This window comes from Indicator indicator, chromosome 11 (genome assembly GCF_027791375.1).
Source record: "Indicator indicator isolate 239-I01 chromosome 11, UM_Iind_1.1, whole genome shotgun sequence".
Taxonomy (NCBI): domain Eukaryota; kingdom Metazoa; phylum Chordata; class Aves; order Piciformes; family Indicatoridae; genus Indicator; species Indicator indicator.
This window is the reverse complement of record NC_072020.1, coordinates 5160805-5436469: the sequence shown is the minus strand read 5'-3', so window position 1 is coordinate 5436469 and position 275665 is coordinate 5160805. Positions and strand designations below refer to the sequence as shown.

The 275665-nt window shown below is 45.5% G+C and overlaps 9 protein-coding genes and 1 non-coding gene across 19 annotated transcripts; 6 read left to right on the top strand and 4 right to left on the bottom strand.

The window, feature by feature from the left end:
- Positions 1-22807: 22807 nt before the first annotated feature.
- Positions 22808-23827, top strand: XCR1 (X-C motif chemokine receptor 1). Its single transcript, XM_054385096.1, has one exon. The coding sequence runs from the start codon at positions 22808-22810 to the stop codon at positions 23825-23827; it is 1020 nt and encodes a 339-aa protein (XP_054241071.1).
- Positions 23828-40288: 16461 nt separating this feature from the next.
- Positions 40289-62806, top strand: FYCO1 (FYVE and coiled-coil domain autophagy adaptor 1). 2 transcript variants are annotated; one of them, XM_054385171.1, is made up of 17 exons: positions 40289-40457; positions 41880-41986; positions 43014-43139; positions 45519-45625; positions 46411-46554; positions 47304-47397; positions 47710-50340; positions 51337-51429; positions 52519-52637; positions 53607-53774; positions 54200-54349; positions 55471-55680; positions 56013-56150; positions 57303-57398; positions 57631-57841; positions 58708-58817; positions 59210-62806. In XM_054385171.1, the coding sequence occupies exons 1-17, from the start codon at positions 40403-40405 to the stop codon at positions 59283-59285; spliced, it is 4635 nt and encodes a 1544-aa protein (XP_054241146.1). In that variant the 5' UTR covers positions 40289-40402; the 3' UTR covers positions 59286-62806. The 2 variants fall into 2 exon arrangements, with proteins under 2 accessions (XP_054241146.1, XP_054241148.1); XM_054385173.1 differs by lacking the exon at positions 46411-46554.
- Positions 62807-66268: 3462 nt separating this feature from the next.
- LZTFL1 (leucine zipper transcription factor like 1) lies at positions 66269-75136 on the top strand. 2 transcript variants are annotated; one of them, XM_054384884.1, is made up of 10 exons: positions 66269-66360; positions 67287-67481; positions 67989-68049; positions 68820-68888; positions 70197-70262; positions 70384-70461; positions 72138-72158; positions 73201-73374; positions 74459-74562; positions 75118-75136. In XM_054384884.1, the coding sequence occupies exons 1-10, from the start codon at positions 66284-66286 to the stop codon at positions 75134-75136; spliced, it is 864 nt and encodes a 287-aa protein (XP_054240859.1). In that variant the 5' UTR covers positions 66269-66283. The 2 variants fall into 2 exon arrangements, with proteins under 2 accessions (XP_054240859.1, XP_054240860.1); XM_054384885.1 differs by lacking the exon at positions 70197-70262.
- Positions 75137-81684: 6548 nt separating this feature from the next.
- SLC6A20 (solute carrier family 6 member 20) lies at positions 81685-95468 on the top strand. Of its 4 annotated transcripts, none has more exons than XM_054384777.1 (11): positions 81685-81805; positions 86087-86227; positions 86859-86950; positions 87477-87704; positions 89233-89343; positions 89664-89905; positions 91883-92045; positions 92795-92999; positions 93605-93764; positions 94325-94490; positions 95293-95468. In XM_054384777.1, the coding sequence occupies exons 1-11, from the start codon at positions 81685-81687 to the stop codon at positions 95440-95442; spliced, it is 1779 nt and encodes a 592-aa protein (XP_054240752.1). In that variant the 3' UTR covers positions 95443-95468. The 4 variants fall into 4 exon arrangements, with proteins under 4 accessions (XP_054240752.1, XP_054240751.1, XP_054240754.1 ...); XM_054384776.1 differs by having other exon boundaries at positions 89634-89905; XM_054384779.1 differs by lacking the exon at positions 86087-86227.
- A 1177-nt stretch (positions 95469-96645) lies between these two features.
- SNRPD1 (small nuclear ribonucleoprotein D1 polypeptide) lies at positions 96646-102087 on the bottom strand. Of its 3 annotated transcripts, none has more exons than XM_054384897.1 (4): positions 102034-102087; positions 101369-101445; positions 98481-98672; positions 96646-96792 (listed from the first exon to the last, which is right to left on the bottom strand). In XM_054384897.1, exons 1-4 carry the CDS (start codon positions 102045-102047, stop codon positions 96716-96718), a joined length of 360 nt encoding a protein of 119 aa, XP_054240872.1. In that variant the 5' UTR covers positions 102048-102087; the 3' UTR covers positions 96646-96715. The 3 variants fall into 3 exon arrangements, with proteins under 3 accessions (XP_054240872.1, XP_054240874.1, XP_054240871.1); XM_054384899.1 differs by having other exon boundaries at positions 98481-98549; XM_054384896.1 differs by lacking the exon at positions 96646-96792 and having other exon boundaries at positions 98091-98672.
- Positions 102088-103809: 1722 nt separating this feature from the next.
- Positions 103810-121673, bottom strand: SACM1L (SAC1 like phosphatidylinositide phosphatase). 2 transcript variants are annotated; one of them, XM_054384704.1, is made up of 19 exons: positions 121599-121639; positions 120343-120417; positions 118887-119014; positions 117759-117908; positions 116673-116732; positions 115112-115145; positions 112338-112439; positions 111524-111609; positions 111271-111357; positions 110753-110821; positions 110572-110651; positions 108656-108754; positions 108144-108282; positions 107099-107168; positions 106938-107010; positions 106417-106510; positions 106242-106334; positions 105475-105532; positions 103810-105058 (listed from the first exon to the last, which is right to left on the bottom strand). In XM_054384704.1, the coding sequence occupies exons 3-19, from the start codon at positions 118908-118910 to the stop codon at positions 104922-104924; spliced, it is 1455 nt and encodes a 484-aa protein (XP_054240679.1). In that variant the 5' UTR covers positions 118911-119014; positions 120343-120417; positions 121599-121639; the 3' UTR covers positions 103810-104921. The 2 variants fall into 2 exon arrangements, with proteins under 2 accessions (XP_054240679.1, XP_054240680.1); XM_054384705.1 differs by lacking the exon at positions 118887-119014 and having other exon boundaries at positions 121599-121673.
- A 7175-nt stretch (positions 121674-128848) lies between these two features.
- Positions 128849-128921, top strand: TRNAR-ACG (transfer RNA arginine (anticodon ACG)). The gene has a single exon. It is a non-coding gene; the product is annotated as a tRNA-Arg (tRNA).
- A 6640-nt stretch (positions 128922-135561) lies between these two features.
- On the bottom strand, positions 135562-162219 carry LIMD1 (LIM domain containing 1). Of its 2 annotated transcripts, XM_054385063.1 has the most exons (9): positions 161797-162219; positions 161118-161754; positions 151005-151106; positions 141461-141528; positions 139844-139906; positions 138421-138551; positions 137336-137387; positions 136610-136678; positions 135562-135699 (listed from the first exon to the last, which is right to left on the bottom strand). In XM_054385063.1, exons 1-9 carry the CDS (start codon positions 162217-162219, stop codon positions 135562-135564), a joined length of 1683 nt encoding a protein of 560 aa, XP_054241038.1. The 2 variants fall into 2 exon arrangements, with proteins under 2 accessions (XP_054241038.1, XP_054241037.1); XM_054385062.1 differs by having other exon boundaries at positions 161118-162219.
- An 8293-nt stretch (positions 162220-170512) lies between these two features.
- Positions 170513-229230, bottom strand: LARS2 (leucyl-tRNA synthetase 2, mitochondrial). Its single transcript, XM_054384886.1, has 21 exons — positions 229204-229230; positions 228720-228970; positions 226205-226333; positions 217678-217769; positions 215425-215485; positions 209225-209314; positions 207840-207983; positions 202742-202849; positions 201108-201267; positions 200161-200265; positions 197795-197910; positions 196165-196448; positions 193085-193183; positions 190721-190858; positions 186476-186579; positions 185144-185326; positions 183917-184086; positions 182897-182974; positions 181312-181423; positions 174512-174639; positions 170513-170850 (listed from the first exon to the last, which is right to left on the bottom strand). The coding sequence occupies exons 2-21, from the start codon at positions 228951-228953 to the stop codon at positions 170671-170673; spliced, it is 2715 nt and encodes a 904-aa protein (XP_054240861.1). The 5' UTR covers positions 228954-228970; positions 229204-229230; the 3' UTR covers positions 170513-170670.
- A 42519-nt stretch (positions 229231-271749) lies between these two features.
- Positions 271750-272667, top strand: TMEM158 (transmembrane protein 158). The gene has a single exon (XM_054385120.1). The coding sequence runs from the start codon at positions 271750-271752 to the stop codon at positions 272665-272667; it is 918 nt and encodes a 305-aa protein (XP_054241095.1).
- Positions 272668-275665: the final 2998 nt, after the last annotated feature.

Genomic DNA, 275665 nt, shown 5'->3' with positions numbered 1-275665 from the left:
AATAGTCTGACCTGCTCTCCCAAAGTGAGTCAGGGCTTGAACCACCTGTTTGTGTGTTTGCTTTTCAGATGTCAGCTCCTGACCCCTCTAAAAGGAGATCTGGTTTCCAGAGGTAAGTAAGAAATTACACTCTTTCAAAGGAGTTTGTCTTAACTCTGCTAAGACATTTGAATGTTTCTTGTGCACTGCACCTATGTCATGCTTGCATATAGGTTGATTACATCTTGAAAGATCCTAAACCATTCTATGAATCTATGAATCCTCAAAGACACAGAGTTCCCAGGGGCGAAGAATGATTTGTAATAATTATGGCTGTTGAGATGCAGCAATAATATGAATGACAGCAATTAATTATCTGGAAGTAGAGGACATGCTCTCCTGAGTTAAAAATATCTATGAAAAGAGAAAACAGTGAAGTTGTATTGCTGAGGAAGGAGAATTTGCCCTTTCTTGCCCACTCGTAGCACCCCGTGCAGGATGCTGCAGGCAGTGGTCATGCTCTGCTCCAGGGGTGGATGCTACTCATGCCTTACTCTGCATGCAGCAACGTATGCAGGCAGAAAATATTTCCTGCTAACGCTTTTGATGTGTGACCCCAACACAACACGCTGGGACTGTAAGCACTGCAGCACTGCTTGCTTTTAGTAACTGCCCACCAGGGACCCCTTAAAAGCAGCCCATAGATTCAACAACTAGAAGTAAAACCAATCAATACCTAAGTGAATACTGTGCTGTAGATCTCTGCAGATATCTGAACAGATAGATAGAGAGACACAGAGATTATAGCTATGCTGCATCTGCTTTTGGCAATATTCAGAAGTGAATTTTGAACAGACTGGAGATGCTCCACTTCAGACCTTCAGACCTCCAGACCTCCTTTACACCGTGAATTAATACCTTTGGCAGCTTCTAGCCAGGGCACAAGATTTGTCTTTTTCTCTCCTCTCCACATCAGCTGGAAAAACAGTCAAACGGTAAAAGCAGATTTCTGGAGGAAACTGCTGCAGGTCCCTTTCCCCTGGCTGCCAATGTTAGCCCATTGCTCTTAAGAGTAGCTCATGAAATGCAAATAGTCTTTACCTTTCACAGCAAGAAGCCTCCACTCTGTCAGCTGGCTCTGGTCCCCTTCTCCTTCTGCCGTGTCCTTGTCCTCTCTCAGGTGTGGGAGCTTCCAAGAGTTTTAGTCCATCGAGGAGCTGGCTGGGGTCGAGCGATGTGCAGATATCAGATGGGCAGCTGCCAGTTATAGAAGAGTTTAGGGCAAATCGAAGAGTTTGTAGCTGTGGTAAACAGGAAAAGAGGTGAGAGGGCTTACAAACACGTTCTGTGAAACCAAAAATACGGCTCCTATGGTAGCTCCTGAACAGGTGTTCTCCTTTCAGTGTGCTTTCTGAGCCTCCCTTCTTCATAGCCACCCCTGGTTCAAATAAAAGTATTAATGCTCAGCTGTCTCCATCACAGAATGTGTTCTGATAAACACACACTTTGTTACAGAAGCTGAGATATCATTTCCAAGCTGAATTATTTTAGGATTTTGTTTCCTCCAGCTAACATCAACTGGTATGCTGCAGTGTGGGAACATCCTTCCCCATCAATAATGGATTCGCTTTCTGGGCAAAATAAGAACTCATAGCTCTTGGCAATCATTCTGTAAGCAACTTTTATTCAAGTGGAGATGTTTCAGAATTTCTTTGCTACCTTGAAGTTTTTTTAGGTATGTGTTAGTGCATGTAGGACACATGGTCAAGGATAAAAAAGTGAAACCAGGACAGGCTTGAATCTTCTAAATTTCATTCAATAACTTTAAAATATTTTTGTTTTGTGTAATACTGTAAACTGTGGTGCTTTACAAGTGAGCTAAGATATGAGCTTTTCTGTTAGACTCAAGAAGCACCATTTTCCTGACTTTCATCTCTCAAGAGTCTCCACTGCCAGCACAGCCCAGCAAATGCCCTTCCCTGGCCATAGCACCATCAATGAATCCCTTGCACCCCTCTCTCATGGGGCAGCGGGGAAAGGTGAGAGGGACACCAAACCCTGGTTGCCCAGGGCTCACAGTCACCTGGGAGGTACAGGAGGAAACCCCCCAACTGAGAGCTGTCTTTTGAGGAACCCTTGCCTGTTTCAGTTATCACTGCCATGTTTGGATCTATCAGCATCAGGTGTCAACACACCATCTCAGTAGGACCACATCATCTTCACACAGATTTTCTGGTCAGACCATTTCCAGTGCACAGCTGCAAACACATCGTGGGTCAGAATGGTTCATTTCCCTTTCTTCATGGGGGTAATCTATTTGCACACCTGTGTATGAATAGCTGGGTGAGGGTTTGTGACCAGGTGAGATTTTGAGTGACTGGGGTTTTTTGTCATCAAAAGAAGTGTATGTGGCTTGACTAAAATATCTCTACGGTGCTGAGTTGTTTGCTGGGGGAATTCCCCCTCTCCAAATTAGATTTCAGAAATGAAGAAGAATCACAATACTTTGTTCTGACAAGTTCCAGACAAAACATTGCCACTTTTTATTTTTAAATGTGTCATTTTCATATATAGCAAGGGTTTTCTTGTAAATAGCCCCTTCTTATGACCCTTCTTCCTCAAAACCAGACTTCAAAGACTTTCCAGTAAAACTAAAATGTATCTCTTTTGCTGATGGCAGACAGAAATTTTTCTTTTGTCTTTTCAGCTTGGTCAGCAAAAATATTGACACCCTTCAGTGGAGTTGTGTTACTGTCACAAAGTGCTGTGTGCACAGCTGTGTGCAGATGTGTTTGGCATGGCTCTGGCTCTCGCTCCTGCACCATAAACTCAGTGCAGAAAAAAAAGGGCTGTGAGCCATGGAGTCCTCCAAAATCTGCTGCAGAGTTTGTATAGCAGAAGCAGCTGGAGGTGTTTGGCGAGGCCTGGGTCAGCTCTCTCTGCTCTGTGCTCTGCTCTTCACTGCCAGCACCGAAGCTGCATGGATTATGGCTTTGACAGCTGCAGCCTTGCACAATCACTTGGGTTTGCCAGAGCAGAAATCAGTGCATTGCAAAACTCCCCACACAGTAACTCATTCATAACTGTCAGCAGTGAGTGGGACTTTCTTGCTTGTGTTTCATGGCAGGGTAACTGTGGGACAGAAGCAAGTAAACAAATATATTTCTTGCTTATGAAGTCTTTGAGAACAAGACTCTTCTCCATCTTCCCTTATCTGATACTTTTTTTCTCACCCTAGAACATTCAGGTTTAAAAGCCTTTGCTGTCCCACACCTTCTGTACACCAGTGCACAGGCTCCTTTCAGCATCTAACTCTGCTTTGCCTAAGGGTGGATAACAGAGAAGGATGCAAGCATCCTCAAGAAGGAGTTAGAACAGAGAACCACTGAGAAGAGGGGTGGATGGGGCACAGGGAGATCATATAGTCCATCCCCTGTCTCAAAGGCAGGGGCAGTGTCCCACTGTGCTTCTTGCCACACAGTTGGGTGTATAGCCCCCACTCACCTCACAGAGTTTGCTTACAAACTATCCCTCTGCTTCTGCAGACTCACTGCCCAGAGTGGGGAAATCCCAGGTTAGGCCAGAGCAGGCATGCTGTGCCAGTTGCTGGGAAGCACTAGAAGGAAGAAGCAGCCTGCAACATGAGTAGAAGCCAATATGTTTTTCAAGAAGCAGCTACGTCAAAGTAGCCTCAGTTACAGCCTCATGCTATCCAGGCAGAGCAGTGGCATCCCCTACCTCTCAGCAGAAAGCTTTCTGAGCATGTCCAACAACCTTCGTGTGGGTTGCTGGACAGGAGAGCTGTCCAGAAGGGCTCTGAAGCTGGGACTGCACATTGCAACATGGATGAAGGGCTCCTGCATGGTTTGACTATTTTTACACAGGCCACCGCCTTGGGAAGGGGTGCAAATGTAGTGGGGGACAGAAGAGCTGCTCAGATTGACTCTGACAGATGAAAAAACCTGGTATCAATGGGCTGCAGTTCATTAAGGACAAGCACCCACTTCTGCACATGGCTTCAGCCAAGACCACAAACCCCAGATGGGAAAGGCAGTGCTTCTGGAGAAAAGCTCTGGGGGCAGGAACCCAGTAGGATTGGGGCAGGAACCAGCAGTGCTACGTGACTGCACAAGAGCACAGCTACTCCACGCAGGTGGCTTCCCATGTGCAGTGCCAAGGTAAAGGCCACAGAGGGGACTCTACAGCTAGTTTTGGTCATTGCAATGCAAAAAAAGATTCAGAGAAAACAGGACAGCTGCCAGAGGAGAGCAATGGCTACAGTTAACAGCTTAGAAAGCATCAGCTAGAAGGAAAAAGCTGATGGAATATGAGCTGCTAAGATTGAAGGAAACTGCGATCTTAGATCTCATTTTTAAGCAGCTAGAAGAAAGTAGCAGTTATTGTTCCATGGATGTGACTGAGTCAGATCATACCAAGACAATTTTAGATTAAGACATTTACTATCTGTACTGGCTGGCTGCCCACTGCCTGCCACCAAAGCTTGGCACTGGCCATACTGGCTTGAAGCAAAGAGCCCCAGCAGCTCCCAGTCTGCAGGTGGGGCGACCTCCCTGCCTGGCCAGAGCACAGTTCTGCTCCCAGTGCCTGGCCAGGCACCACTACAAACCCTGACAGGTCCCTGCTGACATGCAGGGTGTTCTTCTTAGGGCTGGCTTACCCCTCTCAAGTGTGAGTCTGTGAGCTCAGAAACTAGGCAGGATTCCTCCAACTCAATGCTGCCTGACCTATGCAGCACTTTTTGTCTCTGTGAATGTAGATACATCAGCTGGGGATGGGCTGTGGGTGAGGGCACTTCATTAGTTACTCGATTAAGTGACCAGGCTGGTGCCTGGCAGGATTTGGGCCTGGGCCTGTTTGCCCTCTGCTCTCCAGGGGCCATGACACATGGTGGAGAACCTTCACCCTGCCCCTGGCAGCAGGTCCCCTTGGAGGGGTTTCATGCCTTTAGTGACACCTTTCTGGGGCAGGCTCCTCTCAGCACGAGAGTATCACACAGTGAAATCTGGGCAGTGGTCCCATCCTGCTCATGCTTCCCATCTAGTCACTGTGGCTATGATCTCAAAGCAGGTGTTCGCATGATGTTGGCCTGTCATGTCTTCCCTCTGGCCTCTGCCGTTACCAGAGGTGCAAAGAGAAGCTTCACCAGGGTGACACACATCTCCCACACTGCTGTGGTCCAAGTCAAGGTGTGAAGAGAGCTCAGCAGCGCTGCTGATAAATCTGTATCTGAGCCACTGGTAAACAGGAAGCTGCTGAACAGCTTGATTCTTTTTCTTGCTTCTTCATCTCCTTCTGATCTGGGTTTGATAGCTGTTCTTTTTCGCTTATTCATCTCAGGAAACACATTTTTCTGCCACCTCTTGCAGGAAATGTGCAAGATAGAAAAAGTGTTGAAAACCTCACAGTTAGCTCAATCTGCTGTATGAGAGGTCGTAAGTCAAAGGGCCTGGCAATGAGGGCATGGCAGCTGCACTGGCATAAGCTAGAAGCCCACAGGTCAAACTGTGATGGTTTGAAACTGTCTTTTTAATTTTTCTTCTCAAAGTTCAAGCAGAGAAAGTGAAAGAGTGTAAATAAGTCACTATTGGGTGCAAGAAAGCAAAATAATGATTGTTCTAAACATTTCTGTCTATCCAGTGGAAGGGGGCCTCTCTCCCAGGGGGAGAGTCTGCAGTCGGGGCAACTTGCTGGGCTGTCTAGCTGCTGTTTCTTCTTCTCTTCTGGCTGAAGATAACAGCAGCTAGACAGCCCAGCAAGTTGCCCTGACTGCACAAGCTCACAGTGGTGAAAGTAAAGCTAAAAGGGTTTGATTGTGCAGAATACAGACACACACTTCTGTGCTGTGATTAGGTGGTGCAGCCTGGGGCTTTTCACCAGGCTTAGAAAGAGCTTTCAAACCTTTGTGGTCCAGAGAGCCCGGGGCAGAACTCTCTTTCCAGAGCTGCAATACTAGACTCTTGGGAATTCCTTTTCAACATCATAGACCCCCCCCCAGGGAGCCTACTGCCCACCCAAGGTACCTCCAGCACCCACACCACTGCAAGCAAGTGCAGCCATACTGAGCCCACATGCCAGAGCTTGCTGGGAGGACAGGGGCCACACAAAGGCCACACATGCTGAGCACATCAGCACAGACCCAGCATGTCATCTGGACACATCAGGAGCAAGTAGCACAGACTTAGCAGATATCCTGGACATGCCTTAGGCTGTAGGCAAGATGTAGGGGAGGGACATGCACAGCTCAAAGAAGAGAAGATATACAGCCCAAAAGTGTTCTGAAAAATACTAGTTCCAGCAAGAATTTGGCTAAAGAGCAGGAGGGTCTTCCCAGTATGCAGGTGATGGAGCAGGTTTTCTGCTCATCACCAAACTGCACTTTTGTGTGTTTCTGGTGTTCTGGAAGCACAAGAGGGGCTCCTCTGGGTTTCAAATGAGTGGAACAAAACTGATGAACTTTTGCCACTGCACAGGTAAAACCTACATTTCCTTTTACATCCTATAGAATTTCTTCTGCTGGCTCTTCTGATATGCTCCAATATTTCTAAGAACCATCAAGATCATATTTCCCCTCTTACAAGCTTGTAGGCAGAAGACTAACAGAGTCAAAAGTTTCATAGACCTTTTGAAATCAATAGGTGTTAATGTGTCTTTCTGACCAGGACCAAGCATGTGATCAGCTGTCACAGTAATGTGTCTGCATTTCTCGGAGACAGCAAAGGACATCTGGGAAATCCAGAACTCAAAAATGGAGCCACGATGCTTTAGGCAACCTGTGCAGAAAAAGCAAGCTCCTGAATTAGTCTCAAATAGTGCTGAATAGCCAATAGCAGAGATAAATGGTCTGGCTGTTGGTGCTTCTTTTACACCAAATCCTTCATCTTTATTATGTCCAATATGTGCAAAGTCTGATTCTGAACTCTGGAAACCCTTTCCTACTGTAAGCTTTCCTTAAGGAAGAGCCCAGAGTGCAGGTGGGGGCAGTCAGGGCTGGAAAACCCTCACACCTGACTGGCCAAAGAGGATTGTCACCAGCTGGGACACAGAAGGCTTGTCTGTGTGATTGCACAGGGCTTGGAACAGTAACGTGGACTGAAGATGGAACACAACAGCCTCCATTTTTTCTTACTGGAGCTCATTTCAGGTTCTGAAAATTAAACCCAGACAGTTCTCCAGAGTAAAGCAGTGAAGCAGATCCACAGCCCAAGGCAGCAGAGCAAGATCCCATCAGAGAACAGCAAAGCATACACAAGGTTTTGGGGCTTTCTCTGGTTTTTGAAATACGAGTAGGTGCGGTGATAAAACATCAAACAGCAGCTGACCACATCTACCACAGGAGGTTATTGTTCCGTGTACTCCCCAGGGAGGCACTCAACAGCTGTGAGAGTGCTCCCAATGCAGCAGGAAGCTTGGTGGCCAGCCAGATCATGTACAAAGGCTTCAGGTGTTACAGAACCATGTCGAAAACAGCATTCACCACCCTCCATGGACATGCAGATCTCAGCAGTGCTCAGGGGTCCTCCAAGAAGCTTCTCAGGAAATAACTTCATGTAGACTTCTGGGTATGCAGGCAACCGGTGAGAAATGAAATGGGGAACCTGGAAAGGACCTGGGGAGGTGGGCCTGGTAAAACACAGCCATGACTACAGTTAGCAGAGCTCCTATAGCTGTGCTGTCCTTAGAGGGGACTGCAGGGGACTGTCACTGCAGGGGACTCAGAAGAGAGCTCTGCCTCCTCTGGCTGAGAATCAGCCTTGTGCAAAAACAAAAAAAAAAACCCCAAACGAACCCAAACAAACTAAAAACACACACACACACACAAAACCAAACCAAACCAAACAACAACAACAACAAAAACCCACCAAAAAAAAAAAAAAAACAAACCAAACCAAAACAACAAACCCAAAACAACCCCAACAGATCCAATGGGAAACAAAAAGTTTTCATCAGTGTCAGTGGAGTGGCTGGCACCCTGCTCCACGGCTTCAATGCATAGGAGGGGACACAAAAGAGAGAACTGCCACATGTGGAGAGATAGTCGTGCAGCCAGCTGCTGCCAGCCGGGGACACCAGGGGCTGTACAGAGATCTCAAGCGTTTGCAGACAGCTAGGCAGGTGAGAAAGGATCAGCCCCTGGGCTGTCCCCAACGTGTGAACAAGCAGCACCTGAACTGAAAGCATCCTCTGTGCTGTTCCGTCCTGACATGCCCGTGTTTCAGATCCTTCTGGCACTAGGGACGGGGTTAATAGAGGGAGAAACACCACAGAGCTGGCAGACACCAAGTCACTGTCACCCAGAGCCATAGGTTCAAAGCTGCAGGGAGCAGCCCAGGGGGAAGCAGTGACCAGCGTTCATCACAGGACACCTCCAAGACTCTGCGAATGCAGCTGTGGGAGGAGGAGACAGACAGCAGCACGCCGAGAAAGCAATAAGCAAGCACAAGCAGGAAAACAAAAGAACAGGCTGTCCTAAAGCTAAGACACTGCCACCGGTCAGTCCTGTGAGGTACAGAGCCAGGATCGGGGCGAGCTTTCCCGAAGGCTGGCTGGGTAACGCAGATTCCTGTGCCCTCGCACTGCCTACCTCCAGCTCGGCTCTGCTTCAGCCTCCTCCTCCTCGGCGGACGGTGTGAGCTTTGCCTGGAGCTGTGCAAGAGCCAGAAAGGGAGCAGCTTTCAGTGCGCGGGGCAGCAGCTGTTGGCTCTGGATGCTGCAGGGATGCACAGGTGGTGGGAACTGGAGGCTGGCATGGGGACAGCACTGGGTGCCTTTGCCTTTGGCTTCCTCTTCGGTGCATAGCCAGATACTGGCCAGTACTCTGGACAGAGTGCCTCTAAATGTTTCAATGAGCACTCTTTGTTTCCCTGACTGCTGCAGCTGTCAGCCATCTTCTCTGCCTCTAATCCTGAGATGTGCTCTTACAGTGCCCACAAATTTCACATGAAACCATTAAAATGGGTCAAATGTGCCTTATTGGAGCAGTATTGCAATAGGAAGCACAGTGCGGGTTCCACATTCCAGGCAACTATCTGTTTGGTATCTCTTCCCCTTGCACAGCCTCTTCCTTGTTGCATCTACCTCCCCTGCCCCCCATCCCTTTTCCATCTCCACTGGAGATGTGCCCCACAATGGCCAAAGTCACCCCTCCAAGCTGTGAGAGCTGCCAGTCTAAGTCTTGGGATGACACAGGTCTCAAACCTTGGTCCTCCTCTCCCTGGAAGCCAGCATGAGCTCTCAGCTTGCCAAAATGCCTGGACACAGGAGCCACCAGAGGACACCATGGACTGCCATGTGATGACAGGGACCTCCACAAGACAGCCAAGAATGGAGCATGGCAAGGGCTGTCCAGGTGCCCCAGGAAGAGCAGCAGGAGGAAAGATACAGACAGCGCATGCTGACGGCATCCATCCTGGGGTTCAGGATGCAGCCTGGAGTGCCTCTGCTGCTCTCCAGCAGAAGATGTCTGTCCATAGAGTGATGGTCCAGTGAACATGGTCATCCTCCTGCCATGCCATCACCAGTAGGAAGAGGAGGCTCTGCAGGCACACAGCTATTGGCTGCCTTTGTGCACACAAGTTCAGCAGCAGAGCCAAAGGAATCATAGTTCCTCTTTCCTGGGCAGCATGTCAGCCACACACTGCACACAACAGGCAGGCAGCTGAGATGGGCAGTGACCTGGGGAGAGAAAGTGAAGCAGCAGGAAGACAAGCTCAGGGAACAGTGAGAGGAGATCCAGGGAGGCCATGGGCAGCCAGGACAGGGCAGGATGGGCAGCATGGCATCAAGAGGGAAAGAGAAAACAGATCATGAGTATGAACATCTTGCACAGCCCTTAGCTTTGGTCACACTTCAGCTGATTTTTTTTTTTCCCTGAGGTGCTCCAGCACCTCTTCCTCATCTGCTGCACCACACTGACCCCAGGAACCAAGCTCTGCTGATAGTGTTCCCAGCTGGGTATGGAGCCTGTTTTCTGCACCTAGCTAATGCTGAACTTCACCTGCTGTAGACCCAGAGCAGGATCTGGCTCCAGGGCAGCCAGTTCCCCTTTGTGCAAAGCATATTTGACTGCATGCCTCAGCTTCCACTTTTGGCATTGCAGCTGGGGCATCTGTCCTCAGGTCCTGACTCCAAAAAACATCTGATTGAAGTGCTCTGAGCACTCACCACCACACATCAGACCCCAGGTGTTCCCAGGGGGCTGCCTGTGCTGCACAGCTCAACAAGCAGAGGTTACAAAAGAGCTTGTGGAAAGGACAGGGCCAGAGCTAAGCCTGGAAGGGAAGCGCTGGGAAGAGGAAGATGTGTTAACACTCACATTGTCCCCACCCATTGTCCCTGCCTGGCTTCAGTTTTGAAAAAATAAGAGTATAGATGTTTAATCACCATGGCTGCAGCCCCACAGCCAGCACCCAGCTGGCTCCTGGGTATTTCTCCTCTCTTTTCATTTTCTCTCTTGCAGCTCAGCAGGACACAGACTACAGGAGTCAAATCTGGCTGCATGGGAGCAGTTCCTCTGAGCAGAGTGGGATTGCTGCACAAAGCACTGAGTGAAATGATCTATTGAATGAACTTTCTGGCCTCATTTCATCTTCCCCTCCCTGCTGCAGCTCACTCTGATGTGAGCAGAGGGCTCTTTGGGTGACTGTATTGCTGAGACAAAGCTACCAAGTGGAAGCAGTGAATCTAGGAGCCTGCCTCTGGCTGTGCTTTTACCCCAAAGCAGAGGGGCTGACAGCCTCACTAATTTGATTCTTGTCCTTAAGCCACATGCAGAAGTGTTTGTAACCCCGAGAGGTTTTACAGGGCAGATGGTTCAGACCTGAGGTTTCAGCTTTGAGGTTCTCATTGGGAAACAGTGATTTGCTGAGGACAGCTTTTATTTTCCAGCTCTCAACTCCTGCTAGCAGAGATTGAGGTGCCGCTTGTGCTCCCCAGCCCCACAGTTTTGAACTGGACTGAGACTCTCTGTGGGATCCTATTGCTGTAGGGTCCATGAGCTTGGAAAGCACAAGAACACTGCTCCCAAATCTGATTACATCCTCACTTTATTTCACTGCCCAGGCACAAAAGGAGAGTAGAAAGGGAGAAGCAAAATACAGTTTGACAACAACCCATTGCTACAATTACAGTCGCACTGTCAGCTCCTTGTGGCGTCCCCTAAACAGGGCCCAAGCCCACTCTGCCATTGGGGGAAAATGGGGGAGGTGACACACAAATGGCAATATTTCAGCAGAGGCTGCTGCTTGGCTTCGTGATGACTTCTGCAAAAGTGCAGGAAGCAAACACAGATGTGCCAGTCCCCTCCAGGAACCACGATGACACTTTGACTCAGTTTCTGGGAAAGATGAGTAGGGTACTTTGTCTGCAGGCTATCTTAGAAGCAGCTTTTAGAGAAACCTGGATATAAATGGGGCTGCTGAACCTGTTCTGAGTGGGGCTTCTGTTCATTTGCCTGGCCTTGATGGGAGGCAGGCCTGAAGTTGACATATACATGGCTGAACAGATGTAACCAGGCTTAGGTCAAAACAAGATTTCATTTGCATGGGTTTGTGGTGCTTGAACTAGACCAGCTTGTAACCACCTATTTGTATATCGTCAGATGAAACTTCTGCAGCAGCTCCAGTCTCTAATCTCCAGTGCTGATGAAACCAAGGGAGATGCCCAGTGATGGCTGGTAAAGCGAGGCATTCAGTTTAAACCCACCTTCCTCACCAGTCTGAGCTGTGCACCTGACCTTTGCACAGCCACACTGGAGGCATGAGCACACATCTCATCCCACCAGGGGAGTAAAACCTGCTTGAGGGTCAGCCAGGACAAGTGTGACGTGAAATATCCTATCTATTCTCCTCTGATGGGATGTGATTGCCCCCAAGACCCCAGTGAGATGAAACCCTGCCAAGGGACTTTGAACAAGAGCTGCAGAGGCTTCTTCTGGTGGTGCAAAGGCTTCTTCTGGTGGTGCAGAGGCTTCTGCTGGTGGTGCTTTCTTCAAGGTGTGGCTTTCATTATGGCTGCCTCTCTACAGTAGAAGTAAACGTGCTGCCATTTTATTCATAGGAGTGTAGGAGGTTTTTGAGCTTCTTTGCTCTCTCCCTCAGTGCCATTAGGATTGGGAAGTCTGGTGTTACTAGGAGAGGTCCCTGCTTCTGCAGGCTCAGAACTTGCTCAGCCCAAGTGAAGACGTACTCAAAACTCGAGAAAACATGTTTTCTGAAGTGTTCCTTTGCCATTTGAGGCAGAAAGATATTAATACAATCAGCCCACTCACAGGAAAACCACTTCCCATCCTGGTATTTCGTTTGCCAGGTATCAGCAGATCTCTGTACCCAGCTGCAGAGCACTTCAGCAGAGCAGAAAAGTCACCCCTGCCATGTGCTGGTCCTCTTTGCCTGTATGTTCATCCCTAAATTCTCTTTACACATCATAAGGCTGTATAGAGAAGCCAGAATAAAAACCTTATCATTTTCCTCTGACATTGTTAAAGAGCAATAAACATTGCTCTGTCAGCATAACAGAGCAAAACCAGACCCTCTTGCTCAGATTCCTGTAGGGATATACTCATAAAGTGCTGGCTGACGAACTGGAACAAAAGCACCCAAGTTCCAAATAGTGGTTTTCCTGCATTGCAAATTGAGAGCCGAGGCTCAGGGTTGTAACCAGAGGCTGACAGAACAGAGTTCATCAGTTCATCTCCTCAAACTCCAGCTGACTGTAGGAGAATTATTTATTCATTGTCTTAGCTGCTGCTGCAGCCAAGGGACTATCCCTACGTGGTAGCTAAAGCCATAACAGCTACAGCTCAGGCAAAATCCATTCATCCCTTTTTGCTAGACTCACAGAAGGGTTTGGATTGGAAGGGACCTTAAAGATTATCTAGGTCCAACCCCCCCTGCCATGGGCAGGGGTACCTTCCACTAGATTTTTCCTGTTTTCTGCATGCTGCCATCACCTGCCTCACAGAGACATTTAAGAACAACTGTCATTAGTGTTACTGAACATCAGGGATGCACCCAGGTGGAAGCCAAGATAGGACAATGTAGCAGGAGACCTTCGAGAAAGAGAACATTGAACCCAGGATCCTGTTATCACATTAGGTGGGTTTTATCAGCTAAAGTGTGAAAGTGGCTCTTGGTGCGAGAGCTGTGGTGACAAAACATGCTATCTGCTGATCTAGAATTCAACCCAAAACACACCACTTGTCTATCAGCTTTGGCAGAATGTGCCTCTCTCTTCAGGCTCCTTCTCTTTGGAAACACTCTGAGTGAGTTGCTTTGGGAGGAGATGCAGGTGGACAACCCAGTGTTCCCCCCACCCAGGGGCAAGCTTGGGACCAGGGCATTCAGGCATGAAGGGGCAAAGCCTGAGATAGATCTCCCATGGGACCAGGGTGGTCTTTGCCTTCTCAAAGAAAAGAGCTCTACTCCAGAGGGGTGCTAGTGTCCAGCCAGAGATGAGAGAGGTGACAGGGCTGGAGTGAGAAGCATGTGCCACCACCCAGGTGCAGCCCTGCCCCTGGTCTGCCTCACACATGGCTGAGTCATTGCCAACAACTTTTGGGAAGCTTGGCAGGGGTACATTTAGCAAAGAGCTTTAGCTGGGGAAAAAAATATTAAAAAAGAGGAAATGTTACAAAAACTCTACATGTGAGGTTTCAGCTTCTGAAAACAAGGCTGGCCTTTCTTCATGTCTTGCCCTTGCAGCTTTGTTTTAAGATGATATTTCACTTCAAAAAACGAGAAAACCACCAGGCAATTAGAGTGCCCTTCTGCCTTCCTTCATCAAACAGTTTTGGCCTAAGCAGACAGCTGGGTTTGGTGCTTTTCAACTAAGAACAAACCCCAAATGTTTTCATTTCAAATCTACCTGAAAATACACCCTGTTGTTGCTGAAGTTTTAGTCTTGTTTCAGAACCTGAACCATAGATTAGCCACGCAGATGCAGCTAGTGCTACATTAGCCATGCAGATACAGCTCCTGCTGCAAATCAGGAGATACTCACCTGCCTGGGCAGACTATGGGACACAGCAACATCCCAGCCAAGTGGTCTGAAGGCAGGAGGGAGGAGAAGGTGATGCAGCAGGTCAGCAGTCTCAGGCTGGTGTGGTAGAACTTTGGACTGGATGGGAGGTCAAGGCCTACAGGACTGCATTGAGAGCAACTGAGGATGGTGGAGAGGGATACAAAAGAAAGATCTGGTCCTGGTAGCACTGGTGAACAGCACAAGGGGCTCAGACTCATCTAGAGCCCATGAAAGAGCCACACAAGTCTGATGTCCCAGCAGCTCTGCTTATCTGCACCTGATGTAGATGTGGTGGTACCTGCCTGCTCAGCTAAGCCTTCTTCTGGGAGAGAGCCAAGGGATGTCTGTCAGAGAACAGCAGGGGTTAGGCCTCTTCAGGCATGCTACCCATTGCTAACCAGCACCACTGCACCCTGCCCACAGCTTTCTGCAGTTGAGGGCTTGCTGAGAATCACCTACAGGCAGAAAAGCTCTCTGAGCATTTTATTTTTCATTCCATGTCTGCTTGTTTTTAAAACTACCTTCTGCAAACCTCATTGCTCACATCAACCACTGGTGCTGCTGTCAGGTTTATACTCCACGGGCAGCAGCAGCCTGCAGTAGGGCTTGGCAGGTCAGGCTGTTTGGTGCTATGGGACATTCCAAACTAAGGGAGAATTGTATTTGTTTTGGGAAAAGAACCAGTAGTTTGTGACAAAAAGGAAGGAAACGTAGAAATTGCTCCAAAATAATGCAGGTTGAGTTCTGACTGAGGTGGAGCCCACACCTAGGGCTGTGGTGTGTGCTTCCAACCAGCTCTGGTATCCTGAGATGAACAGGAGGCTTGGTGGGGCAGGGTCCTGAGTCCCATAAGGGCTGAGTTGCACAAGCACAAAAAAGAATGTCAAGAGCAGTTCCCAAATTGCTTGCCTCATTTCCCATGGCTGTGACAGCACGGTGCTTTGGCTGCACCTTCCAAGAAAGAGAGGCCACTGCAGAGTCCCAGGCCCAAGTCCTTCGCGTTAGGCACATCCTTCATGCTTGGCTGCCACCAGGTGAATTGAACAGCACGGGCAGCCTGACTGGAGCTGCCCTAGTGCAGTCTAGGAGCTGGGGAGAGTGTGCTAACCCCTCCTGTGTGCTGCCTGCCCTCACTCTCTGACTCAGAATCCTGTCAGAGAACAGATGGCCAGAGAGTTGTGAAACATCTCAGGAACTGGGATATTAAGATTTGGTCTCGGTTTGCCTGTGCTGCACACACAGAGGCCCTGCTGTTGTCCCCTGCTGTGGAATGTGGTCTGCAGCTGACTTTTTGCTGAAGAACAGCGTATCTGGGTGGACTTGCTGACCACCTGCTTGCTCACGCTTTGGCACTGAGATACGTGTGCACAAAGTGCGTGGCACAGCAGAAGAAATGTGCAGATGTCTTATGCAGAGTGCCACAGCTGCACTGAGCGAAGCGCTGGGAGCTGCCCCTTACAGCCACAGCAAATGTGCAGTATCAGGAAACGAGCACAATACTGGTGGAAAAGATCTGGGAACTCAAAAGCAAGCCAGGTCTAGCAGAATGTTGAGAACTGCTGGGCTCATGATGGATGTGTCAGCCAGCTGTACTCAGCCCACAACTTTGAAAGGAACAGCTGTGCTCAGAGGGGCATCCAAGGGAAAGGATTTCTCCTCTGAGAAGCCTACTGAGCGGAAAGCATGCCCTGAGTCTGTCTGCCAGGAGGTGGGTCTCACCTGGCACCTGGCACCCCACACGGCCCAGTGCCACCCAAGCTGCAGGTACCTCAGGGTCATCTCAAGAAGCAATGGCTGCCACAGTTGTTTTTAAGAACTAGTGGAAAATACTTGAGGAGAGAGGTTCTCCTCTTCAGATGCAGCTTCTGCTGGGCTGGGCTCTGGCCTGCGAGCAGATGTGCCACACCAGGAGGAAGTGCCAGGGTTTGGGGAAGTAGTAGCAAAACCAGCACAGGAATGGCTTTGGTTGCGGTCAGTTTTTCTGGTGCAAGTTATTAATTGCCTCATTGTTAACATAAACAGTGTTCGGGATGTAACTATGAGGGGGGTTTTGCATTAAATGTGATTTATTTTGCTTTGCTTCATCTGCAACAGACAGCTGGGAGCCAGCATCTGTACTCTGGAAATGGCTTTGCAGAAGGAAATTCCCTCAGACATTCTTCTCTTGAAAAGTTCATTTCAACCATGAACCTCGTTCCTTCTGTTTTCCCAAAGTCTGACTGAGCCTTGCTCTCTTCTCCACCACCATTTGAGATGCTTTCAGACTATCAATCCAAGCAGCCTCAGACTATTCATGTCTCCCATTCTCCCTTGCAATCTGGTTGTTAAAAGCTGGTCTGCACCTGAGCCCCCTGCATTTCCCTTTCCAGCTCGAGTTAACCTGAAGAACAGTCCTGGCCCTTGGTACTCTCCAGAAGCAGAGGGCCAGCAGCAGCAGCAGCAAGATTTTTTTGCTGTACACAATCTCCTGCAGGACTCAAGGCAAATGACTGGGCAGTGGTGGGCAGGGTGGTTTCTTTTCTCCTCTTTCATTGTTTCATCTGGTTCTCCAGCCCTTTTCTGTTCACTGGCTACAGTGTGCAGTGGAGATTTTGGGGGCCCAGTAGCTCAGTGAGGGGTGGCAGCAGAGAGGGCAGGGGATGTGTGTACATCTCCACAGAGGGAGACAAAGGGTGAAGAGGGTGTATGTGTGTGGCAACGTTCTGGCAGCAGCAGAAGCCCGCAGATATAATCTGCTTTAGTAATGAAAACAAGAAGTGGATCTGCTTGGGTTTAACTGTCAGCACACCCAGCTACTAAGAGCCAAAGTGGTCACCTTTTCACCACTAAATCACACAGCATTCATATTCTGTGGAGCAGGTGGGACAGTGATAGAACCTGTCACTGCCACCTGGCCTGTGAGAGAGGCACCAGTGTTTGGTTCTGTTAAGACAAATCAGAATTAGGCTGGACACAGAGATGGATGTGATCTTTTGCTTGCAAATATACACTGAAAGTCTTGCTTGTCTACAGTGTAAAACAAACCAACAGTTTCCCTGCTCAGAAAACCCCAGAATGCCACAGTCTGCTCTTTCCTCCCAGACAGTTACTCCCAGGACTATTTCTTCTCACCCCTGGGCTGCTCTCTTGCTCATCCTGTCATTGCATGACCTACTAGGAAAACCATGGCCAAACTCTGCCTGGCTGAAAGTAGGGAGTGATGCCTTCTTTTGCAACAGCCACCCCAATTAAGGGGCTGGACTGCTCCTTCCCCTTGTCCTTGGGGACCATGGGGAATACCCCAAGATGCAACCACACTGGCTTGAAGCCTGTTGTGGGCAACCACAGGCTGGATGCCAACCACCTCTGCTTCTACAAAAGCCTTTTGGGCCAAAGCTGCTCCTGAGCACTCCATTGTACATCTGCTGCCCAACCATGGGCACCACATCCTTTCAGAGCAGCCTTACTGATCAGGTAGGCATGAGGTCATGGTTGCATTGTCACCCACCATGGTCCTGGAGACCATAAGCCCTCGCTCCAGTGCCTCGGCAGGGTGACAGGAGGGCTGCACACATCACACTCCAACACATCCTGTTGACAGTGGGCAACCTGTTCCCTGCTGTCACTTCTGCCCAGAGCTGTAGCTTGAGATGGAAGGGAGCAGCCAGTTCAAAAGCAGAGTGTGAATGGCATATTGCCTTCCCCCAAACTCCTCTGAACAGCAAGAGCTATGCTGTGCTAAAGGGCCCAGGCTGTGTGTTTGCAGCTCTTGGGAAACGAGAAGCTGGAGAGGGAGAGAAGAGGACCTGATAACCTCTTCCTCATTGTAAAAACAGACTTTCTGCTCATTTTACCCCCATGGTGACTCTGAATGAGGTCAAAGTCTGCTGCTTCAGCAGTGCTGGAGCAGCACTTCCGAAAAACACAGATGGCCAGGACTGAGGGGTAGAGCTTGAGGGTGAGCAGGAGATTGTCAAGGAGCTGTATTGTGCCTGCTTGTGAAACCTGTGGGGCACTGCTGGAAGCACTGGTCTCAGAAAATGGCCCCAATTCAAGAACAGGTTTTGCTTTAAATACAGGGTAACAGTCTTCTGGAGGAGCTGGGCCTCTTGAAGCCGTGCCAAACTGAACTGGGTGAGGGAAGTCTGACTGACCTTTCATTTTACCCCTGTCCCAGAGATCTTGTCACCACATGCAGAACTCCATGGCAGACAAAATGTTGTTGCACCTACCAGCACAGAGTCCATTTGTTCTTTGGGCCAAGGCTGCATCCTGATCATTACATCCAGGACTTTGATGTCCATCACCTGTGTATGACTCCAAGGGCATGCTCCAAGGCTGGTGCCAGTCATAGCTGAGGTAGGAGAAACATTATTTAATGTTTTAACTTCCTTTAAATTAAAAGGGTTGCTCTGTAAACCTGTTTGAAAAAAACCTTCCTGCTAAAAAAAAAAAAAAAAAAGTCACATTTCAGATTTTTCTTCATGTCCCAGACTGGTACAAGAGATTGTTTAAGGAAGCAGCAGATAAACTGCAATTGAAGGGAACAGAAATGTATTTTCTCACTCAGCTTTTGCTGCCTTGGTAGCTGAAATGCAAACCAGCCTGCAAAGCAGGAAATTGAATAAAATGAGTTTGAAATACTCTCAGTCCAAGCCTTATGGCAGGGGGCTTCTCTCTACTATATTTGCTTGGTCCTTTGCAGTTAAGATAAGCTTAACCTCAGTTTGTCTGTGTTAATGCCAGGAATCTTCTTAAAGGGTCTCACTGCCTCTGCCTGGGGTGGATAACAGCAGTGAGGGGTGCTAAGGCTCCTGCCAGTGTCTCCATCTGTCCCTCTACTGACTGCAAAGGGAGCAGACACCTCCTGCCAGCCACTCTTTCAAATGCTCAGCTTAAAAAAGAAATAACCTGCTGAGCAATATATCTCCAGAGGACAGAGGAAGTCTAGCTGCATTTTCAAAGCAGACAGAACTGAAGTAAAGGCTGCTGATAATCACACTTCCCCAGTCCTGTCTGCAAAGCCTTTCTCCATGATGCTTCAAGCAAAGAACAGCACTGCCAGAAAATAAAGCAGTTGTGTCTGGCCAAGAGTGAAACAAATGCTGAACGCCTTGCTGAGTGCTCTCCAGAAAGGCAGGGATGACTTCAAAGTGCAGGATGTGTTTTTCCTTTATCCTTATTTGTCCTGCTAGCAGAAATTAAGGTAATTTCCATCTTTCAGCCAACTTCTGCTCTCACTTACACATTGTATGTAAACCGAGAACAGCTACATGGTTTGTGTTTCATGTGTGATGCTAACATGCCCTTAGCCTGTTGATTCAATCACACAGACTTTTTAGTCTCCTTTGCATGTATCTTGACTACAAGTCCAGGCACAGCATTTCTTAGCTATAGAGTAGAAAGAGTAAAACGCAAGAGAGCAAAATTACAGCTTTTGATGCCAGGAGTTTTTTACTGACTCTGAAGCAGGAGGGGAAAAATCCAAGTGCCTCAGGTTCCCAAAAGATCTCCTTATCATCACTGAGCTGGTACAAACATCATAGCAAAGCACATGCTTGGTCCTGGTAGCCACTCAGGAGATCTGATGCTTGGTAGACTGGAGTGTCCGTCCTCCAGCAGGGTGGTGTACCTGTGCAAAGCAGGGCCCAGAGTGCAGAAATCTCCATTCCTCAGCAAACCAGTGGTGAGAAGGAAAGCTGGGGACAACATCATGGGAAAGGTGTAGTAGCTGAGGGAGGAAGAGCAACAGCTGAGGCAAGCAGAGCTGTTACCATCTCTCAGAGAGCAAGCTTGGGAGATGATGTGACCTGACAAGGACAAAGCTACTGACAGTCAGTGGGTGCTTGGAGACTGAGGAGCTGCATGTGATGCTGGGTGCTGCAGTGCACATCAGCCTCCCCTGGGCTCCCTGGAGAGCAAGGTGATGAGGTTCTGGGACTGCACTCTGTAGCTTTGAAGAGGCACTTCAGTGCCTCTCAGGGTTGTTGGTCTGTGGACAGTGTCTCTTTCTGAGTGCTCAAATATCCACTGTCCATGTTTATGGCTTTGGCAGTGACATTGGGGGAAATCGAAGACAGACGAACTTGCTTTGTGAACTGGGGCAGAGTCAGGGACTGGGGCTGTGATCTTTTTGAGAAGGTTGCTGTGTCAGGAGCCAGCAGCAATGGTGGCAGAGGCAAGGAGCAGCCCAGTAGTCATCTCTTGCATGGAGTACCTTTCCTCTTTGCAGATGCTCCTCTTCACCCTTAGGATAGCTGCTAGGGAGGAGTCATACCTCCAACCTGAGCTGAAACAGGACACAATGGTCAAGACCTCAGTCTAATCCATGTATTGCTTCAGTGTCATCTGCACTGTCAGGTAAAACCAGAGGACAATCTCAGCAGGGCCTTGTCCTGCATGCCTGAAGATGGCAGCATGCTGCAGACTGAGGACCACAGACACCATTTCCAGTTGGGTCTGTGCCTCTGGGGATAAACTTGCAGGGCCCCCTGCTATCACAGTACTGAATCCCACACATCCCTTGCCTCCAAAAGTGGGTGGCTACATCCCAATGGATAGGTGGTCCCTGACCTGTGATGCCAGTGCCAGGCTCTGCCTGATTTGAGCCATTTATCCCTATAGATGGCATGACCCTTCTGGCCTTCAAAGGCAGTGTGTGCTTTTCTGGCAGCAGCAGGCAGGTTGCACCTTCACTAATCCAAAGAGGACAATGTCACCAGCACAATTCTGGTCAGAGCCATGGACTTTCTTTCTTGCTGCTGGACTTCCACAGGAATCCGCAGCAGGTCTTCAATGGCTTCCACTGATCTAGGATCCAGAGATGGTGCTGCAGGTAAGCCTTCATATTAATTGAGACTTTGAGCTGCTCTTTGGAGCCACTGCTGATTTTTCTGAATCTTTTATCTTAATTTCCTAAAGAAATGAGGCTCTGTGACCTTGTTCCCCTTGTATATTCACCTGATTGTGCCTAGTCGTTCAGGTCCCAGTAACTTGTGACACTGTTGGCCAGCTTCAGACAGCCATCGATCTGTGATTGAACTCCTGCCTGCAGACAGGCAGAAGGCAGCAGCCCTTCTGAATGGGTGTGATTGTGAGCTCTGTTCCCTTCCTCTCCTTGAGGGTCAGCAGACGACAGAGATGAATGCACAGTCCAATGTGTTGATGCTTCTACCACAGCCTGGAGATATTTAGGTATCAACCCAACATAAAAATCCACAGGAAATGGAGTTTTCCCCTTTTTTGGTGCCTGCACTTGTTGCTACTGCTACTGCTCAGCTTTGTAAGTGTCTGCAGTGCTGAACCTGATGCCAAAGAACCATGTATATGGTGAGTGGCTGTCAATGGCTCCATGTCCCAGTGGAGGCCAGTGACAAGCGGAGTCCCTCAGGGCTCAGTCCTGGGACCAGTTTTGTTCAACATCTTTGTTGGTGACATGGGCAATGGCATCGAGTGCACCCTCAGCAAGTTTGCTGATGACACCAAGCTGTGTGGTGCAGCAGAAAGGCTGGAGGGAAGGGATCCATCCAGAGGGACCTGGACAGGCTGCAGAGGTGGGCACAAGCCAACCTCAGGAGGTTCAACAAGAGCAAGTGCAGGGTCCTGCATCTAGGTCAAGGCAATCCCAAGCACAAATCCAGGCTGGGCAGTGACTGGCTGGAAAGCAGCCCTGAGGAGAGGGACTTGGGGGTGCTGGTGGAGGAGAAGCTCAACATGAGCTGTCTGTGTGTGCTTGCAGCCCAGAAAGCCAACCAGAGCCTGGGCTGCATCAAGAGAAGTGTGGCCAGCAGGTCAAGGGAGGTGATTCTCCCCCTCTGCTCAGCTCTGGTGAGACCCCACCTGGAGTACTGCATCCAGTTCTGGAGCCCCTATTAAAAGAGGGATATGGACATGCTGGAAGGTGTCCAGAGAAGGGCCATGAGGATGAGCAGAGGGCTGGAGCACCTCTCCTATGAGGACAGACTGAAAGAGTTGGGGCTGTTCAGTCTGGAGAAGAGAAGGCTCTGAGGTGACCTTCTTGTGGCCTTCCAGTATCTGAAGGGGGCTACAAGAAAGCTGGGGAGGAACTTTTTAGGATATCAGGTAGTGATAGGACTAAGGGGAGTGGAATAAAGCTGCAAGTGGGGAGATTCAGGCTGGAAGTGAGGAAGAAGTTCTTCACCATGAGAGTGGTGAGAGCCTGGAATGGGTTGTCCAGGGAGGTGGTTGGGGCCCCATCCCTGGAGGTGTTTAAGGCCAGGCTGGATGAGGCTCTGGCCAGCCTGATGTAGTGTGAGGTGTCCCTGCCCATGGCAGGGGGTTGGAACTGGATGATCCTTGTGGTGCCTTCCCACCCTGATTGATTCTATGATTCTATGATTCTATGAAGTATTGGAGAATTTGAAACCATGGCAGAAAACACTAAAGCATAGTAGCAGATTTGAAAGCCTTGCCACCTGGGCTGCTTACCTTAAAAACCAAGACAGCCTCAGCTTTCACATAGTAGAAACTTAGTCATTAGCAGCTGTCACCATCCATACTGGCTCAGAAATGGCTTCATTTCTGATTTCTTAAGAATTGAAGACCTGGACATTGGTTTGAGGGTAAGTTTTACTATCTACCTGTTTGAGGGTAAGTTTTAGTATCTAAGAGGAAATGATTAGTTTCTCCCCCCAAAAGAGGACAAATAAGATAGTTTCACTGCTTCTTTTTGTTTCTTAAAACAGAAATCTCCACAGCAGGAGTTTAGTTATTGGGTTGATTTTCACTAAAATTCAGGGCTGGTTGTTGCAGTTTTTCTGAGTAGCTGGTGGAGCCAAGCTGGCACAAACAAATGGACAGCGACCATTATCCCCTCAATTTGGATGAGAACTACTCCTATGAGTACTCTGCGAATGAGAGCAGCAACGCCTGCGAGATGGGAGACTACTTGGTGTTCTACACCCATCTCACCACCGTGCTCTACACACTGGCCTTTCTGCTCAGCCTGCTGGGGAACACTCTGGTGCTATGGATCCTGCTCAGATATGAGAACCTCACATCTTTAACCAACGTCTTCCTCCTGAATCTCTGTGTCTCTGATCTGGTCTTCTCCTGCATGCTGCCCTTCTTGGCAGTAGACCAGTCCTTTGGGTGGGTGTTTGGTGAGTTCCTGTGCAAGGCAGTGAATGCTGTTTTCTCCATCGGCTACTACAGCGGTGTTTTCTTTCTGACTCTCATGACTATCCTGCGGTACTTGTCAGTGGTGAACCCCCTCTCCAGTTTGAGATCCCAGACGCAGCACTGTGGTCTTCTGGTGAGCTTGGCTGTCTGGACTGGTAGCATCTTAATTGTGGTGCCCGAGGTGATTCAGACCACAGTGAAAGAGACCTTGGATAGGTATAACACCTGTGATTATGCCGACTGGAAATGGAAGAAGGTGGACATTTATCAGAGGAATGTTCTCTTCCTGTTTTCCTTTGGGGTCATCGTCTTCTGTTATGTCAAGATCCTGATAATCCTGCTCAAAGCCAGATCTCGCAGAAAGCACAGAACTGTGAAACTCATCCTCATTATTGTGGTGGCTTTTTTCCTGAGCTGGGCACCTTACAACATCCTCAGCTTTCTGATTACTTTCCCAGCACCTAACTGTCAGTATCAGAAAGACTCCAGCCTTGCCTTTTACATCAGCCGTAAGATTGCTTTCTCCCACTGCTGCCTCAACCCCGTGCTCTATGTGTTTGTGGGAGTCAAGTTCAAGAGGCATTTGCTGCGCTTATACAGTCACTGTTTGTCCTGTGGCTATGGCCAAGTCTCCAGCCCCAGGATCTACTCTGAAGGTAAATTCCACTATGAAGGTGCATCCATCTACTGAAGCCAGACCTCAGCACTAGCATAAATCGTGGATAAACTTTCAGATTTTAAAAGCCGTGGAGTATCTGTGACTTCTAGAGAAAGGCACCCAAAGTCACCCCTTGCAAACGTGCTGGGTATGAGAAAGTGGTTTAAAAAGTATTTGCAGTGGGATGAAGAGCTGAGAATGCTGAGAGTTGACTTCCTTGGCCTATCAGTCTGTATGAGTTCTGTCCAGTGAGATGGGTTCTCTCCCATTGGTAGTTTATTTTCAGAATTTTAAAAAAGAGAACGAGTTTTATTCTTTGGGAGCTGAGCCTGCAGGGTTTAATACAAATGCTGCTGTATGTAGCTTTCTTGGCTGATTTTAAATACTTAGCTGTATTAACTTTCTGTAGCTTTTAATGCTGTTTTAATGTTTAGCAGTGCTGAATTCATTGATTCTCTCTTCTTGGGGCTTTCAGGATTTACTGACCTGACAGTACCTACCTTCTGATTACAGCAATCCAGCTTGCTGCCTTTTTTCTCATGGAAATTGATCTTCTTCACCAGAGCCTGGTGTGTTTTTTCCTCAGGCAGTGCAACATACAGTATGCACTCCAGTGTAGCTGAATGACAAAGCCTCTGGGAACCAGAATATTTCATGTCCTAGCACTGTGTAGAAAGCCAAGATCACTCTGAAGTGGCATCAAACAATAGTTTGGCAATGGGTCCAAGCAACCGTTTGGCTTTTGGGGCAGCCATCTTGAAGTGTCTTTGTACTGTTTCTTCTCTACTTCTCTAAGGATCACCTCAAGCAGAAAACAGAATCTTCTCAGCTGCTGTATAGCTAATAAAAGACAGAAACTCAGACATGCCCACAGTACAACATCCTGTTTCTGATATCCAGAGGCAAGATTACCAAGGGAATAGCATGAGAGTGGGGCAAAAATCCATGGCTTCTGTCCAAATAGTCTTCCTAGTTCGTGCTTCAGTTTAGCTGCCAGAACAAAGTGACCTTATCTTGTCCCTTGTCATCAGATGCACCTTTGTGAACAAGTCAGTCCTAGTATCCCATTGCTACAGTTACTGCCTGAAATTTAACAAAGGTAAAAGGTTGCTTGTTAATCCCACAAGGAGCTCACTTCTGTTCAGACAAACCACAGAAAGGTAGAACCTTTGTCTAGTTGTGGTGGAGACCAGCTTTTGGCTCATTTGAAATGAATGTGGTTGTTTCCATGTGCTTCAAGAGACTTTGGACTGAGGACTCAATGCCATCAGTTATGAAGAGACAACCTCCTGGAGGACAGAGGAGTCCAAATTATCCTTGTGCTCTTCTGGTAATCCTGGACCACTCCATGGGCACCGGTGAGGCTTTACAAAAGGTAAATGCTGTGACATGAGTAAAAAGTCTCCTGCACCTACACCATTTTGACAGTCATCCAACTCACTACCCTGGGGCTACACTACCCTGAACTCTTTACTGTCATTGTATTTTAGATTTATCTAAAAATGTTGTATCAGTGTGAGCTGAAATCCTCCCACACCAGCAATAACCAGGCTAGCTCAGTCTGGAAAGCAAATGAGAGCTGTATTTACAAGTAAATCTACAATCTATGATGAAATGCAATGAATATGTACAAATATACAAAATTCATAACATTTACAAAGATATACAATCAACAGAAAAGCACAACCATGCTCCCTTTGCTTCTCCTGAGGGGACCTCCCAAGGGGCCTTCCCCCCAGACCCCCCTGGCAGAAAGCAGAGTTAGCCAAAAGCAAAGAGGCTGTTAACTTAGCTCGCCAAGGTCAGTGTGTTATCTTCAGCCAGAAGAGAAGAAGAAGCAGCAGCCAGACAGCCCAGCAAGGAAGCGAACTCCCCACTCTGACTGTCCCTACTTTGTTTTGAGTAGTGGTTCTTAAACATTTCTATCTATCCAATGGAAGTGTTTAGAACAATCATTATTTTGCTTTCTTGCACCCAGTAGTGACTTATTTACACTCTTTCGCTTTCTCTGCTTGAACTTTGAGAAGAAAAATTAAAGAGACAGTTTCAAACCATCACAAATGTCCAGAAGTATTACAGAAGCATGAAAGACTTCAATGATTCTGCTCTGTTCAGTTTTTAAGGAGTTACTTGTTTGCAGCTTGAGCATCTTTTGTTACAGCCTATCTGAGCATGTAAAGGGAATGCTTAAAATGACCAATCTGTACTGCTGCCTGCTGTAACCAAAGTAATATGTGGATATGTCCTCTCCTGATCCAATGCAGTGCACTAATAAACATTCAGAAATTCAATGGCATGCCACACTATGGCTGTTGTTCTCTGCCTTTCATAACCACCTCTTGAAGCTGAGGTATTTTCAAATAAGGAAGTAATTGAGAATTTCGTAGATGAATTTAGCTTGGAGATACCTGGTGGCCATCCACTCCTCCACCCTGCTCACAGCAGTTATGTCTTCCCAGTTAGACAAGGTTGCCCAGAGCCTTGTCTGGTCAAACTCTGAACACCTCCAAGAACAGGGACCACATAACTCTTCCAAGTCCGTATTCCAATGCTTAACAGCTCTAAAATGGTTCTTTTTTTCCCCCCCCTTCTGCATGAATATTTTTTTTTTCACTGCAGCCTGTTGATGTTAGCTCTTCCTTGCCCTCTCTCTGTCTTCTCATTACATAGCTTGACAAGAGCTATCAGGTCTCCTCATAGCCTTGTTTTTCCCTGGGGCCTGCTGCTAATCTAGTCTCCTCACAAGCCATGTGCTGCTCCAACTCCCTAACCACCTTGGTGGTTCTCCATTGGGCTCACTTCAGTCAGACAATTCCTGTCTTGTGCTGGGGTCCCAAAACTGTGCTACCACAGATGTGACCACATGAATGTCAGGAAGGAGGGAATAAAGTGTTCCCTCAACCTGCTGGCCATGCAGTTCCATACACATCGAAGCTATCTCCATTGCCACAAGGAAGTATGCTGGTGTAGCTTCCATCTTTGTACAAACGTGATTAAATATTGCTAATGCCACAGGATGTGCCCAGTTCAGGTCTAGGGATCAACTGTCTGTGCTTCTCTGTCCTTCTGGGAACTTCAGACACTTGGAAAATACAGACTGCTCCAGACAGATCATAATACTCAAGGGACCCTGAATCTTCACTTTCAATCAATTAATCAACTATTGTGTGACCTGAGCAAATGCAGAACTGAGAGACAGAAATTAGTGAAGTGAAAAAGGAGAAATTAATTGCTTCTGGAACACAGTCTGTTTGGAGAAGGGAGCAGTGTCACATTGAGTGGTTGCAGTACTACAACTGCTCTGCAGAGAAGGACCTGGAAGTCCTGGTGGACAAGTTAACCATGAGCCAGCAATGGGCCCTTGTGGACAAGGTTAGTGGTATCCCTAACCAGTTCTTACTTTCCAAAGCCTTGCTATGCTCTTTATCCATTTGCCACACATCTGTGTTTACACAGAAGACACTGGTTCATTTGACCTGCACAGGCCAGACAGAGTCTGTGTCCTGGCTTGTCCTTATCATTGCTGGATCAGTTGAACTCACACCAGACCAGCTCAAAGTCTTGATGTCTCCTTTGAAACGCAGCCAGCTCTGAGCAGGGATAGCTCCTAACCCTGACATGCTCAGGTGGAAGGCAGTCTCAGAAGCTGACCTTATATGAGCAGAATATTCTCCCAAGCCCCTCACAACCACATGTTTAAAATGCCAGAACTGCTTCTCAGGTTTTTCCAGAGCTTTGCTGGTTCTTTTTACATGACCATTTCCAGCTTTATATCTATGGACAATTATTTGTCCACCTATTCAAAACAGAATGCAAACAAATGCAGAAAGTGCTTCCAAAGCTTTCTTTCCACAGGCACAGCAGGTCTCTGGTGCTACCAGCAGGCTGTTCTTCAGCCTGTCTGCACTGACATGTTAATCCAGGCAGGGTGACAGGGAAACTGCCATTCACTGCTCTCAAGTGCCTAGCAAACCCTTCTCCACTTCCTAAATAACATCGATTAACTCTTTCAAAAAGAAATTATATAGTGCATGTAGCAACAGGAGCCAGATGGAACAAACACATCCCATGGATATGTACTCAGAGGTGGCTTTGAAACATTGATGGTGCCCAACAGCCACAGGAGACTTTTTTCCGGGGCAGGGGGAGGGGAGGAAGGGGCTTTTTTTGGTGTTTTGGGTTAGATGGTTGTTGTTGTTGTTATTTCTTTTGGTTGGTTGGCTGGTTTTGGTTTTATAGGTCTTAGTTATTTAAGAGGGTTTAGTCAAGACCTGCCCTAGTCAATGAGGGACCAAAATGCTGTCAGCGTAAGATGACTGCTGGCAGTGTGTAATTTTACTTTGTAACTGTGGCAGAAGTCAGAGGTCACGCAGATCTGAACTCGTCTTTATTGAGTTCTGATCAGTAACACCAGGTGTGTAATCTATTAAGCAGGTATAGGTGGACTGGTGGGCAATACTCTCTACTATTTACTGCACTTAGTATGTGCAAGTAAGTATGGAATCCAAAATTATTGCTCCAGCCTACTGCACGTATCTGCATGCAAAAAATGTCCCAACGAAGGCTTTTCTTGCTCTGGGATGACTGACATTGATTTTATAAAATCAGAGAGTCCCAGAATGTTAGGGGTTGGAACGGACCTCCAGAGATCATTGAAGTCCACCCCTCTTGCCAGAGCAGCACCACCTAGGGCAGGCCACACAGGATAGAGTGGCATAGATAATGCCTTTTTTTTTTTTTTCCACTTGGTTGTGGTTTTTTGCCTGTTTTGTTTTTTTCCCGAGGACAGCTTCCAAAAAGCAAAACTCTTGAACCTCTTTTGTTGCTAAGAAGAAAATACAAAAAATTCTGAGGAAGCATTGGTCACCCATGAACCTAGTTGGAGGCAGCATGTTTTTCTCTGGAGAAATGGATGTCTTTATAAGTTGGCAATAATTCTGTAAGTACTATCAATAATTAAATATGTCTGAAAGTAGCTTGTCACTATGTAATCAAAAGGAGGAACAATCCTCTCCACTTGATTAGTCTGGAATGAGAAGTAAAACCACACAAAGATTTGTTGAAAATATATCAAAATAAATCCATTGCAGTGAAATTACTGGGATTTGCTTTATCATTATTTACAGCTGATGAGCTTGAGGTTGCTTTTGGAAGACAGCCACGTGTCTTCAGATCAATGGAAGGCAAACATTTGTTTTCAGCAGATGCTCCTGGCTCCGTGCTGCGTGATGCAGCAAAGTGTGCCAAGCAAAGTCAGCCTGAAGGTTGCTTCTGAACTATGTAAAACGTCCCATTGTGCTTCATGAGTCATGTGCCCACAACATGCTTAGCCCCATAACCAGCACTTCTGAGAACATGACAGTGTTTCTGAGTTATTCAAACCCATACATTAGGTGAAGGTTAATCATCAAAACTCAAGGCTACTTAGTCATCCTTAAACTGAGGTTAAACTGAGGATGATGGAGCTGTGTCAGTGACTATGTACTACATACATTTCCTCAAGAGTCTTGAAAATAGGTTGCTTTGATCTTATGGGCGCCTGAGCTGAAGTTTATGACACTAATACAGTCACAAGCATTGCGGCAAGAATTGATGACAAACCATTTGGGCACAAGCTGTATTTAAAATAATTTCTTTACCAAAGCAATGTGGTATAAAAGCAAAGGAGCTTAGTTTTCAAGTATACTTCAAAGTGCAAACCCACTGTAACCTATTTCAGATGCCAAGAAATGTCCTTTTAGAGAATCATACATGTTGTGGAAGGCTTCAGCTTTGAAGAGTGGACACAGCTTGCTAATAGAAGCCTGTTGCTGGGAGATGGTGTAGAAGATCAGAAACCCTGAACCCCCTGTTCCCACTCTCACCCTGCTTTAGGAAACAGCTCCCAAAACTGGATGAAAGGGTTTATGTGCACTAAGGGGTTCCAGTTTGACATCTGCTTTCTCCCAGTCTCTTACCATGTGTCCTTCGTTAGTCCTTACTAGTGTCTTCTGTGGGATTTTCCTTTTGCCAACTGACACAGAAAGGGGCTGTGTATGTGTGCTGCACGTCCAGGCAAGTCGAGCATCCCTTTTAAGATTCACTTCAGCTGTCCGTGCAAAGACGTTGATGAACTGAAGTAAAACAAAAACAAAAATCAAAACAGACAAAACAAACAAAACGCCAACAAAACCCCAACATACACAACTGTCCTAAAACCAACTTTATTATGTTACACTTGCGACAGGCGACCCTGCTTAAGGGTACCAGATGCACACACCATTGAGAGGAAAGTGCCCAGCCCCGCAGCCCTAAGGCTTTTTTTCCCTCCCAGAGCGATTTTCCCTCACGGACATTTCAAACGCTCTGTAGGGATTTCTTTCCCCTCTGTTGGGATTCTTTTCCCCTCTGTTCACGCCGCTGAGGGGACCGCCAGGTCTGGCCAGGCCGGGCCGGCAGCTCAGGGTTGCTGAACCAGCCACCGCCCCGGGGGTGGGAGGGCGGCCAGCGGCCTCACGGGAGTTGTAGTCGGCCGGGGAGCGGCTGAGCGACGCCGGAGCCTCACCCCGGGGCCGTCTCTCCGCGACATGGCGGCGTCCGCAAAGGTAACGCGCGGCTGCCCCCTCACACCCCGCTGAGGGAACGCAGAAGGGCGGCGGGGAAAAGGCAGCGGCGGCGGCGGCGGCGGCTGCGGGAGGGAGGGAGGGAGGGAAGCCGAGGCGGGAGGAAGTAACTTCAGCGGCTTTCACTTGTTGCCTGTCGGAGCTTCGGAGGGGACGGAGGGTGGAGAGAGTTCCGCCGCGGCCCCGTAGCGCCGGGGCAGCTTCGAGGGGAGCCCGGCTCGGAGTTGTGACTGACTGGTTGAGCGCAGGGACAGCTGCGGTACCTCCACCCCGGCGCGGTGGCCGGCTCCCCGTCCCTCAACTCCCCGTCCTTCCGGGCTGGCGCTTCGGCGGACATGAACCACCACCCAGGCCCAGTCACCTTAGGTGTCATGACAGCTGCTCGAGGAGCAGTCACCCAGGCCTCTGCTAGAAACCAGATACCCGCCGAGTCCATGCCCTCACCCGTTAGAAAGTGCTGACAAGCAAATACTTGCCACGGCCCTAATCCTGCTAGCCCTTGTGTCGGCAAATCTGCGGCGACTGGACCGGGAGAGTTTTGCTGGCACACGGAGCGGCTGGGGCTGTCTCCAGAGCAGATGCTGGGCTTGCAGCCGGCTCTTCTCCGGTTTAGGCTGATCCTGGTAATCCAGAGCGAGCAAGGGGAAAAAAAAATAAAACCAAACAACCCACCCCCCCAAAAAAAAACCCAACAACCCCCCCCCCCCCCCCCCCCCCAGGGATTTAGTGTCGGCTGCCTTTGGGGTCGGGATTCTCCTCGGGCGGAGGTCCTGCGCTGGTGAGTCGGGCTGTGGAGGGGCTGTGCCGCGTTTTGGAGGCTGGTGAATTCGTTGCTGCTGTTCAGGAGCTCAGCACCCCACTGCTTTCTGTTCCCCCGGTCTCACACCCAGCCTCCTGCGGGTTTTTGCTTGTGCAGAAGTTTGCTTGGCATAGGGAGCTGGTCAGCTGCAGGTGTCACACTCCTGGCCCAAACTCGTGCTCGGAACTGAGTTACTTTGCAAAGGTGAAAAAAAGAGGGAGGAGTACCAGGCCTGTGCCTTTGCTCCGGGAGAGTGGGATTGTTGTTCTATCCAACTGAATTCACCTGCCCATGGAAGCAGGCAGGGATTAAACTTTCAGGGTAAAAGCTGGGCTCTCTTTTGTCAGCAGCACAAAAACGTGTTATTTGGTGGTGTTTTTCTTGTCTTGTGATAGGATGTTGCAGGTAATGCAGCAGATTAGGTAAACTGTCCTGTGGCAGTGCGTTCTGTTTTCCAGGCAATTTCCCGAAGTCTTCCAACCAGCCTCATTCAAGTGTTTGAATTTAAAAAATGCTCCAGATATTCTAAACAGTGTTTCCCAGTAGTCACACATAGGAACTGCAGTTAAAAAGTTGCACCTAAGACAGTGATGGAAACCAAATGCTAGTCAGTTTTACCTTTCTTGTAGTATATGTAACTGATAATGAACATGGTTTGACTGCTTCTGCTGAAGAGCCAGTTAGTTATGGAGCCCGTTTTTCTTCTCTAAAGGAGCCTTTTCTGTGAACCATTTGGTAACAGTGAAAGGGTGCATTGTGTGTGTGTAGTCCCTCTGCACTGCTGGTTATGTAAAAGTGCTGACATCCTGGAGCCCAAGCTCTGCTAGCATCGTCTGGGTGGGGGATTGAGACCTAATGGGATGATTAGGGAGAGGGAACTATTCAGAAAGTAAAGTGTTATAAACTTCCAGAAATTATCTAATGGGCTCAAGGAGAAACAGTGATTAAAATGGAGTTTAACTCAATTTATTTGTTTTTCTTAGTCACATTTGAAAATGAACAGTTGCCCACTTGTCAAAGGAACACTGAACACCTCTAATATATTTTAGATATTGTTGAGGTTACTAAACTGAACGGAACTGTAAGAGCCCCAAGTATTTTCATTGTTAACACATTGTTTTGTTTTGTTTTGTTTTAATTTATACTACTGTGGTTTATTTTCTGTAGAGTTTTGCCAATGCAAGGAAACTTCTTTTAACAGCTTGTATCTGGTTTGTTTCTTTTTTGTATTTTCCTGTAGTAATTACATTTTTGTCAAGGGAGTGGTGGTTGGTTGTGTCCAAAAATGACATCATAATAGTAATTCAAATATTTTGCCAAGTGTTTGGAGTTCTGACATTTCCCTTTGTCTCCAAACTGGAAAGCCCGTGAGAAAAGAGAGAAGAAATGCTCTGTGCTTCTTGTGGCAGAGGACAGAACATAGCAGTTTGTGCTTCTGTCTCTGCAGTGGCCTGTCAGTGTGGATTGCCTCGTGGTGGTGAAGGTGCTTGCCTTGCCTCCTGTTTGATCTCTGCCTGTGTGGCCAAGCCCTGTCATTGTTAGCGTGGCATGTTGCTAGCTCACTGCTGCATATAGGGCAGGACCTGCCCTCAGGAGTGGCTGCTGCTGGTGGCTGGCTGGAGGACAGATGTCGTGCTGCAGAGGGTCCAAGCTCAACACACACCCACCAAACTTCCCAAAACCATTGGCTGGAGGCAACCTTCTCAAGTGCTTCTGAAACCTTGGCTTGGAGGGACCGTGTGGAACGGTAGATACAGAGGTAAAACACCCTGCTCAGAAAAGCCCTTGTTCAGAATTAGGATATGATGGTTGTTGCTTTTAGCTGTCTCAGAGTTTCAGAGGTGGCTGAGCTGCCTTAAATCAGGCCAAGCTTGCTGAGGAAGTTAACAAGGCTCCAAGACCAACTTTGGAAACCTGAAAAACACAAGGTTCTTTGAAGACTCCAAGGCTGTACACTGAGTGGGTTGACTGTTGTGAATCACCAGCACTCCTCTGCAGCTGGAAGTCCTCTGGAGTTTTTGTGGAGATTAAGTATTAGGAAGAAATTCTTTGCTGTGAAGGTGGTGAGACACTGGAACAGGTTGTCCAGAGGAGCTGTGGATGCCCTCTCCCTGGAAGTGTTTAAGGCCAGGCTGACAGGGCTTTGAGCAAACTGGTCAAGAGAAGGTGTCCCTGCCCATGGCAGGGGCAGTAGAAGTAGGTGATCTTTAAGGTCCCTTCCAACCCAAGCTATCCTGTGATTCTGTTTCTGTAGGTGTGGTGCTGCTCAGAATTAGCTTCTGAGCATCAGGTGCCTGCCTTGAAGAATGTGTTAGAGATTTAAATAGTTGGGTGAATTATGGAGAGGAAGAGCAGGTTTTGTGGCAGGGAGGGTACACAGGGACATGAAGAGTGGCTTAGAAGAATGAAAGTGTGAAAGGGGAAAAAAACCTTTCCACTTCTGAACAAAACATGTCTATTCAACTCACCCTGCAGGCATTGAGGCAGGAGGGGTCCCTTGCCCTAGGGGATTGAAATGGACTGGGGACAGTTGAGGAGAAGTAAGGAATGGTTAGGTTGATTTGCAGATGTGAAGAAACACAGTGCAGCATTCCTGATGTGGGCATTCCATCTGGTGTGCCCTAAGGAGAAGGGGCAGATGAGCTTGTTGAAAGTGATACTGGTGTGATTCCTGTTAGCAGCAGAATGTTCTCCTTGGGAACTGACAGCTTCCTCAAACAGGCAGCTCCTCTTTCTGGAGACAGGGCTGTCCCTGTGACATGGACAAGCTCTTCCCTGGGGTGGTGGACTGAAGTGCTTGTTTGAGTTCATGGTCTTCAACAGCTGTTGATGTAAGGAATGTCAAAGCTCTATGTTCTCCAAATCAGGAAGTTGTGTCCCGGGTCTAGCCCATCTGTCATGTTCAGGAAAGCTCAGCATAAGGTTTTACAGGGGTTTAAGTCAGGCCTTAAACTGGAAGCCCATTTCAGTAGGGGAAGCATTAGAAAAAGCTGTTAGAGTTGCCAAATTTCCCCACTCAGGGTTAAAGATCAACTCTGTCTCCTGGGGTTCTTATCCTGCCACTTCTGTCTGTTGCTTACTTTTGCTCTAAGAGTTTACAAACACAAGGAGTAGGAGGGGATCGGAGGCTGGTTGCCCATAAAAAAGGAAAGTTCATACAAAGATTGCATGGAACTTTACTGATTCTTTTGCGTCAGCCTGTCCTGTCAGGTTAGGGGTGCAGGCAGTAATTGCTGAATGGCATTAGTTTATGTTCTGAAGCTGAAAAACGTGAATATCCCTGGAGTGTCCCCCCAAAGGGTTTGGTTGTGAGGAGTCCCTACTGTAAACATACTGCTTTTCTTGCAAAATTTCACCAGTGTTCTTCTGGACACACTTCCTGCAAGATTTGAATTTGGGTTTTATTACTGTTTATATGCCTGAACACTTCAAAAGACACTTGTGTGCATGAGCATGTGGGAAATCCAGCATGGTCTCCCATTTGAAGTATCAAAGGAAAGAAAACACATTCTCCAAAAATGTATTTTTGTAGTTGAAATGTGAAAGTTTACTGATATAGAAAATGAAAGGGAAAGATCAATTCAGCAAGAAAATTTCACTTCTTGGAGTGGAACCAAGCTTCACAACCCTAAAAGGAAGCCTTAGCTGACATTCAGGCTGTGCCAGCCTTTTGTTTTTAATGTTGTTCAGTGTGCTTTTATCAGTCACATATCTTTGTCTGCAGGGGTCAGGCACAAAGGGTTGAGTTGCCCTTGTGTGTGCATGGCAGAAGAGTTGGCTGTTTGGGCAGTCACCTCAACCCCCTCTTTCCAGCAAACTGTTCTTTAGCTCTATGGGTGTGCAGCTTTAGGCCCTGTACGGTACAGAACGCAAAAAGCTGGCAGCACAGCTGCCATAAACTCCACTGGGACTCCTGGGTCTCCTGCAGCACCCAAGTATGAAGGACTTTGCCAGACCGTTACTGGAATTAAATTATTTAACTCAATCAGTGGTGTGGTGGTTCTGAAAAGTAGCCACTTCCTTTCTCAGCTCTTCCTCCTCCTTTGCTGTGAGGTTTGTTCCCCGTAGCCCTCCGTTTGAGCAGGTCTGTGCCCCGTAGCCCTCCGTTTGAGCAGGTCTGTGCCCTGTAGCCATCCGTTTGAGCAGGTCTGTGCCCTGTAGCCCTCCGTTTGAGCAGGTCTGTGCCCTGTAGCCATCCGTTTGAGCAGGTCTGTGCCCTGTAGCCATCCGTTTGAGCAGGTCTGTGCCCTGTAGCCATCCGTTTGAGCAGGTCTGTGCCCTGTAGCCCTCCGTTTGAGCAGGTCTGTGCCCTGTAGCCTCCATTTGAGCAGGTCTGTGCCCGTAGCCCTCCGTTTGAGCAGGTCTGTGCCCTGTAGCCATCCGTTTGAGCAGGTCTGTGCCCCGTAGCCATCCGTTTGAGCAGGTCTGTGCCCCGTAGCCCTCCGTTTGAGCAGGTCTGTGCCCTGTAGCCCTCCGTTTGAGCAGGTCTGTGCCCCGTAGCCCTCTGTTTGAGCAGGTCTGTGCCCTGTAGCCATCCGTTTGAGCAGGTCTGTGCCCCGTAGCCCTCCGTTTGAGCAGGTCTGTGCCCTGTAGCCCTCCGTTTGAGCAGGTCTGTGCCCTGTAGCCATCCGTTTGAGCAGGTCTGTGCCCTGTAGCCCTCTGTTTGAGCAGGTCTGTGCCCCGTAGCCCTCTGTTTGAGCAGGTCTGTGCCCCGTAGCCATCCGTTTGAGCAGGTCTGTGCCCCGTAGCCCTCCGTTTGAGCAGGTCTGTGCCCCGTAGCCCTCTGTTTGAGCAGGTCTGTGCCCCGTAGCCCTCTGTTTGAGCAGGTCTGTGCCCTGTAGCCATCCGTTTGAGCAGGTCTGTGCCCCGTAGCCATCCGTTTGAGCAGGTCTGTGCCCCGTAGCCCTCCGTTTGAGCAGGTCTGTGCCCCGTAGCCCTCCGTTTGAGCAGGTCTGTGCCCTGTAGCCCTCCGTTTGAGCAGGTCTGTGCCCTGTAGCCCTCCGTTTGAGCAGGTCTGTGCCCTGTAGCCCTCCGTTTGAGCAGGTCTGTGCCCCGTAGCCCTCCGTTTGAGCAGGTCTGTGCCCTGTAGCCCTCTGTTTGAGCAGGTCTGTGCCCCGTAGCCATCCGTTTGAGCAGGTCTGTGCCCCGTAGCCCTCTGTTTGAGCAGGTCTGTGCCCCGTAGCCCTCTGTTTGAGCAGGTCTGTGCCCCGTAGCCCTCTGTTTGAGCAGGTCTGTGCCCCGTAGCCATCCGTTTGAGCAGGTCTGTGCCCCGTAGCCATCCGTTTGAGCAGGTCTGTGCCCCGTAGCCATCCGTTTGAGCAGGTCTGTGCCCTGTAGCCCTCCGTTTGAGCAGGTCTGTGCCCTGTAGCCCTCCGTTTGAGCAGGTCTGTGCCCTGTAGCCATCCGTTTGAGCAGGTCTGTGCCCTGTAGCCCTCCGTTTGAGCAGGTCTGTGCCCTGTAGCCCTCTGTTTGAGCAGGTCTGTGCCCTGTAGCCCTCTGTTTGAGCAGGTCTGTGCCCTGTAGCCATCCGTTTGAGCAGGTCTGTGCCCTGTAGCCCTCCGTTTGAGCAGGTCTGTGCCCTGTAGCCCTCCGTTTGAGCAGGTCTGTGCCCTGTAGCCCTCCGTTTGAGCAGGTCTGTGCCCTGTAGCCCTCTGTTTGAGCAGGTCTGTGCCCTGTAGCCCTCTGTTTGAGCAGGTCTGTGCCCTGTAGCCATCCGTTTGAGCAGGTCTGTGCCCTGTAGCCCTCCGTTTGAGCAGGTCTGTGCCCTGTAGCCCTCCGTTTGAGCAGGTCTGTGCCCTGTAGCCCTCTGTTTGAGCAGGTCTGTGCCCCGTAGCCATCCGTTTGAGCAGGCAGGTTGTTTTTCCCCAAAGCATGCCTTGCAGTTAGCAGGCAGTCTGTGCTTTTACGGGACAGAATGTGTTGGTGTTACACAAGGCAATGACGGCTAAGGCTGGTGTGACTCAGGAACGTAGTATCTGGCTCAATGTCCTCACTTGTCTGTTTTGTTTCACATGGAGTATTAGAACATGTACAGAACTGCAGGCACCAAGGCATGAAAGGGATACTGCTGGTAGCCATGTGATGAAGTGTCCTTGTTTGGAATGGTGAGACCAGAGTGGGCTATGGTAAGTAGCAGGGATTACTGGAGCTTGTCTTCCAGTGAATTTGTCTTACAAATCCAATTTAACTGAATTACCCCAAACCTTCCATGTAAGCTTAGTGTATGCTGAAAATGCACTTGGTGGGAAATGGGATCTGGCCCTTCTATCAGTGAACGGAAACTCTACTCATGGACTTTCTCCCAGCTTCCTGTTCTGACTGCACATGGAGGAGTGTAGCATTTTGATAAACTCAATGTCAAAAGTGGGCCAAAACTGATCAATGAATTAAAACAGAAAGCAGCTGCTGGAGATGACAACATGCCTGCAGGAGCACAAAGAGAAATGTTACGAAATCAGATTAAAAGCAGGTCACTGTAGCTATCCCAACAGCCAATTTAATTACAGTAATTACGTTTTGTTTACTGTTTTGTATATGTCTTACTCCTCCTCAGGTAAATCTTTTCTTTTCCTGGAAGTGGGCTGTTTCCTTTCTGCTGCTTTCTTTAATCTCCAGGATATCCTTCTCTGTAAAGAAGATTGTCACCCCCACACTGTACTGTATGCCAGCAGGAGAGGGAGCAGCCACCTTCCCACAGCAGCTGGCACTGCCCAAGCATGCAAGGAGGGACTGATGACGTGCCCTGCCTTGCCTCCTCTGCTGTGCTCTGGGCCAGGTCCTTAGTGTGGCTGCAGTGATGGCATTGCAGTTTTGTGCAAGGTAATGCCCCTAGCCTTAGCCACATGCTGTTACCTAAGAAGTAACATGCAGCAGCTAAAAAGGTTTTGGCCCCCAGCAGTTCACTTCTGCCTGACACACCTATCGTGCTGCTTTCAGATTGCAAATACTTACAGGTGTGCATAACAGGATAGGAAATGCAGGAAGAACGGGGCTGTGCTCTGAAGAATTCTGGCCAGAATGTTCTGTGATCAGATTAGGTGTTTACAGAAGCTTTTCCTGTTTGGGAACCTTGGGAAAGCAGTTACAGTACATTGTGAGCTTTCCTTGCCATGTAAGGTGAGGGCTCTGCACTTTTAGAGCACCTCTGGAAGGACAATGGGTGGGACTGGTACCTTTCTTCCGATTTTGCAGAGCAGAAGACAAGTAAATAAAGTTCCAGCACGTTCTCCTTGTGCAGTAGCTCAGGTCAGAAGTTCTCCTTCCCCTCTGGCGAAGGGTAAGTGCTTGTCTTGTGTGTGCAAGCTGATGTGAGCCAGGGAAAACTGTGAGACCTTGCTCCCCGTACTGAAGAAAGGGCTGACTGGGAGGAGATGGAGGAGTAAACTCTACATGCTTCCAGCTGAGCTCTGCTGGTCTCTGCTCAGGGTTCCTGTGTTCTGCCTAGGAGATCCCAACAGGAGTAAAGATGCATGTCTTGGGCACAGCAGGATCAGCCCACTGGGGACATGCTGCCTTCTTTTGCACTGTGCTACTGAACTGTTGTGCATGCAGCAGTCATTTGCCAGGCATTGTGGTACTTTGGTCACTCAGTAGAGTCCAGATAAGAACCTTGGGTTGTAATATTGTTGATTTAGGGTGAAAAATTGTGGTTGGCACTGCAAGAGATTGGTCTGTGCCGGGCTGGCCTTTTCCTGAAGCCACCCAGCTGTAGGAGAGATTTTGTAGGCCAAGGCCCTTCCCCAGTCACCCATGGTTCACGTGACAGCTGTGTCATAACCTAATGACTGCCATGGAACCCTGGAAATGGAAGCTGTCAGGTAAAAACCCACAGGTGTTAAGAGAAACCTACTAGTAACCACATTTCAGTTAGCCTTTTCTTCATAGAAAAAATACACAGTTCTTGACCATTTTTCTCTCTCTCTGGCTTTGTCAAGGTTTGCTTTGTTTCAGAAGGAAAAGAATACAAGATCCTACTAGGATCATTCCCAAATATTGATCCCTAGGGCAGAAGGATGCTGGGCCATTTCCTTCATTCAGACTCCTACTTCAGCCAAGCTGAGTTCTCTTGAGAGTGAAAAGAAAAAAAGAAAAAAGAAGAGGGAGATAACTTATTTGACCTAAGTACATTTGTATTTTCACAGTTAGTAAGGTTTTAATTACACCTTAATTTGATGGTAGCTCAGTTGAGCATGGAAATATAATGATGGATTTTCCAAAGATTCAGCACTTTGGGTGTCATGCTTGTTTAAAAATTTGGCTGTACCATTGCAGGCAGAATTCTGAAGACCTTCCAAATGCTTAGGAAATTCCCTCTGCAGTTCCTGCCTGGATTTTTGTGAATGCTTATGCCCAGGTTTCTGTTTGAAAGGTTGGTGGTTGTTTTAGCAAAGTCTTTGGGGCTTTCAATTAGTTTTAATTCATTACTTTGAATTAGAGAAAGATTTTCTGCAAGGGCTGTTCATAATTCACTGGTCATTGCTCTAAGCGAGGTCTGTTCAGTCTGTTCAGGGATGCTGTAACAGAGCTTAAAATAAAGCGGTGTCCTTTTACATGCCTTGAGAGCTGTGCATTGGGAGGAGGCCATGAGAGACACTTCTGCTAAGAATCAGCAAGAGTCAGAACATGCTTCATGCCAGGGGATCAAACCTGCATCATTTCTGTCTCCTTGACCCATGCCTAGTCTGTGTCTCTGGAATGGAGAAGCTGTTGTGTATTCTGACTCTGCAGCCTGCAGGGAAGGTCTGGCAGTGTTTGGGGAGGACAAGTCCTGTGTCATCAGAACCTCCCTCGGGTCACAAGATGAGTTGCATCAAATAGCAGCTCGAGCCAGGCTATGAGACTGACTGTGTGTGACTCCAGCAACAGAAAATAGCTCTCTGAGGTTTGCTCTGAAGTTTTGAAAGATAAAACTGAAGAAATAACTGAAATGGAAAGCAACATCTAGAAGGAAGTATAAAGGAATTCTTGGAAAAGAGTCAGCCTTATAGGAATTCCTTACAGGATCTAAAGTGCCAAAGCACCTCTCTGCTGCTCGTTGGTGATGCTAAAGACTTTGATTTTATTTTTGACTTCTCCAGAACTGCAGGTGTCACAGAGAAGAGTGATCTTCACCAGCCCAGTGGTCATCCAGGATGTGAACTCCGCTGTTTTTATCTAGATGGATGAAAAGGTTGACAATCCAGAAGGGCATCTCTTTTGGTTTTCAAGATGGCAGCAGTCAGTGGCGAAAACCAGCTGCAGCGGATTATCAGGGACTTGCAAGGTACAGTGGCATGCTGACAGGTTCATTCTGTGTGCTGGACTGGTCTATACTCTCTGCTCTGGAGAAGGGAGAGGAGGATTTGGTTTTATCAGTTGTGTAACATTTTTGTGCAGCGATTGTAGTGACAGTTCAAGATGTGCCGTGTGCTCAAGCAGTGATGTGACTGCTTTGTTCCTGCATTTTACATCATCCTCAATTCTTAACTCCTACAACTTTAAACATACAGTTTATAAATAAGTTGCCTATGTGGTGTAAGCTAGGACATTGTTGGCATGAGTAGAACTGTGCTGTTACAAGACTTCATGAGAGAGAAGGAGAAGGCCTGGTTTTTAGACCCTCCCTTGATGGGAATCTGACATGAAGTTGATACTAATGTGGGAATGAAAAAACACAGGAAGCCAAACCTGACTGGAAATGGAGACTCAGAGGAAAAGTACTGTGGAGCTGCAGCTGCTGTTATTGCTACACTTGAACGTGCCTTCTGTGCCCCTGACTTGTCCTTCATTAGCAGTAGCCAACCTCATTTTCCACAGCTCTGTTGCAGGCAAAACTGGCAGCAGGACCATGACTGTTTCCTGCTGTCTCTCGCCTAAGCAGATACCAAGACCCAGATAGTTCTTCTTTAAATTTTTGTTAAGTATAAGATATGGCATGCACCAGAGCTGGGAATCTAGATTTCACTGGCATGTAAGAAGATCTTTGTGCCTGCTAACAAGAAGGGATTTTAGTTAGCAAAGGGGATTGAGAGGGACTGGGAGCCAAGGCCTGCTCAAGCACCTGAATGAAGTGCAAAACTGAGTGGAATCAGGACCAGAATCTGCAGGAGCTGAGGAGCAGACCTTTTGAGGCCAGAGTATGCAGGGACAGCAGAGTTTACTTGGACCTGAGATTTCCTTACCCACCATGGGTGTAGGTTTTAGGGAAGAGGAGTTGCTGTAAGGTTATGTTTCTGTGAATTCTTTTTGCCGTTTGTTTTGTACCCAGCACAAGCTGAACCTTCCTGAACAGGGCATGGAGAAGACAAAAGTGCTGACTGCACAGCCACAGTGGCATTACTGATCCCCTGCAGCTGATGATGTGCTGTGTCCCTTCTAATCAGAATTCTGTCCTGTGGCAATCCCTTAGTGGGCACACGAGACAGCAAAAAGTGACTTTTCTCTGCTGCAGAATGCATTAGCAGTTGTCTGTCACCAATTTAGCCAAGGAGTCAGAAGGAGGGTTTGCTGGTTTGAAGTAGCATAGGTAACAGATTGACATAGCCTGAGCTCTAGTGTTTTGTAGGTGGCATTAAATTGCAAGCATGCCACTAAGGCTCCGAAAGGAGCTGTGTGCACATGCATGACATGCAGGCAGTAGCCCATTTCTTTATTTGCTTATGGATTCTCTTGCACTACTTAACTATTTTGGTGTCTTGTTCTGAAGATGCTGTGACTGAATTAAGTAAAGAATTCAAAGAAGGAGGAGAACCGATCACAGATGACAGTGTCAACTTGCAAAAATTTTCCTACAAGCTTGAGTACCTTCTGCAGGTAAAAAGTGGGGGGTGTCAGTTGTGATCCACCAGCAGAGCTAGGCCTTGTGTTCTCTGACTGCCTCTTTAGCTTGAATAATCAAAATCAAATTTAATTAAAATAATAAAAAATATCAAGTTGAGTCCATTTATTTTCAAAAATATATAAAAAGACTGCAATGTGTGCTGCTGATTGTAGTTATTTCAGCCAAAGTAAATGTAATAAGCAGTGCTGGCAACTTGGTTGAGAATATGAGACAGTTTCCTATTGATCTGAAAGATTTTATCTTGATTTTTAAAGTCAGATCCTGTTCAGCTGTCTTGAAAAAACTGCCATAATGAGTTCCTGACAATGTTTGAATGCAAAATAAGTACTGGCAAGCTGCTAATGCTGCAGCTACAGTGGTGTGAGCAACTGAGAGAAATGAGAGGATTTCCACTTTAATTTTTATTGTATGGATGGCTTTACACAAAGGGCTGATTTTTAATCTGGAGTGCCACCCTCATCATTCAAGTTAAAAAAGGACACTGCTGGGCAAACTGAATTTCAGTTTGCATGCTGTAATGCTGTCCCTGATAGTGGCACAGATGCCAGTCTAGGCAGGGGTGTTCTGGTTGGGCTGCAGAGGGTTCAGCAGAAGCTGAAGAATCCTTTGGGGTTTGAATGGTCCAAGCTGCAGTCCATCCCTCTTCATTGCTGCTCTGCAGGTTTTTCTGGTATGTGCATGTGTGCTACTGCCACACTTGGCTGCAGCTCTCTCAGCAACTGGTTGTTAGTTTGTGGCTCTTGAGCTGAATCTGCTGCAAATCTTTGTTTTAGCATTTTTGAACAGATGCCTGTATCCTAACTAGACCCAGAACATCATTATCTGTTACTGTTTGTGAAGTGGCTTTTTTAACTGCAGTGCAATGTCTCTTCTTTGTGAATACACTGGGCTGAAACTAAGAGGAGTCATGAAAACACCTGCTGCTGGGAGAGGAACAGGATTCCAGAGTGTATTTCCATGGGAGTTTTAGCTCATTACGTTTTGCTTTCCTTGTTTAAGTTTGACCAGAAGGAAAAAAGCACATTGCTGGGGAACAGAAAAGACTACTGGGATTATTTCTGCGACTGCCTGGCAAAAGTCAAAGGAGCTAACGATGGAATCCGCTTTGTCAAGTCCATTACAGAAGTAAGTGCATCTGCTGAGCTTCATCATATGCAGCTTATGTTTTGGCATGTCTCTTCAGAGAGCAGTAGGAGCCTAAAGGAAATAACCCTGCTTTTAGCACGCTGTAATAAAGAACATCGGGAATTTTATTCCTCGTGGCAAGTACAACAACACAATGTTACTCTTTTTAGGAAGGTACTAAATGATCTAAGGGCAGACAGTCTGACCAGCGCTTGTTTTGAAGGTACTTGCACAAGTGAATGGTCCTGTTCATCTCTGCCTGTGCCCTGCCTTTCCATAAACTTGCTGCCACTTTCTCTAAAAGAGGGTACAAAATGAAGCCTGCTGGCTTCAGCACAGTTTACAGCAGTACTTGGCTGCAAGTGTAGGAGGAAAGATTTCCCAGATATGGCATTTCTTAAAACTGGTTAGTAGAGTAGAGGAGGACTGATTGAGAGCAGAGCTTGATTTTTCTCTCTCAGCTTTGTTCCTCCATGTCAACAGCCCGATGTCATAGCTCAGGACGGTTGTTAACGCCCTTGAACAGGACAAAGAGGGTTTTTTTTTTTTAGACATAGTAATAAAAGCTTAATCTTGTAACATCCATGTCATGAGTTCAGCTCAATGAGTGGGTGAAATAAGTGCTGTGAGAAGCTTTCTGTGCTGATCCTGTCTGAGTCTTCAGAATAATCTCAAGAAGAACTTCCCTTGTCGTAGTATGGTGATGCTGTCCTGGTGCTCAGTTCAGCTAGCTGTGAGCAGAGTTAGCTTTGTATTAGCAAGTTACTATTTAGAGCAGATTTAGAATGCCTCCACAGCAGCTCTAAATGATGTCTTGAGTCATCTGAAAGAGAGCTATGATACTGTAGCAGAGGCAGGCTCTGTTACCTGCCTTACCTCTGTCAGCAATTGGAATTTTGCTCTTCCAAGGCAAGCAAGCCAAGGAAGATCTCCAGTTTGTTTTATCACTGGGAAGGAAAACAGGGGCAGTTGGGTTTTTCTTTCCCACTACTTCCAGGAAGACTGGAGAAGTAAGGATGGTGACTGCTGCTGCAGGAAAATTCCTCTTGACTGGTCTGGCTTGGAAGACCTAAATCCTCAGTAGCAGAAGCCAGTCTTTATTTCTCTGCAAAGGTGACTGCTATTCGTTGTAGCATCACCTGTGTATTTCCACATGAGAAGGTTGCTCTGCTTTTTTCTCCTTCTTCAGTCCCTCTGGCTGTTTGATGGTTAGCATGCTATTACATGGAATAGGGATATTTTCTATTTCAGTTTATGTGCAGACACAGAAATCAGCATGTGTCCTTTTCTCCACAATTCATCACTCCATTTGTAACAAACAGTTTTGTATGTAGTGAGTTGCTGAGGTAAAGAAGGAACCTGTGTCTTGCTTGAGCACAGTAGCCCAGTAACAGCTAACCCAAGGAAACGAAGAGTTAAGCTACTGCTCTCACTTCACTGCAGTAGGACACTGACCAGAAGGTGAGAAGGCTAGTGTGGCTTCTGGGCCTTCTTCCACACTGGCTTTTCAAGCACAATTTACAGTAGGCCACTAACTTGAGCCTCATCCCCTCTAATCTTTCCTTTGGCCTCCATTTTAAATCATAAATGTATTTGGGTCATTGGTTGCATGGCTGACTGGTGAGAAATTCTTTTAAATCACTTCCATTAGCCATTGATTTAGGAATGGAAAATTTGAAGGGAGAAACAAAACACTGCTATTTAATGCTTTAGTTCTTTGCAGGACAGCAAATAGTTCAGGTGTAAAAGACAAAAGAGAATGTCAATTCCCCATATCCATAACTATAATAGAGCATAGTGCTGAGTTTTGTCATCCCCCTTATGCTGATTTAACAGCTGTCTGGAGAAAAAGATCACTCACTTGGGTCATGAAGCTGCTCTTGGTCTGAAGTAAGAATTAGATTTTTGTCGACTTAACAGCTAAGTGTTAAGAAAGGCTTCTTGCACTATCTGGGATTCCTGTGCTGGATGTTGGTGTGTTCTGTCACCAGCTCTGCCCTAAAGGTCTGCCAGCCATGGCCAGGTACCTCTTCAGTAATCTCAGCAGTCACTGCTGGCTTTGCTGGGCACATGGAGGTTTTGCCTCATGGTGGCCATTTGCCTTAGCATAGTCTGTAAATCAGTTAATTCATTTGGCCTCTGCTGCTTTTAAAATGTGATTTTAAAACGGGCAGCAGCCAGCTGTAGGAACAAATTCATCAGGGAAAAAAAAATTCACACTGTGACTGTCCTGGGAGAAGGTGTCTCTCTGTGGCAGTTCTTACTGCTTCCTTTACAACCAGTGTGAGCTTTTGTGTGGGTGTGGAGACTTCAGGCCATGTCTCCACGTGATTTTGAATGATACTTAGAACTTTCTGCCCTTGTGCTTTTTCCCTGCAGTTACGAACATCTCTTGGAAAAGGCAGAGCATTTCTTCGTTACTCTCTGGTTCATCAAAGGCTGGCAGACACCTTGCAGCAGTGTTTTATGAACACCAAGGTGACCAGGTGAATGGCAAAGTACCTTGGGAACTAACAGGTGTTTGCTTAGGGTACCAAGCAGCATCACCTAATAGCTATTGAAAGAAGTTGAAACTCTTCCAAGCAGTTGGCTTAGAGAGCTGGTAATAGGATAGGAATAACAGACCTTTTGGCCTGGGTCACTGGTTCATACCCATCTTAGGCTGGCAAAGACTGAAAGTTGGTACAGCTGAATGTCTGTAGAGTGGGTGGTGCTGATGCTTCCGTATGTTGGTTGCAAAAGTGACGTTATTACAAGCATTGAGGATCCTGGGTTTGGTCTTCTGGACTCTCCATCATAAGGGAGGATTAATTTAGATGTGTTGCATAAAGCCCCAGATAGCATTTGCATACATCTCTGGATTGTCACACAGGGGAATGGCTTGTCCGAGGAACACCAAAGGGAGTTTGTTGGTTGAAGGAGCACTGGTAGGGCTTTTAGAAAGAGCCAACTATTTGCACAGTGTAGTTAACTCTGGTTTGCTGCTTTCCGTCCCTCAATTTTGATGTAGTTAGCATTCGCTTTAGGTATTTACTGGGTGATTATCCAATAAATAGCAAATACGTTGTCTTGCCAGTGTTTTGCCCAAGCACTAGAGCAAAAGGTATTTTGTGCAGGGACTCCTCTAAAGACATTTTTTTGTGGAATTCATTGAAGCCATTTTATTTTGTTCAGATCAAAGGGGTGGGATGCTGGTTAGTGGGTCTGGTTGTGAAACTGTTGCTGCTTTTTACTTCTGAGCATGACTTATTTTTTTCTGGTTGTTTTCAAGTGACTGGTACTATGCAAGAAGTCCATTTCTGAATCCCAAAATGAGTTCTGACATTGTGGGTCAGCTCTATGAGCTCACTGATGTTCAGTTTGACTTGGCAGCAAGAGGCTATGATTTAGATGCTGCTTGGCCAGCATTTGCCAGGTAAGATAGAACCATTTTGTCGTTTTGTATTAATTGGGCCTGCTGAAATACCTACTTGCTACAGAACCCATAGAAGCTAGGAATCCTTGTGTTAAAGCAGCTGTACACCTGCTCTGTGTAATTGACCAAATTTGCCTTCTTTTCCCTTCAATATTCTGTGTAGCAGAGCTTAGAGCTGGTGCTCTGTGATTGAGTACTTCAGTCACTGCAGTGTGGGTACAAATCCTGAGCTCTTCTCATATTCACAGACACAAGAAGTGTTCTTGGCTCCTTCTGTTGTAAGAGCTGAGACATGTGGTGACTGAACAGCCAAGAAGTGTGCTGCACTTGCAGCAATGCTCTAGATGATAATATGCAGTAATTGCAGTTTGACGCCACCTTGAAGGGAGGATAATAAAAACTGCCAGGTGTGATCAGAGGCATTTGGTCAGTGGGAGTTTTATAGGGCAGCTTGCTGCTGCCATCTGGTTGAGCTTCCACCACACAGCAATACAACTTCTTAGAGCAAAGCTGCATTGGTTCTTGTGGATGTGGGAACTCAAAGCTACCATGAATCTTCTAGAGGTGTCTTTGATATCCCTGTTTGGTTTTCCAGCAACTTCGGTGTTTATTGGCCCAGATAGAAGGTGCTGTTATGTCTTTTTGTGTGTGGCAGTTACAGCTAGATACATCTTGCATATAAGGGTAGAAAGACACCTATGTATGTGCTTAAACTTCACTTCTGTGTTGTTTCTCTCTGTGATCAACAGGAGGACACTGTCTTCACTTGGATCTTCAGCATATTTATGGAAGCCCCCCAGTCGTAGTTCCAGCATGAGCAGTTTAGTCAGCAGTTATTTGCAGGTAAGCCAATTACAAATAAATGGCTGTGTGGCATGGTAGAGCTTTAATTAATGGCATAGTTGCAGACAGTGGTAGTCTCATGGGGAATATGATTCTTACAGTGGTGAAGTACAAAATCAATTCTTCACTCAGCCCAGCAGCTGATTTAGCTGAACATGCAAGTCTTGTAGAGGGGAAAGAAAAAGGTACATGGACACAGCTGCCTGCAGGAAGGTGTGCTTCCAGTTGTCAGTAAGAATCTGAACTTGCTTTCATTTAAGTGCATGTTTAATACTTCTTCAACTTTCTGCTTCTCCCCTTCTGTTCGTTTAGGCCCAAGAGTTTCCCTCCAGCCCCGACGCAAACAGCACACTAAATGTTGAACACCTTGAGGGCTTTGAAGAGATGCGTGTAGAGCTGGACCAGGCTGAGCTGAGGCAGAGGGAACTGCAAGATCGTATTCACCAGCTAGAAATGGAAAACCAGGAGCTGCAGGCAGCTGTCAGCCTTCAGAAAGAACAAGTACAGGTAGAAAAGGAGAAGGGCAATAACTACAGTGAGGAGAACTCCCGGCTGACAAAGATGATCACAGACTTACAGAAGCAGTGTGAGGTCTCACTCTCAACTCAGAGCACTGTTCATGACCTACAGAAGTGCCTGCAGTCACTGGAACTGAATGCAGTGGAGCAGCAGAAGGAATATTCAACAAAACTGGAGCAGCTGGTGACCAGCAAGGAAGACTGTGCTTCAAAACTGCAGATGTTGAATCAGGAGCTGGAGGCCTCCAGGGCTTTGATTGCTGTGAAGGATCTTTGCATTGATGAGCTCAAAGCCAAGCTCAGTTCCACAGAAAAGAAGAACCTCAACCTCCTTGCTAAAGTTGATGCTGCCTTAGAGGAAAAGGGACAACAAGCCACAGCCCACTGTGACTCTGCCCTGCAGATACAAGCACTGGTAGAGAAGCTTCAGGAGGCAGAAAGGGAGAAGGCAGATATGCAGAGACTGAGTGATGAATGTGCAGCTCAGCTGAGAGCAGCAAGGGAGGAGCTGCAGCTGAAAGAAGAGACACAGAAGGAACTGGAATCCAGATTCCATCGCCTCACTGCTGACTCCAAAGAGGAAAGTGAAAAGCTGCTTGGGAGCCTGGAAACGAGGGCAAAGGAAATGGATGCGCTGCAGAAGGCCCTAACCCTGAAAGGGAAGGAGATGGCTGAGCTCCAGACCCAGGTAATGGGGTTGCTGGCTCAGGTGGGGTCACTGGAAAAAAGTCTTGAGGAAGCAAGGAAGGAAAAAGAGAAACTTGAGGAGGAGTATGATAGGAGGGAAGGAGCACTGAAGCAGGAAGCCCAATCGCAAGCAAAGCAACTTGAAGTCCAGGAGAGTCGCTTAGCAAAGGTGAGTCAGGCTGTGCGCAGTCTGGAGGAGCAGAGCCGCAAGCTCTTGTCTGAGAAAGAGCAACTCAGCCAGAAGGTCAAGGAGCTGGAGGAGCAGGTGGAGCAGCAAAACTCTGCAGTGAGCCAAATGGATGAGGAGAGCAGGCAGCTGAAAGTGGAGAAGGTGAATTTGCAGCAGTCCAAGGAGAAGATAGAAGGGAGGCTGAAAATTTTGGAAGCTTCTAAAGCTTCCCTGGAAGCTGAGGTAGCCAGGCTGAGAGCCTCTGAGAAACAGCTTCGGAGTGAGATAGATGATGCCCTGGTGTCAGTTGATGAAAAAGAGAAGAAGCTGCGGGATGAGAACAAACAACTGGATGAAGACTTGCAGAATGCCAGGAGGCAAAGCCAAGTTCTGGAGGAGAGACTAGAGGCTCTGTGCTCAGACTATGAAGAACTAAAGCAAAGAGAAGAGACCACCAAGGGGTCTTATGCTGCACTTGAAGGGCAGCTGAAGAGCACTAAACAGCGGAACTTAGAGGTGGAGAAAAGCTTGGGCACCTTGAAGGAAAGCCAAGAGTGTCTCCAGTCACAGCTCACAGAGAAGGAAGTAGAGCTGCAAGGCCTGGAGAGCCAGTGTGAGCAGCTAAGAACAGAAGCTGAAAGACATAGGAAGAAAGCAGAAAATCTTGAGGCAGGAAAGCTCAGTGTGGAAAAGACATGCCTTCAGCAGGCAGAGCTCATCCAGGCCCTCACAGCAGAGAAGGAATCGCTGGGAAAACAGCAGCTGCAGCAGGCGGCTTCTTTGGAGACAGAGGCAAAAGAGCTGACCTGCAGGCTGACTGTCAGCCAAGAGCAGCTGGAGGTCAGCCGTGGGGAAGTGTCCAGGCTGCAAGCAGAGGTCCTTGACCTGCGAGTCAAGCTTCAGCAGGCCACTGATGAGCGGGAGCGGGTCGGAGGTAAGCTCATTGTCACAGAGACTGTCCTGGGCCAGCAGAAGGCACTTGTCCAGCAGCTGAAAGAGCAGAATGAGTCACTCAACAGAAACCACATACAAGAACTGGTGCAGTGCAAAGAGAGAGAAGAAGTGCTGAAGAAAGAGCAGGAGGCAGCAGCCCATCAAAAAGCTGAGCTGGAAAGCAATTTCCTGAAGCTGAAGGAAGAGCTGTCCAAGGTTAAGCAGTACTTGCAAGTTGCTAGAATGGAAAATGAGGAAAACGAAGATCTCCTCCACAGGACCAACACTGATATGGCTGAACTTGGTATTCAGATTTGTGCCTTGACCTCTGAAAAGGTGAATGCAGAAGAGCAGTTAGCCCAGGCCACAGAAAGGCTAAAAGAACTGCAAGAGCAGGCAGCAGAACAACAGGAGAAGCTGAAGCTTGACATCTCTAATCTCAGAGAGGAGAGCAAGATCCTGCAAGAGAAATTAGAGGAGGCTCAAAAAAGTGCCTCAGCTGTGCCAAATCTGCAATTGCAGCTGGAGACAGTAAAGAAGGAGGCACAGAGTTTCCAAGAGACGAGCCAAGAGGAGCTGTCTGCAATAAAATTTCAAATGAGCACAGAGATTCTAAGTTATCAGACAAAATTCAAGGTAAATTAATGGGCTGCTATAGGGAGCTGTGCAGGATTTCCCCTGATGTACTGTCAGCTGCAGCAATAACTGCTTGACAACCTGAGGTTTGTGTAGCTCAGGCTCCAAGATGGGCATGCAGCTGGCCTTAGCCTGGGAATCTGGAATGTATCTGCTCTCACAACCTAGACCTGTTTGAGGTGAAATAACTGCAGTTTCTGGAGATGTGTAGTGTGGCCACCTGAGCACAGAGGAGAGCCCATGCAATATGGAAAAGAGTGACAGCAATGGGAAGTGTGAGGATTCTTTATGTTGGCAATGGAGGTGGCATCTTCTGGAACTATTCCCACAGCTGTGGCTTTTTCTGTTGCGGTGGGAACTCTTGCAAGACCTGTTCCCCACACCCGTAACACTGCTTCTCCTTAACACTGCTTTTGGTAAAGGCAAGCTTAGGCTGTGACCTTTCGTGGTTAATTCCCTCATGTATTTTTGCTTTCAACTACTCAAGGTGGCAGCTGAGAAGATCAAAGTTTTGCTTCCAGAAAAATGTGAGTCAGGGCTGTAGATGTGCAACACCACAGCTAAAGGCAGAGGGTTTCACACTGTTCTGCCATTCTGAGGTAACAGCTAAGGCTGGCAGTAGATCGGAGGCTGTGCCACTGGTGGCATCCAGAAAGCCCACCAGTTGGAGGAAACAGCATCCAGTCATTTGTGTTTATTTTCATAAAGGCTTCTTAAATCTCAGTGTGACTGGGACTCCCTCACTCTTTTGGGCCAAAGCATTTCACAAGTTGGGCCTGCTTTTTGTTGAGAACTTGCCTGTTGAAAGCCACAATAAAACACAGCTGGTCTGCCACCACAGAGGGGTCAGCCCATGAGCTGGCTGTCTCCTTAGCTGTCTTTCATTAGTCTGACAGTGGTGCTGCACTTACCCAGTTAGAGCCCTCCTGGTTCACAATGGGGAATCCTGTGGCTGAGGGGCTGGTCTCTGCTGACTCCTGGCTCAATCTTTGGCAGGCTGTCAGTGAGGAGTGTGGGAGCGTAAGGGAGCAGCTTGAGGAGCAGAAGCGACAGCAGCGTGCTGCAGAGGAAGAGATTGCAGAGTTACAGGTAGGTGCTTGATCTGATTAGCAGGCAGGGGTGTTTGTGTCAACAGGCATTAGTGTGACAGTTCAGAGGGCAGGCAGCATTCCTGAGCCCTTCCTGCAGGTCTGATAAGGCCCTTGGGCAGGCACAGGTGCTGCAGATCAAGTACTCAGTAGCTGGAGATTACCCACTGAAACAGTGTGGAAGGCACAACAGCACTTTGGATTGCTCTGCTTAGAAAGCCACTCAGGTTTTGGGTAAGACCTGGTTATGTGTGTGCTTCGTAAATGGGGGTGCAGATTTAACAGGGGTCTGAATTAGGCCCTGCCTGCCCACTGCACACAGCCATGTGTGTGGATCCAGCTGTTTGCAGGCTGCAAGGGGCACTGAATCAGAGAACTAATTTGGCTGAGAAACAACCCACGTGGAAAACCCCAGGATTTGTCAAACATTTGAGGGAGGAAAGCTGAGGTGTAAGGAATTCAGACAGAAGGAAGTTCAGGTGATTGAACCTGGCCCTGCCTGCCAGCAGAGATAAGTGCACCTTCAGATGGCCTGCCCTAGGTGATCCTGCTTTGCCAGGTGCAATGGAAGGGACCTCTGATGATCTCTGGAGGTCCCTTCAATCCCCTGACATTCTTTGACTCTGTGATTCAGATGCAATTAGGTATGTCCCCTGGGCTGGCAGACCTCTCTAGAGAGAATAGCTCCAGAAGAAGCTTTTGTTTCCATTGCCCACCATGTTCCATATAGCTTTGATAAACAGCATTTGCCTAATTTTATTTATTTTTTTTTTCCATTTGAAAATTTCAGGTGATGAACAACTTTGAGGCTGTATTCTTTTTTCATTATCTTTGGGAACTTTTCCTTGATAAGGAGGCAAAAGCTCAACTGCCATGGACTAAGAATTACAGGCTTTAGAGTCTATCCCTTACTCAGTGTGACAGAAGTAATCAATCACTAGTACACAACTAATTAGTGTGTGATTACACTGTAATATCTTAATCAGTGGTTTGGATTTAACTGGTTCTTTTAAAGCATTGTTTAGGTGTTTCAGTAATTGTCCAAGTGTTGTTTTCATACATAAGGAAACATAGTAATTTGTTTCACTAGGCTGCAAACACAAGTTTGTCTAGAAAGCTGGATGAAGCAAGAGAGCAGCTCTCTGAATCAGAATCTGCTCGGCTGCAGAAAGAGGAGGAGGTGACAGCTCTGAGAGACCTCTTGGAAAGGTGGGTGTGAAACACACAGCACACATGAAAGCAAAGTTTAGGTTTTAGTGTTTATTGCATGTCTTCCTTTAGGAAACTGAAAACCATTTTGTAACCTTTCACGTTCCACAAAATGGAAACACCAATGTTGACTTCTTTTTTTTTTCCATAAGAAATGAAAAATCTGTGCTTTTTGACAGTTGTTTTTTCCCCCCTCTCCCTGAAGATTCAGTGAATCAGGAAGAACTGTTTGAATGGGACCACACTGCATCTTTACTAGATTTCTCAACAGGCTCTGCAAATGGGCCTCTGTTTTGTGAAGTATCTGACAGTCCAGAATAGGTCTTCATGAGGCACAAGCTCACATGGAGTCTGATGGGTTAACCAAAATCTGTGGGTTTTCACATTTCTGTGCTGATATCATCTGTCTTTGTGGGAAGACTGATGACTATTAATCTGTGCTGAAGGTTGTCAATACAAAATCTACCTCATCAGAATAGTTGAATTTGGCTGAACTGGCTGAGTCCGGACCAGCTCAGCTTTTCATGTTGTGTTGCTATAGTGGTTTTGATCCATTGCTAGGACTCACAATACTGACTTCACCGTCTCTTCAAGAAACAATTTTATGTATTCTTGGAGGTGTCCTGGGGGCACTTCTTTCTACTGGCTGTGCAGTGAGCTGAGTTGTCTTAACCTCAGCTTAGCTCCCAGGATGTTAGTTTTATCCCCAATGCGGTACCATCATAAGCTTTGCTACAAGCAGGGCACCCAAGGAACTACTGATTACTGCCTGTGTTCACCAGATAGCAGATCTGTTTGCACTTTCAACATGCACAAACCTGGACTGCTTCTGACTAGCTGTAAAAAATGTGCAGACTGAGAACAATTTCACTGAAACTGCCTGTTTGTCAGGGTGGAGCTCCTCTTTATTCCATGGGTAAGATTCAAATGCACATGAACTAAAAATGATTCTTAATTGCCTTTGACCAGGATCCAGAAAGAAGCTGATGAAGCAAAAGAGAAGGCACTGGATTACAGTGAGAAACTCACCAAGGTGGCAGCAGATAAAGACAGCAGTGACCAGAAGCTATTTGCTGAGCTGGATGACCTGACAAGAACAAAGCAATTCCTTGAAGAACGTTTGATAGAACTTATCAGGTTGGCATCAGAATAAGCAGCAAGCAGAAACTGAAACCCTGGTTCAGAGTGTTAAGGGATGCAGTCTAGGTGGTTCAAGCTTGTATTGCTGAATTGCAGATACAGGTAATGGTCAGGTTCAGCAGCAGCTGGAATTTTGCGTTTCCATAAAGCAGTCAAAAGTACAACACCCAATATTGTCTGCTCCTTGATTTGCTGTCTTACATAAATACATAGTGCTCTGGATTGCATGTATTTTTCTCCCCTCCCCTTCCATGAGCTTCAGTAGGTTTTTTCATCCATTTTTATATCTGGAAGCTCCTCAGAAGTTATAACAAAACAGTTTTTACTGTGAGGCTTTCACTTGTACTTAGATTGAGGTTGGTTAAAGTAAACGAACACTGATCATTGCTATGTGTGCTCCTTTCTTTTAACTGTCTCTTTAGAGATAAGGATGCTTTGTGGCAAAAATCAGATGCTCTGGAGTTCCAGCAGAAGCTGAGTGCAGAGCAGAGGTGGCAGGGGGACACAGAGGTCAATCACTGCCTGGACTGCCAGAGGGAGTTCTCATGGATGGTGCGGCGGCACCACTGCAGGTCAGTTGTGGAACTCGGTGTGCTGAATTCAGTATTTATATGGATGAAATACCTCTTGTGATCATTTATATGGATGAAATACCTCTTCATGTTCCCAGATCAGAGGTAATTACTGATTGCAGAGTAGTCTTTTTTAAAAAAGGGAAGATTAAACGATTCCCTATACAGCCAGCTTGATTGTAGTTACCCCATCTAGATTCATTCAAACATTTTTCAAGGTCTTAATGATGTGTTTGTTTTGGCTCTTTCCTGTTCTTTATCCTCATGACCTCATGAATCATGTAAGGTATGTAGGATTGGGACTGTTTCAATTGCAAAATGAGTGGAGGGATTAATGAATAGTGAAGTAATTTCTGGTGACAACTTCCAGATTACTCATTTCTGCTAAACTTTGGGAAAGCTGCACATTTTCACCTACTAATGATTTATATTTTTATGAAAAACAAGCCCAGTAAGGTTTCATTAGTAACAGTCATCCCTGCAGGATGCTTTTGTTCATGAAAATCTTAACATGGTCATTAAAAAGTAGTTTCTAGGTTGAATACTGAGAGGGCAGGAGGGATAAGTGTGGATGTGTGTATCCAATACTGGTTTTCTTCCCTGTAGAGACACAGATGTGTGCTTACAATCCTCATAGTCAAAAGGTTTTGCTCTCAGTATGAGATTTGACCTGGGTATATACTTAGTATATAGTATTCATTTGCGTTGCCTACTTGTGGATATTTAGTAGTTCTGTGTCTTTATATTTAAACATTTAATTGGGTTTAGTATTTTTAGTATTTTAGTGGATTTTTAGTATTTTAATGGATTTTTAGTATTTTAATGGATTTTTAGTATTTTTCAATGGATTTTTAGTATTTTTTATGTAATGTGGTGTGTTTGGGGTTTTTTTTACTTCCATTTGCCCTCCTTATTTAAGCTACAAAGTGTGAGTGTGAATTTGTCCTGTTTGTTAAGAAAACTTGCTTCACCTCAGTCAGTGTTTTGAGTTCTGGCATGGATGTAGCATTGGAACTTTGCAGAGAGCAAGGCAGTTATGACAGAGCCCCAAACTCTGTCTTGCAGATGTATGCCATCTCTGTGGTCCTCCTCTAACAGCTTTGGTTTCCGCTCGTTTCTAGAATGTGTGGTCGCATTTTCTGTTACTACTGCTGCAACAACTACATGGTGACAAAGCCTGGTGGGAAAAAGGAGCGTTGCTGCAGAGCTTGCTTTAGTAAGCCAAGAGTCATTGTGGACACTGCAGATGACTCTGGATCCAGTGCCAACCAGGAAGGATCCCCGGCTTCACTGGAATCCCCTGTGTCACCATCTGAGAGGGCTCTTGGTTAGTGTGCTGTCTGTTTGCTGTGAGAAATGAGTTCTTAGATGTTCTTCATGTGGTTTCCAGATCACCTTCTGCTCCAAGGACCTGGAGTTCATGGAGTGTTCTCAGGATGGCACTGGTCCCATCTTCTAATGTGATTGTTATTGACAGAAATTTGCATGTATGTTAAATGCCAGCCAAGCTGAGGTTTTCAGTTGGTTCCTAGTTATTAGTTAATGCTCTGTAAAGGCAGAGCAATGGCCTAGTCTTCCCCCTTGAGGGCTTTGCATGATTATTTTTCAGCCAGCCAGCTAATGCTGTTGTTTCTTTTCATCTCCTTTATGGCACAGTTGCAAGTGAAGCCTCCAAACTACCAGATGATGCAGCATTTGATATAATCACTGATGAGGAGCTGTGCCAAGTACAGGAATCAGACTCACTCCACAATGAAAGTCAGATGGAGAGAGACTCTCTGGATCAGAGCGTGACAGATCTGTGAGTAAACACAGCTTCATGGAGAGGGCTGTCTTGGGGTTTGGATGGAGTGCTGGGGGTTTTATTTGATGGGATAAAAGCCAGCCTCTGCAGGAGTGCAGGGAACCGTTTGTGTGCCTCAGCATAATGCCTGCAATTGCTTCTTGGCACTAGAGATATTTGCAGAAGCACTTGCAGGACAAAGCAGCTGTAAGGGGCTTTGTACATCCTCTGCTTTCTAGTTCAGGTTTCTGACTTTTCAGGTAATTTAGGAAGGTTCTCATGCTGAGAGACTGAAGTCCTCTCCAGAATTCATTGCACTGCTGCAGACTGGTGGCCACATGAAGCAAGTGTCCCAGATGTGTAGCTACAGCTGCCAGAGCTCAGGTGTTCATGAAAACAGAAAACTTTTGAGGGCAAGGCTGAATCAGCTTCCTTCAGGTTTTCATTATGAAAGGACTTCTTATTTCTAACTCCCAAAGCCTTTCATGAGGTTGGTCATAGTATTTTTAGGATGCTTTGTGAGAAGTGGTTTCTGTATACAAGAACAGGCACAGTAGAGCACACTGTCCAGCTGAGGGACAGTGACCAACAGCAGATGCCCGAGGAAGAGCATCAGACCAGGACCAGCATGAAGTAATACTTCTTCTAAATGCTCCCCCAGCCTCTGACAATCTGTCTGAAGGATTTGCTGAACCAGAAGTGTTCTCTTCTTGCTATAGTATACTTTCCATGTTTTAGTTCTTCCTGCTTTCCAACCCCACTTCATTACACTTTCAAAAGAAAGAAAAGCAGTCCAGACTGTTTGGTAGACACACCATAGGTGAGCAGGGGACTTGGCAAGCTGCAGGAACGTCCTTACTGCTGCCACCTGGTGTGAACAGGTCACACAAGAACAGAGTCTCCTGTCAAGGGACATGAGCTCCAGTGAAATCATCAAACTGTTCCTTGTATTTTCATACAGGCTACCAGACTTCAGTTTAGCCTGTTAGCAGAGCAGGGCTGCGGTTTTCCCTGGACAGGTTTGTCTCTAGAATGCGCAAAATAGGGATTCCAGAATTTGGCATTACGACTATGGAAACGTTCCTGGTGTAGGAAAGCATCAGCATGCAGCTAGCATTTGACCACTTACTGCTCACAGAATTATGGCTTTCTTTTTTTCTCTCATCCTAGAAACAGCACGTGTAATTCTTCAACCTTTGATGAATCAGAAGAGTGGCAAGTTGCTCAAGATGCTGAGATCTGCTTGTTGAAGTCGGGAGAAATCATGTAAGCAGAACAGTTTCATTACCACTGGGCTGAAAGAGTAAAGGCTGAGCTCAGAGACCAGCTGTGTGAGACTCCTGTAAGAGCTGATTGCTCATGTTCCACCGTGGAATTTGCTCTGAGGAAAAGCAGAGACTAGAGCTCAACTAAACAGCAGTAGCAATGAGCCAGGTTCTCTCTCAGAGTAATTACAGGTTTGGATCTCTCCAAGTAATTGTACTTTTCTCCCTCACAGGACCAAACTACCCCTTACAGTGGAGGAGATCTTAAATTTTGGGGAAAGTAACAGAGAGCTGTTCATTAAATCCAGCACCTACAGCATCATTCCCATCACTGTTGCAGAGATGGGGCTGACAATCAGCTGGATCTTTTCATCAGACCCTAAGAGCATATCCTTCAGTGTTGTCTACCAAGAGGCGGAGGACACGCCACTGGATCAGTGCAAAGTAAGGCCTTGGTTTCCTTTCTGCTTCAACAGCTGCCTGGAGAACCAGAAGATGTAGCTAGAAGGTCTCTGCAGGAGTGCCAGTTGCTGCTGTGTTAAGGACTTGTACTCCAGTGAGGCTACAGCTGTCCGGAAGGCAGAGCTACATCCTTAGTTATGTAATGTTGTCTGCAAATGTTGAGTTGAAAAAACTGTCACTTCATTGATCCCATCTGATCCCATCTGCAATTCACTGCGAGATTAGCAAAAATAAACCCCAAGCCTGCAAAAGCCTTCCTTTTTTCCCTCCTCAGTAGTACTTCATTTGTAAGCTCCTTTGGGCTAATCTGGGGGAATAAGACATTCATTTAACATGCATTCGTTAACTCCAGGGTAACTATCTCTGTGTAAAATCTTCTTGTTTTTCAACTGCAGGCTGAATGAAGAGTGAGTGTTCCTTCCATCTTGCCTATTTGATAAAGCTTTTATTTTTATTGGAGTTTTATTAAATAAATAAGATTTGCTGAGAAATCTTATTTTGTAATACAAAGAGTATAAAACCATATATTAGAATACATTTGACTAAATCCTGCTCTTGGTTATATTTGTATATATTTCATACAGGACTGCTGATGTTAGTAAATTTGCTTAGATTAAAAAGGTCAGGATTTGTTTGTCTGTTGAAAGCAGAGATTTATAGTCTTAGCTTCAAGACGTTGTCAAAGGAAAGAGATGTCTCACTGTGAGACTTTGGGTTAATTTTAGTGCTAATCAGTGAAAAGAAATAGCTTTGCAGGCACAACCTGGGAGTGTCAAGTCTAAGAATATTTCTGAAGGAAAATGTGAATTTATAGGTCAAATAGTAAGTTCCATTTTGATTTTTTTCAGGTTCTTATTCCTATGACTCGCTGCAACTCTCATAAGGAAACTATAAGAGGGCAGGTGAAAGTCAGAAACTCTGGAATCTACACACTGATATTTGACAACACATTCTCCAGGTGGGTGTGCAAGATGAAGTAATCCTGGTTTCAAAGGTGGTGCAACTGCTGTACTGTTATTTCACCACTCAGAAGTAGGTATGGCGAATTGGTCCTGGCTTGCATGAAGATTTTCTGCCTAGGTTTTGTGTTCTACTCACAGCAGAAGTCTGCTTTTCTGTCTCAACCTCAGGAAGTAAACACAGAAGCAAGCAATTTGTGACTCTTTCCAATACAGTTCAGTCAGGACCATCATGATATTAACCCCAGACCTGGCAGCCCTTACCCAGCCATACTATTTTTTTTTTTTTTTTTGGTCTATGAACTTAAAAAGACTGAGCAGACTTTTAAGGCTTCCTGTCTAGCTGACTTCTGCTAATGTGGCCACCTTGCTGTCTTCTGTTTCTTGACAGGTTTATCTCCAAACGAGTGTTCTATCACTTGGCCATCGAGCGACCTGTCATCTATGATGGAAGTGATTGCCCTTAGCCTTGGGCACACTGGGTTATTTTAAATTCTATTATAAGAAATGCTGTTATTTATGTACCTGTAAGCATTATGATTACCACTGTGTTGGAAGACTTTGAAACTATGCAATAGTTATAATGCGCTTAGAGAAGATGTAGACACTAAAAACCAGAAGCCTTTTTAGGAACACTAATGGCTCTGTACCATGTACAGAGTGCTCTGAAGCCATGGTGTATGACTGAACAGGTCAAGTCATGTTCCAACCACTTTTCTTTCCAGTGGGGAGAAAGGAAGGTGAGGGGGCATCTAAATGCAAACTGAAGCTCTCTACTGAAGATTGAATTACTTTTCTTCAAAAAATATCCTTCAAAAGGAAATGTAAAGAAAAGTGTGTGTTTTGTTGGCCTCTTCTCTGAGGAATAAGCTTAGGTGTTTCTGTTCTGCACCAGAGTTCTTGGTCAAAACAAACTATGCAATACTTCAGCCTTCACAGACATCTGTTATTAACCCAGCCAGAATTTTGTAGCTTTTCCAGCCTTCAAAAACAGCCAGCATAGGGTTTTTACACTTTGGGCTAAGGTTTGGTAAGTCTCAACTGGCTTTTACAAATGTTTTAGTACTGAATATCAGTTACAAACCAGTTACAAACAGTCCTTCTCTGGAGACTTTCAAAGCCAACCTGAATGTGTTCCTGTGTGACCTGCCCTAGGTGATCCTGCTTTGGCAGGGGGGTGGGACCTGATGATCTCTAGAGGTCCCTTCCAACGCCCTGGCATTCTGTGATTCTGTGAACAACAGGAATCAGCAGCTCCCTTCACTGTTGCTTGCTGTCCTCTGTAAGATGGCCCAGAGAAAGCAGCTCTTACAGTGGAAGTACTGCTCACTGTGGGTGACCTTAGGAAGAAGAGCACTCCTTTTTCCTGCTCCAGCACCTTACTCATCAGCACTCACAGGGAAGCACAGCTTCCAATGAGGTCAGCACACTCTCTCTCTCACATGAAAGACAGCAATAATATCTGAACTGAGTTTGTGTATTCTGTGTCCTCTGTGTCTTCTTAACCCTTGCAGCCAACTGCTAAGCTTCCATCTCAGATTTGGTGACAGAGCTGGCCATGAACACTGCCTTTTGGGGAAGACTGGGTTCTCGTTTGTACTCAATTTCAGTGCTTTCCATATAGAATTTCAACTTCTTGTCAAAATACCTGAAAGCTGATTTTTCTCTTAGCAATTCCTATCTTTTGATGGAAAAGCAAAACATTTTGGCAGAAGAAAAAGGCTGTTTCTTCTAGCAGCTCTCATCATCATTTTAGCCATGTCTGAGTTCTGATGTCATTGCTCTCCAAAGGAAACCTCAGAGCTGAAAGGTTTTAGTGCAGCAGTTGGTAGCAGATCACCTACAGGAACCATTGATTGTTGGTGGCAGCTGTAGCTGGTATACAGGGGTCATGGTGAGAGACAGAAAATAAAACATGAGGGGAAGGAAGAAAAAAGGGCAGTCACAAGCTGAATAAAATTATTTAGGGGAGGGGAAAGTGGCAAACTTGGAAATGTGTGACCAAGAGCAGGGATTTGGAGGGATCTGCTGGCCTAGGGAAGGAAGTCAGTAGAGTCCAGCCTGTGTTTGTGTCACTGATCTGATCCTTTATCCATAAGGGATCTCCTACAGCAAAAGGCTGTTTAAAAGGTGGAGATCACAAGCAAGTGATGGGACATTTCCATACTAGCAGCTGAGGTAGAGAGAAATTGTGATCACAGGAAAACAGAGCATGCTGCAGGTAAAGCTAGAGGTTGCTGATCATTCATTCCATTTCCTAGCAATGTATAAATGCAGTGAGCTTGGGTAACTGGCTTATCAACAGCTTCCCCTTCCCTTTGGATGCCTCTCCCCACTCTTGGTGCACTCCCCAGCCTCTGCTGGGCAGAGGGGTCAGCAGAAGGTACAAGCTGAGTACACCTCTTCTGAGCTAAAGTCTTACCTGGCTGTGTGCAGAGAAGTGCAATAGACAAGAGGCTGAAGGTACAGGCACTAAATGGTTCATGGGTTATGGCATGTGTCAGTGCTGAAGCTGGTTTGTATTGCAGTAGGCATGAAAATATTATTTATTGCTTCAGATAGAGTCCTGGGGACCTTGTGCTGTGCAATTAATTTCACTGAGCTCTTGCTGAAGGCTACTGCAGTTTTCCTTAAGCTTTTAGCTGTGGTTTCTCAAGGCAGTGTGCTGTTGTTTGAGTTAGAATACTAATCTTGACAGGATATCTTTCTTAAAATGCCAGATGTGAGGGAAAGGGACACTGTCAACTGTCTTAGGCCAAAATATGACAACTCCGTTCAGAAGTATTTGAAATCTCTCCATTCAGACTTATTTGACAGACTTGCCTCTGGGTTCCTCTCTGCATTCCAGGTCTTAGCATTTTTTCATCCTGTGGCAAATGCTTTGAAGCCACTGTTAGTGTAACTCCTGAAGTACTTGGTTCGATATTTCCATGCCAGTCTTTCATGGCTGAAGCAGGTGTTTGGGAGGAGGGCGATAAAAGCACTGGGTTGTTTTTATTTAGCATTTGAGTCTTTATAGTACCTTTTCTTCAGATTTTCCTGCCCTATAAGAGTGGTTTTATGGCTGTTTTGCCATAAACCTGTAGAAGAGAAAGATGAGTATTGACAAAGGAGAAAAAGCAAATGAGGGAATACTCAGGTTGCTAAAGTACAACAGTTGGACAGGAGCATAACTGTTCAAGTGTTCAAGAACAGGAATCCCATGGGGAAGAGGGAGTCTCTTACACCTCATTACCAACCTTTTGCTTAACTGATAGTTTATTACTGGGGCCACAGAAACCCATTGAAGGACTTAGCACAAATGGAGGTGCGTGTAAGAGATTCTTTCAGTTGAGCACCTTACATCTCTGTTCACAAAGGCCTTGTGCCAAGGGCACTGATCACTCTGTTTGCTTACAGGTACTCAGGTAATTTTTTGGACTGGGGTTTTTATTACCTGCAGCAATCTAATTAAGAGAAAATTAATATTTCAAATTAGCCATGAAATTAATTTCAGGGGATGTCACACTCACGGCACAACAGAGTGTACGATGGTGGTTTTTCTGGCTGCTGGAACAATGGAGGGCAAGATTTTCTGTTAGGCAGAGGTTTATGTGAAGGAGTGAACACAGCTGCTTTAAGAAAATGACAGTGTTCCTCTACTCAGTGTTGCTTTATGAAAGATCTTTGAGATATATTGCACAAGGGTGTACCACGTTACAAAACAGCTGCAAAAGCCTGACTTTGCTCCTTCTTTAAAATGGCAATTGCACTATTGTTTTAATTATGCTCAACCACTTGTTCAAAGCATCTTTTGGTCCTAACTGCCAAAGAATTACAAACTCCCTTCACATCAAATTTTATGCTCCAGATAGAGGAAGAAGAGGTTTTCTGTGTCCCAGCATCTGTACAGTTGCAGAGATACAGATGGTTGTATACTGGAATGTTTCTTCATGCTTTTTTTTTTCCTTTTTCCCCTTTTTTTAACCTCAGGAATTAAAAAAAATAAAATTCTGTGTCACTGAGAATGTGTGTCCCTTTCTGCCCTGTAGAGATAGGTTTGTGTGGGAGATAAAAGCAGATAGAGGCAGATCACACAATCATCTAAGCAGGAAAAGCTTTACAGAATGAGGAAGACAGAAAACAGCCTTAGAGGCTGGTGGAGGAAGGCCTCATCTCTGCATAGAACCACAGCCCCAGGGCATGCGGTAAGACACAGGCTCCTCTGAGCTCCTGGGGCCAGGGGGACAGCAGGCCCTGTCACCATCAGTCATCACTGTTACCTGTTATCTCTGTTTCCTCAGGGGAGTTTCCTGCTAGGGTGGAGGCTGTGATACTTCAGATCCCCATGCTTCAGCAGCAACCCCTGCTCCATGTTCACTCTAGGACAGCCTCCAGCAAAGCCTCACCCACAGTGGAAGAGACCTGCAGTGTGCTGTGAGTGACCATACCTGGCTGTGAATGGCTGCAGGGGAGGCTGCAGCTGTTGGAAGCCTTTTCCTGCACTTCCAGTGCTCCATTTTTAGCCATACTGAACAATACCTCCTCCTGTCCTTGATGTTAGGGGCAAGGGTCCTAATATTTTACCCTGGGGGTGGTGAAACACTGGCCCAGGTTGCCCAGAGAGGTGATAGATGCCCCATCCCTGGAAACATTCAGGTCAGGTTAGATGGGCTCTGATCTAGTCCAAGATGTCCCTGCTCACTGCAGAGTGGACAAGATGATCTTCAAATGTCCCTTCCAACCCAAACCAGCTTGTGATTTTGTGATTGTGCTCTATGAAACAGAAGTGGATGGAGAGCAGCCCTGCAGAAAGGGATCTAGTTGTGCTGGTGGACAGCAGGCCTATGTAAGTTTGCAAGGCTGCCAGGGCATGCTACTGCCCTGCATCTTGGGGTCCATCAAAACCCAGCATCACCAGCTGGGCAGGAGACGGGACTGTCCTGTTAAGTGTTTGTGTGGCCTCATCACAAGTCCTGTGTGCAGTTCCCCACAACTGAAGAAGGATGAAGTCGCTTGAACACACCCAGAGGATACAAAGCTGGTGACAGGACTGGGAGGAATGTCCAGCCCAGTGGTGGACTTCGGGTTTGTCTGGTTTGGAGAGAAGAAGGCTGAGGATCAACCTCATTGCTCTCTACAGCTCTCCGAGGAGGGAGGGGATGAGGAGGACACGCCGATCACTTCGCTCTGGTGCCCAGTGCCAGGACGTGTGTGAACGGTTCAAAGCCGCACCAGAGGCGGGTCAGACGGAACATCTCTTCACCGAGAGGGTGGTCAGGCCCTAGAATAGGCTTTCGGGAAGGGTGATTGATGCCTCTAGCCCGTGTCAGTGTTTAAGAGGCATATGGACAATGCCCTTAACCGGTCAGCGCCGAGGTGGTCAGACAGCTGGCCTGGATGCTCTTCGCCTTGCCTGCTCCTTGCCGGCGGTAGGCTGCTCCCGGGCTGGCCGGGCGGGGCGAAGTACGTAAGCGAGTCGTGGCCAATAGGAGCTCGGCGAGGGCGCTCGCGAGGCTGTGTTCTCCATGGCAACGCCGAGCCTGCCGTCAGCCGCCGGGCGCCGCGGCCGCCATGGTGAGTAGTGGGGCCTCGCTCTCACCGCCCGGCGCAGCAGCGACGGAAGCGGGCGGGTCGGCCGGCTCTGAGGAGGGGCAGGGAGGCGGCTGGGTCAAGGCTCGCTGGGCAGAGGGGGCTGCTGCCGCTGCCCGCCGTCTGGGCGCCCGCGTCACCCCGTGGGACCCTGCGGAGACTGGTGGGGCCTGGATTCCTGCAGGCTCCAGTGCCCGGACTGCCTAACTGCGTTTGCAGCTCAGCGGCTTTAACCTGCGTTTGTGTCTTCATGTGTTAACTTAATGCCCTTTTGAGGCTGCTCTCTAGGTTGTGAGGTTTCAGCTCAGGTGCTGGCATGTCTCCTTTTCTGTCTGTAACGAACAGAAACTTTTCACCTAAAAAAAGACCTTGCAAAGATAGCATCAGTTGAGCTTTTCATGTGTTTTCTCATTTGCAAGATGTGGGACTTCGTGGGAAGCATTGTGCTTGCAACCACGTTGTGAGAGCTTGTTTTATTTACTGCTGTTGCTGTTTTCCTTTTCTGCCTTTAATTTCCAAGCAGCCGAGATCTGTGCTCAGGGTTTCACTGTTGTTCATCCAGGTGTTAACTTTTCACTGGAGCTACCCTTTGCATTTGGGTTAATAAGGATAAGGTGATCAATTCCACTGTTTTGTCTGAGTAGTTGCACAGCTGCCTCCAATACCAGCAATACTAACTCACTGCAGGGGAGTAAATGAAACCTGATTTCACCTGTGGCTCATCAGCTCTCTAGGGTGGTGCTGCTAAACTCCCATTTGTGCCTTGTTGTGCCTCCTTATGAGTTGTTCTGCTGTGCAAGCAGGATTTATTCTGGTGTAATTGGCTGTGCCAGGATTCCCTCTCCTGAAATAGAGGCATGTGTGGAAGGGCTAACTAGCCAGATCTAAAAGCACTTTCTTCTTAATTTGCCTTGGAATACTTGTTTCTGGACTGCAGGCTGTTGAGAGTTCTTGCATGATCTTCAGTGATAACCTGAATTTGTTTCTCAGGTTTTTGCAAAGCAGCACAGAAACATAACATGCTTTCCTGTGTACTTTTCTGTTAGTACATCTGTAACAGATGCCTCATTCGGCTAACTTATACACATGTGCAGATGATACAGAGGCAGATTTATCCAAGAAAATGATCAGGGGGTTGGAACACCTCTGCTACGAGGACAAGCTGAGGGAGCTGGAGTTGTTCAGCCTGGAGAGGAGGCAGCTCTGGGGAGACCTAATAGCAGCCTGACAGTACCTGAGGGGGGCCTACAGGAAGGATGGGGAGAGACTGTTTACAAGGGCCTGCAGTGACAGGACCAGGGGCAATGGCTTCAAACTAGAGAAGGGCAGATTTAGGTTGGATATCAGGAAGTTCTTCACTATGGGAGTGGAAGAACACTGGAACAGGTTGCCCAGGGAGGTGGTTGAGGCCTCATCCCTGGAGATACTCAAGGTGAAGCTTGACTAGGCCCTGGGCAGCCTGGTCTAGTAGGGGATGTCCCTCCTGACTGCAGGGAGGTCGGGCTGGATGACCTTTGGAGGTCCCTTCTGGCCTGGAACATTCTATGATTCTATGAGCTTCATTTCTCCTGCAGGCTTTCTGGTTCTAATCCTCTGGCTCCAATTTTGTCTCTTTTCTTGTAAAAGTAAGTCACGTTTACAAGAAAAGGACTTGCTTTCCTTCCTGTTAAAGGAAGAACATTTCTGTGAGGTATGTGAAAACATGGCTGTTTTTTAACATAACTAGTTAATGTGCTAAGCCTATGAAAGCAAGCACAGAAAGGAGTAACAAGGCAAGTCTGCACAGTGGTTGTGCTCCCTTTTGGCTTGTTCCAGGGCATCTTTGTGTTTGTGCCCCTGTCTGCAGGCAGAGCTGGGCCTTAATGAGCACCACCAGAATGAAGTGATCAGCTACATGCGTTTTGCTCGTTTCAAGCGTGGCCGGTGCCTCAAAACAGTGGATTCTTGTTTCCAGGACCTTAAGGACAGCAGGTACTGTGAGGGGGTTGGTTCTGAGCAAGAATAAAGCAAAATATTCTAGCAACAATTGCAGGCTTAGATGCTGTGTGGGGCAGCTTTTTTCCATTGACGTTCGTATGTGCTTAGCAAGGAAGAAAGAGCCACCAGTTCTGACATGTTAAGAGTCTCTTTCATGTTGCTGAATTAACACATAGGTGTCAACAGCATGACTTTGCTTTCTATATTGCTTCTGAGGTCTAAATCTGGTGCAAGACTGAGTAATATTTGTAAATGTAATGTTTCCAAGAGAGAGTTGGAATACAGTGAGCAATTAGTAGTGCCACAGTCCTCTAGTAACTACTGGCAGTGGATGTTTTCAGAGGGATGTTGCATTACAGAAGAATGATATCTGTGGTGAGGTCTCACAAAAATGCAAAATTGTCATCATAAGAAGGACTCAGGCCTGTTGGAATGAGTCCAGAGGAGGCCACAAAGATGATCCAAGGGCTGGACCACCTCTGCTGTAAGGATAGGCTGAGGGAGCTGGGGGTCTTCAGCCTGGAGAAGAGAAGACTCTAGGGATACTTAGCTGCCTTCCAGTAGTTGAAGGGATCCTACAGGAAGGCTGCAGAGGAACTTCTCATCAGAGTGTCTAGAGACAGGACAAGGGGGAATGATTTGAAGCTGAGGGAGAGCAGGGTTAGACTGGAGCTTAGGAAGATGTTTTTCAGTATGAAGGTGGTGAGGCTCTGGAATAGGCTGCCCAGGGAGGCTGTGGATGCCTCCTTCCTGAGGGTGTTAAAGGCCAGGTTGGGTGAGGCCTTGAGCAGCTGAGTCTAGTTTAGAGGTGTCCCTGCCCATGGTGGGGAGGTTGGAGGTGAGCTCTGAGGTTCTTTCCAACCTAAGCCATTCTGTGATTGTTGTTATCACACCTGACTCATCTTGAATGCTCTTTTTAGACTGGTTGAGGAGACCTTCACAGTTGATGAGGTGACAGACATGCTGGATGGACTGCAGACTGTTGTGCACAGTGAAGTGGAGTCAGAGCTCATAAACACAACCTATACCAACGTGCTGCTTCTGCGGCAGCTCTTCTCGCAGGCTGAGAAGTGGTACCTCAGGCTGCAGACAGATGTCTCGGACTTGGAGAACCGGTAACACCCGGGGCTGCACAGAGTGCCCTGCAGCAATGAGAAACCTTCCAACTAGTGACTGTTTGCATTCTGGTTTTGTAACCATAGAATCCTCCTCTTTTGCTTTATGTCAATGATAGGTTTGTTTCAAGGCTTCCATCTATAAAGTACCAAGATACACAATTTCAGATTTGTCAGAAGTTAATTGCAGTATCATTACTTGAATCAGTTAAGAGCAGGCAGTAGGATTTGCTTAAAAAGCCCTTGTCCAGTTAGGTATTTTAATCAGTGATGCTACCTCTTACAGTTCTAATGCATATGCCATACTTGTGGTGGCATGACTTGCTGCATTTACTGTGTTTGTGTAGGGCTTCTACTGAGAATCTTACATGCAATAAAGAGCATAGCATCAGCCTGGTAAAATGTGTTTCCTAGGTTAGCCTTTTGGGTACATAAAGCCTGGTAAGATGTGTTTCTTAGGTTAGCTTTTTGGGTAAATGAATACCTCCTTTTCTTTTTCTTTTCAAGAGAACTGTTGGAACAGGTTGCTGAATTTGAAAAGTCAGAATTTACGTCTTCGAACAAGAAGGTAGAGTTTTATTTTAATCAAATCATAGTCAAGTGTCATGTGGAGTTGAGAGAGATGTTTAAAATACTTAGTGCTCTTTATGCTTAAGAGAGAAAAATCAGAAAGCCCCCCACCGTTTTTCAAGGCAATCTTTGAAACACTCCAGAAAGCAGCATTTTGCAGTCCAGCACCAGGCTTACACTGAACTGCCTCAGCTGTTTCCATACGGCAGCTTCTGCCTCATAATCCTCATCCCAGAGTCAGCCAGACCAGGAGTGTGCTGGAGTATCTGCTCCTGGGTTCCCTTCCCCCTGGAAACTGGAGTAGACTGGAACATTGCAGCATGGAGTCAAGAGCTGGAAGATTCCACAATGCTGATATGACTCTAGTTTGTCTTGTATGATTATGGTTTGTAGCATAAAGGTATACTTAGTTCATAGTTTGCTTAAGCATTTATATGTATTTGAAGCCATGTTAATGTTTTTTACAATCACTGAAATATTTTTTTTCTTGCTGCTTTGTCTCTTGGCTGCAGCATTAGTAGTAGTTTGTAAATTCATGTTAGCAATCCTTTATATGCCTTTATGCAGTATTGTTATTCAACCTTAGCTGAAAGTGAAGTATGTAACTTAGAGGCCCATGTACTTGTTAGAAATGAACTTGAGAAAGATCATTCATTTGCTTTACAAAAGAAAGCTGAATTGGCTGCCAATAGTTATTTTACAGACTCAATGTATACTCTTCTTTCTAGAAATCTGTAGAATTCATTTTTTTAACCTTTATTTCTTTAGCCCAGTGCGGATCTCATTAAGCCCAAACTGGCTCCATTAAATGAAGGTGGGTCAGAGCTGCTAAACAAGGTAAGAACTTGTTTGTTTAGTTGTGGTCAGTGACTGTGCTGCTTACTTAGCTGAGTAACTCTACTGTTTCTATAGTGTGCCTGTGTCTGTATAGGCATCAAGGTAACATCCTCCAGAATGTAAAATAATGCAAAGAAATCAATATATTTCTTGTGTGGTTATGGCCTCCAATATCTATTTAATTATTGACCTTCCTTTTGCAAAAGCACTTCGGCCTTTGTAAATATTTCTCTTTCAATTTAATGAGGTAAATTAATAGAAACCAGTATATAGTTTGTTCCATGCAGCTGGCTTTCCAAAAAGAAAAGAAATTAAAATATTAGCTGGCTGAGGTGCTTAGGTTACAGAACATTTTCAGTCTCACTTGAAGTCAGTCTTACTACATTTAGGCTGTTTTCGTTTGCTGGTTGGTTAAATTCCTCCTAAAGAAACAGGTGCTTAAAGAATTGGGAATTTACTAGTTTTGAGAACATTTCATTTTCCATTTGCTAAAGATTTTCAGAATCACAAAACACCTTCTAGTGCTGAACATTGTCAATAGTTTTTATTGCACTTGTTTACATTGAATTTTTTTAAAATGCCACACTTCTTCCAATACACTTCTAAATTAAGGGTGTGGAGATATTTAGCAAGGAGTTGCATTTTTCTTTTGTCTGGCCTGCATTTCCACAGTGATCTGTCAAGTACAGTGTCTGATTCAAAGCATTCCAGAATTCAGGCTTGTATTTTCTTACAGGTCAAAGTGGCTCTCTTCCAACAGTAATTTCAAAGTCTGTTTCATAGCAGTTTGGGTTGACCAGAACAGTTTGGATTGAGTATCTACATATGATGCAGACTTTTTTTCTCTCAAAAAAAATTCATCATTTATGTGGTGAATTTACTCTGCCCACTGAAACATGGCTACGTCCTGTGACACAGAAGATGATGCAGAGTAACCTGGCATTTGTCTCTTTAAACAGGAGCTATGAATAAATTCTCACTTGGCTGTTGATTGAAAATACAAGAGATTTGCAGTTCTCTCTGTCCTGAATCTTGATAGTAACAAAATGCTGAGCTCACTATTGCCAATTCAGTAAAGCACGTGCCAGATTTAAGTCACCAGTCCTATATGTTACAGCAGAATTGGAGACTTTGATTTCTTTTTAAGGCAGAGAACAATAAATAAATGGCCTGCTCATTTCTTGTTCTTTGTAAACCTTTAGAAGTTTATTTGCTTTCCTAACCTATGGAGTGTATTTTCTTACCTGAAATAGTTGGGAAATTGAAAATAGCATAAGAGTGTTCACAGACTTTTCTTGCTTAACTCAGACAGTTGCTTGTCTCCAAGAAGAAAATGAGAAATTGAAGGCCAGGCTCAGGACCATAGAAACACAGGTAAATTCCCTCTAGACTTGGATGCTTAATGGTGGTTGCATGTTGTAAGAATTCCATGGTTACTATTATTTTGGTTTTGGTTGAAATGCTTCTGAGGTTTTATATTGTCAATGTATTACAGGCTACAGCTGCGCTAGATGAGAAGGTCAAGCTAGAGAAGTCACTGAAGGAGTTACAGGTGATCCAAGGAGATCAAAAGGTAAATATTAAGATTTCCACCACCACCACCACCTCCATTTTACACAGCAGTTGCCTGTACATCTAAAAGGTTGGTGCCTGAGGTATGTTTCTTTGCTGGCACATACAGAAGTTCAAGGTGGTGTTCTCTTGTTCCTGCAGACATGGTCTGCTGTTGCTGGTCTGTCTGTCAGCAGATCATCCAGAATGTTAGTTGATATGACATTTATTTCATGTCACAGACACCATGAGAAACCATGATCAGAAAGGAGTATCTTAGGTGCTTTCAGGGAGTAGTGTTCCAGGGTTTGTCTTCTCAGGGGTCATGTCCATGCAAGCAGGTACAAATTAGTTTGTTTCTTCCTGTTTGCTAATGAAAGACTGATATCTAATCTGAGCTTTATAACACCGTGTTGTGGTTTAAGCTTTCCCAGAGTCCAAAAGCCCAAATGGAACAGATTTAAATTGCCTCCCCTCTTCCTTTTTTCTGGTAGGGGAAAGCAAATCAGGCAGGAAAAAAGAGAAGTAAAATCACAAAAGAAACAGTCTTGAATTGATTTGGAAGTAAAAAGGGAAGCTTAGCAAAATATAAAAGGCATTTGAGTAAAAGGGAAGTTACACAGGTATATGGAAAAGGCATAAATAAAAATATATACAAAACCAGGCCCAGCTGATATAGGATTCTCTGGGTGCAGTGTGGATTTTCTTTAGATGCAGTCCTTGTGAGTCTGGAGCAGCATAGAACAGGCCCCACCACATGGTTGCAGGAGCAGCAAGAGGTCAATCAGGCAAGCGAGGCTTAGGGACTGGAAGTGGGAGTAGAACAGACTTTGACCTGGGGACCCCTCTCCCTGGGAGGGAGAACCAAGTTTCTCTGTCCAGCTGGGTCAGGTTTATTTGTCCACCTGGGGCTAGGTTCTTTTCAGCCCACCCCCTCCTGGGCTGAGTGTGACCTGGCACACACCAATAGAACACTTAATTCTTTCAAGCATTTATCACACTTGATAGTGACAGAACAAGACAGACTTGCTGCTTTGCACTTCTGCCTTGGTGGTTTGCAAGAAATGTCAATGATCATGGGCCAGATGGTAAATGTTTTATTTTATGTAGTTTTGCCCAAATCAGGATACTGTCCAAAATGGTTCGCTGTTTATTTTTACTGCTTGAGATTCTTTATCTTTTTTGTAAATGAAGATTCAAAAGTGCTGAGTTGCTGCTGCAGGCAAAAACCCCGAACATAAGAAGCTAGAAGTTATGCAGGTTGAGATGGATAAATACATCTCTTTGTATTTTTGAAAGTCTGTACCTGTATTTTGTCACCAGTTATAATTTTCTAAAGGTTGTTCATTTGTGATTGTTTCTCAAATTGAAAGCGTTTCAGTTCACATGTGTAGCAAAATTAGAACACTTCAATCCCATTATTTTGAGAAGCTGGAATTATGAAATTCCTGCAGTATTTACAGATTTGGAAGTGAAGTTCAATATGTTTTCCACCTTACTTCATATTTTAATCCCCATTTCTTTTTATTTTGCTTTCTATCTGGTTTATGGTATGTACTTGGCTTTCTTAATATGTTACCATTTTATTTAGTAACTTATAGCATTTATTTATTTGTTTGTTTGTTTATCAGTCCTGGCAAATATTTTCTTTATCTGTTGTGTTAAGCCTTGAATTATTAAAGGTTTAAAATATTAAAGGGGTTTATTAAATCCTGTATAGTAAAGTTTGTAGTTATAAAAGATTGGAATCAAATCTCATCCTGCTTTTCTGGTTAAACAGGAATTGGCCCCAGTGTCAGGGCAGCTGGTTATCTTCAGCTTTCATGTCTTGATTTGCTCTCTCTAGTCTGTCCCTTTCTTCTCCAGCCGTGACATTTTCTATTTACAGGCAGACAGATCTTTTGTGCAAGAATCAGTGCTGAAATGCACAACTTTAGGCAAAGTATTATTTGTGTGGAGAAGATGCTGAATTTCCTCTAGCTTCCCTCCATATTTTGATAGGTTGAATGTCAGTAAAATCTTAGGAACCCAGCTGCTTGTCAGAGTAACAGTGTACAAATTCTCTGGACAGACAAATGACTGCCAAACCATAGTAGTTCTGAAGGACCACCTCCTAGTTCTGCTGATTTCTGTTTCTTTTTTGCTGTCTAATATGGTTCCTAACCCCGAATGCAGAGCGTGGTTTGGGAGGAACTGTTCTGTTGGGTCGGTTCAGCTTGAGGATATTGAATTTTTACATAACTCACTTAAGCCACAGGTCAGAGGAATGGTCTGTTCTGATGTGAAATATGATACACAATGCAGAGCTCTGCAGCACTGCACCCTGCCACTCAGGCTCAACATTTCCTCTGCCTGAGTCTTACCTTCCAGACAGTAAAAGGAGCAGAGCTTCCTTAGTTTTAGATTTTTGTTCTTTTTAAGGTGCTGCTGTTTCAGCCTTATCATGAATCATTATACTTTGGAGAATTTGAGCTAAACTGGAGATAGTGGGGTTTAAAAATGGAAATCCATGCATCTCCAAAATGCATTATTAAAACATTTTTAGGGTTGTAAATTAGTGCTTTAGTTTTCTTGGGGTTTTTGGTTTTGGTTTGGTTTGGTTTTTTTGGTTAAACCACTTCTAATTTAGGCTTTACAGGAATAATGTAGACATAATTATTAAACATTTCAGATGTACCCACTTGGTGGAATTTTGCATTTAACATTTGAAACATTTTCTTCTCTTGCATTTGACATATTTTAAATATTTCTTCTGTTGAAGACTGATGCAAACCAGGATATTACTGAACTGGAAAATAAAGTGGCAACTTTGAAGTGCCAGTTTGAGAAGACTTTGAATGATGCTACTGAAAACCAAAAATTCTTGGAAGACAACTTAGTGACAACAAAACATGACCTGCTTAAGGTTCAGGATCAGCTATCCACAGCTCAGAAGGTTAGCATCTCCTTGTAATGGAACAGTGAGAGCCTTTGGGTTTTAACTGACCACTGATGGAACAGTGAGAGCCTTTGGGTTTTAACTGACCACTGATGGAACAGTGAGAGCCTTTGGGTTTTAACTGACCACTGATGGAACAGTGAGAGCCTTTGGGTTTTAACTGACCACTGATGGAACAGTGAGAGCCTTTGGGTTTTAACTGACCACTGATGGAACAGTGAGAGCCTTTGGGTTTTAACTGACCACTGATGGAACAGTGAGAGCCTTTGGGTTTTAACTGACCACTGATGGAACAGTGAGGGACTCTCATTTTAACTGATCACAAATTTAACAAGCATACACTGCAGGCTGCAGAGCTTACTGGGCCACACTTGTGTCTGTGTATTTTTATTTCTTTTTTTCCAGGGGAAAAGCACATTGTTTATAAAAGAGCAAACTCAGAAGTAACTGTGTGGTTTTAACTGTGTGAATACCTAAAAATTGCCCATTTGTCTGCATAGAAACTTTAGAATGAAAAATTTATTTCCAGTCTTTGAATCATGGAATCATAAGGCTGGAAAAGACCTTTAAGATCATTGAGTCCAACCATAACCCAACTACCATGACCACTAAACTATATCCTGAAGCACCACATTTACAGCTTCTTGAACACCTCCAGGAATGGTGACTCCATTGCCTCCCTGGACAAGCCTGTTCCAATGCCTGACCACTCTTAAGTAAAGAAGCTTTTTGTAATGTCCAATTTAAACCTTCCCTGGCACAACTTAAGCCTATTTCCTCTTGTGCTATGACTGGTTACTAGGCAGAAGAGACCAACACCAGCCTCACTACAACCTCCTTTCAGGAAGCAGTAGAGGGCAAGTCTTCAGAAGACTTGTAGCACGACTTCATTAGGTAATGTTTGTCTCTCCCCATAGTCTTCTATGAATCTAGTCGCTGATTGCATCTAAATCAGAATAAGTAAGAGAAAAGACTGTTCTGGAACTTGAGGGGAAAAGAAGTAATATTTTTTTTTTTTTTGAGAAATCATATTCATCTGGTTTTCAGAATATAGAAATAATGTATTGGTAATATTATGTAGGAGCTGGAGAAGAAATTTCAGCAAACAGCTGCCTACCGCAACATGAAAGAGATCCTCAGCAAGAAGAATGAGCAGATAAAGGATCTGCGTAAGAAGCTGGCCAAGTAAGTGCTGCTCTTCTGTCTGCCCAAACATGATCCTTCCTCTGGTCTGTGTCCTGCTCCATGACATTGTCTCTAAACCAGTCTAGAAATTATTCCTTTAAGAGGATTTCTAGCGGGCTGTGCCCTGATGTTTGACAAGCCAGGCCTAAGTTGGTGTGTGCAGCAGGAGCCACCACATAGCAAGGGAACATAGCATGGAGAGAGCACAAAATAGTCATGCACTTGGCAACGTGGATGCCTTAGACCTATGTTGTAGGAGGACAGAAGTGGAACTTAAAACTCCAGTTGAATTTTCTCTCTGTATTTTGGAACTGTAGGTAGGTTTCTGGCCATTCTCTTTTTGCTATTTGGTGAGCTGGCCAGTCTTAAAAGAAGCCAGTAGACTGATGCATAGATACACTGGTCTGTGTCCTGAGCCACACAGGAGTATGTCTCTAGTGGAAGTAATTTAGTGCTGGAAGTTCAGAATTTCTTTAGATACAAAATGTCTTGAGTATTTTCTACTCTGTTGTACTGATTGATTGATTGATGTATTTATTTATTTATAATCCTCAGATATGAGCCAGAGGACTAAAATACCAAAACCAGCTGATTTGTTGGAAGCTGCCATAGAAAGAAAATGTAAACTGGTATTATTTTTAATTAACTTTTGGTTTGAATGGTATAGCTTTTTGCTTCTAGTACTTAGAATTACTTTTTATTAATGCTAATAACACACTGAAACTCCCACCTTATCTCCTTGTAAACCTGCATTTTATGGGGATTAGTTTCTGTAGTTGTTTTTAATTCTTAACCATCAACATTCCTTGAGAAATCGCAGAGAAGCTCACTGAGGAACTGAGATCATTCTCTACAAAGCAAGGGGGATTTTTATTAAAAAAAAAAAAAAAAGGCAGCATTAGGGGTTTTTTGATACCTCTGAGGTGGAAACTTGAGTTGTTACTTTTGTTAATGTAGCCATGCAGTGAAAATTCCCTCAGTGGAAGTAAAAGGACAAAGCAAAAAACCCTCAATGTTGTTTCTCATTGCACATGTGTGACAGGTAGTCAGGAGGTTTTGCTAGAGAGTGTTCATTAGCCATCAAGGTAAGTGTGCTCCAGCAGCAGTGCTGGGCCCTGTCAGAGAGAGACATTCCTTAAAGCTCTGCTTCCTCAGTGAAACAAATTTGAAACAAATCTGAACATCAGAAGATGGATTTGGATTTTGGCAGTGTTCCTCAGTGCTCATTGGAAAGGTTGCTGCTGGAGCAACTTTCCTGGGCAATAAGTTATTTTACGTGTTCATCTACTTTCTTCATGTAACCTTAGTAGAAAACAGTTTACTTCTCTCCAGTCTCTTGTAATCTTCTGCTGTGCACTTCTCTGGCAGCCTCTAGCAGTGCATCCCACTTGTTGGTCTGTCTCTGTTCATGTGTATGTGGTATTTTACTCCAAATAAAGCTGATATGTTTTCAAACATTTAATTCCTAAGGAACTGGGTTTTTTTTAGGAATGTTTTGTAGAACTAATTTTTTGGTGTCTGTGGAAGAGTGGCTGATCAGGAAGGAATTTTACAGGACCTGTCTGTCCCCTCAAACAAGTAAGGCAGATCTTGAGAACTGTGCAGTGTGAAATGGGAGAGCTGATTCTGAACTGTCTTGCAGATCTCTGATTCAGTGAATAAGAGCAGTGTGCTGCCTTCACTGGTTTGTGTTACACAACTAAAGGTTGTGTGTGGAGCTCTTGCTGAAAAGTGCATCACCTGTCAGAGATGATGTACCTGGCAAAGAAGCCGTGGAGCATTATACAGTAGCAGCTCTTTCTGCTGAGATAGGTACAGCATTGTAAAGATGGAGATCACATCTGAACCACTCCTAATGGTGTCTGATGTTTCTAAAACTTCACTTCTGTCCCTGAAGTATAAATTCTAACCTTTGCTCCTCAGGAGTTCATTACACTGCTGAGATAGACATCATCTGTTCCTTCCACTCCAGCTGTTAATTCCCTAGTTATGCCTGAAGGAAATGTCTCTGACTGAGTGATCTGGGGAATCAATCTCTTTCAAGTTGGGTGGGGTTGTTTGAGCTTGCAGACTGAAGAAATGAAATGAAATCTGGGCACCTCAGCTTCTTTAAGTGTTGACTTGTTAAGCCAACAAAAGCCCTCTGCCCTAAACACGGCTTGAGTTCAGCAGTTGGTGATTAACAGAGGAGGGCTGCATGCTACCACCCTAATGAGGCAGGGGATTACCCTCTGTGCTTTAACTGCATATAAAGTACTCCTCAGTCTGCCTTTTGCTTAATAGCCCTTTTTAAATGTCCTAAGATAAATGCTAGTACACATTAACTGTCTCCTCTGTGTTTGCTAAACTGCTGCAAGGACAGCTCAGTTGGGACACTCCTCATATACCCACAGTTACCTGCCATGCATTAAATTCCAGTTCTGAAGGTTCTTTAGTTTGATTCCCCCTCTTTTGACATTGTCAGGATGGCTCTTGGCTTCTGTGTGGTACCAGCTGATGTCAGACTGCTGTGAAATGATTCTTACTCAAGAAACAAAGATGAATTGTCTTGAGGTGTCAAGTGGCTGAATAGATTGAGCTTCAGCAGTTTGATCCTGTTCTAGGAGGATGTGCCTTTTAAAACACATTAAATTGGTTTTGAATGTGACTTTAAGGTAAGTTTGTGTGTGAGAAACTAAGAACTGTTACTGTTGTGGTCAGTATTTCTAACTGGCTTTGAGCAGAGAACGTGCCATGGAGTTAGCCTGTGGCCCTTAATTCTGACACTGTCCCATTGAAAGCATTGGTTCAGGATTCTTGCCCTGGCTTCCTGCACATTCCCTGAATGCACCAACATCTGCCTTCCTTATCAGAGACTCCTCCTGGACATATTCAGCAGCCTGTTTGGGGTCAGCTCTTCTCTAAATAAAGGTGAGTAGATACTTGGCATTCTGTTTCAGCAGACTTCTGAAAATGATTTTGTAATGATTATTTGTAGGAAGCTGTTACTGGAATGTGCAGTGTAAGTGATGGTGGTGCTGGGTGACTGGTGCACAACCCTGCCAGAACAGCTCACGACTGACAGCTGGTGGTGGACAGGAAGGCTACCAAGAGACCTCCCCAAGCTGCAGACAAGCTTTGACAGAGGAAGCATGAACTGTCAGGAGACAAGCAGAAGGACTGATGGAATAGGCCAGGTAACTTGTTTGATTTCACTGAGGTGCCAGTTTTTGGCTTTTGTTTTATGCAGGCCAGTTCTGAGGTCTGGGTGAGCTGGGTGCAGTTCTGTGAATCAGAACTGTTGAGTGCTCCTTCCTGGAGGGCACACCCTGAAAACTCACCCAGTCAGGAGATGGATAAAGCTGATGCTAAAGAAAAGCAAGGAAAATAAAAAGGGGGACTCTGCTCAGGCATGCTTTTGTTGGCTGAGGTAATGCAAAACAGTTTTAAGAGTGGTTAAAGGGCTGTGGATATAACTCTGGGATACAGGTTAAGGGCATCAGCTAGAGTTTGAAACTAAGTAGTAGTGGTGAGTTGGAAGGAGTAATTGCAATCCCAATGACTACTTGGAGAAGTAACTATCATCTCCAGTTACACATACAATGGTCACCCAACAGCTGCCATGGCCTGTGAGTTGTCAAAGGTCTGGAAAGCTGGCTGGATTCTTTCTTCCTAAAGGGAAAGTGGAGCTCAGAGTAATGACTGTGACTGCAAACAGAAAGCTGCTGCTTTCTTGGCTGTGCATCTCTTTCACTTCAGCATCACTGAATCTTTGCAGAGGCTGTAGAGGCCCTTTTGTTGCTTCCCTTTTAATTGTCTCCTCTGCTAACAGCCAGCATTTCCATATGGAAGTGAGTGCCTCTAGGAATGCAGGATCTAAGCACTGGAGCTAGTAGGCCCTGCTGACACTTTGTCCCCCTCCCACAGGTTTGGCTCACCAAGGGAAGCCCAGAGGGCTCATCTTTAAATTGAGGAGTTATAGTGCTACATGTTTGGTGTAGCATTGTTAAAGTCTAGGCTGTCTGGTGCAATTCTCTAGTCTGTAGCAGACCTTTTCCACTGCTGCTTGTTATTCCTTCCTCTCTTGTTTCTACCTATTTCACCAATAGAATTGTTAAGTTTCTGTCACACCCTTGATTCATGGTCCCCAACTTGTTGATGGGACCACAGATGCTGGTTTTGTCTGCATTTGAAGTAGCTGGGAAAGGTGCTTGGCTTCTTCAAGAGATACAGACCCAGGATTTTCAGTTGGAACCTTCACCTAAGCATTTCCAGTTTCACTTAAGTGAGATTCTCTGCTTCTGGTTAGGTTTACCTAGGGCAATTCTCATACTGCCCCATCAGGCTCTGGCATGCTATGGGGATGACCCCTCACTATTCTCACCTGCTCCCCCAAACTCCACACTCTCAAATTTTGTCAGGTACTTGGTGAAAAAACTCTTTCTGATTGTCCTTTAACATGAGCAGTGAAATGATCAAAAGTTCCTGCTTGTGTTTGTTGGAGGCTTATCCTTGTCCCTGAAGATAAAGGCCAAGCCCTTCCCCAACCAAAATGAAGTTCAAAGGAGATAATTTTATCTGATGTGTGTATGGTTAGACTCACAGCAAGAACTCCTGCATGTTAGCTGTTTATCTACCTTTAAAGATATCTACAGCCTGTCTCTGAGGGAGCCACTGGGTGATGTTTTTTTTGCTGGGTGCTTATGTGCATGACTGCCTCTAAAAAAAACCTCCAGCAGTTTGTGATCCCAGCTGCTCGTGAGGCTGAGGTTTAAGAGAGACAAGGATTCATTTCATTGCACATGGACTTCCTGATCTGGCCCAACCTGGGCTGAGGACACCACACCCCTCTGCCTGCACAGCCTCCCCAGGCCATCAGTACACCAGTTTGAAATGTAATGGGAGGGAGGTGCAGAAGCCAGGGAATGTTTAACTTGATGATGCTCAGCAGCAGCAGTCGTCTGTTCCTGCGGCTGCATCCCAAGTGCTGCTGATGAGCTGTTGTGCAAGACCTGTGAGTTGTTCAGTGCAGAACTTGTAATAACTGGGCAGATGCTTCATTTCTAACAATCTCTAAGAGCTGTCATGGTGTGGGACAGCTAACACATCTTGGTGTGTGTCCTTGGGTTTAGTAAGTTACAGACCTAAAATCACCAGGAACTGTCCCTCCCAGCAGAATGAGGGTTACCCAGGAGATGTTTGCAGGGCTGGCTGGCATGTTGCAGTTATGTGGGCAAGACAAGAACTGCAAGGATGCTGCAGAGCAGCCACAAGTTCCCTCAGAGCTGAACTCTGGAAAGGTGAAGCAAACCCTGCTGTTTTCCAAATACAGCCTCCATTTCCAGCACTGCTCAAACATAGCATGAAGAGCGCATTCCCTTATGGGAGATGCGCAAACCTCCTGCAGTCCCCTTTTCTAGCATGCAGAAGTTTCATCCTGTTGGCCAGCAAGTCCCCTATGTGATTCTACTGGTCTCAATGCTGCATGCCATACACTGCAGCTTGGGCTTGTGTCCAAAGCTCCATGTTAGGGATTCTTACCTGTACCCACAGCTGGAACTTCAGCTCTGCCAGTGCCTGGTGGGAAGCTGGAGCAGCACACACAGCCCTGGTGTGCGTTCCACGAGTTCTGGTGCTGGAGGAGTGACAGCAGCTGAGCGAGCTTTATTTGTAAAATGGACCTGAAAGGTGCACAGTCCTGGCCTGAAAAAAAATTACAGAGAGGGGAGGGAAGCTGAGTCCTGGACTTGTTCAGACCCTTTTCACTGCTGGAGATACTGCTGGCAGCCTCCTTCAGTGTGAGACCTGCCTGAAGGGATTGAGCTCAAATGACCTGGCAGAGGCCCAAGTGCACAGGCTTCACCTTCAGACCTGGTATCTCAGTGTGCTTTCAGACAACCCAAAAGCCTCTGGAAGCCCCATCCTTGGATGATTTCAAGGCCAGGCTGGATGTGGCTCTGGGCAACCTGTTCTAGTGTGAGGTGTCCCTGCCTATGGCAGGGGGCTTGGAACTAGAAGATCCTTGAGGTCCCTTCCAACCTGGACAGTTCTGTGATTCTGTGTCCTTTTGCCTCCACAACAGGTCACAGGTGCCTATACTCAGTGGCCTCTCTGTGTATTTGGTCTCTGCTGCTTAAAAGGGTTTTAAAACAGCAGCCCCTCAGAAAAGTTCATCTGCAGCAGTGGGATTTGGGTATGCAGGTAAGTGAAAAGAGACTGGAGCTGTTTCATCCTCCCACACAAAATCACAGAATGGTTTGGGTCAGAAGGGAACTTTAAGTCCAACATCCCTGCAGTCAGCAGGTGTATCTTCAACTAGATCAGGTTGCTCAGAGCTCTGTCTAACCTGACCTGGAATGTGTCCAGGGATGGGGCATCTACCGTCTTGCTGGGCAGCCTGGGACAGTATTTCATCACCCTCCTTTAGTTTCAGACCAGGCCCTACTAAAAAAGTCTGTCCCCATCTTTCTTCTAGATTCCCTTTAGCTATTAGAAGGCTGCAGTAAGGTGTCCCCAAGCAGAGCATGGATAGGGTAGGTATTCCTGGAGGGTCAGGCTAGGGACATGTGTGGCTGATAGAGACCATTTTGAGGCCATCTTTGGGACAGCAGAGTGTGCTAGGCTGGTTGGGGTGAGCACCATGACACAAGAGATGGCCAAGGACCTTCTTAGGGCATGAAACAGTGTTAAGAGTGGCCGCTCTGACAGCCACTGAGCCCAGTGCTAATGGTGTAGGAGCCCCTTCCCTGTGCTATCGAATCCGAGCTGGGGAAGGAGTGTCCCATTTCCAGCCCAGGCTGTAGCCCCAGCGTTAGTTCCCCTCGATGTCAAGTTGGCATGTGAGTTGATAAAAATCCCTGGGCTCGCATCCTTCTCAGAAATGCCAGCCCAAACCCAAGCAGCTATTCACCCACAGCACCAATGTTATCGGTCCCTGCCTGTCTATAATCTATTTACCAGCATTCCTACTGCAGTTAATAAGATTAGTAATTAAAAAGCTTGATAGGAATTGGCAAGCCTGGCTCCTCCGCCTTGCCCTCCCCTCCAGGCTGGGCTGGTGTGGAGTCTGAGGCAGGGCTGGCAGAGTACCTGAAGCTCTGAAGGCAGCAAGGCTCTGCTGGAAGCTGTGCCTGCGAGCGGGCGATGGAGAAGTCCCGGCCGCTGTGGGACAATCCCCTGCAGTTCGTCTTCGCCTGCATTTCCTACGCTGTGGGCCTGGGCAATGTGTGGAGGTTCCCATACCTGTGTCAGATGTATGGAGGAGGTGAGTGTGGGTTGTGCTTCTTGCTTCCCTTGCTGAGGGGTGCAGCGAGCTTTAAATGCACATTGTCCATGTTAACATCCTGCCTACCTGGCAGGGTCCAGGGCAGGTTCTTGCTGTGCAATCTCTTCTATTGCTGCTTTACTTTCCATGTTCTGCAGCACAAAGCTGGTGCCTGACAGCTGCCTCATTACAGTAGCACTCATTTCCTGTCAGCACAGTGAAGCTGTAGGAAGGGCCAGGTTTTCTGAAAGGATGGAGGTAGGGTGAGAGATGCAGATCCACATGGCATTCGTTTATTACTTTCTTCCCGCACTGAACCACTCTGAAGGCCTCAAACTAGTTCAGTTCTTGGAGGTTCCCCTATGGGGACTTGGAGTATATTGAGAAGGGGAGATAGTACTACTGATTTGCTGTAAGGATTGGCTGTGCCATTTCAAATTTGTCATTGATGTGTCTTTTTTACAAAGCCTTACTTGCTTCTAACTTAGCTACAAATCTGCCTTGAAGTTGGCTCAGGCTCCTTAATCATCAGTTCCACAGCTAAAGCCTCCCCAGAAACTTTGAAGATGGGGAACAAATTGGTTTGGGTTCCCAAACAAGAGCTCTTTGAAAGTTTATCCTTCTCTTAGGTCCAAACTGAAGAAGGATGAGGTCTGTATTGCAACCATTCTTCCTTACAAATCATGTCAGCTAATTAGATATGTAATGATCTCCACTAGTATACAGCTGCCACTGATTAGTGACCATGAAGAACCCTTATGAGGAGCCTCTCTTTGTAAGACATGCCAGGGTTATGCTGCTGCTTGCTCTGCCTCTGTTGCCACAGTGTTGGGCCCAGCTCAGTTTTTACTGACGTGCTGAGCATCTGCCTTGTTTGCTTCTGGTCTGTGCCTTCCCTCTCAGGAAGAGTTTGAGTGCTCTTTGCTGCTTCTGTGCTGTCTCACTGCTTGTTTCTGACTATGTGTGATGGTTGGTTCATGCTAGTTTTTGAGAAGCCAGCAGAGCACTGGCAATAGATCAGAGCTGCTCTGTGGGATCAGGGCAGAAAAATCTAGGTAATCCAGTGGGAGAAGTGAGGACAGAAGTTAGATGCTGCAGTAGCTGAAGCTTTCTTAGGTGGTTCAGGTAGCACTAGTGACAGACATACTGCAGTTGTGGCTGTATTGCTCTACCCAGATGCTTTTGAGGTCCAAGATTTCACGTCTGACACTGAGCTTAGCATGCAAGTGTTTCTGCATACAGTTAAAGTGTACAGGATTAGCTCACTAGCAGTCAGTCTTGGCAGATGGCCTGAGGGACAGCAAAACCCTGACACTGGGGGCTTTGTGTGGTTTAGCCTCTTGCTGGCCATCAGTAGTGTAGCAGATAATGAATGTTCTGAGAAGTGTAACCAAAACCAGAACACTTGATTAACCTGAACATTCTTGGGTTTATTTATTTATTTAATTTCATGAAAAACAAGTTTTTGTAAGAAGTTTCTCCACTGTTTGTATTTTTCCTGGTTAAATTTCCCAGGGGAAAAGCAGCTCTCCCTGCCGTGAAACTAAACCTTCTGACAGCAGGCTTGGCTTTCCTGCGTTGTTTCTCAATGCCCACTTAGAGGATTCAGTGGCTTTCCAGGTCTGCAAAACCCATGCAGACAAAGCGTTGTCAGGAACTTGATGGCTGGATGTGCCAGGCACTGGGGCTCAGGGGGGATGCCAGCAGCAGCTTGTTCGGCATCTTCCTTGTAGAAGAGCACAGAGCCAGTCCCTCTCCTGCCCAGCAGAGCAGGTGGGCCCTTACACTGGTGATGCTCATAAAAAGTGAGTGTTGGCAGACTTTATGATTTCCTGTCCTGTTCATGAGCAGATTGCCTCCCGAGCAGAGCAAGGGGCTTCAAACTTCACACGTGCAGTTAGCACTATAGGGAAGCTGGGCCAGGTTGAAATTGTGGGATGTTTTTACAGCAGGATGGGTGCTGAGCCTTCAGTGAGGAGGCCCCTGGTAACCAGACAGGATGCTGAGCAGAGGCAATGATGCTGGCCAAGCCCAGTGTCTCCACCAGACCTGGGGCACATGTCATAAGTTGTGCCAGCTACTGGGGTCTGGCCTGGGGGGGTGTTTTTGTGGGTAGTTGGCACCATAGGAAACAAGATCGGGTGTAAATGTGCAGGGAGGTCGGCGGAGCTGTGCTGGTTCACAGCAGGTGAGGAGTTGGTTCATGTGGCTGTTCTGAGGCCCTTGTCTGAGGCCTTTTGGAACAGCTGATGAAACCTTGGCACAGGTTTTCTGAAGAGGTGGGAGATGCCCCATCCCTGCAAATGTTCATGGACAGGTTGGATGGGGCTCAGAGCATCCTGATCTAGTCGATGATCACTTCAGGGGAGGCTGGACTAGATGGCCTTTAAAGGGCCCTTCCAACCCAAAGCATTCTGTGAGTGTATGTGAACAGCAGCATCAGGAGGAAGATCTGTGTGCAGACAGGGTGCAGAGCAAGGGCTCAGTCCCTGTCCCCGGGCTGTGGCAGACATTTGGGTGAAGAACAAGTCTGAAGGAGCAACTCCTCATGGCAAGGTGGCAGAGCCAGTGCCGAGCAATATGATAACGCTACTGGGAGGGAGGAAAACCTTTGCAAGGGGAGCGAGACTGATTTTCCCCTCCGGTGATACCCGGCAGAACTCCCCTTGGTGGCAGCACCCCGCTGGGATGGAGCAGCTGCAGGAGCTCTCAGACCTCCGGCAGCTCCATTGGGGCGTAGGAAGTTATCTAACAGACTAACAAAGGGGTTGTTAATAAGGAGAGAGCCAGGAGGTGGGAGATTAATTCCCAGCATAAACCCGATTATTGCTCAGTGTTTGTTTGCAGCTGTGTGCCTCGGGCACTGCCCGGGGTTGATTGCTCTGAGGCGCTGCACAGAGCCTGTTGCAAGGAATGTTAATGCTGCAGATTAAATTCTAAACAGGAGATGTTTATGTAAATATTTTGGCCTGTTGTAAAAGGGGAAGCAGGAAAGACTTCCCAAAAGTCCAGGGTTTGACTTGGTCAGCAGCCTTCTGAAGTGAGCCTCAAGTTGAGGGCAAGGATTAATTTTTGTTTTCCAGCAGAAATAGCAGCAGCAGTGCATCCTTGTCGCTGGACACAAAGGTCCTTTTCCCTCCCTCAATCCCAATTCCTGCTGCCCCTTTTCCTCGAGACCATCCGTGTCAATCCGTGTGGGGGTAGCAGGGATGAGCAGATGTGGGATGAGAGGAGGCTGTGTGCCTCCATCCCAGGGGCTGCTCCCTGTGGGAAAAGCCTTTACCTTTTTGCTGGTGCTTGCAGGCTCAGCATGACAGGGCAGGGGGGAGCTTTTTGGTTGGGTTTTGTGTTGGGTTTTTTTTAAGCCAGACCAGACTTCAGTACTTACTGGAAACTCTGTCCATGGAATCGTTTAGGGTGGAAAAAACCTTTAAGATCATAAAGTCCAAATGACCCAGCACTGCCGAGTCACCACTAAACTATGTCCTTCAGCATCACATCTACATACCTTTGAAAGCCCTTCAGGGGTGATGACTCTACCACTTAGTTCTCTGGGCAGCCTGTTCCAGTCTTCTGCACCTGAAGGGTTGCTGAAATGTTTCCTATTAGCCCCTAAATTTCCCCTGGCACAACCTGAGGCTGTTTCCTTTCCTCCTGTCACTTGTTACCTGGGAGAAGAGACTGACCCCAACCCCACCTTGCTACAACCTCCTTTTAGGTAGTTGTAGAAAGTGATAAGGCCTCCCCTGAGCCTCTTTCTCCAGGCCAAACAATCCCAGCTCCCTCAGCTGTTCATGGCAGGAGTCATGCTCTAGACCCCTCACCAGCTTCCCTGCCTTGCTTTGGACACGCTCCAGCTCCTCCATGCCTTCAACACGGACGTTGCTCTCACCTTTCATTGAGCACATTGAACGCTACACGAGGAGTAAAACTTTCCCTCAGCCTCTCTCATGATTTTTCACAGCCTTTGGCTGGCCCTGAGTTACCCTTTAACAGCCCCAGCCCCGAACATTGCCCAAACCCCTGCCAGACACCTGGGCAGCCCAGCCATAGCAGGGTGCTGGTTGGCACAGTTTAACAGCAGAAATCTCAGCTCTGCCAAGTGCCTGCGGAAAATTCCCTGCGCCCCGAGCACCCGGGACAGACCTCAAACCCTGTGAATACCCTTCAGCCTCCTGCCGTGCCCTCAGCTCACTCGATGCCCCAGCCAGCTCCCGGCACTGGTGTGGGGCAGTTTGCCCACAGTGGTGTTTGTGATGCTGCTCTGGGTTGCTCTTGCAGGTGGCTTTTTGATCCCATACCTGATCATGCTGATCGCCGAGGGGATGCCACTGCTCTACCTGGAGCTGGCCGTGGGGCAGCGCATGCGGCAGGGCAGCATCGGCGCCTGGAAGATCATAAGCCCCTACCTCTGTGGAGTTGGTATGTGCTCAGCTGTCCTCTGCCTTCCTGAGTGCCTGGGGAGCACACAGGATGTTGGAGTGGAAAGCTTTGGCGGGAGCTGGGTTTTTCCTGGGCCTTACCAGGCCCCTGTGGGACACTGGGGCCAGACCCCAGCTTGCAGTGCTGGGTCCCTGGACTTGGAGGTATAAGTCCACCAGCACTTCAGTGCTGCTAAAATCATAGTATGAAGGCCAGCACTAAACCCAGCCCGTGGGCTGCCTGCACTGGGCATTGAGCATCTTCTGGTGCTTCCAAAAGCAGCTGCTCAATAAACTCCATATGGAGTGATGGAATGGTGCCTGAAGTTCCTGCTGTCACTGCCTAACAATGTCTGTTCGTGGCTTCAGGATGTTGAAGTACCCTGGTGACAGAAACTAGCATCAGTTTCATGTTCATTTTTAATGATGCATTGCATGTTCACCCTGAACTAAAGAGCTAAAGTATAAAACCTGGTGCAGGATGGCCTTGATGGCAGGAGGAGGTGGCTGCAGCAGCAAGGGCATGGTTTGGGCATGGACAAAGCCCTCCCCTCATGCCAGCCCCAGTGTTACAGGGCCCTGGGTGTTTGGAGGCTTTACCACTGACCCTGCACCTCCTTCCATGCCCACAGGTGTTGCCAGTGTTGTCGTCTCCTTCTTCCTCTCCATGTACTACAACGTGATAAATGCCTGGGCATTCTGGTACCTCTTCCACTCCTTCCAGGTGCGTAGGCATGTGGCTAGTTGTGGTGGCTCTGCACTGGTGCTGGATGTTACATGGCACCATCATCAGCTGGGGGTGGGGAAAGTTCCAGAAACCCTCCCAAGGCTTTTTGCGGTGGCAGTGGGGTAGAAAGAAAGAGACAGTGGTGTTTGATGTCTTCTCCTCACCACATAATGCAGTTCATGGCAGCTCCATGATGCCTTGCTGACATGTGCCTTGGTGGCCAAGGTGTCCTACACCCTGGGATGGGTCTGACTGAAGGCAGGGAAGAGGTTGGCACCGGGGGGAGAGGATCAGAGGGTCATTCCCATGGAAGAGGGTCAGAACAGATCTGCCCTTGGGGAGAGAGTCATCCCTAGAGAGGTGATCAGAAAGTGTCCTGGGGAGGGGGTTAGAAGACATCCCCAGGAGAGTGAGTCACCTCCAGCCCCAGGCACAATGCACAGAGAAGCAAGCCCTGGGCAGAAAGATGTCCTTGCTTTCATCCCACCATGCTGACAGCTCTCCCTGTCTCCCTCCCTCACAGGACCCCCTGCCATGGGCTACCTGTCCCCTGAACAGCAACCGCACAGGCTACGAGGAGGAATGTGAGAAGACCTCCTCCACACAGTACTTCTGGTACCGCCAGACCCTAAACATCTCCCCAGCGCTGGAGGCCAGCGGCAGTGTGCAGTGGGAGCAGGCACTCTGCCTGACCTTGGCCTGGCTTGTGGTCTACCTCTGCATCCTCCGTGGCACCGAGTCCACTGGCAAGGTGAGAGCCTGCCCAGGCTATGCTGAAAAGCAGCATCTGTGGCTGCTGTTGGGATCAGAGAATAGTTTTGGTTGGAAGGGTCCTTTAAAATCATGAAGTCCAACCACTGAGCCCAGGCAGCTCAACCAGAGCAGCCAGCCCTGCTCTCTCTGCTGTACTGTTAAGCTGCCACTGAAGAAGATTCAGATGAAACACTGAGTGATAGTGAAACAATGGCCTAGAGAGGTCCTTTAAATGCAGCCACATCTGCTGCAGGACCAGCCACCGGACTGCTGGCCCTGCAGAAGGCCACTGGCCACAGCAAAGCCATGGCAGGAGACATGTTCCTTGCTCTTTGCATGAAAAAACAGACGTCTAACAGGTAGGTTTACTCAGCTTTTATTACCAGCAGAAGTTGTGAGGAGTGGGAAAAACAAATAGCAATGTCCCAGCTGAGCCTGCAGTAAGCAGCAAGCTGAGGGCTCTAATCCCCAAATCATCTTAGCTGAATGCAGAAAGCCATGAGCCTGTAAACTAAAGAACCTCTTCAACTTGCTGCAGCTGGCTTTGGGGACAAAACAGAAGGAAATAGCCCAAGAGCACTGGAACAATGTCATGAAGGTAGAGCCTCACTGAGGGGGTGCAGCGGCTTCCCTGGCATCCCCTCTGCAGGGACAGCAGTAGCTTTGGGCAGCAGGTGCAGTGTTGTCCCATCTCACTGGAGAGGAGAAGCTGCTGCAGATCCAGGTTTGTGATGGGGCCAGGCAGTGCTGGCAGGGGGCCATCAGAGCAGTATTTGGTTATCACCCAGATTCTTCTCTGCCCGAGAGTTTGGGAAAGGAGGTTTCCTGTCAGTCAGTTCTAATAGAATTTTCTGGGTGAGCCATTTGGCTCCATCCCAGCCAGGAGAAGGTGATTCTGGGTCTGCCTCATTTGTAATGCAGGCAGCTTTTTCCAACATAGAGACTGAACACTGAGACTCAAATCCAGGAGTCTGAGCAAAAACTCAAAGGAAGATGTAGTTCCTGCTGTCCCCCCTCTGGGTTACACTAAATTATTCTTGTTCACATCTGAATTCTAATAGTTTTCATTTTGACCTTCTATGAGGTCTGCTCACCTTCCTCCTAGAGCAGATGACAGATGTCCTTCTTTGCCTAGTGTGTCAGTGTGGGCTGAAATTCCCCCCCCACCACCTCTTTCGCTTTCTCTGTTTGAACTTTGCAAAGAAAAAAATTAAAGAGTTTCAAACCATCACACCTAGTGAGTCCTTGAGAGGCAGTTGCAGAGTGGTGTTTCTCCACTAAATGCTGCAAATAATTTGGGTTGTTTCCCAGTCAGAGAAGAGCCTCTGGGAACAGTGGCACAGGTCCTTACTGCCAATAAGTCCTTGTTTCCCTAAACCCCAACCCAAACATTGAATGGATTTGAAAATATGTCTTTAATGCAGGATAGCAAAGACAATAAGGGGATTTATTGGTGTAAAGTGAGAGTGGCTTAGCCCTGGCTTGTGCACTCCTTAGACCAAAGTGTTTGCCCTTCCTCCCTGCAGGTTGTCTACGTCACAGCCTCTTTGCCTTACTGCGTTCTCATCATTTACCTCATCAGGGGGCTGACGCTTCACGGAGCTGTGAACGGCCTCATCTACATGTTCACCCCAAAGGTACAGCAGCCATGCTGGCTTCTTCCTGATCTGCTGTTAATTACCAAGCCCGCAGGCTTTTAAACCCTGCTGAAGTTCTTGCAGCAGTATATTAGCTCTGGCAGCTGGAGACCCTGGCTGGGGTCAGCTGGAGGCTGTTGGGCAGAGCAGGACCTGCCTGTTGCAGCACATAGCTTTCAGACGGGGCGGTAGCCCTGTGCAAAAACACAGCTGCAACAGATGCAGCAAGGGGCTCGTGCCCATCCCTGCAGAGCAGCGCGGACAGGGCAGTACCTGGCATCTGTGTGCAGCTGTACAGTGGCACTTTGCCTGTCTGGCAGCTGGAGCAGCTCTCAAACCCCAAGGCATGGATCAGCGCCGCCACACAGATCTTCTTCTCGCTGGGGCTGGGCTTCGGCAGCCTGATTGCCTTTGCCAGCTACAACGAGTCCAGCACCAACTGCGAGCGGCACGCAGTCATCGTCTCGCTCATCAACAGCACCACCTCCATCTTCGCCAGCATCGTCACCTTCTCCATCTACGGCTTCAAGGCTACCTTCAACTATGAGACCTGCCTCAGCAAGTAAGTGCTGCTCTTCCCTCGCCTGCTGCAGGCTGTTCTGGGCACTCCTGGGGAGTCACAGGCTGCTGGCCATTGGAAGGAACCTCTGGGGATCAAGGCTAACTCCCCAGGTAAGGCAGGTTCACCTAGAGCAGATTGCACAGGATCGCATCCAGGTGGGTTTTGAATCTCTCCAGAGAGACTCCACAACCTCTCTGGGCAGCCACCTCCTGTTCAGATGGAACCTCCTGAGTTCCACTTTGTGCCCATTGCCCCTGGTCATGTCACTGAGCACCACTGAAGAGAGCCTGGCCCCATCCTCTTACCACCTGCCCTGTAGATATTGATAAGCATTGAAAACATTCCCTCTATCTTATCTTCTCCAGGCTATACAGCCCCAGGTCTCTCAGTCTCTGAAGTCCAGTCTCTTTATCTTTGTAGCCTCTGCTGGACTCTCTCCAGTTGTCTCTGGGGAGCCCAGAGCTAGGCACAGTGAGGAAGGTTGTTTGGTAGGGTAACTTTGCCAAGGAAGGCAAGAGGGGAGGTAAATAAATAACAGAGGACAGTGCTGCCAGCGCTGCTGAGAGCAGGTCTGCTGGTGCTCTAATAAAGTTAATGGCACTACTTAGTGCTGGAGGCTGAGGTGGAAGGTCAGCACTGGCTTGCCTTTTGACACCTGGGTGCCCCTTCCAGATACAGACAGAGGATGAGTTTTACCTGGGAAAGTCACAGCTGCACTTACCCCCGTGCCTGGGGCCTGGCACATGCTTCAAGGAAGGATGTGGGGCTGATGAATAAAATGCAGTGATGCTCAGATTCCCCTGCTTTAAAGCTAAGCCCTGTGCCAAGAGCTCAGCCTCTTCACAGTGATCATAGAATTATAGTTTGGGTTGGAAGGGACCTTTGAGGGCGTTGGAAGGCCTTCTGGCATTAAACAGGGACATCTGCAAGTAGATACCATCCAACCTGACCTGAAATGTTTCCAGGGATGGGACATCTATCACCTCTCTGGGCATCCTGGGCCAGTGTCTTACCACCCTCAGTGTAAAAACTCTCTTCCTTCTATCTAGTCTGAATCTTGCCTCTCTTGGTTTTAAACTATCACCTCTTGTCCTGTTGCTACAGGCCCTGCAAAAAGTCTGTCCCCAGCTTTCCTATCAGCCCCTTGAATACTGAAAGGCTGCAGTAAGGTCTCCCTGGAGCCTTCTCTTCTGAAGGCTGAATAACCTCAACTCTCTCAGCCCAGCCTCACAGCAGAGGTGTTCCAGCCCTCTATCAAATTTTGTGGCCTCCTCTGTACTCCCTCCAGCAGGTCCATGTCTGTCCTGTGCTGAGGACTACAGAGCTGGATAGAGCACTGCAGGCTGGGTCTCACCAGATCAAACAGAATCCCCTCCCTCAGCCTGCTGGCCTTGCTGCTTTTGATGCAGCCCAGGGTTCAGTTTGCTTTCTCAGTCTTTGAGCAGATATTGCCAGGTCATATCCAGCTTTTCGCCCACTACCCAAGTCTTCCTCTGCAGGACTGCTCTCCTCATTCCCTAGTCTGTATTGATACTGGGTGCTCTGGAGGGGCCCAGCAGCAGCTCCCATGCAGTCCCTGGCACAGGGCCTATGGCAGTTACACTTTTACTTGTACTTTTACAGCTTTCAGTCAAGCTGCAGGTCAGGGAGGAAACCAAGCTGCCAGTCCCTGAGCCTTGCTAGCAGGTTTGGTGAGGTGGTGGGGTGTGGACATGTGACTGGAGGGCAAAGGGGCAGAAATGCCAGCTAGCACTGGCCAGCACCCAAATTGCCTGCCTGGCAGCAGCAGTGTGGGCATAGGGGCTGCCCGCTCTGAGTCAGAGTGCAAAGTCACCTGTGTCCCAAGACTGTTGGAGGTGCCAGGGTTCCCACTTGGGGGGACCAGTGCCCTGTGGTCAGCAGAGCCAGTGAAGAAGGAAACAAGATTTAAAACCAGCCTCAGTTTTATGCCACTGAACTGCTGTCCATCTTTCCTAGGGTGATCCTGCTGCTGATGGATGCCTTTGACCTGGAAGAAGGCTCTGTAACAGCAGACAACCTCAGCCAGATGAAGGCCTTCCTTATGGCCACCCACCCACAGCAGTATGCCCAGCTGGCACCACAGCTCAAAAACTGCAGCCTGGAAGCTGAGCTGGATACTGTGAGTGGCCACTTCCTGCTGCTGCCTGCCCTTCACCCTCTCCTTTTCTCCAGCAGAGCACAGGCAGCTGCTCAGCCCCACATCCAGGAGGGGCTGCAGAGAGGCTTGGTTCTATTCCTTCAGATGGGTGTAGGACAGGTCTGGCTCAGCCTGGCAGGGAGCTTCGTTGGGTCTACAACTACCTGAGAAAAGATTGTAGTGAGGTGGGGCTTGGACTCTTCTCCCAAGAAACAAACTATAGGACAAAAGGAAACAGCCTCAGGTTGTACCAGGGGAGGCTTACATTGGATGCAGGAAAAATTTCTGCACAGAAAGGGTTGTCAAGGCCTGGAACAGGCTGCCCAGGGAAGTGGTGGAGTCACCACTCTGGGAGGGATATAGGAAACATGTAGCTGTGGTACTGAGGGCCACAGTTTAGTGGTGACTTGGTTAACAGTTGTACTCAAGGGTCTTAAAGGCCTTTTCCAACCAGTAGTTCCATGATTAACAGCTGAGCTGGGTGGGATGGAGCCAGACCACTGGCTCTGGCTGTGGGGCAGGGCAGGTCGCAGAGGTTTGGGGTGAATGTTTTTGCTCCAGGTGTCACCGTGCCAGTGTTGGTGCAGTTTGAATAAACTAGCAAAGAGCTCACCTGCCTTTGCTGTGCAAAGCACCACCACAGGTGTGGGTTCTTGTGGTGCAGGATCAGTCTCTTGTGTCCCTCACTGAGCTGAGGGGCTGCCTGTAACTCTGCCTCGTGTTGCCTGCAGGCTGTGCAGGGCACGGGCCTGGCCTTCATAGTCTATTCTGAAGCCATCAAAAACATGGAGGTCCCCCAGCTCTACTCTGTGCTCTACTTCTTCATGCTGCTGATGCTGGGCATTGGCAGCATGCTGGGGAATACTGCAGCCATCCTGACACCACTGACAGACAGCAAGTTCATCACCAGCCGCTTCCCCAAGGAGGTCATCTCAGGTAAGCAGCTGCTGTGGTGCAGCACAGGCCAGGCAGTGAGCAAAGGACCCACAGCTGTTAAGGGTTCCCCTTCAATCTCAGGGAGAGCAGGGAATAGCCAAGAGGATGCCAGAAGGGGTTGCCTGCCCGTGGGATTTTCTGCCCAGCCTGTACAGCACTTACCTTTCCCTTGGGAGCTCTCCAAGAACTGGGCAGTCATGGCTGTGTATTTGTAGGCTTCCGCACACACCACAGCTCCTTCAGACCAGTGCAACTTAACAGGCCAGGACTCCCAAGTTGTGCCAGGGGAGGCTGAGGTTGTCAAGCCCTGGAATAGGATGCCAACACTGGTGTAGGCGGGGTGCTGAGGGACATGGTTTAGTGCTGGGTTAATGGTTGGACTTTATGATCTTAAAGGTCTTTTCCAACTAGACCAATGCTATGGCTGTATACTGATCTGAGACAGATTATTTTTTCCCTTAGGAAAAGCCCTATCATTTCTTCTGAGCTGCTCCCTGTGAACCAGCAGAGACGCCCCAGCAGCATTTGAGTCACAAGCAGTGTGACCTTTCCCCCAGAAGGGAGGTTTCCAGGTGCAACATCAGGTCCTTGTTTTCTCCATGCAGGGGCTGTGTGTCTCATTAACTGTGTGATTGGCCTCATCTTCACCATGGAGGCTGGGAATTACTGGTTTGATATCTTCAACGACTACGCAGCCACCCTCTCACTCCTGCTCATTGTGCTGGTAGAAACCATCGCTGTGTGCTACATCTATGGGATAAGAAGGTACCATTTTGAACCCTCCTTTCTCCAGAGCAGGACAGCTGGGGCAGTGACCACTGGCCAACACATGCAGGGCCACAAATACCCCCTTAGGACAAGCTTCTATCAATCTATCAACAAGGCAAAGGGGCAGCTCCTCTGCCCTCCACACCAGGGTGGGTGATGAGAACTCAAATCCATAGAAACGAGCCATAGTTTCTCTTCCATACTGACCACCCCTGCCTTGTTCCATCATCTTACAGCAGTGATGGTCTGAGCTCACACTCCAGGCAGAAATTCATTGAGACCCTTCCTGCTGTGCATGTTTCTAGCTCCTCTTCTGCATTGTGGGATCCCTGTGGAAGCCCTGCTATGTCTTTTAATTTTCTTTCACCCTCACTCTGAGCCAGTTCTCCAGACAATTCCTCTGCTCATTACTCTTCTGGTCAGCTGCACTCCTCTTTGCCATCTCAAGCAAGTAGCTCTGTAGGTGATTTTTTTTTTTTTTTTTTTAAGTACCTCAGCTCAAGGGAGCAGCTGAAGAGACACAGCTGTTCTCAAACACTGGTGATGTTTTTAAACAGGTTTGAGAAAGATCTTCACACCATGATTGGACGCAAGCCAAACTGGTACTGGAAAATCATGTGGGCCTTTGCTAGCCCCCTGCTGATCATCAGCCTCTTCATCTTCTACCTCACTGACTACATCCTCACTGGAACACTGCAGTACCAAGCATGGGATGCCACACAGGTAAAACAGTTCTGGGGTAGTTGGCTTATTTTAATTTGCTTCTTGTGAGAACAGCTCTGCTCCACACAATTGCACTTGAGAAGCTTTCGGGTTGGGGCCATTCCGCAGGTGAAAGGGGGCAAGCATGGCCTAGAGCCACTGTACAGTTCTTATAACTGACCTCTTCAGAAAGGAAAATGTGGTTCAAGTTTAAGTCCCAAATATAATTTTAAATATAAACAGAAAAATTGCTTTAAGTGTTAGACTAGATCTTTGAGAGTCCTTTCCAGCACAAACTATAAACTTTGACCAAAAGCAGTGAATTTTAGCAGAACTGAGTTGGGCCACAGTTAAGTTTTTGTAATTCCCACATTTTAGTTGCTGGCCAAAACAGTTCTGCTGCTGAGCTGTGTACTGCTTGCAGGCGACCAAGGGGGGGAGAAGTAATCGCTGCTTTCATTAATGGAAGTGTTCCTAGCATGAAAGAACAGATTATGCATGTTGTTTTCCTGTCATGGCTGGTTTGGAACCCTGGCCTGTCAGCATGAGCCCACAGGCTCCAGGAGGGACCTGTGAGAGGTCAAGGTTCTGCCACCTCATTAAGAAACATCAATCAAGCCAAAAATCTGCTCATTATCAAAGCCTGATGAAGTTTTCCCCAATATTCTAGTTATTAGCTCTGTTCTTGGCACATGTAAGCTTGTCCAACAACACAGAAAAAATGCTTCTTAAAGGTCCTGTTGAGATCCATGGGCATAGGTTTGCTCCAGAACCCTGACACCCACAGACCCCTCAGATGCAGTGTGGCTTCTCTCCCTTGCAGGGGCAGCTGGTGACCAAGGATTACCCTGGTTATGCCCTGGCAGTGATTGGGCTGCTGGTGGCAGCATCTACCATGTGCATACCCCTGGGGGCACTAGTAACTTTTATCAGGAAGAGACTGAAGAGGGAAAGAGTTTCTACTGTTGCTTGAATGCCAAAAGCTGGATTTGGGAAGACCTCACCCACCTCATCAGTACCTAACTGGGCACTTCTGGAAGACAGCAGCAACCCTTATTTGTAGCAGCTACTTAGAGTTGAGAATCATGGGTGCTACACTGACTAAAAAAAAAAAAAGTGCTCTTAGTGTGTTCCAATGGTTTGGAGAAAAAAACCAAACCCAGCTCTTCTGTAACAAGGTGAAGCTTTAAAATGGCTGCTGTAAGAGAAGGGCAAAAAGAAGAGCCCCCCCATGTGCTTGCAGAGCTTAACCAGCACATTGACCCATCACACAATGCCAGGTAATTCTTTCCCTCTGTGGAGACAGGAGCCACCAGCTGAAGTTGTTCCTGCACCAAAGTTCTGGCAGATACCCTTACTGGTTCAAGAAAGCCATGCTGCAGCACATGCACTATTGGAAATGACAGCTGGCAGCCAGCAGCATTGAAAGGATGGACGTCTTGCAATACAAACAGGATCATCCCTTTCCTATAGAGGAAAGGGCACTAGGATGGCAGCTGAGAGAAGTGTGGCCAGCACCACTGCTCTCTGCCCAGCAGAGCAGTCTCTACACATACACACACATAGAGGAAGTGCTCTCACCTCCACAAGCAGTGAAGCTCCAATTTCAGATGTAACTGCACAGTGCTGTACTTTGTTTTTCTGGGGCTGCACTTTAAGTGCACCTGGAAATGTGATAAAGCTGCTTTAGAAGCCCACCCCAAACCAGAAGTATGCCATGTAATTAGCTTTGACAAAGTTCAAATTCAAGAGCACTTTAATAATACCTTATGTGAGCATTCGATAAAGCAAGCAACACAGTTCCAGTGTAAGTTTCATGTGCTAGAAAACAGAAAAATTGTAGGTGTGGACTTCAGACAGAGGCACACACCCATGCCTTAACTATGTAACCATTAGGATATACTAAGTGCCTTGTGCAGAGGGATTCATGTCAACCAAACACGGTTAAGCCACACCAACCCTGATCTGTCACTCTGGGACAGTTAAGCAAGAGGCAGCTGTGCAGCCTTCAGGGTAGGTGAAGTCTAGCAGTGCCAACCAACAGCAACAAGGACAACCTGCAACAAGAAAGCTGCAGCTCCCTCTGAAACAGGCCCTGCCTACTTGCCCATGCTGGACTAACAACAGAAAGCCAACTTTTTCACACTTTTGTTTATTAAAAACGGATACCATAAGCACGACCTGTACAAAAAAAAAAAAAAAAAAGTGGAATTGCCCAGAGCTGGGAGCAGTTGTGCAGCAAGCAGTTACCGTCTTGGGCCCCCTCTTCCTCTGCCACGACCTCGGCCTCTGCCACGGCCCCTGCCACGGCCTCTTCCAGCAACTTAGCAGAAGAAACAAGAGAAATCAAGTGAGACCCAGGAATGCTTCCACTGTGATCAAAACATTCTTGTATCAAGCATGAATGTGATCCCTGCGATCATGCAGGCAGGTATGAAGTCTGTTAATGCTCAGAAGGAATCTGACAACATTTCCATCTCTTGGGTGAAGTTGTTTCAGTACCCAGCTTCCACAGACTGGGTCTGTCCTTGGCTTCCCTAAACAAAACAAGGGGGTACAACAGCTGGCTGCTCCCACATGCCAGGGGTAAGCCTGACAGAGCTAGTCCTCTTTTTGGTTACAAGCCCCTGGTTTTCCAGGCATCAGAAAAAGCAGGTGCCAAGACAATACCATTCTGTTCCCATTCCTCACTGCAGCAAAGGCATTTCCCGCAGCTCGCACTGTGGGTCCCAGAGCACTCTGCTAAGGGGAAGTGTGAGTTCTACCACGCCGTGAGCTTCCTAAGCTTCTCCAGCACCATGTGGAAGTGCAGCACGCTGAAAGGATCCCACCACCAAACAGCTTCCTACTGTTTTGGGTAATGCCTCTGCCAACTGCAGCCATGATTCTCAGGCCAAGGGCGTGTCTGTGTGCTCTTTTAAATACTGCTATTAAATGGTAAAGGGAGACAGAATCACAGAATAGTTCATGCTGCAAGCAGCTCCTATGATCCATAGGGTGCTAACATGTCACCTTACCCATTTTTCCTAAAGAAACAGCCCCTGCCACACCTGGCTGCAAGGCCAGCCTACAAACTTATTAGAAATTAACCACGATTTGATCAGTTTGTCAGCACTGAGCTAAAATAACAATTAACTCCTCAATGCTGTGTGGAAGTTCAGGATCCACACAGCACTATCCATGTTCTAGCAGCAGACAAAGCACTGCAGACAACACAGCAGCAGTCTGAGAGTGCTTCCACACACTGAAGACACAAGGGCTATTACACTGAGGTGAAAACAAAATAAACAGTGATGCCCCTGTTCAAGGCAGCATGAGGTTCAGAACAAAACAAAAAGCACTTCAACCATGCTCACTTTTCCCTATGGTCAGCCAGGAGAGGGCCACTTTATCCTTATCCTATGTGAAGACTCTCTCTCACACTGTGATGCACACACCTCAGAGGTCCTTACACCTATGGGGTAAGCACAGCAACTTCTAGCACATGCATGGATCCAAGCCCACAGAGCCAACTGCTTCAGCTCTACATTACAGGACAAATGATACAGCATTGGATCAGAGCACAATTAGCTTTCACTTGCAGGTCCTTATTTTAAACCCACAGATTAACTGCTGGGCAAAACATACACTGCCTGAAGCTTTTCTGATGTTTAGTTGATATTTAACAGTGCAGAGTATCACTGAATTAGTCTCCCCACATGGCCTGAGGAAACAGCAGCCACTCAGAGAAAAGGAAATGTACACCTGTTGGTGTCAACTCTTGAGACTGCCATAGGTTAAGAGTTACTTCTGCTTAAAAACACTTCCATTACTAAAAAGAGACAAACAAAACTCCGCATGAAAGCGGGCTCTACGGAGGCTAAGAAGGTGGGCAAGACAGACTTGGCCAGTCCAATATCAAACCCTCCTGAGATCAAACTGCCGAACACAGCTACTGCCACACTGAAATCACGTTGAGAGCATTAAAACGCACACAAAGGCAGAACACAGACTGGGAAAGCACAAACTGACCTGCTTCTCTTTTCTTGGACTTGACTTTTGGTTCAACATCTACCAGCAAAGTATCCAGAGGCAAACTGTCTGGCAGGATGAAGTAGCGGATGTTATTCCCTCGAATGCTGAGTGTCTCCAGCTGCACAGGTTCTCTGTTCTTCAGGGTCATCTTCACTGCCTTGAGATGTGTGTTCATACTGACATCCACTCCTGAAACAACACACATCTAAGTTCAGGAAGAAAGGTCCTTGCTGCCCAACTATGCACATGCTACAAGATTTACCTTGTTCATCAATATCTGCTTCTGCCTCTCAATTCAGCCTCTACCAAAAGGCAAGGACTGTGTCTTTGTCTCTCCAAATTATGCTTACTAATTTATCTATTGCTGCAACATCTCTTTGTCTAGCTCTTGGCAACAGCCCTTGTATAAATGGTTAAAATAATTCATTTGAACAACAAATAAACTGCTGCTTATTACACAAGTCCAATACTGGTCTGTCTTTCCACTGCTTTAAAAAAGCAAACCAAACCTTTGAGAAAAGAAATAAAGCTAACAAAACATAAAAAACAAAACTACCAATCATTTCCTCATTCTGTTAGCCTCAGAAAAAACCCAACTGCCAAAGCAGCCTTTGTTGCCTGATAAAATCCATTTAATGCTAGTGTGCTATGTCTTAGCAAAGGATGGAAACCACACTGCTGCAGGGAACAATCACTGCTTAACAAACCCTGTGAACAGCCAGCAGGTAAGAACAGCATGGAACCTGCACTGTGCCCACTCTGCTGTGCTACACGCTGTGGGACTGAAAGGAGTCTCAGCTGGGGACAGGTATTGAATGACAACCCTGAGAAGCATTAAAAACCCCAACGAACCAAACCCTACCATCTTAGTTTTCACTTTGCACATTACAAGCCTTGTGTAGGATTTGGTCTCAAAACTCTGAAGACCAAATTAACAGTAACTTTTTCAGATAAAAAAATGTAGACAACATATAGAAATTGCAGTTTTCAAACACCTGACAATTCAGTGACAGGGCACTCACACAAATACAACTCTGAGTGTGTTCAAACTTCTGCACAAACAACCCCTTGTGGTAACAATTATTGTCTCATTTCATCGATTTGGCAAGACAAACTGCAGGATGTCTCACCACAGTAAATAACACAAGTAGCAGGCCAGAACCAGCAGAATTGCTCTGCTGCAGTTCATTCCACCTATTTTTCTGTCCTCTCACTTCACCTGACCCTGGTCTTTGTAGGGTGAACCCTGTCCCTGCAGCAAGCCTCCTCTGAAATACGGAAAGGAGGAGATGATTGCAGGACTGTACAGTTAGCACTGCAATTATGAACACAGCTCATGCACCAGCATCAAGGGAAGACTGGCATTTCAGAGACATGGATTTTGTTGAGAGCTGGTGCAGATTCTTAGCAGAAAATGAGAGCCTTTGTTCTGCAATTAAGCCTACAGGAGCACAGAAGTCAGGAGACAAGCTGTTTGCTTCCCACCTCACTGGGTTCAACAGCGTGTGCTGCAATCACGGTCCAGGGTGGTGCATTCAGTTCTAATAACAGTTCTGATGGCTGCAAAATCACACCAGGTCTGGGCTTAGGCAAATCTCTGCAGAGTGCTACTGGCCAAAAAAGCACCTTAGCAGTTCCCTAGAATATGACTCTGCCAAGTTTCAGTATTTTTCATTTTTTAAAGTGCCTGCGCAGAAAAGCTTATTGAAGTAGATTGGGGCAAGTGAAGATCAACCACATTCATTAGCTTAATATTAAATACAAGGTGCCCCACCTGACATCTCTGCAGAACACCAAGACTAACATTCCCAGAGCAAGATCCCCACTGATACTAAAGCAAAGGCCTGCACAGCTTCCAATACATGAGAACCATACCATGAACCATAAAGGCTTTTCCTATAACTCCCAGTTCAGTGACCCAAAGAAGCACCTGCTGGACAGTAACACCTCCAAACTTCTACCACTGACCTGTTAGTAGCAGGGGACCAGATTCCCAAAGTCAGGATGCCTTTTGCCCTGTATCCTATGTTTTCAAACTCATTAACATCACTGCAACCGCACAAAGATGCCTTCCCACATAAGCTCAGCTTCACCAGTGCAAACCCGCAGAGTTCATTTTTATGTCCAAACTGCCCCCACACAAAATTGAACCTCTTCTAGTCCAAGATGTCTCTGGTCCCTGCAGAGCAGGTGATGACCCTTAAAGATCCCTTCCACCCCCCAAAATTGCATGATTTAACTGGTTTAAGACTGTATCAACACTTAATACTTGCCCTTCATCTTTGCTAGCATTACTAAAACAACTCTCTGCTGATTTAGCTTCAACATTTTCACTGCTATTTCACACTCAAGCTCAGAGGTACCACATGAGGCATCCTACAGAAACGTAGCTGAAACGTAGCCACTACCAGTGGCAAAACTACCTGACCAATGTGACCACACTGCTAAAAGTCTAAAAGAACACCATTCTTACACTGCCTTTGCCAATGGTCAGGAAGAGTTCCTTCACTCCTGCTCAAGACAGCAGAGAATTCATTGCTTCCTGGCACCACCTTCTAAAAGCCTGTTATAAAATATGACACCACCAGTGTAAGCCTGACCATGGGTGAATTTGCTCACAAATATGTCAAAACCAACTGAAATTTCCACGTATTTTTATGGTTGCCTGCGGAAAGCAAGATGTCTCAACTCTGCACTGTTCCCAGCAACTCCTGTTAACATCCAAGCTCTTCTGTAACAAACATCTCACACTAGTACATCAAGATGTCAATTACGAAGAACATCTGCACCCCACAAGAGGGAGCACCAGACAAAGGAGCTCAGCTCAACCGTTAGCAGAAAGGTGGGAGATGACAACTTTGCTGTAGTTTACCGTCCTACCCTACCTGTGATGGTTCCATGCACCTGTGTCCCATTCTTCAGTTCGATGGTCACAGTCTCATGGCTCAGCTTCATGAGAAACCTGAGAAATAAAGAAAATTTTAAAAAATTATTTCTAAAATGTTAACTACCATACACAACGTCCAGTTATGGACACCAGTATGCATCATGTATAGACACACAGCGAGCTTCCATAGACGAGCTGGGTTCCCAGCGCTCACCGGGCAATAAAGCATCAGATAAGAGCAAGACAAAAACCCGGACAGGCCCCGGTCCCACACGACACCGGGAGCTGGGACCCTTGACTATCACACTGACTCCAGCACCTTCCTTCCAGGCGAAAAGGCCACTACTGTACAAATAAGGGAACACTTTAAATTTGTTAGCATCTACAAGACAACTCTAACCAAATCCGGGGTGGTTTCGCTGAGCAACCTGCACAGGGCCCGCGCAGGCAGCCCTCCCCCCCCAAGCTGTGCTAGGCCGCCCAGCCACGGGTAGAGGGGAGCAGGGATCCCTACCCCGGCCATCCTCCCGCCCCCCGCCGTTCTCACGGGGGCAGTTCAGAGAGCCGTAGGCAGCCGTTGGCGGTTTCGCCCCAAGAGCCGGGCCTAGGCCGACTGAACGAGCGGGCTCCCTTGCCGCCGGCAATCCGCCTCCATCCGCTCACCTGACGAGCTTCATAGCGGCGGGAAGCCCAGCGCTAGGGGCGGGCGACCCTCGAGAGGTGGCAGCGGCCGCCCCTCGACGGGCAGGCCTCTCGGCACGGGCGGTGGAAGGCTTCCTCCGGCAGGCCGCGCCGCCACCACCACTACCACTAGCGACGGCCCGCCGTCCGCAGCGATGAATGGGCGGAAGGGGCGGAGTCGGCGCCCCCCCGCGGCCCGGGGGAGCGTCGCGGCAGGACGATGGCGCATGCGTAGGCCCCGCCCGGGAGGAAGCTGGCCCTGAGGGCAGGGCGGGCTCCTAACAGCTGCCGCCTCGACCCGGCGGCTTTGATTCGCTTCTTTATTTTAAAGCTGCTCTGCGTTCAAAAAACCAAATCCCCAAACCACGCGAATAAAAACCTTATACAATTAGTTTATTTTTTTTAAAAATTCCATTATCTAAAGTTTTAATAGTAATAATTTTGTCTGAACGTGGGAATCTATTCACCCAGCAAAGCTCCATCCCTTCAAGATGTACACAGTGCTCTTTCTAGTATTTCATCAGCTATTTCAGCTCCGAACCTGTACTCCGGGGAAAGCACAGTTTATGTCTGAATTTGGTAGACCAATTTTTAACATAAAAAAACAAAGTTACCCATAAGTGAGAGAGGGAAAGGGAGAAGAGAACTTGAATTTTCACCTATTGCTGCAGGCAAACAGCTTGCTGAAGTGCTCTTGTGAGGGAAGAAGTCAAAACCCGGTGCTGAGCAGGGGGGACACTTGAGATTACGCATCCAAGGAATCCAGCCAGAGTTCTCAGACAGATGCAGCTGTGAGGGCTGGAAAGTGACACTAATACAAACTGAGACAGGGGGCAGTGCAAGATCGTCAATATTTAAACACAGACTAGCAGGATGAGCTACAAGCAGAGATAAAAACAGAGCATCCTTCTGGTGAGAAACAGTTCTGAAGGAACAATTCAGAAATGGTCCACTCCAAAGTGCAAAATGCACCACCAGCATATCTAAAAAAGTTGGACATTTTATTGTCATTTGAATACAGCATTTGTGAGTTTAGAAACAGACTTTTAGAGCACTGGAATACAGATGCCTTCCAACTCCTAAAACCTACCTTACTGTATGTCTTACAATGCTTTTATATTAGTAATTCACGTTTGGTCTTTGTTGCAACAAGTTCTTCAAAGAAGCAAAGATTTAGCTCCAGGCTGCAGGACAACTGAACCGAGTTTCACGCACCACTGCCAGGGAGCCACCAAAACCATCGCTTTCGCATATCCAGTCTGTGTTGTTCTTCCACTTTGTGCCCATACTGGAGTTCACCTCAAACTTTTGTCGTTTCCACTTAACCATCAGCTGGTATTTCTGCTACAGCATCTAGAAGCAAACAGACACTTTGCCGATACTAGTGCTTATGGTCAGGTCATGTTTACACAAAACCCAGAGAGGCCTCCAGAAACATTCATGGTTAAAATGAACAGTTAACAGTTGCAAAAATCTGTACATATTTTCAGTCATAACACGAGGAAACACTGGAGTATCAGTGCTTCGTGTTCTAGCTTCAACAGTGACAACTGTGCTAGTCCTACTATTCTACAGGTCTGCCCCTCCCCCACCCTCCTGTTTAAATTTTATCCCTGCAACCTGAATATACAGCTGTACTTTACAGGAAATATGAAACAATGTACAGCGCCTTAAGTCAGTCCCATGGCTGGAACAAACCATAGAAAATAAGTGACAAAATAGATCTCAATTGGTCCTTGATTAGGATTACTTTTTTTTTTTATACAGCTTGGAAGCACTAAATTGAAAAGACACACATTTATTATTAGCCAGCACAAATTTTTCTGTAGCTTTTTGTTTCAAGAGTGTTACAGTATCATGCATGAAAAGCAAGCTGCTGCTCCCAAGTGGAAATACGGAGTTTAGGCTAAATGCTTTCTCCTTGGGTTGTTCTTCCTTCTTTAACAAGTTACTTCAACATAACCAAGAATAGAAGCAGCTGACTAGCAAAACATGAAGTTCACCTTATGTTGTGAGCCATTCTTAAAGTCATGTAATACTTTGGATCTTAGCATAAGGAAGGTTCAATAAACACTGCAAAGGATTTTTACATTCTTTGATTTCATTTTACATGTTTAGAAAGAAAATGTTGTCTTTTGATTTGATAACTAATGAATCACCGTCTGGAGACCGTACTACTGCAATAGTGCAAGACATCTGCAACCTCAGGAACATCCATTTATACTGTCCTTTCACCCAAACAATGATTAATAGAATACTGCATCAGTTCAAGACAAACCAGAGTTTTAGGAGAGCTTTAGGATTCAATTAGCAAAAAGAATCCAGACAAACATGCATAAAGGAATCCTTAACACGGACTTAGCACAAACAATCCAGCTGCAAGCCTGGGAATCAGGCTTCATTGGTATGGAGCCATATTTATTCAGAGACTGTGATTAGAAGCTCTATTATTAATGCTTCAGCATCTGTTTGAGGTGTTTCTTTGACACTGGAACGTGATCAGGGCTCTGTCCTGTCAAGCCAGAGACCAAAGATTCAGCTAAAACAGCCCAGGTGGACTATGAGCTTAGGCAGTCCACTTATGCCCCAAAACATGCCAGATACCAAAAAAAGCTGTCTTCTGCCTCACCTCAGTAAGAGCAGAGCCCCCTCCACTAATGCAATATTCCAAAGACCATTGCAGCTCAGACTGTCAAGTCAGGTCTCAGTTGAAAGCTACCACCACCAAAGGACAATTTCTTCTCCACCCCTCATGCTGCCAAGGAAGAATGTTAAAAAGAGCACTATCTGGTGTGGAAAGCAGGTCAGTAGAGACTCCATGTGTGGCTGGAGGAATCCTCAGTACTAAGCCGCTTTCCACACACACAAATTCAGTCCATCTTCTCCTTCTGGACCAGCTTGGGTGCATCTACAAAATCCTTGCCGTTGTAAAGGATGATGGCCAAAGTTCCAAAGCTTGCACTTCCCCAGAAGAGCACATAGGCCAGTGTCTCAGTCCATGTATCACCTGCTCAGAGCCAGAGAGAGAGATTTTAGTTCATTACCTCCAATCACCAGAGAGGTTTTTTATCACAAAAGCAAACTACTTCAAGCACTCCCTCAGAAAACACACATCCAATGAAGCTTAAGGCTCTCCACAGCTTTCCTTACCAAGGATGTTCTGTGGTCTGGCTCAAGTGCAACTAAATTTGGGAGCAATTAACAGACCCTTAAGTTATTTTTATAAAAGTTTTAACATCGTTTCCTGTAGTGCCTCAGTTTTTTCCACACTGATGTGTAAACCCTCAGCCTCCAGAGCCATGCTCAAACACCTTTTAGTATAACTGAGCAGCAGTTTTATACTGAATAGTGTTGGTAACTATTTATAGAAAGTTCAAACATGAGCAAGCTGATTTTGTGAAATTAAGCTCAATAGTGACTTACCAGCCATTAGCAAGCAAATAATACACATGGAGAAAGCAACCACCATAATAATAGGCAACTGGGGAAAGAGAAAAAGAATTACCACTTGACAAAACAGCATATATGTGTCCTTTAGGATGGGCTGCACTGCAAAGTTATTGACTTGTTTTGTAATGAAGTTGTTTTAATTCCCAGTCACCTGTTGGAAGCTACAAATAAAGTTTTGCACAGCTCCAAAATTCCTAAAAGTGTTCAATAACTAGGTTAAGAATTACAAGACACCACCTAGCTACTGAAAGGGAGGTTGGAGTTTGTGTTTAAAGACCAGACCAAACCACACCACCAAAACTCCCAAAAAACACCACCACCAGCTACTAAACCCATAGCATCCCCAAATCCCATTTCACACAACAGAAGAGCAGGGAAAAAAAGGTGCGTTTTGTGTGTTACAATCTATGCTTCTGCATGAAGTGTGAGAAGAGGTCTTCACCAACTGCTTCTGCAGCAGAAAGCATAGTGACTAGCAGAATTTCTCCCTCTCCACTTGAAGCAGATTTAAAAAAAAAAAAAAAAAAAAAGGGGCAAGCAGCAGTTTTTTCAATACCTCAAGGACACTCCATTTTCTGTCAAGAAAACAGTCTGGGTTTAGTCCTACAAGCAGGCAGCATCGAAACCCAGCCAGATAGCAGGGATGCTTCATTACTGAACAGATGTTCTCAGTCACATAAAGCAAGTGACTAAAAGGTTGTGTGAGTTTCTCCAGTCATGAATAAAGCCTCCATACTCACAGCTAAGAACTTCCAGTCTTTCTTAACATGTAGAGGACTAGCAGGTTCTACTTCATCCACTGAATAATTTCCCAGAAAAAGATCAATTGCATCCTGGAAGAGAAATGGAACACAAGAGCTCAAAAGCACAGCCATGGCCATCAAGCATCTCCCCACAGCTCTAAGCCAGACTTACTTGTCTAAATCCATCAGAAAAGTTGTTTTTGTAGTAACGTATCAATGAGTTCCAGCCATCCATTATTGCACCCCACTGAGTTCTCTTCCCAGTCCTGCAGAAAGAGGGGAAAAAAATATTTAAAACAGATTGATGAACTCAGGAAGATGTCAGGCTTAGAGTTCTTTCATTGTTCATTGGTTAATGAGTACCTATGTAAGCATAGGTGTTGCTTTTGTATTACCATCACACTTGTAGCAGTTTGGAAGCTAAAATGACCCTTCTCTCCATGCCACCATAGAGATGTGTCCTGAAGGAGGCACTTTCTCTTGGGTCTATTTCCAGACAGCCTTTTGCCCTTCCATAGAGGGAGCGAAGAATGGTGTTCTGCAGATTTTAGGTCTGGTATGTTAACAGCTGAACCATTGCAAAATTCATTAGTGGCCTAAGCCCCAAATTAACAACCTCCTGATATGAAAACTTAAGGAAAATCTCAACCATGCTCCAAACCCCAGAAGGTCTTAGCAGAAAGGCTGACTTGCCTTGTGTAATCCGTCTTTAAGGCACCAGTTCCAGCATATTGTTTGGCACAAGCATTAGCATTATCAGCCCAGGCTGTAAAAAGGAAAACATTGAGAGAAATGAAAGAAGTGATGTACTCTGTTTGAAGAAAGGGACTTTGTGAACCCTAACAACAGCCTACCATTTTTGTAGATTTTCTCAAAATCTGCTTGCTCTTCAATCCTCTGTCCAACGTGCAGAACACCTAACCTCTGAAACACAAAGCAGTTTGAAGCTCACTATTAGTTCACCAGGAAAATTAGATTTGCTTTCAGAAAAAAGAGCTGTGTGTGAGAGCCTGGCCAATGCATTTCAAGCAGCAGAGTAACTCAAGGGTATGAGCTGTATGCAATTGTAGCGTTAAAACTGCATTTTTGTCCCAAACAAAACCTCTCTCAACTTCCCTTCCAAACCTGAGCCATTCTGTGACCTCATCTCCTCCAACGTCCCCACCATGGGCAGGGATACCTCCCAACTAGACTCAGCTGCTCAAGGCCTCATCCAACCTGGCCTTCAATAATCCCAGGGAGGAGGCAGGCACAGCCTCCCTGGGCAGCCTGTTCCAGAGTCTCACCACCCTCATAGTGAAGAACTTCTTTCTCAGATCCAGTCTAACCCTGCTCTCCCTCAGCTTCAAACCATTCCCCCTTGTTCTGTCCCAACACACCCTCATGAAAAGTCTCTCTACAGCCTCCCTGTAGGATTTATTCAGGGACTGGAAGGCAGCTCTAAGGTCTCCAGGGAGCCACCTTCTCTCCAGACTGAACACCCCCAGCTCCCTCGGCCTATCCTGATAGCAGAGGTGCTACAGCCCTTGGATCATCTTTGTGGCCTTCTCTGGACTCACCCCAACAGCTCTGTATCCTTCTTATGCTGGGGACACCAGAACTGGAGGCAGTATTTCATGTGGGGTCTCAGCAGAGCAGAATCAAAGGGCAGAATGCCCTCTCTTGCCCTGCTGGCCACACTCCTCTGGAGACAACCCAGGCCATGGCTGCCTTCTGTGCTACATGAGGGCACTGCTGGCTCATGGGGAGCTTCTCAGCAATCAACGCCCCCAAGGCTCTTTCAATCAGAGTTACTCTCAACCCGCTCTGCACTCAGCCTGGGTTTGTGCCTGGGATTGGCACAACCCAGATGCAGGAGCTTGCCCTGACTTCCAGCCTGTTAAACAAGAAGACACTCACCTGCAGCTGTGCTTGCAGGGAGCGCCGTGCCAGCAAGCTCTGAATGACGTTGGTGCGGTCCAGGCAGTCCATGCAGTTGCTGCGGAATGTCCCTTCCTGCTGGGTCATGATTTTGCCATCACAGTCCACTAGAAAGTAACTGACACACACCATCCCCCTCAGTACTGACAGTCTGTGCAAACCACATCTTCTCAGAGGTAAATACTCTAGCAACCAAAAGGGTTCTCTTGAGCATACAGAGAGTTCTTAACCACATCTCTGGTAACTTGGATGGCTCCCTGAATTTTTCATCTCCCACACCGAAAAAGGGCACCGACAGAGGAACATTCAATCTCAGGGCAGAGCTCACTCATTTAGAAAGCCACCAGTAATTCTGTCTTATGTGTCCCTGAGAAGATCAGCCCTGAAGCAAAATCAGTGATTTACATTTAATTGTTCTCAGTTCTGGGGCTCTAGCTCCACGGATAGCAATGCTACTGGCAGAGTGTAAGAGCAGAAGTGCAGAGCCTTACCTGAACTCGTCCTGCTGTTCTGCGACCTGGTCCAACAAAATCTGCAGTCGATCCCACCTCATCCGACTGCACTCTTTATGGAAGTCAAATGCTACATACCTGTCCAGAGAGAAAAGCATCCTCCCAGGTTATACAGCTACTGCAGGAAGGCCTCAATACTCGCCAGGGCCTTTGCTTTTCTTTAGACAAGGTCTCTAGCAAATATCTGCAGATGCTGGCAATTGCTTTGTAACCTACCACCTCCCTGGGCAACCTGTTCCAGTGTCTCACCACCCTCATGGTGAAGAATTTCTTCCTAATATCCAGTCTGAATCTACCTATTTGTACTTCTGTTTCATTCTCCCTAGTCCTATCATTACCTGACACCCTAAAAAGTCCCTCCCCAGCTTTCTTGTAGGCCCCCTTCTGATACTGGAAGGCTACAGTAAGGTCTCCTCAGATCTAAGGCCAGGCTCTATGGGCAACCTCATCTAGTGGAGGGCAACTCTGCCCATGGCAGGGGGTTTGGAAGTAGATGATCCTTGAAGTCCCTTAACAATTCTATGATTCCTGGGGCTGCACTCTTAGCATGTGTGGGGACAGCATTTCGATCTTTTGAGATTCTGATAGGCTGGGGAAGCACTCAGCTCCAAGTTACTCATTCTGTACCTTGGTTAGTATTTTTTCTCCAGAAAGCGCAGAAGGGATATGCACCTGACTGCACTTTTTCCACTAGGATTCCTTTGCCCTCCTCTCTTCCAAGCAAACAGGGACTATATTTCACTCTGAACTAGACATCAGTATTGAAATATGACATTCTTTGCTGGCATGCAGCATAATTCTCTCCACAGCTCTCTAGAAACCTGTGACAGGTTCTCTTTCAGCAGCTAACCTTCTGCCATAAGAAGGTGGCTACTGACTTGAAACAAGATTTTAACAGCTGTTTCATTTCTGCCAAGAGGAACTCTAGATGAGCAGGGGTTGATTCAACTTTATGTATAATACATATTCAACTTGATACATATTTTCAAAATATTTTTATAAATTAAACATTAAAAATAAGATGAATGAAAATAAAGTATATTACAATTACACAGAGATATCTCCTTGCAGTGCATGATATGCCTCCCCTCAAGTACTCATGATCTAAGTTATTCAACAAAGAAAACTGGTATTATACACACTGAAGGCTCAAGGCAGGTAGACACCCCCAAAATTTATTAAAGTATTTTGGCAGCATTAAGAAAATGAGGCCACCCAGCACTGCTTTTTACCACAGACAGAATATCCCCAAAACACCCTGACAGCAGACTATGTTTTGGTTTCCACCAGATGACTTTTATAGCAAAGATATATAAAACTTGTGGAGTTCTGTGCAGCAGCAGCCTAGGTGTGAGGCAAGAACTCACCTTAGAAGAGGGCTTCTTTAAAAGAAAAGAAAAATCCACACCACCAGCACACACAAACATGCCTTTGAGGGTCAGTAGAAGCACATGCTCCACTCTTCTGACGCACTGTTACACTGACATTTAAATTACCTGTTCCCTTTGCTTTTCCCTCCTTCATATCAATGCTATTTTATTCATACTCAGCACTCTAAGCTGGTGATGTAATCAAACCCCTTTGCCAGAAGCAAGCCCTACAGGGCATGATTTCTTTCTCTTAAAAAGCAGATCTCCACAGCTCTCAGTGCACTGTTACTCCAACACTGACATTACTGTTGCCTCTGAGCTCTCCTCATTCTGCCTATCTCCTCTTTGTCCCATATTCACTTCTGTCTCACTTCTGCTTACACTAAGGTAGGAGCATTGGCCATATGCAAGTTACATCATAAAGAGAAAACTCCAACAAATCAGAGAGCTTGCAAAGGCTGCCAAAGAGCTGATGCCTCTTGTCAGCCTCAGAGGCAAGGCTCCATTTTAACACTTCACATGTACCTGACCATTCCATTTGCCATGCTGTTCACCATTTTTGCAAACGTTTGCTCTAGAGGCTTCTCTGAACCTTTTTGGTTGACCTGGGAGAAAGAAAATTAAAATTTTTTAAAATGATATAATTACTTAAGTCTGCTTAATAGAGCAACCCCTTTTTTTCCAAAGAGAACAAGTGAAAACCTACCAAGTTGACAATCACTTGCTTCCCATAGCTAATTATTTGTGAGTCAAAGTGTCTTTGGAAGCCATCCATCTGGAAGAGAAAGGCAGTATGTTGACAGATGCACACTGCTATTAAGATCTGCAATTTACAGAAATCTCTACCATCATCTTTTTACTGATACTGAGTGGGTAGCTTTATAGCTAATAAAAGTGTTTGATGTTCTCTGCTGTGCTTATACACTTCTATTTTCATCCTCTCAGTCAGTTCAGCTCTCTTCATTAAACACACCACAGACAGGACGCATTATGCAGCTATTAATACTTCTGCAAACAAGAACCAAAAAGAAACTAGCCCCACTGATATCTGCATTTCTTTCAGGCTCTGAACTCATCTCAAGGAGCGCAAGGCTTCTTGCTACTACATTTTGAAATAAAGCTGGATCCCATATTGTTCATTTTATTCTTCTGATGACAGCTTATCACACAAACATAAGCCCAGAAATACATTAAAACCCCAAGACACACCAAACACTCACATACATGATTTACTGACTTGCTGATCTGTGGCTTTGGTTTATACTTGAGGTTTGGTCTTTGAGACCAGAAAAAAGGAATTGATCCACGGGTCTGCAAAAGAATGCAAATAGTTTTAAATACTCAAACCTCCAAACTCACTTGCCATGTAAAAACAAAAGCTGACTGGCTCAGCTTGTGTGCATGCAAGTCTTATATTTGTATTTACACACTACCTACACACCCTAGGCCAGTGAGCAGTCCCTTATGCTGGTTTTACCTGAACAAAGGATGCCTTGCTCCCCTTGTAATGCACAATTTGTTCTGTTTCAACAAAATTGGCAGCATGCCCTTCTGAATCAATACCTGTGTAAGAAAAAGACCTGGTTAGCCAGTTCAGACTGGCTGCAGAAGTGACAGTGGATCAGCAAAAGGCTTCCCACCTGAGTGCTCATAGAAAGCCTGAAAATAGCAGAGCTGCTAGAAGATGGTAAATTAAACACAGCTGGTGGAAGTTAGTGTCATCTGTACCGAATTTCACCTGAAGCAGCACAGTTGTGCTTACACATTTTAGTATTTGTAGCCCTAGAAATGGAGTAGTTGGATATCAGTAAGAATGCTTTAGACTGAAATATTCACAATTCAAAAGCAACAGCGCTGCAGAAACTGACCAACTTCTTTGAAAGCATCTCACAACAGAAAAAGGAATTTAAATGCATTTCCTTGTTCACTTCTTAACCTGAAACAAATAAAGAACAGTACTATCCAGAGCTACCCCCCCCCAGCACCAGTGCTGCTCTTGGGTGAATTGAGGGCTTGCCATTTAACTCCAGTAACATTAAAGAGTTAATCTTCTCTACATCTGCAGTTGTCAGGAGAAATAAAGAAGCATGAGTTTTAATAAATATCAGAAAATGCTTCAGTTCATCACACAGGTTCCTAACATTTTCTGTGAAGCAAGACCCCTTGAGACAAACCTCTAAGTATTTTCTTTTGTGCAAGCCATTACACAGCAATGACTCTTAAAGGCAAGTTATGTCTAGAGACTGAATTGGCATTCTTTGTGAAATCAGCCCTGAAATCTGCCATCTTACCTCTCACGTAGTAGCGAACACCAGCCCTGAAACAGCTTCTCCTGGAGATAAGCAGCCAGTCAAAACACTTGCCATTAATAGAACAGGAGTGCATAGTGATAACTAACAGATCATGCTAAGGAAAACCCCACATTGTCAGCAGGTTCTTTGCAGAGATCAAGAGGCAGGAGGTGTCAAGGAACCAAGTCACCACATGCAAAGAAATCTGTAAACCTTTCTCACACCAGCAACAGCTGGACATGAAATTGGAGAGACAGTAAATTCCTATTAGGATCATTATGCACACCACAAGAGAGGGCAGAGGAGATGTCACTGCTGAACACACATGAAAACTGCTGCAATTGCTAAAGCAGCATTCTAAAGAAGACTAATCTGGTCTTAGAGTCCTACATAGATCATGAAGTAGAATGACTTCTCAAGTTCTGTTCAGTGCTGACCCCCATTTCAGCCATAGGCTATTCTAACAGTTTTCTTGCCCCGATTGGTTTTAACAAAAAGCAAATTAAAAAAACAAACAAAACAAAACAAAACAAAAACCCACACCAAAAAAACAGAAAACACAGAATAAACAAAAAAAGCTCCAAACCAGACAAAACACTTCAATACTTTTTCCTAGGCTTTTTAGAAGAGCCAATACCTTGGGCTGTTTCACCTTGCACCTGTAAGTTCAAGATGCATCACGTTTGCAGGTGTCAGAACTAGCAACAATGCAGACTGGATTTCAGACCCATGCCGAGAAAAGGAATGAGCATCTACCAAGTCTCCAGTGCAGGCTGTCCAGATGAATGGCTGCCTAGCCTGAGCATGGAAGTGCCAGATACACCCTGATCTGGGACTAAGCCACAAACAGGGGCCACTGACCACTAGACTCCAGTTGCAGAGTCTTGTTCTGGACTGCTTGTCATGGCCTTTATTTGGGCTACAGCAAACTATCAAGTCTAACAGAGACCAGCATTCATCACCAGGAACTTCTCCAAGGAGACTCACAGGTTTTCATCCTTTGCTCCTACAAACTGAAACCTACAGCTTTAAAAGAAAGCAAAAGATCAAACCACACTGCAGTCTTCTGCTCTTTGAGCAATCCAGGTACTTTGTCTTAAGGCTGGTAAAGGAGATGCCTTTTTTAATGGTAAAATCTGGATTCTGCATGTATGAGTCAAACAGGACATAAAGCAGCTGTCTCCCACATGACCACCTAAGCTATCTGATGGAACACACTGACTGCTTACATGGAACACCTTCATTTTGTGCTTCTGTGCTAATACTGACTGTAAAGAATTAAAAGAAAAAAAGAATGGCCCTACACAATCCATAATGGTCTGAATCCATAAAGTACTGTGAAAAAGAGAGTCCAATGCTTCCCTGGAGGACTGCTGCCAGGTCCTACAGCCCTTAATTCAATACCTGTACAGCCAGCAGGTTCCTGCAAAGAAGGCTACCTCCGAAGTTAGCTGCTTAGCAATAGTCAGTCTGTTGGTAATCCCTGTCCTAACTTCCTTGGCAACTTGCTATTGGCTACTTCCACATACAAAGGAAAAAACTTTTTTTTTTTGTTCTTTAGATTTTTTTTAAGCAACAAGGGAAATCAATTTAGACTTTACGTGATCCAAGTCTCAGCTACTCAAATAAGTCCATTTTTTCTCATCACTAGTTGGACAAAATGTATTTACATTTGTGAGAGGGAGAAGAATCTTTGATTTTATGGCAGTAACTGCTGGTGGTGCTCTACCAGTTCTGCTGAAGGCTCTTCATAGCATTTTTGTCACTAACAAGCCAGTTTCTTTAAATTCCTGGGTTCTCCAAGGTGTTTGGTTAGCACTGGAATTACAGCACATTCAGTACTTATGCTAATTATTTATATAGTGAAAATAGGACAGGGTAAGGTGCTAATTACAGTCTGCCAATTGCTAATTGCAATCTACTGAGACTCTTCCACCCAGGACCTGCAGAGTAAGGATTGGGTTGCTTTGACAGCTCCATTTTGCTATCCTTCCTTGCTTCTCTGTCTACTCCCATCACATTTTCCATTAAATGAAGTGACAGGAAAGAAGGACTGGAGATCTGCCAGCTGCTAACAGTCCTTGCAGCACAACTGATCCAGTCTGGCAGCTGCTCCCTGCACACACCTGAGAGGCCGTGGTGACAAAGAGGAAAAGGAATTGTTCTGTCCAGTCTTGCTAGTCCTTCTCACGCTGCCAGGGCAGGAGCACCTGAGTCTTGCTGGTCACACGAGGAACACTGCCTCCAGAAAGCACTAGCCTTACTCAGAGGACACACCCCTTCTCAAAACCACCCCTGACTGCTAAAAGGGCTGGGACCCAAACATTGGTGGAGAAAAAGCAGCTGGCTAGAAAAAACATTCCAGGAGCCTCCAGCAGAACTCCTTTTATTCAGTGGGAATATCCATCAGCACGTCAATTCAAAACTCTTCTCCCTTATTTTATATCCCAGGTAAATGCTAAGTGAAAGGGTGCTTACAGCAAGGTAAAAGTACTGAGGGTGATGTAAGAGCACTGACCAGTGTCATTTTAACCTTCAACCCCATTGAGACAGTTTTGCAAATAATGACTGTGAAATTAAATACAGTAAGCCTTAAAGGCAGATTATTCAAGTACTCACATGAGTGGGCTAGCAAACAACATGCAATGCTCATATTTGAGCAAACAACTTAATCCTGACACCGTTGCCCACTGACAGAGCAGCCTCCCCAGCACTCATTTTGCTGTTAGTCTATCACCACCTTTGGCACTGAGCCTTATAACACAAAAGGATACATCCATGCATCACTGGTATAGCAAACCTTTGGATCTGAAACACACAATAGACATTAAAAACACTCAAAACACTAGCAGTTGAAAAAGCTGAGGGAGTGACCATGCTTTGTCTAAGAGTCTGATAGGGTTTTTTTTACACTGCAGGATTTGTGGAGAGTACAATAATTCTAAAAATGCTCACGGGAAACAGCAATATCTGTGACCCTTGTTATCAGCAGGGAAAGTGAAAGTCTAATCCTAACTGAGTGACCTTGACAAAAAGCAGCTGCTTTGTTCTCCTGCACATGGCATTTACTCTTGTACAAACATGCCACATAGAAAGCAGTCCAGACTGAAATGTTTCCTTTGGTATCTGCTGTAGCTCCCCAGGAGGATGCAAGCAGAGAGTTAACAACATGGGGGTTCAATAGGGAATGCTTCTATGTGCCTAATAACCACAATGCTTGCTCCAGGGGTTTCCCCCACCCTCACTCCTGAATAATTTGGTCTGCCATGAACATTTATAACTAAAATTCTCTCATACCTGATGTCCTAAATCTGACACTAGAGCAAGGCAGCTGTAGCCAAAAAGAGATCATGCTTCTTCTCACATACCAGTTAGCTTTTTTTTCCACCTCCTGTGTCTGGTTTTCACTACCTAGGCACACTTGGCTTTCTCTGCTGTTTCCGCCACAGCTCCTCTCTCAGTTCCCAACTTTGATTGCACAGTGCTATCCAAACCATACACCTAGTCAAATGCTACCATAATATGCACAACAGCCCTTTGCTAATTCCTGTCTTCACATTGCAGGAGCACTGCACAAACCAGCCTTTTGGAACAATGCTGTCTAAGATAAGAGCACATCTCCACCCCTTACTGAGGCAGAACGAGCAGCAGTGCAGTATCCCCTTCAGTCAGAGAGAAGAGGTTGCTGTAGCTCAGACATTCAGACATCTGAAATTTGTGGCAGGAAGGAGTTTAGATCAGTCTGGCCATTGAGGACTCCAGCTGTGGCTCATAGCAATGCACTTATATTTGCTGGACTAAGTGAATTCAAAGGTTGCACTGCGCTGGTCTCTACCTGAAAAACTGCAAAGATCTAAGCTGTCAGTCTTACTCTTCATCATTGGCTCTTTAATGGATTCACTATGGAATTTAAACTACACTCATGGAAAAAGATGTTAGCCAGTTTTAGAAAAAAAAAAAAAAAACCCAGAAGTGCTGAGCTGAACTCTGCCTCTAGCTAAAGATAACTCAGCAGATGAACGTAACAAGCTCCAGAAACATGTGCTGTTCAGGATGATGTCCCTTTTGGCTTACATGAGCATGGGCTCAGCACAGCATCTTCAAACAGACCTGACCAGAAGCCAGCTGTGTTACATGTCCTGCTGAGGACACTGGCAGGAGGTTGGAAGCTTCAAAGGAGCAGACGGTCTCTGTGCTAACAAGAAGAGCCAAGACAAACAGCCACGTTATACTAGATCCTGGCTGGCTGAAGGCACAGACACTTAGAGGAAACTTGTATACTTCCAGTAACAGTACCTTTGTCCTCTATGAATATGGTCATCACAAAGTGCTTACCTCTGGTTGAGCAGCAAATTCTCTGAGGAGGTGTCCATTCCACACAAACCGGGGATCTGCCTGCAGCAAGGCAAAAGCGAAGAGGCTTTCAGAGACCACCACTTCTGAAACTGGCAGTATCCCAGCATCCACCCATCACACAGGTTTAGGTGAACAGATGTATATGGAGATGGCACACCCTTCTCGAATCAGCATTCTTTAGATCCTCAACTGCAAATCTAAGAAACAACTCATCTCTTCCCTCTCGTTACCATCTGCTTGTTCCAGAGAGCTACTCCAGTCCCACTCAGTTAGCAAGGCCAGGGACACAGCCTTGTTACAGCCAGTAACATTGTGATGCCTTTGCGTGCTGCGTTAAGGGAGGCTGCATCTCTAAGAAACATGTCAATGGCAGGAGATTAAGTCATGAATATATAAAGGCATTTTTATTTTGAGAATCACAAATGCTTTAACAGTAGCTGCTACATTGAGCATACCAAATCACTGAGGGGCTGGAGCACCTCTGCTACAAGGACAGGCTGAGGGAGCTGGGGTTGTTCAGCCTGGAGAAGAGAAGGCTCCAGGCAGACCTGATAGTGGCCTGCCAGTACCCAAAGGGGGCTACAAGCAGGCTGCAGAGGAACTGTTCGCAAAGGCCTGCAGTGACAGGATGAGGGGCAATGGTTTGAAATGAGAGAAGAGCAGATCAAGATTGGATGTTAGGAACAAGTTCTGTACCATGAGGGTACTGAGACACTGCAACAGGTTGCCCAGAGCAGTAGTTGAGGCCCCATCCTTGGAGATACTCAAGGTCAGGCTTGAGAAGGCTCTGGACAACCTGATCTAACGGAGGATGTCCCCACTGACTGCAGGGGCATTGGACTAGGTGACCTTTGGAGGTCCCTTCCAACCCAAACCACTCTATGATTATAAAAAAGGTTTAACACAAAGCTAACGAGACCCCAGGTTTCAGCATCATCATCCTAAATTTCACATGAAGTTTCCTTCACTTTGTTTCAACATCACTTAAACATAAATTAAACGTAAGCCATGCAGAGCTAATTGCCAATGCCTGAGGCAGACAGTAAGCAAAACTGGCAGCCTTACCCTCTCCAGGAGGCTCATCTCCTGGAACTCAGGGCTGGTGTTGGCTAACCGCTGCAAGGTGTGCGTCAGATCGTAGGTTGTGGAGAAGTAAAAGCCATCCACGCTCAAGACATGATTGAGCATCGACAGAAATACTTTATTGTCCTGCATCTGTTAGCAAAAGGAGGACAGGAGAGCTCACATTTAATACCATTAAAGCATCTGGGTTCTTATAAAGCTACCACTACTTTTTGAAGTGATGAAATGAACTTTGCTAGTGCTCTAGCAACACATGACATCATCCAAAGGTTACCACAGCAGGAAGAAACCATGAGACTGCAGTTTTGATAGCAGTTCACTGATAGCTTACAGCTAGCATACTGCAACCAAAGTCTGCAAGAACAGTGGAGAGCAGAGAATAGCTATTGACCTCACAGGAATAATACTGTTAGTAAACTAATTTTAGCTACTTCCAAGCAAAAAAAGGAAACACTGTTTCCCTTAAAACTATTCAGTTGAAAAAAAAAAAAAAAAAGGACAAAATGGCAACACAAAGAAAGGATTTAACTTATTGTCAAAATTAGCCTATTAACTAATCTGTGTTCTGGTTCAAGTTTTAACCTCATTCCTTTCCTGAAAAAGCATCAGATTCCCCTTTCAGCTCCATCAATTAGACACTCACTTACTCTATCAATCCACAAGATACCTGTTCTAAACAATCTTCATCCTATCCCTCCCTCGCAAAAAAAAAAAAAAATCAATTCTTCCCTGACTAATTATGTAATTGAACCATTCACACATTAAGCAAGACAGATAATTAGATGACAGCAAGGCAGCTTACTGCAGGGGCTATCAGAAGAGTAAAGCTGTGAGGAGGAATTAGCAGCCTGTTAAGAGTGCAGCATCCTAAAAGAGTGGACAATGCACAGTATGCAGATCAGACTCTGGGGATGCTATTCTAAGCTGCACAACATGACTATGCCATCTTGAATGACAGAACTTTTATACACATCAATACCCAAATATCACATCAACTACAGCAGAGAGAAAACAAATATAGTTCAAACAGCTTCTTAAAAGAATTCTCAGATTCAAATTAGGACCTGTGGTAGTGGACATTAACACAATATACCCCCTCAGTGCACCTACCTGAATATCAGTTAAGTGCAGCATGGTCTTTTTGTAGGAGAGAATGTCAAAATCTGTTGCTTTCCAGATGACATGACTGAAAATCTCACCTACTTTTTTCTTTTTTGTTATTACTATCAGATATGTGCCTGTAGATCACAAACAGGAAAGGTTACAAAAGAAAGATGCACACCCCCAGGGAGGAGGCAGCCACAACCTCCCATGGCAGCCTATTCCAGAGTCTCACCACTCTTACTAAAGAACTTATTCCTCAGATCCAGTCTTACCCTGCTCTCCCTCAGCTTCAAATCATTCCCCCTTGTCCTGTTGCTACACACTCTTATATGAAAAGTCCCTCTCCAGCCTTCCTGTAGGATCCCTTCAGGCACTGGAAAGCAGCTCTAAGGTCCCCCTGGAGTCTTCTCCAGGCTGAACAACCACAGCTCCCTCAACCTGTCTTCACAGCAGATGTGCTCCAGCCCTTGGATCACCTTTATGACCCTCCTCTGGACTCAGGCCGACAGCTCTGTGTCCTCCTTAGTCTAGAATTTCCAGTTCTAGTGTCCCCAGCATTTTTTTTTAATCCTCCCCAATATTCAGATGAGTGGAAGCACCACCAGCTCTGTAAGCTGTATAAATCCCCCTTGAGGCAGTTCAGTTTTAAAAACAGTCAGGGCTTGTCAAGTACCTAAGACAGGTGTCTACCACCACACTGCTCTTACTCTGCAAGACTCACAGCCAGAGCATGAGCACAGGAAGCTCAGCAGTTTAGGATCCCAGCAGAAGATACTGCATTTAACACAACTGCCATGAGTGAACTCAAATCCTTTCTATGTACAGACACTTTTACTCAGTCTGCATCCTCCTCATTACTTTTCATGCTCTAGTCTCAATCTCTGAAAGTCTTCCTGCAAAAGATCCTATCAACAGCAACATTTTCTGAAAGCTTAGACTTCAAGCTGTTTATTCTAACCTTATCCTGCAACTCCAAACAAATTAGAATTGTTCTGGTTTGCCCTCTTTCTTTTACTGTTGAATTTAATTTGTATTTGCAAGATAGCTGCAACACAAATGTTACCCAACAGCAGCACCTACTAGTTTACTACCCTCGGTTATTTGTGTACCGAGAGTAAGGATTTAAAGTCAAACTCCATGACCCAATGTTTGCCTGTTGCATCAAACACTGGTGAAGAGTAAGCAGATGAAGTCCTTTACACACATTTGAAATGCATTGCTTAAAGCTCAGCAAGCTGCCAGTTAACCCTGCCTCTAGAGCAGCCACAGGTTTCAGAAGTGCATGAACAGCCATGATAAATCATATTTGGCTATCTCCATCCTCTAGCAGCCACCAGGCCAGCCCATCACACTGATCAAAGGGTAGCCTCAGACACTTGCAAATACTATTTCTGTCCTGCAGGCTTCTTCAGCAAGGTATTCTGCCCAAGTGTTTTTAAGAGCACAAAACTGTTAGCCTTACCTGCCACCAACCTAATTGTGCCCAAAATGCCATATATAGGCCTCGTAACAGCTGAAGGGGGAACATCTTTCTTAACTGGAAAGCATAAGAGAAAAACAGAACAAAACATTAGAATTTCAGGCTGCTTCTTTTATGTTAAACCAGGTTTGTCAAAGCTTCTTGCTCAAATCAAGTTTTGCTAGGTTCTTAGGTATAAGCAGCAATGCATCCCAACGTCAAAGCCTGATGCAAGGCAGAGGAAGGCTGTGGAAGTTTTCTAACCCCATTTCTCATGTTTCATCAAAATAGTCATTCCACTGAATACATTTAAGCTCATGCACATGATAAGAGACTCCTCAATAACGAACGTCCTGCCAGCTTCCAGAAACTGGAAGCCTCAAGGCTTTAAGACATCAAGGGAAAAAAAAACCCTAAATGCTTGTGCCTTTTGCCTCCAGCTGCTTCTTGTGAGACTCAGATGATTTCACTTCTGAGGACCTAGTTTACTTGTTGGTGTCTCTCTGCAAAGCTACCAGCAACAGCACAGATGTGGCAAGGAACAGAGCACCCCAAACAGTATCACAATACATCTAGAAAGCATCCTAATATCAATTAGAAGTCTTAGCATGTTAAACTTGTATCTATCCAAGTTTCTAGAATAACAGAAGGGATATTAGAGAAGGAAAAAAAAGACCCAAAACCCACAAACAGACACTAAGACACCCACACCAGAGCTGGGCATTTTCTTAGACCATGGAGAAGAAGAAAAATAGTGCTTGAACTTTCCTTTGCTTTGAACACTTTGTAGACTCATCTGATAAAATACCAGTAAAGAGAACAGCTGGAGACTAATGCAAGAGTTCAGGCACTTATCTTTAGAGTTTCAGAGGCTTTATGAAAACTCAGGATTCAGTATGGAAGAAGACAGCACTTGGTCAATTGGCAACAGCTGCAGAAGTCCACTGTTCAGTCCCCCCTATGTTTCATCTTGTGCTTGTAGCACCAATCCCAGTTGGCTTGGCTGCTGTGATGGAGGTTCTCACCAAAACCAGCACTGTGACCCTGCCTACCCCCAGCAGCAATCCCACAGTGAGAAGCCATTTCCAAGAAAGCTCTTTGCAGGACAGAGCACACCACACTATCTTCAAACAGCAACTCAAGAACAACTCTCCCAGCATCAGCTTAAGGTTCTGAAGATCTCTTTGGGGAAGGGTCCAAGGCAAGGCAGACAAAAGGACAAAGAAGCCCATACTGAGCAATAGAGAGGATGAGAGTACCTGTGAGGGTGACTTCCGTGGAGACTCTGTCAATAGCAAGCACATCATCAGCTCCATCATCACAAGCTTCCACATAGAACTTCTCCGGTGTTATATGCCTTGAGGGAACGGATAAGAATACACTTTGGTTTATGCTTCATCACCTGAAGACAGAGCAATCAACTTTAAACCTTATTTCAGCTGCAAACCCCGAAATTCTCACTGCATTACTTCCCAATAGCCACTGGTGTTGAATAGTGCAAAACCCATCGAGTCAGGCTAAACAATGATTGCAAAATCCGTGGCTGGTTTGATCATCTCAACTCTTACTTACTGATGGAAGTCACAGACCAAGTGACTTTATGTACATAGTGGCTCACTAGTTCATTTAAGCTTGAACTGCATCACTTCAAAGTCTAAGAAACCAAAAACAAACTTCAAAATCTCAAGTTTTCAACCAAACACTTCCAAAATATCAAAAACTGCAGAACCAAATCCCTGGTGTGAGTCTAGTAAACAAAACTCACGTCCAGAATGACAAAACACCCTTTTCACAGCAGAGTCTTGTAAGTATGGCAAGAACCCACTGGAAACAGACTTGACAAAACACCTGAATGCAGACCACCACTAGCCAAGAAATCAAACAGGTTTTAGAAACATTCCTTTAACACACACTTGAAACTCTTGAAAGAAGCCAGACATCAGGCTGTACAACATAGGACTTACACAGAGTAACTTGGAGCCATGCAGAGGAAATGATAAACACACAAACAAGAAAACCCAAGCTGTGTTTGTAACACTCTGGTTTTTTCCCAGTGTGAGGCTTGACAAAAACAGGGTTCAGAGTTTTAAACATCTTGCTCTGGAAACTTACTCTACAGGACAGATATTTTTAGGCTCCTTCTCCCTAAATAGATCTTGCATTTCTTCACATCTTTTCTTTGCCTTTTTTTAAAAAATCCTTCAGAATGCACAATTAGGATCCTAATTTAGATCAGAAGAGCCTTCTAGACCTCTTTGAACATGGCTAACACCTCACTTCCACCCACTAAAACCAGGGCCAGCTTCAGAGTTTCTCCATCTTCCAAGCTGAACACTGTTTCTTAGAGTGTGTTTTGACTCTCCCCAAGGATGGCAATTCTACAATCTCTCTGGGCAAGTGGAGGAAAGCAAGAGGAGACCAATGCTTAACTGATCTGAAAAACCCCAGGCCATCAAAACATAATATAGTCAATCAATCATAAATTGGGGAACTTCACATTTGATGATCTTCAGCAAAAGAAGCTGAAATAAATGTTTTAACCTAGCAGGCTGTAAAATAGTGTCCAAAGCAGCAGGGAGAAGAGTTTCAGTTTTGGAATACTTTGTACACACAACAAACAAGACCCCTGCCCTGAGCACCCAGAGCACGGCTGAGCGCTCCCATCATGATCAGTACTTTTGAAAGCTGCTCTGCTTATCTGCAGAGGCTACAACATGGCCATGATGTGCCGTAGCCTCAGCACTAAGATTCACTTGCATATGAGTTACAGCCTGTTTTCAGACAGCTGAGTAAAAGCTTAAGGGTGCAGAATATTATCACATAAACAAAATTTTCTCTTTACTACACTCAGGAACAAGCATTTCCTCCTGCAGAGGTCTTTTGCCCTCATCATGCCCAAGTTCAGAAAAAGGAGAGACCCAGGGCTGCAATGCAAGTGATGCCTGCTCTATCTGCACATGCCCTGCTCTGCTAGACCGGCCTGCAGCACTTCTCCCCCTCTCAAATCCACACCCATATTGTCTCCTGCCATCGCCCTTTGAACAGTCATTTCTCATCTTTATCTCCTCTTACACAATGCCTGTACATTTCTAGCTTGGTTTCAACTACGTTGTACCCTCAACACAAAGGTAAAAGAACTCTGCCATCAAAGTCCTCCCCTCCTCAGTTCTCTCCAAGACTACATTTAGTGACAAAAGTGTCAGAGGGAACAAGACAAGTGATCTCTCTCCTCATTGCAATGGGCCAGACTGGCTCTAGGCTTAGCAGCTTGTGGCACACTGCAGCAGTCTCATCACTGGCTCTTCTGGAGCTTTGGGTGGGTTTGGCTCAGAGGTCTTTTGGAGGGGGCTGGAGGAAATAAAATTGCCAGTCTGTGAAGTTGAGAGAACTTAAATGCTTCTGTTGGGATCACTTTTAACAACTGCTTAAAACGCAACTGCACAACACAGACTGCAAAGCTTAATGCCCTGCAAAATGGTAAATCCCTGCCTCAGAAGCGGGAGAATGAGAGCTCTTCCATGTTTTTAACAGAAGGATGAGTCCCTACTCCATTTCTGTAAGTACCTGGATGTTTTCTCCAGTATAGTTGAGAGGAGGCCAAGACTGAAGCAGGTTTCAGTGCAAAAGCTGATTTACAAGTGTACCAAGCCCCAGAGCTGGGGTAGTAGTCTCCTCATTAACTGGATTCTTCCAAACATAAACCTGCCATGACGAAGGTTAGTGCCTCTCACTTCTCTCTCAGGAAGGAAGCTGATGGGCATTGTGTCCAAGAGTGGTGCTGTTCCATAGCCTCTGCTCAGAGCCAGGCATGCGTGTCTATCACAAACTTAGAAAGATAACAGACATGCTTATTTACTATCTGAGAGGGAGACACTCAGTGCTGAAAGCAGAACTGTTCACAGGTCAAGGAATCGGCAGACAGATTACTTCTAGGCTTTTAATGAAATCAGAATCAAAGTCCAAGTGCCAACATTACATAAAAATACTTTCTTCAGTATTGTTATTGTCTACAAGTCCATAATGTCTGCAGATACCAGGTTTTCATACAGCAAGCCATATTCTGCTTTTGTACAACCATTTTTGCTACTGGAGCCTGCCTTCTCCTCAGCTACCTTGCCACTGCTGTCTACAACCATCCAAACCCCTTAACAGCAACACCAAACCCCTTAACAGCAACACCAAACCCCTTAACAGCAACACCAAACCCCTTAACAGCAACACCATGCCTCCACTGCAGCTTTACAGCACAAAATTTTCACAGTATCACAGCTCCTCTCACTTACTCTTTTTAATACAAAGAAAACCCTGACCACTATTATCATGGACTATTTCCCAGTGTTGTCAAAGAGCAAAGAGAGTAATAAATGGAAATACCTGAGATGGTATAACTCGTGATACTAAAAAAAAAAAAAGATATTGAAGGACAGAAACCAACAAATTCATGTCTTAAATATTATTGAAGGTGTCTCAGGTTTAATTTTGAAAAATCTCCTCCAGCTGAAGCTTTGTGGATCACTGCCAAGAGATAAAGCAACTTACTCAGTAGATTTCATTCCTGCAATACAAATCTGAGGGGGAAGTGTTGATTCCCAACATCACAACAAACACAAAAAGCAAACCATTGCTAGCTTATACAAAGTCAGCCTAATTTACAGTTAAGTGAGACAGGATTTTTCTCTTTTTTTCCCTTTCCATTTGTATATTTGTTATGAAGTTTCACCTCATTAAGCCACACTATAAATCTATGCTTTCATGAGGATGATTCAGGGTGGTATCCCACATTTTAATGAGGCTGATCTTACAGACAAGAATATCCCTGTGTTAGGGTAGAGAATGGAAGAGCACCCATCACGTTCTAATGTCAGCTAAAGATAGTGCCTCACTCAATATCACTGCAAGGCCTTAACAGCCAAACCCTTACTTCAGTAATTGATTATTTCACCATAAACACTTAACGTTGCTCTAATGCAGGGGAATCTTTGATGTCAAGCTCTAAATACCATAAGAAAGGAAGCCAGGAGTACATCCTGTCCTGCGCTGCAATGCATTCGCTGTACTTAAGGAACTAAAGTGGGCTGCAGAGATGCAGGGAAGATGTTAGCATATGCAGAGCCTCAAAAGTGATGTTAAGTAACAGTGCTTCCATGCTGATGGTTTCAACACTCCACAGATTCCAGCTTTTCTAGGTGAGTGACTGTGCTAATTATACAGCCACAATAAATATTACTCCTCAAGTAGGAGCAGCTCAAGGAACTGGAGCATCTCCCACAGAGCAGCAGCTGTTGCAGGGAGAAGATAGGGAATACAACCTCAGGACTGAAAAAACACTAATAGAAATGCTATTTAAAAAACAAAAAGAGGCATGTAGGTATTAAAGGCACAGCTTCAGAAGTAGAACTTAGCTGGAAACGGTCCTTAAGATGACAAATACTTCACTACAGAAGCTAATGCCCTCCTCAGCCGACACACCTGACCTTCATCCTGACAGCCACTGAGATTAAGCAGGAAGAAAAAGGAAGTGTAGCTGTTCCTTCTAGAAGCATTATCCAAACTTTGGCAACTCTGTTTAGAAAACGAGCAAAAACCCCATAGAGATGATGTCCTTTTGGACCTCTCCCCAAATAGGGATGAAGGGCACTGCACTCAAGTGCAGCAGCATCTAATGGCTGATGAGTACTTCCACAAAGCATGCGAGCATGAGCGTGGTCAGGAGGAGTCAAATGTGAAACATCTAGGACCAGAGACCCACAGGGTACTGAGAAGGCTGTCAGAAGGGTAAGACATCACGCAAGCACAAAGGAAAAAACAACAAACGTCTTTAATCAAGCCAGAAGAACAGTCAAGACCCTCTCTGTTCGGCACATAGCTTTACCAATCAGTTTTCATTGATTGGACTGGTGGCTTTCCCACCAGCCACTAGAGCTTGCTACCTGTGACAGCTGTTTGAATTTTACTATTTATTACCCATTAATTAATGGTGTAATTCAGCAAGCTCCAATGGTAACACAGACATCAGCATTTTTCTCCATACCACCTAAACTTGGCTGACAGTGGTCAAGGCATAAAGGCTCTGAGGCACTACATTAAAGCTGTAAGAAACAAGAGGTCTGCATTCACAGCTAGAACCTGTGAGCAGATGTGCAGAACTGGACCCCAGAGAGAATTGAAGCTCCACACAGGGCCACCAGAATCTGACCTTTTCACAGTGCGACTGAGAAGTCAGTTAAACCCCTCCCATCAAATCACTGCTGCCACTGAATCCTCAAACTGAAGTCTAGCCTGAATTTCTCAGAACAACATTCCCTTTTAACCTTGTGAACCCAGGTTTACTCATGACCCAAGTTCTGGCCCTGGATTGCGCTAGAGATTCTGCTGGCACTACCACAGTTTGGTGTAATAGCAAGAAAAAAAAAGAGCCTGTTTGCTCAGAACACAAAACAATTCTGGTTTAAAGTTACGGAAAAAAACCCCAAACCCTCACATTAAACTACATTTAAGATAACCTTGCTCTAAAATGAGCAAAGCTTACTTTTAATTAATCTTAAACTTCCAATGAGAGATTTCTCTACTAGCTTTACTTAATTTCATTAAGGACTGTGAACTACTGCTATTGGTAAAGCTCACCTTTTTCTCCTTTGCAGGCAAAAAGATCACAAGTTCAGCTTAAAGAAAGACAAATATTGTTTAGGTGACAAGCAGAAAAAGCAGCTTTCAGCCAAATCATCAAGGCTAATGATCTTACTCTTCATTAACACCCAAATGTCTGCACTGCTGGTGCACCCTCACATAGCTACTTTATATCACAACAAGGAAAGGAGTCCAATGATTTTTAAACAAGCAGCAGCGTTCTGACAACTCTTTATGCAGGTCTTCAAGAAAGAAGGCTGTCTGCACTGAATCCAAAAGATGTTTGCCAAATGAAATTTAACAAAACATTAAGTACACTTAAATCAGGCTTTAAACAAAAATTACTGTCAGATCCTGCTTCCTGCAAATGGCATGACTAACTTAATTCTAGAGTTTCCAGCTACAATTTAGAGGCCAAAAGCCTGGGAACGCCTTCAGGACACACAAGGACATTACACTGCTGGCTTCAGTCAGCTACCAAGAGTCTTATGCTCAGAGTAAATTTGTTCAGGAGTTCCAACCAGCTACTGTGAGGGCTTACAATGGAAGTGTCTCTTTGCTTTCAACTTCGGTTATGCAATTTCTTTTTCTGTATAAAAGACAGCAGGCAAACACCTGGCATTTACAAGTCCAAAGGATTACATTCTTCCCTAAACCTTTAAGAGGAAAATTACCACAGGAGGTTAGAAGATTTGAGAAGTCACAGCAGGCACTACACAACAGCAGAGAGCAGAGTCTCAAAAGCTCAAAACCATCAACTGGCATCAAAACCATACCACAAAAAACCCTGTGCCACAACAGAATGGCAGTTAAGTATGCATAAAGGAGCCTTCTCCTGGCAAGTAACATTGCATGTGCAAAGCCTCGTGTTTTTACCGGTATTGGAGTTCCTGTAAGTCACCTATCAGGCAGGAGGAGACAGGCTGTGTGTCTCGCTCGGTGCCCACCTCCTCTGCACAGATCAGCAACTGTTCCAACACTTCCAAGACAGAGAAGATGCTCGTCTGTCACACCGAAGCAGGCGCCAACGCCGACCTGCCCGCCTCAGCCCTCTTACGTATGAGAGAGGGAAACGAGACGGTCACCCGAACCGCGAGTAACCAGATGGGCAGCGAACAAGGACAGGATCTGGCCCCTTTGCCGAAGTCCTCCTGGGCTGCCGCCCACAACCGCTGCCTCGGGCCAGGCCCTTCACGCTCACCCAGGAAGGGAGGCGGCGAGCCCGGCACACCCGGGGAGCGAAAGGGAGCGGAACAGGGGACCCTGTGGGACACAGGGGCCCGCAGGCCTGTGAGGGTAGCGGACAGGCGACCGCAGCTCTAAGGGCCGGGCCCTCCCCTCTGGTGGCTGCAGGTGACAGCGATGCATCCCCCCCCGCCTGCTCCCAGTGGGTCACTCACAGCTTCAGACTGGCGTAGGCCGCCGCCGCCGCTGCTGCCGTTCCTGACGCCGCTGTGGCCGCCATTCGTCCCTCTCCAGCTGGCGCCGCGTCGCCCTCTGTTTCTCCGCTGTCCTCTTCCAGACCTCCGCGTCCCCCGGCCTGAGAGACGGGACCCCACACAGGACAAACCGACTCGGGCGCGTTAGCGAGCGCCACAGGGCGGGGCACGGCCTACGGAGGCACGGGGCAGGCCTGAGCTGACTCGGCAGAGCTGCCATTGGCTGAAGCGCCTCACTCTGAGCCCGCCCGCAGCGCGCGGCGAGACCGTGACGCGAGGGCAGGGTGGGCGGGAGGGGCCAGCACTAAGCCACGCCCCAAGAGCGCAGTGGGAGGGACGCCAGGAGGGAGGTCGCATTGGATTGGCTGACCTGGAGCCTGTCGCCCTGCCCCCGCGCTCGACGTAGGGTGAAGAGCACATGGGCAAGCCTTCTCTTCAGAGCAGGGCCAGTGGCGCAATGGATAACGCGTCTGACTACGGATCAGAAGATTCTAGGTTCGACTCCTGGCTGGCTCGGCTGCTCAGTTTTTTTTTTTTTTTTTTTTTTTTTCTTTTCTCTTGCTCCCCTCTCCTCCGTCCCCGCAATCTCTTGAACTTCAGCCCGACAGCGTTGCCGGCACCACCTCCGTTCCTGGCCAGACCCCAAACTCCTGCAGAGATCCACCCCGGTCATCCTCACACCCCCAGCAGGATTACAGGAGCTCTTGGCAGCCCCCACCCCTCACAGGCACCATTCAGGGAACAGCTGTGCAGTGGAGGCTGCTGCCCACCTGGGCACCTTGTCTGGGCTCTAGGCCTGGGGGTTTGCCACAGAGCAGCACTGGAGCACGTCCTGGTCCGTTTCCCACTGGTCCAGTTCTCTAGGTATCATCCCCTGGCTTTGGACAGCTTCTTGTCTTCAGGAAGGGGAAATGTTTATACAGTTACAGTTATTCCTCCTTATTTGCTTCATTTCAGCAGACAGCTCTGTGCTGCTGCTTGGCCAGCAGTATCTAAGCATCATGGTCACCCATAGCTGCAAAGCCTAAGGGAGCACCACATAGCTGCTGACCTCCCAGTGCCATGGAAACTCTCCCCAAAACCCTCTAAGGAACCCATCCCCATCTATGCTGCAAAATAGAACCTTCACACCGGGACTGGAGCCTGCTCCCACCTCTTGTAGATCCCTTCCCCAGCTCCTCAGCCCAGGACCTGTGTCTCCCCTGGAGGGATGCTGAAACAGGAAGGCCTTCAGTGGGGCTGCAGTAAAGACCAACCACCTCTGACAGGCTGGAAATAACTCACTGAGAATGGTGTATCCTGCCAGTCCCTGCTTCAGGCATTAGTGGTGTGGGGCAGCAGGAAGGCAGAGGTTGGAAAACTTGGCAGTGCTGGGTTAACAGTTGGACTTCATAATCTAACAGGTATTTTTCCCACCTAAAGGATTCTAGGATTCTGTTCAACCATCGTTTCACAGCATAACACCCTCCCTGTGGGCTCTGAGCAAAATCACCATAATGCTATGAGAGACTCAACGGCGAGCACGGCTTCATGATATTGTCTTTAATCACTGAAATCACAGGAGCCAGCAGCTTCACCACTGCTGCTGGCTATCCTTCTTCACAAGTATTTAACAGCACAGAAGAAAGGAGGGCTGTCTGTGTTCACAGGTGTCTCAGGTTAGGTACACCAGCACAAATCCTAACAGACTGTCTCCTGCTGCTGAGCTTTGAAGGAAACACAAACAACAGAATTAGTACCATTCAGTATTGCTGACCAGGCTCTGGCTTTGCTTTCCAGACACAGCAAGCCCCAGCCTCTCTGTGTGTGTGCAGTCAGGACCCATCCAGTTGTGCACTGCAGACCTGCTGCATGGGGACAAGGGTCAGTGCCCACAGAGCTGGGCATCACAGTCAGCTTTCCACCAGGGCCATGGCCAGCAGCTGCTTTGGAGGGCTCTATGCCACATATTTTCACACAGGGACAGTTTCTTCCCATCTCTCATCTTATCTTAGTGGCCTGTTGATGTAGCTGGATGCCCTGGAAGAAAGCAGGGTGAGGACTTTTATTGCTCAGAAAAGCTTAATTTTGCTGCTCCTTAAAGAGTGGGTGAGCAGCTCTGGGCTCTGGCTGGGCTCACAGCAAGAAGGCTTCTGCCCAAGCACACCCAGTGCTGCTGAATCCAGCCAGCAGCAGGATACAGAAATGGGAGAGAAAAAAGAATGCACAACCACTATGCCATGAGAGACAACCCCCCTCCCAGCTCCTCCCAGCAACGCAGGCACTTGGCCTCAGAGGATGGGAGAAAAGGGACATGTGTCTGGCCATAGCCCTTCCCTGCTTGCACATGCTGACTCCAGAGATGTTTCCCTAGCAATGAAGCCTTCCTTCACAGAAACTTGTTCAGAATGCATCTTCAAACACTTGATGTAGGCACAGAGGTCTGTGAAAGGCAGGTCTCTCATGGCAGCACCAACCCGACAGCACATAGCACCCCAAAAGCCAACACAGAGCACACAGCAGAGGCTGACACGGAAGACACAGGATCCAGACCAGTGTGTGCAAATCTGAGAAATGCCCAGGAATCCCATAAAGGAGCTAACCTCCTCCATTCCACCTCCTCCCCTGCTCTCTTTAACTGTCTGCCCTCCTCTCCCTGCAGCTGCTGTACTTTTAAAGTCCCATCCTTCTCCCTCCATGTACCCTCACTGCTCCAGCATGCATTTTTGTTCAATGAATAGCAGTCCATTTCAGGTTTCATTTCAAGGCAACTTCTGCCTGCCTTGGATCCAGCCCAGATGCGCACACACACGACTGGCACGTACATACTGGTTCCAGTGGGACTGCCACTGCACCCCCAGCTCAGTGCCAGTGGAGTCCTTCATGGCATTGTCTTAGCAACAGCAGTGGAGCACAGAGCTGCCGTGGCAACACCCAGCAGCAGGCTGACACCCAGGTAATTTGGAGCATCAGTTCAAAATGTTCAAGTATGGATGGAGTGTGTGGCAATTTTCCTTTAAGCAAGGACTTGGGTTTACTGTTGCTGGAATAGTAAAACTTTCAGGGAAGCTCAAAATAGGGACTAAATTCATCAGGAAGCATGCACCTGCCACTCTCCCCAGAGCTGCATACTCATGGGAGAGAGAGGTGCAGGTCACTGCAGTCCCAAACACTGAAATTCAGGGATACCAAATATTTGGCCAGGGTGGAAATCAACACAAGGGGAGAAAGCACAGGCAAAGGAGCCAAAGACAACTCTTCCTTTGAAAGGCAAGTCAGACCCATGCTGGCTTTCCTGAGCCCAGTCCCCTGCTTTGAAGGCTGCCATAGCACACTGGTACTGCTGAAACTCCTCCATTTCCAGACCAAGGAGCTGTTTGCTTTGTAGCAAAAATATCTAAAAAAACCCTAAATCATTAAACCCCAGAAAGCCTGGGAAAATACTTTAAAAGCCCCCCAAATGAAACTCAGAAACTGAAGAGGCACAGACCTCATCAAACGTTCCTTACAAGGCTGTTTGAAAATGGTGTTCCCTGGGTTTGAATCAGGGCAGTTTCCCAAATCACTTTGATCATGAGAGGTTCTTACACTGAATTACCCAAAAATGTCTGCTGCTTCCATAGCTGGGGCTTTCCCCCAGCTTCTATGCAAAAATCCCTGTTTCAATGAGTTTCTGTATTCTAAACAATAGAAATTTAACAGCAGGAGCTGAATTTAAAAAAAAAAAAAAGGAAAGGAAAAACAAGCTATTAAGCTCTGGTTCCTGAAAGCAAGTTTCAGGGAATTCACTTTAAGAACTATTTGCATGAGAATTACTCATTACCAGCAGAATGGGACTGCCAAAGGTCCCTTTACCCTAAAACCAGCGAGAAAAGCAGGCTGGGGAAGGAATGAAGACTACATTTCTTAGCATCTTAATAAATAAAAAGACAAGAAGGCTGAGGCGGACAGACAAACCCACCAAGTGTCACCCAGGAGACAAGCAGGACCTAAGAGGCTGTCTGTAATTCTTCTGCAAAGGATGCAAAGCCTGGCACGTCCAGCTGCAGAACAACCTGCCTGCCCAGTTTGCCTTTGGGGGACACTCAGCAGGAACCCAAATTCACAGCCTAGGAGCAATCATAATGAGCTGAAAGGGACTCAGACTGCCAGAGACAACAATGGTGGGAGGCAGCAGACAGGGGAGCAGGACAGGGCAGGAGACGCTCCAGCTTCACAGCCACCAGTTCCCGTGCTGCACTGCCAGCCACGCGGGCTGCCGCTCCCAGCGCCAGGTACTCAGGGGAAAGGAGAGCAATGGCACTTCATCATTTATACAGGACCTCCACATGAAAGTAGGGCAGCCTGCAGTTCCTGCACTGAGGGATATGGGATAGCTGACAGGAGTAACCAGACACTGTGTGGGAGCAGAGGTCAAACCTGCTGCTGATGTCAGAGGGCTCCTGCAAGGCAGCTCCACTCCGCTCAAGGCTTTCCATGAAAAAAAATTGGTTCTTCTCCCCCTCCCCTTCTGCCCTGCACGGCTTGGGGCTATTGGGGAAGGCTGCAAGAGTTCCACAGCAGCTTGAACTGCAGCTTAAAAGAAACTATTAGACTGACTAGTGTCTGGAGATCTTTCCAAAACAAAGGCCAGGAAAGGTGAGTGATGAGTGGCTCTGAAAATCCAAAGCTAGCAAAAGCATGAGCCACATATTACTGTCCCTCAGGAACAGAATGACAGGATGGTGTTTCCAGCTCACTCCCAGAAGCCACTGTGATAACTCACTGCCTTCACTTTCACAGGAAGCACAGGGAAGGGAACCACCTGCCCAGCACTATGCAAGTTATCTACCAGGGCCATTAGCTGCTGTTATTTGCCCCCTCAGTCCCTTCAGACAGCCCAAGAATCCAGTCACACCTTGAGCTCCCCTGCCCAGGGCCTGGCTGTGCTGCAGGACACAAGGTGATGGGAGGTACTGCAGGATCTGCCTTGGCTGTTTCACTGTCCCTGAGCCATGCTGCCTGGATCTTGGTTGTATTTAGGATTGCCTCCTATCCTTTCGCCTTCCAGCACTCGGAAGCAAAATTTATGGCTCTGGGGAGCTCACGTATTTTGGGGTCAATTTTGCCTCCAGAAAATCACAGGTAGAACTCTCTGAAGCTATAAATGCCCCAGAGCCACATAGAGTGCAGTGGGGACAGCTCCCACCTTGAGCTTTCAGTCCGTCACTCTGTGGCTCTATGTCCCCAGGCAAACAGTGCTGCAGAGCCAAGCTACATCGTAGCTGGAGCTCTGGATGGTTTCCAACCAGGAACAACCTCCAGATTGATCTCCACCCCGAAGAGCAGCAGCAACAGGCAGAGGTGTACATGGCTGGATGGGGCAGGAGGCTGGGTGGTTCCTGTTGACTCAGTGAAACTCCACATGGAAACCATCTCCTCCTGAGGCTTGGGCAGTTTCATCCCTTCACATTTCAGCCAGGCCAGCTGATAGAGATGTGCAGGGTGCTAGCAGTCACTGTCTCCCCTTGTTTCACAGCAGCTGCTTGTGCCTCTTCAGTACTTAGTGCAGCAGCCTGCACCATTCAAAATGGAATGCCCACAGTGTTCATTGGCATGGCCTCCTGTACAAGCCAGTCCTGCTCCATGGTGTGAAGCTCAAGCACCTATCTAGCTACATCCATGTTACTGAAGAAAAGGTTTGGTTGAACCACCGGGGTTGTCTGCAGGTTCTCTCAGTGAAGTTACTGTTGTTTCCTCACTATGTTCAAGACACTCCCATCCTCTACCACCACAAATCCACCTTTAGCACAGGTATGTGAAGATTCAGCTAGCTTCCACCCAGTGTGCTGGGAAGGATGGTTAAGGTCCCCAACTGCACCTGAAGCTTTAAATTAAGAGCTTTTTCCCAAACAAAAGCTTTGTACCTGTACATGAGGGGCTGCACAGTTCTGGTAGCTACAGAACAGGTGCTGCAGGCACACCTCTCACACGTAACACATGCTGAGGGAGCAGGTTTGACTATAAAGCAGGTGGGTCAAGGAGATCAATGGTTTGCCTTTTTGTTTTTTTCAGCAGAACAGAATGTGAGGGCCCAACTCTCTAACCCCTTTCTCAGCTAAGCTGTTGTTACTCATGGGAGCAAATCTGTTCACACCAACACACTCATCTGAGCACAGGTTGTGGAGCTGGGCTCTAAAGCCCCATGCCACAAAGTCTTCACAAGGATCTTGAGTTTGTTCCCAGAGCTCTAAACAAGCACCATTATGGAATGGCTTTGTGCTGGGTAAACACAAGGGGAAGGAGTGGCCAGGATGGGCAGCTGTGATGTGGGGACAAACAGGAAAGCTCAGGCAAACATCTGTATGGGGAGAGCTTTTCTCCAAAGCAAGCTTTGCAGGCAAGACTGAGGATAGATTTCCCCTGTGTCCACACTTTCAGCATCTCAACCTTTCCTTCCCAGCCACGAGCTGCTGCTCAGGCTCTGACACAGCACCACAGAAGCTTGGGCCCCAAGTCATGCTGGCTGCTTTGCCAAGCTTGTTCCAGTTGTCTGTTCTGTTTGAAATGGGGCATTGGGGTCCAGCTGCCAGCCAGCCTGCCAGCTTTGTTCTTGGAGAGTTGGGGCTTTTACAGCCAGACTTGATACCCGAGTTCAGGCACTTGGCTGAAAGGTCTGATTGTGCTATTTTGCACAGACCTCTGTCTTTCTTTCTCCTAAAAAATTAATAAAAAGAGAGTGTCTAAAACCTGGTATCAATAGGTTGATAACCTTTAGGGAATTTGATGAAATGTGCTTAGCAGACTGACAGGATGTCCCCAGCAGGCAGGCAAGGCAGTTTCTGGCTTTCTGATCCTGCATGGCACAGTCTGAGTTCACAGGCACAACAGCAAATTGTGCTTTCACTGAAGAATCCTCCAAAGTGAGCCAAGACAAATCTCCAGGCAGCAGAAAAAGGCACTTAAAAGTAAACTGATGGGTTCAGACAGCATGCCACATTCTTGGTCAAGTAGACAAGACTGGCTACAGCTGGAACTCACAAGCAGACAAACTCTGGGAATCCAGCAAAAATCTCTCATATCCTTTGACAGGAACATTGCTGAGTGGAGAAAAACATGCACAGGAAATCAGCTGAGGGTGGGGAGGGGGAGGTCATGTAACAAGCCTCCTGTCCCGGCTGTCTGTCAGCCCCCCTGGCTAGTAGTGGTGCTGGTAGGCAGCTGCTGGGGCTGTGCCATTCTCGATGTGTTTCAGGTGACAGGAGTGACAGAGCAAGTGCTCATCCAGCGGGTAGCAGCGGTGCCCGTCCTCGTCGTTCAGCTCCATCCCGCAGTCCTGCAAAGAGAGCTGTGTTAGGGAGGGTCATCATCCTCCAGGCTCACCTGCCAGCAAGGTGACTTTGCGACAAGGACAGAAGGCAGCCAGTCAACTGCTCCTTCCTAGGAAGCGCAACATGTGCCAGCAGAAGGAAAGCAGATTTTGAGGGGCAGCTGTGTAGAGTCGTAGTGAATAAGCTTTGCCTTCTGCTGAGGTGCAGCCCTGTGCATTGTAAATGTGCTCCTGTCTCCTCACACTCTCAGGCAGGATTCAGCTCTTTTCTTTCATTGCAGTTGTGCTGATGTGAATCCAGCCTGCTGAGCCAGGGCCTCTCTTCACTGTTATGAGCACAGTTAGAGAGGACATCTATTTATTTTAATTCACAGTGGAGAAATGTGAGGGCTCTGTGGGAAGCCCTGCACAGACACCAAACAGCGGGTGAGAGCTGGCATCTCTCGGGGTTTGTTTGTGCAGCTCTACCCTTTCTCTGGCTCCAAGGGCACGTTCATTTCCTGTGAGAGTGAAGGTAACTTACACCACACAGGATCAGGCAGCATCTTAGCATTTCTAACCTGAAATCAGATACACTAATGCAATCTAGAGCTAGAGGCTTCTGAAAGCAGCAACAGCACCACAGCAAGTCACCACCCTGCCTTCATTAGCCAGTCAACTGCCAAGTTTAAAAGTGATCATTAACTCTTTGCCCACAGCTTTATAGATAGCAATGGCAATCACAGCTGGGACACTGCTGCACAAACTTTTGTCCTCAAATTGGAAATTCCTCAGCCACTGACAAAAACAGTCACACAATGCAAGGTTGGAATTGCTCACCTACTGCCAGTAGAAGGGAGGAGAGCTCTTTCCATCCTAAACCCAGCAACAGTTACCACTATTCAGTGCCTGCTCCCTGAGAAAGCTGCTGACCTACCTCACAGTGGTAACATTCCACATGGTAGTCCTTGTCCATGGACACAACCCGAATGGTCTCATCAGAGCCCTGCAAGCATTCAAGCAAAAGAGAAATGAGAAAGGATTGCAGTACATGCACTCTGCTTTTGCTTTTGCACCAGCATGCTCCTGCTGCTCTGGGACACCAACCAAGGAAACCTGCCACCTGCACTATTGTTACAGCAAAGCTTCATCATCAACCATTCACAGATACCCTCTAAAATGCAACAAGATCAATGTAAACTCCTCTCTGTTTGTCACATCTATCTCAAATCACACATTCATGATTTGGTAATTTCAACATATCACATTTCTTCGCATTTTAAATGCATTTTGCCCAAGGTTCATCTCCTCCAAGTATTAAAACAAGTTCGTCCAAGAGGGGTCATAGAGAGGTCCTTCATGAGTGCCACCTGCATTTATTGACATGAAGGAGAGGGACCTTGAACACACAACCAGCAGTAGCATGATCCTGGAGCAGATGAAAAATCAGCCTGGCCCTGCAAGAATAAGCTTCATTATCCAGTAAAAGAAGGGTCACATCTCAAGACCAGCTTAGATCCAAAGGCTGCACTCTGGAGGAAGTGATCATCTCTCCCCATCCACGAGTACATCTGCCTCGACACAGGGTCAAGCATAAAAGAAAGCAAGACCTCAGCCATGACACTCCCTCCCCCCTGAGGGACACAAGAGAAAAGGCTCTCACCTCAGAGGGCAAAATGGGAAGTCCACAGGCTGCACACTTTGGAGCTAAGACTCTGGAAGAGCAATAAGAAATTGAAGGCAAGTTACAGACTGACACAAAAGGAGGTGCCTGAATGCTCTCAGCAGTAAGATGAAAGGCTGAAGCTGCAAATAACTTATCCAGAGGAAAGCTCTGCACCCTGAGATCATTAATTCATTGTAGCATTGACTGTAAGAAATGCTTAGCACATGCTGTTCAATCAGGCAAAAAGAGATCTTATCTTTTACACTTGGTGCCAGAGGAAACCAAGTCCCACAGTAAAAATCTTGGCTATTACTGAGAGATTTGGAAGAGAGAATGAGGAGAAATTGAGCAGAACTGTCCCCAGAAAAGCAATCCCCAGAAAAACATCTCCAGATTAAAAAAACAAACAAACAAACAAAAAACACCAAAAAACATCAGCCCTAGGGCAGGAAAGCTCCTGAGAAGATACTATGGGACTGTATGGTTGCTTACAGGTTTGCAGCAAGAAATAGTTACATGAAATTCAATTGCTAGGAAATAGTGGCATGTGGAGGCAGCTCTGATCTGACACAGCACAAGACAGCTCCAGGGGCTGTCTGAGCAGCACTTAACACTGCCTGCCAAGAGGACACTTGCAGTGTAGGCAGGTCCAAGGTCACCAGCTCAGGGCACAGCCATTTTACTGTGCTGGCTACATGACAAGTGATTTTTGAACTGGATTTATCAGTTGTTTAATTCAGAGTTGGATAAATGTTTTGCTTTGTAGGTCTGGTGGTGACTCTTTAGAAGCCAAACTCAACCCTTCAGCTATTCAAAAAGTAACACACAGGGACTCACAGCCTTTCTTTAGAGCAGGCTAAACACAAGCACTGTTCCTCACTATCTCCACTGTGCAGAAGGAGAAACCCTTCCTCAGAGTTACATAGGAGTCAGTGGCAGGAAAAGAGGAGAGAATTTCCAGGATCTAACTCCATCCTCAACCTTCTAGCTTCCATCCCTGTCCCTAATTTACCAATCTGCACTTCCCAACTAGCTGAAAAACTGAATTAGAAGCCTGTGGATGCTGTTTCCTTTGCCCTCACTTGTGGTAATCCCTGACGCAGTAGATCTTGTTCTCAGAGTCCACAGTGAAGGGCACTCCGTCCAGACACTCGTTGCAGACCACGCAGCGGAAGCAGCCTGGGTGATAGGATTTCCCTAAAGCCTGTAGAATCTGCAACAGACCAAGAGACAGGGAAGATGCATGTGAACAGCCAACCAAGGTGATGATAATAAACACCCAGCTTTACACCAGACACCTCTGCACAGGCATCAGTGGGGCTGTGTCCTTTTCCAGACACCTCGTCTGGAAAAGGAGTTAACAGGGGTGGAGAGGGCAGCAAGGATCAATTTGTGTCACCTGGTTCCAGAGAAATTATTAGCATGGGTAAGAGAACAATGCAGAGTCTCACTCAAGGTATTTTGTGTTACAAAGGATAGATGTTGACAGAATTTAAAGGAAAGAAAATACTTTCTGAAGCCCTCAGATAAAGACTGTTTAGCAGGATCCCAAGACAAGAAGTAATAGGGCAACAAAAGGGAACTCATCTTGATATTCTCTATGAGAGGCTGAAAGAAATACTACTGCTAGGTGTTCTTAACTCCTTAGATAGCCAAGAGCTCTGCACTCGCTAGCCTGCCTCTCTGATTACCATGGACTGTGCTGTGCTGCCCCCAGCCAGTTCAGCTGCTGGCTCTGGGGCAGAGGTACCACCTGGAATACCATGGGCCATCAGCCCAGTGATCTGCCTTCTGGGTCTAAACCTGCTTTTGCAGCTTTGATGTTTTCCAGTGCAAGCAGGCAAGCAAGGACAGTTAAAGACAAGCATTAGAAAGTCTTGGGAGGTGTGCTGTGAACTGGCTACCCAGAAACTCCTCCTTCCTCTGCCTCAGCTGTGGTATGGCACCACCAGCTACACCACCATGGATTGCTCACCCCTGAACACTGCCAGGTGCTGGCTACAGGCCAGCTGTCCCAATTGGTGCACATCTCGAAAAGATGGCACCTGCTGTACACTACTGAGCACTGCCTGTTTCAGCAGGATGTTCACACACCTGCAAGGCTTTGGGCAGACCTGCACTGAGGTCTGCATCACATACTCTGGGTCAGACCTGTTCCTCAGAGTATCAGCACCCACAAAACCCAGCTCTGTCCTGAAGGTATGTGGGAAACCACAGCCTGACTGCAGGAACGCCAGCGAGGCTGGAAGAGCTGAAGGCTCTGCCTTCCCACCTGCACTGGGGACAGGCAGAGCAAAGTCTCTGCAACACACACAGCAGGATGGCAGCTTCACTCCCCTGCAAAAATCAACAAAAGGCTAAATGGTTTTTCTTTCTGCTACCAGTCTCACAGCAGGCAGACTACCAGCTGGTAACAGACAGTGCTGGGTATGAAAATATTTTGCTTTTGATGCATTCTGCTAAAAAGCTGTGGGATTTTTAGCTCCTAAAGCAATTATCACTTACCATGTCCATTATCAAATGACCACAAATGAAACACCTGTCAGCTGACTGCTGGAAACCAGAGTACTGCAAGGACAAAAAAGAAGTGGCTTAAAATTTCACAAGGCCAGTGGAGCATAAAGTGCAGTGCATTGTGGGGTGCTGGTGCTGTGGCCTTTGTCTGTACTCCTTACACAAGCCAAACTTTCCAGTGCTTTTTTTTCCCAGTAGATCAAGCTGTGGATGGGTCCCCAGAGGATGTCCCATGAAGACATGAGACTCCCAGTGTTCAGAAGGAGTAGGAGTTCCTGGAACTTCCCATTAAGCATGTAAGCAAATACTAGAAATGCCTATGCAAATAAAGCATTTACTGATAAGCCTTACATGCTTACTTGACCATGTGAATCTACAGGTCAGGAACCCACTTGTGTTTATCACATATTCACATCACAGTATCTGTATGGCTTGGAAAAACAAATTCTTTCTTTACTCACATCATTACAGGTCTGCTGAAGCTTCTCTATTAGTGTAACAACCAAGTTTGGCCTAGAGCAACTGCTGCTATTGCTAAGATCTACTGCTAAGGAGCTGCCTGTCACATCCACAACCTGCACCTCAGGCACCACACAGCATCTGCCTGAGGTTTCAGTTCTGTCTGCATGGTGGAAACACAAAGTGGAAAAGTGAAATATTTAAGATGCATTTAAGCAATCTTTGCATTTTCAACCTATGCAGAATATGCTGATGAGAGCAAAGATTAACTCCTCTCTGAAGGAAACCACCAGAGTTCCCCAGTAAGTAGGCAAAAAGGACTTTTCCAAGGCTCAGTGAAGACTTAGCCTATCAGAACTCAGGGCAGAAGGCTAGCTGAAAGCAGGTTTTAGCAAGGTGGGGATTGGTCTCTTCTCCCACGTAACAGGCATCAGGACAAGAGGAAATGGCTTCAAGTTGTTCCAAGGGAGCTTTAGGTTGGGCATTAGGAAAAATTTCTTCACTGAAAGAGTTTTCAAGCCCTGGAACAGGCTGCCCAGGGCAGTGCTGGAGTCACCATCTCTGGAAGGATTTCAAAGATGTGTAGATGTGGTGCTGTGGGACATGGTTTTGTGGTGACCTGGCAATGCTGAGTTAATGGTTGGACTGGATGATGTTAAAGGTCTCTTCCAACCCAAACCATTCTATGATTCTAAATGGCTTTTTACCTCCAACAGGCAGGGAGAAGCATCTGAGGTTGCTTCATGGTCAGGTACGTTCACATAAAAGCCATTGAGGGCAACAGAAAAATGTCCTCTAAGGTGCCAAAGCAAACCCAGCTCACTGAAAAGGGAAATGTACTCATTTATTCTTGTAGCTGTGGCCTGCAGAGCACATACATAGAAACAGGCTTTGAAGGAGCTCCTGCAGGAGATTATGGCTTTGATTAGGGGCTCTGCACTGGAAAACTGTGGGCTCTCACTTAGTTGCTTCCAGCAGCACACATGGGCAGCCACCATGGCTGGATCTGGCCCTGTGGTGGAGCAGAAGGCCTGGGCAGCATGTGGGCCTTGGGCTGTGTGAAATGCAGGCAAAGCTGGTAGGCAAAAAGGCTGTGTGTCTGCTGGGGAAGCTGAGATGTGCCAGCATTGGGGTTAGCTCTGTGCTTACCAGGAAGTCTTCTTCACAGAACACCTTGCCATTGACAAAATAAAAGGCTTTTCCTCTCAGCTTTCTACCTGAGGAAAAAACAGAGAGCAAAGAGAAAGGTCAGTGGAGAGAAAATGTGAGAAAAACTGGCTGCTAAGAAGTGAAGCATGGAGATGTCTGAACACAGCTGGAGAACAGCACCCAGCCCCAGCAGAGAGCTTCCAGCCCCAATAACCCCAAGCTCATCTTCCACTGATAAACACCAGTCACTGGGTCTAGACAGCAGTCCCACCTCCCTGCAGGAGGAGGTAGCTTTGCAAGCCTGGGCCACCCTCTGGCAGAAGATAACACAAAATAACCTGGCAAGAGTATGTGAGGGTACTCTGCCCGATGCTGCAAAACATCCCAGGAGAGGAGGAGGAGGAAAGAAGAAAGGGCAAGCAGAGATTGCTCCACACTAGACATCATTCATCAAAATGTCCAGCTAGGAGGTTCCCGCACGCAGCAGCTGCAAGGTAGGCCATTGCAATACCTGACCACCCAGTCTGCCCCCAGCAGAGAGCAACACCACAGTGCTCAACAAGCTACCAGGATATTTGCTACTGCAGCTGCCCACCAAAGTCTGAAACCACTTTAAAAAGAATTATTTGTTTTCAAACCCAGATGTCATTTCAGAGACAAGATGATAAAAGGTTGCCAAGAAAGGACTCTACCCATGAGGATGGTTCAGATTTCCTGCAGCTTCTGTGTTTATGCCTCACACTCAGCCTCTGTGCTCAGTTCATATAACTAATGGTAATGCATGCTTCCACTGCCCCTGCTGCTTCCAAAGGCCCTGCCTTTCCCCACAGAAAAGGGTCAGTTCTGGTTGCTTACCAAAAGCTGCTCCTGCCTTTCCCCAGCCTCTTTTCCCTATTCAGCCAAGGGTTTGAAATGCAGCCTGGCACTGGAGCAGCTTGGCTTGCACTGCTTGGCCAAGGAGCCCCAAGGATGTACTCAGGAGCATCTGGAGCAGGAACTGCTGCGGGCTGGTTTTGGGGACCTGCTAGGTATTGCTGGAAGGAAATGGGAACTGGGACATCAGGGCTCAGAAGCCTCTTGCTGGATATGCTGCATGTGGCAAGGATCATTAAAAAGGTGATGGGATGACACATGGGGCTGGTCTGGAGGTGACATCTCAGTGCTTCATGGCAGACCCACCTTGCAGCCTTTGACAAATAGCCATGCTGGCTGCAGAGCTTTAAGACAAGGAGGGAGCCAGGCAAAACTACTCCCACCAGTGGCAATCTTTGTCGTCTCCTGTGTACTCCAGAGGGCACTCTGAGGCTGTGAACAACTCCAGCTGCTCCTCTGCAAAGAGATGCTCCAGTGAAGCTCTAAAGCTTTGCCAGTGAACTCAGCTGGACCAACAGTGTACCAATATCCCTCAGAGCCCTGCCCAGGGTTCAGCCAGCAGAGCAGCTGGAGGATGTGGCAGCAGGTTTCCTGAGCCCCCATTTACATGTGCAGCAGCTCCGTGGTTAAGCTGCAGGGTTTGCTCAGCCACATAGGAGCCAGAACCTCCCTGACACACTCATTGTCCCCCATTCTCCTCCAATCCCTGCTGGGGACAAAAGCATGACCTGGAGGTCATAGATGACCCAGCACAGCAATCCAGCCTTGCACCAATGTAGACATTGGACGGGACATGGAAGAAAACCTGCCACACCCCAAAGCACCCCACTCTGGTTTCTCTCACCCAAAGCATCACGCTTTGCCAAGGCTGCTGATACCAAAACAGCATCAAGAGCCTTGAATAAAAAGCTTATCTTTGTGGTTTGTAACCCAGGGTGCATAGCTGTATGATAACCCCTCCTGTGTGCCTGCCTGCCCACAAGCTCACTGGCAGCTGAGGAGTCCAAATTCCTGAGAAGGGGAAAGAGAAACTAGGGACATCTGGGATTTGCAGCACCCTTTGCTGGTCCCAAGTGAGTAAACATGTAGGCTAAGGCAGCAAGAAGCACTCCCAAGCACCTCCTGCTGATTTAAATACAGCACTGGGATGTGGCACTCTGAATGAAACCCACACCAAACCCCTTTAACTTTCATTTTAAATCCTGCAGCGGTGTGGGCTCCAGCCTAGCACAACAGGCAGGTGCAAAAACAACTCTCCACCTGCATGCCTTTACTCTCTCCTTAAGGACAAGCTGGGGGTGGTGAGGAAGAGCATAGACATGGAGCCATGCAATGAGGAGAGATCCTCTGGGCAAGGGTCCTGGCGGGCTCATGAGCAGCAGCTGTTCCACAGAAGGGACAAGGTTTGGATCACTGCCACCACTTCATTCCTGCAGGATGACAAAAAAAAGCCTTTACCAGTCCTGCCCCCTGGTATATTTTTAACCTCATGACATGAGCAGGTCAAGATTGATGGCAACAGACTGTCAGAGAAGGTGCTACAGCCAGCGTGCTGCATCTGTGCTCCTGCAGCAAGCTCACTCAGCAGAGGGGTAAGTCCCTTTATAAAGCAATTAAATTTGGCTTTGAGCATGATGTGGGCCCACGAAGAAGAGGCACTGGCCAAGAGCACTTGGAGGAAAGGCAGGGATGATTTCATTACTGACTGTAGGGAAGACATGCTCATTTTGACCGTTTTCAGCTCCTCTCCATGACTCTCTTTAAGCCTCTGGCAGGAGTGTAAAAGGCAATTTGCCAAAGCCAGGAGCAGTCAGGTGCGCCAACAGCCCAGCTCTTCCTCTGCTGCTCCCTGCCTGTCCTGCCCACAGCCTCCCTTTGAGGTGAGGAAGCATCTCCTCATTGCACACATGGGAAAGGAAGATGCAGGAAAAGCTCACTTCCCCAGGCTGTGCTGGGGACTGTCCCAGTGGAACTGGGAAATGCATGTTCTGGCTGCAGCCACACCAGGAAAACAAAGTGCTGGGGCTGCCCCCAGAGAGCAGAGCTGCATGGCAGCTGTTTCTGTTCCTGCACTCAGCTCTCTGCAACGTGCCTTCATTTAAACAAGTCTCCCACAAGTGATGCTTCTGACTGTGTGTCTGCAGAGGCTGGCACAGAGATGCTGTTGTAGCTTCACTGAAAGGAAGGGCTGAGAGCTCCAGCAGCATGTAAGGAGTCACATGTTGCTCACTACCTGCTTTAAACATGCACCATGGTGACAGCAGAGGTGACAGCCTTTGAGCAACCCAGGAACACTACTCCCTGCCTTGCTGCTTACAGGGTCCATTGTCGTAAGATGTTGGCTCCTGTCCATGTTTCATTTTCACTTCATCCTGGACTTAGTTAATCTCTCACCTGAAAAAATTCAGACAATTCAGATTCTTCTTCGTTTCAACCTTAGCATCTTCACAGGTTGTTACAAGATTTCTTTTTCCTCTCGCTGACAGCAAATTTGATCCTCAGGCTTTTCTGAACTGCTCGTCACTGACATCTGGCTAATCTGGTTTGCTGTGGGACCTTCAGAAGGACCTCAAGGTCATCTCAGCACCCATTTCAAAATGCCTTTGTGTTGAAATAAACACCCTTAGCTCAGCAGCTGCTAAGGGGCACACCATCAGGCTGCACATCCAGGATGCTGGTGCTTTGTCCCATCACTTTCCCAAGGGAGCTCTCTCCGTCTGAAGTTCATTCAGAGAAGGGTTTACTAAGGACTTGCAATGGCCCAAGAAGGAGCTGGGAGATGCAACATTTGCTTGCTGGGAAGCTGGACCCAGCCTTGTCTTTTAAAGTTGCTTTTCCATTATTGTCACACATCCCTGCTCAAAGACAAGAGACTGTCCTCAGGGCATACCAAAGTACAGGGCCACATCTGGATCCCAGGGCTCTATGGGGAAGCATGACCAGGATGCTGCATGGCCAATGAGGCAGTGTGGGCCTCACTTATGTCTAAGCACTGTGGAGCTCCCTGTGCTATCTGCACAGCAAATGGGCAAGAGTCAATGCAGGCTGGCAGCTGCTTCTGGATCCCTTCCCTGATGACAGCCTTGGACTTCTGTCTTTACAGAAATCAGTCCCTCTTACAGCTGTGAGATAAGTTTGGACAGGATCACCAATGGCAGGCTAAAGAGAAAAGAAGTTCAGCTCCCAGCTTCACTGGGTGTCACCTCCTGACACACTGCTGGCACAGCAGGGTGGAAACAATCACAGATTCCCAGTATGCTGAGGGCTGGAAGAGACCTCTGGAGATCATCTAGTCCAACCCTCCTGCTACAGCAGGTTCACCTAGAGTGGGTTGTATGGGACCACATCCAGGTGGGTTTTGAAAGTCTCCAAAGAAGCAGACTCCACCACCTCTGGAGCTGGGAACCCCAGAACAGGACACAATACTCCAGGTGTGGCCTCAGTAGGGCAGAGCAGAAGGGGAGAAGAACCTCCCTCAGTCTGCTGGCCACACATTTACTAATGCACCCCCAGGACACCACTTGGCCTTCTTGGCCACAAGGTCACATTGCTGGCTCATGGGGAACTTCTTGTCTTCCAGGACTCCCAGCTCCTTCCCTGCAGAGCTGCTCTCCAGCAGGTTCCCCCTCACCTGTGCTGGTGCAGGGGGTTGTTCCTCCCAAGGTACAGGGCCCTATACTCATCCTTGTTGAACTTCATGAGGTTCCTCTCTGCCCAAAACCATCCATCTAGCTGTTAAGGATCAAAATAAGCTCCTGCTCAGTCCTGGGTGGCTCTGGCCCAAGCTCCAGCCTTTCTTCCAGTTTACATCTCTCTTAGAAATCAAACTCTCCAGTTTTCATATCTCTTAGAAGAAACTGGACACAGTAGCTCCATTACTGTGGAAGATGTTCTACACCAGCTGTACTGTAAATTTGCTAACAAATGCCCTCTGCACTCTCACCACACATTCGAGGTTGTTAAAAAAACAACTCTGAGAAAAAGATCTGATGCCTGAAAGCCAAAATCATGCTCCTGCACATCAGGAAAAAGGTCAGCCACCTCTGACAGGAAAGCAAACAGAGGTGAAGGCAGAAATGGCTCCTCAGAGCACAACACTGTGAAACCACAATAAGCCACAAAACTGAGCACCACCTCCCCTTTGCTAATGGCAAACCATTGCAAGAAGATGCTTAAATGTTCTTCTTTTTAGGGAAAACCCCTAGGAGATTCAAAATTTAGAGGAAAGATAAAGTTACCCTGGGACAAAGCAGTGCTGCAATCTGGGCAGCGCCTGTTGAGGGACCAGTTTTTAACCCAGTGCCCAGTCACTCTCTGCATCTCTCTGGGGACAGTTGTCCTGTCCCCTAAAACACACCAAACCCCATTGGCCACAGGAGCTGGCCTCCCACCCCATCACCCCGCCCCCCAACCGTCCCCAAAGTGGGCAGAGGCTCAGAGGAGAAAGGAGGGGGAGGCCATCTCTGTGTCCCTGGTGAACGGAACTCCGGCAGGACAGCATGAGTAAAGGGATGCTGAGGAAGGGTCACCTGCAGTGCTTTGCCCTCTGCACTCTGTGTGCCTTGGCGAGGCTGGCTGCCCTCTGCCTGGCATCAAGTCTCACTTGCAGCAAAAGGCGGTAAAGTTATTTAGTGGTGCAAATAAAACCCAGGGCCTTGCTGTCCCAGGGGTCACACAGCAACCCAGGACATGCGTTTTCAACACAACTAGCCCAAAGGCACCGAGAGCTGTGCTGCTCCCAGGAGCTGCATTGCTCCCAGGAGCTGCGCTGCTCCCAGGAGCTGTGCTTTACAATTGCTACAGCAAGAGCAAACAGAGCAGGGGGCTACCCTCACAGGTAACACTGCTTCCATAGCTCAGCCACCTCATCTCCTAAATGACCTCTAGACACAAATACACTGTGAAATATTAAATTAGATCTACACCCAGTGGATGCAAGAGATTTGCAACTCTGACACTGTTAGCCTCAGCATTCATCTGAGTTTACAAAGGAACAAAAGGAAAAGAAAGTGGTGCAGTGATGTTGACATATCAAAGGTCGAGTGCTGGAACCTGGCAGCCAGGCAAGGGTTTCAAGTGAAACTCTGTGCAGTAAGGAGCCAAAATCCATTCCTCACTTTTACGCTTCTGCTGTAGCTCAGCACTGGACCCTCCTTCAGAGCACCTTGCAATCAGCTCACTCTTTCTGACTTCCTTCCTCACCTACCGATTTCCTTCACAGGCACCTCTGACGCTTCCCTTGCACTTCTTCAGCTTTCAGATCTCCTCTGAGGACCGAGTGGCTCAGGCAGAAGAACCTTATGCTCTAAATTGTGCTGCAAAGCAGAGCTACAAAGGTCTGTTTGCTGGGAGCCTGTGGCACTCAGATGCAAGCCTGGTTGAATGCTAGAGAAAACACACTGAACCACCACAGCATTCAGAGTGACAACTACCTGGTTAAAGCGATGGAACTTATAAGCTCTTCTTACTACCTAACTAATAAACCAACATCTGGAAAACTGCACCTTTTGCATTCTGAGGAAGTATAAGTGAGTAATTTAAATGGTTAATGTGTAACAAACCATTTGGTAACTACAACTCTTTGTCCAAGGGGCTGAAACCACCCCCTGCCCCAGACGGAAACAGACACCTTAAGCTTGCAGGAAATAGCTGCAGGGGTTTTGAGGACTGTTTTTTTTAAACCTCCTTTCACAGCCCTCCTGTAAAGCAAATATAATTTATTACTAATCCTGCAGAAAGAGCTCCAAGCTTTTTCCTCTCTGCCTCTGCAAAAAGCTGCTGTGTTTGTGTGCCTGCCCTGTAACAAACAAGAAGATAAAGGAGAGGTTTCTGCCAAAGCAATCATTCTAAATCTGTTGTTCTGACCTCTAAACCAAATTTTCTACATTACAGGCCAGCACCTCAGCTAGAGCCCTGCGCTTGTTTTGCTGGCAACTCAACCCTCTAACATGTGCATAGCTCTGCTCAGCACACTGCCCTGGCATCTGTATGTGTGCTGGGAAGCACAGGGTACAGGAAATGTGGCACTAGGAGGCATCACCCCCTGCCTTCTTAGTGCCTCTCAATTTTCTGCATCTGGGAAACCAGTGCACATTTGGGCACAAATCTAACCATGAGCAAAATCAGAAATTCCCACTAAAATGAGAACAGCAGGGCAGAGGCTATAAATATCTGGAGGACAATATGCTTTACCTTAATAGGGAACATGGTACATTTTCTTCCCTGGAGAAGAGCTCTTCAGCATTACACCACAGCAGGAATTTCAGGACTGAAATCCTGAGCAACCTTGACTTCTCCAAGAGGAGTTTGTACTGGATGGTGTCCAAGATGAACTCCACTTGACCTTAAAAGCACAACTTACTTTTCAGCTAGAAACCAGAGTTTCCACACAGGCTGCTGCAGACGAGCTTTGCAGCTAGAGAGTCAACATGGTCAGGCTCAGTATTTATTCTTCTGGCAGAGCAAATGCTCTCACTGTGTTTACTGCAGTGACACAGGTGACAGAAAGCCTGCGGAGAGGCCAGGGCTCTCCTGGGGCTGTATCAGGGCTGCAGGTCCTGCATCCCATAGCAGCCAGTGGTCCAGGGCACTGGGAAACCACTGGGCTTATGAAAGGGAAGATTGCCCATGGGTACATTTCCTCCTCAAACGCAGGGAAGAATGGCAGGTACCACCCCGGGCAGCGCATTTCTCACTTGCAGCCTGGCTAAGAGAGAAAATGGCCTTCACTTTGCTCATCTTTTGAGTCTCACCTGACTCCCACACCTTTTCAGCTTGCACTGCAAAGAGCTGTCTTGTAGAATAAGTAGCAAACAGCTCTTCTTTCAGCCCTCTCCAACTCACCTCATTAGAAATAGGATTCACCTATTTTTTAGCCAAACACAAACATAAATGGAAGTAACCACTGATACTTCTGCAACCACAAGGAACCTCTCCAGCACTGATCTCCAAGTAAACATGGTTAAACCCCTTCTAAAAGGAGGACGAGGACCAAAAGGCTTTCTTTCTAAAGCACCCATTGCACAGTAGTCACTTTAGATGTTTAAGAAAGTTCAGATCTGCTGCTGGATTATTTTTAACAGGAGCTTTGTGTGCAAGGGCAGTTCGGAGGGCGAGAGATCAGTGCAGCAAGGACCTGGCTGCAGCCAGAAATTCTCTTTGCAGGAGAAGATTTCAAATTCATTTACAAGAGAGGCCAAAAGAGTGAACTGCTGACTTGTGAGCCTTTAGGAAACTGCCACCACATGCTAAGACTACTTTCAGTTTTTTCCCACCTTCGACTGGATGATGGTGAAGTGTTCTGCTGAAAATCTAGGTGAGGCCAGGCAGCTGATGTGTGCCAGCTGGGAAAGGAGCAGGGTGCAGGCTCCAACTGTTATTAAAACAGCATACACAACTTTCTGTCTGTGTTGCCATTTTACAGTTCTAGATGAAACACAGGCAGTCCTGAGGAGTTTTCAGCTCTAAACACTATGCAGCAGAAAACCCCTGAGACACATGAGGGAAAGCCAAATGCCTGCCTACAAAAGCACCAGGCTGGTTATAGTTGTTTCCTTTGCCACTACACACACAGCTACATTGCTAAAAATATGCTGCTAGCCCTGGAGTTTAACATGACAAAACAGAAAAACTGCTGTTTGACAAACATGGCCACCATTTGAAACCAAGTGGCCTGTTCCCCACCCCAGCTCCATTGAGGATCTGCTCCAAAAGCCATACATTGCAGCATGGTTTACACCCCAGCAAACTTGAAATGTGGGGCTGACAAGCAGCAGGGAGCTCAGTGAGGCCCACTGAGCTATTGACCCTGCTTCTTGGGCAGATTTCACAGGGCTCCTAGCCTGCTGCTTCTGGCACAACAACTAGCTGCCATCACCAGAAAGAAGGTGGCAGAAGCGTACCCCTTCATCTCGGGGCATGGCTCCTTTTCTATGGAGAAAGAACAAGCAAAATGTGCAACCAGGGTCAGCTTTGACCAGGTTTCCCTCAGAAAGGCAAAACAGTTTTAGCACATAAAAGTAACGGAGGCAGGGAAAACACCATCACTGGACCAAGCATGCAGCAACTCCATCTGAAAACGTCTCTGGCACTCAGTGCGTGATGCCCAGAATCACAGAATCATACCATTGTTCAGACTGGAAAAGACCTTTAAGATCATCAACCATCCATCATCCACCAACCATCAACCCAGCACTGCTAAATCCACCACTAAATCATGTCCCTCACCTACACAACTTTGAAATCCCTCCAGGGATGGTGACACCACCATTGCCCTGGGCAGAGATCTTCACATTCACTGCCTGTGCCCTCAGCAGGACTGAAAGACCAGACCAGCTGTAAACTCTGATGTGACAAATAAAGAACCCTGCACATCCTGGCTAAGACATCTTCACTCTGAAAAAAAACACTCTTATAAGTAAGAAAATGTGGCTGTAAGTGAGAGGCAGAGGCCTAAAAACAGCCACCCCCCCAGGCCAGGAGGCAGGCAGACACCACCACAACACAAAACATCTTTTCTGCAAGCCTTGCAAGAATCCGTCTAAAAACAAGCAGCAACCACCACCAGCAAGGCATGCATGTCTGCCAGACAAATCACTGATGACTTCCTTTTTTTATTCCCTTTCCACCAGAATAATGTTAAGCCTGAAGAGTGTGCCCCAGTGGTACTCACTGCAGGCTCCACAGGTGAAGCAGCCATCGTGGTAGAGGTTGCCCATGGCCTGGCAAGCCTGGTTTGCTCCATACACTCCCTTGCTGCACTTCACGCAGGTACCTGTAAGAGAGAGATAGACAGAGGTCAGAAGTAGGCCCTGGCAGAGTGGCAGGGGTCATTGGCTAAGGTGACCACATCTGCAAGTTGGTATGGTGGCTCAGCAGCTTAGGATGAGGCAACCCACTGAAGCCACAAGGCGTAGGTGACATCGGCATCACTTTCCCTGAGAGATGCTGTCTGCAGTGGTCATGACAGTCACTGAGCACCCACAGCAAATGGCTTTTGCTACAAGGTCAACTGCACAAGAACAGCCCTGCCTTGGCTTCCCTCTCCCATCCTGCCCCACAACCTTTAGATGCATTTCAAACCACTTGAGGACTCTCCCAAACGCCTGGGTGCTAGTAACTACATATTGGTTTCAACCTGAGAAAAATATCTCTTCTCTTAGCCCCTTTACATCATCATCAGTTTCAGACCCTGGTCACATCTGCTGAAAGACATAAGGATCTCCCAAACCAGCAGGACTACCCAGCACTCACCTCTCTTCCCTCTATCAGTCAGGTATGAACAGAGCTTCAGTGTAGGCTCTACCTACAGACCTGCCCAGACATTCCTGTCACCTCTTCCAAGACAAGAAAGAAGTCAGTTTCAAGGAGAAGATGCCTGTCAGTGGCAGCAGCCAACAGGGGTCATGATGACTCTCAGGCCTCCCATGGGGCAACGAAGTCAAAATCATACAAACATTTTGTTGGGAAGAGACCTTTGAAATCATCAAGGCCAAACATTAACCCAGCACTGCCAAGTCTACCACTAAACCATGTCCCTCAGTACCTCATCTACAAGGCTTTTACATTGCTCTAGAGATGGTGACTCCACTGAAAGAGTTGTCAAGCCCTGGAACAGGCTGCCCAGGGCAGTGGTGAAGACATTTTTCCTGATGTCCCACTTAAAGCTCCTTTGGCACAACTTGAAGCCATTTCCTTTTGTCCTGGTGCCTGTTACTTGGGAGAAGAGACCAACCCCAACTTCATTACGACCTCCTTTCAGGTAGCTGTAAAAAGTGAGAAGGTCTGCCCTGAGCCTCCTTTTCCCCAGGCTAAACAACTCTGTGAATGCAACAGGCAGGTTTTCAAGCAGCATCACCCTTAAACTACCTCTAAATGAGCAACTTGGATCTGTTTAAACACACAAACAAGGATTTACCCCAAAACGGCAGTGCAAAGGACAAACAGATGTGCTTCTGTCTGGTCCATGACAACCTTGTGGACAACCATGTGGACATGACTTCACCTCCAAGTCTGTCTTTCCAGCATTGCCCACTACCATTCCCCCCAGCTCTTAAACTTCCCAGGGCAGGACCTGTTGGTCATGTCTCACTCTTCCTGACCCAAAAAGAGGGAGAGCATCATCTTGCTGGAGATCCTCAGTTATGCTGTGGTTAACAAAACCTCACCTCTTTTGGGCACCAAGCTCCAGAGTAACTGGAAAGGTTTGATGGAAGCTAAGAAGAAAGCCAACATACTTACAACAGCTGAAGGGGAACTCACAGCTCTGGCAGCACCAGACTGGCACTCCCAGGATGGTTAACAATTTTCTGCTGAAGCTGGTATCTCCAGTCATCAGCTTTCACAGCCCAGAGCCCTTTGCAGCAGTGCACACATGGCTGCAGAAAAGCAGAGACTTCATTTGTCCAGAGCAGACTTGGCTCTCCATGCTGCAGCTGCCTGCGTGCATTCCAGCAGCATGCTAAGAGCCATCCCACTGCTGCTCCCAGCCCCACAGCACAGAGAGCCAGAGCCCAAGCTGACACAAACCTGGACAGAAGGCTGCAGAGAGTCATTAGTTACTCTGCTTTGTCCAAATCTGACCTGAACTGAAAGGCCAGCTTGGCTGTGGGCCCGCCCTGGCGTGCAGTCTGGCACCAAGTTAACAAAGCTCACTGCTGCTTCTTGAACCAAGCAGATTTGTCTCGTTTACTGCAAGAAACATTTGAAGAAAGCACAAGATAAACCATGCAGGCATTACCAACAAAAAGAAAAGACAAGACAAGGAAAAGAAACTTTGGCTTTGCAAATGGAAGTGTCCTCCCAGAACGTGCAGGGCCAGCAACAGCCCAAGCTGCTGTGCAGTCATCTGGCACAAGCTAACCCTTCCTCACCAAATTCCCTCTTGACTACAGCAGTGCTGAGCAGAGAGTTTTGAGAGAGGAAAACCTGCCAGTTTTGGTGCACAGATATTTCTTTCCATGCCATCTTCCAGACTTTCCACAGAACCTCTGTTTATTGCACTGCAATTGTTGCGTTTTTCCCTTCTCCAAGCCAGTGAGTGATTGCTACAGAAAAAAATCCCCAGTGTGATCTGATTTTCTCTTCTCCAGGGAGCAGACAGTGACCCTGAACAGGGATGAGCAGCAAGGAGAAGCAGGAGGCACAGCAGCCAAGCACAGGTGCGGCACGCAGCAAGGACGCTGGCAGGCACCTATAGCCACTGTGAAAATACCCCAGGGCAAAGCCCAGGGAGGGCAGAAATGGCCTCTGCAAAACAAAGTCACTGAATGGAAGGACTTTTAAAATAAAGTGACAATGTGATCTGTGCAAACTATACCCTGCTGCCTTAGCCAGCTGTGTCATAGCTATAAATATCTAGAGGCATCCTGTGGCACGGCTGGTGATCCGCAAATGGCACTATGGCAAACTCATGCAGAGTTTATGTTTGCACTTGTGTCTGCTGCATCCTCCTTGAAAGCCAACTAAATCTCAGAATCACAGAATTACTGAGGCTGGAAAAGGCCTCTGAGATCATCAAGTCCAGCCTATGACCTAACACCACCACATCAGCTAAACCTTGCCACCAAGTGCCACATCCAAGCTTTTCTTAAAGACCTCCAGTGATGGCAACTCCACCACTTCCCTGGGCAGTCCATCCCAGTGCCTAATCAGCCTTGCTGTGAGGAACTGCTTCCTAATATCTAACCTAAACCTCCCCTGGCACAGCTCCATACCATGCCCTCTTGTCCTGGCACTGGTTGCCTGGGAGAAGAGCCTGACCCCCACCTGACTACAGCTTCCTTTTAGGTAGTCGTAGAGAGTGACGAGGTCCCCTCCAAGTCTCTTTTTCTCTAGGCTGAACACCCCCAGCTCCCTCAGCCTTTCCTCATAACTTTCCCTCCAGCCCCCTCACCAGTCTCATCGCTCTCCTCTGGACCTGGCTCCAGCACCTCAACATCCTTCCTAAAGTGAGTGGCCCAGAGCTGCACACAGTACTCAAGGTGAGGCCTTACCAGTGCCCAGTACAGGGCAGAATTACATCCCTAGTGCTGCTGGCCACACTATTCCTGATACAGGCCAAAATGCATAGGTGCTCCCTGGCACCTGGGCATACTGCTGGCTCACCAGCAACTGGAATTATTCTAGAAACAAGACTTGGCTTCTTCTTAAGTATTTCAAGAAACATACTTGAGCCTTCATCTCTGACTCTCAGCACAGCTAGCTGGAAAGTGTGTGTGGGGGGAGTTATTTTTATTGGGTTCTCCTTTGCTTTTTTCCCCCTGTTTGTTCCCTGCTGCCACGAGGATCCCATTCTTGGCTCAGGCTATGCAAGGCAACAGTGATACCTGTTGCTGCTGGTGGCCAGCCACTGAGCTTAGCAACAGCTGTGTGCAGCCAGCCTGATGGAAGGCAGCACAGCTTCTGCCAGCACCAATTCCCTCTGAAATTTCATCTTTGAGCTCAGATGATGTTATGAAGGCAACATGAAAGTTCCTCTTTCAGCACTCCGATGAGCCCCGGGGAAGTCACGGTGCTGAGCACTGGCAGCAGGACAGCCAGGTTTGGAAAGGGAAAGGGATGGAAATTGCTGATTTCGGCTCAATTTCTGCCGGCTGCCCAGCCGGGCCCTGCACAACAAAGAAATCTCTGTTCCCTTTCACATCATGTGGCAAGCAACCGCCTGCGCTGCAGCTGAGGGCCTAACAAAGGGACCTTTGGGGCAGAGCTGGGACCGAGAACGTGCCCCGGCAGCCACTGCCCGGGGCTTGCAGCGTGCCAGCTCAGCACTGCAAACCAGGAGGAGGACGTGGGACTGTGTCTCAGCACTGGAAACCAGGAGAAGGATGGTCACCAGGAGCAGACCTGAGGGATCAAACAGGTCTGATGCAGACCTTCAGGGCTCTCAGAAATGGAAACAAACCCGGTGGTGAGGCTGAAATGCTAGTCCCACTCTCAGAGCTCAGCAAGTGCACTCCCTTTTACCATCATTCTCCAGGCCCTCAGAGACATTTTTTCCTCTACATGTTACTCTACACTCACCAGAAGGAGCTCACTTACTTACTGTGGCACAATCGCCAAAAATTCAACAAAGACACACTGAAGAGCAGCATTTTCTGGGACTGGCCAGTACAACTTATTTCCATGTGCCAGACATCACTTATTTACAAACCAAGAACACAGCTTCCCAGCAGCATCCTTCCTTTCAGCAGCATCCCCTTCTCAGCAACATCCAGGACTGCCAAGCTTTCAAACACATGCTCCTGGTTGGGTGTGCTTAAGACTGATGCTTAATTTTGGAGGTCCAAATGTGGCAGTGTGGTGAGATTGCCTTACCATGTCAGTCTGGTCCCAGGTAAGACAAACTCCATGGCAGGACAATTCTGGTAGTGTGGGTAAGGAGCTAATCCAGAAACAGCATTTGGAAGAGAGTCTGTCCCACTCCTGGCACCTACTCCATGCAAGCCACACTTCCATGATCAGCTTGGCCCTTCTCCATCACATGTAACTGTTTTTTGCCCCCTACTTAGAAGAGGCTGAATTTATGCTGAAGAACCCCCAGATGCACTTAGAAGAAACTGCCAGAGCCCCACAAAAGACTTCACCAATGTGATGCTCAGCTCTTTGGGTTTCACTTTAGACCTTCTGCAGAAGCTGAAGCCACTTCCCCACGGCTCAGCTGCACCAAGTCATTTCTACATTGGACTCTACACCCTAGACAGGCTGCATGCCTCGCTGTGCTGTGCAATGCCTCCTGCTGGGAAGCTCATTTCAAGGAGATGTGGGGGCCTATGTGTGACTGAGTGCCCAGAAAAGCTGTCAGTTTGGCCCTGTCCAGCATTGAGTGACTAGGCTGTCACTCAGTGCTGGACAGACATACATGTACTGCCTGCCCAAACAACCGCAGAGCTGGGAAGGGCAATTTTTCTGTACCATTTTTGCGTGCCACTTTCTCCCTGCTGCCTTTGCTGCAGAATGGTGTCCACACTGCCAGAGAAGGACAAGAATGCCATCAGACCCACGGCAGTGACATTCTAACCACCTTGCAGCAATGTCAGAGATTATCTCAACTCAGGTGCCACATGAATGAAGCTCCTTCTTTCTTTCAGTCACCACTGCCACAGTATCCTGACTGAAAGACAACTGCTCCTCTGCCTCAGCTCCTTCCTTTTCATAGCTTTTTCCTTAGCTTGCAAGCCCAGCTGAGCTCCCAAGAGGAAGGGAGGAGCAGTGTATGCTGGTGTAATCTTGAAGAGCCATGTCCCATACTTACTTGCTTGGTCCTTGCAGTGAGATAAACTTTGCAATCTGCACACACCCACCAGTCCATGTGCAGTGATCCTTCCACCTTTCCACCAGGACCCACCTCACCTTGCCCCTCCCTCCTCTCTGCGACAGGCAGAGACCCCCTTCCAGCCACAGTGTTCTTCTGGGAGCAGTGAGGGATGCCTCTGCTCATTCCCAGTGAGAATATCGCCATCATCGTTACCCACCTACAAAAACCTCAGAAGAACTTTCATTTTAACCAGAAATTCTCCACTTGGCAGCCCTGAAATAGAATCACAGAATGGCTCAGGTTGGAAGGCACCTCAGAGATCATCCACTTCAATATCACCACCATAGGCAGGGACACCTCTCAACTAGACTCAGCTGCTTAAGGCCTCATTTAACCTGGCTTTGAATACCCCCAGGGAGGAGGTAGCCACAGCCTCCTTGGGCAGCCTATCCCAGAGTCTCACCACCCTCATACTGAAGAATTTCTTCTTCAGATTCAGTCTAACCCTGCTCTCCCCCAGCTTCAAACCATTCCCCCTTGTCCTGTCTCCAGACAGCCTCATGAAAAGTCCCTCTGCAGCCTTCCTGCAGGATCCCTTCAGGTATTGGAAGGGATCCTAAGCTCTAAGGTCTTCCCAGAGTCTTCTTTTCTCCAGGCTGAACAACACCAGCTCCCTCAGCCTGTCCTCACAGCAGAGGTGTTCCAGCCCTTGTTGTCACCAAAGCATCCCAGTGCACCGCCATCAGCAGTTTGGTGAAGGCCACAAGCCTGTACAGCCCTGAGGTCAAGCAAGCAGTGGGATGCTGCACTATGCAAAGACTTCTAAAGAGCACTGCTGGCCTTTGAGCTGAGGGCACCCATTCCAAGGTGCTGGGTTCCAGCTCTCCACAGGGCTCAGCCATTCAGCTACTGTTCTGCTTCTGCCAAAGGGAAAAGAAGTCTGCAGACTTTACTACGAGATGGCCTCTGCTTGACTGCTGGGAAGCATCCCAGTGTTTTGGTGCAAAACAAGATGCCTGGAACCCTCCTAAAATAGCTACAGATTATCAGCTCTCCTTTAAATACAAAGGGAGCCAGAACTCACCACCTAGCAAATACTTGTAACAAGAAATCTATTTCTAAACAGAGCTTTTAAAAAAGCTGTAGGTAAGGGTACAAATGGCCTTCATCAGATGGGGATTCCTATCTAGCTACCCCACACAAGCCCTGCTAAAATCACACACTACACCCCTAAAAGCACCCAGCTGTGCCTGCAGACCAAGCAAGTCTGTGGTACCACAGACTCTGCACAAACACATTGGGAAAATGCTCCCTGCACACCCTGCCACCCCTACCAAGTGACTTCCAGGCAGGTGCTTGGTTTGGTTGTGCACCTGGAAACTCCTCTGGCACTGGTCCTTGGGACAGTGCCACCTCCCCTACCCCAAAATGTCTGCACTGCACTGTGGGTGTGGAGGAGCTGCAACTGCCCCAGGCACTCCTGCTCAGGAGTCAGCTGCAACTCTCCTAGTCACTTCCCATTTACCAAGTGGACAGGAAGGCTGATGGACCCAAAGGAACACCATGGAAAATCAATGGGATTCAGACCCCCAGCTCCTCCATGTTCCCTGGAACACTACACCAAAAATTTCAATGGAACCTCTCAGGGACCTGGGGCCCCTTCTCTTCTGCATGGGAACCTGCCTCTCCAGGAAGCAATTTCAGGATTTCCCTCCCCAGGGTTAAGTCCTGGGTGATAGGAGACTCACTCCATCCTCCTCAACAGCCACATAAATCAAGTCAGCACCTCAGAATCCCTCCTGGAGAACCCAAATTTCTGCAGAGACACGTGCAGCCCATGCTGCACACATACAGGCCACTACTTTAAATTAAAAAAAAAAAGAAAGAAAATTCCTGGCTTTGTTTGCTGCTTTTCTTTTACTCATTATACACACTCTGAGTAGACAGTATTTAGTTCAACAAGCTAATGCTGACAGAGAGCCAGGCTGTCTGTTACTCCTCAGCAACAAGCATCCCACCTCTGTTACACTCAGTACCCAGCTTATGCTTCCCTTGGCTTTCACTTACAAACATTTTCACAGGGAACAAAAAGCAGCTCCTTGCAATTACAATTAATTGCTCACAAGTATCTGGTCTAGAGCAAGACAGATGGACTGTCTGTTAATCAGACATACAGACCCATCTTAAAATAAGTCCACTTGTTACAAAAGCAGCACTCAAAATGAGGAGAGATAGAAGCATTCTAGGTAAAATACGCTGGGTATTTGCACTTCAGCCCAGCTTTCATTTCCTGGCTCTGGTGTACTGCAAACCTGACACATTAGACTTCCCTTTGCTGGGGGAAGGTCTGCCACAAAACCAACTGTCCATTCTTTTTATTGCTATTGCATTAAAGTGTTTCTTTTCTGTCCCGACGTTTGCTGCCTTGATGCTAGGGTATAGCAAAGATAGATTCAGAAGACCAGCTGGGTCCTTTACCTCCAAAGGAAGTAAGGTAACTGTGAAAAAATGAAAATAAAAGTGAGAAAGAAAGGAGGAGGAGAAATGAAAACATCTCAGTATTTGCCCTTTCCTGCTCCTTGGTCTTCCCCCAGGAAGACCTGCTGAGCCTTCACCCACAGAGATGAGGTTTTACAAAACTTTCCCTTCTTTCTTTGCCATGACTGCACTGTTTTTCCCTCTCCTTCTCCTTCCCAGATGTCTCAGACACTGCACCATGCTGGAAAATTTCCTGCCAAGAAGCACTTGGAGATGGCAGCTTCCATCTCTCCTCCCTCACCAGAGCTGCCTGACCAGCAGGACTCTGTGGTGCCAGAATCACTCCTGCTTCACTACAAATTTCCTGCAGGACAAAAGCCTCCCCCTGGCACTACTCCTACCTGTGACAAAACTGTAATAATAACCCAATCATTGACCAAGTTCCTCTGGTTTCACACCCCATCCCCATTCACACTTGTGACGAGGTATGATCCAGCTGGTTTATTTGCACTGTGAGAAGATAGCCACAGTGAGGTGTGTTGACACCTCTCAAGCAGAGCTGAATGCTGCCTCCAGCAAAATGCTCCCATTTGAGTGCCACCTCCCACGAGATGGCTGTCCCAATCCTGTCTGTTACCAATGCTTGGTCATGGCATTCAGCCCCTCTGGAATGAGACTCCCTGAGCTCATTCAAACCACAGGATGGAAAGTGCCAAAACATGTTTCCAGACCAGAACGCTCCCAGCACAGCAGCTCAACACATCACTTTCCTGCAACAGAATGAAAAAGTGTCTGCCCTGCCACAAGGCTGAAGCCAGTCCCAGATAAACAACCCCAGCACAGTTCTCTGTGGGCAAGTGCCACTGTCTGAGACCAAGAAACACATCTTGCTATGCAGTTTCCAACTGAGCACTTGGTGCCTCCAGCTACATCCCCAAAGCCTTGTGTGAAGCCCACAGCTGCTCCTATGTGCACAGACCACTGCTGAGCTACCCACTGACCCCACCAGACAGGATGCTGTACAATGGCACCTGTGCATCCTGAGAAGCAAACCCTTCCTCTGCACAGGGCTGAAGAGTTTAATTTGTCCCTGCTTCTCCTTTAGTGATGATTGGTCTGAAAGCACAAGCAAAATCCACACACTAGCCTTGCTCCTGTGGTTCATTAACTGCAGAGTTCTAGGCCTTCCCACAAGTGAATGACCTCTGCTCTCACACCACAGAGTGGCACTGCAGGGAAGGGAAGGGCAGGGGTTGGCCCTGACCTTCTGCCATCCTGGGGCAGTGAATCAGATTAATCCAGCAGGGCAGCTGATGCTCTCATTAGGAAAGCTTTGCATGTTACGGGTCCTTTCTCACTGCCAAGTGCCAGTGATAACCTCTGGAAGTGGTCTGGGCTACCTGCAGACCTCAGCTTTAGGGAGCAATGTGCCTACCACCTGATCTTCTGCTGTCTTCAGGATGCAGCGATCCTTTCACAACCAATGAGGATCAGCACCTGGGGGCAGGGGGAAACCCTGGCAAGTCTGGGAATCCACCACCCTTTTCAACCCCAAACTCCTCTTCAAGAGATCCTGCAAGACCAGCTGCCTCCATGGAGGGTACCAACGAACCTCCCATGAGCTCTGTGCCTTTCTCTGTGCAAGCAGCCCACACAGGCCTGGCTCTTCTGCACGCTGGACGGCTGCCTCCCCCTGACACGTGGTCGGGCAGCACACTTTAAGACAGGAGCGCTGTCAGGAAAAGTGAAGAGCCTCCCTGCCAGCAATGAAAGTGGCACTTCAAAGGATGCTGCTCCAGCTTCTTCCTGGCACCATACCCCAAAGATGCTACTGCTTTAAGAGGTAAGATTAAAGAACAAAGTGTCACTGGAGGAAGACCCTCTAGTCCTTGTGATAAATAGAAGTTAAATAACACCAAAAAAAACCTTCAAAGCAACTGAAAAAGCACAACCAAGAAGGCATATGGATAGGTGAATGCAACCCTGCAGGTGACAACTCTGCTGTGACACTTCACAACAGGCCCTTTGCATGCTGACAGGCTATATCCTTACCGAAGTAATCGGCCTTCGGCCGAGCATCCATCTCCTGCTCCAGGCGCTGGGTCAGCGCCTCCAGCTTCAGCTCGGCTGCTGATGGCCCCTGCTCAGGCTGTGGAAGGAGGGTCTGGCAGGGCAGCTTCACCTTTGCTGCGCTGGAGCTCTCTGGGTGCCTGGCATCCGACCATGGGCCACTCACACCTTCCTGGAAAAGCGGCTGTGGAGGATCGGGGGCCGCCAGCCCACGCGAGGCCGGGTGTGAAGAGCCCGACTCGGGGCCGTTGGGTCGGTGGCTTTGACCACGGGCCACGAAGTGGCTGGCAGGGCTGGGATAGGCAGTGGTGTGCTGGTAGTCCACGCTCGGGGCTGTGGGCTTGGAGCTGGTGGAGAAAGACGGTGGGACGTCCTGGTACCACAGCTGGTTGCCCTCTCCTTCAGCCCTGGGCCTGCAGGGCTCAGTGGAGCCTGAAACCCCACACGCAGGCTGCACCGAAGGAGCTGAGAAGGAGGAAGACCTTTGCTGGGTCCCCAGTGTCCCTTTCTCTGACCCCGCTGAGGGTGCCGGGGGCGTCCGGGCGTGCGAAAAGGATGAGGACTTCTGTCCAGTCGGTATAGGGTCACGACCACTCCTCCTGCCTTCACTGCCATTCTCCTGCCCACCATGGCAGGCCTGGACGTCAGCGGTGCTCCTAGCCTGCTGCTCCCCGCGTGAGGACCCACCCCTGGGGATCCTGTCGGGCTCCGAATCCCAGCTCTGGCACCTGGCTTGGTTCACCGGGGCTTCAGCACGCGTCCCGCTCTCTCCAAAGCCACGATCCCCTTCGTACGGCCTGGAAACGAGGGAGGCTGGGGGCGGCTTGGCAGGGCTGGGCCGGGGGGCACTGAAGGCAGCCCCTCCATTCAGGGCGGCCATGAGCATCTCCTCCTGCTGCTGCTGCTGCTGCTGGAGGTGGATCTTGGCCATCTTAGTGGCGAAGACCCTCCTGGTCTCCTCAAACTCGGGGTTATTGCCGGCACCTTTGTCCACCCGAAAAAGTCCATCCTTGGAGGCCTCGTACATGTTGAGGTCTTCAATGAACTTGCTGGCTTCCAAACCCAGATCATCGTACTTATCCATGCCGCCTGGCTTCAGCGGGACGAGACCCTGCCTTCCTCTGTTCCGCTGCTCCCGCCGCTGCGGCTCCTTCCCGCCGGGCACTGCCAGCCCGGTCCCGCCGCGCCGCCTGGCTGCGCCGCGCCCGGCCCGCGGGGGCGTGCCCGGGGCGGGGGCGGGGCCGCGGGGGCATCACGCGCGGGGCAGTGACGTCACGCACGGTGCACCCAGCGCGGGGAGGCGAGGCGCGGGTGAGGAGGTGGCGCTGCGGAGGGGCCGGCGTGGGGACCGAGTGAGTCATTGTACAGTCCCTTGGATTGGAGAAGACCTTGAGGTCATCAAACCCAACCCAGCGGTGCCAGGTCACCGCTGAACCACGTCCCGCAGCACCACAGCTACGCGGCTCTTGAATCCTTCTCAGCCCCGCCGCTTCCCCTGTCGGTTCCCGTCCCTGCCGGCAGCAGTAACTGCCGTCACATCTATCTGGTTTTGTATAATTCCATCTTGGCATAACGCTCCTAATACTCTCACGAAGCAATTATTTGGGAAACTTGGAAAAGCCGTGCTCTAGGAGGGTCCGCTCACTGACCTCGTCTTCTAAATGCAGACTTGGAAGGGTTTCTTTCCTAAGCTGGCACCCTTAGGAAGTTCATTCCTACTTCCGTGCTAGCAGAGCAACAGTAAAGCAAGTTAATATCAAGAGAAGACAAGCTCCGATCCGGAGAATCAGCCTCAGCTGGGAGCTGCTGGTTTCAGCTTTGAACACTGAGACAAGGCTCTTCAGAGTTCTTGGAAACACAAACCCATTGCTCAAAAAGAAGCATTTAGGAATACACATCTCTATTGTCAGCCTCCAACAAACACCCCAAGGAAGAGTCTGTAACTTCCCCTAGATCAAGGGTTTATTCTGATGCTTTTACGGCTCACCGACACCTTTTCTGCCATTACTTTTTATCTCATATCTGTAAGTCGTTCTCCAGTGGGACCCACAGGAGCTCACCACCTTGGGGCTGCAGGGGGACGAGAAACCTTGCCAAACAGCCACTCTGGATGCTGCTGACCTTCACCAGCTCTGTAAAGAACATTTCCTTCCTATGCCAAAGGCTCACATCAGCTGTCTGCAGAACAATGCTCATGCAGACAACGTGGAAAAGGCTGCTGAAGCCCTTCGGATGGGGAGCTGTCGTGCTTGGCTTGGCCTCCTTCCAGGCTCCACATGCATGAGCAGCCCCTTTGATGGCAAGCGCCTTCAGAGGGGGTGGCAGCCAAGCAACTCAAGAGGCATTTGGGTGTTTAATTCACGGTGCTTTCAGCAAGCATTAGGCAGAAAACTACTTTTGATGTTGGTGCTCAGATTTATTCTTCCTGTGAGACTTGGGCTGAGGGTATTCCCAAGCCATCAGATGATTAACTTGAACTTTCTATGAGACTGCAGATGTAAACACTACACCGACTTGTAGACCCTTCTGCCGTGATTAGATACGGTCCCACAAGTTTATAGTTCCTGTGAGTTTTACAGCCCATGCCTATTAAGAAATTAATAGGTCCACGATTGCTGTCATAGCTCAGGACCAAAATCTATGTGACAATTTGAAAGAACTTGTTCTAAACCTTATCCCTTCATTAATAAAGGCCTATATTTAATGCTTTTGTTCCTGTGGGCAAGACTTACACTCTGATTTACTCATGCAAAATAATGCTGACAGCTTGTAACACAGCCCTGCTCCACATGGCAAGTCGCAGTCGAAGGGAGGCAGCAACTTGCAGAGCCCCAAGCAGGTTCCCCAGTTCTGGCCTGGGAGTGCCAGGCACATTGCCACAGTGGCACAGCCCTTCAGGGCCTGTGAGGTGCTAGGGCTGATGGCAAGTTGGGGCAAAGGGCTGCCTGCCTGGGTAACGAGAGCAGGAAGGGTACCATCTGCCTTTGTTTCTGGCTGCCATGATTAGCTCCAGGCTCACACTGCAGAGAGGTGGAGAAAATAACAGAGAAATCTACCACACAAGCCCCATGCATCCCCCTCAATCCTTTTTGTCTGAGAGAAAGCACCCTCAGGTTTTGAACTCCAACAACAGTAAGGGGCTGTATAGTTTATGGAAAAAGATGATTAGGAGGTGCCTGGGTGACAATTTACAGCTAGATCCTTCTCCAATAGCAGCTCCCATAAACTCCTGCTACCTGTTTACAGCCAAATGAGCATGGGGAACCAGCAGCTGGCAGCACATCAGTGTCTTTGAGGGCATTGCCAGGTCTAATTCCTGGTGCCTGAGGCCTTAGCTGCCCCAGGGCAGCTAAGTCAGTCTCCGTCTGGAGAGATTCAAAACCTACCTGGAGGCAGTCCTGGGCTTGGACTAAATGATATCCAGAGGTCCCTTCCAACCCCCACCACTCTGTGACTGCCATTTTCCACAGGAGCCTGGACTATGCACGCTGCTCTGCAGCACTTTGGTGTTTTTCAGCAGGAAGGTAACAAAGGTTTCAGTGCTAGAATATCAACAAAGCAAATGCATAAGGCAGGAGGATTCCCGAGATGAAGCCTCGCTTAGTTCTTACAGAAGCAAACACATCTCTCAGTAGTGGCACAGCATCCCTGAACACTCAGCTGGGAATTGCACACTTTTTATAAGAGTTTTTCAACACCAGGTGCTGCCTTCAGTCAGGAGAAGGATGCACAGGGCTGGAGGGTGAGTAAGAGGGACTATCCACTTGGGAGAGAGGAAGGGAAGGTGGACAGTAGAGGCAGGGATTAAGTGAGCCCTGGAGTAGCTGTGGTTGGGAAAACTGCTCAGGCTCGGGGCCAGTCTGCTTTGTGGAATGCTATGGTGGTGGGGAGCCCAAACTTCAACCTCTGCCTTCCAAAAAGTTTTCAAGAAGGTGGCAGGGCAGGGTTGGGAGATGTTGTTCCTCCCCAGGGAGTGCATACTCACCCTGCCTGCTGCCTGCCCTGCCTGTGCATTGCAGGGGCAGGCTGGAGACCATGAGCAGGCTGTCTACCCTCCATGCAGCCTGGGTTTGGGCATCCCCTGCTCCCAAGGGCAGGGTAGAAGGGGGTCCTCACTCTAATGTTTTGCTTCTGTTGCAGTACAGGGAATTAAAGTAAGTCACTTCGTTAACACCAAGTGCACAGAAGAGCCAGGGCACTGCTGGTTCAGCTTTAAGCTGCCTTTCTGGAGTGGCAGACTGTGATTCTGTGCTGTGGGTCCTGCAGACAGGTGAGCAGAATCCCTAAGATCCCAAACAGGATCCCAGGAAAGGAGAAAAGGCTGCTAATGCCCAAGCTGCAGCAGTTTAGTCTCCCAAAGGCTGGAGCCAGGTGCCAAGCACTTGGCTGCTGCTCCGGGTCAGAGAACACCTTTCACCTTTCCCACCTCAGTGTCTTCAGGTGCCATCAGCAGATCCCATCTCCCTTCACTGGCACTCCATGAGGTCAAACGTTACTTTTGGTGACTGCAGAACTGCACCAAAGTAACACAGGCAGCTCTGGTAGGTTTTTTAGTCCTGGCTCAGAAGAACATGGAATAGTTTCTGTTTTCTCCATTTTTTACTAAAAAGAGCTTTTTATGAGGACAAGAACTCAGCTGGAGACTTTTCAGCTCCACTTCCCTGCCTCTTTATCAGTGCATTAACACAAACAGCACTGTGACCTGTGTAAGCAACACGCCTGGCCTTCAGCAGCGCTGGGCTGGGAGCCCTCGGCAGGTCAGCCGACATCCTGCCTTCATCCATCATCAGCTTCACATGGCTTGTGGGACCTGGAGTGGGCTTGCCAGATGCAGTCAGTGCATCCACCCTGCTCTTCCGTGCTGTCCTAGGAGAAGCTCTCTGACTAACAGATGGTTTTAAACGCTCTTTCACATGGGAAAATTGGGAAGTATATATTTTTATTGCGCCCTGGCTATTTCATCCAGCCACATGGATCTCCAGGGATGGAGACGTACTGAAGGAAAATATTCATTTCTGAAAGCTTCTCCAGGCTTTTTTCATAATGTTTTCTTGGCTCAGCCAGCACGGCACAGCACTGCACACTTGTATTTCTGCTTGGCTGCAATTAGTAAGATTTGCTAATTACACTGCTGTGTATTTAAAGACAATCAAATTCCTTTTGTAGCAGAAAACAATTTCCTACTATGCCAGTTCTCTTCATGTTCATCAGAAACAAATCCAGGCTGCCACTGCCAGCAACGTGCCCTGATCCTTTATCAAACCATTCTCTCTTCTCTGTTGGTTCTGTGTTTGCTCTTCCTGGTTGGTGCATTGGATCACCTACAGCTCCTAGGACTAGGTGTATTTCACTTGGCACCAAGCAGTTACTGGAGAGCACCTTCCCTTGCTTGGCAGCTGTTGCATCTCCTCTGCTGAGTGGACTGGGAAAATCCTGCATCTGGGTCAGGGCAATCCCAAGCACCAATATAGGCTGGGCAGGGACTGGCTTGAGAGCAGCACTGAAGAAAAGGACTTGGGGGTGCTGATAGATGAGAAACTCAATGAGCCATCCGTGTGCACCTGCAGCCTGGAAAGCCAATCACATCCTGGGCTGCATCAAGAGAAGCATAGCCAGCAGGTCAAGGGAGATTATTCTCCCCCTCTACCCAGCTCTGGTGAGACCCCACCTGGAGTACTGCATCCAGTTCTAGAGCCTCTATTATGAGAAAGATCTGGAGGTACTGGAAGGTGTCCAGAGAAGGGTCATGAGGATGATCAGAGGGCTGGAGCTCCTCTCCTATGGAGACAGACAGAGTTGGGGTTGTTCAGTCTGGAGAGGAGAAAGTTCCAAGAAGACCTTCTTGTGGCCTTCCAGTATCTGAAGAGGGCCTACAAGAAAGCTGGGGAGGGACTTTTTAGGGTGTCAGGTAGTGATAGGACTGAGGGGAATGGAGCAAAACTAGAAATGGGTAGATTCAGATTGGATGTTAGGAAGAAGTTCTTCACCATGAGGGTGGTGAGACACTGGAACAGGTTGCACAGGGAGGTGGCAGAAGCCCCACCCCTGGAAGTTTTTAAGGCCAGGCTGGATGTGGCCCTGAGCAAGCTGATCTAGTGTGAAGTGCCCCTGCCCATGGCAGAAGGGGTGGAACTAGATGATCCTTGAGGTCCCTTCCAGCCCTGACAATTCTATGAATCTTGGACTGTTTGTGCTCAGTTTTAGCACATGTAAAAAACTCCTGGCAGATAAGGAAGTTGAGAACCTCAGATGTGAGCATGGTACTTCCCCTTGCAGCCAGCCCAGAAAGCGTGTTCATGTTGAGCAAGCACAAAGTGTTCCTGTTAGTGTCTGCGTTCTGCTTAGAGTTATACAGAAGAGGACAAGGATCTTCTGGTTCAAGTGCACCATGCTGAGTGACACAAACACAATCACAATGTAAGTGTCCAACTCCTATGTGAGCTTTTCCCATTTTGGCAGCCTGAAGCAGACAGCAAACTGGTGTGGTGCATGCAGGTGAGCATCCAAGCAGATGTCCTGGGTGTTCTATACTGGGGGGTAATTTTGATGAGGTTCCCATCACTCTGTTTGGCTATGTTCACCTGATAACAACCACAAGAATCCACTTGACTTTTCCTGAGTTTCCAGTCTCTCATGGCTAGTGTAAAAGCTGGCAGGCAAAACAAAAGGCACCAGGCCTCCTCTCTGCAGCATTAAAAAACAGTACCCAGAGACACCAACTACTCAGAAACAAAGGGAGGCCTGCTCAGGCTCTCTCACTACACAAACTGCAGCTCAGGTTGTATGGAAGGTGATGGTAGTTTGCAACTCCAGGGCTAAAACCAGACCGGAACTTACGCAATCCAAGGCTTTGCTTGAGCGAGAGAAGTGCCACAAGACAGGGAGGCTGTGTGTGACCCGGGCTCCTGAACAGGCAGGGGCAGGGAACTGCAAACGCTTTGTGGTACCGGAAAGTCACATCAGCAGGAAAGGGAAAAAATCCCACCTTTCCTCTGCAAGGCAGGCAAGATCTCTTGTGTCATCTGGGCTGCAGCTGAGAGTGCCGATCCTGTCCTCTCCTTCATACACATCGTGCTCCAGTTCTCCTGCTATGCTTTGGACATGCTAAAAACTGCCTCTGATCTACTGCAATCAGCTTCATGCTTCTGCTTCAAGACATAAATCCCATTTCCATCAAAACCCCCAACAGCTGTAGTTCAGGAACATTTTTTGAGGTCAAAAGCACATATTACCTGGACTGATAGAAATCAATGGACTAAGAAGTGTATCCACCACTTGGGCTCTGGTGATAGATCTGCTTCACATTCAACACTTCTCTTAAAGCACAGTCCTTTGCTACAAAATCAGCTTAGATCCTAATAGAAGACTGAAGAACTGAAGCAGAGGGAAAATCATCCAGCAAAACCATCCCATCCACTCCTCCTGCCTGGTAAATACACAGAAAGCAACTGCCCTCTCTGGAAACTGCAGTAAGTGTTGCCAAAGCAAGGAAACCTCCAGGCATTTCTCCCCAGCTCTCATGTACATCCTGAACCACTGAGTGATACCTACAGCTCGCTTCCTCCAGTAAACACCCAGTAGCACTGAGAATAAGAAACCCTGTGGGCTGCTCCCAGCTCTGCACTGCCTGTTCTCAGCTCTGCAGTGCCTGCAGCATGTGTTGGAAGGCAGCGTGGGGCAGCCAGGCTTACAACATCTTTCTTCTCTCCTGTCAGTTTTAAAAGCTTTTTTATTTACACCAAACAGATCACCTTTCCCCACCCCCCCCCAGAAAAAAAACCTCTGTTGAAATGGTTTCACAGGGTGTGTGTTTTATACAGACAAAAAAAAAAAAAATAGAAGCACAGGACTGTGCTACAGATGTGACTTTAAAGGATCTCCTTCAGAGTCCTGCTAGGGGCTGCTGAATGGGAGTTTCATGAATTTATAACAACATATATGTCAGGCAGACACTGGAATTCAAATTATTTTAACTCCAACTAAAGGCCTGTGTTTGAATCTCTGAATATATTCCTTTGTGGCTGAGATTTCTCGACTCTTAAAACTGCACAGAGCGTATCTTCACTGTAAATATTCCATTTCTTAGTCATTCTTGTGTTGAAGGACTGCTGGGGAGAAAATATGCACAAGTGTGGTCCATGAGGAAGCAGAAATCAGAAGAGTTTTGTTGCAGAGGTGGAGATGTGCAAGGCCAAATCTGCTGGCTGAGCCTGGCATTTCTGTTGATAGCTGGATCTTTGGTACCAAAAATGCTTAACCCCAGAAGGAATGCCAGGATTGCTTAGCTGGTGCTCACACTGCAACATGAGATGTCTTGAGCTGAGTTGCTTAGGATCTGCTGAACTTACTTACTCTTCTGTGGGAGATTTTAGGTTGTTTCAGAGCCTGGATGGCTGCTGGGATGGAGGGTCAACAGAGACTCACCTGTGTGTTCACCAAGCTGGTTGTTATTGCTGACTTCACAACTGTCAAAATGGTCCCTAAGAGGCTGCCTTATTGGGCTGCTTAGCTTACTGTCTGTTAAACTGTCTTACACAACCAGCCCTGGAATTGTCCCTTTGGAAACCCTGTTTCAAGCATTTACTAAATACAATTTCCACATGGATATACAAATAAACTGGTTGAAATTAGGATGGCTTTGTGTTTGATCAGTCCAATTTCAAGAAATATGATGTCTATTTCCACTTAATGAACCATTCATTTGAAAAATAAATACATTTCAAGTTTTACTATCTAGGCACTACAGGAATGAGAAGCAGAGGCAAAAATCACACTGCCTGTCTTCCCCACTACTGCATTTCTAGCAGCCAACTCATCCCTTTCTTGTGTCCCATGAAAGACTCCAAGATAGCTCACCTGTAGGTAGTAACTTCCATTCTGCTCTGTTCTGCTGAAGTTGAGCCTGTCAGGTATAAGCCAACACAAATATGCCATCAAGGAAGGAGGATCCTGGCTAAGGCAGGGCTTGGCTGAATAATCTGATCTTCTTAGCTGGGCTCTGAAATCTGTGAAATGGATCAAACCACCCCATTCTGGCTGCCTGCTCTGCCCAAGGCCAGTGCTAAGCAAGTCTTTTACATCAACACTTTGCAGCAACATTCTCTTACACCTAAAGATGTTAGTTAATGGTATGGTACCCAAACACAAGCTACAGGGAACACAGCTGGCACCTAACATCTATTGTAGCACATACTCAGGGCAGTTGTTTACTCTTGGAAGTGTATGCCTCTGCATTTAGCCAAGCCAGCTTTCCAAGATGATATATTCCCAAGGCTGACACTAAAAGCCCTGCACTTTACATCATTACATTCTGCTCCAATCATTTAGCTCTTCCTTCTCATTCTCCCAGGGACAAACAGCACCTTACCGTGACTCAATAAGAAACTTTAATTCTGCACATTTCTCCAGGTCAAAACGATGACGTAGCAGCAACCTGATTTAATAACATCAGATTTAAATAGCCCTATCTGGCATTTTTGACTTGGCTTCATCTTGAAAGGTTCCAGCTCCCTTCCAGAGCCCAGCAGAGGCTTTGCTATTCCTGCACCAAGAAGTTAATGAGGGCAGTGCGTGGAGACAGAAAGGCCTTTTTGATGATGCGTCCCTGGAGGTGCTTGGCTCCAAGCTCACTCTGAAGAACGAGCTTGTGGACTTCGTCACAATTGCGAGCTGCTTGTTGAGGCACAGGAACCTTGCCACAAGCTTTGTTATTAATCTGAGAGAGAGGAAAATAAGAACAAACAGCAGTTGCTAGACTGATTTGTATCATTTAATTTCCTGAATCCAATCTATCTTGTTACACGAGGAGGGGGGAAAATGAAGCTAACTCTCTTTTCTCCAATACTAAACTTCCTAATTAGAGGATAATATTCTCCGTACCTCCTGCCCATCTTACCATAAAACAAGAGAATGAAACTCTTGCCTCAGGATACTGAAGGAAAATTGAAGAAGTGGCCATAGGAAGTCTTAGTTTTGAAGAAGCAAGCAGCAATGTGATGGGTGGTGGCTACACAAGCTGCATGAGAGTGAACATCATGGTCTGGCAAGTGGGAATCCTGACTTGTGCACACTGCTAGGCTGCACTTCGGGTTCTTTACAGCTAAGTGACTCCTGACAGAGGTTCAAATGCAAGATTTATTACAATCAGAGCAGCTTCCATACTAGTTTTTCATCAGAGGGACAGACACATGGAAATAAAGCTCAATGAGGCCTTAAGTAGAAATCACCTTCATTTATAAAATGCTCTTATAAATCCTTTCTGCCATCCAGGAAGAGCAGGTCATGGGCAGAGACCTCATGGCCAAACCTCAATCTCTGTCTCTGGATCTCACTAGAAGAGCACAATTCTCAGCAGCTCCAGGCAAAAGTGCCAGCACAAGAACCTTGGGTGCTCCAGCCCTGTTTCTCTGAAAAACCACAGCAAACTGCAAGAGGAGAAATGAATGAGGCTTGGGTCCTTTCTCCTAATGAGGAAGGAAACTGTTCCTTTTTTTCTTGTTGTTCCTTAATATTTGACATTTTGGACTATTCTGGATCTAGAGGGAACTAGAGAAGTTATGAAGGATTAAATTGAAATCAGAAAAGAATGAAAAATAAGCTCCTGGCTGCTGCAGAGAGGTATTTTTAGTTCAACTTTTATCACCGATGCATAGTCCTTCTGAGAAGAAGGAGAATAAGTATCTGTGCACTTTTAGGTTTTCCTTATATGCCAAGGCAAGAATAAGACATTTGATTTATTTTACAAGTCCATCATTTCTGAGAGCACAGCAGCCAACAGTTCTGCACCACCTAGAAAATGTGAGGAATGCTCGTTCAAAGGGTGTGCAGAGGATGAAATGCTCACTACATTCAGGTCAGATTTCTGTTATTCAATACCATTTACAGTAACAGGTACCATGTGTATGCAGAATGCCTGTCCTGTAGGCAGTCTGGACTGTTACCAGCCCAGATGCAGGGAGCTGGTTGCTTCTGCTGCTTTGGGTTAAGCACAGACAGACACAACTCCAGCAGAGACAGGAAATAATGAAGCATTCTGTGTCAAGAGAAATAAACTCATAATGTCTCAGCAGGCAAAGCCCTGTCAGCCTGAGACAATGGGATGTCTACAGAAGAACAGGGTTGTGGCCTGGAGACTCTGCTGGACTATGCAGCCTTGTGAACAGACACAGCCTCTTTGCAACAAACCAGTTCCACTCTGTGTTGAGTGGGTTTCATGAGGCAATTGATTTTTACAGCTAGACAAAACCCTGCAGTGTCCACAGGACTTTAAAATATTCACATGATGATTTCTCCCTGCTCCTCCATACTTCCATGTTGCCTTATTCTGACAGCAGAAAGCCAGGCACACTCCCCGGAAATACTTTTAAGAACTATTCCCAGTCTGAAGAAGGAACTTGTCTCTCTGCTCTCCCAGTCACTTGCTTTCTCAGAGGAAGGAAGATGTTTACATACATTATGTTCTTCCACCAATACAGAGCTGAGAACACAGGGGTTGCTCTTTTTCTTCTTACAAGACACAAAGCTGTGACTTTGACAAAAGGAACCAGGAAAAGAAACAAAAATAATTTTCACAATGCTTGTTTAAAGCACAATTATTTGCGTGTGTGTGTGGTTTGTGGCTTTTTTGTTTGTTTGTTGGTTGGTTGGTTTTTTTCTAAGAATGAAATTTTAACATCAGCAGAAAAATATCAGTGAAATGAACTGTTCAGCTGGAAGAAGAGAAGACTGCAGGGAGACCTCATAGTGGCCTTCCAGTACTACAGAGGCTACAAGAAAGCTGGGAGTGAATTTTTACAAGGGCTTGTATTGACAGGACAAGGGACAATGGATTGAACCTTGAGGAAGGCAGATTTAGACTGGAGATTAGGAAGAAATTCTTGACAGTAAGGGTGGGGAGACACAGGAACAGGTTGTCCAGGGAGGTCATGGATGCCCCCTCCCTGGAGGTGTTCAAGGCCAGGTTGGATGAGGCCTTGTGCAGCCTGGTCTAGTGAGAGGTGTCCCTGGCCTTGGCAGGGGGGGTGGAACAAGATGATCTGTAAGGTCCCTCCCAACCCAAACCATTCTATGGATGTATGAAATGGTTTGGTGCTTCCACATGTAGTTGTATAGTCTTGCAATTGAGTTCTGAGCTTCCCTTGTATGGCTGAAGTTTTTATGGTAAAGTTCTATTTAATAACAGGTTTGCTTTAACCACAGTTTCACAGGAGTTTCTAAAATTACAGTTTCTTATTCATGGCTTCCTCATAAACTGGAGGCTGGAATTTCAGATGTTTGCTAGCTGTGCTTGAAGGGGAAGGTTTATTTTAAACTTGAGGAAAGTGATTATACCTCAGTGAAGATTTCTGTGGGCCTTTTAACTGCTATAAATAGATGTTTATCACTTCAAGAAAGAAAGAAAGAAAAGCAACAAACCCATAGCGAGTATTAGGCCAAGTCTGCTACTAACCCCAGCTGGCACTTGAGTTCCTCTCCTTGGTTTGGGGAAAAAAGCCAATTGAAAATTTCCTCTAAAAATACACCCTCTGGGGCCTCTGCTAAGGATGTGTCTTAAACAGGAGAAAAAACAGTGGGTTAGCAGCATTTCTCTTTCCGGGCAAGTGGACTGACTGAAAGATCTGGCAAGATAGGAAATCATTTGCAAAGATACTTTGATTAAGGAAATCTACAGCAACATGACTTCCCCTAAACCCAGCCAATCACTTCCCTCTTCAGAAAACCCAGCTGAACAAAAATAGCCTTACTCCCTCTACCCAAAGGAGCCAAGAGAATACAATACAGAGAAAATGCATTGCTTCCGCCTCTCTTACACACACAAAGTAGTTTTACACAACCAAATGACACCTCTCCTGGAGGTTCTATCTCATTCATCATCCAAAACCACAAAAAGTGCTTCAAAAAGTCGAAGCATTTAATTGAATTTAAATCATTTCAGTTTAGAATGACTGCTTATTGTACTGGAGGTTATTCTTTGGTGACCAGTGAGAAAGGCAGGAGTCCTAACAGAATGCAAGCACAGCATGACAAATCATCATAATACCTGAGCATGAACACCTTGAAGGCACACTGACCACGAGTCAGCCAGTGGAAGCGCAGGCTGCTACCCAGAGGGACCTGGACAAGCTTGAGGAGTGAGCCTGTAGAAACCTTCTGAGGTTTCATTTAGGTTGTCTCCCTTCCAGACCTACTGCATTTTGTTTTCTTTTAGGAAACCATTTTAATTACTCAGCACAAGGATAACTGCAAATTCTATCTGACCTTCCACTGAGCCACCTAAGAAGGGCATGGACTTTCCCCCAAAAGCAGAAATGTTGTCAGTCTCTGAGCTCATAACATTTCAGTTGGCCACCACTACAAATCCACGAGAAGGCTCTTACCAGAACAGACATCTCCACAACATCTGATGGCTGAAGGTACTTCAAGTCTACTTTGGGCCAGGACTGATGCAGCACATCAGCATCCCACTGATAATGAGGACAAAGTTTATTCTGCATGTGTGCCAAGCCTGGAACACGAAACCAGTGAAACATTCAGTTGGGCTGTAACCAGAACATTTGAACTGTGCAATTTGTTTAATAAACAACATCAGAATAAAGTTGACTTATAAAAACCTTAAACTGGAATGCTGCAACACAAGCTGACCTCTGCTTCTGGAAGTCAGTCATAACACTGGGGGGGTTCAGTAAAGCCACCAGTTTGGCTAAGATGTTACTAATAACCAAAATGCTGCATAATTATGGTTTATTATACTACCCTTTGTAATTTGCTGGGTATTTTCTAAATCTGCAAGTCAAGCTACTTGCAAGGTTTTCTTCTATTTTGTGAAGTCTTTCTTTTCTCACATAAGAACACCTGGTGCATTTTGCCCTCCCTTCTTACAAAGCAAACCACTTTCTCCTTTGATTTTACTTTCAAAAGTCCTACCATAGCTATGAGCTATCTCCTTTTATTGAATAGCTTTGCTTTCCCCAAGACAATGCATTCCTGATTTAAGTAATAAGAAAATAGGATGCAATTCATTCTGATGTTGCATGAATGGGATATATGTTGCTGTTTACTCCGGCTGTAGGACAAAAATAAAGATTTCACTGAACCAGCTGTCAAATATGATCAATACTGATGACTGCTCTTCTGATTCTCAACAAGCCAGGGGATGTTTAATTAAAAAACATTCTCTGTGTATGAATAAGAATAGAATAAAACTTTTTATAAGCACATGATTCATTCAGAACTGCAAAATATATGTGACATCTCAGCTAGTTTAGGGAAGCTCCAGCAAGAGCATAAAGAAAAGCAATGGACACAAAATTCACTGTTGAGATGGAGGTACCTGAAGCTGTTCAAAACGCAGCATGGTGGCACACACAGGAGCAAACCCAACCCATGCATAACACATGAATTTACCTACTAACAGCCAAGAGGGATATAAAGGGAATGCAGCTTCCTCCAGAAAAATGCCACTACATTTTCACCAGTGCTTCTGCAGACAAAGCACGTTGGTAAATGGACCCCAGCCTTGCTGAACAACTCTGAAAGGGGCAGCAGGGTGGCCCAATCTCTAATGGCAAGTGGCAGCAGGGTGGCCCAATCTCTAATGGCAAGGGGCAGCAGGGTGGCTCAATCTCTAATGGCAAGTGGCAGCAGGGTGGCCCAATCTCTAATGGCAAGGGGCAGCAGGGTGGCCCAACCTCTAATGGCAAGGGGCAGCAGGGTGGCCCAATCTCTAATGGCAAGCAAGACCATACACATTTCCTAAGAATAAAAATCTCCTCAAGTAAATAAAAAAAAAAAAAACAAAACACTTTAATGGATCCGTTTGTGCATTTTTGGTCTCATGCAGTAGTAGCTCAGAAACCAGAAGAGCAAAAGATAGGAACTCAAGGAGGAACAAAAAAAAGAAAAAAAATATCTTTGCTCTGGTGATTCATTATCACATTGGCTTTAAAGACCACAGCTGCTAGATTCTTCCCTTTTTGGCTTCTAAACTTCCAGATGAGCTCATTTCTTCCCAAGGGATTAGATGCCTTGTGGCAGAAGCACACATATTGGCCACTCATTTTCCCATTGAAGTGGATTCCTGAAACTATCTAAACCCCACTTTCTGATACAGGTCAAGAGCTTCAACTACAAAAGCAGAACCAGGGGTGCTTTTTAATGCCCATGGAAGCTCTCAGTCCTAATAAGCTCACTAATAAAAGGAACATATTCTAAAGCAGATAAAGTGTGATTAAGCAAAATGTCAAGCTTTTGGTTCATTTTCTTGCCAGCAAATGAGCTGTGAGCTCATCCACACTAAAACGAGAAGTGCAAAAGTCAAGAAAATGAGTTTCAGAAAGCAGAGTTTGACAGGAAACCAAAATGAAGGTTTTCATTATGTTGCCTGTTTGGCTTCCAGCCTTCTTTCAAATATTGTGAGCTGTAGAACATGGAAAACATAAAGATTTGGGTTGTATTTTCAAAATGCAACATGTGCAAGACTAGAAACTTCATTGCCATGATCCAGAGTGGTGATGGTCTGTAGGAAGATAGCAAACCTTTGAAGAACTTTCAAGAGGGCTATGTTTTGTCGTTGAGTTGGAAAGAATGTAAACACCTTGTAACTGAAGAGAAAGACTAGGCAGAAGTTGACTGGATATGTTGAGAAGCTTTTTGTCAGTATTAACCTACTGTATGCTTTACTTGGACCGATGTCAGTGAAAGGATAGCCAATTGGGATGTGGCAGCTCTGTATTAGAAAGGTATATAAGTTGACTATGTAACAGAGTAGTAGGCTTATGCTTAAGCTCTTGCTTTGCTTTTGCTTATGCTTAGTGCTTTGCTTAGTTGCTTAGGCAATAAATGCTTTTGCCTTTCACAGTAAGAGTCTTCTTGTCTTGTCCTCACCTGGGAACACCATAACACACAGCCTATGAGAAGAACACTATGGCTACAATTATAAATGGTGACCCCGACTGATACAATTATAATGGTCCACTTGTTAGGACCCAAACAGAACCCTCCTCCAGCCTTCCCAGCCAATTCTGGGATGCTCCACAAAAGCAGTTTGAGGGTTAAAAACTAACCATGTCAGGCTTTCATTGTGAAAACAAACCATGTTTGGTTTTATGTTTGTTTTTATATTCACATTTTCAGCTAAAATCTGCAACATCAATTAACTCCAGCTCAGCTCCAGTCTTTACAGAAGCCTTCTTGGGCAAGGACTGAAGTCTGACCAAAAAAATTCTTTCAGAAGAGCTACTGCACCGACAAGTAAAAGGTTGCTGAGAGAATTACAGTGCTACAAAGTCCAGTATTTATTTTTCATTTCAATGCATCTTAAGATGTGTTTATCAGCAGTATGCATCTTTCATGTGCCATTTGCAGTGAAAATTTACCAACTCACAATAGGCAGTTTCAGAACCTTGCCTGGACAGCAAAATACTGAAATGCTACAAACAAGCTAAACCCCCCCAAATGTCTCAAGTGGTGTCTGTATATTCCTCAGATACAAGGTTTCAGGAAGGAAACAAATTTCCTCATCCTGTTAGTGTTCATAAACTGCCAAGACAGCAGCCGGATGAACTCTTCCTACACTGAGGGGCTACAGCCTCCTCTCGTGGGTTTAAGCGACAAACTAGCACATTCCCTGCACAATCAAGACACTTAGGCTGGCACACCAAAAGACTGAAAACTCTTCCTTCTCTTAACAAACAAGATCTCACAACACCAGGTTACTGTTGTTTGGCTGCTGAAAGGTGAGGTACGTCTCACACAGCTTTTCCTCCACTCAGACTGCAAATATTTACTGCCAATGCCAACGTTGGCTCTTCAGTCAGCTCAGAGAGACCAAACCCTTCACTCCCCAGCTGCTGCTTGAAAACAAAATGGTCACAATGAAACTAAACCTCATGACAGAACAGTTCTTCAGCTGCAGAAAACCAAAACCTGATGTACATTCAATCTGCCTAATTATGCCTAAATGCATTTTACTTTAATTAGTTATACTTCATGTGTGACTTTTAAGTTCCACATTAAAGCAGAAGTATCCTTGGGATAGCAAACTGCAGTTCTGAGCTTGTGAGGTTCACCAAGAAGACAGAGTGGACTAAAAAGCTAAAGAACTGCAACTGAACTCTGCTCCCAGACTTGCAAAGCAAGATAGTGTTGTTATAATCAGTCACTTAAATTGCTGATGCTCCTCATTATTTAAAATGTCAAAGCATCTTTAATTACCATTCTAAAATAAGCTTTGTCATTTGCCAGTGCTAATCAATATGGCCTCATCTGCACTTACATCAAGCTGGAGAGAACTTTTTTTTTTTTTGCTAAGCAGGAGGATACACTACCTACATACATATATCTACACTTAGCCAAGTTTTAATCTTTACAAGCTGTTCTACACTGATCTGCAACTTGTTTTTTCACCTTTCACTGTGTCAAAGAACTTTTAGATGGAAATGGAAATCAACTAAAATGCCAAAAAAGACTTTTTTTCCTATTTAAATATAAATGCATTCAGAAGGCAAGTATTGAAGCAAATTTGTTAGGTGCTTATAAACATATGATGTGCAGTTCAATGTTACCTTTTTAGAAAAGGAGAGTATTTTGTGTAATTACTGAGTAAAGCTAACAGTTTCAGATATTTTTGGATATCAGACCCTCTCTTTTGCCTAGCTTTTTACTCCCAAACTAGAAAAGGACAAAAGGTTGGTTGATTTATTTTTTTTCCCATTTCCAAAACGCCTGTCATTTACACAGAAAAATACTCTTTGTACCTGCAGAAGAACTTCCAGTTCTCAAACTTATTTTAGTACCTCCACAAAGCCCCATTCCAGGTGCTTGGTCAGAAAGTTCTACAGTTCTGTGGATTCATTGTCTTAAAATCTTTGACAGAATTAACTTGGTATCATAGATCACAGTAAATCAGGGTCCTATTGCAGCCTGTCATTATTTCACACTTAAATTCTGTTCTAGTTTCTTCCTAATGCTTCTGTTTCCTGACCATCATCAGTGATCAGAAAAGCATAAAAGGAGAGATTCCAATGCAACAGTAAAAAGTATTGCCCACCCTGTGAAGCGCAATGTCAAGAGTCAACATTAAGGCTGTAGAAACATCAGCATTAAGCATATCTCATGATGCAGCAAACATTTTCTAATGAGAAACACTAGTAAGAAAGTAAAACTTTTTTTCTTCAATTCACTGTTCCCACCAGCATTCCTACTCACTGCAAAATTATCTGCTTGCTATTAACCACAGGCTTTCCACATTTTCCTTTCGTTTTCTTCTGTAGGAAGGAAAATATTCCTTGATTGAATCACTAAAGCAAACAAAATGTAAAAGCTGTGTACAAGTTATTTTACAACCAAATGTCTGTATTTAATTATAATTTACTTGCCTCACAACAGCAGATGGGGGGTCGACTGCTATAGGTGCTATTTATAGAGTTAATAATAAACAAAGTCCTTTTCCTGACTAGTTCACAAGAGGAAGCAGAGCTATCCATGCATTTAGAAGCAAAATCAAGGCAAAAAGACAGACTCTGAGTGTGTGTAGATAACTAAAGCACAAATAAAACTACGCAGAGGGTTTAGAAAGCTTAGTTTTATACTGCAATGATTTAAGGTAAACAAGCACTATTACCTATACAAGGCAAGATTTAAGAAATTGCTTACGTGAGAAGAGCAACAAGGCTTGGTGGAACCAGAGTGCAGTTTAGAATGTGAATTTGGGGACAATGTACTCCTGATTTTTATAGGCTTCCTTTTGATTCTTACATCACAGAGGGATCAAGAAAATGTTTAAAATTTTCAATCCCCAGGGATTTCACAAGTAGGGAAAGACTTCCTCCTCTGCCATCCAAAATGTTCCAGGATTAAGCTTTATATCTGACAAGTGAGGTTAATGAAGCCATTCTAGTGCTCTTTGTCATCTTATCAAAAATATTTGTTGATCCCACATTCCCTAATATGTACTCAAATTCCAGGTTCACAAGGCACTGTACGTTTAAGCAATTAGCCTGCACCTCTTCTTCCCACATCCCTCCCAATGCGGAAAACAAAGTCATGGCAATTACTTCTGTATAAGCATAATTTTAATGAGATGATACTTTGTGCTGTAAGGAAGCACTGACCAGGCGCAGCTTTCTGCAGATGGATCATGTCTGATGCCACTCTATTCTAAACAATTAAGCTCATATTCAGACATCTTAAAAAGTCTGGGGATGAAGCCACAGAAAACTCCAGCTCTGCCCGACAGATCCTGCTGTTTCCAGAGCCTCTGCCACTGTGCTCTTGCTTTGAAGAAGAGCAGCCTTTCCGTGGCAGGGCCACACACAACTCTGAAATCTAAGCAAGTTAGTAGCTCTGCTCTGGAAACACTTTGAATGCACAAAGTTTTAGGATGCCTGTTGAAAATAAAACAGCAACATCCAAAAGTTACTGTTAAGTCCAAAACCACATGGCCATTTGTGGCAGGTCTTAGTACAGAATATGTTCCTATCTTCCCACAGATGGCTTGGGATTTCTCCCAGGAAACCTTAAAAGCACTGCTGAACTCTGGCACATACAGCCCTTATTTCACAAGCTTTAATGCAACTTAGTCCACTTGGAATTCAGACCCCGAGGTTTTACAACTGAGGCAGATCTTAAAGAAGATTTTCCCTCTGCCACTCTCCACAAGAGGTTAATTTGCAGCATAATATCCCTCGGTCTCTGCGGAATTCTAAGAGGAGGATTTTTTTTGAGCACTTCTTTAGCATAGGGCCCTCTGTATACCCTGATTGATGGTTCTCTGACATGGTTCTCTTTGCCTGAATTTCTGAAAAATTATATTTGTAGCCCAAAGGCAACTTGGAAAACAGCAGTTTCTGTCTTCATGTTCAGCTCTTGATACTGCCATCCATGCAGCATGTAGCAGCTGACCTAGGAATTCCTCATGCAAGTCTAGTCTTGGATTTTTCTTTCTTCTCCCTTTCTCTGCCTAGTCTCAAGAAATCCATCTTTGTATGCAAGGGGAAAGAAACTAAAAGCAGAGAGACCTGAGAACACCCCAAGTTTCAAGTTTGTGTAGGAATCACACCAGAAGTTAACAAGATAGATGCAGAATTTGGGGATAACATGCCCTGTGTATTAAAGACAGCTTTTCAACCTTTTGGCCTTCATTCCTGGAAAATCAAAAAAAAGGTTTTTCTGTAAATACCTTTCCACATCTCTGATGCAATGTGTGGAGCCATAGGTGCAACCATAATGCAGAGTGAAGCCAAACTATCTTCAAATTCTCTGCTGTGAAAAATAAGAGGCTGTGGAGCTTGCTAAGCAAAAAAGACAGAAGGGAAAGAAAACAAATTGTTAATATTCTAAGGTGGGAGGGAAGCATCTTAATTTAAGAAGAAAATGCAGTAATAAACCCCAAATCAATACCTATTCTTAGGACACTGTAATCACAATAAATTGAGAACCTAAGAAAAGTTCTGGAGAATTACAATGACACTTGGCAGCCCTGAAATAGAATCACAGAGTCCTAGAGTGGCTCAAGTTAGAAGGGACCTGAGAGATCATCTACTCCAACCTCCCCTCCATGGGCAGGGAGAACTCTCAACTAGACTCAGCTGCTCAAGGCCTCATCCAACCTGGCCTTCAAACAACCCCAAGGAGGAGGTATCCACAACCTCCATGGGCAGCCTATTCCAGAGTCTCACCACCCTCCTACTGAAGAACTTCTTCCTAAGATAAAGTGAAGTCAACACAAGCTGTATCTGAGCAAGTTTTAGTAACTACTACTTGGTTTCTATATTTTAATCTTCACCCACCTCCCCCTTTCCAACAGGAGCAAAGGAGGAAGCGTCAGCATGTGATATGGAAACTTGGTTCTTGACAGATACTGCCCTGATGTGTTTGCTTGAGAAAAGCCAGTGCTCAAACACCTGGCTGGCTCTGGGACACTGATTGTTGGTTTAGTTTATTTTTTAACATTGGCTCGTCCCCACCCACCAGCCCCAAATGCACGGGCATCACTGATGTGGAGATAAAGAATTGTCTGTGGCCTTCCCAACACCATACAGAACCCAGACTTAAGTTATCTCAGTACAACACTTTGCCAATAATCTCCTTGGAAGCCATGAAGTATTAAATGGCATTTCAATAAAGAAATCAAAAAATCCAAATGTTTATTTGCTATCTGGTTACATCAGGTTACTGTTATAGGCCTGAACCAGATCTAGGAGCAGTAATAAAAATAATGCTAGCAGTTCGTTACATTTGAACGTCATCTAAATAAAGAAGGCTTTTTTCACATCTGTTTTTCAAAGGGGAATTTGCAAACTGTACTGCTAGCACACTGCAGTGGTGAAAGCTGCTAGGAGGAATGTGAGTTTATGGTCATATTTTTCCTTGCACAGAATAACCCAAATTCCAATATTTTGTAATTCTGTACTGCACTACTCCACCTACCTACCTATGCAATTTGGTTTAAACCACAGGAGAACACAGAACAGAGCTGAACAAAATATATCCTTTGGAAATGACAGGATGCAGACACAGCCATCAGAATCTGGTGGCTCTGACAGGATCCAGCTCTTCCTGCAAGCTCACATTTTTCAGGGTTATGGAGCCACTAGAAAGTTCTGAACTGAGTAATTCAACCATTGCTTGACTTCGAAGCAATGTTTATGACAGTAAACGACTTAGGAGAAGTTGGGCCTATAGCTGAAGTAGCTCCTGATGTATTAAAGAGTTACAGGAGTGGGATCAGAGAGAAAAAGACTTCATTGCTGCTGGGTATTTACCTGAAGCACGTTAGTGAGGCTCATCAGGCGGGAAATGGCAGCGTTGAACAAATGATCCTTTGTGAAGTACTCTGTCACCTTGTGTGAGAAGAGAAGGGCTGTCACTGCAAACTCTCAAGCACGCAGTACTGGGGATGTTTGAATTCAAAAGAATTCTTGCTAACCAGTTTCCATTTGTGAAATATGCCCATCTTATCTCTTACATGAACATGACTCTGCCATGCAAACACATCATATAAACACAGGGAAAAATAAAAGGTGACAATTCAACTGACTGGCTTCCACTCTGCTCCAGGCTTTTAAAAGGTTCTATCAGTGTCAATGAGAACTGCTTATTAGCAATTATCCTCTGTTTCCTTTAATGAAATATCTTCCTTGTGCCCCTAAAAGAGGCCTTCACTCTTGTAAATGCAATTGTGCTGGTGAATGCTTGTCCATAGACTACAGATCATCATTCTAAAGTCTGTTAAGACCTGAAAGTTCCCTCAGTACAGAGGCTAAATCAGCAAAAGTTTGTATCTGCGGAAAAACAGTGTAAGTTTATTTTGCAAGTATTTATGACTCCTTCTGAGCCTTGGAGATGAACAATAATTTTTAGTAATTATTTGGGAGTTAGGATATGTTAATAAATTTTCACCAACAACTTTTTTCACTCTACAGGGAACAGCAAGCATGATAATGAGGTGTGAAGCTAACTTCCAAAGCTTTGGCTAGAGTTAACCTGTATAAGTCACCTCTAGCTTTGCTGCTGGAAGCAGTTACTCCAAACCCAGATTGATAACATATTAATGCCGTAGCATTTCCTCTTTACAAGAGGCATGCAGCACAGAAATTCTGCCAATCTAAACACAAATACTTTGCAAAAAAGTTGTACCACAGAATTTTTAGGTAAATAAAATTACTTATACAGAGAATAAGTCACTTCAAAATTATGAGCTACTCATTAGGGGAAAAAACTGTTGTTTCTGTAAGTCAGGCATATGGTTTTAGCATCAGCGGCAACTAAGTGTTTCTTTTTACCTCAGAAATCACCAGATTCTTCTGCTCCCAGATCTTTCTGGCTTCATCCTTCTCTTTCTTTTTCAGCAGCTCAGGATTGGGCACGGTTCCTGATGTCCTTGCTTCAATCAGTTTGGTTACAAGTGTCCAGATGCGTGTCTGCCATCTCTGAACACCTGGCATAGCATCAGCTGAGAGGAATGACAGATTGCAGAAACAAAGTTCAGTTACAATGAATGAAGCTCAAACTCTGAAGAAAAGCAGAAAGGTTTTGGACCCAGGATTCTCACATTAATTTATTTCATTTTCAAGATGGAAAGATACAGCAGAAAAGCTGGACTCCAGGTTTTTTTAAGAGATCTGTGCTGTTGTCATGAGATGGTGTCAGAAAGCCAACTGAGGAAAGCCATAGAACCCAGTCCTCCAGTACAATAGTGCAATAGTACATAGATGGCCAGATAGGAGTGTAAAGAGCAACAGACATTGGCTAAAATAATGCTTACTGCAGGCTGAACTAAGTATCAAGAAGCTAAGCAAGAATGAAGTACCCCTTTTCAACCAGGCAAGGGTGGTTACTATTAAAGCCTTATGCAACAGGAGGGTGAGATTTAAATGTATGCATAAGGCTAGATTAAAATGGATGAACCACAGTAGATAAAAGAAATTAAGACCTGTCAGTGTGACAAATTGCATGATGGCAATAAACAAGTGCAGAGGAGAGCAAATCTTCATTTATTCAAGAAATAAGCTCATAAAAATGTCGTGTGTATACAAATATCAGCTTCTGGGAACTGATTATCTTCTGATGAGATTCTGCCAAGAAGCATTTGATAGTCCTGCTTATAAAAGACATTGCATACATGTGTAAATAAATGGCAGTAACAACATACTGCAAAGTTTCATCTGTAATCTGATAGGATTCAAAAAGCGGCTTGGCATAATCCTAAAATAATCTTTTTCAGTCATCATAGCTAATAAATGAATAGGAGAATGAGGTCCAAGTTTGCACTTAGAAGTACTTTTTATGCATGCTTTTAGCTCCTAGGAGGTAAGCTGCTTGTGCCAACCTCGCAAGCCTGCCTCTCAGTAACAGTTTTGTCTTCTAAAAGAACCAAAACTTGCTCATTATACGTTTTTGATCAAATTCTGCCAAAACTTGGCCATCAAGAACTGTACTGATTTTGTATTTTAAATACAAAACACTAGGAAAAAACCCAAGCAAACACCACCAAAAAAAATCTGCCTTACTTTTAGTATCCCACAGAATATCTTGCTCTGGAGGAGCAGCAAACAGCACGTAGAGACGCAGGGTGTCGATGCCACACTCTTTCACAAACTCTTGAGGATCTATGCCATTGTGCTTAGATTTGCTCATTTTTTCCCAAGAAACTTGGAGCTTCTCACCAGTTTGCAGGTGAACTGCCTCAGTTCCTAAATATTACAATATAGCACAAAATATTACAACCACTTTGGCTCATTCATAACAGCAATTCATCTTGTTGCCTAAGCATAAGAAATAACAATTTCCAGTAGTTTTATTTGGTTTCCAAACAAACAAAAAAAAATCACCCATTTTAAAATCACCCACTGTAAACATCCTCTTCCCTCCCTAGTTCTTCCTACTTTAGTGGTTTGAACACAGGTAATATCCTACTGCTTTCACTATATCCTGTCAGCAAGTCTCATTCTGTAGCAGGTACTCAGCCTATGTGCCACCCTGACAACCCAGAAGAGTGGAGCACTGTTACAACCATGGCATTGAAAACCTCCCAGAGAGGTGTACTGATTTGGCACAATTTTGACCTGCACTTGACTTCTACAAACCCCAGATGTATAGGGTTCAACTGCAGTTATCCTGACAGGAATGTGCCTTCTGTTGCATGAACATGGAGCTGGAAAGGGGCATTTACACTGATAAGGTGCAACCCAGCAATACCACCTGCTGCAGAAAAGCCCTAGATTTTCTGGAATAAAATAGAAGAGCAGATACAGGTAAGTATAAGAGGGCGGGGGGGTTATTTGTTTCTTTTGTAACTTAGGGAGTTTGCATGCCAGAAGAACAGTGAAAACAAGGTTTTGTGAGAAGAGTGATTTAAGAGAGGTAAACATGACCAAAGCACTCTTGTTGCTATAGGTCCCCAACCCAGGACTTGCTGCTCCAGTTTATGCAGAATAGAGAAAAAAAAAATGGAGAAACAGCATTTGTACCTACTAAGTACACCAACATCTGTGTTAGCTTTGCCACAATGTTTTTGTAGGTTGGCTGTTTGCTGGGACTACAAACTCCAGTCAGCAAGCTGCTGAGCACTGTCTTAACAAAACTGCCTTCTGATCTTTTGGACTCTCCTGGAGCTACAGTAACACCACAGCATGGTTTCTGTGTTTGGATGCTATTAAAAGCTGCTGGGTTAGTAGGGTCTCTGTGAGCTCAGCAGTACATATGAATCCAAACCTCACAGAAGTTGCTTTCCAGTTTGAATACTACAAGGATTCATTTTTTCTTCCAAATTTCCCCAGCACTAAGACTTGACCACCAAAGGAGTCCCTGATTTTCTGGATGCACCATATAGGCTCTCTTACCAGTGAGATCAACCTCCTCTCTCTTCACACACTGGCCTGTTGTAGGTAGTCTGAATGTCTGGTTCTTGATAAGACCTTGAACCAAGAGCTTGTGGAAAGGCTCCCTAAGGATGGAAGGAAAAAGAACTTGACTGTTGAAAAGAGCTGTCAAAAGCACAGTTTCTGATAAGCCTCAGGTGTTGAGCCAATCAGGTACAATTATGTAATGCAACAAGAATTTCAAAGTTGACTACACCAAAATGGTTGTCAGCTTAGAAAGAGCACTCTGCACTTATTCACAGGGGCTGGCTGGCAAGAACAAGGCTTTATTTGCATTCTGCACACATTCTTGCATCCTAATTCAGTGCTGAGATATTCTAACATCACTTTTCAGATTAGCACATAGACAATACACCAAAGTTTCCCAGCCAATAGCGCAGTTTCACTATCTCCAATCTGAATCCCCACATGTTAAAGTATTCAAGTACCTGGAATTACTGTCTCACAAATATTTAGCTGTAGCTTCTCCCTCAGGAGCAACATGGCATTCTGAACAAACTCTCACTGCACAGTTCTTTCTGTAAAGGGACAAGACAGTTTCTCTAACAGAAGCATTGCATGCCTTGTCCCTTTGCAAAACTAGCCATGAAGACCTAGCTGTAAGCAGAGAAGTACACTAGAAAAATGGCAATGCTGGGAAGTTTGCACAGCAATGGATCATTTTTTTAGTTTGAACTAATTAAAACTTTATTTTTGTATCAAAATTTGCACCAGAAAGAGTAAAGTCTCATCAAATATGTGTATGACAAGCCTGAAAAGAGCCTTGGAAGCTAAGGGCAGCAGTGCACTTAGCAGGGGCTAGGGAGAAGGTATGGAGCCAGCCTGAGGAGGCACTGAAAAACCCTGTTTAGAAATAAAGGAGCTTAAGAAGATGAGAACTGAAGTCAAATTTAGACAGCATGAACAAGAAAAAGTGCTTTAAACATAGGAGGCAGTATTAGCTAAAATCTCAAAGAATTATCCCAAATTACCCAAGTAAATTAGAAGATGAAAATCAGGAACAAAACCCTTTTAATCCTCTAATCAACAAGTGGTGGAAAGATGCTTCAGGAGCTAACTGTTCAGGAAAAGTACTTTGTACAAACTGCAAGCATTTTCCCCCTTCTCATTCAGAACTTCAGTCTGTTATTGAAACAGCTACACTTGCTGCTATCTAAAATAACGTTAATGAGGTCTCCAGAAGATCCGAAGCAGACCAGGCTCTGGACTGGAAATGATTTTTCAAGGCACACTTCTTTCAAATGACAAAGAGTTAGTTCAGATCATTTGCCAAGTTATGAAGAGCTGAAAGCAGGAAGAAGCATTTCCTGTTGTTGTTTATGCTGACAGAGGCCACAAAGCCACAGTACAAAACACATCGCCAAGTATGGGGAAAAGCCCAGGCGGCCCTGGCGGAAGACGTGCCCAGAGAAGAAACAAACTGAGGCCGGCGCTGCACGGCTGCGGGAGTGCAGGTTGAGCATGGTGGAGGCTCCATCTAACGGCCAGCATGCAGAGTTACACTTTAGTTCACAACAAAACCATACAGCTGCAATCTTCTAGTACGCAATATTCCTCCACCTGCCCGTATTTTGTGCCCATTCTCTCTAGAGAGCACCACACAATGGATGGAGGTGGGCAAGCATGACTGGAGGATCAGGAACTCCTTCCCAGTGCCACATCTTCATGCTCCTTGCTCTGCTCTGTGCAAGCTGAGCAGCAGGAGCATGGCCTGACTGGAAGGACTCTTTGGAGCTTGCAATGGTGATAAATGGTGCCCTCAAAAGAAGGGGCAGCCATAGCAAGAGAGCTCCCTGCATGCATTTCCATCCTGAACCTTTAGAAAGGCTGAGAGCACCCCATGCTGTGCCCTAGATCCAGTGAAGACCTTGGACCAGTCATGGTCAGCTGAGTCCAGGTGCTGGTGAAGCAACACCAGAGTAGGAGAGACTAAAGATGCAGAAGCTGATCATTTGAGGCAGAAAAAGATCAAATGATATTGAACATTCAAGAGCTTACAGTCACTAGCTGAGTGCCTTTCCTTCAAATCAGCAGCAGTGACAAAGTCCCTGGTGAACACAGAGAAGTTCTAACAGCCTTCCTCCACAGGCCAACCTGCCACATGCAGAGCTTCTTTTACTCTGTAAGGCAGCCACCTGAAAACAGTGCCTTCTTACTCAGCACATCTGCTGTCACAGCAAACCTGCTGACTTCATGGCAACAAAAACCTTTTCTACTGCTTTGGAATCCTTCAGGGGAGAATGTGCTAGATTCCATTTCCAATTATTCATCAGACAGAAGTGATTCCTAAAGGCTGAGAACAGCCAGGTCCTGTGCCACTGGTGCTTGCTGTCACAGTGTTGAGCAGGTGTAAGCCAGGGCATCAGCACATGCTTGCCCTGCTGGGCCAAGCTGGAGCAGCTGAGGAGGCTGCTGGTCCCTCTGCCAGCAGTGGTCACAGCTGGAGGGCTCACTGGCTGCTGAATTAATTATGGAATGGATGCACTTCACAGCCCAGGTTGCTAAAACAAAGTGACATCAATTTGGGCTTCATCTGTTAGCACATGTACCAATGCCCAGAGGGTGCCATCTATTCTGCCTTGGCATCACTGAGGAAATGAGCAACAGTTTCCACCACCTCCAGTGCAATGCACTCAAAAGAAGGTCATGCCCCATCCTCTGGGGTATCTCTGCTACATTAACACCTTTCAGATGCCTCCATGCATGTTCTATTGAGAGCATGGGTGATGTCTGTAAATGCCTATTTTATATATGACTCCTGTAATATTTCTCTAATATTTATGAACATCAGATTTGAAGAGATTGTTTGGAAAATCATACCATGGAATTTTTATTTCCAAACTCATTATTACCTTAGTACACAATCAAAGACTATCAGGAAATGTTTCAGTGGTTTGGCAAGTCAGAGGATAAAAGCCAAACAATAAAATTTCCATGAAGAAAGCTATCCAAATGAAAAACTACTACAGACTAGTGGGGGAGTCATAAAAATTTGTCAGGACATCAGATAATCCTTTAAATGGCAGCAGCTCATTAACTGAGACTTTTCCTAATTCCATCAGTGAACAAGGCCTGAGCCGCTAGGGAAAGATTGCAAAGGCAGGAGAGGGCAGTGTTTACCAATTTGGTGTTTTCCCTCAGAGCTGTGCACTTCAACACCATGACTTTAAGCTTCCTAACAGTAAGCCTGTTATTCCTAATCACCGTTTTCAGACCCCTCAGACCAGCCCTTGAGCAGTCCTAACAGAAGGCTGAGCAAGGAGTTCAGTGTGAGCTATGTGTAGGTTCCTCTTTTACACCAAGCTTTTAGAGAGGCCACTAGTAAAGAATGAATGTGTACAGGTTATCAGATGAGGAATTACTGTCCAGCTCTTCTCATGGAATCACTCATTGTAACTCCAGCCATTCAAATATTGCTGCTGGTAGAAGAGGACAGAGCACAGGACAGGATTTTACTGCTCTGACACTTGGATCCTCCCAGCTGAGGCATTCCTGTGATGGCATTTTAGGGTACAGAAGGGCAGAATTTCAGTGGAAATGGGAATATCAAGCTGAGAACCTAACTGAGAGGCCAAAGAATAAAACATTAGATGACTCACCTTCCTGCCTCAAACTTCCCCTACTCAAACCAGGGGATAATGAATATATATATATATATATATATATATATATATATATATACACACACATATATATCTCAGTATCAGCAGAGTAGCTAGAAGTAATTATATCACAATAATAAGAAAGAAATGGCCAGCAGATACATCTACTGCTCTTGCTTAGCAAGAAGTGTTTTGCACTGTTGAGCTCCAACACTGCAGTGAATTCTAGGAGTGCTCAGTTTTCTATATACGCATAGTTCCACTGAAGTGAATGGTATTGCTGGCAAGAAGTTCCCTGGTCTGAAGTAACAGCACTACTCAGAACACCTGAAGTTAGGAGTGTACACAGGCTTTTGCAGGCTCAAAGTCTACAGCAGCATTTGAAACCTTCCTTTGAGGCAGTTGATGCCCTTGTAATAAAAGCACCATGCACAGAGAAAATGTGGCTGCCTGAGAAACCAAGTTGTGGGCCAAGAGTGATAAGCAGGAGAGTGGAAAATTCAGGCTTAGTCAGTGTAATGTTCATCATCATATCAATGTTCACTAACACTCTTGCTGGTCAGGTGAACTGTGAAGTTCTTTTACAGAACTACGTGAGGCTTACCTGTGTTTTGTCATCTTTAGATGGTGGCAGAAATGGCTGAAGAACCTGGCATAGAACAGGTGCATAACAGCATGCTCCTTGCCCCCGATGTACAGATCCACAGGCAGCCAGTAGTCTGCTAAATCACTGCTGAAGGGCCTGAAAAACACAGTTACAGAGAAAACACAACCTGGAAAAGAAAGATCAGCTCTACTAAATCAGCTCATGAAACCTGACTGGCTACCCCTGTTTCCCAAGAGCAATGCATGTGTAATAAAACTTTTCTTCTGCTATCAGATCTTGTTAATCTGTAAAAAGTGACATGCTTGTTAGAGACAGGAATTTAATTTCCACTGAGAGGCAGATCCACACAAATATTTTTCTATATTTTAGGCAAGTAACTAGGATTTCACACAGATTACCTGAGAAAATGATTACAACATCTGTTTGCACTTTAAATTATTTTTTTATAAATACACTGTGGCTAGAGTGATTAGAGTGAAACACAAAAGCCACCTCCACTCAAAACCAGCTGATTTCTTTTAATGGGAGGTTTGCATTGAAGCTGTTTAAGGCTGCGAAACATTCTGAAGAGTCAGATGGCTTGTTGCACTGCACTGAAGGATTCTCTGCATTTACAGTGCATTTGTCATTTACAGCATATTTACTGTCTCACTGGAGGTCACCTCTGTGGTCTCCTAGCACTGCTGACTGCTTCATTAAATATTGTTATGCCTCCTGTAACGGGCTCCTGAGTGCTAAACATCTCTTGCACAGATGTTCTTCTTTACTGGATGCTTTAGGGCTCCATCCCCACAAATTTGCTTGGTTTGTCAGCCTGATCATTCCATCTGTACTTTCTGTAAGAGCTGCTATTAGTTCCTCACAGATGAGCCCAACAAATTGTGGATCTGAGACTCACATCTTTAGTGGAACAAATCAAATTTAACTTGTTGACAGGGCTCCACAATCACAGTAATTCTTTCAAATACTAGACCTGTGAAACATCGCTTATCAAAGCAAAGGGTTTGTGTATCCACAGCTTAGCTAAACACCCAAATAAACAAACAAAATGCAGGTAACAAGCTAGTGCAGAAAAACCAGAAATGTTCTTAGCTCAATATAAAACAGATTTAGCTACACTAAGCTGCTGCTTCAACAGCTGGCTGTTACATCTGACTGTTTCTTCAACTTCAGGAAAAGCCCATGAATGCCAAACAGCCACTGAAGAGGAAACAACCTGCCTGACTGAGTAATAAATTCACACTATCACCACAAAGTAATTAAAATTAACATGAAATAAAAGCATTCACAGAAGACTTTAATTCAGTTTAACTGAACTACTGCTGCCAATATTTAAAAAAAAAAAAAAACAAAACTGGCCCAACTCTCCTAAATCCCTCAGGCTGTATTACATAGCCAGACACTGATCTGGACAACAAACAAATCAATCCCCAAACAATCCTGCATGTGGTATGGGTATCTCCAAAATGCAACTCCTTCCATCCTGCTCAAACTACACAGCAGAGCTGTGCCACCGCTTCCTCTTTGGAAAACCTAGTGCTAGCAACAGCACTGCTGCAAGTGGCCTACGAAGCAGAAAAGCAAGTCAATAACCACACCTGTCTTCTTCCCACACTCTCCACACTGCAGCCATGAGCACACAGCACATGGAAAACCTCTACTCACCAACTATGGCTACAGTCAAAGTGCAGACAGCAAGAGCTTGCTGTCACACCACTTCAGGCTTGTGTATGGGCAGGTACCAAGAGTTACCAGAACTCCAAAGGAGAGAAAGGAAGCTGTTGTTCTTGGCAGCTGGATGTTACACTGGACTTGGCAGTGGAACAGAACTGTCTGCCCACACATGGAGCTCAGTGTGTGGCCAGGGAGGGTGCACTCCATGCAATTTAAGTCATGGCTGTAATTCTTGATGGCACCCTCTACCAAGGACCACCTTTAGCTGCTCCTCAGCTGAACGTTTCCTTTGTGCCCTGCCCCATAATGCCCTTTCATGCCAACTTCTGCACCTTTCCCTGTAGCTCCTATGCCTACACAGCTGTGTCTACACATCCTGCTCTTGTAGATGTCCTGGCATGGAATCAACCAAATGCCATATTTTTAGAGGAGTCCCTAGTCCACTCTGCACTATGCTCAGGCCAGAGGGCAGGGACAAAATTAGAGCAGCACACCTTCTGCAGCAGCATTCAGAAGCTAGAAGGCCCATAGTGCCTAGCCTCTCCCTTCCCTTCTCCCCTTTGTGAAGCAGACTTTTCCTTGATCACAGAATGGTGGGGGCTGGAAGGGACCTCAGGACATCATCTAGTCCTACACCCTGCTACAGCAGCTTCTCCTAGAGCAGGCTGCCCAGTTCACAGCTCTCACCTGTCCATGTTGTGTGGGTCTGTGTACCTCAGGTAGTACCAAGCAGAATCAACGAAGGTATCCATGGTATCCACTTCTCGCCGTGCTGCTGCCTTGCACCTGAGTGAGACAGGAAGAGAAAAGCTCTTCTGAGGTAAGTGAAAAGCCTGGAAAAAAACCAACCCTGAACAGAGTGTTCATGAAGACTTTTAGAGTGAAAACTTAGAGTGACATGTTCAGCAGTGACAGGCCTGACTCACCTTCCCTCTCCCTCCCAACTATCAAAACACAAAGCTAAAAGAAGCCTGAAGAGCTGTGACACTCAGTGATAGTGGAAGACAGTCCCACACCAGAATGCCCTTGGAAGGCTGGAATGATTTCAGAATTGCCATTGCAGAAGAAACAAAGCACAGACCAGAGTACTCTGCCATGAAGCTGGTTCTGAACACAGCACAGTCATCAGGTACCAGAAGACAAATCGTTTTCTAAGCATTTAGCTTAGAGGTGGGTGCCTCTCACTGATGATCTGTACAAAAAGGTCTTCATAGATGCCATTTCTCATCTCTACAAAAATCTAACTGAATTTCAGCTTTCACTGAGATGCAGCAAATCTCTTGTAGACCTTGCAGCACAATTTTCATTTGTGACTATGGCAAATCAATTTTTGCTTGAAGTTACATTGGCAGCCCTGAGCAACAGTTTAAAAACAAATGTTAGAAACTCAAGTTGCTTTCTGCTAAGATAAATTGTTTATAGGAGCAAATAATCCCATTTAATAAAGTTCCATTTGTTATGAATGATTCCTCTTTTAAACTCTTCCTGTTGAAGCAATGGGATTATTCTAATGCCAATAAGCAGCCTACAACATACATGTATGTGAACACCACTGGCTACATGTTCCAAACCTGTGTAACCTGGAACTGTATGGAGCTGCAGAAGTATGTATGTCTGTAATAAATACACCTAATAAATAGGGGCTGGCTAGTTAATATTTTCCAACTGTGTATTTCCAGTCTGATCATGCTCAGTGACTGAGCTTTGACACATACCTGCCTGCCTGCCACTTCAGCTTGGCTTGCTGAGGCAAGTTTCCCAGAGCATCCCCACTTAACACTTCACTCTGTCTCTGCTCCAGGTCCTGCTCTACCACCAAGTTTTTCTTTCAGTTTAAATAAGGTAGTAAAGAAACATTACTTCTAGCTTCTTTTTAATGTGGAATAAACATTTCAGTAAATTGTGCATACAAGTGGAGACATGGCCAATGTAAAATAACACTGCATTGCTTTGACACAGAATGGCTTTTCTGATCAAAGCAAGATTACTTTACAGCCATTGGACCACAGTTGTATCTGCTTCATGCCTCTGATATTGCCTGCACTGCAGAGGGACACAGCTCTCAGGCATCTTTCACATTCTGTAGCATTTCTATCAATATTGTAATGAGAGGCACAATGCTGCAACCTCATTAGATGATCTTCAGAAAACTCACACAATTACCTGGACTTGTATACCAATGAGTAACTTGGGCATCTCCTCCCATTTATGACTGCTAACTAACATTATCTCCACTCAAATGCAGACTTTGCTATCTTTCCATCTTGCTTTCTTCATTAATCCTAGGTATTAAATGCAACTAAAAAAAAAAAAAATCTCTTACTGGAGAGGACTAAAGGAAGGGATGATGATAACTCCTCAGAGCAAGGCAAACCAAGGACAGCTGTGCATACACAAAAGGAGTGTCTCAAAGGATTTAACATGGTAGTGGACATGTGGATGAGTAATACTGAAGACAGCTGTCAAATAGGTGACAATTTAGAAGCCAAATAAAGGTGAGAATTAAAAAAGGTTAATTTCAGCAAACTACTACACTTTAGGCTAAGAAACTAATCCTGTACACCTTTATTTTTCACTAAAACAATGCCTTCAATTAACATCTAAGTAGGGCAGCCACAATAACTATCCAAAATCAGTAAGGATTTACTATATATCAAAAGTACATTGTTGCCTGCTAAACAACAAAATGATTTTTAATTAAGGTCAAGAGGAAGCCAAGAGTACAGACAGTGACTTGGGAGTCACATAAGGAAACTTTTTCTGCTGATATTAGGAATTGTAGACCAAGGCATTTCAAGGGATCTTGTTTAGTGAGGCTTCACTGCCAGAGTCAGGCTTTAAGAGTCACACCTGTAATTTAAAGAGCATATCTGATATTTTCTGTGCAGAAACCCGGAACTAAGTGTCTTTTACATAAAATACATATTATGAATAAAGGTAAAAACACACATTCCCAGAGAACCATGGAATTGCTGTGTGCAAGCCACTTAACTAGAAATTAAACCCACACTGATATTCTACCATTCAAATGTCAAAATAAATTTAGACATTACTGCATTGCACTGCTGATTCTCCAGGTTCACTCATGTTATGCCAGATCCTTCTGCAGAACCTGTCTACAAACTCCAGAGCATCTAAGCAGCCCTCAAGTTTACACAACTTATTTTCATAACATATCTCTCACTACTTGCATTAGGCTGCTTAATTTCTTAAACAGACAGACTACAAAGAATAAACATTGCAGCATCTGTGACTATGTCCTTCCCCCTCTGAAAGACATGCTGGCCTCTGCAATACATGGTGAGTGTGACTCTTCATGATAAAGACTTATACAGCTGAAGAAACATTTTATTGTTGGACTACTGCTAAGAAAATGAACATGATGTTAGTTTCCTCAGCAAAAGGACAAAATGCACTGCTCATATGAACTTTGCTGGGGAAAAATAATTCAAATTTCTGTTATAAATTAGGTGAAAAATACTGCTAACAAATATGGGGCAGGGACAAAACCATTCTGTCCTCCCCTTTTTATTTCCATAACTTAAAACCAGTGAGCTTTGCATTTATGAAGAAACAACAGTGGAGGTCTGTGTTGCAAAAAAGTTTTACAGGGTGTACAAGAAAAAAAAAAAACCTGTGCTGGATCAGAATAAACATCACTCTGGAGTAGCACCCTGCTGAGACAGTTCAGTTGTCACCACTCACAGGCATAGGTGCAGGTTCAAAGGGATCTCTCTGAGTCTGTAGTAAATGCAGCCCTGACTTACCTGGGGCAGGAGCAGTTCACCCATTCCGGAGCTGTTTCTAAAGGTGAGGCTCCCTTGCCTGTGAAGGTGATTACATTGGGCAGCACCACAGGTAAGTCTTCATAAGGCACAGGGACAGTGCCACAGGTCTGGCAGTGAATGACAGGAATAGGAGTTCCCCAGTACCGCTGCCGAGAGATTAACCAGTCTCTTAATTTGTCACTTGTTAGGTCACCTCCTAAGCTTTTATTTTTGGCCAGCTGGGTAACAGCTTTGAAAGCCTCCTCCCGAGTCATGCCTGTGATCTGATTGAAAAATAGAAAAAGAAGAAAGAAAAATTTGTACTTGCTGTCACTGAAAATGCAAGGACAAAAAAAAAAAAAAATCACAAATGCAATTTCTGAAAGTTAAAGTTTGTAAGCCTCGTATTAATTTACTTACCCCTTCCTCCTAGCCAAGAGACTATGCACATTTAACCCTTCTTGCTCAAAGGAATGAATAGAATAAGGCCAAGAAAGAGTCTTGCAGACTCCTTTTACTGACAGAAATTTGTATTTACTGCTGATGTTTAATCAGCTGCTATAGCCTGAATATCACCAACACAAGGTACAGACTCAAGAAACACTAATGGTGGAAGCTGCTCTCTCTCCTCTTGTTTTCACATAGACCTTAGCCACTTCGGCCTTAACTGTTATGTAGCAGAGTACGAGTTAGCAGTGTCCACTAGCAAATGCACTTTTTCAAGCTCAGTAATAGGACAATACCATAGAATAGCCTAGGCTGGAAGGGAACTGAGAGATCATTTACTCCACCCCCCCCTACCATGGGCAGGGACACCTCTCAGCTAGATTCAGCTGCTCAAGGTCTCATCCAACATGGCCTTCAACAACCCCAGGGAGGAGGCATCCACAACCTCCCTAGGCAGCCTATTCCAGAGTCTCACCACCCTCCTACTGAAGAACTTCTTCCTCAGATCCAGTCTAACCCTGCTTTGCCTCAGCTTCAAACCATTCCCCCTTGTCCTGTCTCTAGACACCCTCATGAAAAGTCCCTCTGCAGCCTTCCTGTAGGATCCCTTCAGGCACTGGAAGGCAGCCAGAAGGTCCCCCTGGAGTCTTTTCCAGGCTGAACAACCCCAGCTCCCTTAGCCTATGCTCATAGCAGAAGTGCTCCAGGCCTTGAATCATTTTTTGTGGCACTCCCCTCCCCTGGACTCGCTCCAACATCTCTGCGTCCTTCTTATGAATATAATTTAAAGATGAGATTTGTCACTTTAGGTAGATGTGTTACATAAAAGCTTATACCACATTTCAATGAATCCATGGAACAAGGACTGGTATGTTAATATTGCCTTAAAAACCTATTGAAATGATGAAATAAGAACAAACCTTTAACAGGGGTTTAATTATTCAGTTTCCATTAAAAAACTCAGAGCAATACTGTACAAATTTTATTGCTATGAAGGAACCAACATCTTTAATCATTAAATTATTCCTAGAAATTCATTGCCATAAGCCTCGCTTGATCCTTAAAAATAAAAATTAAAACCTCAAAGAAACTCCCTTTAATTGTGCAGAGTATTTGGCACTCCTGAGAAAACAGATTTAGTTTGAATTGTAAGTTGGGAAGAATTTCATTCCTCTCTACCCACCTCTGCAGAATTAATTACTTTCTCCAAACCATCTGGCAGCGTCTCAATGACTTCAGTGAAGGAAATGCCCAGATCCTTGGCCACTGCAGCATCCTCTGCACTAGTACTGGGAATTGCTGCAAAGGCAGAACAAGTCAGTCAAGTTCTACAACTGGCTAACATGGACATCAATCAGCAGTTTGAGGATGAAGATTTTATTTCTGTGACACTCTCTTCACAATGACTTATGTTTGCTCAAAAGAGTTTAAAAAGCTAAGAACAATAAAAACGTTTTCATCTTCCTTCAGCAAGGAAATGCAAGCAGCAATAATTGCAAATGCATTTTCTTAATTTCTCTGCAATCCAAATGTTCAGCAACATCCCACCTCAGAAAAGGCTGAAAATGTGAGGCTTCTGACAAAGCCTAAAAATAAAGCTACAAAAGTTAGATAAACAATAAAACTATTCAATATAGTATTTTTAAATAATACCACTTTTAATTCTATTTACTAACATGAGAAACAAATCCCAAAGCTCTCTTGTTTCAGTGGTAAATTCAATCTCCTCCTAATTCCACAGATTATTAAAACATACCACAACACAACAGCCTCTAACATTACTAACTCTTTAATTTACTATGGCAGACATGATTTATGAACTCAGGAAAACAACTCAAATAACAACAATTTTCTGTTCCAAACACAACTCCTGAGAGCACTTCCCACTGCTGTTCCAGTCAGTTACAGCTCTTTCCCTTTGCACCCAATTATTTTGGTCAGCCACACACCTCAGTTCTACTTTTGCATCTCCCTTTCAGGGTGAGTGAAGCCATTTCTTAACTTTCTTCTCACCTGTATTCTGAAATAACACTACCAGAGTTACTATTTCCATACAGAAATATGACTTTCTGCACTTTTTTTTCCTTTCAGTGAGGATTTATTTAATATTTTGATCAATCTTGTACAATTGTTGTCATCTTTAAAAGGCATAGAAATTTACCCCAACAAGCCACTGCCAACATTAAGATTGTGAAAACTACAGACAAAACCTCTCAAAATATTACTGAGCAAATCAGAATTACTCACATGCAAACTACTTCACTCAAAACTGGTTTAACATCGTCTTTGTTCAGGCAATGAAATGCCTGCTCTACATGAACTCTGTCAATATCTGGAAGTCTGGAAGCAGATTAACTAAAGCAAAGCAAGCAGAATTGCCCTGTGACAAAGAACTCCTTAGTTAGCAGAATAGAGAATGGCTATTTTATCTTTCCAGCAGATGGATGCTCTTGCCATTTCAAGGCCCTGCTATAGAATAATGTCTGTATCTTCCTTTGGCAGAGCCCTGCAGCCTGCAACAGGTGGCTTCACAATATGCTCTGCAAAGGGGGAAAAAAAAAAAAAACAGCCCCACTTTTTGGTCTTCCTCCTTTTGAAAAGATGATTCTATCAATTCACAACTCCTAACAGCTGGCATCCAGCACTTGCTTGGAAGAGCTGGGCTGTTTCCAGCAGACAGAAGGCCAAGGTATGTGCCAGAGAGCAAGCTGGAAGCTTTTCATGAAAAATAAGACTAGATCTCAATTATTTGGCTTCTCTTACACGAGGAAAGGTTCTGGTTCTCAAAATCAGAGTAATGTCTTAAGTGTAAGATGTAGGCATGTTCTGAAGGAGCTGGATTATTTCCATCAGCCTTGTGAGGGTTATTTGAGACATTTTTTCATGGTAAGCTGGTTCTCTTCTGTCCAGTTGTTACACAGGAACAGTCAATACAACCAGTGGTGTAGAAAGGAAAGTAGCAGCTCCAGGGCAAGAAAGAAGAATCACCCAGGGAGGCAACAAAAGGGAGTTAAAGGGGTACAGAACACATGGCAAGGGAAAAGAAGAGAGAACTAACTCACATTAGGATTTTACATCTATTTTACATTATTATTTTACATTTATTGTACACTTACTGTCTGAAACATTATCTATGAAGATTTGCATAAGTCATGTAAACATAAGACACAAAAAAGCTAAAAGTCTGTGTTGCTAGCAAATTCAAACATCAGTACAGTTCTGTGTTGATTAGGGATGGTGAGAGCAAGCCAAGCAGACATGCACTGTAGGTAATCAATCCTCTTAAGATCTGCAGATCCTCAAATGTAGCTCATTAAATGTACTAATTTTATAACACTGCCATTAAAATTGTTCATCCTGTAAATCTCTTTCCCCACACAGGTTCTGTGTAGCTACTTCTCCCATCCTTATTCACTAGGAAGTACAGTTATGAAGAACAGAGCTCAGAAGAGGTCCCCTTTGTTCAGAGATTGGCCACAACAGTACCTCCTGCTCCACCACAGTGACTGAACACTAAACTACTCCACTTAGCCATTAAAAGTCACCTACCTATTTTAGTATCAAGGTAATTCTCAAAACTCGTATTTGCTGAGATGACTACAGGAATCTCCTGCTCTGTAAGCAAATTCACAGCTGTCACAGACGTGAGTGAGTCTGAAAAACAAAGGTAATGACCCTAGGAGGTTAAATATGACAGAAGATATGCTAATGATGCTGACTGTTACAGCTCAGTTTATCCCAAACATGCAGGAAATGGAAATTCTAGTTTTGTTTTAAACAAGAAAGAAAATTAAAAACCTAATCACATGTCTAAAGAGCTCAGACAGATCCAAATCTTCAGTAGGTCAGAAATAAAGGAACAGTGTCTTAGAGAATAAGGCTACTATACCTCATCACTCTTCTTAACACAAATGCTGCCTTTATCTATTTATGACTACAATTTGCTTTTCATATTTCAGCTGAGATGTCCTTATTCTAGAGAAAATTCCTCATACTCACTGCAGTTTTCCTCCCCTGCTTAAAAACAGTACAAAAAGCATCATTTCATTCTTTAAAAGCAACGGACCAAAAAGCCTGGTGAACAGGAAGCTGAGTGGGTAGGGCAGTCTGCCTTTAAAAATAACTTCTCTCTTCCATCTAGCAATTCACACTGATTTTATATTGGAATCCAAACTAATAACTGCAGTTTAGGAAGCCACTACTCTTATGCTCATTTGCTCACATTGTTATGATGAGAGCCATATAGAGATGACATGACACTGATCAAGTGAAAGAATGCTTCCAGAGTGTTCTAGTGGGATCATGAACACCAAAGGGTGCAGCCTTCATCTCTGATGCCTCATGCTCTAAAAACTAGGAGATTTACCTGATTCTGAATGAACAAACATTCCTCTCAACAGGAACAGCTCCTGCTCAGCTTGACATACACTCTCTGCAGATCATTCTCTAAAATTGTTCCTTTTCTACAATAAAATGCAATATGAGAAAAATACTACCTTTCCCAGGGATCAAATCCTTCTGGAAGACTTCTTTGAGATCGCTGTTCCCATGCAGCAGTCTGTGAGTCTGTGAGATATATATATGGGAAGCTCCATAAATGGCTTCAGGCGTATAGGTGTAAGCTGCAAGCTTTTCTCCTACTACTTCACCATTAACCTGAAAAAGAGCAGAAGAAATGCCTTTGGAAGTGCAGTGAGTTTAGATTTCCCTTCCTTTTCATGCAGCAAATCCACACACCCACCCTATAGAAATATACAGCTCTGAATATCAAAGCCAGATGCATTCCCATTATAGCAAGTCTACAGAATCAAACCTTGAAATTTACTTTTAGACAAAATTTTATTTTAAGACCTTGAAAAAGTTGCTTTACAGTCTTGCCTTGGTCCATCCAAATCTATCTATAAAAAAAGCAATTCCAAAATGACACAGAATATTGCACTACATCTATAGACACATACTACACCGAGATAGATTCCACCCCTCATGAAGTAACCTGGAATCCTTCTATTCACTTAAATGCATGCCCAGTTTCCAAGAATCAGCAATGAGAAAGTCTTAAACTCTCTTCAGATTTCAGACAGCTTTTCAGCCACCAAGCCTTCCTCCACACTTGTCTGACAAAGCAGCTTATGTACAGGAACCCCAAATGGCACAACATATAAAATATGAGTATGGAAAACTGTTTAAGAATTACTACCCAGCAGTATCAACAGGCTTCATATTTTAGGTCAATTAACTGTGGAGTGTGTGGGGGTCTTAGAGATTTTTCTACAGCAGGGCTCAATACACATTTGCAGAAATAACTGATGTAAACAAATACAAAACTGCCCCTTCTAGCAGGGTGCAATTCAGAGGTATTAAGAAAGTTACAGAGAGTCTTAATCCGAAATTCCCCAAAACTCAGCATTTTACAATGTCATATTTAAAATGTTAGAACAGAACAAATAAGAACAACAAAGCTTTGAAGCACAGGGCTAGAATTCCATCAGGGGCTCTGAGAATCTCCTCTGCCATGATTATATTAAAGAAGCCTTTTGGATCTTCAGAAACAAGGGGAAATCTGAGGTCCTTCTGTAGACAACTACAATTTCCTTAAGGTTTCTTCTTTCCTTCCTCTCCCTTCTTTCTATCTAGACTTTTCTGCAGGTCCACCACTACCTAACCATGTGGGTTTCATTATTTTAGTTACTGTACTTCGTAAATTAAATAGCGGACAATGTAAATAAAATGGGTTGCTAGAGGTCAGCCTGGATCTGACAAGGTACTGCTGTTCAGAACAGCAAAAGCCCAGCTAGATGCCAGCTGCTCTGCTGTCAGCACTGCTCCCCTAATGTCCTGGCTTTTGGGAAGGGCTCTTAGCTGGCATGCATGTTACTACAAACACACAGCGCCCATTTCCACCTGATGTTGCCTTTAAACACACAAACCCTTTCCTAAGGAGGACAGCAGGAAATATCTTCTCAGCCCACAGGTAGTGTTCTTCAGGAATCCTGTGCTGGTCTGAACATGAACACAATAATCTCTCTTAGTAGGTTTCAAGCTTTTTTAGATCAGAAAATTCATTGCCATCAAGCATTTCAGGGGTTATGGTTAGCCAGCCAAGACCACAGCACTGACATTTCTGACTTACCTTCAGCAAGAAGTCGAGGTAGCAGCCAGTGCAGTCACCTATCCAATTTGCTTGCATTTCCTTTATACCATACCACTCGGGGAGATCAGACAAAGCATCAGACATAGCCTGGTGCAACAGAAGAAAGAATTGGCACCTTGAGCTTTTGCAAGCATACAAAACCCACAGGTTTAATAACTAACAGAAAAATAAGGTGCTGGAAAAAACATAGGAGTTTTTATACTGCTACCTCCTTAAATTCGTATCTCTGAGATCAGAACAGAACTAGCACAGTGCAAGCCAAAGCTATGTTATCCCCACCAGAGACCCTGTTGTTACTAACAGAGGCCCTTCCTTTTGTGTGGACTAAACCTTAAACACAGAACAAAATCCTTAGATGAAAACAAATACAGAAAATATTCCCAAAAGATGTAACTTGTGAGAAGTCCAAGTGAGCTGATGAGCTGAAGACAACTACAGAGCTATATAAGAGAAGTGCTTGCTGGTATGAAGTAGAAGTGTTGGATTCTGCAAGGGACAAAAAGCAGCATTACAATGCAGTTAGAGAGGCAGGAGATGATTAAATAAATTCCATTTTCAAATTTCTGATGATAACTTAATAGTGAGAAACTTGGAAATATTAGGAAGCAGACTCCTTCTACTTCCATTTTTCAGGGCTCAGGAAGAGGCAAGAAAATTTCAAATGCAGCATCTAATTACAGGAGGCATTGCTCTCATCTTAATTAAACTCAAGTCAAGGTAAAGCATAAATAAATCCTGGCAGTCCTCCAGATCTAATGATAAATAGCCTGAGGAAAAAGCTAAGAAATCAAAGCTGTTTTCAGGGATGAGAATGACTTCAAGGCTCTTCTACCTTTAGGGAAGTTTACCCTAAGTCACAGTGCTGGAGACGTTAAAGGTTCAGGCTAGACTACAGTTTCACAGGACTGATTTCCTCTTTCAGAACACATAAGGAATTCTAGCACAGGTAGAAGATGAAAGTTAATCAGCTCAGACAGTGAGAGTCACAAAACCCAAGATGAGTTGGCTGAAAATTCATCACAGACTACAATGACCAAGCCTGAAACCAGAAGTAAAACATTTGAAAGCGGAAAACTCAGCTCCCATATCCAGTTGTAGCCTACTGAAGATTCATGGAGAAACACAACTTCAGTTTAGCAATCTTCAGACAAGAAAAATCCAGAAAATCGAAGAACAGAAGCACTTTATAATTCCCCCAGAGCATCTCAACTCCAAAAGTCTCCTTGCTCGTAGTTCAAAGAGGAAAGATTCTGCTGAGCACCTAAAATTTCAATCTTTGGCTTCAGGAACAAAAATTTTTAGCATCATCAATACCTGCCATTAATTTCATATTTGGAGTATCTCAGTTCCCCCCATGACAGTAAATGAGAAAAGTGAAAACTCAAACGTTTACTCTTTTTATGAAGTTTGACAAATTTGCAACGTAACAAGACTTCAGCAAAAGGCCTCATTTGAAAATCATTCATTAGCAAAATAAAACTGTCTTCCACTAAATTAAAATACACTTCACAAGCAGAACAGTCAAAGAAATAGTCAAGATCTGTTTGGATTAGAATGAAATTCTTCACTTTATTTCATCAAGCCCCCAAAGAGTAATGAAATAGAAGCTAAAGATTACATGGAATCACTTCATGAAACTTAACATATTAAAGTACAGGAAATTAAAGATGCCCACTGTTGTATTTTGCACTCTGTTGCACAGTTCCAACTGTGATCATGCAGCACAGCTCCTGCTCATATTTCATCTCTTCTTTTGCTCTGTTTTCTTTTACCTTCAGTAGTTGCTGCCTGCACTATCATAGGTCACTCCTGACTTATTTCCCATGTGTGAAGGATACTGAAAAACTTACATTAAAAAGGAGCCATAACACAGATGCTGTATATACTTCAAACTCATACTTCAGAAATGTCTGAACTGCCAGCAGCTTTCCCCTTTCTTTACCCTGTAATTTATGGTCAAACACCTCTGGTTTGATTTGGTAGAATTGAGGCAAAGAAGCAAAAAGTAAAACATTCTTCCCCAGATTTGCTTTCCAGAGCTGCTCTTGTTACAGCAATTACCCAAGAGAAAAGCTTCCCTTTCCAATACAATGAAGTGTATTTCCAATACAATGAACTTCTGAAGTGTATCTTTGGGAGAAGTTCTTCCCCATGAGAGTGGTGAGACCCTGGAATGGGTTGTCCAGGGAGGTGGTTGAGGTCCCCCCATACCTGGAGGTGTTTAAGGCCAGTCTGGATGAGGCTCTGGCCAGCCTGATCTAGTGTGAGGTGTCCCTGCCCATGGCAGGGGGGTTGGAACTGGATGATCCTTGTGGTCCCTTCCAACCCTGACTATGATTCTAAGTATTTGATTCCATAAACATAAAAGCTCTTTAAAACATTTGTTACCATTTTTAGTAGCACTGAAGATTCATGGATTTGATTAATCTTAAACCAACAGCAACTTGAATTTGTATTGCTGTAGCATCAAATGAGATGCTAAGTTTAAACTAAGGTGAAAATATCAGCTTGGTCTGGCAAACCACAAGCAATTTTCTGTCCTGCCAAGCTGACAAAACTAGGGTCATTATTTATCAACAAATGTTAAGTAAGCTGTGGAGACTTTGCTCTTGGGCCCTTGTTCAGAAAAATCTCTCAACCTGGCTCAGGAGGAAAAGTTTCAAGGTGAGGTTTACTGGGCCTGTGTGATGGAACTGTTGGAAGAAGACAACGGAGCTAGACCCCAAGTGTGAGCAGTGAAAAAACTGACACAGAAAAACTAAAGAGCCAGCATTTCTGTTCTCCTCAGCAGTGAGGTGTTACCTCATGCCAGGACATCCAAAACGTCAAGCAAAACACAATTACATGAAATAATTCCAAAGCTATTCAGAGCAAAGGGGCTGTCAGATGCCCTGCTGGATAGTTCCTTATTGTTTGCCCTTCACAAAGCACTGTGCTAAACACTACAGTGCCTGTACTCCAGCAAATAGCAGAAGGATTTCTCTCCAAATGTCTCAACAAAAAAATAACTGAGTAGTGATCTGCACGGCAACTGTAAATTGGAGTGGCAGAATCTTGTAGTCCCTGTCACTTCCCTCAGGATTTCAATGAAACTTACACTACCTTAGTGATCTGCAAGAGAGGGAGACAGAATTAAAACTAAACCTGAAGTTTCAAAGTTGCTTCTGTTTTATTTTGTTTAAAAAAAAGATATAATTTCCTAGTTATTTGAGTGATTTTTCAAAAGCAAAATGTTTTGAAATAGTGTATAAAACTAACTTAGGAAGAACAGGTACTACGCAAAGACTAACGTTATGGACTCTGATTTGAGGAGTCAGTTTACTGTGCATTAAAAAAGCCATAATAGCAATTTCCAGGTACCCACAGAAATTGCTAACATTTACAGATAGATTTTTCCAATGCATCTGCCTACAGATTCTGTTGGGTAACCATAGCAACTAAATATTTTAGCTTAAACATCTTAAATGCACAGACAACAAATTGAATAATAATGCCATCAATTATGTTTTTATCAAAGAAACCTGTCCAAAGAAAAATCACAATTATCATGCTCCATAAAAACCCATACCAGCTGCTAGACCATTTCCTGTGCACTTCACAGGTTAAAAAATGGGTCATGGTTACTTCATCACTTTACATAACCAAAATGCTTTCTGCAAAGCCTTCAAAGCACAGACAATATTTTTGTCCTTTGAAAAAGAAAAATCATTGGCAATGGTAAATTGTTGTGTGAGCCAGCACTGCCTTGTTTGTACTTTGTGTGTCAAGAGAAGGACTGTGAGCCAGAGCACTAACAACTAAGAAATCAAAGCTACTCCATGGAAGATGATTCCTCTGGAAACAACAAATCTAAAGCATGGTGTGTGTAGGAAAGAAACACTGACTCCTTTCCCTCCTAGAGGGAGGCAAGTAAGCAGTGATTTGGTGCAAGCATGGATACAGCCCAGAAACTTTATTGCTAAAGACAAGAGACCAAAGATGTGAGGGTAAAGGTGGAAACTCCAGTGAAGCTCCAGCCTCTGAGGGAAACAGCAAGTTGAGGGCAGAGCCTGAAATGCCAGAAAAGCGATCATGAAATCTGGTGACAGGAGCACCAAGAAAAAGCTCAGGATGCTGTGATCATTTTGTGCCTTTAGCTCCAGCAAAACACTGCCTCCTTACTGTCAGAACAGGCAGCACAATCAGAACACAAGCATCTCTAAATGAGGAACCAAAGCAGCATGTCTACTGGCTTTCTCTTTACTGTGAATGGATCTAGAGTGAGACCTGGATTTCCCCTCCATGGATAATGGTGGAAATTAGGTCCCTTAAATTTGACGCTCAGGAAAAGGGTCAGAGATTAATTTTCTTGGGAGTAACTTTCCTCTTGGATGGAATGAAAACTTCACCCAGCTGCAAAAGGAAGTCAGTATTTAAATCTCAGAGAGCACAAAGACAAGAATTTTGTGGAATTTTGGGTATGGAAGCTGTGCTGTCTCACCACAATCAAAATCTGAGCTCACAGCAAAAAAAAGATGTTTAAATAACTTGAAAATATAGTTTACATTACAAATAATCAAACAGACCAGAGTAGGAAGTAAAGGAAAATACAAGGTCCAGAAGAAACGTCAATAAAAGGCAGTTAATCATAAAGAACTTTGGATCAGGCACAGGTAGAAATGAATGCTAGGTGACAGGCTCTACTCCACTGCTTACACCATGCCCATAGGTCCAACAGCTTGACTAGGAGAACAGGTTTCTAGGTCAAAAGCCTGCACAACTGTATACTCCAAATAAAAAACTAAAATAAAAAAGCACTTGATGGAAAATATGTGATGAAAACATGGAAAAGAAGAATTCGTACATTCACCTCTAATTTGATTTCTTCAAATCTTAATCTCATGCCACTTAGAATCCTAAATGATGTGAAGATTTCAGGGCTAATAATTTTTCTATATACCCAGAAGAATTGATCATGAACATTATTATGTAATTATATAGTACAAAACCATGCAAATACAAAATATTCATCAGCTTGATGAATATTTCTGGATTAAAAGTCACCTCTTTTCTGTTTCCAAACCCTGCATTCTCATACCTTTGCATAAGCAGTAGTTTTGATAAACCACTGCTTGAGGTATTTCTGTTCCACTTTTGCTCCTGAACGCCAGGAGCAACCATTGTCATCCACCTGCTCGTTAGCTAGAACAGTCTGATCCACTGGATCCCAGTTAACCAAGGCCTAAAAAGAGAGTTACAGGAAGAAAAAAAATTGTCAGCAGCTATTTCAAAGCCATATGCTTTTCAGATCCCAAAGGAACTACCCAGAAACACTCTTTGGTCCTCTGAGTTTTCTACATTGTTACACCACCCATCTGAATCTGCAAGGTAGTCTCAGCTGGAGATGAGCATTCATCTTCTCACGGCCCCCACAAATGCAGTTGGCAACATTTGCCCTGATTGCTCACACTAGTGGGGCAGGCTGACACTTGGTTATGAAACAGGTAAGGGTTCCAGGTGACTGTGACTGCAAACTACAGCTTCAGGTGCTTAAAAGCTACCAACCACTAACTCAAAAGCATTGAGTCAGATTGAGGGGGTGAGTAACTGAGGATCTTCAACTTCAGAGGACAGAATTACCAAGAAGTATTACAGTGGTCAACTATATTTCAAGTGAAAGACTTGATATTTTCTGCACATGACTTCTGTCAGTGGTCTGAATTACTTTTGGAATCATCTTTCCTTAGCAATACAAATACATCAAAGAAAACTTAAAGCAAAAGCAATGCTGCTGTTCCACTCAACAAACCTTGTTTTTTGTGCGCTAACTGAAATACCACTCATAACATATTGGAGAGGGAGCAAAAAGCAAATTCACCCCCTCTCCAGAACTGAACAGTTTAGCTGATTACTTATCATAAAGGACTCAGACCAGAAAAGGACCCTAAAAGTCATCCCAGAAGTGGTATTAAATGCTAGACTTTAACATGAAAAACAGCATCTAGTATTTCTGAGATCACAAACAGGATGCAGGAACTGGATGTCTGGGCATATAAACCCATCAATCCTGTCAGTTCTGAGACAGGATCACAGGAATGCTAGTTAAATAACCTCACTGCTGAAGAACCTCCCAATGATCACATTATCTCATGATCCATGAAAAGGAAGTCAGTATGTAGAAAATTCCATCTTAAAGCTGTGAAATAAACTAAGAGTAGCTATATTCTAATCCTGCACTTCGATCACTGACAATGAATATTTGTGATTTGACTTGCTACAATGCCCATTCATGTTAGTTACACATAAAATTTAGTTACATGTTGCATTCTATATTAAAAAAATAATTCTTTTTTTGAAGTGATTTAAAACCAGTAGAGCAAAATCCACTTAATGAACGTGAGTGGCAGATCCAGAAATGTGCCTTGACTTGACCTGGTGCACCTGCAAAGGACTGAAGGCTAGAGATGATACGTTGATACCTACCTCTTTTTGATACACTATCCCAGCTTCAAACAGCTTAAGAAAGAGGTACTGTGTCCATTTGTAGTACTCTGGTAAGCAAGTAGTTATTTCCTGCAGAAATGAAAGAAAATATTGAGGAGCCAAGGCTGCAGATCTGGGGGGCAGATGGGACAGAGTATGGGGTAAGACTCAACTTCAAACTGAAAGACTTGCAAAGGAGATCTCACAATCAAAGGACAAATAAGCAAACATTTCCAAAGGCAAGGCAGCTCGAGTTAGGAGAACACTCTGGGTGCAAGGACAATAAAAATAGTCATAAAAGAACTCCCAAAGGAGGGGGACTGTTAAGATGGGAATCGAGAGAGTTAAAACCAGTTAAAGAACATCAGGAGCAGGAATGGGAGTTAAAAGACCAGCAAGTAACAACAGGCAGCTTTTAAAGAACTCTAAAACATTTTCCAAATTTTTAGTGAACTCTTAAAAATCAAAACCCAGTCTGCTTCTCAACTGCTTACAAAGGTCCAGATTTTAAATGTTTGCTCTTAAAAACCCCAAACGGTACTTCAGATAAGCATGTTCTTATGGAAAGAGGACTAAAGGCTTAGATGATTTAGGGCCTCCCAATTTCCTCTACACACACCTTTCACAGGTGCAATGGAGACAGAAATGCTTGCACTCCCCTATTTTAGAGTTTGGTCAAAGTGAAAACTAGTAGCTCAGTATTGAAGCTGTCATTACATCATAAATATGTAACAAGAAACAGGTGACATTTCCTTCCTCATCAGTCTCCTGTTTAATTTACACTTGTTTACAGAAGAAACATTCCTCCAGACTTGCAGTCTGATTGCATTTGTACTTAGTGAAGATGACTCCTAGGCCCAACTTCAAATCAACGGAACATCTCCTGATTTTGGAGTCACGAGGCTAACAATGAAAAAAAGCCACTGGTAAAATGTATTTTAGTTTGCAAACAGTTATCAACTACCTGAAACCACTCCAAATGGAAAACACCTTTCCTAAACAGGCTTTCCTACCCTCTCAGCTTCCCACCACATGTGACTTCAGCAAGATCTTCTGCAACTCCAATGCCACCTGAAACACTCTAGCAGTAAAACTTTATTTTTCTTCTACAACTTTACATTCCAGTGCTGAAACACTGCTTTGAACTCTAGATCCCAGTGCTGAAACTGTTTGAACAATTAATGTGACCTTTCAATGGAGGTGCTTCAAAAGTGTGCGTAAGAGGCTTTGAAGATCAGAAAGAGATATTTAATGGCAAGTTTTCAGTACAGCATGGGAAGACTCAGTCACGAAAAGCAGCTGCTTGATTAAATCCCTGCACTTTGCACTCAGAAGAACACCACTTGATAAAAGTCTGATTTCCATCTCTCCAACTACGTATTATCCATTTAATCCTATTTTTTCCCCGCCTCCCTGCTTCTCCACACAGTGACATCTGTTCTTCTGCTAGTATGATACCACTGCAGGCAACCAAGTTTCACTGCTGGAGTACCAGACACACAAAAGAAGGGAGACAATTCTTTTTTGGCAGAATGCAAGATAATGCAAGCAATAGACAAATGGGGAAGGCAAAGAAGAGAGTTTGTCAAATAAAAATGGCCAAATGGACCAAGATTTGTCCTTCTGGTCCTTACTGGCAGATGTCTGTTAATTGAAACACAGAGAGATGCCATTTCTCAGTCCAAACTGACTAACAAGGTGGAACACAAGCTGCACAGGCTTGAGCAGCAAGACACAAGCTGGCTCCTGGGAAAGGAATCCCAGATATCTGCTCTCTCACAAGCTGTAAATCAACATTTTTTTTTTAGGAGGAAATGCAGCAGATTGTATGACTGAAACATACTGCTGGGTGGTCACTGAGCTGAGCACTCAGACTTATCACTTAACTTTGTCACCATGGAGGTCTGAAGTAACATTTAAGTTAATGAAGAAAGAGAAATGACATCACTTCCAAGGCAAAGGAGCTGCTAATGACAAGCCAGGAACCTCTTGGCAATCCCCAGATGGGCTTGGGTTTTTTTCCTATCACTTTGCACATTGAGACACACAGTGAAAAATGACAGTCATTGAAGTAAGTCATGTCTGCTGAAATGTTTCCGTCAGGCTGCTCTCATGCTTAAATGAAGGTGAGTAGTAGTATTTCTAGTTATACTTTCTGAACACAACAAAGATTTGCAGTGCATTAACAAAACTAACTTGACTCAGAAATACAGAGAGGAGTTTGCAAACTAGCACAATGGAGCTCTGCCATAAACCTGGGGTTGGTTCTTGAGAAGGTGGTTACACCCTCAAGCTGCTTTCATGGCTATTTCTTTTTAAATAAAAGTAATAGCTCCAGGCTGCTAAAAAGTGTTTATTTGTTGTAATAACACAACTGAACTAGAGAGAAGTCATTTCCTGGTTTATTACTGATCATCTTTTTAGCACTGTCTTATGCTAGCCTGACAGACGTGTTGTACTTGACACTTAGTAAAAAGCGATTAAAGTCTGAACAGATTTTTTTTCCAGATCTCTTTGGGAAGATTAAACACTCTTTACTGTTTGCTTATTTTGATAGTAAGTGCATGTAAAACCTTTTCTGGAAGTACAATTATTTGATTTTCAGAGGTTTAGAGCTAGCCCAAGGTATATTTCTAACCTCGTTGGAGTATTTGTATTTCAAAGGCCCTCTGTGTCAGGCTTTATCAGCTACAAATACAAATGTCATGCAGTGCCTGTGTTTTACAGCATCAATATCTTTCCTGCAAAAAGCAGCCTGGTATCAATGGTTTCCTTTTTTAGTTAATTACAAGTAGGGTGACTGATTATCAGTGCTATGTGGACAGAAAGAAAATTTAAGAGGTAATGCTGTATCTACTGTGGCAGTTTTATGCATGCACAGGCAATGCACAAGAAAGCCAACTTCAGAACTAGATAGAAAAATGTCTGCTCAAAGAAAATCTCCCGAAGATCTTATCTTTTTTAATGTACAGAGCAGAAGGGAACATCACTCATGCAGAAAAACCTCATGTCACTTGGAAAGGATGAAGTGAAAAAGCTGAGAAGATGCTGGCAGAATGAGCTGCCTTCTAGAAGACAGTTACAGACTGGTTGCACAGCAGAGAAGTGATGGCTTACTGGGAATACACACTCAGACTGACAAGCACTCCTGGGTAAAGGAAAGCAAAAATCATTCACACTCTTCACCCCTTGTGCTTACGAGAGGGATCCTTGAAAATTATACTGCCCAATTCTCCTGAAAATCATGTGTAAGAGAAGTGGCAGGCACTTAGTCTGGGATGATAGTCTGGAGAAATCTGATGGCCAGCAATGCCCAAATTATTGTTATCTTAAAACCAAAACATACCCACAATGTTGTTTTTATTTTCCAGGTGTTTTTAATGTATCTCAGAGACCTTTCTTTCATCCTCAAACTGCAGCTTTTTAACCCTGGATCTGACAAATGTAAATGTTCAGAATAGAAACATTCTATTTTTTTTAAACTCTGCCCAGAATCACACCACATTCCAAGTGATTTAAAAGTAGAACATTCATTACTGAAGGCACTTAAAATAACTTTTTTTACAGGGAAAAAACATCATATCACTATTAGTATTCAAAACTACTCTAAAGCAAAGTACCTACAGAGCTATTTTATGCATTTAATTACATTTTTAGTTTGCTTACATTTTCTATTTAGGAGATTAATTTCCAAGTGTGTTTGTAATCTGGCTTTCTGAATGCATCTAATTAGCTTTTAATAACACCTTATTTGGGGTGCCTTACTGGTTGAGTAATTTCTCTGACTGCTACAACATAAAAATACTTCTACATTTTGATTTGCAAGACAGAGAGAACAATGAAAACCCCAGATGGATAAAAGGCCATTTATAGTATCTCAGGTGCACTGTGATTTTTTCCTACTAATTGTACCATGCAATAAAACTACAGCTAGTCTTAGTGTTCTTGAACAGGACTTTCTTGAATACCAGACATGATTTTTATAAGCAGTCAGCTTCTTCAGCCTGGATACACATTCTGCTATAACTGCTACAAATGGTTCTTCCATGGCTAGCTCAAGTATCTGTGCATTTGGAGATCATGTAATACAGACATATCTCAGGCCTCATGCATTCTTTGCAATGAGCAAACAGATCTGTTTCTAATGGTTACCATTCAGGTCACTTTTAGACCAGTTAATAAGGCAAAATAAAACCTAACTTATAAGGACTGAAAACTCCCAAAATTAATTGTCTTGAGGGCCACTTTTCAGCTTTTAAAATCTTACCTTTCAAACCCACAAACTATGTGCCTCAAGAGCATTCTGAAATACTCCAGTTGCACAACTATTCACATGGACTTAAGATGCAGAGTGTCAGAGCCCTTTCCACAGGTATTCAGAGACTTCTGAACCTTCTAGTAGACAAGTGAAAGCAAGCCTCAAGGAACAGGCACAGAGATGACAAATTACTTCCCTGTGAACTCACACTTCATGCCATGGTTGTCAGCACTGCCAGTTCTCCACCTCTCCTTCAGAACAGAAGGGTTAAACAAGAGTGCAGATACAGAGGGGAGTGTCTCAATTTGCTTGAAAAGCAACCTTCAGCATCAGCTCTTTTGTGTTCCACGACACAGCCCACTGGCATGATTTCACTGCTTGGAGCATTGCTGCACTACACAGACAGAAAATCTCTGAGATGCTAACACTTTTAAAGATAAGAAAATAATTGCAAATCATATGTACAGGAACCTTGCACAAAGAAACTTTTCATTTCAGAGCAGCTTTTTGGCCACCAAGAAAAGGAAAATCTTACAACAACGGCTCATGGTGAAAAATATTGCCTTATGTATGAGCTGACAAAATATGTTTCTTTAGATCTGAGACACACAAATAAACAACCTCACCTTCAAGATTAAAGAAAACATATGGCAGCTCTCAGATTGCCAGAAAACTACTCCTTTACTTTTCTGATCTATAACACTGCTATAAAAATGCAAGATTAGCATCCCCAACACTCCATTCAAAATCATATTAAAGTGATAAGCAACAGTTATTGCTGAGAAGGTAAAGGTCTTGGCTGATTTTGATTCACTGGTAAATGCAATAACCTTACAATTCAAAAAGTAATTTAGTTTTTATCTTGAAAATATCATTAGCTTATGTTTGGCTGCGTTTGGTGAGCTTTTTAAGGTAAACAGCTGATTCTCAAGCATTCTGCCATTTTACTCTGCTCTGGTGAGCTGCTCTGGCACCTGCAGTGCCACGTTCAGCTCTGGAGCCTTCCACACAGGAAGAACGTGGACCTGATGGAGAGCATCCAGAGGAGGCCATGAAAATGATCAGGAGGCTGGAGCACCTCTGCTACAAGGACAGGCTGAGGGAGTTGGGGTTGTTCAGCCTGGAGAAGACTCCAGGCAGACCTAATAGCAGCCTGCCAGTACCTGAAGGGGGCTACAAGCAGGCTGCAGAGGGACAGGACAAGGGGCAATGGCTTGAAATGAGAGAACAGCAGATTTAGATCAGATGTTAGGAACAAGTTCTGCACCATGAGGGTGCAGCACTGAAACAGGTTGCCCACAGAGGTGGTTGAGGCCCCATTCCTGGAGATACTCAAGGCTCTGAGCAACCTGATCTAGTGGAGGTTGTCCCTGCTGACTGCAAGGGGTTGGACTAGGTGACCTCTGGAGGTCTCTTCCAACCCAAACCATTCTATGAGTCTATGATTCCATGGTATGAACACCTATGAAAATATAGGCTTATGCTTCAGTGTAGCAGAACATAGCCAAAGCACCATTGCAAGCTACAAGCTTTAAATACATCAGTATACTCCAAAAACAAATGCACTGAAGAAAGCACTCCTCAAAACCTTAACCAGAAGACAGGTTGTTTCAGAAATATCTATACTTAGACTATTGTCTAATTTCTAACACAGCAAACTGCTACTTCAAAAGAGATGAAAAATCAGTGAGAAAAATCCAAATGCAAATCTGGAATCACTTTAAAGAAAAGAAAGATTCTCCTAACCCCTGAGATTATCAGATAATATCAGCATGTCAAAAACGAGAGAAATCTGAAAGCAGGTCTCTTTTACAATTTAACAACTTCAACTGGTCTCTTTCAAAGACTACTCTATTGTGATAAATAAAATTATGACATTCCATATTTTTCAGTATTCCATCACACGATAAAATAAAACAGCATCCCTTAAAAAAAAACTTACCCTTTCCCATGTAAAAGACAGCCCTAGTGCATCAAACTGTTCCCTCATGTGTTGAATATTACTGCAAAATTAAAAAATGAGAAAAATCATTAACTTTAAATATTTCTATCATGTGATTGGATTTAAAATCAGGTGGTTATAAAAGCTCTGAGAAATCAAAAGCACCAATTAATTCTCAACACTGTTATCTCACCAACACTCAAACTCATCTGAAATAATAATTGTACAAGGCCCTCAAGTATTCTGCTTCAACTTCAATGGCTGTGTACACACCACAACAATTTTTCTTCTCTTGATTTGAGCATAACTGCAAAGCAAATACAGCATTGCACATTGAGGGAAACACTCCTGAAGCACCACTTCTTGTAATTTTTATTAACTTAACTGCAGGAGAGCCAAAGCACCCTCTGAAATCTTGATGATGCAGTAGGATGCACTTTCACCATTGGCTGAATCCTGCTCTATTCTGGCAATGTTGTCAGGGCTGAATTTTTCCATTCAACTAGAGCCATGCCCTACAAAGAGTTCTCAAAAAAAATCCCTACCAGTTTCCTTGCTTCCCTGTGATCAGCAGGCTGATCAAACCAATACTGTGGCTGCAAAACCCACTGAGCCCACACAAAGGAACACAACACAACAGCCTCCATATGCAGAAGCAACAGTCAGTTTGAGTTCATTTTAAATCACCTCTTCAGAAAACCCAGATGTTCCAACGTTTAGTTGCTCACTCTTGAGAATAACTGAAAAGCTTATGGTGTGCCCCATTTTACAGAGGCTCTGCACCAGGGATGATGAAGGCACATCAGGCTGCTATTACATCGTCCAGTTCAGTTATCCTTGCTGCTGCAACCAGGAGAAACACTCAGGACAGGGGCAGTGCAGAAAACAGCAGACATTACTTACTTCAGGGATCAGAATTTAAACTGTCCCCATCATGAACCCTCCATGAACTGTCCTTAGTATAATCAAAAAACTCAAGCATGTAATCAATGTTTCCATTTGGATGTCATTATAATCAGTTCCAATAATGCTGTGCTAACTTTTCTCTGTTTTTATAATATTGTTATCTAATACTTCCCTTCTCTGCCTTATTTGCCATGTAGGTAAGGATCATGGTAATGGTCTCTCTGGTGAAGGTTCCATCAAGATAACTGAAGTAAAAACAAGGTACTCAGATCTTACAGATATGTTAAACCAAGTCTGGTTTACAGCTGAGCTTCAGCAGGCTTATTGAAGGAAGACAGAAACCATCCATTTGCTGACCACGCTACAATAGAATTGATTGCCCACAACACTCTGTGGACAGTGATTTTTCAGACTCTCTCAAAAGAACAGAAGCAGGGTTTTGCTTGTTGATGGTAAGTGGTTCTCATGAGTGTTTCTTACCCAGACCACATATGGAGCAAATGTGGAAAACAAGGACAAGTAACACAGAATTTGTGTGTGGTACACTCACGCATTCTCCCTAAGTGAAATCAGTTAGCGTATTTAAGTTGGAAAAGTATCAAGTATCTTAATATGGGGCCAAAAGCACAAAAAAACCCCACAAACAAAATGAAATAAAACAAACACTTAAAAGAAACAGGATTACTGAGGAAGGAAATGGATCAAGGCCCAAAAAGACACCACCATTAGCTTACTGCATCCAGAGCACAGGTAACAGCTCCATTGAAGATTAGTTTTAGAGTCATTTACAGAAAATAATGTTTACTAACTTAACTTTCTATTCATTTTCCAGAGTATTAGGGGAACATAACACCCAATTCTGTGGTCTAAAGCCCAACCTTTTCACAGAAATCAGCAGCAATAATGGCTGCTTTGTACTTTCCAAGACCCAGCCTTAGATGACGAAACTATCTTCTTCCTCTTGTGCATGGGACCGAGACCTGCTCATGAAACTATCCCCGACCTCATCATCTCCAACTGTGTATTCTGTACTAAAATTTAACTCATCACAATAAAATCCTGATTTATTTCTTACTCACTGATGTAGGTGTTTGGGAAATGCCAATCTTTCAATACTTTCCCTTTATACAATGTAAAAATCATTGAGAATAAAACCTTGAAACTCATCTTAATACATTTATTTTTCAAAACTGAGTCCACAATCCATAAAACACCGGCAACTAACTCTGCTTGTTCCTGTACCATCTCTGTTCTATCTTTTCATTGGTTTTGCTCTGTTTGGTAGATTTATGGGGAGCATAGTACAGGTATTCACAGTGAAAATATATTAAATTCCTTTAAAACTACCTTTGTGTCCAGCTTGCAGGGTGAAGCCCATGTTCAACTGCAGCATTTTCTGCTGGTAAACCAAATGCATCCCATCCCATTGGATTTATCACCTGTCAGCAAAAAAGAAAAACACTGTCTCATGTCAGCTTCTGGCACAGTATGAGCAACACACAGAGGGCCTCCAAATAATGAACAATGTTTTGCATCCAAACAATAAACAGTGTTTTGCATTTGCTTTGTCTTTAAAATGTGCCAGCTATGGCCAGATTTGTTTGGAAAGATGAAGTATACTTGCTATGACAGAGAAAGATTAAAGTATTATGTTCTAAATCTTCATGACTATTTCAGTACCAGGGTGATAATGGTAAAATTCAATCCACTGTCAATTTTTGTGATGGTCAAAATCAGCAGTTGATGCCACTGCTAATCAGACTCTGATGGTCATTCTAAAGAAGAAGATAACAAGCAAAACTAACTGAATCGATGGGTTTATAACTGGTCATGATGCTTAGCCTACTTTTTTTTCTTTTTGTGTAAGACACAGAAAAATACCCTACGACAAACTTCAATCCAACAGCTAAAATGAAGAGGATGGGGAAAATTCTTTTGTCATATTTTGCTAAAACATTCATTGTAAATATCCATTACAGACTGACAAATTGTATTTCATGATCACAAATAAAAAAAGGTGGAAAGAAATGTTTGCTGCAACACATAATAGATGATTTCTGATGACACAGATATCTATCTCTCCTAGTAACACGCAAATTCTTTAGAAAAATAATCTAGCAACACAGTAAATACTCCAAAAACCTGTTAAATCAGGGAAAGAGAGGCCAGCATTTAAGATGCTGTCATTAAAACCACATACATATTTGATACCTCGATAAAAGAAATCCTATTTCTTACACCTACAAATGTGCCATAAACTCGATTGTTGAAGTTACACCAGTTTAACAGTAGCAAAACACGACTGAGTCACATTTTAAAGATTGTAAGAAACTGGCATTTTTATCCCTTGAAATACATCCAACACATAGTTGCATGTAAATGAATAAGCACTATTAGAAAGCAAGCCCAGCAATGCTAATCTCCCAAACTATCTCCACCTCAAAAATCAGTTTGGTTCAGAACACAACAACTACTCTTGTTACTCCTTTGAATTATTTTTATTCTTTGCCACAGCCTTCCAATCCTCTGATTTCAATGGATTCTTCCATAAGAAATATTCTCTAGTCATGTTTACAAAAGTGTCCTAAGCACCAACTCAGTATGAGAGCAGCAGGATTTCACAGATCTGACTCCTCAGCATTCTCCTTTCCAATCGTGAGCCTCAACTAAACCTGCTGTACATCATCCTGCTGCAACCAAAGATACTGAACCTGTGATCAAATGGGATTTAAGCCAGGGTCCATACACAGCACATTTCTGATGTACAGAACAAGTAGAAGCTGGAATGCTACTCTGTGTTTCAAATTATCACACAGGTAATTAGCAGACAATTTATTATTCCTTCTCTCACAGTGTCAGAAAATATGAGCCCCAGCTCTCTGCTTCCCCACATTTTAAGTGCTACATAGAAAATCTTACTTGGATTCTAAAGAGCTTGTCCTTCCCCTGGTGAAGTCCCCAGCCCTTCTCCTCTCCCTCTCCTCACCAGCAATGCAAATGATTAGTGTAGAAGATCAAAAATGAAAGATAAATTTGACATTAAGTACAAATCTCAGCAGAATTGTTTAAGGGCACACTAAAATGTTCATTTCTACAGCTGGGCTCTTTTTGACCATTACTATTGCTATTGATGTGTCTCTGAGGATGAGATGAAATGAGGAAACTAACCAGATTTCCTTCTCATTCATAACAGAGATCTTTTCTTATTTAACCCCTCTTTGCCTACAGAAGTTTCCTATATTTGGATCCCTCCAAATGCCTTCTTTCCTTACAAGCTGATGCACATTACATGACATAGAAAAGCTACCTTTGGTTTGGCTTCTGAAGATCTGGCTGCCAAAAGCAAGGCACAAAGCTTCCTTCTTTGGCTCATGAACGGGGAGCACAGCTTCACTACTGGCTAGAGGCTCCCCAAAAGGGCTGACTGATACTCCAGCCAGCTAGTGTACAGACATTTTATCTCTGTGCCAGCAGCAGTGTTCTGCTCATGCAGGTCTTCCCAATTCCAGAATGTCTATTACAAATACCACCAGTGCATTCACTCAGCACCTTCAACAACAGTTCCCTTTAACAGCCAATAGCATGAAGTTAAAGGGCTGAAAAAGTGCACCAATTCCAGCTTCACACAGAAACCTGAAATTTGAGAGACATTAAAAATATCCTCAAATGAATCTCCAGAAGAGATCTGTTTAGGTAGTTGCTATAGAGATGAATGTAACACACACAGTGGTTTAAAAAATGAGTCCAAGTTTATTGTCTCTTTTACTTCTCTACTGTGAATGGATTTCAAAGGTTTGTGAAATGCATTTGTCCAAACAAGAGGTCAGCTGCTCCTAGCTGAGATTTATGTTACCTATCTACAGTTAAAATGTCACAGTCTCCACGCAGCACTTGGCATTACATCTGAACTCTACCTAGCCAGCAGAAAATACAAGGTTGAGATTAACAGAGTTCTGAAAAGCATGAAAGAACCTCAAGAGACATGGAAGCAGAGAAGAAAATCTGCAAGTAACATGTCAGAAGCTGGCACAAAGAATAAAGGAACGGTTAAGACTGCTCAAAACAAAGAAAAAATAGGCAGAAAGCAATTCTGAGGACCATAGGGTATTCCTTATAGCTCCTGGATGGTTTGGTCATAGTCTCTGACTAGCAGAAAACACAGTTGTTCACTCCAGCATTACAAATGAGAAGAAGAAAGTCAGTCACCCTCTCTCTTGAATGCTGACTTGATTACTCCTGACAGCAGTCTCTAAACCATATGCAACTAAGGCATCAGTTCTGCTCACTGGAGTGAACCTGTTCCCAGCATCGCTTCTCTGTACAGGCAGCATTTTCTCTAAACCACAAAGGGAAAGAAAAACAAATCATGAACATATCAGGCACTGACTTCACACCACCTCAAAGCATCACTTTAAGAATCGCTTCACAGCATGGTCACAACCCTGTCATTAAGGTGACTGTGGGACAAAGTACAGCTAGACACAATAACTCCATTTAGCCGTTTCTGATCTCAGCTCTTCCTCTCAGAGGATCTTCATCCATTCACTGCTCTCACGCCAACGTTAGCAGGTGAGATCAGCAAGCACACAGAACTGACAACCATCTCTTAACGCTCATGCCTAGGACAACATAACTAGGACAGACAACTCAGTGAATTTTCCTTAATGTTTGTAAGGAAACAAAGAACTTGTTTGATCTTCTGATGTGCTCAGTAGGTCTCAAAACTACCACCTAGGAGCTGACTTATCTTTCTTACATCCAGACTGATGCATTCTAAATTTTAAGACAGGCATGAGAATAAGTTTCCAAAATGCCTTTAAACAAGCATATTTATTTCAGAGAAGGTGTGATAAGAGAAGGTAATCAAAAATTAAAATGAAGAGAGCTCACTGATTTAAATCAGTACAGCACAGTCTACATCCCTGCCTCTAAGTACAGCCCCCAACATACTGCACATGAACTAACAAGTACAACAAAAAAACAGTAGGGGATCCCTGGCCACAAGTTCCAGCCACCAGGAAACACCCCTGCCCTCAGCAGCAACGTTCTGTCATCTTCCTAGATTGTCTTCTCGGTGTACTAGGTAATTAACACCATTACACACCAGCTAATGAACAAAAAGAAGCCCAACCAGACAAGGCACATCTGGAAAGAGACTGAAATAATGAATTTTTGACTAGTGTGGACATTCTTGAAAGAACAGTTTCAGTGCCTCTGCAACAGAATGCTGCTTATTAGCATTCTGCTAAAGCACTTCCAAATTAAAAAATAATCAGCCCACAAAGATTTCTATCAAAACAGAACTCTGCATATAAAATGCTCTCATTTAGTTCTGCTTCTCACAAGATATAAAATATACGAATTTTTTTGTATGTCCACACACACTACCACAAACATTTAGAAAATACAGTTGTCTCTCATCTCCTCAGTCACACACATCCTTGTCTAACATAATTGCATTTAAAATAATATCTCATCTTCTCTTCCAGAAGGCAACAGTGAGTTCATTAACACCTTCAGTACGTGCTGCTGGAAATCTGAATTTAGCTAAGACTGAATTCACAAAGGACACCTGTAACACTTTCACTTGGTTTATAACACAGAAAATCACCTGAAAAAAGGACACACAGCCTCACACACCAAAAAATGGTGGAGAGTAGCACCTACAGTGATCAGAAAATGGAACTGTATGGAAGTAGTTCATCCTATGGATGAATCAATGATAAAGCTTTCATTAAACTCGCCTGTCTTTCTTCAATACCACTCACTTCTGCAGTTTCAAGAATATTAAAATTCACTACTGAAAGAGAAAACAATTAATGAAAATGCATCCAATTTCAAAAGAAAGTTCTGAATAAACCAAAAACACGAAGTCATTTGGGACTGTTGTGGAGGTGTTACTAAGGAGACTCCAACCCCATCTATCAGGGGCAGTTAAAGCATAAATTAAGAAATCTAACCCTAGTGCCCAGCAATTTCACCCTGAACTGTGCAATGTTCATTCCCATTTCTGCCCATCTCACATGTAACAGCCTCACTGGGGGATCACTTTCAATTCAAAATTGTATTAAAAAGGTATCACAGGAACTATTTGAAGCACATCACTCTTTATTTACCATCGCTAAGGGAATTGTTCTCGGTCCTCTGAGAGGCACAAATTGCCCACTTTGGAATTTATCAAAGCCATGATAATGATAGGATGATAAAGCAATGGGAAATACTTGTTCCCCAAGCAGCAGCAGCAGCAGACTGGAAACCTGCCACAGTGAAAGTCACCATGAATGTCTCTATCACCTCAAATAATGAAGAGGAAACCTCACAACTTTGTAAACTCCTACATCTGAATTCAGAACATGCACAAAGAAAACACAACCAGAACCTGCACATTGTAGCTCTGGATTGGTTTATTAATAGGCACAGATTTGTAATTCAAAACATAGAAATTACTTTTTCACAGCATTTTTAAAGAAATATGTTTTCAATAGGATCTGTGACTAGAACTCTCCACACACACAAGATTGGTTTAATTCCACTTCAAGACAAATCTTAACACATTTTGGGAAGAACTTAACCCAGCGCATTCAAGCAAAGCAATCTATCCTTTGCATGGCTTCAGTGTTGTTAAAGAGCAGTATAATCTACAGCTTTATGCTCTCCAAAGCAAGAGAAAATACAAAACAAAAAAACACCCAAAGAGCACAAACATTTCTTTTCCCACTTCAAATGTCAGTGAAGAACAGGTTTCTGGCAAACATCAGTAGATTTTTGTGCACATTACCTCTCTAGAATATTTTAATTGAAACTAAATTAGATCCTTCCCAGCCAAAAACAATCCCACCTAACGTTCCATTTTAGAAAACCAGGGAGCCAGCATCTACATGATTTTACACTTTCCCACTTAAGATGTCCAACTACTTTCAAAATGAAGAAATTACACAAATGTATTCCAAAGAAGGGCTCCAATTCACTAAAGGAGCTCTAATCCCTTTGGAAAAGTATTTGAGCTTATCCTTTCTAAAGTGTAACAAACAAAACAATTCCTGCTTGCTCAGATTAAATCAACAGGAAGCTCATTTACCGTTTTCTCATGAAGCCTTTCTCTAAGAAACAAATCACAGAATCTCAGAATGTCAGTCATTAGAAGGGACCTCCAAAGATCATCCAGTCCAACCTCCCTGCCAAAGCAGCATCACCTAGGGCAGGTCACACAGGAATGCATCCAGAAGAGTTTAAAAAGTCTCCAGAGGAAAAGACACCACAACCTCCCTGGGCAGCCTGTTCCAGGGCTCTGTCACTCTCACCATAAAGAAGTGTCTCCTCGTGTTGAGGTGGAACCTCCTGTGTTCTAGCTTGTACCTGTTGTTCCTTGTCCTATCACAGCACCATCAAAATGAGCCTGGCACCTTCATCTTGACACCCACCCCTCAGATATTTATAGACTTTGATCAGATCCCCTCTCAGCCTTCTCCTCTCCAGACTAAATAGCTCCAGGTCTCTCAGTCTCTCTTTATAGCAGAGATGCTCAAGTCCCCCATTCACCTTTATAGCTCTCTCTTGGACTCTCTCCAGCAGACCCCTGTCTCTCCTGAACTGGGGAGCCCAAAACTGAACTGTTTTTTTGCAATGGTAACAGCCCGTCATTCCTCAGTGCCTTACAAACACTTTCAACCTCTTTATGTTGCTTCTAGTAGTTTTCTGACCTGCTGATCAGGGCCAGTTCTACATCTATATGCAGAGCTACGGTTCCTAAGTATATTTTCAATGACCCTTCCTTTATTTTATGGAAATAGGGTTTAAACAACATTACTAAGTAAAACTTTTATTCTGAAATTGCCTGAAATGAATTCACTTCGACTTGTCTTTTTGACTCAGGAAAAAGTTCCTGAGCTTTCAAAGACAAGCTACTGGAGCTGAATTTCCAGAAAGAAAAATAAAACCAGAATCAGTTGAATAAGTTAAAAATTATGCATACTAACATTTTTTGGTTGTTTCTAAAGGATTCTTTCTTTTTATGTACTGAAGAATTTGGAGAGTTCCCTGAATACAGGGAAAAATAAATATCTTTCTTGAGAATATCAAACCATGTAATGGGCTACAACCATCCCAATAAAGAAATCTTTGAACAGATTGTACAACTAGAGGCTGAGAAATGAATTGTGAAGAGAAAAATCAATGATAAGGATTTTCCTTCTAAGTGATGGATAACTCAGCATGACTAATGAAGTTTTCTTTAAGGTAAATAAAAGTTCCAGCAGGTTAATGTGTATCACTAATACAATAGCTCTAAGAATGACATCCTCAGAAAACCATCTCGTAATCATACCTGAAGTTTAAATTCTTTGGCTGCCCACCTTGAGTCATAAATAGATGTTCAAAGTGGTTAACACAACAGAAGATACATATTTATAGAAATTCAGCATGTTCTACAGGCACTCTAATATCCTTCAAAGTCATTTTCTCATGAAATATAAAAATACTCTGAAATGCAAGATTTCAAAACTTTGCAAGATTTTCACAACTTTTTCTGGAAAAGAAAAAACAGGCCATCATAGAGATAAAAATTGGCCTTCCCAGTGGCTCTTGTCTTTCACTGCAATTATATCACCTTCTGTGCAGCCTGTCCTGGGTGATCCTGCTCTGGCAGGATGATCTCTGCAGGTCCCATCCAACCCCTAATATTCTGTGATTCATTTTCTGCCAGGATTTCTCTTGATGGTGCTTATTTCCCTTTTATTCAGAAGCTAACACCTACAGCACTCGACTTGATGTAGACAATGATTTTCACTTTATTTCAGCTGATACAAAAGGAAAAGCAAGTTTTCATCTTGCAGAACAGGAATTTAGTGGATACCTCCAATATTGTTGATGAGAGATAAGCTAAGTCCTGAAATGGCATTTCTAGTGGTCTTAACACCAAGCGAGAAGTGAAATTCCCTCATTAGCTCAATTTTTAAAGTGCGGTTAAGTTCTGGTCATTCAGGGGAGTTGGGGCAGATTAGTGCTACAACAGGTATTACAAGGGATTGTCTCATTTCAAGTGTAAGGCAGTTAGGTCTTTTTAATTTTAAAAGCATTGAGAATGCATTTCTGTGAAGCTGCAGCACATATTCAGTGCACAAAGTGTTCATCACTGGCATAAAATATATAGTATTTGGAAAGGCAGCACACTGCATAATTCAGTGGCAATACCTTTAAGAGCCTGATGGATAGTGCCAACTCCAGGAAATACTACACTTCTACAGCACTTGTAGCAAGGAAATGGCACTTAGTACCATACCCAGCAACGGAAATTTATCTCTCCGTTTATGCTTTTCTTATTCTTTGTGCTCTTTTGGGGTTCTGACTCCTATTTCTTGAGCTACTCCTTCTCTCTCATACATTAAAGAGAATTTCCTTCCTGACTCACCTGTAGATTTTTGCCTATGGATATTTCTTTTATTTTGTTTCTTACCCAAAACCTGGGTACTGCCTTTCCGTTCTCCTTCTTCCTATTGTTTCCCAGATTCTTAACATTTTTCCCCTACCGACCAATATTCTCTTGCCTGCTGCACCTCTTCCCCCTCTGTGGTCCCACCTAGATTGCAGTAGGGTCTTCAGTCTTCTCTCACAGGAACAGGATGATCAATGGATTCAGGTAGCTGATACAGCATCAGCTATATCAATTGAGATAACTTCTAACCATCTGTTATCAAAAGCGAGTTCTGAACACCATCTGTTTTAAAGAAGTCTCAAATTTTGATATTCCAAGCTCCACAGATCATTATCTATGCATCTGTAGCATCCATTCCACGGTAATATTTTAGAAAACACTGATTTCCTGACCAAATATGATATTAAAACAAAAAACCCCACCAAGTCCTACTGTTGTTCTTACCTGCATTCCTCTCATTTTCTGGAACCGAGCTACTGCATCACTGATGGTGTAGACACGAACATGGCCCATGTGAAGCTTTCCAGAAGGATACGGGAACATAGAAAGCACGTAAAATTTTGGTCTTGATTTCTAGAAAGAAATGTTTAGAGATTTGTAACTATGTGAGTTATTATTTCACTCAAATAAATACACCTGCACACTATAAATTACGTGGTACCAAGAGGAGAAACAAGGCTCTGATGGAACTGATCCAACTGATGAAGCTCATTGAATCAAATTCTTTGAGGCTATAAATAGAGATATTTTTTTTACCAGACTTTGCTGCCATCTCATCAATTGATACTGATATTTACATGGGGCTTGAAAATTATGCTTTTAATCAACTTTAACTCAACAAAAGATACATTAACATAACAAATCACCATTCCCTGCCATAGCATCTGTGACTGATTATCTCTGCACTCCTAATCTGTTCCACTCAAAAATGAAAACAAGACAGATTGAATTATTCTCTTGGCAATTTAAAGAAATGTTTTACTTTTTATTTCCACCAAACGTGGAACTCACTCTTGGCCAGCTGCTTTTTTGTCAGGTGAACTGCAGTAACTCACTGAGTGTCTAACTCAGTCATTTGCAATTACATAAACATCCACTGAAGTGAAACTGTGCAGTTCCACTAGGTATGCTCAGATCCAAAGACATCTATCTTACAAGCAATGTAAAGAAAGTAAAAATTCATTTAGTCAGGTTTGAGTAAACTGACAAGTTACAAAGAAATCAAACATTCTCTGTCACATAAATTATTCCTAATACATGTTGATTACTGTTGACACGTGATTAAGAAGTCCCTACGTTATGTTCCTTTGGTTAATAATAAATAAATAAACATGGGCAACTTCTACTATGCTGAACAAAACACTATTCATATTTATCAAATATTACTTTTGTGTCACTTTTGTCCAGTAACAGCAAAACTAGAAACAGCAGGAATACTTCATTGCAGCACTATACACTATCTGCCTCTTAAGACCACGTTACTACATCTACTTCAACTGTAAAAACAAACCAAATACATTATTACAAACACTGTTCAGAACTTAGCATATGTCTGATTTACACATATTTATGACACCTAGGAATACATGCACTGTGAGGTATTAAAGACAAGCCTAACTGAATGCTTGTCCTGCTATGCGTATGCATACAGTCCACTTCCATCTGTTTTCTTCCTCCAAGAGCCAGCCCCTTTCCTCTCTGACACTTTGACAGAAACAATTTTATGTTGGAGAGGAGTTACATTCAGAAAAAAAGAACAAACAAACACCAAGAGGCATAAAAATGTTTTTATGCTTTTGTGACTAAGCATAACTTCAAAGGGAAAAAAGAGTCAGAGACTAAGATTATAGTTGTTTGCAAGAGCTTTTATCGCATAGGAAAGTTATTTTTTTTCTCCTGCAAGTCACTCATTACTCCTAAGACACTGTAAACCAGAAAATATTCTTAAAAGCCACCTTCCCTTAACATATATATTGTACACAGCACTGGTTAGGCCACACCTTGAGTACTGTGTCCAGTTCTGGGCCCCTCAGTTTAGGAAAGATGTTGAATTGCTGGAGCATGTCCAGAGAAGGGCAATGAGGCTGGGGAGAGGCCTTGAGCACAAGCCCTATGAGGAGAGGCTGAGGGAGCTGGGACTGTTTAGCCTGGAGAAGGCTCAGGGGAGACCTCATTGCTGTCTACAACTACCTGAAGGGAGGTTGTAGCCAGGAGGGGTTTGGTCTCTTCTCCCAGGCAACCAGCACCAGAACAAGAGGACACAGTCTCAAGCTGCGCCAGGGGAGGTTTAGGCTGGAGGTGAGCAGAAAGTTCTTCACAGAGAGAGTGGTTGGCCATTGGAATGTGCTGCCCAGGGAGGTGGTGGAGTCACCATCCCTGGAGGTGTTCAAGAGGGGATTGGATGTGGCACTTGGTGCCATGGTTTAGATAGGCATGAGGTGTAGGGTGACAGGTTGGACTCGATGATCCTTGAGGTCTCTTCCAACCTTCTTGATTCTTGATTCTTGATTCTTAATGAGTCACAGTGAGTAGCGTAATGGATTTGTCACAGCTTCTTGGGAACAAGATCTTGAGAAAACTGTTTACGAAAGTTATTGAATTGGAAGATGATTCTTTGAGTATTTTAAATAACTAATTCCTAAATGTGGTATAATATACAAAGGAAGGGTTACTTAAGCACTTCCTAAATTTACAAGTTCATACTTTGCTCTTACTGTGTTGAGATTATTTTTATTGGTATATTTTTTCGCTGCCCAGCTACTAGGAAGAAAATTACCTCCATCCCAGTCAAAACAAGAACACCACCTCTTTCAACTGTCCTTCTACCAGACAGAGCATTTCCCCCAAAATGTTATTTAGGTCTCATCATTATAGGACAACTGTACTAAGTTTCAACTAATTTCCTTCTGAGAAAACAAAAAATTGAACACGTAATTTCCAAGTTTTTCATAGTGCTTACATCACTTTCTGAAATTCTGGAGAACTGATCCTTTATTCTTGGCAGCCACCAGTTTTCAACTCTTTTTCTTGTCTCCAACCCATAGCTTTTCTCCCATTTTCCTGTCTCACTGTAAATAGTTCTGACACAAGCAGGAACCAGCCTTCTCTGACATTTCACCAAGCCCAGCAAGCCCTTCAGTTGTCTCTCCAAACATGAGGAACAAGTGCCAACTCTCTGGCAAACCCACTGCATTCTTCAAGTTATGGTATCTGAAAAGACAAAACAGGAATTTCAGTCTTTGTAGGAGGAACTGCAGTCTATATTCAGCGGTTACTACAATTAGACAAAACTCTGGTAGCTGTGAAACCTATTTTAGCCTGACTTTGATTATTTGGCTGTTTTCCATGATACTTGCATTTCATTCCCATGTGTCTGAATTATAAAAGCTTTTTTTTTTTTTTTTAGCTGAGAGGACTAACTGTGGCCCTAGCATGGAACAAACCTGTTGTGTTGGATTTCTTTCCTCGTTAAGACACAATCCTTGCATTCAGTCTTCCACAAGAGCAGGATCAGCCAACTGAAGATGCTCAGCTGCTGAAGATGGATAACAGTGTGTTAGAAAAATTTAGAATGAAATATGGAGAAGAGGAAGTTGGGTGAAAGTATCCTGTAAAATGACTGTATTTGTCATCACTGAGAAGAAATGGGGGAGGATGACTATAATTAGGACATTTCAACTAGACATTCTAAATTGAATATTTTGCTTAGGGCTTCCTCCTCTGTATAGTTTCCTGAAAGAACTACAAGAGAAACTTACGCTGTTCAGACAAGATGTAATTTATCAAGGCAAGCAAGTCAAGCAGTTGAATTCTCTTTCAACTGATAAGCCAGGTAAAAGGTGTCCTCAGGTGCTTTAGAGAGAGTCTGCTAAAATAAAACTACTCAGGTGGGAGAAAAAGCAAAGAGCCCACACACTTGGGATTGGACCCACTAAGATATATACTGGTATTTCTTCCCAGAGTAGGAAATAGGACATTAACCAAACCAACCCTACTCTCAGATTTCTTCCTCATCTTCACCTCCAACTAATTCCTTTTCTAAAAAACTTGTTTACATCACTCTTTCCTACCCTCTATATAGGGTTTTGTTCAACCTCTGGCCTGTACCCTTGACAGTTGTACCATACCAGCTGTTGCAGGTAGTTCAGCATTTATCCTGCAGCTGCATCAGTAAAATATCCACGTATAGAAACTCTGTATAACAAATGCTTTATTTATGTTTCCCATGGGACAGCAGCATCGTCAGCAGAAATAATTGCTATACCACCTAAATGAGGTCCCCAGAAAACTAAGGGGAGTTACACTTCCCCAATATTCAGACAATCATTAAGGCTGGAAAAGACCTTCCCCACCTCTATGTACACAAGCCCTCACTGCCTGCCCCATAGATCTAAAAAACTGTACCTTTTCTCTCTTCTCTACCAAGCAGGCTCTTTGAACCCCTTTTTCACTTACATACACCATGCTAGTGCTTTGAACTTTTTGTTGCTAATCCCTACAATCTCTCTCATTTGTAGTAACAACAAGCCCAGGACTGAATTAAGGATTCCCAGTGCAGGTGCATGATTTTTTTGGGTAACACCCAATTTCTCCTCCTCCATAACCTTGCACTTACTCACTCAGCTGCAAATTAGTAAGCGCATTTCAGTACCTCACCACTTTGCTTGGTTTTATTAATTGTATCCTTATTACTTTTGCTTTATTTGTATTACTTCAATTTATTTTAAAACAGAAGGAGCCCTTCCCTGTGGCAGGCCACTTTCAGCACTGTGCATTTACCAACTATGCATTTTAAAACAACAGTTACACACACGTGAATCCTCCACTGAAGGAAGACAGGAAAGACAAGCTAGGCCCCAGACCTGCGTGCAGGTCAAGAGAAACCCACCTCTTAATGTCACACCTGCTAGAGCATGTTTGGCCCTACAGCTCATGTGAGCAGGGGTCAGAGCAGGGGATGGATCTGGATGGGAAAGGGGCTACAGACTGGGTCACAGAGCATCAGGGCAAAGCACAGGGGCTTCCAGGATGAGAAAGAGATCTGTCGTCTCTCTCAGGGTCTCAGATCCCCTCATGCACAAGAGAGGATCATGAAATTGCTCTGGTTGAAATCAAGTCCAACCACTGAGCCAGCACTGCCAGGTCCACCACCAAACCATCCCTCAGCACCACAACTACACAGCTTTTAAATCCCTCCAGCGATGGGGACCCCACCACTTTCCTGGGCAGCCTGGGCCAGGCCTTGACAACCCTTTCTGTGTAAGAAATTTTTCCTGATGTCCAACCTAAACCTCCCTTGGCACAATTTGAGGCCACTTCCTCTTGTCCTGGTGCTTGTTACTTGGGAAAAGAGACCAACCCCCACCTTGCTACAATCTCCTTTCAGGTATTTGAAGAGAATGACAAGGGCTGCCCTGCGTTTCCTTTTCTCCAGGCTAAACAATCCCACTTCCCTCAGCCATTCCTCAAGACTTCTACTCTAGACCCTTCACCAGCTCACTTGGTCTTACTGGACACACTCCAGCACCACAATGTCCTTCTTGCAGCAGGGACTTGAGAGCCAGAGATGCTAAGACCAGCAAAATACGTGTTGGGTCATGCAAGGACATGTAGCACAGAGGAGAACTACATGCAAAAGACACAGCACAAGGTGTTTTTGCCTTCCCAGGCTTGTGTGTACGGCACTAAGACAAGAAGGGTGCCCCATCCCAGTTAAGGGCAGTCCAGCCCAGTGCTGGGTGGGTCTTTGATGGACCAGGTATAAGCCGAAACTCTTCAACTCAGGTATAAGCCAAAACTCTTCAACTCAGGCAAAGTGTCCAAGAAGAGAGGAAAGGACTGCACTGATGGAAAAAGCAAAGACTTTGGAAATATAAGAAGAAATGTTAATCATAAACAAGATGCATATAGGAGGGGAGATCTTTACTAAATTAAGGTACTGAAAACCTCTTGGTAAGGGCCAGCACATTTCACCCGCTCTGCAAGTGAGGCAGGCAGAGTCAAATTCCTTTCTCTGCCCTGCGACTCGAATCTGAATTACAATCCCAACCTTCTTCTCACATTCCCCCCCCCCCCCAACCCCGAGCTTATTAGCAAAAGCTGTGTGCAGACGGCTGACAATAAAGAGAGAGCGGATAGCAGTCACGGCGGGGCGAGATCCTCAGACCCCTGCTCAAGGGGACGCTGCAGTGTACCCACTGCGAAGGTGGCACAGGCAGGGCGGAGGCAGTGAGACTAACGGAGCGAGCGGAGGGGGCACGGCTGCGGGCACTGGAGGCAAAGGCCGAGCGAGGGGGAATGGGAACAAAGCCAAGCGGCGCCTGGAGCCGCCGGCCTGACAGGAGGGGAGGCCTGAAGGAGAGCAGCTCCGCCACCGACCGCGCCGCCGTGGACCCGTTACCTGCGCGCGGGAACCGGCCGCTGCGCCCCCAGAGACCTCAGCTCCCGCTCGCCTCCCTGGGCGCCGCCATCTTGCTCTCGTTTTAGGTACGGGCGGCCGGCATCGCGCATGTGGCGGCCCTGAACCCCCCTCCGGGGCGGGGAGTTGAGGCGGGGTTTCCGCGGAGGCCGCTGAGGCGACGCGGATTGTGCCCGGCACGGTGTCGGAATCCCGATCCGGCTGTCTGCGACGCCGATAACCTGCGGGAAATGTCCTTGCGTGTCATGCCTTGAAAACTTGCCCTGCAGCATCTAGGGCAAAAGCTTAATTTCAACAGCGATAGGCAATTACTAACCTAGGAGACGTTTTACCGTGTTAATTAGAAAATCAGAGAATCATTTCGGTTGGAAAAGATCTTTAAGATCATGAATCCAACTGTTAACCCAGTACTACCAGATCACCACTAAACCATGGCTCTCGGCACCACATCTACACAGCTTTTAAATCCCTCCAGGGACGGTGTCCCCACAACATCCCTGGGCAGCCTGTTCCAGGGCTTGACAACCCTTTTGGTTGAGAAATACTTCCCATTAGCCAGCTTAAAACCTCCCTTGGCACAACTAGAGCCTGTTTCCCCTTGTCCTATCACTTGTTACCTGGGAGAAGAGATCAACCCCCACCTTGCTGCAACCTCCTTTCAGCACCATACCTTTTCTCCAGACCAACCAACCCCAGTTCTTTCAGCTGCTCCTCAGCAGTCTTGTTCTCTAGACCCTTCACCAGCTCCACTGCTCTTCTCTGGACATGCTCCAGCACCACCGTGTCCTTGTAGTGAGGTGTACAAAACTGAGCAGTGCTCAAGCTGCAGGCTCACCAGTGCCCAGTACAGGGGCATGATCACTTCCCTACTCCTGCTGCTCATACCATTCAAGAAGGCCAGGATGCTGTTGGCCTTCCTGGCCACTTGAGCACTCTGCTGGCTCATCTTCAGCTGGGTATCAACCAATGCTCCCAGATCTTTTCTGTCAGGCCACCCGGCCCAAGCCTGTAGCACTGCATGGGAGCGTCATGACACAAGTGCAAGAGCGGGCTGTCAGCCCTGTTAAACCTCATACAACTGGCCTTGGCCCATGGATCCAACCTGTCCAGATCCCTCCATATAGAGTCTCTCTACCCTCAGCAGATCAACACTCTCACCCAGCTCGGTGTCCTCTGTAAACCTGCTGAGGGTGCACTCAAACCCCTCACCCAGATCATTGATAAAGATACTAAAGAGTGCAGGTCCCAGGACTCCAGGGGGACACCACTTTTGGATCTAACTGGATCTAATTCCATTTACCACAACTCTCAGGTCAGCCATCCATTACAGCTTCAGGGCCAGATAGGCACTTTAGAAGCCCAAGCAGCACCCCACCTCAGACATAGTACATCTGCTATATTTACACAGTACAAGGGCTTTCCAAATTTGCAGTCTTTGCTTTGGGAATGGCAGCCAAGTAGCTCCAATGTCCTCAGTCTCTCAGTCTAAACATTTCAGTAGACGTTTGAGGGGGAGGACAAAGGATAAAACTGAGGTAGTCACCTGAGGGATACCAAAGAACAGTCCTAAGGGTAAGAAGGATCTTGTGCTGGGCAATGTGAGGCAGGATTTGTCACTTTATCTTTGCATTTCAGGTATTTAAGATGCAGACTTAGGAGATCAACAGTGAATAAAAAATATGAAGTGGGATTGAATTTCTGTGTAAGTGGCACAACGTTTGGTTAATTTTGCTTGCCTCCACAGCCTATACAGATATACTGTAAATTATAGTTATGCTTTATACCAGACACCATATACCAGAAACCATGTATTTTAGGGTTAGATTTCAGTAGCATTTTGTCTTCAATAATTTTATTTTCTTTCTGTAATTTTTTTTAAAGAGGCAGCTTGTAAAATAAAGCCAATAGTTGTTTCGTGATATCTTTTTGTCTAATGAGAAAAAAAGCAGCACAAGTCAATAAAGACTGTCTATAGCAGCATAATTAGTTGTCTCTGGCTGCAAAACATCTTATCCTGTTGTCAACATTGTGCAGCTCAGAGTTGTTTTTAATTACTGCAAGTAGTTTGTAGTAGCCTCCAAGGACCAAGAATACTCTTTTTTATTTTTTTCCTGTGTATTGTGCCCTTTTGCTGCTGGCAACTGTTGATTCTTTTATTTTTTTAACCTTTTTCTTCACCATTGTGCTTCCAGCAGAATTTAAACCAACACATCCCCTTCATGCAGTGCAATGCCTACAGGAAAGTGAAGCTTTATCTGCTCTAGAGATAGGGGCTTCTTACATGACTTTAAAAAGTATTTACTGAGAATAAGCTGTCTGTTTGGTTGTGTGTACTTGTTTAGTATGCTTAAATTATAACTTTTTCACCACAAAAGTAAGAGCAGCTCTGATGCTTGCCCTGCTTTTAAACCAGCACAGGTTCATCAGGACTGTGTACAGCATTTTAATTTGCTTTCCCATTGATCTCCCTTTCAGCAATGACTGGTGGCTTTGGTCTGACAGAGCTTCTCATTGCAACCCTCTCTCTGAGCTGCCATGCAAGCTCCTGAGCTGGGGGAGGACAGATCATTCTGTAGTATTGGGAGACAGGTAGCACAGTGCCTGGCTGAGACTCTTCCCCATGACAAAGAAGAGCTCATGATGAGCTGAGGTGTTTTTTTCACCTCAAAGGACGATTTCCCTCACACTGGTCCTGACCCCTTCACTGTCCTGATTCTCATGGAGCCATCTGTGGGCCTGTGTCCCTGCTCACTCTCTGTGCATTGCAGGGAGAGACAGATGAGCAAGCTGTGCAACCAGCCAAGCCCTTGATGGATTTAATTTTCATTTGGATGGTGAGCCTTGCAGCTCACAGCTCTGATCTGTGATCCCTGTTGGAATCAGCTCAGGAACCTGAGAGGTTCCAACTTTCCAAATAGTGCAAAGAGCTGGCTGTTCTAGCTTGCAAATTAAAACTTCTTTACTTTATGTACATAGTGCCCTCAAGCTCAACTGGGGACACCATGGTAGAGCACAGGGTGAGAGGAAGAAGCAAAAGTAGAAAAGAATTGTCTTGAAAACATTTTGAAAGTCCAACCATGCCTCAAATTTAGAATTACGATTTTTTAAAATACCTTTCAGTCTCTGGACTGTTGAAGCATCTAACATGAAACATATTGACCTATATTTCCCAAGGCCTGCCATCAAGATTATAGCTGATTGAGTAGTCAGACCTTTGTCTTAGCTTTTTAATCCATTCATTTCACTAAAATATTGCTTTCTCATCCTAACAATCTACTTATGTATTTCATTTGCTTGAAGCTAAGGATAATCGGTTTAGATTAATACTAAACTGATCACAATCTTAAATGCTTCCAGGGAAGTTAGATGGATGCTATGCACAAATTCAGACCTGCCACACCTCAGCAACTCTTAGGTTTGGGTCTGTGTGAAGCCTGCAGCACTTTTCTGTTCACCAGATGTTCATGTTCAAAGACCCACACTGGGCTTGGTTGAAGTCAGACGTAGCTTGTGGTACTGCAGACCTGCTGGAGGGGTTTATAAATGGGTCGAGGCTCAGTATTGTGTCATGTCCTGGCTGTAGGTGCCACTTTCCAACCCCTGTTTGCAAAAAATAAACTGGAGAAAAATTAAGCCCAAAAGTATACAGATTTCTTTTATTCTTTAATTTCTTCTGAGGGGCCTTGCTGGTATGATTTTGATTAGCTGCTAACTAAACCAGCCCAAGGACATCTGGCAGAGGTTTGAACTGTATTTTACTTCAGGCCTTGCAAAAGATGACTTCAATAAAGATACTACTGGGAACTTACTCCAAGAATACAACAAACTCTTAATTTGTGTCACTTTCCCATTGATTTTCTTGCAGCTTATTATGCCATCTAGATTCTGATAGCAAAGAAGGCAGCCAGTAACAGCTGAAGCTAAACAAGGTACAAGATTATCTGTGAACAGAAATTAAAACTGGGTGAGAAAAACTGAGACCAACCAGAATCATAGTGAGAAGAGCAAAGCGATTTTGCTTAGCATGATAATCCATGAAGATCAAAACCAGTGCAGATGTACATTGTTGTTTGGCTTGTTCACTGGCTTACAGCAAGTGTAGCAGTGAGTAGCCTGTCTATGAAGTGCTAATTGTTTGGCATGATCGTTTTAAAGCTGCTGAGATCCCTGGTCAGCAGTAAGGCCTCGAAATGGCAATGAATATCTGTCCCATGGTGTGAAGAGAACAGCCCAAAGCGCACCAGAGCTTTCCTCCAAAACCTGATACTGACCCTTTTTTTTTTTGTGGTCTCATCCAAGTCTGCTAACCTCGCTGAGACACCTTCCTCACCCAGCAGCAGGAGGTCAGGTTTTCCTGCACCCTGTGACCATGTTTGTACATGTAGGAGGTCATCTCAGCCTCACAGGCTGTCACAGTCTTACAGGCTGTCTCATTCTTAGAGGTTGTCTCTGTCTTACAGGCTGTCACAGTCATACAGGCTGTCTCAGCCTTACAGGTTCTCACAGTCTTACAAGCTGTCTCAGTCTTACAGGTGGTCTCACCTGCTGTAAGACAAACACAAAAAAGACCAGGGGCAATGACACTCATCTCAGTGAGAGGACCTGTGCCCCTCTTCCTCCACTTTCTCTCACAGTACATTTTTTTATGTTAAAGCAGTGTGTTCTACCAGGTCAAACAAGAAAGCCTAACAGGACAGACAGCTATTAATTAAAACCCTTGTCATGCAGTAGTGTTCCTTTCAATAAGAACCAGGCCCTCATATTTAAAACAGGTGGTGAATGGACACTTTCTGTGCACTGTGACTATTAAAACAGCTTATTACACTGATGGCCAAACTTTACCATTGCAATTATTCAACAACTAGAGCACAATTAAACTTTGTGATGGCATATACATACAGATATGCCCCAGATGGAAACAAATGTCATGTTTCGACTTTTTTTCTGTCACACAGTGTAATTACCAAAGGAGCAATAATGATTAAATTTTTCTTTCCGGTTAAACAGAAAGCAAGATGAAAAGAGCCTGGTTTTACTCAGGGAACACAGTGCCAGAATAATCTGATAGCTTCCCTTAAATGAGATCATAGAATCATAGAATTGTTAGGGTTGGAAGGGACCTCAAAGATCATCTTGTTCCAGCCCCCTTGCCATGGGCAGGGACACCTCACACTAGATAGGTTACTCAGAGCCACATCCAGCCTGGCCTTAAAAACCTTCACACAAGGGGCTTCTAATACCTCCCTGGGCAACCTGTTCCAGTATCTCACCACCCTCGTGGTGAAGAACTTCTTCCTAACAATAATGGATTCCAAATCAGAAAATGTGGTAAATCTCACTTGGGCCTTAGCAAAGCACTTGATGCACTCCTAAATGGGAAAATATTTATGAAACACAAGAAGCTGGAGGATAACAGAGGACATGAAAGGTGGGGGAGAACTCACTGATGGGAAAGGGCAGAGGAAAGAGTTGAGAAGCAAGTTACTGTGAGTTCCTCAAGGGTCAGTGTAAGGACCAGTGCTGGCAGTATCTTCATCAAGTTCATCAGCACATGAACCCAGCGTGCTCTTGAAATCTCAAGCTGAGGGGACATTGCTAGCATGGAAAAAGATGTCATATATTAAAACTGTTCTGCCTCTGCCAGGCAGATGAATGGGAAGAAGCATTTGATTAGAACAGAATGTCAGGCTGTGCACTTCAGGGTCAAGGAGGAATTTCTTCTCCAAGGGCAATGAGGGATGACTCAGGTGGAGAGAACTCTGGGTGTCATCAATGATGGCAGGATGACTATGAATCAACCATGGGATGAAGCCATGAAGGAGGTGTGCATCCTCACAGTACACACCAGACAAGACATGTCCACTTCAGTGTTTCATTGTAGAAGGCAGGGATAAATGCACACCTGCAACACAACTGCTGCCACACTGCTCTGAGATAGGTGAGATTATCTGCAACAAGTGCAGGGGTATCATAATGCACAGAGGCATCATAAAGCACATCACAGGAGAGGTAACACACAGTGCTGCTTAGTCCAAAACCAAAAGCCTTTGGTAAGATACTCATTTCTTTCTAAGAATGTATTGGCTAGTCTAATACCAGGAATGGAGAAGAGCTGTTTAAGGAAAAAAAAAAAAAGCTTCATGTAACTGTATTACATGTAGATGGCAAAGCAAGAGCAGGTTTTCACTGTTGCATCAGAGAGGTCCTCTAACAGCCTTCCAGAAGAGTGGCAACAGCTCCCTCATCCAATAACCCTTTCAGGACAAAATTAAACCCATTCACAGAAAAGATGACGCAGCATGATCTCTGAGGGGGTCAGGGTCTGGTGTAGGTTTGGGAATGAATGTGGCCTCCTGAAATACTGCACCTGGTCACCCATGTCCCTATTTCCCTGCAAAGACTCTACCTTACCTTCTGAAGCATCGTTTAAAATGAGAATCTCGCTCCCTGGCAGCTATGTTTGGATCACAATGTAACGCAGGCACAACCTGTATGGCAGGAAGCCTGAAGGACTTGGAGATACAACACAGAGCTGGAGTTTCTGCTAAGTCCCTTTCTGCTCCCCCTTGCAAACTCACTAAGCTTTAACAAAAAGGTTCTGTTTTGACAGAGGGAAGGTTCTCCTCTGCAGTTCCAGCAAAACTGCCTGCACAGCTTGCAGGCACCCCAGCTGTACCGGATAAGCTCACTCAGCACTCCTTACACCCATTGAGACAACTTGCTAGAGATGGGCAGGAGAGGATGTTCTCTGCTTTCCTGCCTCAAAAAGCAGAACATGACATGCAATTTCAGCAAGGGTTTACCTCAATTCATGCTTTATATCCACAAGAAAATCACTTGTTCACTCTGGAATGATCTCAACCTGGGAATGCTGCTCATGGATGGTGGCTCAGTCCTGCTCCCTGTGAGCATTTTTTTACAGCTGAGCAACTCCTTGCTGTTGGGGTGATAAAAAAAGTTGTGCTGCAAAGGATAATCTGTCTGTTTTCTTGTGCCAGGACACTTCTTCCCGTTTTATGCCTAAGGTTAGCAGCTGTCTCTCTATCCATCTGAGCTGAGCTTCAGCAAAAACTGAAGACCAACTAGAAATTTACATACCAACAACCTGCCTAAAACCTGGAAGGAATAATGGAGCATTAGGTGGGTAAAAAGGTGTATAGGAAGCCTCCATCATGCCTTTAGACATGGCATGAGAGAGAAGAAAAGTAATTAAATTGCTGATAAAAGTTCAGAAACTCTAAAATGGTGTGAAGTGCATGTGCAGAAGCTCATTCATAGAATTACAGAATCACAGAATGGTCTGGGATGGAAGGGACTTCCAAAGGCCATCTAGTCCAACCTCCTCTACAGTAAGCAAGAGCATCCTCAACTAGGTCAGGTTCTGGGGCAGAGTTATTGCTCAGTATCTTGTGAAGTACCAGAACCAAGCTGAATGTTTTATATCCTCATGGAAAGTAGACAAGCCTTGGTTTTCAAATGAAATAAAGCAATCCATTCATGCCTTCATGCCTCCAAGGGAGCCAGCCTCTGTTTGGGTGCTCTTGCTGCAGGCAAGTGTAGCTCTCAGAGATGAAATTCATGTTTAGGAAATAAAGAGGAGCCTTTGCCTGGCATGTCGTCCTGGGGTTTATAATTATAGCTGCTTTTGTAAGATGCTGGTGTGAGAAGCCCCATGCAGTGTGTACTCTTCATGCTTGTTGTTTTCCCAGAAGGCCAAAGGTGCATGATGTCAGAGCTTAGCAGAAAATTAGCTGCCTGGCTACTGACCTTCTTGCTGAGCTGAGTGTAACTGAGAGCACTGCTTCTTCTGGTCTCCTGGATATCACATAGTTAAAAATTACTTAGGGAACCATTAGTCAGGAAATTCCTGTTGCTTCTTCATCGCTACGGATTCCTTTTAAAACTATTTCCCCCCAAAATTTGGAACAGCATCAGATTTTCCTGACCTGGAGCAATTAAGCAAGAGTCCAGATTTTCTTTATCACAAAGATACAGAGAAAAAAGTGAAGGTGGTTTCTTACATAAAGCCCTCTGTTTAGATGCTGAGAAGGGGGAGCACTGCACCATGCCTCAGAAACATGGATGCTTACCCCAACCCTGGGAGAGCCCTACAGGCTCACATTAGTTCTTTCATTTGGGGTTTCAATTACCTGCTTGCCTTTTATCTCATTTTAAGAGGTTCTTCAGTGATCTACAGCTGAAGAGTTGAGACTTTACATAAGAAGAAAGTGAACTACTCTAAACTTCAAAGCTTTCCTTGAGTCCACGGGAACAGAAGAATGCCTTTACCAGAGAAGTGTTTGGAAAAAGCAGCCTGGACTTTGTAAAGCAGTTATTAGGAGTAGTGTTAAATCTCATCTGAGGCAATTTACTGGAAAGCACTGTATATAGAGCAAAGAGGAAAGAAAAGATTCTCAGACATGACAGGCTTTCCTTTATGCTTTATCTTTGGAGTTACAATCTGTAGGAACTAGCACACAAATCCAAATGCCAGCCAGTCTCTTCTGGAATTCTGGATTCTCACCAGACTGGCATATAATGATAATTTCGCTTGTTCCCAGACTGGCAGTTTTCCTGTTCCGTTGTTTCCTACAGTCCCTCACCTCCTCACTGAGCTGCTGCAGCTAAACCAAACCTTTCTCTCCTTCTGATGTTGGTGATTAAAAGGTACAGTAGATGCCACCTTACAGAAGAAGAGCCTTTCCCATGATTTATCTTCTATAGCTATAAACAAGCAACAATGGTTTCTTCCCTGGACTTCATTACTAGGTGAGGCAAACCAAAGGAAGCAACGGTAATCATTTTCCCACCAATGAATCTGGAACTACAAGGGAGAGGATTTATCAGGTTTGTGCAGAGGAGATAAGTAGCAGACCTCAAGCCTCCAACATCCAGTCCCAGCCGTAACCACACTGGCACTTGTACTTTTCTTTGTGATTTCCTGCACAGGGCTGTAAATGCTAGCAAGCAGTGCCGAGCACTTTCAGCTCCTACAGAAGTAAGCAGGACTCAGAGGTGCTCAGCCTTGTGCTGTCCTCAGTAGGAAGGTGGCACCAGACCTGCTCTAAGGCCAGTGCTGGTTCAACCTCCACTACCTCCAGGCTCTGCTACCTGCCTGCATTAGCCGCCTTCTATTTCTCATGTGTCTCTAATCCACCAAACACACATGTGGGAGTATCCAGATTAAAAACAGCAACCCAGAAAAATGGCTGTGCAGTCAGAGAGCTGATCTACAACTGAATTATTCACCCCAGGATGATAGTACCGGAGCCATGCAGGTGCAGCCTGGCTCAGAGGCTGGTGATGCTGGGGAGAGACGACAACCTTGCAGATGTCTGTCCCCTTGGTTCCTTGTCAGCAAACCAGATCCCCCACTAGTCAGCTCAGCTGTCTTTTTTAGCCAACTGCCACATGAAAACACCTTAAACGACCACCCTGCTCCCCGCTGCACCTCCTCCCTTCACTTTTACCCAGCAGCCAGACAAATGCAGCTTGGCTCTCACAAAGCAAACAGCTGAATTAGAGCCTCCTTTTCAAAGGCTGATGGAACACCCTGTTCACTAACACCAAACCTCAGCACAGAGACATGTGGAAAAGCTGCTCCTGTGCTGTTATTGGCCAGGCCTGAGCTGGGACACTTTGGTGGGTTGCCAGCAGGTGAAATTGCAATTTGCAAGAGAGTAGGAGTGGCTTTGCCCATGTATATGCAGGGGTGGCCCTTGGTTCTGCTCAGCACTCTGGTGGCTGTGATTGCAGTGTGAATCACAAACATTGCTGACAGTTCATTGTCAACTTTTTTTGCAAGGGATTTTTGTAAATAACTTTTTTATTCCCACAGAAAATCATCCAATTACCAGAGCAATCATAAACCCCTCAGAACTCAGAACATCCTGAGACATGAAAGAAGAATAAGAAAAAAGGACTTTACTGCAGATTAGTCTTCACAGTTCCTGGCTGGTGTCCTGCTTCCCTTACCCAGTGTGGCATGTTTGGCATGGCCTCCCTTCCAGGCTGCAGCCCTCAGGACCCCACTCAAGCATCCTCCTTGAGAAACTCTTGGGTACATGAAAGCTGACTGATACAGTAAGAGAAAACCAGGTAGTGCCTCTTTGCTTCTGGCAGACAAAACCTCCCAGTTCATCTGGTAATGTAAGCAAGATGTTACAAATGTGTACTGCCCAAAACACAGCACAGCTGGGCAATGGTTTCCCTCTCTGCTCTGCATGCTTCCCTCCATTGGCTTTGCTGTCTGTGGGGTTCCAGCCCAGATTTTTTTAATTCCAGAGTTTCTGTAGCATATCTGCATGGGTGTCACATTCCCCATGTAATGCCTGCAACCTGGTGTCACATGCCACCAACTCACTGACAGCCCAGCCATGACTGCTTTGGAGGTGTGCTGGTCTATTAACAGGCTTATCTTCCCCCACAACACTGCCACCTCTTCCTTCTGACATCAGCAATCTATAGTCCTTGGAAGCACACAGCAGAGATGTGAGCCTGTGGAGGGATGGTCCTATCCCTCTTTACTGCTGCAGGCATTCAAAAAGACAGCAATGGCTGCAGCAGCACCTCTCCTGTGATCCAGAGGATCTTTCCAGCTTCCACCTCGGCCTGAGGCATAGCACAGGTGGAGCAGGAGACCCACACTGGCTTTTGAAGTCAGCCAAAGTGACCAAGGTGCTGAGGAGACCAATAAGAAGACACAGCAGCTGTAAATCAGGGATGGTCCGAGGCAGCACTTGCTACTTGGACACAAATGCTTGGGTTTCCCTCTGAAGTTTCTGACCTGCTTCTGCAGCTCAGAGATACAGGAGACTGTAACAGGTATCAGTCTCGGTGTTTGTCTCAGGGCTTCAGCTTTGCTTTCTTCTACTAGCTGGCACTCAGCAGTCTCAGCCCTTCACTGCAGAGCCCATTTCTTCCCACTGGGTGTTGCTGGGAATAAGTCTGCTCATACACACCCAGGCATCGTTCACTGGGATGTGAATGCCTAGACTCAGGCACTTCCAGAGTACAGCCAGAAAGGTCTCCAGTTTTCACGGCTCCCTGTTCCTTTTGCTAGATTTTACATCACCTTCTCTTTAGCTGATCAACCTCAGCTGGCAAGCAGCTGCTCACCAACTACTGAAATGAGGCCAATTTCTCCAAAAAAGGCCATTCAGTGATAGTCCTGTTACTTTCTGTAAGTATATTCTCCATGCACTTCATTTTTGCAGCTAGACATTAGCTGCATGTGAAGGATTTGCTGAGCACTGAAGGATAAAGCAAGTTGGACAGAGGAGCAGAGAGCCAGGGAATGTCATTTGTGTGATGCCAAAAAAGCACCAGATTTGACTGTTCTCTCTGATGAAATGTTGAAGGGGAGAAAACAGAGCTTTGGTAGCACTGATCATAGTTCCTCACTGGCTAGACTCACAAAACAGTAGCAGTGAGGGAAAAGGGAGCAGTAGGGAAAAGAGAGGATTTTGAGTGGCATTCTGCTGTATATTTAAACATGAATCATCCTCCACCTATTGCAAAGTCTCTTTTTTTTTTTTTTTTTTTTTTTTTTTTTTTGTAATGTAGTTGAATTTCATGCAGGAATATCTGAACTTTGGCTATAGCAGTTGTTTGGGGCTTGTAATATCTGACTAGATCCACTATGAAAGGCAATATTGGGCTTTCATCTTTCACCACTCCTAGCTATAAAATGCAGAGGAGATGATTATTAGCATGCATTACTTGAGAAGTACAGCACTCAGTGAGTCAGGGGACAGACCAGGAATTAATTGTTTAAGAAATTTAAAAAGAAGAACAGACATATCTGAGCACTTTGCAGTCTGCCCAGACTCCAAAGAGCTGGTGCTGCACACTGAAGACAGCTGTGGTGATGTCCCCATAAGGTCTTCCTGAAGGCACGCAGGGAGAGTTTGCTGTGAATGCAGTGGCCATTGGGAACACAGCTGGGGTCTGCAAGAGAAGTGCTGGCAACGTCTGCAACAAGAGCATGGGGATGAGGTTGGGTGGTGGGAGCTTCCCACCCTAGGCTTGAATTTCTGCAGCGAAAGGAGCCACTCACTGAGCTGAAAATGGATGAGGTGGCTGCTGGAGAGGGCAGCAAGAGCTGGCCCAAGTGCAGGTTGCTGAAGCCACTTTTTAACAGGGTGCTGTGGAGCAGGCTTCATTTTTCACAGCCCACCAGCATGGACTGAACCACCTGCACCAGGGTGGTGGACTGTGGGTTGTACCTGCTTAGAGGCACATGGAGAAGGCCATGCTCTGTGGCAGCACCCTCAGCCAGTGCCTAGCACTTGGGGGCTACAGCTGGAGCAGTGCGTTTTAGGAGCTCCCTGCACAATTGCCCTTCAGAACATTTCAGTCTCTCCTCAACAACTGTGGTGTCAGAGTCTAAGCTGCACCACACTTTCTGGATGCTGGGAGTTCTTTTTGCTATTATTATTCACCCTGCCCTTTATGCAATGCCAACACTGCTGCTGCTTTATCTGCTGTATTTCAGGGCCTTTTTCAAACCTCTGTTTTCCCATGAGAATATTTCTTGCTGATTTACAGGAGCTGTGGTGGATCAGGCCAGTAGGGACATGAATGGCTACACAATGGGTCTCAGCCTGCAGGCTGCAGAGTGAGCTGTGCTGTAAAATATTTAAGGAAGAGCTGCCCCAGGCTTTTGGGGGAAGAAGAGCAGGTCCATACCACTTTATTTGATTAGTTCACTTTGGAAAGAAACTCTTTTTGACAACTGATCATAATTTTCTTCTGCTTATTTTCCATCCCAGCTCTCTCCTGTAGGTCACCATGCATGTGCTCTCCAGAGACTTAATGACTGAGTCCAACAGTAGGAGGAGGTAGGTAAATGATGGACTCTTTACTGGTTATCATTTTCACAAACTGTAACTATCTGACCTTTTTATTGCCTTTCTACAAGGTTCCTTCTCTATTTCTGCCCCTTGCCTCCTGACTGCAGCTCTCTGCCTTCTCAGTTGTGCTAGAGACCAAATCAGTGCTCTTACTATGGCCTGGCTCTAACAGAGGGGACAGAAATCTCACCTTGTGGGTTTGTGGGGAAGGAAAACTGGCAGTTTACTGTTTGTGCCTAATGCATTACTGCCTGAGCAGGGATTTCAGAGGTAACAACCCTGTCTGAAGCCAAAGCACGGGTGCAGCTAAGGGTGACAAAAGTTAGCACAAGTATAGTAAGAAGTTGATGTTCATTTCATTGTCTCTCGGTGGCACAAAAGGCCTAGTGCTGAGTGAGGCAGGAAGAGCTGTCAGGCATTAGCTTACCGATGAAGAGGGGATTGGACATGGCACTTGGTGACATGGTTTAGTAGTCATGAGTCTTGGGTGACAGGCTGGACTTTGATGATCCTTGAGGTGTTTTCCAACCTTATTGATTCTGTGATTCTGTGATTTACTCCCTCGGTTCACAGTTTGCAAAAGATGGTCTGTGGTGCCATTTACAGGGTATATGGAGACTTCTGTACCTGCCCAGCCTGCTCCTATGGAATAAGGAGATCTGGCCCCTTAATCTGACCCATCCTAGCTTTCCCTTCCCACCTCACTGTGTCTGTGCCATTCCCTTGCCCCTGGCCATGGCAGCTCCTTTTCTGTGTGGACACTCCCTAGAGGTGGATGGAGTTGGGGCCACTGGCTGGAGACCCTCAAATCCTTCTGTCACTCTCCAGCCAATGGTCCCAGCACTGCTGTAGGATGGAGATTCCAAAGCTGTGTTTGGGCTGGGAGGGGATTAGCACCCTTCATGCCCATGAGATCAGCCTCACAAACCAGTCACCAATGTGGGTTATTTTCTGCTGCTACCTAGAACAGTTTTAAAGCTGGTTGTCACTCTCCCATCTCACTTTGAAGAGACAGTGCTTATTTCTAGCAGAAGTTACTCACAAACAAAGGAGGCTTTCCTGGTCACATCTGCTGATAGAAATGTCTGTAGTACAGATGGCAGCACATATAATCCTCCTGAGACAAACTTCCTGAAACTGAGCAGAAGACAAAGTGTGAATATCACAATATCATTTAAGTAAGTGCTTCTGCTGAGTTTCAGCAAATCAGTCAGTAATCCAAAGCAATTATTGATAAAAGCAATGTCTTGGACATCCATTTGAAGCTGTAGATAAACAGCTCAATCTTTCTCAAGCCAGTTGTCACTGCAGAAGCCAAATGGGGTAATGAAAACATTGTTTTGAACTGGGAATTAATGAACAATTTGCTCACTAATCACAGAGACATTCCTTGCCTAGCACAGCTAGATGCCCCATGGGTTCTCTTCCTTCTTGAACTACTGTAGCAGGAGATAAATGTTACTACTTTTTTTTTTTTGAGGGGGCATGTGTGTGGTAATTTCTAGCTCAGAACTCACTTGGAAGCCAGCAGAAGGGCCTCCTGTCAACTTTCTCCTTGTTCAAGCTTAGTGGAACAGTCACAAGTTTTCATAGCTGTGCAAACAAGCAGAGAGGAACACTGCAGCTCTAACAGATCATGCTGGTTAGGCAAAGGCAATGCTTGAGGAACAAAAGGCTTTCAGATCAGCCTTTGCTATGTGAGGATACTGTAGAAAAAAAACATTGTACAAATAAGTTGAGAATAAACAGCAGAAGAGAAACAAAATGGATGTTTTTGCTGTCCTGAGAGATCAGGGCTATAATGCTGGTGTAAAAGGCCTTTCATCCAGCCTTCATTTAGTGGAATGGGTCTGAGGCATTTCTTCCTTAGCTGATCTGCTCTGCATCCTTTTCCACCCTGGAGAGCAAGAGGTGTTTGGGGTAGCACAGGTGAGCAGGGCCACTCCCAGTACAGGCAGGGTAAACATTAAAAAGTCCTGGCAGCACAATCTGCTGGCAGAGGAAGTACAACTAATTTATATGTATGCAAACCACCATATTCAGCACCAATAATACATGAACCAAAGCCTCTGCTGGCTTTTTTTAGGTGTAGTGTGGGTGGGTGGAAGGTTGCTCTGTGCCTGCAACAGAGCAGAAAGGCTAACAACTGTGGGAGAGAAGGGAGGCAGCATGGACTGAGCACAAAGGATGAATCATTGGAGCACGGCCCTGAGGAGAAGCAGACAGCTCAGAACTGGAGTGGTGCTGTACTTGTGCAGGGCATAGAAGCTGCTGTGGTTTCTGTTACCTAGTTTGAGAAAGGAGATCAACAGCTTTTTACAACTTTGAAGGATTATTCCTACTGCAAGTTACTGAGGCTGTGTGGAATGTGTGGAATTGTATGAGGCTGAAGTTATTGCACCTTTCTCTGCAAAATAACTTCACCATAGAATCAGTCAGGGCTGGAAGGGACCACAAGGATCATCTAGTTCCAACCCCCCTGCCATGAGAGGGATACCTCACACTAGATCAGGCTGGCCAGAGCCTCATCCAGCCTGGCCTTAAACACCTCCAGGGATGGGGCCCCAACCACCTCCCTGCACAACCCATTCCAGGCTCTCACCACTCTCATGTGGAAGAACTTCTTCCTCACGTCCAATCTGAATTTCCCCACTTCCCCCTAGTTCTGTCAATACCTGATATCCTAAAAGTCCCTCCCCAGCTTTCTTGTAGGCCCATCCCTCATACTGTTCAGCTATGTCCTCTGTCACCACAGGGAACTGCAAATCTTTGTAGGTGTATCCCTGGGCATTCCTCTGTGTGTTGAAGGAACCATCTTCACATGCGCTGCTGGTGTTCAGCAGCTCTCTGGGCTCAGACTGGAAGGCTACCTAAGCCAGGAGCTTAATCCATCTTTTTTGAGCATGAATCTCTCTTCTCCATGTTTTCTGTCACCAGGGTACCTCACATTTTATCATCTTGTGGGGTAAAGGCTGTGCAAGGGGACACATGAGAATAATCCCTCAGTGCCTAAGCAAAGCTCAGTTGCAGGCAGGAACATGAAGGATGCCTGGACTTCATTCAGCACATCAGCTTTCCCAGAAGAGGAACATTAAGTCAATAAACCACTAGCTGCATCTTGCCTACCCTGCTGAGAAGCCCCATGCCACCTTCACATTCCTTATGGAAATGGTGAACTCAAACCATGGCATTTCTAAGGCCAGAGTGTCTCACTGCTCTTACAATAAATGAGATTATGTCAAGGCAGTCTTCCTGGAAACATCAGCTCAGCTAGTCCACAGGTTACCTTACAGTGCATTAATCACCCCTGCTTGAATTCCCCTGGCAGTTTGCATCACCATGTGACAGCCTCTGGAAACGAAACCTTTAGGGTCAAAGGAGCCCAGAACAGCTTTCTGCATGCCTCCAGTGAGTGAATTTGAGAAGCAAATGACGAGTTTTTCTCCAAGTTCCAAGCCCCAACTGCTACTGGGCAAATTAAACAGGCAGCAACAAAGAGCCACAACTAATGCCACATGGAGTTGCTGTAGGATAATAGCTGGCATTTGAGCCTCATTGGCCAGTTAAGGATAGCATTCACAATGTTGGAGAGGTTGCCATACCAGGATTTAGAAGTGAGATTAGAGCAGCTGTTCTTTTATCCCTGTAAAGATGAAAGCTCAGACTGTAAAAATAAAATGCAACCGATCATCATTTTCCTCAGAGGCCAGAGCCAGCTTCAGCAGCAGCTCTTGTCCCAAGCAGCAGCTCTTGTCCAAGCAGCAGCTCTTGTCCCAAGCAGCAGCAGCAGCACCAGGGAGTGCTCATGCTGCCCATGTAGAGTGCAGCCCTCAGCCCTGTGTGGGGGCTGCTGGCCCACAAATCTCCTGCTCTGCAGCTCCCTGGAGCACTGCGTGCCAGGGGGACAGATATCCCTTTGCTTGGAAGAACCTTGCTGCTGAATAACCAGTGGTGAGCACTGTTTGGAGCTGGGAGGAAGGGGTCTTGCTTGTGTTTGCATCTTCCAGTGTCATTTTTCAATGGTGAAAAGCACCCCCTGGGACTTGCAGGTTGGGGAGAAGCAGCTCTAGCCATGCTTCCAGCCTCCTCAGTGGAGGTGGACAGAGTGGGGCTGCACTGCTCCACACCTGAAGTGATCTCACACAAATCCTCAATACTGGGGAACAGCTGCCAGGGAGGTGCTGCAAACTGTGCTGCACAGACCAGGGCAGGCATGGCCTCTCCTACACAACCAAAGATGTAGCTAACTGTCACAATGCAAACACAAACTCAACTACTAAAAACCAGCTGATGCCAATGTGCCTTCATCTGATAAACTGTTTTCTGTAGAGCGTGATAAATCCTAACTGTTCCTACAGGTCGTCTCTCTACAGGAGGCGAGAAGAGGATACAAAACTTGGGAAAAAAACTCAAACCCTTCACCCCAAGCAAGGGCTTTCTTAAACACTGCTTAGCATTTCTGCAGTATTTTGTGAAACATGGCACTTGTTTAGAAAAATCAGATTATTGAAACCAACAGAGCACTGAAAAATGTTTCCCCTCAGAGTGCCATCATTGAGCTGTACAGTGAAGTGTTTGTTGTTGGCCCTCAAGGTTTGAAATGTTGAGTTGAGTGTACTGCTCCAAGTTCACCCCTTACCCTCTATCACCACAACTTCTTCATTAGCAAGCACCATTGGTAATCCTAGGAAACAGTGTGCTGTGCAGGTTGGAAGGGACCTCAGAGATATCTCCTCCAACCTCCCCACCACAGGCAGGGACATCTCTCAACTAGACTCAGCTGCTCAAGGCCTCATCCAACCTGGCCTTGAACAACCCCAGAGAGGAGGCATCCACAACCTCCCTGGGTTTCAGAGCCTGTTTCAGAGCCTCACCATCCTCCTGCTGAAGAACTTCTAGTGTAACCCTTCTCTTCCTCAGCTTCAAACCAATCCCCCCTGTCCTGACTCTAGACACCCTTAGGAAAAGTTCCTCTGCAGCCTTCCTGTAGGATCCTTTCAGGTATTGGAAAGCAGCAATAAGGTCCCTCTGGAGTCTTCTCCAGGCTGAATAACCCCAGCTCCCTCAGCCTATCCTCACAGCACAGATGATATGAATGATATGAAGCTAGAAGGAATCTACAAGGAATCATCTTTGGGAAGGCATCAAGCAATGACAAACTTCTTTCTTTAGAATGATTGCATCAGAAAGCTAGGAGCCTCTCAGAACTGTGGACTTCGATGGCATCTTCCTAAGCTACCAACACCCCATTTGCTTTGTGTACAACCTGATCACCTGCCTTGAGAGTGCATCACCAACACAGTGACAAATGCTTCACTATGTCACCTGGAAGAGCAGCTGTCTGGTGTTTTGGACAACTCAATAAATGCTCACCAGCTTTCTAGGCAATTGGCTTTGTTTCAGCTGGCACTTAAGTAATTTGTTAAAACAAAAATGGCAGCATTGTGCCAGGTACTTAAGAGAATGAGACTGAAATCTTCATTTTTGGTTCAGTCCTTATCCCTGTCTTAATTCACTTCTTCTGAAAACTCATTAGTTCCCAGTTTTAACCACATGCAAACTGGCATGGCAGAAGTTACATACCTGGTATGTATACACAGAATCACTGAATGTTAGGGGTTGGAAGGGACCTCCAGAGATCATTCAGTCCAATCCCCCTGCCAGAGCAGGGTCACCCAGGGCAGGGCACACAGGAACGCATCCAGACAGGTTTTGAAAGTCTTCAGTGAAGAAGACTCCACATCTCCAGAGGTTACTGTGAAGCTCTAAGTCCTCTGCCATTGTTGGACAGCTGCACAAAACCCTTAAGTAGTTTCTACAAAATATCAGGAAGCTTTGTGGCTTGTGAGTTAATCTGTGGTTTGAACATCAGAATAAGCAGGGAATCAAGCAGAAAACAAAATGAGTGTCAAGAGTGAGGAATCTCAGTCACTTAATTCTTCATAGACTCTTGCTTGCTTGTGAATTAGATTTAGCAGAGTGTCTTAGTATATAAGATATACATGAAAGGAAAGTCTCGTAGTGGGACCAGCAATTGCAATTGTCCTCATTTACGTATTGCTTTTAGCTGGATGGAGAATTGCAGGCAGAAGAGCAGGACTGCTACTAGAGAACCAGCAGACCTACAGTAACTGATGAAGTCCTGGCAGAGGTACCATGCCAGGAAGCAGCGGATCAGAATGTGCCTGCCTTTATTTCGGTCCCTGCTCAGTTCCGTGGCCTTGTGCAGTTTAAACAGAGTGAAAATCTGTTTGCTTTGTATGCACAACACGTGCAGAAAACGTCCCATCAAGCAGCTGAGTCCCCAGCTTTGATTACCTCTTGCTCATTTATGCAAATCATCCCTGTGATTTCTGTGGGAGTGACACAGAACAGAAGGATTTCCTGCAGCTCATCTTGGAAGGAGAAGGGATTCTTGTCTGATCACCTTGGATGGGTGAAGACACCAAGGCATCTGCTGGCAGCTGGGCACATCTTTCCCACTGGACTCTGTCTCTCCTGATAACTGCCAGCTTGCTCACTGCTGAAGTGATCTTCCACAAGCTAAAGAGTTCATTTAACACCAGCACCCCTTCAGAGCCTAGGGAATGTCAGCTCTATGCTCTGCCTCAGTTTCTTTCCTGCCAGGCAGGCTGGCAGATGTGACCAACACTGTGCATCTTAAAGCAGCAAGCTGCAGACAGTGCTGCTCAGAGCTCTCCAAACGCCAGCTAATTGCCGCAGCAGCCCAGCACGGCACACGCTGGGGAACACTGATTAGGAATTCATACACACAGGGAAGGAGCATGGGGGAGAAGGACAGCAGGAGACAGTGATAAACAAAGAGAAGATCAAGGCAGGCGCTCAGACAGGGACAGAACAACCAGAGGTAGGAGTGTCAAAGAGAAAGACAACTGTTAGGTGCTGGAGGACAGGAGGCAAAAAGTTTCATTTCTCCTTGCTTGCACCAGCTCCTGCTGTAGTGTGATGCCAGGGCCAGCACACATGGTGGCCACTGAAGAAAAAAGACTAGGAGACAAGACTGTCCTGTTCAGAGATGACAGCACACCCTTCAATCCAAGAGATAATCTCCAAGCAAAATGGTGGCTCTCAGCTGGAAACAGATAGGTCAGGCTAGGGGAAGAAACCAGGAACGGGACAAATCCAGAGCCCCAGTGGGAGTCAAACACATGCAGCTGTGGCCAGTCTCCTGCCTTCATGCCCTGCCTTCTTGTGTGGGCAGAGAGCTGCCTCGAAAACCTTCAGAAACACCACCTGTGAGTGTGCATTCCCTCAGGGCTTAGGACAGACACATCTGGCAGGTTTTGTTCAGCCCAGCTTTAGGACTGAAGTCTCTTGAGACTTTGCTAGATCTCCCACAGCAATGTGATTTCCTGCTCACTCATCCTACACTCACCACAGCACGCTCGAAGCATCTTGTCTGAGAGGTTTTTCTCCTCTGCCCTGTCAAAAATGTGCTCCACACACTCATAATGGTACATACCGTGTAACTACACTCAAACTAGACTCTTGAAAAGCAGCATCACAAAACTCCTGTTCTCTTTCTTCTGAGTAAGTGATTTTTTTTGTCCAGATGCAGGCAGCAAAGTAGCCAATGAAGATGTCTTTGTTTCCAAGGAGTTAGCCATTGAACTGGTGTCTAGAAGATAAAAGCAGCCTGACTAGCTCTAAATTCTCCTCTAAAACCACACTTGAGAAGCCCTGGACAATCTTGCTTTATTAGAGTGTTTTGCAAAAATGAAACAAAGCTGCCTAAGCATGATGGAGCAAGGATATTCTGCTCACTGAAGAACTCCCCTATGCACCTGTTCCTGTAGAAAGAGAGAGAAAACTCTTTCAAGAACAGAAATCCAGCTCTGAAGCACGACATCACCAGAAGTCTCTCTCTCTCACATAAGCTCAGAGCCAGTTACAGTTACCTAGCAACTCCTCCAAGGAGCTCACTTCAGTGGCACAACAGCAGGGTTGAAGTGGCAGGCCTGTACCTGGCTCTAGCACTCTGCTCTGGTCTTTGCAGAGCTCAGTGTGCAGTGGCAGAAGAAAGCTGGAAATGTTACTAAAGACCCAAACTGCTGTCTCCAAAGCAAATGTCTTTAGGGGTGCACCCTGGGGTGGCAGTGCAGGGTAGATGGCAGATTGTTCCTCCAGCACAGACCACTCTGAAATGCAAGCTAGGACATGCTGCTGAGACAAACAGGTAAGCAAGTGAGGTAGGTACAGTAAGTACCTACAACAGGTAAGTACTGTGCCTCACAAATCTGCAAAGGGTTGCTTTTAGATGACACTGGGAGCTGATGTCCACAGATTTACACACACACCCCCTCCCGCTTTATATTGATCCAAATGTGTGTATCCAGCTCATTGCACATAGTCTTAGGAAGCTGGTTTTAATTGGTTTTAATTACAATCAAGGAGGAATCAACCTGTTACTGCAGCAGGATGCCTGCAAGCTGCCCTGGGAACACCTCACAGACTCCAGGAAAAGCAGGGCAGGAAGGCCTGAACAAACTGACTATCAGCATGACTGCTCCATACACTTCAAAGGCATCACCACCAACTTGGCCAAATGAACTAAGTGTTCATTTGTCTTCACATTTGCAAAGAAGACCTGCAGCTCTGCTTGCCTTTTCCACTGCATTTTGGCATCCTGAACCATTCATTGCATCTGCAGAGAAATGAGACCCCTCTGTTTTTCACATGTCCTTGTCCAAAGTGTTTCATTGATGAGGGAGTTAAGAGATGGCCAGTCTACCGTTAGACAAGGGGTGAAGTGAGAGCTCTCTAGGCTGAGTAGCTGAGGAAACACAAATTGCATGAGCGAGGTATAACACAATAGATGATATTATTTATAATCTCATCAGGCTTTATGTGTCTTCAGCTGCTTCCTCTTCAGATTGTCATAGACTTATTTCTCAGTGACAGACACAGTTTTTGTTTAATATTCAGGTGCTTTTCATTTTTCTTGTTGAAACACTGCAATTGTAGAAAATTCGTCAATCACTTAGATGTCTGGCGCTTTTCATGGACTGTTCTGGGTCAACCTTTTCATTAAAAAAGAGGTGAGCCATGATGTTCTTTCCTCCTTCCTTCCAGTGTTTTCATCACACTCTCCTCTTCTGCAAACCTGTCCTATTACAAGATATTGCAGCCCTGATTAAGATACGGCCTGTGATGGGGTGATAAATACAGATACAGATAAACTCCCTAGAGCAGGGCAGAGCAGCATGGAAGAGGAGTCTTTGGGTGGTGGCCCAGACTGACCAAGGGCATCTGCTGACACTGCTCCTGCTTGCCCATAGCTGGCATACATGGCTGTACCTCCCTGTAAGAGGAAGGCCTTTCTGTTTAGCAGCAGTACCTGCATAAAGATAAGCTGTATCATACAAAGATAAGCTGTATCATTATGGGATTCTGGAGGATGGCTTTGGAGTCATAGAAACGAGGTGGATGAGGAGGAAGAAAACCCTGAAAGCCTGTGGATTGAGTTTGTATTTTACAACAGCTCACAGCAGCATTGCTGCTATTTCACTGTCTTTCTTTGAGGACATTTTCTGCTCGTTAGTAGTTTCATCAGTGAAAATGCAGGATGCTATCTGCACTCTCTCTAAACTGACTTCCTTTTAGCACAATTCCATTTGTTGCCTTTGAGTTAACATCTCGTTCTGTTTTATGAAAGGCTAAAGAGAAGCACCTATTTCATCTTCTCCTCTATGTGAATGGGGAGCAGGGGGATACAACTCTGTCATGTCCTTCTTATCCATGGTCTCTCCAGATTCAGTGTGGCAAACAATTCCAGCCTTCTCTCCTGCAAACACTACTCCTGCGCACCAAGGCAGTGGTTCAGGACACTAGCTCATGTCTGTCATGGTTCTCTCAATGTGGTGGTCAGTGCTGCAGGGGACTGAGGGAAGATGCATCACCTGAGCCTCACAGTTTAGTGCCATTGAGGCCTCTAGTTCTGCTCAGCTGTCTCAGGGAGGATCAACTTCACCTGACAGAAGTTGTGCTTCACTGATGAGCCCTTGGCTGTGCTCCCCTAGCAAAGAAAGAAGTCTAAATGAATGCTGCTGTCCTGTCTAAGCTTTCAGCAAACCTAGAGAGGAAAAGGACTGATTGTTCTTTAGCCTTCCCTTTTTCTTCTCAACAAACTGTTAGGAAAGAGTAGAAGCTGCTAGGGAGCTAACAAGAATAACAAAAATCTCTGCAGTGCAAGATGTGTGGAGGCTCAGGGAGCCGCGGTACCATCTGTGCCTGTCTATTTACAGCCAGAACAACTAACGCCCAACTAATGGTGAGGAGAAGCAGAGCATCATGTCATGGAGACAGCTCTACAACCTTACATAAAAGCAGCCTTCTGAAAAGCCTGAAGTGCTCAGATGGGGAGAGGAATGGTCACAGTTTACACTCAGGGTTTGCTGATGAAATGGTGGAAACATCTCTTTGTTTCAGCCACATCCTCTGAACCATCTTCAGCCGAGACTCCCAGGTAAGTTTTGTCAGAGATTTTTCAGCAGTACCAAGTTTCCTACACACAAAAGATGGCATTGTGGATGGATCCATGGTTACAGCAAAGGATCAGCAACAGGGGGAAAAGGAAACAGGCTGTGAGAACAGTCTGCTTGTTTTGATTGAAACGCTGATGTGTTGTGTTTGGTACAGCTGCTGTGAGAAAAGAGCAGGTATCAGCTGAAGGGACTCAAGGAGCTGTAGGAGCTCTTCCCTTCATGCAAATGTGTTTTGAACACATCCATGTTTGGGTTGCAACCTTAAAAAATCTTCTTTGAAGCATAAGGAAAACACAGGGTTAAATCCACTGTATTTACCTCTGCGCCCTTGTCCTCAGGGATTATTTCAGACCCTGTCACTCAGTTTGACTCCAGCAGGGGTAAGAGATTGGACTGGAAGAAAATGTTGTTTTCAAGTGAAAAGCCTGCAGGCAATTACTCGCCTAATGAATGGAGCTGAGGGCACTGGGAAGCAGCAGGGACAGGGGATAGTCTGAAGCAGATGCACCCAGGGAAGGAGTGCCTGGGGACCAGAGAAAGTGCCAGATGAAGGAAATACAAGGTAGAAAGGAAGAAAAAAACATTTGGACTGGAGAAGTTCCTATACAAGGAATAAAATATATATATATATATAACAATTAGGTTCTACTCAAACCTCAGCTTCAGAGGAACTGCTGCATGTAAAAAAGTCTCTAAAAATCAAAGACCTTTTCCAGATTCACAAAATGTCTGGGTTTGAGTCCTCAGCTGTTGTCCTTGGAAATTTTAGATTCTAATGATAAAGAAAAAGTCCTAAGTGGCACCTGAAGTGCTAAACACTACCAGGAAGTGTGCTAAATCTGCTTGCTCTTCTGTCTCTGTTACTTCAGCAGAGCAGGGAATGACTCTCTCCATCCCTTTATATATTCTTGTATTAATTTACTTCTTTCAGAATAGACAGCTAGACCTTTAGACACAAAAGTATAATAAAAAAGGGATATAAGCCACAATCCAAAAGAAGAACAAATGGTCACAACCAAGACTGGATATGCCCACACACAGTCAGGTCCCCATGGGTGCAGGGAGAGGGCCAGGAGCATCATCTAAGCAGAAGTTCTGGAGGAAAAGAAGAGTTTTCAGGATGATGTTTGCTCACAGAAACAGGCTCCTGCAAGAGACTGGGTGTTTGCCCACCTGACTGTCAAATTCCCAGGGATGAAGGGAAAATAATTCATTTTGCTGATAACTTGTGAGTCTCTAGAAGCGTTCTGTGACCATCCAAATGGCTGCTTTAAACCATCTCTGGAGGCTTCCACCAGCCTCTCCATATTCTTCATACATATAGCTCCAACCTTCTAATTAACAAAAGTGCTTCTGAAGATTGTACCACCAAATAGATGCAAATTACTCCTCTAATTTCTTTCTTCATTACATTCCTTGTTTCCTTTGATGCTATAATGCCTTTTTTTTTCCCCCATGACAACACACCACCAATGCCTGATAACATCTTGCAAGTAATTGCTAATATTGGAAATGTTATGTTTCAGCTTTAGTCTTGTGGAGGCTTTTCTTTGACACTGTCTGGGGTTTCTTCTTACTCATTCAGCTGTGTCCAGTCCTCAGAGAACTGATTCTCCTTTTAACTTTTTCTTTTTTTTTTAATTTTCTAGAATTCCATTTCTCTTTGCTCTTGTTCTCTGCTTTCCTTCACCCCTGCTTTCTCTTCTTTTTACTCTCCATATTTTTAGACCAACCATGGCAAATGGTTCTCAGACCAAATGATGCCATTTGTAAATGGGGATTAGCACCCAGTTTAATGGAACTGAAGCATGACTACATGACTTCCTCCTGTATTTTTTTTGTGAGGAGTGTATGCCCAGCTCCTCTGTGATCTTTTAGGTAAGAAATGCACTTTGACATCACAATTACCTAAAAGCCTTTGAGGAAGTGAACCTCTGCTCACAATGCAACTGGCCTGCACTGAATAAGAAAGTGTCTGTTTGTTAGAGAAGGAATGGAAATAGAATTTAATGCTCCAGCAGCTAGTAAAAACAAGTTTCTTCATATATATATGATAAGAACATATATATTTGTATGTATATCTCAATATATAGGTATGACTATTACACATTCTTATCAAAACTAAGATGTTTTAATCATTAACAAAAAATCATAGACGATTAAAACTGTTTAGGCTGGAAAAGACCTTCAAGATCATTGAGTCCAACCATTAACCTAGCACTACCAAGTTCACTGCTAAACCACGTCCCTCAGCACCACATCTCCATGTCTGATGATTCAGCCACTGCCCTGGGTAGCCTGTTCCAGGCCTTGATAACCTTTTCAGGGAAGAAATTTTTCCTAATGTCCAACCTAAACCTGCTCTGGTACAACTTGAGGCCTTGCCCTATAGTTGTTCAGTAGCAACAGCATTTTCATTTGTTAGGCTGTTTTACACAAATCAAGCTCCTAATAATAAGACAGACATCGGGAACAATTTGGTTTTCTGTGAGCTACAAAAATTGTCCTTGACTATCCAAGCACAGGGTGAAGTGTGGCTGTCCAGATCCCACCTGGGAGTGTGATCAGAGGAGCTGAAATGTCCTGCGTGGGTTAGAGTGAAAGAACGTTTCACATGCAGGCACTCAAACAGTGCTGCAGTTTGTCTGTGGAAGGAGTTGTGAAAACAGTCCTCTGTTTAATGGGCCAGAATATATCCAGGATGTGTTATAAATTAAGTAACACTGCCTTAGGATTCAGTGCATTGCCAAAAATAAGCATACCAAGTACTCTTAGAATAGAGAATGAAAATAAAAGCGGGACTTCATCTGATGGTAAAAGATATCACTGAATCCATCCAACTTAACCATTTAATCACTGAGTAAAACCAGAGTGACTGTTGCCATGTACAGCAAATAAGTGTTGATGCACACTACAGAAGGGCTGAAGGTGGGAAGAGATGTCTCATTACAAGAATCAGCGTAAAAAGCCCTATCTGGACTGCACACAATTAGAACAGAGACCCACTCAAGTGTTCAGCAAATCCCCTTCAACACTGGCAAACAACATTGCTGGCTCGTGCAAGGTTTCCTGAGCATACTCATAAACATGTTATATGGAATGGCCCCAAATCTCTCCCTTTTGGAGACTTGTAGGAGCTTTGACATCCATGCCATCAGTCTGTCTTAGGTTTCACAAACTCTACAATGCTCCTGATGCCTTTCCTTCTGCTTAGGAACTGAAGAAGAAAAGAACCTTGCCTTTCCAGCCAGCTCTAAATATTCTGCCAGTTCTAGGAGAAATCCTCAGTCTGTGCCACCCCTCCAACTCCACAACATAACAAAACTCATCAGCTCACAGTGAGTGCTATTGCGAAGTGACTAGTTCATTATCTCCTTGCCTACAGCAGAGAGTTGACAAGAGGAAGAAAAGATCCAGATATTTTCTGGATTCTTCTCTGGGATGAGATACAACTTTAATTAAAAATGCTGCCTGGGAAGATGGCTGGGGTGCAGAGGCTCTGTTGGTGCCTGCAACAGCAAAGTCTGTCTCCTGAAAGAAGAGCTGTGCAGATGTAGTCCACATATTGCCAAGAAGCCAAAATTCCTGAATTAGGTAAATTGCAGGCTACAAGTTTGAAAGCCTTTTAGTGGCCTAGGTCACTCAGTTAATAAATGCTGTACCACACCAAATTAGAGAGAGGGAACTAATACAAAAGTGAGCAAAGTTTGGGTTCAGATTCTCAAAGACACTTCATTCCACTTCCAGGGTTCAATCCTGTTGCACTCAGCCAGGAGAGGAGTAACTGGCTGAAGTGTCAGGGAACACCATCAAATGCTCTGGTCACAAGAAGCCCTCTCTATGACACAGCTTTATTTCAGTGGGGGACACAGACGATGCTGCAAAGTGGTGGGGTTAGAGGTCAGAAAAGTTCAAGACTGAAAGGCCATGTTCTTTGTGTGGGATGTGGCTCCAGCTTATGCCCAAACCCCTTTAAAGGTATAGAGTTATGGGATATCAGTAGACCACACAGCTTAAATTGTGGTTTGAACTGAATGTTGAGGACAAAGGACAAAGACCGGAGAGTTCTCATTTCATGGGAACCTGTTCCTCTATTTCTTCTGCCTGCGAAGGGGCTCTTCCCCTTTCTGGTCAGACACTTGCTACGTTGCTGAGCAAGACAGGTGCTAAAGGCCCTTCTACACCCTCCCATCAGCCTCTGACCTCTGAACAAAGCTTCATGCCACAACACATAATAAACACCACATAATAAAGTGTTCAAATGACATCTAAGTAACTGTAAAGGCAGTGCCATCATCTTTAACCTGTTCAGCTCAGGAGGTTTCAAATGGTCCAATGAACAATGCCACCTCTACCTCTTCATCCTCTGCAAGATAAATCTGTTCGGGTTTGTCCATAGGATAATGACATGAGCCTTAGGTGAAGCATCCACAAAACATCCACTGTACTTAATGACTTGTAAAGGTGTTAGATCCAGAAGAAATGGGACAACTTAGATCATTTACCTGGATGGCCTGGGCACCATTCTGCAGTCTCCACTGGGGTACCAGCTCAGTTGCAGGTTGTGTAACTCATTCATATCCTGCCCAGCTGCATGCAAAGGTTAAAAGAGATATAATTAGTCTCCTTCTCTGTTCCCATCTCTGGCCCACACAAGCCCTTATTCAGCCTGTCACTGCTAGCAGTATCATCCAGGTCTCTGAAAAGAGACAGCGATGAATAAAATGATGGTAATACAATTCAGATCTACCTTGCCTTTGCAGCCTGCACATCACTTTTGCAGCTACATCTATTAATAACCTGTAGGAATCAGCTTCTATTTACGTAGCACTTCTCTTCCCAAAGAGTCTCTGAGTACTTTTCTAACCTTAGGGATTACTTCATCCTTTCCTGACAAGCAGGGCTCAGTTTTACCTTTATGGCAAACTTCAGGAAAAAGGATGGGGAGAGAAGAACCCTAAGCCTGCCCACCCTGCAGAGCCTCCAGCTCCCAAAGTGGGCTGCAAGTGTCCAGAACCAATTCCCAAGCAGCTATTTTTACTCCAATGCCAGGAGCTCACTTTGTCTTTCTCTTCCTATCTCCCCTCTTGCTGCACATGAGCTCCAGCAGCCAAAAAGGACCACACTGATCCTGTCTGGTGACCTTCCTAGTTTCCATTCCATCAACACTAAGCTCATCTCCAGCAATGTCTTTGGTGTTAAATTAATAATTTATTCAATTTAGTTAAGAAGTACTGGAAGCCTCTGGGAATTCTGGGGAGAGAAATCCTCCATAACTATTGCTGTTATTTTTCTATACTATTTTTGGACTTCAGAGGCACCACCAAGATTAGTTCTCATTCTGCTAGGTGTTGTAGTGGTATCCACTGAGTTGTAGCTCAATGCTATTCAGTTCAAGGACAAGTGGTAAGAGGCACACACTGAAACACAGGAAATTCCAGTTAAATACAGGTGGTAAAGGACTGGCACAGGCTTCCCAGAGAGTCTCCAGCCTCGAAGATATTAAACCCCCTGACCAGACATGGCCCTGAACAGCCTGCTGTAGTTAACCCACATTAGAGCAGGAGGGTTGGACAAAGTTGTCCAGTGGTCCTGCCTAACTCCAGCTACTCTGTGCTTCTGTATATTTACAGGGAGGGAAATGCAGGACAGATTGCCAGGTGCTTGCAGTCCCAGGGTGAAGACAGAGGAAGTACTGTCAAACTGCCCTGTTCTATCTAGTTACTGGAGAGGATGATCAAAGAATTGGGATTCACTCCAGGGCCTGTTCTGATGGCACAAGACCATACCAGGATAGAATATGGAGGGCCAGGAAATGCCTCACTTTTTAAATGGGCTTCAGCACTGCTCGGTGCATGTCTGAGTCTGGCTTTTATAGGAAACTCAGCAGGAATGTCAAAGAGAAGTTTCCACGTGAGCATCATTCCATATACATGTGTGTGTATGGCTGGGGACAGCCTGCCTCAGACAGAGGCCTTCAGCTCCTGGAATAGTTTTGTGGACTACCTACACATAAGAGCTCTGCCCAAGTTATCATCCTGAAGTTTTTCTAATGCCTTTTGCAAGTTGTTTGCAGAGAGGTAGTAGAGGATTCACTCCTGGGAAACATTCCAGCTCAGGCTGATCTAGATGAAGATGACCCTGATCATTCAGGGGGTTTGGACTAGATAAACTTTAAAAAGTTCCCTTCCTACCCAAATCAGCCTATGACTCTATGATACAGCTGCAGCAGCACTGCAGGTCCACCACTGACACAAACAATGGTTGTCATCAGCTGTTCCTTGTAGGACTTGTGTTCAAGCCTCAATGACAGCTTAGACACTTTTTTTTTTTTTTAGAATTTTAATTTCCTGAGCAATTTCACTTCTCAGTTCAATGTCAGAACTGCCTATGGAAGAATTCTTGGACCAAACCAATTCTGATTATTGTAAATAAGAATTTTCACAAAAGAAGCTCCACTGCCTTAAAGCTACTTTTGGATGTGCCTTTGAAGATGTCATTTCCAAGCATACCTCAAGCTCTTCTTTTCAATAGTGACACAAAAAATCTCAGCCCTACTCTCGTGTCAAATTTCTTTCCAGCACAAAGGGCTGTTCCAAGGCCCTGCTGTGTCCGTTATGCCTCAGATTTGAGTTCTGTGGAAAGATTTGATTAAATGATAGAATTTGATTTTGCCACTGGGGAAATCTTTGTAGAGCATCATGTCAATGTTTGATGCTAAGGACACTATTTTGAATATGAAAACGGTGCTAAAAAATTAAGCACATTCATCTTTACTAACCAGCACAGCCTCAGTGAGTCCTGTTTATCAAATTAACTTTTGTTCCTTATGTGTGTGCTCAAGAGTATAAAATGATGGGACCAAAATAGTATTTGTAAAATCTCTAGAGAACACCAGCTACACCAGGGAGAACAGCTGGAGAGTCTGATACCCACCTCCTCCAACCACACAAACCCAAACAATCCTGGCTTTATACTCCAGACTGCTTCCTAATTTCACCCCCATAATGTGATGTTCTCTGTAAGACACAAAGATCTTGATTTTTAGGGCTTTTGAATTAACATGTGACACCAAGGTTTGTATTTCCTCTTGTGCAATTACCAGCTTAACAAGTGGCTACTAGCACTCAACATTTCTGCTGCTTCCCCTTTATCACCAAATCTACCTGCCTGTGGCTAGGCTAGGAGCAGGGAGAATAGATATGAGATAAAAATGTCCCTGAACTGGACCTGTGCTCCTTGTCTCCTGCGACTAGCCATCCAGTTCATCCACTGAAACAGGGCTGCTGGCAGAAAGTGAAAATCAACTGGACGTTTTAGAAAGTCAGAGACATCTAATCATAGAACTGTTTCAGTTGGAGAAGACCTTTACGATCAAGTCCAACCATTATCTGACTCTCCCTGGTGCTAAACCGTGTCCTTTGGCACCACATCTGTGTATCTTTTAAACATCTCCAGGGATGATGATTCAACCACCTTCCATTACACTGTTCCAGAACTGGTAGCTACAAATGACAGAACAGCACCAGGGGTCCTGGTTCAGACACAGCAGCCACAAACCCCATGCAGCCCAGAGAACATTCTGCAAGCTCTAATCGTGCGAGTCAAGGTTCAGTCTTCTGAGCAAGGGTTGCAGAGCAGAAAACAAAAACTACACAAGGATGCTAAAGTAGAAAAGAGATAGTCCAAGACTAGTGATGGGTTTTTGAACAGTTTTATTTTTATAGTGTATGATTTATGTGGCTCTGTAGATAAAACTTAAGGCTCTGACAGACATTCAAAGACACTCCAGAAGCCATGATCAGAGGATCCTCCATCACTTTGGAGCAGAGTGCCACATCTGCTTCGCTGTGGGCAGGAATGCCTGGATCAGCAGGTATCAGAGTCAAGAGGCACAAACCAAAATCAGACAGCAGAAGAATGAGCAAAAGTTAATGGAAAGGAAACTGAAGAACTTCTAAACCAAGATATTCAGGTAACCCTGACCCAGATTTCTGAGCAAACTGCTTCCCTAAGGTGCTTTCTTTTGTGGCACTGCACTGGTTCCTATTCAGCAAAGCAGGGCAGACAGGCTCTGGTCTAACCTGCTGCTTGCAGACACTATTGATCTGGCATAAGGAAGCAAAGGTAGTCAGGGAGTACTTTATGGCAGGGCTGAAAGTTAATTCAATATTCTGATACAGACAATGCAATAGAAATAATAACCTTGTAAGGCATTAGGGCTAATTAAAGTATTATAAACTATCAGATTATCCTCTCTATTCTGGTGGTCCACTGGTGTCAGCATCCCTGGCTGTCACTGCACACAGAAATCCCAGAGAGACTCATTAAATTCTCCTGACTTGCAATACGAATTCTGGGAGGTATTTTTAAATTCTAATTTTATCTCTCTGGTTTTACCTAGCTACGACAGGTAAGATATGACCAAAAGCACAAACAACTGAGCCTTCCTCTAGGGTCTGGGACCTGTACACCAGAGCCTGGAAACCAGGGGACCATTTCTACCAGCAGAGTTTGTTGACTGGATAGACCATAGGGTACAGGTAGAGGTGAGAAGAGAAACAACAGCTCCATTCACAGCTAGAACTCAAGGAGAGGAATCTGATTATGGCTATTGTGACAGATTACCACCTACCAGTCTTTCTGAGAATTAGAAAAGGCAACTGTCAGCTCTGGGTGCTTTACAGTGAGATAGTAAAAAGTGCCATGGGCAAGTGCAATGATGTGGGTGATGGATTCACACACAGTATTAGAAACACCTGACCTCATGGCTTGAGCAAGAAATCCCATAGGCTCATCTGCAACACACATCTCAGGATTGACGTTTGTCCCTAGACTCATCTACAACACACACCTCAGGACTGATGTAGGTTCCTAGACTCATCTACAACACACATCTCAGGTCTGATGTCTGTCCCTAGACTCCTCTACAACACACACCTCAGGACTGATGTAGGTTCCTAGACTCATATACAACACACATCTCAGGTCTGATGTCTGTCCCTAGACTCATCTACAGCACACATCTCAGGACTGATGTCTGCCCCTCCTTAGTTTGCAGAATCAAGCCAAGACACAGTACAAATCCAGGCACACCTTCTAAACCTGCTCAGTTCAGTGAAGACTCAGGCACATAGCATCAGAGGCTACATTCCCTACTTAAGGAAAGATTCTGTAATGCTGGGTGAATATCAGTCTCCCAGAGATCAAGGAGCTTACACTGCATCTAAAAGCATCTCCTTCTGCTTCACAACACTGGGAATATTTTCATGAAAATAGAAAATCTTTGTTTCTGAAGAGCCTGTGTTCCTCTGCTGCTTCTTTGACACATCAAGTTTAGAGGCTGAAACCTGCATTTGTTCTCACTTGTACACCCTTGCTATCACACAGAACAGCCTTCATTAGAGTAATGGTCCTGCTGAAAGCAATCAGGCCCCTTGGGCATGTGCTTTAGAAGTTAGGAACTGACGCTCTGCCTCTGATTTTCATGAAGCTGCTCCAGCTTAGCAAAGGTACAACAGAGATGTCTGAGCACAAGTCTTGGGCTTTGAGTATCTAATTATGGCTCAGGCAGTTGTTGCAATGTCATACTGCTTGTGACCGTTGCTGGGAAAATAAGTATTGTGAATTAGTGAGTTCCCAAGGAACGAAGAACCTTTTGTTTCCTTTTAAATCTGGTCCCCACCTAACCCAGACACAGCTCAGGGCTTTCTGAATCTGCCAGTTGAAACTCAGGCTGTTTGCTGTTTTGCAAACAATTATGATGCTGGACTGATGAGTGGAATGAGAAAGGTAACCATCTTCTCTTGACACCTTAGGACTGCTTCCCAGCTGAAGGAATGGGTGGGATTGGGCTAGTCATGCCTGCTTGGGTGACTCAGCCCCATTCATTGCTGTTGACCCTACCAGAAAGAGTTAATGCCAGCTCTGCTGACTCACCAAGGCACACAAATCTCTTCTCCACTTTTGATACACAGCAGAAGTGTCCCATTGGAATAGGAGCAGCAAGAGAGGACTCCCAGACAAGGGCATACATATGACTAGGGTACAGACTATCACAAGTGGTACCCAAGCATGACTTGAGAACTCAAAGATCTCTGCTTCTGCACACCCACAGGTACAGCAGCTCTGGGAGCCCCGGTCTAAGGTGTGGATTTGTGGCCTGCAGGCAGGGAGGAGTTTAGCTTTTACTGCTAATTTTACAGATGACGTTGATACTGCAGTGCTTTAAATGCCACTGCTTTGTTTCGTGCAGCATCTGCAAAGTATCACAATTTGTCTCAGCTTGCTCTGCCAAAAGTCCTAGCCAAGGCCTGTGCACCTTACCTGCTGTAACCTCTCTGGCTGCAGCACCTGCAGCTCTCTCAAGTTCATTCATCTGGACACATCACTGAGTTTTCCACAGTTCACATGCTCCAGATGCAAACTCCTTGTTCTTGCTTTCAAAGCCCTTCACAACTCAGTTACAGGATCTGGATCTCACTCTCTCCTTTGGACTTGGATTCTCATTCACTTGTTTGGAAAAGTTCTTTAGGACACAGATTGTCATCACCAACATTTGGTGCACGTGTGTCTTCTGTGCAGCATGGCAAAACTGAAGCTCAGGCAAGATTCAGCCCTTGGATTATACTTATTTTGGTTTGTAACTACCACATTTGCTTGTTTTCTGTTTTATTGGTAGCCTGACTATAACTATAACCCCTTTTGCCTGATATTTATGTCACCAATAAACATCAGCAGTGTTGAAGTTTGGCTGAGACTGACACACTGATACATTGTGATGCTGATAGAGATAATGAATCCCTGTGAAATGTCTATGCAAGCAGAACTGGGAGACTGGCAATCCAAGGAATTTTGAAGAAACCTCAGTTGAGGCTACAGGGTAATATCATAGCTTTGTTCCCACCAGACTACCTTCTGCCAGGTTGCTAAAGGCCATGGGTGGGTTTGACCAGGTGTCAAGCTTTGTGTGTTCATGTATCCTGGATGTCCTGGACATATGAATGATCTCCAATGCTCTGGTCAAGACCTGATGTGTCACAGCCATTCCTGAAGGGAAAGAGATGTCAGCTAAAGCAGTGGTTGTGGAGGTATCAGGAATGCAAAACCCATTTTGTGTGATCACATACTAAACTGTTCTGCTAAATATTTGTACATAGAACAGCATTCCTTAATGATTGCTTCAGGAGCTTGTCTTTGGAAAATCTAAACGTTTACTACAACAATGCATTGAAAAATAGCTCCCTGGAAAGCATTTAGTTCTGCAAATACTCTGTTTCCCAGTCTGTTCTGAACATAGCCCTAGGGTTTGCCTTTCCTGTTATTTATCTCTGCACAGGAAAGGGAGATAAGTGCTGGAGTCTGGTATTAGTCTGCACTAAGCAGACACAGGGCTGGCACTCCCAGTGTGGCCTCGGTCTCTCTGTGGCTTTAAAGCCCAGCTACAAAATATAAAATCCTCCCTCCCTGGGAAGTTGTAACACACTTGGACTGTGAAGCACTCCTGTTTCACAGGGTGGGGGAGACAAGCTAGGTCACAGGTCTTTTGCTATGCTGCACAGAAGCCACACAAACAGAAGACTCTGCTGGAGCCAGTACCCACTGCCGGTGGCAATGCACACCAAAGGACAATGTGTCTCTGCTGAGATAGGGCTGGGGATGAATCTGGAGAGCTTATGCCCTTGTCCTCAGCCTGCTTGCCAACCAGCTCTTCCCTTTGTCCTGGCTTCTGATATTCATAAAAAAGAGCTGCACAAACCCTGCCTTGTTCTATACAGCACATGGTCTCTGTTCTCTGCACATAAATCTTTCTGACATGATGTAGCAGTAGCAAGCCAACAAGCTTCTGCTCTCCATTTCAGAAGCTCTGATGACCTTTAAGTGCTGTATCACAAATAACTGCTGACAGATCCATAAGGATGCCAAGCAAGAAGAAGAGTGAAGGTTCTGATCATTGTGCTCACAATCAAAGCCACATGTTGGTGGCCCACCCAGTAACCCACTGATTATCAATGACTCTAGAAAGAACCACTGCGCAGCCATCACACAAGCAGCTCTTTTCCTCACCCTGCTCTGAGATCCTACACCCTCCAAAAGCCATTACCCAACCAACCTTCTAAATGATATCACAGAAATGTTTCTCCTCAGCAAGGAGTAAGCATTTCTCTCAGAACAATCTCCAGGATGATTGGATCCTACTCCTTTCACAGAACTGAAGCTGCTCTTTTCTAGGAGGAGTCAAGTACCAGATTCTTTCTCCTGACCCTGCCTCCCTCTTCAGCTGTTGACTGTGAAATTCTCCTTGTTTACCTGGCACTTTCACAGAGATCAAAATCCCATTGCTGTGCTTCCTCACTCCTAACATCCTTCTCCCTGGAACTGACAGTAGGAGTCTTTCCACAGAAAAACACCTCTGTGATCTTTTATCTCTGCTACTTTTCCATCTTCTCTCATATGCAATTCCTTTCAGAAAAGACAACTCCAAAGCACATCCTCTGTTAAAAAAAAAAAAAAAAAAAAAAAAAGTTGCAGAGTTTTTCCCTTTCCTCGGTGTAGATCAACAAAAGTTTGCCAAATTGAGAAACATTGCTTGAGGATCATGAGCTTTTGATGTCAATGCAATTAGGGATTTCCTTCTGGAATCTGTACCTGCTTAGGGTCACTTTCCACCAGCTGCAATGAGACTTAAGGCTACACCAGCACCCTCATGAGATGCAATTTCAATGATACTTAGACAGAAAAGCTTATTCTTGATTTCATCTTACTGGAAGTATTTCACAAGTATTACTTCAATAAAAATGTTTAATTGTCATTAAAACAAATCCCATAGACTGTGGTTGTCCTTTACCATTAGTCTCCATCCTCCCAGCAGTTCTGTAGCCTGTCTCATGAAACTCCTACTGTCCTGTTAGCTCATTATTCCCTTTTAAAATTTCATCACTATAGTGCACTTCACACCTCCTCAATCACACTGAGGAATGCTGCCCTGACCTCTGGTGCATATTCAGTTCTGGTTGTATCTATAGAATCAAAACTGCAACATCTACATCCTGATCTGCCTGTGACTGTGGATCGCCTTTGGCTAGCCCTCAATTCCTTTATGCTTCAGCATTTCCAGCCATAAAACCACTTTGTTCTTTGAGATTTATAGCTGTAAAATCACAGAAGAGAGTCCTGTACTAATTCTACTTACAAAGAGTTTTCAAGTGTGCTGCAATGTCTCTGAAGGACTGAATCCATGCAGAGATTAATTATATCTGATAGACCAATAAATGAAATATCTCTAAAGGGCCCTGCTGGACAGTGGCTATCAACCAACGATCTAACACACTTTCTTCTTTTTCTTCCCACTTGCTCCATTATTCCTTGATGAAGAGGAATAGATATGAAGCACTCATACATCTCAAACCTGAAATAAATTGCACTCTTTCTAGTTCTTTGCTGTGGTAGCCTAAATCATGCTCAATGCATTTACCTTCCCTTGGCAGGTTATCTTTCCTCACAGGAAGAAAAACTTAGCTCAGCTCTCCCTCCTCAAACTTATTCACAAACAGTCCTGACTGCATTCAGCTGGGTGCTGGAAATGGAGACCGAAAGAACTGAAGCTCTGCCTGGGAACATTTGCCACCCACATACTGCAACAGTGTTCAAGAGCTAAATCTTATTTATGAGGCTTAGTTTCATTTCCAGTTCTTTGTGCCAAAATCCCAAAGCAATGTAATTTGTGCACGAGTGGTTGCAACAGCTTGAACATTATTTCCCACACAGTAGCCCTCTATTAAGCTGGTTTGGGGTCTACAGATACTCTACAACAGAAAAACTGCTAGCCACACAAATGTGTGGAACTGTGGATACAACCAAGGACATCCTCAGAGAGACACATTCAAGGGACAATAGAAAGTACTGGAGAACTGAAAACCTAGCCAGGCTATAGATACCTGGTAGACAACACCGTTTGGACTATTTTGAGACTGAACACAGGTCCACTGGAGTGCTCAGGTCTCTGACTAGAAGGCAAGCAACTATGGATTTTGTCACAATACACGTGGGGACTGGTTTTGAAATCAAACTGCTTCACTACTTTCATTCATACTGGGCTATAGCACATCAAAAATTTACTCACTACTTGTCTGCAGGACTTCAGACTGGCATTACAGAATCTCATTGTCCAAGTGAAAACGTGTCCATGTGTCACTTTGGCATCGGGCTGTGTCCCCACCTGACATGGGACCAATGCCAATCTCAGGTGAGCACCTTATGGTGTTAATTTCACACACATTGTCCCATACTTGGAAAGCCAAGTTCTGTGTTTGTGTCTCCCCTTTGCCAAAACAAGAGCTGCAAAAGCAAAGAAGAAAGTCTCCGTTCTGGATGCTTGCCAAGGAAATGTAATTCTGTGCTGTCTTCTGCCCAGGTACAGGCTAAGAAATGTTCATCATTTGGGTCATCCTTGCAGCTCCAAGAGTTGAACTGCAATACAGCAAGAGTATCAAGACTAATTCTGGAGCTAGCACAGGGCCATGAAGCACAAGACATGAATCTGTTGGAATGAGTCCAGAGGTTCTTCTATGAAGAAAGGCTGAGAGAGGTTGGGGTTGTTCAGTGTGAAGATGGCTCCAGGAAGACTTCACTGCAGCTCTTCAGTATTTAAAGAGGGCTTATAAGAAAGATAGGGACAGTCTTTTTAGCAGGACCTGCTGTGACAGGGCAAGGGGTGATGATCTGAAACTAAAGAGGGAAAGTTTAGCCCAAATATATATTACAGTGAGGATGGTGAACACTGTGTCCGAAGTTCCACTAGGATAAGGTTACTTTTCTTACAAGAAACTGGGAGGGGGCACAGCCAGGATGGCTGAAGTAGCCAGTGGGGTGTTTCATACCATACAAACATCATGCCTGCTGTATAAAGGGTGCAGGGGGAGCTGGCCTGGCAGGTTTTGGTACATGGTGTTGTCGGGTGAGATCGTTCCATTTTGTATCACTTGCTTTATATATTACACCATTAGTATTATTGTTACTTCTGTTCTTTTTCCATTCTTTGTATTGTTCTATTAAACTCTTCTTATCTCAACCCACAGGACTTTGCATTTTGCTCCTGGTTTTCATTCCTCTCCCACCCAGGGTTGAGGGGCCACTGTGTGAGCATCTATGTGGGGTTCAGCTGCCGGCTGGGCCTAAACCATGGCACACGGGCACAAGTTGCCCAGATCGGTAGTAGATGCCCCATTCTTGGAAACATTCAAGTCTAGGCTGCGTAAGTTTCAGCAACTTCATCTAGTTGACGATGTTTCAGCTCACTGCAGAGAGGTTGGACTGCGAGACCTTTAACGGTCCCTTCCAACCCAACCACTATGATCCCATCACTCTATGAAACAAGCTGAACTGTATACATGGATTATAAACTACCGTGCTTAGAAAGCAGCCTTTTGAAAAACGCAGCCAAGTCTCGCTGCTACCACACCTGAAATAAGCTTCCACGTTTCGATCTTTGCTACAGGGACCACCCGCAGCCGTCTGTGAGCTGCGCTGCGCCTCAGCCCAGGCCGGGCTGTGGATACCGGGCTGCGGGAACGGGTCCCGGGGCCGAGCCCGGACTTGAAGAGTACGGCTGAAAGGTGCCAGCCACCGCACGCTGCCCGACAGTACAAACTCCCTTCCCCCTCCTATGAAGTCGAAACGAAAGTGTACGCAGCCGCTTCCGGGATGCTCTTTCCCCCGCGACCCCTAGCCGCTTTCCCTCGCCCCTGACCCCCGAAAAGGGAGGGAGGCCAAGGCAGACGCGGTAGTGAAGCTGGGAGCCTTCGGTTCTAGACCCCGAGGGAGGAGCGGGGAGAACCAGCACGGTGGCGCCAGGCAGTCGCTGCCTGCGGGGAGAACTGCCACGTCCGCCCGCCGCTGCCTTAGGGGCGACAGGGCGGTGAAGCTCCCGGGCAGCACCTCAGGGCGCGGCTCCTCCCGCCTGGGCGCTGCCGGTCCGGGGGCGCGGGGGCGGGGAAGGGGAGAGCCGCTGCCGTCACCGAGACTCGCGGCTCTCTCGCCTCGCCGCCGCGGCAGCCCCAGCCCCGCTCCCACCCCCTCGCCTGCCCCCACCCTCGTTGCTTGCCTCTCGGCGAGAGCACTGTGTGCGTCCCTTCACAGATGGCAGCCCGCAGCGCCATGCAGCTTCCCGTTCCTCCTCCTCCTCTCCCTCCTCTCCGGCTCTAAGTTAATGCCATGCTGCCGCTGCTCCTCCCGGCACTGCTGGCCGCCTGCCTGCCGCCCTGCCAGGGCTGGAGCCCCTCGGCGTCTGCCGGCGGGCAGGAGGAACAGGAGCAAGAGCTCTTCTTGCCCCCTGTCAACTCCTCCTCCCGCTCCTTGGCCAGTCTCGAGATGGACCTCGACGGGGCTGTCGACGGGGCTGTAAGCAAGGAGGAAGGCAGCACTTCCATCCCGAGCACGCCGGCCGCCCCTAGCCAAGAGCCTTTCTCTTCTGCTCCCACCTCCTCCGGGCAGCAACAGCAGCAGCGTCCACAGCCTGCCGAGGACCCTCACTGCAATATCAGCGTGCAGCGGCAGATGCTGAGCTCGCTGCTGGTGCGCTGGAGCCGCCCGTTGGGGATCCAGTGCGACCTCCTGCTCTTCTCCACCAACAGCCACGGGCGGGCTTTCTTCTCCGCCGCCTTCCACCGCGTGGCGCCGCCGCTGCTCATCGAGCACCTGGGGCTGGCGGCCGGCGGTGCCCAGCAAGACCTGCGCCTCTGCGTGGGCTGCAGCTGGGTACGGGGCCGGCGGGTCGGCCGCGTGCGGGGCACCGCGCCCCAGCCTGCCGCCGCTGCCGCCTCCTCCTCCTCCTCGCTTTCCTACCCGCCGGCGGCGGAGCCCGGCCAGTACTGGCTGCAAGGGGAACCGCTGAATTTCTGCTGCGTGGATTTCAGCCTGGAGGAGCTGAAGGGGGAGCCGGGCTGGCGGATGAACCGCAAGCCCATCGAGTCTACCTTGGTGGCTTGTTTCATGACTCTGGTCATCATCGTTTGGAGCGTGGCCGCCCTCATCTGGCCGGTGCCCATCATCGCCGGCTTCCTGCCCAACGGCATGGAGCAGCGCCGCGGCACCACTGCCGCCGCCACCACCACCGCCACCGCCGCCAAGTAGCGTCTCCCGGTGATCGCCCCTTCTCGTCGTCGTGTGGTGTGAAGGGACGTGGTGCGGCTGCCTTCCGCCTGGCCGGACTCTGTTGTCGTGTTTTTTCCTTGTTTAAAGCGTGTGATGGGTGCGCGGCGGGACGGCAGCGGCCCGGCCGGGGGGTCGTGGGAGGTTGCTTCAGGGTACGGCCCGCCCTGAGAGCCTGGCCCGCATCCGCCGGAGACGACCAAATCCTGTGTGCTCGTTTTATATCTTTAATATCCGTTTTAAAAGAACGTTTTCGTAAAAAAGATAAGGAAAAAAAAACAACAAAAAAAGAAAAAGCCTGCCCCGATCCCAGCTGAACGCAGGACTTAAAGACCCTGCAATCCAGCCGCATTTGTGGTAGTCGAAGGAGTAGCTTTTTTTGCACATGAAAGCAGTTTGAGCGGGATTTTTCCCCTTTTCTTTACAGAAAGGGGGGTTTCTGTTTGGCAAAATCAAGAAGTGATGGAGTATATATGTTGCTCTTGACGGAGCTGAACTTTATAGAACCTTTCCTGTTGTATTTCCCAGCTGAGATATAGTGTGTGTTTATTATTGTAGCTGTGTGTTACTTGGCTTTTAATACACATCTTTTCTTTTTGGAGCCACTATTGCCTTTCATTGGTCTGCTTCCACCAGGTTTGGCCAGCCTCTCCATCCACAAGCACTAGTGAAGCTCCTCTTTCCCCATGAGATAATCTTACCGGGGTTGGTGGTGGGAAAATGGCCCTAACCAACCCTAACCCTCACCCTAACCCTAACCCCTAACCGTAACCTCAACGCTAACCCTAACCCCTAACCCTAACCCTCACCCTAACCCTAAACCTAACACTAACCCTAACCCCTAACCGTAACCTCAACACTAACCCGAACCCTAACCCCTAACCACAACCCTAACCCTAACGCCTAACCGTAACCTCAACCCTAACCATAACCCTAACCCCTAACCCTAACCCCTAACCGTAACCTCAACCCTAACCCTAACACTAAACCCTAATCCTAACCATAAACATAACCCCTAACCCTAATTCCTAACCCTAACGCTAATTGCTAAACCTAACCCTAACCCCTAACCCTAACCCTCACCCTAACGCTAACCCTAACCCTAACCCCTAACCCTAACCTCAACCCTAACCCTAACCCTAACCAACCCTAAGCCTAACTCTAACCTCAACCCTAACCCTAACCCTAACCCCTAACCCTAACCTCAACCCTAACCCTAACCCCTAACCCTAACCGCTAACCCCTAACCGTAACCTCAACCCTAACCCTAATCCTAACCCTAACCCTATCCCTAACCCTAACACTCACCCTAACACTAACCCCTAAACCTAACCCTAACACTAACCCTAAAATAATCCAAACACTAAACCTAATCCTAACCCTAACCTTAACCCTAAACCTAACCACAAACCCTAACACTAACCCTAAACCTAACCCTAACGCTAAACCTAACCCTAAACCAAACACTAACACTAACCCTAAACCTAAACCCTAACACTAACCCTAATCCTAACCCTAACCCAAACCCTAACCCTAACCATACGCTAACCCTAGACCTAAAACTAACTCTAACCATAACCCTAAACCAAACCCCGAACCCTAACCCTAACCCCTAACCCTAACACTAAACCTAACCCCTAACGCTAACGCTAAACCTAACGCTAACCCTAACCTTAACCCTAACCCTAACTCTAACCCTAACCCTAAGCCTAAACCTAACCCTAAATGCTAACACTAAACCCTAACCCTAACCCTAACCCTAACCCTAACACTAACAATTAAACCCTAAAACTAACCCTAACCCTAATCCTACACTAAACCTAACCCTAACCCTCTAACACTAACCATAACCCTAACCCCTAACCCTAAACCTAACCCTAACACTAACCCTAACCACTAACCCTAACCCTAACCTAACCCTAACCCTAACTTAACCCGACCCCTAACACTAACCTTAACCCTAACCCTAACTCCTAACCCTAACCCCTAACCCTACCCCTACCCCTAAACCCAACGCTAAACCCTAACACTAACCCCTAACCCTAACCCTACCCCTAACCCTAACCCTAACCTTACCCCTAACCCTAACCCTAACTCTAACCCTAATCCTAACCCTAACCCTAACCCAATAACCCTAACTCTAACCCTAAACCTAACACTAACCCCTAACCCTAACCCTAACCCTAACACTAACTCTAACCCCTAACCCTAACCCTAACCCTAACCTTAACCCTAACCTAACCCTAAGCCTAACTCTAATCCTAACACTAACCCCCTAACCCTAACCCTAAGCCCTAACTCCTAACCCTAACCCTAAGACTAAACCTACACCTAACACCTAACCCTAACCATAACACTAACCCGTTAACCTTAAACCTAACCCTAACCCTAAACCTAACCCTAACACTAACCCGTTAACCCTAAACCTAACCCTAACACTAACCCTAACCGCCTAACCCTAAGCCTAAACCTAACCCTAAACCCTAACCCAAACCCTAACCCCAACCCTACCCCTACCCCAACCCCTAACCCTAAACCTAAGCCTAAGCCTAACCCCTAACCCTAACCCTAACCCGAAACCTAAACCAAACCCTAACCCTAACCCTCACTCCTAACCCTAAACCCTAACCCTAACCCTAACCCCTAACCCTAGCCCTAAACCTAACCCATAACCCCTAACCCTAACCCGAAACCTAAACCAAACCCTAACCCTAACCCTCACTCCTAAACCTAAACCCTAACCCTAACTCTAACCCCCTAATCCTAGCCCTAAACCTAACCCCTAACCCCTAACCCTAACCCGAAACCCTAACCCTACCCTAACCCTAAACCTAACCCTAACCCTCACTCCTAACCCTAAACCCTAACCCTGACCCTAACCCCCTAACCCTAGCCCTAAACCTAACCCATAACACCTAACCCAAAACCTAAACCAAACCCTAACCCTAACCCTAACCCTAACCCTAACCCTAACCCTAAA

Coding starts and splice junctions, on each gene's coding strand:
- XCR1 (XM_054385096.1), top strand. CDS start 22,808: ATGGACAGCGACCATTATCCCCTCAATTTGGATGAGAACTACTCCTAT.
- LIMD1 (XM_054385062.1), bottom strand. CDS start 162,219: ATGGATAAGTACGATGATCTGGGTTTGGAAGCCAGCAAGTTCATTGAA. Junction 139,907..141,460: donor TCTGTGAAGAAGACTTCCTG/GTAAGCACAGAG, acceptor TTGTCCTTGCAG/TACTCTGGTTTCCAGCAGTC. Junction 135,700..136,609: donor TGGAATGTTACCACTGTGAG/GTAGGTCAGCAG, acceptor CTCTCTTTGCAG/GACTGCGGGATGGAGCTGAA.
- LZTFL1 (XM_054384884.1), top strand. CDS start 66,284: ATGCGTTTTGCTCGTTTCAAGCGTGGCCGGTGCCTCAAAACAGTGGAT. Junction 67,482..67,988: donor GTCTCGGACTTGGAGAACCG/GTAACACCCGGG, acceptor TTTCTTTTCAAG/AGAACTGTTGGAACAGGTTG. Junction 70,462..72,137: donor TGATCCAAGGAGATCAAAAG/GTAAATATTAAG, acceptor AAAATATTAAAG/GGGTTTATTAAATCCTGTAT.
- SACM1L (XM_054384705.1), bottom strand. CDS start 121,673: ATGTGGAAGCTTGTGATGATGGAGCTGATGATGTGCTTGCTATTGACA. Junction 110,652..110,752: donor AGCAAGTGATTGTCAACTTG/GTAGGTTTTCAC, acceptor TCTTTCTCCCAG/GTCAACCAAAAAGGTTCAGA. Junction 107,011..107,098: donor TGAGAAAATCTACAAAAATG/GTAGGCTGTTGT, acceptor TCCTTTTTACAG/CCTGGGCTGATAATGCTAAT.
- SLC6A20 (XM_054384776.1), top strand. CDS start 81,685: ATGGAGAAGTCCCGGCCGCTGTGGGACAATCCCCTGCAGTTCGTCTTC. Junction 87,705..89,232: donor GCACCGAGTCCACTGGCAAG/GTGAGAGCCTGC, acceptor TCCTCCCTGCAG/GTTGTCTACGTCACAGCCTC. Junction 93,000..93,604: donor CCCCAAGGAGGTCATCTCAG/GTAAGCAGCTGC, acceptor TTCTCCATGCAG/GGGCTGTGTGTCTCATTAAC.
- FYCO1 (XM_054385171.1), top strand. CDS start 40,403: ATGGCAGCAGTCAGTGGCGAAAACCAGCTGCAGCGGATTATCAGGGAC. Junction 53,775..54,199: donor CGTTTGATAGAACTTATCAG/GTTGGCATCAGA, acceptor CTGTCTCTTTAG/AGATAAGGATGCTTTGTGGC. Junction 57,842..58,707: donor CGCCACTGGATCAGTGCAAA/GTAAGGCCTTGG, acceptor GATTTTTTTCAG/GTTCTTATTCCTATGACTCG.
- LARS2 (XM_054384886.1), bottom strand. CDS start 228,953: ATGCAGTGGGTTTGCCAGAGAGTTGGCACTTGTTCCTCATGTTTGGAG. Junction 193,184..196,164: donor GTGAACTGCTCCTGCCCCAG/GTAAGTCAGGGC, acceptor TGTCTCACTCAG/GTGCAAGGCAGCAGCACGGC. Junction 184,087..185,143: donor TATTCTGTGGGATACTAAAA/GTAAGGCAGATT, acceptor CATTCCTCTCAG/CTGATGCTATGCCAGGTGTT.
- SNRPD1 (XM_054384896.1), bottom strand. Junction 98,673..101,368: donor GGTGCATGGAACCATCACAG/GTAGGGTAGGAC, acceptor GTGTTGTTTCAG/GAGTGGATGTCAGTATGAAC.
- TMEM158 (XM_054385120.1), top strand. CDS start 271,750: ATGCTGCCGCTGCTCCTCCCGGCACTGCTGGCCGCCTGCCTGCCGCCC.